Raw genomic sequence first — 243,793 nt, 5'->3', positions numbered from 1 at the left:
ATTATTTAAATGTCTAAATTCAAGTGGCATTTTAGCATTTTTTTTAGCATATTTAAAAATACTTTGGCATAATTTTAGCATAATCTAGACATTAGTCTAGCATTTTTTCAAAATCCCAGTTGGCAACACTGATAGTAATTGAGCACTCCTAACAAATCAGAAAGAAACAGGCCTTATTGCGAAGAGTGGCCATTAGCTATAACAGTGACCTTATATTATGTGAGTGACAGCAGAGTCCATTCTCATTGCCAACTAGGTACCTACTGCTATCCATACCAAAGCATACTGCTATGAATTTTCAATCGCTTATTTCAGGTATGATCTGAAATTCTGTAAATTACCACTGATTCCGTTTCCGGAAACAATCGAATCGAAACTCTAGCTTTATCGTATTATGATCCAATTTACCGTGAAAATTGGTAGTTTGTACAGATTTAAGCTAGCATAGCTTCGATTTGAAATTGGTTCTGGATTATTGGAAGCATGTTTCGAAAGAACAATGTATTCGATATTATTGCAATATATACGAGACATAATAATAATGGAAAATGCCGGTGTTAACATTGTTATGGCAGGTGTCCGGACCTCTTTTACAATAGCCCAGTCTCATTGTCCACCCAAACATCAATCCATAGCCCGGAATACTGTTCACTTTTTCTACAATAGTCCCAATGCCTGCTGCGACCGGTTCATGGGTGTCTATTGTTGCGCCTGTGAACGGGTTCCAGCAGGCGTTCTACATGACATTAAAGCTCTCCAAGGGGCCTCTACGTGTTGGATCTATATCCCCACGCAAGCCTATCAAAAGACCGGGATTTATAGGCCCGTGAAATCCAAAAAAAAAAAAAAAATGGAAAATTGGAAATAGAGAAGGTTTTTGTGATTCAGTTTTTTAACGGCTTCCTAGCCTAGTCAGTAGTGACACTTAGTCAAGTAAATATCTTTGATATTACAAGTCACTAGTCTAGTGACTTGTAATATCAAAGATATTTTGTTCCAAAGTTATGGATTTTAATCTATTTATGTATGATTTTTTTTTCATTCGTTCTTTCATACTTACGTATTTTATAATTCTTATACCTTTCTTCATCATCATCATCATCTCACGCAAACGATCTCGCGTGCAGAAGCTAGTAATCTACCGGGTGTGGCCTGTAACACGAGCAAATAATTAAAACGTAGATTCTACTCCTCAAACTGTGACACTTTTGTTCAACAACTTTTAAAAATTATGAAGTATTTAGACTTGCTATTTTTCATACAAAATAAATATTATCTTCAATGGACGCCATCGCCACGCCATATCATTGTGATTGACGTTGCTTGTCTCGCATTAAACATAACAAAATTCGCAATACATTGCGTCTTAGAATAAACTTTAAAGTGTATTAAAAATCAAACCACAAGTTATTTTTAAAAGTCGCTGAACAAATGTTGGTCAGTATGAGGAGTACAGCCTACCGTTTAATTTTTTGCTCATATTACAGGCCACACCCGATATATTATTAATTTAACTAAAGAGTATTAAAAAGGGCAAAAGTAAAAAAAAGATTTTTAAAAAAATGTTTAATAATTACTCCTACGTCTCTTTTTATCTAAACACAATATTTACAAACTTAAATTATCACTTATTTTACAGTAATTTATTTATTGTCACATCGTAACAATTTCGTTGGACAGTAACAATTTACTGGCAGTATAAAAGGCAGTGTATGTAGCTGATTTGAGTATTCCATAAAATAAAATAGGTTTACGCTACTTAATTATAAAATAATTATACAATCCCAAAGAAACACAATATTTAATTTCTCTTTAAATGTAAAAGTATTATTTAATGGCTTGATTTTTTTAAAGATCGCTTTTACGTTGCGTCTTAAGTAAACGAACAACTCGCGAACGCGACGCGGCGCGACGGGCCCAAAGCGTTCGCATTCGCAACGAGATCGCCCACGTATTAGGACACTTCTATAGATATCAAAGGATCGATTCACCCCGCTCCGCATCACTTCGCTTCGCGTTCGAGTGTTGTTCGCCTACGTAATACGCTGCGTTATTTTAAGTTATCAATACCACACATGAATAAAAGTTACAAACATATTTTGACAATTTCCACAAGATTATAGGTACGTATGATACAAATACGTATGATGCATTAGGTTATTAGAAAAACCACCTTCATAATTATTTGTTAAAATCTTAATAATTGTGTACCTTTGGGAGAGTAAGATATTATTATTCTTAAAAATATAATTTATTAATATATAGGGTACTTTACGTACAATATTACCAATAATGTTAATTTACAATATATCACACGAATCTCCATTCGATTTTTAATGACAACCGATAAGTAATCTTTTTTAATTGGTGGACGATAGTTCAAGATTATAACAATGTAGAAAAGTAAAAAAATACAATAAGTATAGTTTGGCCAACCAAGCAGATAATAGAAAGAATCAAATTTTTTAAGTATCGGCTCAGCTGATTCGAATTTTAAGATACGTAAAAATTTGCTAAAGATACGACATGGATCGGATATGTCAGTGAAAGTGACGTTTCTTCAAACAAAAACGTTGCGAACCGATCCATGTCGTATCTTTACCAAATTTTTGTCTGGCCGAATTGTTTCAAAATTATCATTGTGCACGGCTGGCCAGGCTATTCATAAGTAATCACCACAATAGGATTAAAATCTTTTTTTTTGTTCACTGCAGAGGGCGCCTCTGAATTCAAGAAGGTTGCTTAATAATAGGAGTTTGTGTCAATTTGCGCTTTTGTTTTTTGGCACTCGCAATTGTCTTTCGGTGATGTATACTTGATGAAAGGGCCCTCTGACGTTTCTAGGTATTAACCCCATCAGAACCATAATGATCTGCAAGCATTTATAAATACTAACGGTCTGTAAAATTAACTAAATTTTAGCCAACATGACAGATTTTTTTTCTATCGTTTAGCAGTTTAGCCAACATAACAGTTTTTTTCTATCGTTTAGCAGCCGGCGCTTGGGTGTGGTGTTGGCATCCCTCTACATTCTCTGGCCAATCGCAGACGTTCTGTTCAGGGTTGAACACTAGGTTAGACGGGCACGGCATGTGGTGCTTTCTCTCTCCCTCACACATGTAGTAGTGCGTGCAGTCAGCCTTGTCTTTGTGGTAGGAAATATGGCCGTCTTCTTCTTCGCAGATGACTTCGTTGGCTGTAAAAGTAATTTATTTGTAAATAACTTTTTTAAAGAAAAAATAGTGTAGGTAATATACCCGATTTTGGTTTCACAATTTGTTCAGGTTTTAATCTGGTTATGATACGACCTTGACAATCGCTGGCACTGATTGATGCGTGCTAAATGCTCTGGAAGTCGTGTGATTATCATGCTCGCACTTACATAACGAAATGAAAACTTTAACAAATTGTTAAAATATAATCAGACTCCTGGCCAGCCATTTGTGTTTAAAAGAAGAAAAAAACCGGCCAAGTGCGAGTCGAACTCGCGGACGGAGGGTTCCGTACCATTACGCAAAAATGCCATTATAATCACGTTTTTGTATGTCTGTTATTTATTATAATCTGTTTTTAGTACTTAGTAAGTATTTGTTGTTATAGCGGCAACAGAAATACATCATTTGTGAAAATTTCTACTGCCTATTAGCTATTACGGTTCATGAGATACAGCCTGGTGACAGACAGACGGATAACAGTCTTAGTAATAGGGTCCAGTTTTTACCCTTTGGGTACGGAACCCTAAAAACGTAACGGAAAATAAATAAAACCTAGTTTACCTAACTCTATGAAAACCCCATTTTACCTATCGCAGATATAAATCATTTGACAACATGCCAAATAAATAATTGCATGTCAGTACCGGCTGTTTAGCTTAACTGGGTTTAGTAGTTTCGGAAAATATGGCACGTATTAAATTTAAATTTGGCGTAAATTAAGCTCAGAATGTGAAATTTGGCAAATATTATAATGTAAGTAAACTTGAAATAAACGTATTTTGGTTAAAAGCTGTTTCACTGAAAATCACCATAGTGGAATTCTAATAAATTTTTGTCAGTTTAGTACATTTTACTTGGAGATCACATATTAGGTACGATTTATCAGAAATTTTATAAGTACGGTACGAGTAACAAAATATATCAAAGGTAACGAAAGAAATAATTATTTTTATCAGTCGGTCATTAAAAGTACTACCTATAGTACCTATAATAATAGTAAGAGGTCACGGTTCATGAGATACAGCCTGGTAACAGACAGACGGACAGAGAGACAGACAGGGGAGGCTCACTAATAGGGACCCGGTTTTGGGTACGGAACCCTAAAACAGGTACAGATACTTACGATCCTTAGTAGTGTACTGTCCGTTCGGGTTCGATGACTCATAAGGCCCGTCGTATTCCAGCTTGACCTTGTACCCTGACAGCTCCTGCTTCATGGCGGTGATGAGGGGGTACTTCCCGGTGCCACAGGAGCCTCGGAAGTCATCCATGTCGATGGACCAGACCATGATGCCGCCGAAACCTTCTTCCTTGAGCCAGGCCATCTGGAATTGAAAAGATGGTGTAATTTCAAATAATGAAGTATTTTAAGGATAACATGTGGGGTCCTCTGACTTTTAATGTTTACTGGGAAGCTTGCTCTTACGTTTGATAAAATTTGAACCATAACATATTTGACAAAATAAAAATACAGAACGGAAAGGTAAACATTAGAGAGCAAGACGAACATAGAAAGTCGGAGAGAAGAAGAGGGGAGATATACAGGGAGTAAGAGAAAGAGATCTGTGTTGACACTTCATATCATTGCGAAGGGCACCTTCTGCTCCTTGTCGCACACAAGTGTAGTGTTGTCCTCCCTCAATGGTGTCTTACCTTGGTCTTCAGCGTTCTTTTATCATCAAAGCCCACCCACTGGGCGTCGCGGTACGCGAAGGAAACCATCTGCTCGTTGTCCCACACAAGGGTCGTGTTGTCCACTTCATTTAAGCCATTAGTATCTTACCTCGGTCTTCAGCGATCGTTCGTCATCGAAGGCAACCTATACTGGTAACTGCTCGTTGTTCCACACGAGGGACGTTTTGTCCTTGCCTCATTGGTGTCTTACCTTGGTTGTCAGCGATCTTTCATCGTCGAAGTCAACCCATTTGGTCGTCACGGTATGCGAACGGCACCATCTGCTCGTTGTCCCACACGAGGGACGTGTTGTCCTCGCCTCAATGGTGTCTTAGGTACCTTGGTCTTCAGCGATCATTCATCATCGAAGAAAACCCACTGGTCGTCACGGTACGCGAACGGCACCATCTGCTCGTTGTCCCACACGAGGGTCGTGTTGTCCTCGTCTCATTAGTGTCTTACCTTGGTCTTCAGCGATCGTTCATCATCGAAGCCAACCCACTGGTCGTCACGGTACGCGAAGGGCACCATCTGCTCGTTGTCCCACACGAGGGTCGTGTTGTCCTCGCCTCATTAGTGTCTTACCTTGGTCTTCAGCGATCGTTCATCATCGAAGCCAACCCACTGGTCGTCACGGTACGCGAAGGGCACCATCTGCTCGTTGTCCCACACGAGGGTCGTGTTGTCCTCGCGGAGGAACTCGCATATCTCGTAGTACGACATGAATCCAGCCTCGTTGGTGAAACGGCCGGCGGAGCCTGGTTGACAACATATTTTTGTTAATTTGTTACGATAGATATTTTTATACAATAGGAAAGGATTTGAATGACTTTAATTGCTGACAAAGTGAAAAAATCTTATTATATTCTTGACCAGATTGAGAGACTCAAAAGTATATACGAGTATATGGACATGGTCTGAATTAAATAAATTGATTGATTGATTGATTGAAAAGGAGCGTTGCGCAAATAATTTTAGTATCATTTGGCACAAACACCCGACTTTCTACCGCAGCAGCAACACATTTCTATAACAGGAATACATTTCTAACGGTTATTTCCAGAAAATGAAATGCAATTGGCACATACGGGCTTTAAAACAAAATTAGTATAAAATGATCAAAATACCATTTGAAACTATGGTGTAATGTGGGAACGCAGACCATCTGTATGTTGTATATAATGTTCAAAACAAATTTAATTTGAAACTATGGTGTATTGTCGGAATGCAGACCATCAGTATAGTTCATAAAGCTGTCAAAACTCTCAATCAATACCTAGTAGACCTATCGCACACATGGCCTTTAAATTATTATTCCTAAATGTGGCACAATTTGCGTAACAACCCACAAAATCGTTTGACCAATCACCCATATAAAATGGGACCGTACATGTTCCCAACATATTCGGGAACGTAACCGCTGGCCTCAAAACTTAAACAATATTGCTGTTAAACAAACCAATATACGAAAATGATTTGCACGAAGGCAGGTAACGATGTAAAGTTATGCACAGTTTAATTTAGACCTTATTGTGTACATATAAGGTGTTTATTTGCAGGATACGTTATTTTCAAGCTTAGAGCATGTTAGATACGTGCAGAGATTTTTGTTTATCATAATACCTACCTGTATTCTTGATATTTCTTAAGAACTTGATTTTTCGAGACTACAGAATGGCGCAACAGAACGAGTTGTGTATTTTTCAAGCGATGTATCTTATGTGTGGCGCATTTGTGTTTGCCAAGGATTTCTTGAGTATGGGATTCTTAAAAAAAAAAATATTGTACAGGTATTTGAAGGGTCGGGAACGCGCAGTAATATCTCTGGAGTTGCAGGCGTCTATTGACTACAATGATCGTTTACCATCAGGACGGTCGGTTTATTTACCACCGGCTGAGGACGTTGTCCGAACACTCCGAACGTCTGGACTGCCGCCTCACAAAATATTGGGTAGAGGTGGTGATAGGCAGGGCTAAGTATAAAAGTTATAAGTGTTTTTATGTAAGTACTAACATAGGATGTAAGTTTTTCTGGTTAGCTAACAAAATATGGATCTCATGGTCTGAAATAAACAAATTTTATTTATAAAATACTTACCGCCACCAGAAGCAGGCGCGCCGATATCGAACTGTGTCTCGTTGATCAGAGTGAAGGAACGCCCGTAGGTTGGCATGCCGATCATCAGCTTCTCTTTGGGGGCTCCCTGTCGCACCCACTCGCGGGCTGAGTAGTCCTGGAAACGAAGGGTTATAGGTAAGGTTCCAAGTGAAGACTTGTTTTATTTCTAAACGTTATGAGGATATAAATACGCAAATGTATCATAATTTTATGAAATGATGATATGATGATGACGTTCTTAACCAACTTTTGTGTTTCCTAGCAGATTAATGCAGGTTTCCTCACGATGTTTTAATTCACCGAAACTAACTGGTAATTTATGAAATGATATTTTGTATTTATTTATTTAAACTTATTACACAAAACATCAACTTAATATAGTTACAATAGACGATCTAAATGCTCTATCAGTCAACCTTAAGGCAAAGGAGAAAATATTTATTTATTTTGTACATAAATAACTAGGTAGTCATATTTTATTAATATAATTATCATATTGGAATCCCACTTAAAATTTGTATCTTGAAAACACTTATAGGTATCCCATTATAATAAATCGGTTCAAAGCGATCGTATATCAGACAAGCCTTGATTGAAAACCATCGGGGTATAGAATATTTCTAAATTGTTATGAAAAGGCAGCGTAAAAGCCAACTGGAGTGAACAAGGGTCGGGTCTTAACATTATGTTATTATTACCCTTTCTTTGATTTTTCGATCATATTTTTCGGAATGCCTAATGAAGCAGTGTCATGGAAAAACGTGGCTCCTTTTACAATCTTAATTTTCCGTGATTAATGATTATCTGCTATGTTAGTTCAGTTTAATGGATATTTCAGGGTGTTATCTGGGAAATAATGAATAATAAAAATACAGCCGGCCTAGCCAAGGTTACAATCGCTATCGCTTCGACAACGAAAACCATTATGTCTCTCTATCACTCTTCCATATTAGTGCGACAGTGACAGTTGCGTTTCGATCGCTACGGAGCGTAAGCGATCGGCATCTTGGCTACGCGGCCAGAGCCGGCATAGCCACCTAAGGCCCAGCCATACAGATGAAAAATGCAAATTTTGCCACAGAAATTTGAACCTTTAACGTAGAAAATAAGAGTTGATTTAGCATTGTTTAAAAACTGAACGAAACACAGCAAAAGCAACTCTGTTTCAATCGAATATGATTTAAATTTCATTGTACTGAATAAGTACTATACTTCATCATCATAGTAGCCATTAAGATGACGATACCTTTAAATCCGACAAAATCGTAGATTTTCTTACAAGTAGGTATTGTATCAAATAAATCAGTATAACATACTAAGGTATTATATCCAAAACAATTCTTATTCGCATTTAAGGGCCCCGATGAACATCAAACGACCCTAACTAATTATTGTAACATTGTAATATCGGTCCAATTCGAACTTTAAGATACGTCAATTAATAGATCTAGAAACGATATGGATTAGATATGTCAGTGTCATAGATTGTTTCTTCAAACAAAAACGTCACTTTTGACACTGACACATCTAATCCATATAGTTTCTAGATCTATTAATTGACGTATCTTAAAGTTCGAAACGGGCAGCAAATATTTACTTGAATACAAAGTATTGTACCTATAATGTAACATTGTTGACATTTCTGTAATATGCTCGTTTGAAGTTAGGGACAGAAATTCACGGTTTACCGGTTTGAAGGACTTCAATGGTATGAAGAAGGTTAGAATCCCTTGAAGAATATTAAATATCAATACTAAAGCCATTTCTTCGATTTATTAGTCCTTGCTACGCAGGTTTTCAGGTCACATTTCAGGTCACGGGTCATATTTATTAGGCTGATATTCCGATTTAAGCTCTAGGTTTAGGATTTATAGGTCCTGGGTACGGTTGACACAGCGATTCTTCCCTTTACCCTTTTTTATGTGGAGGGGATAAGTACATAATTTGTTTACAGGGGTTAAGCTAATAGTTTTGTTGACTGTACAGTCGCCATCACATATATCAGAGCGGCCGAGGTGTTCACAATATCTAAACACCGTCCTTGAGAATAAAGGCGTGTTCAGATATTTGTGAGCGCCTTGACTGCTGCGATAAATCTGATGGCGATGGCGCTAGATAAGTTTTAAATATGAAACAAAGAGGTGATCTATCACATATACTTACCTACTTTTTAAAACTACAATATTTGGCGGGAAAACATTAACTTACGAATATTTTATACAACATTTTTCATTTCATACAAAGTTTAAATCTTGTTGTATTTAGTAGATTTAAAAAGAAAGTAAATATTTTCCCGTCAAACATAGTCTATGGAAATATAGTTTAAAGAGTATATCGGATAGACAACATTTGTTTCATATTTGTCTACTGCGAAACTTATCTAGTGACCTTTACACGTGGTCAAAAGTTTAACCTAAATCTAATCTGGGGAGTTGCAGTCGCTGCGAGCATTCGAGCCTGAGGAAAGACCCCCGAAGGGCTCGAAACATGTCGCCAATAGCGACAAAAAATTCAAGTGAGTGAAACCGTTGTCGTCTAAACAGGGGCCAAATTCGACATGTACAACTGTCAGATTTCGCATCCACGTCAAATAAACAGTTGATTTTATTCCATACCTACTGAGTGTTGATTCCATCAACGGTGGATAATATCATTTGGTACAACCAAAACTCAACTCTAAACTAAGGGTGGTTTGGTTTGGTTTGCTTGTCACCCTAACTGTGGATAGTTAATGTCAAATTTTGACATTGTACGTATTCGAGAACTTATGATTTTTCCCACATCAACTAGATCAACACGATACGTCAAACGTCGCTTGTCGAATAGGGGTCAAGTTTATAATATGGGGAGGTAGGAGGTTAGGTTGGTTTTCGATGGTACGTACCACAGTGAGTTTCTTCTGGTAGCTAGTGGCGCTTTCTAGCGGGAACAGAGGGCTGTTGTGGCCGACCTGCCTCTCCCATTGGCCGTGGAAGTCGTAGGTCATCACGTTGATGAAGTCCTGGAGGAAGTACAATTTATGAATAATGAAACTTTCAATGAATACGTATAAGAGACCATAGCGGAATCCAAATACGAAATACTCAAATCGGAGTTCAAATCAAATATAATTTCTAATTGATTGGGAATTGTTTCTAGGAAACGATGTAGCAATTTTAGGTAGCTAGAACTACTTATAATAACCATAAAAATTGGAAAATCGATCAGGATCAAAAATCAATCATCTGAAAAGAACAGGGCGTAGACTGTCTTTTGTCATACTCCTCGGTCATAATACAGACATTTGAATTTCAAGGAAAGAACGTACCCTATCAGGATTTGCTTATGAGATACAGCTTTAGGAGACACCATGTTCCAGATAAAAAGGCTTTCCATTACATTGTTTTAAAGTTATAATTGTAGTTATATTAGCCTGTTTGGCTTTGTGGATGACTAAAGAATATGGCGGCTTAAACATATGATGCAGAAAATCTCAATAGCTTACCAAGTATTTCGAGATCTCCGGCACATCATACCCAGCGGCGATGGCTTCGAACGAGGCGGGTACAGCAGCGGTGAGCAGCAGGCGCGGCTGGCCAGAGGTCTTGGCCTCTCCTTCGAAGGCCAGGCGGAGTTCTTTGAGGAGGGAGACGAAAGCTGCGCGGTCATCGGCTCCTCTGTGAAATACAGGACCTCGGTATTTTATGAAGAAATTTTATATCAAACCTTGAAGAATATCACTCTTGCTAATTTAACCTAAAATATTACTTTACTAGTGGCCCTGTGAGCTGTAGACCTTAGCTTAACACGGTCGGACAGACATACGAAAGCATGTTTACACAAGCTGAAATGGAGATTGCACTCGCTCAGACAAGTAATTCCAATTGTTTGCCTACTAGCGAAACCGGAAAGAAAATTCTAGTGAAAATGTGGACCAAAAAATGTTAGGCCCACAATACAGAGCAAAGTGAGAACTATAGGTATAGTGCGGCCACTTAACTTCAAGGAATCAAATAATTCAGAGCTAATACTGAGTGTATTTCGCTGGAAGGAACTAAGTACCTAAGTTGCTTAATAAAAGCCAGTTTTGAGCTCATAGCTGTTGCGTATAGCGATTTCAGAAGTATATTGACTTAGAGACACAGCTTGAAGCCTGTCTTTGGAGACCCAAAGTTTGCTATTTAATTTCTACACAGCTTACCTGGGGTACTCCCAATCCACGTCAAGACCATTGAACTGGTAATCCCTGAGGAATTCGATGGCTTCGTACACGAACTGATTCATACGGAAGACGTTGGAGGTCAACTCTTTGAAGGGAGTGGAGCCGAAAGCCCAGCCGCCGATGGCGAGCAAAATCTGAAAAGAAATACATTTATAATTAACACATTGAAGATAACATTCAAACAAAAGGGAGAATGTTGACATTTCTGGAATTACCTCTTCCATCATCAATATATTTTTCTTTAAGTCTAAGTCAAAGTCGTGCATTAAATTTGAAATTAAGATGACGCAATACCGCTCCGTCATTTTTATGCTGTAACTAGTGCTCTGAATATAATACTTAAGGTGGTTCGAAAGCTTATACCTCGCTAGATGGCGCCACTTTCGCAAATAATCAGGTTTTATTTTTTTGTGGAATGGTCTTGGCATTTGTATACTTAAAAGTATGAATGTTTGTTTAAGTGTTTGTTATATTCTTTTCCATAGTAAAGAACTGACCTTCAAGTTAGGATTCTTCTCCCTCAACCCGACGACCTTCTCATACATATCCGCATCCTTCTCATCGCCTTCCGCTAACTTGTGGTCCTTTAGAGTGGCGAACGCGAAGATGACGTGCGTACAGAGGTTGGGGTCCACGTTTTCGGCGGTGAAGCGGCCGGCGCTGGGGCGCTTGGAGGACCAGGAGGTCAGGTAGCAGAGGACTTGAGGCTCACGCTCTGAAAAATTATCGTACTTAATACAAGGTGTCCAGAAAGGGTATCGGGTATTTGTTTTAGCGCCATATTCGAAACGGGGCCACGAAAGGGAGCGGGGAGGGGTTCGTGGCGTGCGCCATTTAGTGGAGTTTTAGCCACGATGGAACAGTACTCGGGGACGCATCGCGCATTTTGCGTACGAGCGTATTATCGTAACGGTGATTCAATAGTGACTGCTCAACGTCTGTATCGTGCGGAATATCGTACACGCCACGCGCCACTAAATGGCGCACGCCACGAACCCCTCGCCGCTCCCTTTCGTGGCCCCGTTTCGAATATGGCGCTAAAACAAATACCCGATACCCTTTCTGGACACCTTGTACTAACACTTCAGTCTAAGGGTCGGTTGCACCATGCTTCAAACGTTTTAACCCTTAAACAGGCCTGACGAATTTTTTACTTTTGATTACAGATTCGGGTAGGTAATAGCTTTATAAGAAAATTAATTTCTTGATTTTTTTTATTATCACTAATTCATTAAAAAAACCCGGTGGTTTTTATATGCCCACTGCCCGTTACCAATGGTGTTAAAATTTAAGGGTAAGGGTCACGAGCACATCACATTTACACTTGCGTTACAAAATGCACTAACTCCCAGCACTTCCATGGCTCGCGTGGATGTCGTGGCTCATAAAATTGACCGTAGAATAAATATTTATTTTAAAAACCAAATGAAAATATATTACTTTTGTACTATGCGGGCTCATTCATACTAATAAATCTTACCCTTAAATTTCATGTAAACTCCCTCCAGGGCAGTGGTCACATAGAAACCACTTGAACGTGCCCCAGACGGGCAGAGGGTTCATACGAACCACATAGTTTTAAAGAGCATATTTTATCAGAAAACAATAACTTAGGTAAATTATGACTTACTACACATGCATTATCTAATAATCTACCAAAAAAAATACAACACAAAATACGTACAGTATTTCTTTTCGGTGTAATAAACGTTTATAGCAGGGGAACTGCCATTTGTGGTCGATTTGAACTTGACAACTAAAATGTCAAAGAAATTTGTATTGACACCTCCCATTTTTTTACGTTCGGATATCACCCACTTTATAGACTTTACGACAATGACATTTTGCGATCGTTGTATTTACTCAGCTCGCCAAAAAAAAATCATTTGCTATGTGGTACTTATAGATACACAACCTGTTTAAGGGTTAAAGTTAGACCAAGAAAAGTCTGAAGCAATTTTGATAGCCCGCGCGGACTGCGTTAGTGCTATTTTAAACATAAAACTTCTATGAAATTATAACGTATAAATAACACTTGCACTGCGCGGGCTATCAAAATCGCTGCAGACGTTTCTTGGTCTAACTCTAGTTGATCTTATGTGACTGGTGATTATATTTCTATGGAGTAAAATACCTAACTTTGTTGAACAGAACTAATAGAAGTTGAGAAAACAATGATTCAATCGAGATTTGTTTATTGATTCATCACGAGATAAAGGAAGTCAAATTTAATTGAATTGTAAATAATGATACATTTTGCGATAAACATTGATTTGCAAAATGCACAAACTCATATCGAAACATGAGATTAAACACTAAAACAATTACAAAGAATTTCAAAAGCGGTAATTAATAATGAACGAACAAACAATAATCGCAACAATGAAGACTTGATTAACGTGCATATTTATTTCATAAACACAATGAAAATTAAAACAATTAACGAGCGAACATTTATTGCAATAACTAACCAAATTGTAAAAACGATTGGTACAAAATACTTCACCTAGGGATGTCACGAAAAAGTGCTAGGACTTTTAAATTTAGGACCTATCATTTTGTAAATTTTAAGAAAAAGTTACTTTTCAATGTAATTATATTCCATTTCGATAAAGCGTCCTTTGATTTCCCTGAATATAATTTCGTCATTTATCAATATGAAAGCTTGAAAGGAATCTAATTGTGAGACTTTCCTTATTTAAACTCAAACGGCATTTTTATTAAGCGTCAATCATCCGACGGTAATATCAAAAAAATATTTCCAAGCATTTTTAACATGAAATTAAAAACGAGCGATTCTTGGAATGCAATTTCTGGATTTTAATAAGTTAGTACAGTTAGTAAGAAAACTCAACAAATAAAGTTAATAAGACACCACTACCATTGTAGATACGTAGGTGTTGTTTTAGAAATACATAATACATCCTATATCACACATATTTTTTTTTTATTTACACAATAACATCTCGATTCGTTTGGGCGGTACGATACTTCAAGCAGATACACAATACATGTACACACATACATACACCACACGTAGGTATATCTGCTATAGTGTTATCAATTTTTACATTTACCTATTAATGAATAATTGTTAATTCGTTTTTTTATCAATTTATAGTAATTAAACCAGCCAATACCTACTATTGAATAATCTGAATATTTTCAAAAAACACGCACATTTTATTTGCAAAAAAACATGTTTTTGTCATTTGTGTTTGTTTATCACAAATAAATGTTTTTCTATTCTATTTTATTCAAGTATGGACGCATTTTGCCTTATCACAATTATGCACCCTTGGAGGGTCTCTAATGTGCTCATCATCCCTTTTATGGTATTTATAACTTCAACACATCCCATTCCATACAAAACAACTTTTTCATAACTCACGTCAAGACTTTGTCGCGCCGCAAAAACTCCCAAAGAATACTTTAACTTCCGCAGTACTCCTCAACGTTCAAAATATGTTATTTATAACGTACTTGGAGGAAACTTGGGGGTACTTGAAAAGATTGTCGCGTCAACTGAGGGCTCTTAAATCACAGCCTTCCTTAAGAGGAAAGAGGCCGCTTCTCCATACAAACGTAGTTCCTATTTTCCTCTCTGGATATTTACTTCATGGCAAATATTTTTATTTAATTTAATGTATATTATTAACCATAGCTATGCCCATACTTTTGACGTGTTTATTGTAAAAATTAGGAGCGGATAACAGATTTCATACAAATTTTATAATGACAAAAAATTCGAAAAAAATCAAACGGAGTCAAAAAATCGAATAGCAGTGGTGGTCGATATAAAACAAATTGTGTCAACATATTTTCAATAATGTTAAAATCCAGAGAGCAAATTGAGGACTACGATTGTATGAAAAGGCGAATTCGCGCGTGTCCTCCACTTTCGTCTTAAATGTACGTATTTTTGGTAAGCCAAAAGAATTTAGTTCGTGTGAAATATTAAACAAGTTGCCGTGATTTATGATTGCGTCGGAATGTTTTGGCAGTTACTGTGCATTCGTCTGCGGTTTGTAAATCGGGTTTTAAGGTAACGAACGGTCTTGGCATAGGAACGGAATGGCCAAACTATTTCTCTACTCAAATTATAGAGAATTTTGGCGTAGAAAAACAACATAAAAACACCAATGGTAACTTTACTAGTAAATTGCATGTAGGTACAGTCACCTGCAATAATATGTTACACAACGAAGGCCGCAAAAATATCTGACACGATCTCATTTGTAGAGCCATAAGAGCGTGTCACATATTTTTACGGCCTTCGAAGAGCATATTATTGCAGGTGACTGTACATCACACTGATCATTTTTAATTTACCCCATCAGCATTTAATTTGTGTAGGTATAAGTTTCGTAATACATAAGTCATTAAATACCTATTTATTCATCAATTATTCACGTTTGCTATTTTATGCGTGCACACCTATCAAGCATAATCAAGAAAAATCAAGTTTATCTCAAGAAATTGTCTTTTATGTCCCGAATTACTATCAAGTAAATGTTAGGAAATAGCAAGTAGTAACAGTATTTAAAACTGTCAAAACTGAGATGGACATTAACTTGTGAAACAATGGAAACACATTTCGACCCTCAAGCGTACCTAACCTACATCAACATTTACGAGGCTGTCACAGCCAACGACATGGCAACTACATTTCACCGTTAAAAGCCGTCGATGCTTCAAAGTTTCAACCACGCGACCCATTCGCGTCTTGGCAGGAGAAACAAAGGGGCCAGGAGTGACCCTTGAGGCACTCCCGTGAGAGATTTGTTGCTTTCCGTGCCAAACGCATTGTTATAATGGCTTGTCTGTTGTGATAGGTTTGAAGTATTGTTTTGAAGAATTGTAATTGTGTTGAACTTTGAAAGATGTTTGCTTAGATGATTATCGTGACTGTAAGTTATTTAAATGGTTCTTCAAGTTTTAAGTAATTACACAAGACGACGTGAAGGAATTTGAGAAGAAATTGACCTAGAAAGTATATTCTTAGGTTTGCGCAATAAAATATTTATTGAATCGTTTTTTAAAACACCGTGAATAGAAATTATGCAGATAGATCGAGATAATTTTTAAGTGTTTTATAAAGTCATCAAACTATTTTCATATTACATCATTATAAAAAATCTTACCGCTGCGTAGGCGCATTAATATGGAAGTGTAATTTACCGTACTAATTTAACTGGAACTGATGGTGAAATATGAAACAAGCATCACCTCAAACTCACTGAACATTCATTGTTAAGCAGCAGCACTACCGTTCGAAGTTACAAACTTATATTTGCGGTCACCAGTAACTGGTGACCGCAAATATAAGTTTGTAACAAACTTATATTTATAATTTATGAGGCTCTCGTTATGTTATGACCGCAAATATAAGTTTGTAACTTCGAACGTGTCATTTACCATAACATAACGAGAGCCTCATCAAAAATATTAAAAACTCTTTAGAAAGTCAAACAGGTAAAAAAATCGAAAGTGAACTCGAGGGAATTACTAATATTAACCATTTAAATGCAACTGGCGAGTTAAAGAGAGAAAGTGATCGTAATAAATTACGACAAGTTATGGAGTTCATTTAGATATAAAAAATAAACTGCCTGATTGGCGCCATGGCGACAATGATTGTTGCGTAAGAAATCTTGCCATCGATTCGAAATAGTGTGAAAATTTGACTTATTAGTAGATTTAAAACCGTATTGATTCATTCGCAGCCAAATGATTGTGCCAATTAATGGGGTTGGCCAGTCGAAGTAGTTTACAGATGGCGCTAGTAGGTATAGGTTTACATGTAAATCCCTAGAATAAATTCTTTTTTTTTATGCCCTCGGTGATAATCATGCCCTTTGAGCTAAATTTCATAGATCAAAATTAGGAGATAGTGCCATTTACTCGTATTATGTACATTATACATTTAAACCGTTGACAGTTGCCCTGAATACGATTCATATCTAACATTTCAAAAATTGCGTCAGTTTAGTTACATTTCAAAAACTTACTGTTCTTATCGAGCTCAGCGTTTTTGTTCTTGACAATGATGGTCTTAGTGGGTTTCTTGACCCTGCTGAGGACATCAGTCAGGCTGATCTTGATCGGCTGAGGTTTCTCCGTGACTTCTAGAACCACTGTGGCTGCTACTGAAGCCCAGTCGACATCTTTAGCGTCCTTGCCACGAGAGATACCGCGAAGTTCCTCTCTGAAAGAATTCGTAAGTTTAAATACTGTCATATCTTTGCTAAAAATTACTATAGAAATAAAAAACCGGGCAAGTGCGAGTCGGACTCGCGCACGAAGGGTTCCGTACCATAAAGCAAAAAAAAAACGGAAAAAAATGCAAAAAGAAAACGGTCACCCATCCAAGTACTGACCACTCCCGACGTTGCTTAACTTTGGTCAAAAATCACGTTTGTTGTATGAGAGCCCCATCTAAATCTTTATTTTATTCTGTTTTTAGTATTTGTTGTTATAGCGGCAACAGAAATACATCATCTGTGAAAATTTCAACTGTCTAGCTATCACGGTTCGTGAGATACAGCCTGGTGACAGACGGACGGACGGACGGACGGACGGACGGACGGACGGACGGACGGACGGACGGACAGACGGACGGACGGACGGACGGACAGACGGACGGACGGACGGACGGACAGCGAAGTCTTAGTAATAGGGTCCCGTTTTACCCTTTGGGTACGGAACCCTAAAAAGGAAATGTCTATACTGAAATGAGATCAAAACTAATTTGCAAAAATATTTGTATTGTGATCAGAGATTTGTAGAATTTAAAGGTGGTAATATAGGCTCAAGACACTCCATAAAACGTAATATATATAATATAACTGACGAGAAAGTTATTTTAATTATAACTACGAGTAATTGTAAACATCAATACTTAACTAATACCTAGAGCAATCATAGTTTATAAACAAAAAACGCAATCGGCCTAAACTAACAATGTAATTTATGAGTGAAAGTGTCAGTGCCTGCAGGCACAAACTAATAATCAGTGTCCGGTATGTGTAGCCCATTTTGCAAACTTAGCCAAGTAGTGACTTTGAGCCATATAATACCTAGGTATATGTATAAAAAGACAAGACTGGAAACCATTGCAGAACAATATTCACAGTCCTTCTGATAGTATCCACAAAATATTACACCCTCTCTTTTAATACTGAAAAAGAAGTCATGTTTTCTTCACTTTTTAGTTTTTACTTTAAGGCGAAGCAGAAAGAGATAGTTATGATTTTGACCGGTATTCAGGTATTTGACAGGTCAGATTAATTAAAGTAACTTTCTTTGCTTTAGAAATCTTAGTTTTGAGTCCTTACCTCATAGCTCCAATGAGGGGGTATTTGACGTCTCCACCGCACACGTCGCCACTGAAGTCGTCCATGTCTACGGTCCAGACCATAGCGCCTCCAAATCCGTTGTCCTTCACCCATCTGAGCATCAAAATGATAGTCAAATTTGGTGCATAAATAAGTAGATAAATGCAGCATAAGTGATGATGATAAAAGGAGGTTACAGCTCGATATCTATAATTAGGTTACAGCTCGTGAGCTCTTAAAAAGACATTCGGCAACGACAGGCAAATGTGATACTGCTACTTTATGATGCTCAAAACTTTTTAACTTACTTTAAAAGTTTAGTAAACAATTTAAAATAAACACTAACGTGGTGCTATTATGTTTAAAACAAACGGTACAGGAGGCCGAGTTTTGAATTTAGAGTGCTCGATTTCGTCACTCGAAGATCTGTGGAAAACGGCGAAATGATATTTTTGAAATACGAGCAATAGAAATCTAGTGATACTGACCACTCGTTTTCAGTTCTATTCGTAGAATATAAATGACTAGTAGTGAAGATATGAGATATTTTATATTGAGTAAATATATTAATAATTATTTATTGAGGTAGCAAAAATAAAAGAATTAACAAAATAATTAAACTAAAAATTAAAATTAAAACTAAAACTAAACTCTAACAACTATATACACATATTTACAGATAAAAAATGGGAGCTAGCTCGGCGCCGGATGGTAGGGTGCCCAGAAGGCTGGTGGCATTGCCGCGCTGAATGGCAATGCCAATTCGTTGGGCAAGGAAGTACCCAGCCCTCTGGTCACCCGTAGCATCATTAAGACGCTTCGCCAGCTCCCTAAATATTTGGTGTGCCCCGGGTCCCCAAGGCCCGAGGGTTTCCACCCCAAACGGCTCAAACATGCAACCAGAATCAATATATTAATTGTAACTGGTACAAACCTCATCTTGTGCCTGATGGATTTCTCATCGTCGAAGCCAACCCACTGATCGCCCAGAATGCAGTAAGGCACCTTCATCTCATCGTCCCAAACGTAGGTGGCGCCATTTCGGAGCATTTCACAAACCTAATGGGAAAACATCAATTAATGTTGATGGATTTATTGATTGTTAAGTGATATTTCACAATCGTTTATTTTAGGCCAATTAAATTAGATTTTTCAAAGATTTCATTCCTATCAAGCTTAAAATTAATATGGAAGTTACTACCTATGTAGGTCTCCCAATCTCCGGGACATAGAAAAGCTTCATTGTGTTGGTCCCAAAATAAATGACTGCAATCGTTCACTCAGATCTTTCATTCATTCTGGCAATTACGTCGCTAATATTAGGTATCTTAGATCAGGTCAGGTCAGGTGATAAAGTCATAAGACTATTTATATACCTACCAAACGGCTTCAAAAGACAAAAACATCCCTTATCTTTGCCTTTGGATTTATCCGTAAAAAGCAAGTAAATAATTTTCCTTGATAAATTGATTGTTTGTTTTCACATTACTGTAACGATTAAAGGGTCATCCTACCTTTCTTCTACAAGGTGTCGAAGGAGGCGATGAAGCCCGCTCTCCTTATAAAAAATAGGCATTAAAAGATACACGTTTAGAGCTCATCATATTGTTATAGTTCTACTTCATATTCTCAAACATAACACGCATGTAAAAGGGTTATTCGCGGACGGTCTAGAACGCAAAATGACTAGTGTAACATTTTGCCTATATCGCTCTTAGTCTACATCGCGAACGGTCCAGAACGCAAAATGCCTACATCATTTTCCGTCATTTTATCTTTACGTTAGCGATGTCGATGTAGCCCCGCTGCCGCCGGGCTCCTATTCTGTGTGGTTTGGCCTTCGGCCATTTGAAGATAACTAACGAACCTAACCTACCTGTGTGATATAAATTATGGTGGAATAAAGAAACTCACATAAATAAATAAATATATACATACAAACATGAACGCTGAAAACAATACACTCTTTTTTTTGGGCAGTCGTGTAAAAAGTGGTCATTTTGCGTTCTAAGACCGTTCGCGATGTAGACTAAAAGCGATATAGGCAAAATATTACACTATAGTTCCTTTTTTTTAGCATTAGAAAGAACTCCACAGAAGCAAGCGTGCAGTTTTTATCAGGCTCTTTAGTTGTTAATAATTATTGAATTATCTAATGTAGCATGGTCAATACATATAATTTACTTCAAATTATTACCGCTAAAAGTGCCGGATTTGGAACCACAAGCTTACTTCTGCGAAGTTCTTTCTAATGCTAAAAAAACGGACTATAGTCATTTTGCGTTCTAGACCGTCCGCGACTATACCATGTAAAACACATAAACATGATACATCTCGTTTTTCATTAAACTTACCTCGTAATAGGCGAGGAAGCCGCTTTCCTTTGTATACTCGCCCGCCTTGCCGCCGCCGCTGGCAGGGGAATTCACTTTGAAGTTATTCGGATTGGACAGAGTGAACGTCCGGCCGTATGTCGGCATACCTGGAGAGAGAGAGAGGTAGGTATTAGTAATATTAAAAACTAATATTGTGAGGGACTAGTTTTTCGGGGAAGAAAAACCGATGTTGACCTGCATAAGGTCACCTACTGGTGCTTGAAGTGGTGTTAGTACATGTCATCTTGAAACTTAAGTCATTGTCAATAGAGGTAACAGCGACAGCAAGGTATCATCTATTGGGCATTAGCATGTCGAGCACTAGTACGTTTACCTTACATCTGAAATTTAAATAACATTGTGTATGTGAAGTCTCCAAACTGCAATGGGCCAGCGTAGGGGACTATAACCCTTTCGCACATAAGAGGAGGCCTGTGCCCAACAGTGGGGCGTATAGAGACTATTAAATAAGAACGATTAGTAGGTATGAGCGTTTGGCCGCCCGAAGTTGTAAGTATTGAAGGAAAAACAGGAATCGTATAATTTACTTGTAGAACTTTTCTAGATTTATCAACTAGAAAGATCAACTTTCAATTAACGCTCGGCTCAAGACAATTTAGAAAATAGGCGCAATCCTCAAAGTAGAAAAGTAAAAAAAAAAAACAGTAGGCATTTAGATCGGATAGACGAATCCTTTTTTCACAAGGGTACTAAAGAAAACGTGACAAAGAAAGTTATCTACTTACATAAAATAGTCATGCAAATAGTATCTGGAATTATAATTTCTAGACTTGTTTGGGTTTTATCATGTCTAAATTACCACACTAATTGACCAGCTGGCGTTTTCACTCATCTGGCAATAAGACACTTTAACCAAACAAGCATGAGTTAATATTCTAAACGAGCCATGTTCACATTAAATAATCCTTAGTATTGCATTTGCCTTAATCCTTAATTAATATTATGAGGACACCTTATATGTAAATGTGTTGAATTTGTAATTCTGCTTCAAAATGTTAAAGCAATCTCATAATGTCACGATTTAACCTTCCAAAGGCGTCAACATTCGCTGTTAATTTACCCTTCTTGTTCACGAAAACACATAAATTGTCAACATTATAATTCAATTCAGTATTTGAGTCAAAGTTGACGAATTAAATAACTTTCTTGATTTACAGCCCATTCTTATGATTCACAGCCGAAGATTTATTGATAGTAATAACAGGGAGACTGAGCTTTGCGCGGAAAACATATAAAACTCAAAAATGCGCGTTTTCCCAGAGAGAAGACCTAACTAGATCGAATTATCGCCCACGAAAATCCCCATGTACCAAATTTCATCGAAATCATTAGGGTCGAAATTTATATAAACAAGAATTGCTCAATTAAAGATAGATTAGATAGATAAGATGGCTAAAGACTACAATTTTTTTTTTTCGAATTAGAGTGGTTGATTAAACGTTAACGGCTCCGTAGGTACCTTATGCAGTAAATCTGATTGTGAAAAATCAACGTTTGAGAATTCCTTTATCTCAGAACTACAGCGCCATCTAGTTCAACAGTGAGACTAGGTAGCACGAATTTTTTCACATTTTACATGTCTTTTACAATAAATAACTCTTTATTTTTAGTCCAAGAAAGGTTTGCACTGTTTATCAAACTTTTACAACTCACTCAATCAACCTTATTGAAACCGCCTAGTTTTATTATTTACAACCTTCGAATGTCATTTTTAATTTACGCCCAGGGATGACCTTGTGTCGTAAACTAGCCCCGGATCCTCGTTTTATTTATTTACTCCCGCGTCAGGGGTCACAATTTATGATCCATGACAAATTGGAAATTTGCAGTACTGTTCGAATTTTCATTAGGTATCGCGACTTGGGAATAGCGTGTAGACTTTGTTTTTCTTATTTGATGCTGTGATTCAGTGTGATTGAATTTTTCATACTTTGTACGATATGAAATAAAGTTGAGACGCGAAGTGGTGTACCGTACTACAAGGAACTATTTTAGGATCATAATGACAATTGTAAAGAAACGAAGCTTAATATTTTGTCAGTTCTTTCCTCAGAGTCGTATAAAGGTATATATAGCATAGTCTAATAGCCAGAGATCCAGCCAATCCCGCTTAACCGTATTTTAAGGACAATGTACATCCTCACAGAGCAACAGCTTGTGAATGGCATACCAATGCTGCTGTTAACTTACCGATGATAAGCAGCGACTTATTTAGGCAAAGCAGACTTTTACAGTTGAGGAGTATCTTTTCAAAACGACCTATTTTTGTATGGTGTAGTAGAAATAAGACCCTTTGAAAAGACGCTCCTTAGTTATTCTGGTTTGTTGGGCGCTCCAAGTTTGGACCTCGGTAGTTTTTTAGCATGGACCGCAGACAACTGATGAGTTATGGCAATCTTCATCCCAAGTCAGACTGGTCTTTAATGAAAAACGAATATCACAGTGACTGACAACTTACCAATAATAAGCTTCTCCTTAGGCGCTCCCAGCTTGACCCACAGATGGGCAGCATGGTCTACAGACAGCTGTTTCCTCCACTCCGAGTCAGATGATGGCGCGTACAGAGGTGCATTGTGTCCAGTCTCCCGCTCCCATTTGCCGTGGAAATCGTAGGCCATGAGGTTGATGAAGTCGAGGTAGCTGTTATAGGAAATAAGTTGAAATTAGTGGATTTTAAACGCAATCAGATAATAATCAAATAATTTGAAAATTGAGTCTCCGTTTGAAATAGAATTGATACAGAAAAACACAAAAGCCAATTTGTTGCTGTGTAACGTATACATAACTTGTGCAAAAAAGAGCTGTCAAGTGAGGTATGAAATGTAATAAATACGACGTGATAAGCAGACATCGTAAATTTTATAGCATTTTTGGTGCAGCGGTGTAGTGTTAACGGAATGGGTATAGATAATTCCACCTGAAATGGTAAATTAAGGTTAATACAATACAATACAATACTCTTTATTGCACACCTCACATACACGTAGTTTACTTTTAATTTGTATTTAATACTTTTTTTCTAATTAATATTAACGTAATTAACGCTTATTAATCATTAGGGTTGGAATCGTTGAAATTGGTATACCAATTCCGTTAACACCACTCCGTTGCACCAAAAATGTTATAAAAACGATGTCTGGTGATAAGTATAAGCATAGTGTTAGAGAATTGGTACAAAGCAAGGTTTCACCTGACAGCAATTTAAATGTATTCAATATTAATAACGAAAAGGCAAGCGCCATTAAAATTCGAAGCACATGCCAAGACCTCCACATTTAAGTGTCTCACCCTAAAGTTTCGCAACCCCATTAACAAATGCCAATCAGAATAATAGCCCCGTCGAAACGATAACGTGTTCATGTTTGCATCGAGATCGCCTACCCTTTGATAAAAGTTCGACGCGTCCTGAAAAGCCGCCAGGCACCAGCATGTCTAACATGACAGTCGACAGATGTGTCAAGTATTTGAATGAAGCTAAACACCAACTTTCGTAATACCCAGCAAAAATCTAGCACGATCGTATGCTACATAGTATAAGGATGATATTCGCACAAAAAGTGGTTATGCGTGTGAATTCGCATGTTAGCTTTTCCGCACATTGTTTTAGAGTATGGGAAATGCGTAAACAATGTATATGGAATATGAATGAGAGAAATTTCGCAACAAGTCCATGTGACAATGTATTTTTTAGTGTAGTTAGGTTTATTTAGGTCGCCTTGCATTAACACTGGATTTACTATAATTTAAGACCGAGAATTTGAAGTAATTGTTGAAATATGGTGCACATTAATATTGTATTGTTTTATCAAGGCTGCGGCCTATAAAAGTGAAGGTATGGGATTTGGGTAGTGGTTTCAGACAGACTGCATTATTATTTTGAATGTATACGTATACTGGAACTGTTTTTGTTTTGAAGTACCTGTTTAAAAAGCTCAAAGATTAGCTCGGGTTTTACATTATAGGCCTCTGGCCTCGCACAGTTTCGACAGTTTTGGTGTTAGAGACTTACCTAGCTACAGCAGGCACATCGTATCCACCCTTGATGTTGTCAGGACCTACTGGGACAGCAGCAGTAAGGAGCAGACGGGGTTTCTTGACTTCTTGGGCCTCGGCCTCGAAGGCCTCACGTAGTTCTGAAATAAAGGACATCAATTAGATTTTGGAGCAATTTTTTCACATATGTAATTTTATTATAGTTTGACATGATTATTTCCGCCGCATAGAATATAATTAGAAATAAATTCTATACTGATAATTATATACCTACTTTAAATTACAGACGATGCACATTTCCAGATTCTAGAAAAAAATACGGTCACGACAAAATCGACATTTTTAAATTTTTTTTATGCCAATCGATTTCATTTCTATATGCTACTGTATGTACCACAGATTCAGTACCTATCGAATTGTACTTTCAATTTCAAAATTTCAAATTTGTAATAATATTATTGTAGTAATTAAATCACACAACTAAACCCTTTATTACATTCCAAAAGGGTTCACTTTGAAACAATCGCTCATAAGACCAAACAGAACAACAGACCATAAGTTTAAATACATCTTTAAGCTAAACCTTCATTAACACATTAGCGAACCTCAACCCCCGTGTTTGGGACCTTAGTTTCATTAACTGTATGTAAGAGAAAGCTGTAAGTACGGGTCGTAATGCGCCAAGTTGATGTCTTCAGTAACGACCATTTGTAGGTACAGTCAACTGTAAAAATAAGGGTGTAGACAACTTACTCAAAAATATGTCCCATAGTTCTTAATTCACTGACATATGAGTTATGGGACATATTTTTGAGATGATTTGTACACCCATATTTTTTCAGTTGACTGTACTGTGTAGTTGATAACTTGATATAATCAATTAGTGAAAATATAATTTGTGGTTTCATGGCTTTTATAAAACGAGGGTTTTCTTGTCGAGAGGATTTGTTTTGATTATAATATCATCATACTGAACTATTGACTACCATTTTCTTTCAATCGTTAGTTCAGACACAGAATAAATAATAATACTAGGTACAGAAGACTCACTCTCTAACAAAACGCGTCGGTCACGATCAGCACAAATTATGGCCGCTAGGTGGCGACAGGTGGCTTATGGCATACCCCAAATTGGGGTCGAACGGATGTACTTTTAGCTACCTGTAGCAAAGCGACGAAATCGCGGAGTGAGCCACGCCTGGTTCAGATCCTTTTAGTCTTTCACGCTTGACTCATCTTATAAAACGTAACACCAATGACTAAGACTCACAGTTAAAGATAAACTTTCTCTTGGTTAAATGTTCTTAATACGTAATTGACAAAATTGTAGCCTGTAATAACAAAAAAATAGGATAAGCCAGATGCAGCACAAAAAGTAACACCTATATCACGTGATGAAAAGTTGATTATAAACAAAAAAACGATTTTGTTGTGATATTGATAATCTTCCATCTAAAAATGAATCTAAAGCATACTTGTAAATAATAAAATGTAAACCAATATTTTTTGTTGCAATCTAAAGAACCACTCATCAATATTTCTAGCCAGGGATTGAACCCACGACCTCCACTTTGAAAATCACACACGCTATTAGGCTTCCAAAAAACCAACTAGTTAAGTTAATAATTACTATGATGAGTGTTAAATTCTCACGCAAGACTAAAATATATCATAACAATTGATATGTTTTGATGTATTCCATTAATAACAATAGTTATTATTCGCATTAATGCGAATATAATAGCACACAGCCGGTGTTTGCAGGTCTTGAATAGGAATTCGAAAGGAACCTTCTTACTATAGCAAGGACGAATGTTAACAAATCGTTAGCAAATCTAGGATGACAATTCTGTTTTTAAAAAATTAATCCGTTTGTCATATAGTTTTGATACGAGCTTGAGTCGAGGTCGCTGTACCATAGCCCACATTGTTAACTGTACATCGGTGGACCTTAATGCCTTTAGTAATAAGGTCCACCGATGTTCAGTTAGGAGTGTTGCTGTTTTTACTAATCAGTGTGATCCACTAAATCATGTCAGCCAGCTGAGATGATGCCGCTGTCAATTTCCGATATAAAATGAGTTGGATTGAACATCATAATCATGACAGTAATGCGGCGGAGAACGTCACTCATTTTATCAGGGAAATTGACAAATATGACGGCGACATCGATGCTTCAGAAGTAATGTCGCAACAGTAATGCAGCTGTAGTTGACATCTATTTGGAGAGGCGTATGCCCAATAGGGGGCGCATATTCGCTGAAGAAGAAGAAGACAGTTGACATCCGAATGACACCTTAACGCTGATCGGTCCTCACGAAATGCGAGGAGTCGTGTCATAATGCATCTTAGTCGCACTCATTGGTGCACTTGAAATGCCAGATGACACGACATACGATCAAAACCTTAAAAAATTCTTAAAACAGAATTGGGCTCTAGCAAGTGTTATGAGGAACTGGCAAATTGACTGATTATACAAATTGTTTGTTTGTGAGACGTAGCTTTAAGGAAGGGTTAGGTCATTTGGCAGTTGATTGTATGGAAAGTAGCGTTCGAGAGAGGATTTGGCTTATAATGTCGCGATTTATCTGTACAGTCAGCGTCAAAAAGATATTGGCGAAAGTGCCAAAAAAGCGAAACACTACCTTATTTTTATAGTAACAAAGGTGTGCTACAAAGTTACGATGCTAACAGTTTAAGTACCTAGTTCTCAAATTATTTGATTGGTCTAGCTATGGGTTATACTTGTAGATAAGGTGTCTCAAGATTTTTAGATGTGACTATTCTCAAACTTAATGGCTCTAGGTAAGCTGAGAAAACATAACAACTATTATTGCAACAGCTCTAAAATCGACTTTATAAATATATATTTGTAACGCAGGCTTGTAAAGATGTTTGTGAACTCAAATGAATATTGGTTAAACTGTATCATAATGTAGATAGAAATAATAATCTAGGTAAGTATTTACCTACTATGTATTTTTAACCATCCCGTTTTCCTCTTTATCATAAAATGGCTCACATAAAAATTCCCTGATTTCCTTTAGTCTAGCGCCTAGAATAAAGTGGGCATAAAAGGGCATTTTTCTCCCGGATACGTAATATTTATGGCAATATGAAACATACTCGTAAATGTGACTCTGGTAGATCCAGAGACAAGTAAATTTAAGATTGTCAATCTCTGTATACATAGTCACCTTTCACATCTTTATTGTACAAGGCATCATAGATCATAGTAGTAAAGTTTCTTTTCGTATATTTGCTTAGAGCTCTGCTTAGCAGCATTTAGTTCACTCTTAATAAGCGTAATAAAATTTATCAGGATATCGGATTGGGACAAGAATTCAATAGTATAACTACGCGGTAATTGCCGGGAATAACACACCCAAATCCGATTAGGAGGCTAATTTGAACTTCGCTCGCGATCATGTCAAAATAAATAACTTAGAATAGAATTTTTGCCACTTTCTCCGCGACAATATTTAACACCTTGACTTATGACTGTACATGTCCCATTATGAAAAGGGCTTATACGAGTAAAAGTATATTTGTTTATTTTAAAAACCATAACACAAAGGGTTTTAAGAGTGACTCAGGCGACCGTGACAAATGGCGGCAAGTGGCAAGAAAAAGTTGATTCACCCGTTAACAACTGTCAGCCGTATTCGAACAATGAGATACGTCTAGATATTGAAAAGATATGGAATAGATATGTCAGTGTCAAACAAGTGTCAAAAGTGACGTTTTTGTTTGAAGAAATGTCAATTTTGACACTTGTTTGACACTGACATATCTAATCCATATCGTTTCAATATCTAGTATTTGACTTATCTCATTGTTCGAATACGGCTGTGTATGTCTCAATTATGAACCTATCTCTGGAATACAATTCCGCTTAGGTCCCGCTGGGTCGTCAGTTAAATATCATATTTAAACGTTCTAATAGTTTCTAGGATCGTAGTTTGCGTGTTATTGCGGTTCTTGGAAACTATTTCCTGTTCCCATAATGTTACTGTAATAAAATATTTAAAGTTATCTCTTGATACCTAGTGTGGAAGAGGATGAGGGATTTTCTCATTTTTCTCGTAAATATTTATAGGTGATAACACAAATTTAAATCTAAATGTATAGTTACATGGTTCCATAAATTAATTTCGATAAAAAATAATATATAATATTTAAATACCTAAATCCGTCTTGGCATATTTTACCTTAAAACATATTAATGTCATAATTTATGATAATTATCAATTGCAAAGTAGGTAGCTATGTAGGTACCTAACTTTCGATAAAACAGAAACATTTCAATCAAATTTCAACCTTGATTAATCGATAATTTAAAACAAGCATACATCAACGACAAGTACATCTCATAAATATGTTGGTACATTTCATATATAAATTTTATACTAAGAGCTATCTTGAGTTCATAGCTTATAAGCGTCATAAAATTTTACTACCTACCTGACACACGTGACATTTTCAGATCAAGTGCATTTTTAACATAGTACGATATTGGATCATATTGAATTGAAACGATAGAATATAGTGAAGGCAACATCTGTGTGAGCAAGTTCATACAATTTTATTGCACTACGCTGAGAGATAATAAATATTTTAGTATGACGACCTGACCTGACCTGAATTTATTTGTGAATTGAAATTAATAATGATTCCCTGACATTTTAGTACAGTAGTTTTCTATTAATATCAATTTATGTTGCTCTAAATACATAAACATGAGTTGTTTTTAAATTAATATCTAGTAATTCTCTCAATTTTAATAAGTTGCAGTACCCCACAGTAGCATGCTGTATGACATATAAGAATGAAAGTAGCCACAATTAATAAAATGACCTCTAGAAGACCATAATTATAGCCTATTTTATAACTGCAATTTGAATGTATAAAATCTTATACCTTTATACCAGCAATTCTTGTATATATTATAAATTTATATATTTCGGGGATCTCGGACACGGCTCTAACGATTTCGCTTAATTTTGCTATATGGGGGTTATAGGGAAAAAAAACGCGCATTTTGGAGTTTTTATGTTTTCCGAGCAAAGCTCGGTCTCCCAGATATTAATTATATAAAGTTATATAACTATGCTTAGAAACACTATTCACAAGCACATTCAAGGTATTTTCTATGATATTTTAATATAGATGTGTTATACACGTTCCAAAATTGAAGCACTCACCTCGTGTCATGTGTACGAGTTTGTCTCAGTCTGCCTGACGCAAGCGCGAAGTGTACACCGGTTAATACTTTTCCACAAAAAACGTGTCTTAAGCAACAAAATGCCGACCTGCGTTATGTTGAAATGCTCAAATTATCCGCGGAAGCGCAAAAAAATTGACGGCGTCACATATCATTCGTAAGTAAAAGCTGAAATAATCCGTTTTTCTTCGGTTTAATCTTGAAAGAAATAAAGCTGGCCGCCATTTTCGCCGGCTGACAGAAAGAGATAAGTTTATGTTCTTATCAGCGAGAATGACAAGGACGCACCAACTGCGTACATAGATTATCATAGCAGAGGCGTCATGGTAAGTTGCATTCATTGTTTGGTGCTTGTCGTACAAATAAGAGAAATAAATTTCAACTTTAATAAAAGGTTTTTTTGTTATTGAATTTGCTTTTTTTAACTCGGTTTCGTGGAAAGGAATATAGTTTATTTACATAGTTATATATTTTTACCGCTTTATTTACATTTGCGTATGAACTGTGCTAATACCAGTATATATCACTTGATCAAAGGGAAGGTGAATGTTATTAATATATAGTATTCACGAAATAGGTAGAATCCAGTACATATAAAATATAAAAATACGGGGTGAAATTTTAATCACCATACATACATAATCTGCGTAGTGAACCAGCCAAATTGTTTTTGTTACAAAAAAAGTAACAATGATAAGTATAATATAATATCTTTTATTTAAAGTTGGTCAAGCAGATCTTTTCAGTAGAAAAAGGCGGCAAATTTTAAAAATGTAGGCGCGAAGGGATATCGTCTCATAGAAAATTTGAATTTCGCGCCTTTTTCTACTGACAAGATTTGCTTGACCATCTATACATAACTAAATGTGAAAACTTTCTACTACGGTAGCGAGTACATTACTACATAGAACTGCACTAAAATAATTTGCCCCTTCTGTCAAACATCTTATTCTTTGATATTTTTTTTTCTTAATAAGTTTTACGGTTCGCGCCATTTCCACTATTTGCCGTCGTGTTATGGTGGTATCACTGATTTACCAAATTCACGCGCAAGTGACAAACACTAGCCGTCTCTTTTTTACTTAGGTATTATTTTAATTGTGCCGTCTCTTTTACGCATTTGCGTATGAAGTTGTAAACAAATTGTAACTGATGCTGCCGTGACGTTGGCAGCATTGGTTGGCATCATTTTTTTCGCTTGATATGTTAGTGTATGGCAAATCTATATTAAAATATCATAGGGTATTTTCCCATTTCAAGTTTTACCCTAATGGAATCTTGCCAATTTGCCGTTTTGATATTCAAAGGAGATTAAGTAGGTATAAATAGGATACTGTTAGCTTGGAAAGTTAATCTAAAATATCCAGAACCAGAATGACGTATGAAATAAGAGTCTTATACAGAAATACGACCTTTAGCATTTAAGTAGTTAGGGCAGCAGTGCAACTGTAGTTTCTTAGAAAGTCGAGCGATTCAGAATAAATGCAAGTGCGGGGTTTTCCTGTGATTAGACTATGCTTTACATGCTTGTGGGTATTAGATAAGAGAATTAGATGTAAAGTCATAGCATGTTATAGGACATTTTAATTTCAATCCGGACTAAGAGACTTAGTGGAAATTACGCATGTGATTGTCGAGTCAATACGGACCTTCTTTTTAGAGCCTTTTTTGTGTCCCACTGTTGCTGGGCAAAGGCCTCCCCTATCTTCCGCCACGGAACTTGTATCTGGATTTTTTTTGTGCTTTTGTAAGTAAATATTTACCAATGAAGTTAACGTATGCACGTCTGGCTTATTTGGATATGAGTTACGACAACTCAGTGTGAAAAGGTTAAGCTCAGAGTTAATACATTTACATACATATAATACATTTTTAGTGTACCGCACAAAACTTTGTTCGCGGTACACTTATGGGCTCACTTCGGTCTTGTTTTAAGTTGGGATGAAGTATAATTTAATACCTAGATAAAACTAAGCTACGTCACAATAAAATGTTATACTTGGGTATAACCCTTTAACTCCCAGGGTTAGAAAGGTCCCGTAAAACGTCCTTGAAGATATAGAATTAAATTTTGATTATTTTTACTGACCCTGGTATCGCATTGCTGAGAACAAAGGGGTTAATAATTAATTTGTCCAACAATATTATTCTAAATGAAATAGTGTATCTGTTCCAGTAATTGCTACGTCATTCGATGACTAGCTATACAAGTAGCGACTGCAAAAAACGGTGAGATACTTTTGCTGACCCTACGTTTATGTTGGTCATGGCCGGGCTAGTATATAAGTATTATAGTAAAAAACGTTCCGCAAAGGATTGTTGTTCTAAAACCTTACAGAGCACGAGCAAATAAAAGGAGCGATTAAACTAATTTAATGGATTATTCGAAAAATCCGTTTTTAATACCGCGACAGTGGAAAACAACTGAGTCCATACTTGAAGTCGCGCAGATGTATGGAGTCGCGCGTGAGAACGCAACTCATGGTAGCCAGTCAGGAATAGCTACTAATACAACACTACAAATCTACACACTTACTATGCCGAGATAGCATTATATTATATTGTATTAAAAATACGTGCAAAATACTAAATTTTATTAATAAATTATATATCTAAATCTGAAAGCAACAGTGTTACTATCTCAGAGATAATCTTTTTCGTCTACTGTAAAGTGGAAGTTCTTTAATTAAGGGTCAAAAATAGGCTAAGAAAATAGGTGTTACTCTCAATGACTCGGTACACTGGTTAGCCACAAATATTAATTTCCCCATACTCGCGCAACCAATGTCAACACAGAGGCAGATTAGCAAAAATGAACCTTATACTAAAGAAAACAAAGTTTGACATGTGAAAGCTTTATATTGTGTGAAAAGATATTTATTGCAACACGACTGTGGTCTGAATAGTTGGTCATTTAGCTGTATGTCACGGTGACATACTATTGATTAGCTTTTTTAACTTTTAACAATAAATACAGGCTATCAGTCAAAATCATGTTCAAGTCAGCAACAACATTTTTTTGGTGTTCGTGTAGTTGGTACTTGTGTGTGACGTCACAATTTTTACTAAATGGTTTCATAAAAGCATTTAACTCGCACTTTCGATTTTTAAGTATATTATATCGCTGATTATTATTACTTTTGTCAACTTTTTTCTTATAATTTGTCGAAGGTATAGTGTTGTAAGTGAAGTTCGATAGAAGTAGCAAATATTAATAAAATCAAAACAAAAGTTACATAGGCACACAAACTAATTATTAGTTAAAATATCTATTTATTAAATACCTATTTATATTTCAGTAAGAAACCATTCTTCGATTAATTATAACATTGATTAAATAAAAAACTCAATATTTTGTCAATGTATTATAACATTCATTCTTCGATAACATTTTTTGTTATTTATTGAAACCTATTTTAGTTAATGCACTGCAATACTTAACATAGTTTCTCAAATAAACTGGTTATTTTGCATATAGCCGGCAAAGTTGGAGCCAAAATCTTAATTTACCTCGTATTAATTGCCTGCGAAATAAATTAAGCTTTCGGCTCCATCTGACGGCAATCCATTCGTTAGCTCTAAAATGGGAACCTAACGAATATCTCAGATATTTGGCAGTAGAATTAATTCAGTTTGCAATCAGTGGGAGAGCCTTGTTTTGTGGGTCCTCAGTGACAGCGGAAATCGATTAGACTAATGAAGATAAGATACCTATAGACATTTTATTTGTGACAATCACAAATATGTACGAACATTTACAGACAACAAAAGCAGAGAAAGTTTAACTCATAATACAGCGCTGTTCTTCCTTATATAGGTAGGTTCGTTAAAATAGAACATACATAAATTTCTAAGCAATAATAAGGTTATAAAAAATCACACAAGGGCATTTTCACTTAAAAGTGTACCATTTTTTTTTATTCCATTAACTTTTTGGTTAGTTCTACTCAAAATCACGAGTACTATCGATTCAAAAAGAAAAATAATGTGTCAAAAAATGACAGTTTTGTGACACATTTTCACATACATTTTGTATGGACCGTCACAAAACTGACGTATATTTTTTACATAATAATTATATTAATGTTTACATATGTGAGGACCGTCAAAACATATCTACACTAAAATGTACATTATTGACCTTTACAAAAATTCCAAAAGCCTTTAAAATAAAAGGGACATAAAAGTTTAATCCCTGGACGTTACAAAATAAGGTTTTAAAAGGAAGTTGCACCCTTTATAATGTAATCATACCCTCGCACCCACGGCCGGGTCCGGGCACAGACTACCTGCCACAAGATCTTGCATTATAAACATAATTTGGGATTTCGGGCGCGGAAATGTATTATTACACTAGCTAAAATATTGGTTAAATCTGTACAAACTAGGTATTTTAACATTTCTAAGCATATTTGGAGATTACTACATATTTTTAATTGAAGGTTTTACAATAAAAAAGTAATAATACACGCCATCGTTCCTGCACCCAAAACCCCGGGGTATGATTATAAATTTATAAAGCTAAGAATGTTTTAGATAAAGCTGAACTGTTTTAGATTTAGTGGACCGAAAACCTTAAAATAGGTAATCCACTGTAGTAATTCTAAATAGTGCCGTTGCAGTCTACGAGGAGGCCTGGATTATTTCGTAGTGTACACTATGCTATGTTATGGTTTCACATACGCCAAGTCAAGTCAAAAACCGCACAATAAACCGCATCGATTTACATACTAGGTACAGGTAGTTAATCAACGTTTGGACCTGTTCTTGCTTAACCAGAAAAATAAAAATTGATTTCTTAGATAATGTTCGTTGTTCAAGGACGTTCCAGCAATCAAAGGGCCTACCGCGAACCACGTTCGACGTGCTGCCTCCCTGTCACACTTACGTACGAATTTACACGCGCGACAGAGAGGCAACTCGTCGAACGTGGTTCACGGTAGGCCCTCAAGAGCGCATCACTCAGCCAAGTACGCCGATGAGTTTTGAGCCCATGTTATTTCAAATGCTCTATCTTGTTAAAGGTCATCAATAAGGGTTCGGGTCAGCACGATCCTTAAATAAAATTAGGCTACTCAATGCCTACAAGTGTCGTTTATAGACGCGATGTATTTTATAATACGTTAATACGAACCCCACAACATTACAGAGAGATAGAATTAATCAATTTCAACCCTTTAATGGCTATTCTCGCTATCAGAACTTTTTTAGTTTAACAAAAAAAGTTTGGACTGAGGAACATTATATTTAAATATCGGGGCTTCGTTTTCTATGGAAAGCACCACGTGATCGCCAATCAGCTGTCATAGAAAATGACATGTCGGATGCCACGGCCCGGTCTAACGTAAGTCATCCATTAACCTTTTGGACACCAATGACCGATATATCGGCACTGCAGGTCCAACGCCAAAGACCGATTAATCCGTCATAGACCACAGAGCAACATAGACCTACGTGCATTATGCATAAAGTTCAATTTCAGTTTTGACACTTCGGTGACGTGGCGTCCCAGTGAGAGCTTTTGTGTTTGACATGGCGTCGAAAAGGTTAAGCGTCATTCTAGATATGTGGGCAATAGCCTAGACACACATCGCTGCCACTAGCGCCCCACGGGCGCCTGTCTATTTGAATACAATACCGAAGTGCTCTCCCGATTACATTCGCATACGATCGCTACAACTATGCGCTAACTGACACGAAGCTCAACATTGTTGTAAACGTAGTTTCGGAAGTTCAATTCAATTTAGAACTAGATACCTTGTGGGTTAGAACAAAATAATCTCGTGAGTGAATGCGTTTACATATTTAATTACACAAACGGGTCTAACGCGATATAATTTCATTGTTTCAGCTGAGTTGCATCAGCTGTGTGTGACTGACGTCCCAACAAATGAATGTCAACGGAGATATAAATAAAACAACACTAAACTACCCGAAATTAGTTTATAAAAACCCGGTAGACCCGTTTGTGTAATTAAATATGCTTACATAAATTTTACGTTATCCTTCTCCTCAAACATTTCTAAGGAAACTTTAGGATTTTGACCAATGTTACCAAATAGGTATAGGTATAGGTATAGGTATAGGTACAGTATACAGTATACTGTACCTATACCTATTTATAAGTACTTGTTCGAAAATCAAAAACAAATAAAATCCTCTGTAGAGATAGTTATTTTGTTAATAAAGTCACTTTAGATACAAGCTTACATCACCTTTACTTGTCTTTTCTTTCAAGAGACATGATGTTCAAAAATATCTGACCATGCATTAATGTTGGGCTTATCTTCTAGCCGCCCAGGAACCTACTTATAAAAAGGTTTCCCATGGCATAATGAATTGGCATCTTTATTTTGACAAATCAAATTCAACTGTCACTGTTTCACTAATATGAAAGAGTGATAGAGAGACACAATGCGATGCGATTCGATGGCCAAGCGCAACTGATCGTCACCTTGGCTAGGCCACCTCAATCGCTCCGATATATCTGATATCGACTATAGGTACTACGGCTAATGGCGATTGTTCGGCTAAAAAACACTTCGCTCGCACTTTATTCATGCTATATTTTGTTGATTTGTAAATTCTTAAAGTCTGAGGTTAAAGAGTTCACGACGTAGTCGACGTACCAATAAAGTCAACTTTTTGACCTTAAGCGAAATGCCAAGGACAAAATGCATTTCGGATGACACAATACTTCCTCTACTGCAACTTGAGTCTGAGTCATAACGACTTTTTTAAGAACGGAACGGAAAATAAAAAGAATGTTGTTGCGGTGTTTTGCTCTAAAAGTTGGTTTGGATAGAAAAACAGCTGGCTTATTATGTTAGAAATACAATAAAACGATAGGTAATGTCAAGAGGACAAATTAAAATTGTTTCATTAAGTTTGACATTTGATTACTGATATTTTTATCTTTGATAGAACATAAAAACGATAATTAAGGTGCATCCACACCGCAGTTAAGTCTTAATCTAAATCTATTGTTAAATGTATACTTACAGCCATAACATATCCTACACATAACTACATAGGTATGTTACTTTAAAGTGTACCATCTACTTATTTCACAAAACCATATTTTTTTAGGTTATTTATGCTCAGAATTACGAGGACTATCGATTTTAAAAGTAAAAATATTGTCCTAAAAATGACAGTTTTGTCCTTTTTTAGGGTTCCGTACCCAAAGGGTAAAACGGGACCCTATTACTAAGACTTCGCTGTCCGTCCGCCGTCCGTCTGTCCGTCCGTCTGTCCGTCTGTCACCAGGCTGTATCTCACGAACCGTGATAGCTAGACAGTTGACATTTTCACTGATGATGTATTTATGTTGCCGCTATAATAACAAATACTAAAAACAGAATAAAATAAAGATTTAAGTGGGGCTCCCATACAACAAACGTGATTTTTGACCTAAGTTAAGCAACGTCGGGCGGGGTCAGTACTTGGATGGGTAACCGTTTTTTTTTTGGCTTTTTTTTGCATTATGATACCCCTTCGTGCGCGAGTCCGACTCGCACTTGCCCGGTTTTTTACCTAGATTTCGCATAGACCGTCACAAAACTGACACCCAAAATCCGTATGAAAAACTGGGGAAACTTTTTTCTTTATTTCATTCAATAGAGTGATTCTGAGTCGAAATAACCCAAAAATTATTAGTTTTTCGAAAATAATTACACGGTACATTTTTTTTCTGAAATCCCCGCCTATAACTATAATTATAGTTAAATTATAACTATAATTACTTATATAGTAAATTAAACTTCAACTATAATTATAGTACATCTCTCAAAGCTCTGTAGCAACTCAATAACCACCATTTAAATATAATATCAGAATATGATCGACCTAACTTTAATTTTCAATTAGGTAGGTACCTATGCCACCACGCATTCATTATCACGATATTAACCGCATGGTGGAAGCCGGATCACTAAATAAGTGAAATTAAAAAAATAATTCATGTTCCCATGTTAGCGGCGCAATAAAGGATTTGCGGGGGCGAGGTGGTCTGTTAATAGCTCTCATCCTCTGCGCTAGGGAAGTATGGAGTCGGACTTTTTTTACAAAGTTTTTAGGATAATTTCAGACTACACCACTAAAGTCAGAAGAGGAAGGCCCGTTTTACTGTTCAGCATTATAAAAAAAAATGGGATCGTCATTAAATAAACTTGTCAAAATAGCTAATTCTGATGTATTAATACTATTAATCGCTAAGACTGGTTTTGTTGAAGTTATAATAAATAACTATCTGCCAACAACAGCCGAAAACGAAGAACGCATTGTTCCATGTTTATACCTATTAAAAGAAAATAATGGAATCCAGACACTTTAAATTTAATAAAACACTAAAAAGGTTACCTAAATGAAACCTCAAATCATGTAACAGCTTTGTTTCTCCATCCGGCGTCGCAATAAAGAATGCAAGTGGCAATAAACCGCAATAGCTCTTAGACTAGACTCTCGGACTACGCGATATTGCCAATTAAACTGGGAAATATTGCGGCGTTGAAGACTTCGTTTTATTGACTGTGAGAAATTTTGCTGTTTGCTAAGGGGGGAATTTTCTTTGTTTGCAAGTCGGGACGAATCTTTTTAAAAACAAGGGTTATGTATATAACTAGGTGTTGTGAGCACGGTGCTCGTTTTATATGTATAAATAATCTTAATTTTTAGTTGTTATTTTGTATCTTCTTGCTGTGTAACTTTTTCCTCATTTAACTATTTGTATACTGTATGTTATTTTTATGTCTTTTTCTTCTTGTCTGTTACCTTCCGTGATTCTTCTCACTTGATGGTCTCATCGAAAGATCAGCGCTGGAAGTCACCAGCGACATGCTGGGATGGGGCCATTGTGTGGCACTTCTATCTTGTGTTTTCTTTTACGTTTGCTTGTGCTTACGAATAAATTATATTCTATCCTATTTGTATAATATCGTTCTCCGTATTGTGTAGCGTCGAGGACTAGATCTCATTAAGGCGTCAGCGGCAGTTGTTTGCGCCACGCACACGACGTTTAATTACGAGGAAGAGAACACCCTGTACATTTGGTACCTGCGGGAAACAGTACAAATGTTGTGCGTTTTGCGGTACCTACTTATACGGACAATGTCTGACTGAGAGATATCAGAAATTACAAAAAACGGTGATACTGATGGTATACTAGAACAAATTTAATATTAGAATAGCCAGGCCCCCTCGATGACAAATAAAAAATAACGAAAAAAATTCACGAACGACGAAAACACGAAAAAAGTTCTCGTGAATAAAATTCACGAGTAGGTATTTAAAAAGTCACGTGAACATTCCCATACACATGCATTAAGTATTGTTGATGTCCCTTGTTCAACTTTAGGTAGCGATTTTTGAATAGCGATCGCTCGATTTCATCACTCGAAAATCGGTGGAAAACAGCGAATTGCAAATATGAGCGATAGAAATTGGGATTTGGGAATGTAGTGGTATTGACCACTCGTTTTCAATCCTATTAGTAGAATTTAAAAGTGCCTAGTAGTGGAGATTTTCATCTTCTTCCTCGTTCCGTCATTGCTGAGGAACGCGACCACATGTGATGTTATCTTCATTTTATGCGATCATAAGCCATGTGGACTGCACGGTGCAAATTGACTGGATTGACTGGCGACAGGAGATATTCTTGAACGAAATACACGAAATCGAGCGGTCGAAATTCAAATATCGTCCCGAACATTCGAACGAGGTGACATTTCGCTGTGCACTCGTTTAAAATTTCGTAAAAAACTGTTATAGTGTTGCCACGAAACTATCGATGTTGGGTCACGATAAAGCGCGAATCGTCCTCGCCTAAGCAAATAATGGAAACAAATTACGTTTTCATGTCTAATATAGCTCACGAAGCTCATCCAGGATTATCTATCCATCACGGTTTATTACGAAATGGCTGTCAAGCTTTATTAAGGTATAAATTTTTTATTAAGGTAATAATGATAAAAATACTTTGTTTTTTTTATTCAGTAAGAATAAGCAGTCAACCTAATTCCCTGCGATTTTGCATTCGCTTGCTGACAGGTGATTTAACTTATAATTTTACTAATCATTACAATATTTTTAATTCATACTTTATAAAAAAAAACAATAGTTTTTAAAGTGAAAGGTTTTTCATGAAAAAAATACAACCACGCGGACTTCATTAGTTTATTTTTTTAATAGTCAAAATCGAAAATATTACAACCTTTTATGAAAGAGAGTTAATCTTCTAATCTGACTAAAAAAGAGGAGCGTCTAAAAACATCGTAGAAATAATTATCAACAAATATTAATGTACCTACCTATGCCTATTGGAATGTAGAAAAAAGTGAAGTATATATTTTTTTTTATTCGGACTCATGATTTATAAACTTTTCTAAATAAATTCTGAAGATATAAGCTCAAGGTTTTTTATAATTTTGCGACACTATGTCACAAGCACCACGACACCACGACAAAGCGTGCCATTCTAGCATGCGCCGACGTGCACTGAGCGAGTGATGCGCAACATGATTTATCGATATCGATTAAATAACCAATTACTTTAATGGCCGCCGTAACTTTCAGGGGAAACGGTAACGAGTTTTAGTTTGTCACGATCCCGCTTTGTTTGGTTTATGTTGAGTAATTTGGAAATTTAAGTAAAATAATTAACGATTATTTTATTGCGAAAAAAAAGCTTATAAATAACTTGAACGTTGACGTAAAGGACAAGTGATAGTTTGATAGGATAATTATTAGCCTAATTTATTTGAAAAATATCTCTGTACAAGTTGTAGTTTATTTACTTGTAGTTTAATAAAATACTTAATGAGATCACCTCGATGATAACATGAGAAGAATCGACGCAAGAATCCCGGTTTTTTCTTGTATCAAATGTCAAACGTGCAATGTTTAGCGCCATAAAACAAGGCAAAATTAACATAATATCTAAGCATGCTGCGATATTACATGCTAGACTTGAATTTAAATTAGGTGTTGATCGCTTTTGTGAAAAATCTGTTCCTAATGACCGCAGATTCATCGATATTAAAACAATATCCTATACATGGTTGTTAAAGAAATATGTATGTTTCGATATATTCTGGTGAAATATCACCAAACGACAAACGTATTTAATTAATTATCGTTCTTAAATAAACTTGAACTTAAAATTAGTTTAAAAAGAACAAGCCTAGTCACAATAATTATATAGTTTAAGTATGCTTAAAAAAGCGGTATTTTTACTGCATTTTATATGTGAGCATAAACTAATTTTAAGCTATCAAATAAACTTGATTCCAACAAACGGGACAGTAATAAAATTAAAAGCAATAAAACGTCCTTCATCAACAAATGAATTCTAAAATACTTCCAAAACCACCGCAATAAAACCTTAACTACAGCACACATTGCGAAATCCTATTACCATAATAAAACATTTCAAGTATTGCAATCGAATAACAGTTTATATCAGTTAATCGTTGGCAATTAAAATTACCGATCGGTTACAACACTAAAATGGTAGCGACAGGTGCACTGAAGCACAGGAATATCGATAAAGCTATAGATTGCGGTCACTTCCCTAGTGGGTAACAGTAACCTTATGGTACCAAATGTTGTTGGTAAGTTCGAGAGTGCCCCGTACAAAACTTTCTTCATGGGATCATTTCGGTCTTGCTAATGTAAATGTGTTTTGGTTAGGTACTGGTCCGCCTCAAGGTATAAATAGGAACGAGTAAGATTTACCAAAGTAAGTTTAAATCAGCGGCACAAAAAAGTTGTTCTTTGTAACCGCACCGTAAATATTACTTATATACCTACGAGATCTCCTTTGCCTCTGACTGCAGCTCTCTGAAAAACTATTGAACAAACAACGATTTCAGATACAGCGTCCTATCGGAGGCGTCTCCAAAAACAAATACTGAGTATCTATTCCACCCACAAGCTGCAACTTCCTTTGAAAAGCAAAGACCTAAAGACCATTGCTATTACCATGTATTTTAAACAATCGTCTTAGAAAAACCAGTATAAAGAAACTTAGGAAACCGTTCTACTGAAGGTTCTTCTTATAATGGTCAGCTAGACGAAGCTGTAATAACAAACATGTGTTATTCCAATCAAGCACAAAATGCCAGCGAGTCTAAAGCTCAAGCTAGTCCAATATAAACGCGCTGTACGATCGCCTAATAGCTATAGCTCATACATACATTGGTCGGGCAGAGCGTTTGCCTCTGTAAGCGATTGGAAGAAACCGTTTGATGTTCTTAAAAACTTAAGCCGTTTTGGAGCTAAGCCGGCGTTGCACCTGGGATGTCCGATGTCGCCGATATTTAGCCCAGTCGGGACCAGATATTGCGCTCCCCGATACGGTTTAGAGTGAAGTTTAGTGGGCAGAGAGCATCTGAGAGAGGGTTAAATTAAAATAAAATAATCTTTATTGCAACTTTTGAGTTATTGCATAACATCGGTTCCTGGCTCTCAAAGTAGGTTTCCCTGTGTCTCAAGAGCCAGTTCCTTCCCGATTACAAGCTTAAGGTTACAATGTTAGACATTTTATGTCTAAAGGTTTAGCTGAAGTTAATAAAAGAGTTTTGGATTTTTCAACATATTCATTGTAAGCGTGAACGATACACTACGAACGTAGCCGATAACATATTTTTCCGCTTTGTAGCGAAAAGACCCTACGAACAAAGAACCCGCCTAGCAGGTCGCTGGCAGTGAAAGTGTTAATGAGTATGCATCTAGGGGTTTTGATGCAAGATAAAGCGTCCTACTCTTCCTATCGAACTACTTAAGGAAGTAGCATGTTATATTATGTTTTATAGAGATACACATAACTATCTATACATATAGTAGGTACTAAGCTCTCAGAACGGTGACCAACAAACGTACTGTTATCTGAAGGTACTCTGCTGAATGAGGTTACATTAGAATAGAATGGAAAATAGATTATTCAAATTCAGATAAAGCACAAAAAGTTGACGCTTAATAAACCATGTATCAAAAAAGATTGGGTAGTAAAATAAAAATATACACTAAATGTTTTGTCTCTGGTCTCCTACTATGTAGTGAGCACTCTCGTCGATTTTCTCTAATAAAATCGTTACAAGACGAATGTAAGATACGAGAAACGATTTTTAAGTGCCATTGTGTGTTTTGGCTCAGTATTTGAAAAAATATATTTGTTCCAGTGTATTTTATGCCAAATTTTGTTTTTATTATCCAAGTATATTTTTCTGCAAATCCACCAATTTTTACTCCGAGTTTGGAAATAAGTAATGTACCTACTTATTAAGCGTTTTTATATTTAAGTGTTACTATTGTTTTTTTTTTGCCTGCTTTTGTTTTAGACTTTTTTGCTGTTGTAGGTGTGTAAACGGCTTTGTTTTGATCAAACATAGCAGAATTCATTTTCATATTTAACTCAGAAACCGATTTGTAAGTACCAATCAACTTTTATTACAGAATGGTTGTTTTTGTCTAGCTATTTCATAACGAAATCACATCTGACGAATTCGCATCTTATTTATTTATTCTGGTTCTTTTGATATATTATTCGGCGATCGTAACATTACCAGACTGTTTTTCTAGCTAAGAAAAACCTTTTCGTTAATTAATCTAGGCTTGTAAAAGCCAGTCGGCCGAAACATCTAAGAAAAATTGGTATTGTTTTTGTTTTGCGCATTTATATTTTCTTCAGTTATTATTGCTAGCTTTCATTAATTTCTAGTTAAGATAAATAATTATGGGGTCATTTTATTAATTTAATTAGCTATGAATCATTTATGTTAATCGGCCATTTTGTCAGACTGCGCATACTATTTTTTTCTTTACCAAAATTGATAAAATCAGTCCGTCTATCCCAGGCATTTTCTAACCTACCTTTCAACAGAAGCACAAAATTTTTCTAATCATATAAAGGAAGGAGCTTGACTTCAGTTCACGTCCAAACCGTGCAAATTCGGTCCCTCAGGTACGGTATGGCGGAGTAGAAGGTCTAACGGGCGAGCAGTAGGCAATTAAAAATCTCCTTAAGCTTCTGACACAAAAGAACCAGCAATCTGGTGTCTGTCACAGGCGTTTTGTAAACAGTAGTACGAAATTCTTCTTATAATATCAAGGAAGGAGCTCGGGACCCCCAGTCCACGTCCAGGCCGTAGTTGCCATACTTCAGGTAAGGTATGGCGGAGTAGAAGGTCTAACGGGCGAGAAGTAGGCAATAATCTCCTTAAACTTCGGAACACCAAAGAACCAGCTACCTGGTGTCTGTCTCTCCGTCTATCTCGCATTTTTTAACCTACCTTTCAACAGCAGCACGAAATCCTACTGATCATATCAAGGAAGGAGCTTGGGGTACCTCCAGTCCACATTCAAACCGAAGTTGCGATGCCTCAGGCAGACTAGATGAAGATCTGACGAGCGTAGCGAGACGCACATATCTCCTTGAAGCTTTGAATTTCCAAAGAACTAGCCATCTGGTGTTTATTTTTCCGTCTATTACAGGCGTCTAACCTACCTTTCAACAACAGCACGAAGTTCTTCTTATCATCTCCACCCTTGGGATACTCCCAGTCCACGTCCAGACCGTCGAAGTTGCGGTCCCTCAGGTAGGGGATGGCGGAGTAGATGAAGGTCTGGCGAGCGTAGCGGGAGGCAGACATTTCCTTGAACTTCTGGGTTCCGAAGGACCAGCCACCTGGAAAAAATAATTGATTTTAATTGGATCTGGATCATCATTCTTGTTCTTATCATTTTCTCTTTATATTATTTATTTCATTATTTCATTTTTTGTCCTGTGTATATGCATGTGCTTTATGGAATAAATGTCTTTCTTCTTCTTCTGAATGCTGAATACATCTTTTAAACAACTTTACAACTTCAATAAAAGATTATATTGTCTCATGACATTTAAATTTTTTGAAAAGATGAATTCAGCATTCAGACCACAAGGTCGCTGTGTGACAAGATATTTTTTTTTTTTAGTTTTAAGATAATTATATTTTGTAATAATATGTATGCTAGTTTTAAGGTATTTATCTATGGGCCAGTTGCCTGAAAATAAATGTTTTCATTCATTCATTCATTATGATAATAAAAAGGGCATGATGAAATTGGTAATGATTATGGTGATAAATAATCGCACTGCTTGATTTTTGCGCCCTATGAAGATATGGGACATGAAATAATTATTAACCTAAAAGATAACTGAAATCAAAAATTTCCCTTTCCAGGTTTCCAGCAGGAAAACGATCATGGAATCGCTAACTACATTTACAATTTTTTTAATATTTAGCCATCAGTATTATTCATCTCATTGTTATTATTAGATAGTGTACCGGAAGAACCGCATCATCAGCTAAGAACACATTGAACTGCCATGCAACGAAATTTTTTTAACGTTCAATCAATATCATGTCAAGAAATCGTAGGGAATTTATGCCCTTTTCCGATACAAATGTCACTAAAAGGTCAATTTAATTTACTATGTAACACATTGCGTTAACAATCACGTACAAATTATATGTACACTGGCGTTCAAAAGTGCATGGAGATGTTTCAACCATAATATTAAAGCATTACGGTCGACATCTATCCATGCACTTTTGAATGCCACTGTACATACCTACATTTATATTGATCATAGATACCTACATAATTATATAATCTTACACAAATCAACCTAATCCAACGGTAAGGTCAATAACGTTTGTGTTGTGGATAGATACTAATACATAAATACCTGTATATAATAGAAAACATTAATAACTCAGGAACAAATATTGGTAACAAAACACATTGGTACATACATGGTGTGTCTGACCATGGGGCTTTAAATCCAGGGCTTGATTTTACTACCTAAACTGAGCTACTTTTACTATGGGACCAACCCTAAAATCGGGGAAAAATTTTTGGCTTTTCCATAGAAAACGTCGACATCTGATCAGCCAAAATGTATGAAAAATTAAAAAAAAATCGGGATTTCGGGGTTGGTGCCATAATAAAAGTAGCTCAGTTTAGCGAGTAGAATCGAGCCCTGATTAGAGGCATTTAAAGCCCCATGACACACCCTGTATAGTACATATTTATTTGTTACGGGGGATTCGAACCCGGGACCTCCAATCCTCCCTAGTTAAATTACCAATAATAAAAACAAAATGTGCATGACTTTATTGGCACTTTTCCTTGTCGATATTTAACCTCATAAGAACCACCATATCAAGTTTTCCAATTTTCAAATTGAACCTTGTTCTATAAGTAAATTGGAATGAATTTAGTTTGTTTCAAAACGCTTTGAAATAAAAGAAATAGTTCTTTATTTGTTTCATGAAAGGCTCAAATCAGATTGCTACGAATATCTATATTATAATGTACATTTAGACTGACGAAACTAAAGGTGCTAAGATTAATAAACCACTTAAAAGATAATCCTTTTATCGACTCGTATTTGAAACCAATACCTTTCAACACGTCCAATATAATCTTTCTTAACGCCCAAGGTAACCAAACATACCAATCGTTTTCTCCACAAAGCAAACAATTATAAAGTGATGTGAAATAAAAAATATCGATGTCGACACTCGCAACAGATTTCGCAAAGCGAATAATACGCAGTTACGCCACGGCTCTAGTTAGGGAAACGGGTGTGGTTTTTATCCACATTCCCGTGAATATAGGTGAAAATGTCGACGATTGTGCCTTGCGTGGGAAAGGCTTGGCGGCTTGCTCGCATATGAGATAGTGGTGTTATTATGATTTATCGATATCGATTGTTTCACGAACAACATACGAATAACAGTTTGCTTTATTATTGATATTATATTAGTATCAATACTAAGTACAAGCAGTGGTGGCCGAGTGGATATGACTTCTGACTTTCAATCCGGAGGTCGCGGGTTCAAATCCTGGCTCGTACCAATGAGTTTTTCGGAACTTATGTACGAAATATCATTTGATATTTACCACTAGCTTTTCGGTGAAGGAAAAACATCGTGAGGAAACCTGCATTCATCTGCGAAGAAATTCAAAGGTGTATGTAAAGTCCCCAATCCGCATTGGGCTAGCGTGGGGACTATAGCCCAAGCCCTCTCGCGCATGAGAGGAGGCCTGTACTCAGCAGTGGGACGTATATAGGCTGAAATGATGATGAATGATGACTAAGTACAAATAAACACGGTTACATTACGAGAAGCGCAATATAATCAATATGTTGCATCAGACTGCAGTTCGTTTGAGGCAATTTTGTTTAAAATTGTACAAGAAGCTGCAAAATTGCATGGCCGCATTATGAATGGAACCCATTCATAAGCAGCCATGTATTTTTACAGCTGGGTGTACACATTTTTTTTTCAATAAGGCATATTAGGCGTAGCCAAGATGCCGATCGTTTACGCTCCGTAGCGATCGAAACGCAACTGTCACTGTCGCACTAATATGGAAGAGTGATAGAGAGCCATAATGCTTTTCGTTGTCGAAGCGATAGCAATTGTAACCTTGGCTAGGCCGGCAGAATCACGAACTCTTTCGATCCTAATTAGAAAGAAAAGTTTTGCCTTTGTAAGCTTACAGCTGAGTATTAACTAATTAGGTTATATCGCATATATATTAACTAATTAGGTTAGGTTATACCTACATTAGGTTATATCGCAGAAGTATTCATTTATTTACCTGAAGTAAACTAAACAGTGATACTTAAGCATTGTATAGCGTATAACTTTGTTTATGATGTAAAAACAATTACATAGCAGAAAATACACAATAAAAAGTAACAATTAAAGGTAATTACGTTATGTCACAGTTTTAACTACTAATAGTTAACGATTTAAAACCATCGGTATTTTAATTAGTTATTTTTACAATTAATTGGTCAAATCGCGCGCAAACGGAGCAAAGACGAAAGAAAGGAAATTTAATCGAATGGACGTTAGTTCTAGTTGTTATGTAAACAATTCGATTAAATTTTTAAATACAATGTATGATTATGTTATCAATGTTTTCAATTGATTAACGATTATCATTGATTTAATCAATTACATGACTACATGCGTGTTTCTATAGCTCGACTTTGCGGGCTTTTTTAAGACAGTTACGTACTTCTTTGTAACTTAAACTAACAATCTCTTTGTTGCAACTCATAATCCGATCACTACAATGCATAATAGTTTTTTATTGTTATTTTGTATCTCTATATAACCGCGTGCTAACGGTTTAAGTAACATATCTAACTGTTTTACACATTACCCAATCAACAATATGGAATATAAGGTTCTTTGGGGTACTTGCTACGTAAGCGGGGTAACTTTGATACTAAACGAGTGAATTGCAAAATTTTTTTACATATTCCATTGTGTTTAGTTAGATCCATGAAAGTATGTTAGCGTATACTATAAACTTATATGTGTACGAATTAAGTATAATACAATACAATTTACATAGTTAATTTTCGTAACACAAATGAATCAATTAAGTTAAGACTACGTAAAATTTTTTTGCACATCACTCAAACCAGAATCACTGCATTTTTTGGCAACAAACGGTACTGCATCGTTTACCAAGGTATCTCGCTTCCACGAAGAAATTTGTTTTGAATCCTTTGAATTCCTTTTCTCATATTCAAATGTAAGAATATGATATGCTAAAAAAGCAACTCGAAAACAACGTCGGATTCACCGGATTTGCATATAAAGCGGATCTTTGTATGGAACCCTTAGCACGATCTCAACACACTTGACCAACTGGCGTAACGAGAAACCGCCCCAGGCTAGCATGGTACACAGATATATAAAATATACCTTTCTAAAGGTGACAGTCCATTTCCAACGACAGCTGCATTACTGTTCATTTTAGTATGGAAATTGACAATGACAGCGACGCGTTCAGTACGGGGAGTGCAGCTGCGGTTAGAAATTGAATGTTACCATAATGGTAACATTCTATTTCTAACCGCAGCTGCACTACGCGTCGCTGTCATTGTCAATTTCCATAGTAAAATTGACAGTAGTGCAGCTGCGGTTGGAAATGGAATGTTACCCTAATGATGCCTAAAAGCCCGTAAATTCCACTTTGGGAACTATTGTATAACCACCAACTTTTGACAACCAGTCTTTCCTAGTGGGTAGTGACCCTGCCTGTGAAGCCGATGGTCCTGGGTTCGAATCCCAGTAAGGGCATTTATTTGTGTGATGACACAGATATTTGTTCCTGAGTCATGGTTGTTTTCTATGTATTTAAGTACATATTTATATATTATATATATCGTTGTCTGAGTACCCACAACACAAGCCTTCTTGAGCTTACTGTGGGACTTAGTCAATCTGTGTAAGAACGTCCTATAATATTTTTTTTGATTTATATTTTTTTACAGTACATATATTGTGCTACTTTACCGCACTAGTGTAATAATGAACACATTGCGTATCTACGTCGAACATTTAAAGTGCCATATGTACTATAAAACGTTGTACGATCGATACATGTGCGAAATGTAATTCGCAACTCGTGTCGATATAAAACACTCCCAAACCACTTGTTATGAATTTCCTACCTTCCGCACTTGTATCGTAATGTACCTACTATAAAGGAACCCGTGGATAATGATCTTGACTCATAATCAAAATAAATAAATTAAATTAAATAAATTAAATTTCTATTGGGACCCGGGTATGTCCTTAAACTACGTCCAGGACCCGGGTATGTCCTTAAACCACGTCCAAGACCACCGGTGGGCGGGCAGCAGCGTCCCTCAAATTCGGTGTACTCGACTGCGATCGCCAACCCGCCTGCAAAGCGTGGCGATTATGGCATTCACCCCCCCCAAAAAAGGGGGAGGCCTATGTTCAGCAGTGGACGTCTTATAACTGAAATGATGATGATGATGAAATTTCTATTTCTAATGTAACACGCATCTTCTGTAACAATTACTGTAATTTATATTGTTTGGTTGTTTGTTATCCGTAAAATAAAGCTTTCTCCAAGATTTATTAAAAATATTCTGTTGAATAGAATCTAGAAATAATAAGATAAATAGTAGGTTCACATAAAAAAAAAAATCTTTTACAAGAAACCTGCTCCCTGCTATTATGTTTCCATACTAATTGTTTTAAATTCCCATGAATATTCAGTATAGTCTTAAGAAATTATACAAGTATATTATACATATATAATTATACAAGTATTATTAAACCTAACATAAGTAGGATAATCATATTTATAAAAGGAAAGTGCTCTGCACAGCTTTCTCGTTGATACGAATGAAACGAGTAAATGGAGTTTGCATTTGCGTAGTCTAACTAGAGATATGTCCATAACAATGCCGAATACCTCCTGAAAACTTGCTGGAAATTTTCAGGAGCGGTGGATGCGGCATGCGAAATTCGTGGCTTTCCGAGAATTCAACATGCAAGCATTTAAGCTGTTAAGCTATGGTTTTATAAATGGAATATTTAACAAATAATTATACACAAATGTGTGTGTATTTACTACCCGACTTCGCCTTATGAAGTGTTTAGATATACCAGGATTTTGCATACAAAACTTCACGAGATTATACGTACTCGCTCTATTTCCCTTGTATAATTTTTTAGGGTTCCGTACCCAAAGGGTAAAACGGGACCCTATTACTAAGACTTCGCTGTCCGTTCGTCCGTCCGTCCGTCCGTCCGTCCGTCCGTCCGTCCGTCCGTCCGTCCGTCTGTCTGTCACCAGGCTGTATCTCACGAACCGTGATAGCTAGTTGAAATTTTCACAGATGATGTATTCCTGTTGCCGCTATAACAACAAATACTAAAAACAGAATAAAATAAAGATTTAAGTGGGGCTCCCATACAGCAAACGTGATTTATGACCAAAGTTAAGCAACGTCGGGCGTGGTCAGTGCTTGGATGGGTGACCGTTTTCTTTTTGCATTTTTTTCCGTTTTTTTTTGCTTTATGGTACGGAACCCTACGTGCGCGAGTCCGACTCGCACTTGCCCGGTTTTTTTTAGCAACGTTATCTATTTTTTTCTTGAGAGTTAAACTAATATAGGAGATACATACCTCCTTTTTATATCGCTGGGGCGGGGGGAATCTCTAGTATCAGACATAGTGGTATATATGTTAGGTAAATTTTCGTGCCAAGTTTCAAATTATTTTTTTAAGCATGTCATTTCAAAATGAGAGCGTAATTTCGATTGTACGGGAGCGTCTTTTTAGCGGCGGATTCGTGTGAATCAGAATTCATATATTCTACTGAGGTTACGCGTGTGACTGATTTGTTTTTAATTATGGTTAAGTATTGTAGTTAAATAAAATCATAGTATTAAGAGTTAATGAACGGAAGACGGTAGGTATTTAATTAGCATTTATTTTACGACTAACAGACATGCAAACTGTTGGGATCGCAATCTCCAATTTTTTATCTGTATAAAACTAAAGTGCAGTACGCGGCCGCTGGGCTCGGCTAGTATGCATGCGCATGGGTTGTATCTAAAGTAACAACGGCAGCACAAGACATTATGGCTCCTCTTCACGATGGGCCAACGCCCGCCTCTCCAAGGGACGCAGTCATGTGGTAGAATGAGATAGCAATATCACTTGCTCCCTCTAACGCATAAATGCGTCCCTTGGAGTGGCCGACGCTGGGCCATCGTGTAGAGGAGCCATTTCGTTTCATCGCGGCCAATTAGAAATACCTAATTTAAAAACCGTTAGCATAAAGAGTTTGTTCGGAAAGAGAAGAGTCGTGGATGTATTGGGCCCCATACATTCCTCGACTCTTCTCATTCTTCACAGACTATATACTATATACTTGTTTTTTTTTCTTACAAATCGTTCATTTTTCAACCATTCATACCATCAACCACATTCACTTTCGTTTTGGCATGTTTTGGCAATTACCCCTGTAAATCAGTTCCTCTTGGAAGTTAAAATTACCAATCGCAGTTTTTTTGTGTCATCAAGATTCTGACATGTAAATACAGCGCCGTACTTCAAAGACAATGTACATGGTAAAATGTAAGACTTATTTATTTTAAGCTTAATATTATAAATACATTTATTATTAACGGCCTCTTAACCTAGTCGGTAGTGACCCTGCCTACGAAGCAAGAGGTCAAGGGTTCGAATCTTGGTAAAGAGCAATTATTAAATTTGTGTGTTAATACTAAAATCACAGATTTTTGTGTGTTGATAATTAAATCACAGATTTTATGTTCCTGGGTTAAAGATGTTTTCTATGTACCTATTTAACTATTTACTATATCTATATAAGGTAAACGTACTAGTGCTCGACATGCTAATGCCCAATAGATGACACCTTGCTGTCACCTCTATTGACAATGACTTAAGTTTCAAGATGACATTCTGAACTGGGACCATGTCGCGTCGCGCACCAGTATTTACCGTACATATGTAGATAACACTATATGTAATCATCGTCTAGTATCTACATCACAAGCCTTATTGAGCTTACCGTGACTTGATAGATTTTGTGGTGTCTGATGGGATCCCTTTGCTCAGAAGTGGGACACAAGACACAATAAAACCGTTTAAAAAATTTATAAAAACTTACCAATAGCCAAAAGAGTTTTCAACTTCGGATTAGCCTTCTTCAGCGCATTGATTCTGTCGTACAATCCGGTCTTCCCGTCCTTAGTCTCATCGTTGGACTCGAAGGAGCTCAGCTTGCCCTTCTTCAGCCAGCCGAAGGCGAATATGATGTGGGTGCAGAGGTCCGGCTGGATGTCTTCAGGGGTGAACTTGCCAAGTTTGGTGCGGTATTGGGACCAGTTGGTGTAGTAGCAGACGATCTGGGGAAAGACGTAAACATGTTTTAACAAACTTTTATTTAGTTTCAGTGCGTATAAGTATTTGTATGTTTGATTCAAATCTTGAAACTTAAATCTAAACTCCATACTGTAGACCCTCGGGAAAACCTCGGAAGGGAGCTCATTCCACAGCCGGAGCGTCCGTGGGAGGAAATTCCTCTTAAATCGCACAGTACGCGACCATTTAGGTTCTAGGGTGTGAGGATGAACACTCTGCCGACGGCGAGCGGTGCGGTAATAGAAAGCGGCCGTTGGCATCATGTCAAACAATTCTCCAGAGCACAGCCCATTGTACAAGCGGTAGAACACACACAAGGAGGCAAAGTCTCTCCTTAGACTTAAAGGTAAGGATTTGTAAGAGGTAATAACGTTTTCGCCTCTATTACGTATGATTGCTGAATTACGGACCGACCGTAGCTCAAAATAACAGCCATTAACGTTGTTGGCCTATTACTTATTGATATAAATAAGTGTAGGTACCTAATAAGCACCGGTCGATAATATTATTAAACAAGGTTTTTTATCGAAAGTAGTTTAGCAATAAAACTTATATATAACAAGTTCATGATAGTCGCTAAGCCAGACCGGTTCTGACTCATTTACCGATTATGTACGTTCCGCATATATTAGTTTGATTATAATATCGATTTTAATGACATATGCTAATGCATGGTTGATATATAAGATATTTCTATTAAAACCCATAAGGTATTAATTAGACATGTACTTGTCATAGGATCATTAGTCAAATGGCCAGCGGAAATAAATTTTAAATTACTTATACCAATATATGTTTGCATTTGCTATGAATTTATGAAGAGGATTCGACACATTAGAGCTACAGTTCTAAAGTCATCTTCTTCAATTTTAGAGGTATCCTCATGTCGGTGGAGTATTTTCCATTTCTCCCTCTCATATGCTATATCCTTGACCTCTTGATACGATACGACACCAGCTTTTTCTTTTAATTAGGTACGTCTTGGTCTACCCCTGCCTGTCTTTCCTTTTATATTGCCTCTAGTTCTAAAATAGCTGACATACAGGGTGTTACTGACCATGGGGCTTTAAATCCAGGGCTGGATTCTACTCGCTACACTGAGCTACTTTTATTATGGCACCAACCCCGAAATCCAGAAAAATGTTTTTACTTTTTCATACATTTTGGCTGATCAGATGTCGACGTTTTCTACGGAAAAGCCAAATTTTTTTCCCCTATTTTAGGGTTGGTCCCATAGTAAAAGTAACTCAGTTTAGCGAGTAAAATCAAGCCCTGGAATTAAAGCCCCATGTTCAGACACATACTGTATAATAAAGTGGATATAAAGTGGTCGTTACAATCTCTCAATTACTGATTCACATAATAGTATGTGCTGATCAATCCAATAGTGTATAAAAACAAGTTACATTATTTAAACCACAATTTAAATACTATGCAAGTCTCCAAACAATTAGCACCAATCTATCAATGTCCACCATTATTCAACACAAGTGAAATTCGGAATGACATTTCCCTCTTAAAGCATTGTTGTTTTACCAATCTAAAAAAACAACTACTCACCCCAAAGTATACTTAAAAGCTTTAAACATAGAGCTCTTGAAAACTGCAAACGCTTAAGCAAAATACACGTTGAAGGCTAACAACTCTACGCTCAAAAAGCTCCATAACACATCCGCGTTGCATTTTGCTAAAACACCAACTTACCATATCAACTCTCTAAATCATGTGCCACTCTTATTGCTTCAGCTTTAGGTTCATTATCTAGCGGTAAGAAGTTAGTAGATGGCAAAGGTAAGTTGGCATCATGGTCCTCGTAAGGCAATGGTCTTTTCCTGGCAAGTTCACAGCAAGACCACTTTCCTAAATGCGTTTACCGGAACAGCGCGATTCCGCGTATCCTGTCGTTTTCTAGCTAATAGCCCTTTAATAGATGTTGGAAAACTATTATGGTCCGCGATTTTGTTTAAGAAGATTTGAGCAAAACTACAGCACTTTGAATCTTTGAGATTTCGAGACACGTCTTGTTTTAGAGACAAGTTTGAAGTTTATAAGTTTACTCACAGGCGAAACGGGTTTCGCTGTTCTGGTAACGAACACGATTTTTTTAATGATAATTGATTGTTTACGCCAAGTGCAAGCACCTTTCACATGTGCCGTGTGCAATAACCGTAGGCCAATTTCCTAGAGGCTCAAGCGTAACTTAAATGGTATGTCACTACATTCATTATGGTAAAACTTCATATCGATGGATTCTATTTCCGGAACCAGGACGATTCGGAGCGTTGTAGCGAACGCACGTAGGTTGCATTCCTGCCGGGTTTGAAGCTAGACTTGGCCGCAGCCATTGACCACGCCGCGTGTGTTTTCAGTATAGTTATTTTCTAAGAATAGTAGTTGTCGTGTCACGATTGTCACGCATCAGGCGTCAGTGTACGAACGAATAAGTGTAGATTAACGTAAAATATACGTGCATATGAAACATTGAGTTTCTTTTCATCGCCACACCTACCCGAACCACCCAGGCCGGAACGGCCAGGGTCCTCAGCGGCATCACAGCAGGCTTTGGAAGGCCTAGCTCCTACCGGACCACGCGAGGCGTCACACCGGAGCGGTGGAGGCGCTCCTCACCAGCAACGAGCACCAAAGGAAAGAGAAGTATCGGAACGCGACCACGGGAGTCCGGGCTAACCGCCTTGTGACGTAGACATTTTTGGTGTTCCCATCAGAGGGGAGGAATTACAGCACGATATTATTGAAAGCCATCGTCATCAACGCGAGCACCGCAGCGGTACATCGCATTGGTAGCGTAATCATCGCTTCAAGTACTCATCGTGTCAGCATTATTCATTTTTGCCGTTAAATTCAGTGGAAACGGAGCCCGGTGCGGTTGGGCATAGTGCGAAAAAATCAAATCAAATCGTAATAAAAGGGAAGGCGTCGGCCGCCATTTTCTTGCGTAGGCAACGGACGGGGACCGTACAGTGCGGAGTGCGGCCATCTTTAGCATAAGGACATTTCCGGTTCGCGGCAAACGTCAGTTTGGGACATTTAGGTTAGAATTATCTGTCAACGTCAAGTGTCGCCAATAGATTAATTAGGTTATCGTCAATATAAAATCCAACTTTAAGGTAAAGCCAAAGCCACCTAACTTGTAAACTGTTAGTCGAATAGTGTCACAAATTAGTGTCTTTCATTAATCGTAAAGTAAATTCACGTCATGTCGTTAAAGTCAATCAAGGTGCAGCTGCGCACCAAGTACCAAATGTTGACCGACTATGCTGGCACGGTCACATCACGACCTGACAGCATGGCCGCGTCGGTGGCGAAGCGGCACTTTGATCTTATTTATACTGAGTACGTCAAGGCCCACGAGTCACTGCTGGCCTACGAAGGTGAGCTCGAGGAGGAGGAACGACTTCAATACCAGGAGTGCTTCAGCGAGGTTAACCGGCTGCTGATCCAGCTAGACGAGGCGTCGGCTGGAGAGGCTGGCCAGTCACACACACCCCGTGGACAGGCAGGTAAAGTCAAATTGCCCTCTGTGCAGCTGCCCACCTTCAGTGGCAACCTGCCAGAGTGGCTCTCCTTCTATGATCTCTTTATGTCGTTAGTCAATAGTAGGGACATCTCCGACGCGGAGAAACATTACTATCTTCGGTCGTCGTTGCAAGGGGAGGCGCTGTCCATTATACAGCACCTTCCGATGGACGGACCCAACTACGCGGTAGCTTTACAGTTATTGCGGGCTCGGTATCAGAATAACAGGCTGCTGTTGGATACATTCATTAGCCGAATCATGAACCTGCCTTCAGTGGCGCACTGGAGTGCAGGGTCACGCTCAGCTTTCTATGACCCGCTCCGGGAGTCAGTCCAGGCGCTTGAGAAGCTCAAGCAGCCAATCACGGAGTGGTCATACTTATTGGTTTTTATAATTTTGCAGAAACTACCGAACAGAATCAAGACCTTATACGAGGAGAGGTACGGTGGCAATCCGGAGGTGTTGCCCACTCTCACGCAGCTACTGGCGCTGTTGGAGGAGCAGTGCCGGGTTCAGCAAGCGGTCTCGCCAGCAGCGGTGGAGCAACCAACTGCGCAGCGTGGTTCCGCACCTGCACGAGGAAGAGCGGGGCCGTCGGGTCAAGCTACCAGGAAACCGGGACCGCCAGCGAGGGTCTTCGCCATCGAACAAGAGACCAATCAGGTGAATTCACCCCCTGTTCTTTGCTCATACTGCTCGAGTGACCAGCACAGCTTGTACAAATGCCCGAAGTTCCTTAACCTGGCGATTTCGGAGCGGAAGACCTGGGCTAGGAAGTCAGGCGCATGCTTCAGATGCCTGCGCAGTCACTATGCACGCGAGTGCATGCAGCGCAACTGGTGCGCACAGTGTGAGTCGTCCGCACACAACTCACTGCTGTGCGATGGTGGTGCAGCGGGGAGAGCCCCACCCATGGCAGTTGAAGCAGCTGTCCATCGGGTAAGGGTCATGCCGCTTGCCACGCCAAGCACGTCGAGAGCAGTCACGCTGCCGGAGCGGTGGCCGTCTCCCCAGCGACGGACTACATCTCCGCCGAGGGCTGCGAAGCCGCAGTCTCCCAAGCCGTCAGTACCAGACCAACCCCAAAGGAGGGAGACAGGGTCACCTCATAGTGCGCTTCAGCCGGCTCAACTGATTCCCACCGGTCATATACCGAGGGCTAAGGTAGGCGCGCGTGTTCAAGCGGCGCAGCAGTCATTCCACTCATTGCGCTTCGGGACTCGGAGCAGTCCTGAGCCTGAACAATGAGATCAGGCCACTGTTGGTGCACCGGAGGAAAGACTACGAATGGCGCCAATTCGTGTCTCTCCTACAGCTGTGATCATGGTCAGATCAGGCAATGGGTCTTATGTTAAAGCTAGGGCTTTGCTTGACTCGGGAGCGGGGTGCTCCGTAGTGAAGAAATCATTTGTAGAAAGATTCAAAGTACACCAACAGTTTACTGGGAATAATATTTTTGGAGTAGGTGACATAAAGGTAAATGTGCCAGGCACGATTGCTAAGCTTGTATTCAAACCACGCGGGAAAACAGTGCCTATCATCAGTGTAGTAGCTACAGTCATGTACAGGGTTACGGGAAACATACCTTATTATGATACTGAGATCAGGACTCATTTGGATTCATCAAAACTTGAATTAGCTGACCCTGCCTTGGATAAATCGCAGGATGTGGACATCATTCTAGGAACGGATGTGCTCAATTATATATACACTGGTTCAAAGATACTCACTAACATTCCAGGTGTTGAGGCGTACGGCACCTGCTTCGGTCACGTGCTGATGGGGGCAACTTGGAATTACCCATCATCATTAACAACACCGACCGCCGGGACATCAGTAGAGGACTACGGCATCCATGCTACTCGGCTCGAGGACGTCCTAGAAAGGTTTTGGAGAGTGGAGCAGCCCCCCGAGGAGCGGCCGCAACACCCAGAACACCTCGAATGTGAAAGGTTGTATACCTCCACTACTCAACGTTTAGATAATGGCCAATTCATGGTGCGGTTGCCGCTGCGGGCAGACCGACCCAAGCTGGGCGAGTCTAGGGCTCTAGCCATGCGTAGACTGATTTCGTTGGAGGCCAGGCTGGCCAAAAATCCAGTATTTGCTGAAAAATATAAGGAATTCATGAGGGACTATGAGGCACTTGGTCATATGTCCAAATCAGACTTTAATTTCGAGAGCGAACACTATGTAATACCCCACCACGGAATTTTCAAAAAGGGATCCGAAAAGATCCGCGTCGTATATAACGCTGCAGCTAACTCAAGCACCGGAGTATCGCTCAATCAATGCCTTCACTCAGGCAAACCGCTTCAAAATGATATCACTCAAATATTGTTAAATTTCAGACGTCATCAAGTTGTCTTCACGACCGACATCAGAATGATGTTCCGGCAAACGTGGATACACCCCAGCGATAGGCGCTATCAGCTGATTCTGTGGCGCGAGGATCCGTCGCAGGATGTACAGGTATATGAGTTAAATACTAATACATACGGACTACGCTCCAGTCCTTTCATCGCGATAAGGACCTTACTTCGATTAGCTGATGACTGGGAAGCCCAGCATCCAGACTCACCGGCTGCTCATATCATGCGCAGAGATGTATATGTTGACGACATCCTCACTGGGGCTGATTCACTCACCGAGGCCCAAGAACTCAAATCAGAACTCATAGAACTCATGCAGAGCGCTGGATATGAGTTACGCAAATGGTCGTCTAACCGCAGAGAATTATTACAGGATCTTCCGCAGGAGCATTGTGAGATGCCTCGTCAGTTTGACTCTGACGACAAGAGTTTCATAAAGGTATTAGGGATACAGTGGAACCCCATGTCAGATTCCATGTCGTATCAACTCAACATACCGTTGGGCCAACCAACGACGAAACGTAGCATATTGAGTACCATAGCTAGACTGTATGACCCGTGTGGCTATTGCGCGCCAATCATATTTAGATTCAAACTGTTTTTACAATCACTGTTCACAGATGGATTACAGTGGGATGAGCCACTGTCCCATACTCAAGACCTTCAATGGAATGAACTCATTCAAGATCTACATCACTTGAGTCAGCTACAGATTCCGCGGTGCGTCACTCTGCCCGGTGCGGTGTCACACTCCCTCCACGGCTTTGGAGATGCGTCGGAGCTCGGCTACGGAGCCTGCGTGTACCTCCGGACTGAGGACGCGTCAGGGAATGTACTAGTACGGTTAGTGATAGCTAAGACTCGCGTAGCGTCAAAGAGAGTCAAACAAACCATTCCGAAGAGCGAGTTAAATGCAGCTCACCTGGTTTATAAGTTATTAAACCACGTCGCAGCGGCATACGAGGAATCAGTTCAGATTGACAGCATAAATGCTTGGTCAGATTCCAGAATTGTGCTATGTTGGTTGAACACAAAGCCTCATGTGCTACAGACTTTTGAAGGTAACCGTGTTCAAGACATTCAACAGTCAACCCGACCTATGACATGGAGGTATGTCAGATCGGAGTCGAACCCTGCCGATGTCGCATCGCGGGGGGCTACGGCGAAGGACCTCATCGGGTTTCATCTTTGGTGGAACCCAGAATGGTTAATGACGAATGAGTCACAGTGGCCGACGATGCCGGTCACCATGTCACCAGATTTACCCGGATTCAAACAGTTACATCACATTACGCCGGCCGAGAAGTCATGGGAGGAGTTTCTGTTATCACGAGTCAGTTCGTTCAACAAGCTTATCAATGTGACGTCATACGTATTGCGATTTTGTAAGAACGTTCGTTTGCCGAAAGCGCAACGGAACGTTCGCCCTACGCTAACGATCGACGAAAATCGTGAGGCAATGAACCACTGGATTAAGTACGTTCAACTGGATGCTTACAGAGATGAAATCGTGTTATTGAAAGGAGGTAAGATTGTTTGCAAGTCACTTCAAAAACTCAGCGTTTTCGTAGATGAGAATCACTTCATTCGCGTCGGAGGGCGACTGCGGCATTCATGCTTACGTTACGATGCTAAGCACCCATACCTTCTACCTAAAGACCATAAATGGACTCAAATGTTGATGCAGCATTATCACCGTACCTATTGTCACGCTTCAACGAGCGCACTCATCAATATACTCCGGCAACGTTACTGGATCCCGTCGGCGCGACGTGTGGTATCCCGCGTAATCAATAGCTGTATGTCGTGTTTCAGATTCAACGCTTCAACGCAGGCCCCGTTTATGGCAGATTTGCCAGCGGACCGAGTCACGGCGGCTCGTGCCTTTTCAGGAGTAGCAACCGATTTTGCCGGTCCCTACTGGGTCAAAAGTAGTCACCTCAGAAATGCTAAATCACTCAAAGCTTATCTGTGTGTTTTCGTATGTTTAGGAACGAAAGCCGTACATCTTGAACTCGTCTCGTCGCTGAGCACCGAGGCCTTCATTGCGGCGTTCACACGGTTTGTCAGTCGACGAGGGCTGCCCGCCTTAGTCAGGAGCGATCAAGGTACAAATTTCAAAGGTGCTAGCTCATACCTCAAGGAGGTTAGTCAGTTCTTACTTGACAACGAAATTGTCCTCCAGGAGGAATTTCGTCGCCAAGGTGTCCGCTGGGAGTTCAATCCTCCTGGTGCCCCTCACATGTCAGGCTTGGTAGAAGCCGCAGTCAAGAGTAGTAAGAACCTACTCAAGCGTGAGTTAGGGGACCGCATACTGACCTTCGAGGGTCTTTCAACCGTATTTACCAAAGTAGAATCGGTGCTTAACTCACGGCCTCTGGTTCCTTTATCCGAGGACCCATGTGACTTGGAAGTACTCACTCCGGGCCACTTTCTTATAGGGCAACCATTGCTATCGGTACCTGAGTACCCGTGGAAAGACACTAATGTAGCATGTTTATCACATTTCCAGTCTTTGCAAAAGATTTCACAAAACTTTTGGGCTAAATGGCATATTACTTACCTTAATAATTTGCAAACCAGACTCAAATGGTACAATCATGTTCCTAACATGGCTTTAAATGATTTAGTATTAATCAAGGATGAAACTGCACCCCCTCTCCACTGGCGTAGAGGTAGAGTGATTCAATTATTTAAAGGTGCAGATGATATTGTACGATCAGTTAAATTAAAAACTCAGGGCGGCGACTTAATCCGGCCCGTTGTCAAATTGTGTAAATTACCAGTAGAGTGTACTTAACTGTATTAATTTATAAGTTATGTTTTGGTATTGTCACATGTTAACAACTTATGGTACCTACTGTTTAAATTGAATTTATTTATATCAAGATGACTCACTGATTTCTAATTGCAACTGTACTAGGTACTGTTTCTTTATAAGTATTTAGTTGGTTACTTGTTCTTTCATGTCACCACTTTGCTGTGGTCAATGTTTGATAGTGCTGTAAGTTAGACTAGCTAATCCATTGTGCTTCAAGGTATCAGCTCAACTCTGGCCTCCCCCCGCAGGAATGTTTACGCCAAGTGCAAGCACCTTTCACATGTGCCGTGTGCAATAACCGTAGGCCAATTTCCTAGAGGCTCAAGCGTAACTTAAATGGTATGTCACTACATTCATTATGGTAAAACTTCATATCGATGGATTCTATTTCCGGAACCAGGACGATTCGGAGCGTTGTAGCGAACGCACGTAGGTTGCATTCCTGCCGGGTTTGAAGCTAGACTTGGCCGCAGCCATTGACCACGCCGCGTGTGTTTTCAGTATAGTTATTTTCTAAGAATAGTAGTTGTCGTGTCACGATTGTCACGCATCAGGCGTCAGTGTACGAACGAATAAGTGTAGATTAACGTAAAATATACGTGCATATGAAACATTGAGTTTCTTTTCATCGCCACACCTACCCGAACCACCCAGGCCGGAACGGCCAGGGTCCTCAGCGGCATCACAGCAGGCTTTGGAAGGCCTAGCTCCTACCGGACCACGCGAGGCGTCACACCGGAGCGGTGGAGGCGCTCCTCACCAGCAACGAGCACCAAAGGAAAGAGAAGTATCGGAACGCGACCACGGGAGTCCGGGCTAACCGCCTTGTGACGTAGACATTGATAAAATATGAAATCAAAGGAAACGGGATGAGGATCAGTGTTGCCAACTTGGCATAGATGATGCGAGATCTGGCATATTTTCACTGGCTTTGGCACCAAAATTTCCCATTTAGCATCAGGCATATTTTTTAGCATAATTTAGTCTAAGCCAAGTTTGCAGCAACAAGATGCGCCATCGCCTTATGTGGTTCATATTTTCATATGAATTTTGACTTTTGTGGACGGATGGACGTCGACAGACTATATAAAGTTGGTCGAGCAGAACTTGCCAGTAGAAAAAGCCGGCAAATTTGAAAAAAATTATGTGTTTTAAGTGTCTAATTTCAAGTGATATTTTAGCATTTTTTTAGCATATGTATTTCAAAAAACTTTGACATAATTCTGGCATAACCTAGACATTAGTCTAGCATTTTTTCAAAATTCGAGTTGGCAACACTGATGAGGATACTTAAAGAGAGGCTTATGCTAAGCAGATAGTGGTGGTCTGATGGTGTTCACAAGCCGAAGATGTTATTTAATGAAGAAGTTTTAATTGGCTTTCGCATTCGAGTTCTTCTGGTCGGAGGACCTATTCTCATTTAAATAAATAAAATAAAATTTCATTTGACCACTTTCTTTTGACACAATTATTAAAGCTTACTTAAGTGTATTCATCCTTGTCCTTTTTATACACGCCGTTAGCGACAGAAGTATCTACAGCAGCGGAAGACATTCGGCTCGATACGCTTGGTTGCCCTCGGATTTTAAGCCGGTTTAAACTTGCAGAATATCACTTGGTCAGACAACCTACTTATTACTATAATCTGGCCGACTGGCTCATTTGATCTATAAATAAATTACCTTATGAATCACTCTGTTTCTCTGTATGTGTCTGTGTGTGTTTCCCTGGCTGTGTATCTGTCTTATCGTCGGTAGTGACAAAATTCTCTACGGCAGCACCAATTCCGGATAGCCAAGCTCCGGTGACCTAGATCTCAGGACCAATTACACAAGCGGAGATCTCTTGTCCACCAAATGCCTCACTCCTATAAATAAGTTACCTTGTAGCCATCCTTGTCCTTATGGTCGTCGGTGGCGACAGAATTGTCGATAGCAGCCGACGACTTTCGACTGGCAATACTGGGGCGACCTCGGATCTTAGGCCGGTTCACACTAGCGGATATCACTTGGTCGGTGGACCGGGACACGCTGCTCGATACTGAGGTGCTGGTGCTGACTTTGGTCGGTTTTCGGAGTCTTCGGCGGACGGCTGTAAAAAAAAGGAATTGTGAGAAATTGGAGGTGTTTATTTACGTACTTACTGAAAGGAGGAGTTTTTTTAGCTAAATATGTAGGCATAAGTTATGCATTTATTCCTAAGTGTCCAAAAACTCTATGCCACACATAGGAAAAGTGACTATAAACTTATTTTTTGTTAGTAATTGTAAAATTTGTTTGTTGCCTTCTCATATAATTAATTATATAGGTATCTACTACACCAAAACATAACCAATAAAATTTTAATGTATTTTTTAAAAATAAAATAATTGTTTACCTGTGCCAATTAGTACTCGTACAGAATTATAGTTTATGAATAAACTAGTTACGTTACATTTATTGGCAATACGTCTTAATAAGGAAATCCGTGACAATTTTTAAAACTTGCATAAATGAGTCAACCATCGTTACTATAAAAGATAGTAGGTGTTACAAGCGGATATCATTATCCTGTAACTGTCTACAAATTAAAACTTTGTAAAATAATGTCAAGTGTGATTTGTAAAAATAAATATTCAAAATTAAGTGGAAAGGAAAGCCTTTTCAGAGGCCACGGGGTAGGTAGATGATAATTATGAGTAAAAACTTTTAAAATCCTCTTTCCTATTTGGGTAGGTAATTCTTTAAATATAGGTATGTAATGGGTCACTTCAGCCATTTGGTTTATATAACTAAAATAACTCAATCATTCAGCCGTTTAGATAATACCCTAGAATGAAAACAATATCAGATTTAAAGGGTTTTACCTGAAAACCTGGCTTTCAGTAACAGGATTACTAAATCTCTACCGTTCGTCCAATTTGCATCTTTTACGTCCAATCGCGCCAATTTCAATTTGGACAAAGGAATAAATCCGTTCATAATGGCCGGTGCTCAAATAACGATCTATTTACATTTTCAACGGTGGTGTAAAAGTTACTAACCGAATGTGTAAATATTTAATTATTCGAAAATGAGAAAATAATTGGAGGGTAAAAGGAAGTCCGTAGGGAGAGTTAAGCAAATCAATTCACAATTGTTTTAATGAAAAATTTTCATAATATACTAATAAAGAACTAAGCCTAATAAAACTTAGTGTTTTTGATAAGTTCACTAACTACATGGTATTCTAATATTTTCAGCTTTCTAACTTTCTAGCATTGTCCAAGCCGAAACTACGAGGGTTCGAAAATACGAGACGTGCCGAGAAAAGTTTACGATTACGATGACCAAATCGATGGATCTATTTTTAATTCATTAACTATTTTATACTTTTATACTGCGCGACTAAAACAATGATTTAGTGGTGCTTCTCAGTATTCTCAGGCGATTTTTATTTCACCTCAGTAACCATTTCATTATTTCAACCATTGGCATTGCATACTTTTGCATATCGCTGTACAGTCGAAAGTTTTAATTTATGACACATTTTGTACCTTGTCACAGTGACAATAGTATGAGATCTCTAGCGACTTTCATATTGATTGCCACTATGACATGGTACGAAATGGGTCGTAAAGGTGACAGTCCATTTCCAACGACAGCTGCACTACTGTTCATTTTACTATGGAAATTGACAATAACACCGACGCGTTCAGTACCAGTAGCGCAGCTGCGGTCAGAAATGGAATGTTACCATAAATTAATAGTTTCAATCGAACATTTCTCAATTGTCACATCATAGATAAAGCCAACCAAAATTCGGCTGCTGGTAGACATAAGGAAATTCGAACCTAAGTACATTATGTAAGAAAACTAGTGAAACCAGTAGGGCTAATATGGTCGCCTCTTTATCATTTGTCACCATGCCTGTCACGTTCTAACAAATATGTAAGTGCGAAAGTGACGCATGGCATGACAGGTGATAAAAATTCGACCATGATACCGCTAGTAGTTCCAATGAAACCTCCATTTTGTTGTGCTTCAGGGTTGGACTGTCCAAGGATTGACTAGCCAAATCTAAACGTTGCCTAAACCACAGAATAAATAATAGTAGGTACTAGGTACTGAAGACTCACTCTCTAACAAAACGCGTCTGTTACGATCAGGACTGATATGGCCGCTAGGTGGCGACAACACCACGCGCGGCTTATGGCTAGCTATAAGCCGCGCCACCAAAATTGGTGTGGAACGGATGTACTTGTAACTACCTGTTGCAAAACAACGAAATCGCGGAGTGAGCCACGCCTGCCTAAACCTTACTACTTAAAACTTTGTCTGCACAAAATAACTAGATATGTTACAAAGTAACCTGATATACCTAAAATAAAAAATAAAATAAGACCTGCAAAAGCTTCGACATCGACTTTAAGTGCCAGCAAGTGAGCAAGGACATGTACATACATACACAAGTACACATGGAATCGATACTCGGCATGTCCGATGTGATTACATTTACTTACATTTCATTACTACGTGCCTTCAGACAAAGACTATTGGAAATACGCTAAACTATAGTGCGACATAAAATAGAAGAAATTAAATAAAATGGAATTTAAAAAAAAACATACTAAATTGTTACCATCGAAGCATTTTACGTGAAAAACGTGACAGTTACGTAGGAAGTGGCGCCCTTAATAATTTCTACAATTTCTCATCGGAATTTTAAGCTGCAATGAGATACTCATACTCATACTCATACTCATTTATTCATAATATTCTTAAAATATTACATGTCAACATCAGAAAATAAAATACACATTATTATCACATTATTGAGAATAATAAAAAATGTATGTCTAGAATTAAAATTACAATAATCATTATGTTCATTAGATTAAAAATACAATTGAAATAGTATGACAAGATTATACATATATTTTAATAGCCTACATACAGTCAGCAGCAGAAGTCGCTATACACTCCAGGTGCTCAAAGAGAGGTAAACGTTTAAACTGTCAAAAAGTTGTTGACTGTCATGGTAGTATTTACTTGTGAGCGCTCAACGTATCACAAATATGTTAACAGTCGCTATTCATTAATTTCTACACTTACAACAAGTCATTGATACCTTAGCTGTCAAAAAACCAATGGTATCTAAGCGGTCAACGTGTCAAATATATCTGAACAATATGGAAAAATAGACTTTAAAGCATACAAGTATGGTCGAATATTGAATAAAAGATAGCCATGCTAATTTCAGGTAAAGCGTTTTGACAATCATCGAAAGCAGTACAGTCTTGTCATCACATACATCTATCTCACGTTTTGCCCTTAAACCATTTGACAGGAGCCTCTCGGTCAACTTACTGCAAACTATTTCTTTGAACAGAATCGTCAAGACGAATGACACAGCAATAGCTAACTGAAGCCGAATTTAGAGCCAATTGTCAAGGCACGTCGTGGTCTCAGTAACAGGCGTTTGCTTTTCAAAGCAGAGACCGCGGGTTCAAATCTCAGTCGTACGCACCTAGAGATTACAGCTTTTTGTTTTTTTTTTTTTTGGATTTCATTTCTATTATTAATTTGTGTCTTCTGGTTTTATGTTAATTTCGCATTAGTTTATATAATTTTTGAAGATAATGGCACATGTAGCGTATGTACGACTTTCTATCAGGACGTTGTAGGTTTGAACCCGCAGTGGGCGTTACTTAGATTACTCCTGTGCGGAATGCCATTTGATATTTACTACTCAAAAATCACGTTTGTTGTATGGGAGCCCCACTTAAATCTTTATTTTATTCTGTTTTTAGTATTTCTTGTTACTTATAATAGCGTCAACAGAAATACATCATTTGTGAAAATTTGAACTGTCTAGCTATCACGGTTCCTGAGATACAGCCTGGTGACAGACGGACGGACGGACGGATGTCGATGGACAGACGGACGGACAGCAGAGTCTTAGTAATAGGGTCCCGTTTTACCCTTTGGGTACGGAACCCTAAAAATGCTGGTCTCTTCGAAAACTGACTAAATTAAATTAAAGGGTATGAAAACAATGCATTTTATTAATTTCAGACATCATGTTTCATAGTAACATTTATTGCTTAAGACCTACACAATCGATATCTTAATAGAAATAGTCTTAGTTTTATTTTTCAAAACGTTCGGGGTTCGATTCCCGAGCTGAGTACACATTTTTTTTAATGTATGAATTTAGTTTTTCGTGTTACTAAAATCGATGACATGATTCCTAAGAAGAGATCGGTGTATATCGTATAGTATCAGATTTTCCCATACTGGCCGATCTAAATGGGCCACCCTGTATAGGTAGTATATTTTACTACAATAAGTGGGCTAAATAAATATATTAACATAGGTATATAATATGATCAACGGTTCGGAAGAACAGCTGCATATGACAGTTAAAATAAAAAAAACCGATCATTCTAGTAGAACCTACTTATTTATTGTATAAGTTTGACACTTAACGATAAAATACTTCTTTAAGAAAGGAGGTGTCAATTCGTAGTGCTACAGTATTTATTTTAAAGTTAAACAGATAAAATGTTGATGCCTAGATACCATTGAAATAACAACTGCTTAGCAACTGGTGGCACCCTGGCTGCTGACGTACGTGATTGGCAGTGCGTGTAGGTATTAATGACAGCAGCTTGAATTTGATTGCTTAGTTACCACTGACTTTTTAACCGTTATTGTCATTGTGATTAAATAAGGGTGTATGTGTTAAAGAAAAACTCAGAAGTTAAGGTATTTGTGACGAACTGAAAGCCTACGTGAAAATGACATCTTAGATGTCCTTATTTTTGTGACGATTGAAGTGTATATGTTTTCTTGGACACCTTGCCCGCTCAGGTATATCTGCTGCTGACTGTACAATGTACATTGTCATTCTGGATTTCCAAAAAGTGTAAGTCGTACAATAACACCGAGGCGCTGTGAAACTACAAAATAAGAATACAAGGAAAATATTACTAATAAAAACCAAAGACAAATTGAACATTAGATTTGGGCGACGACATAACAGCGTGGCTCCACTGCTAGCGGAAGCAGTTATAAAGTTGACCCAAAAAATTTTTATTAAGCTATGAGCTTCATCACATATGTTCCTTGAGTAATTCTAAGCATTTCAAGCCTGGGAGGCAATAAGAAATGTGTGTCTACTCGGATTTGTAATGGATTCAAACTTTCAACCCCTTTTTAACCCTGTTAGGGGATGAATTTTACAAAACGCTGAAATTACTTTTCCTGTCTTTTAATAATATCCCCAAATACAAAGATTCAAGTCCCGCGTTCGAAAATTTTTTTGATATCCATACAAACTTTCAACTCCTTTTTCACCACCTTAGGGGATGAATTTTCAAAAACGCTGAAATTAGTTTTCTTGTATTTTAATAATATATCGTTTTACGAAGTTTCAAATTCCTAGCTTAAAATAAAACTTGAACCCCATACAAACTTTCATCCCCTTTTTAAACCCCTTAGGGGTTGAATTTCTCAAAATCGCTTCTTATCTCTTGTACACTTTATAAATGTAATCTAGTGTGCAAATTTCAACTTTCTATCTTTTGTAGTTTCGGCTCCGCGTAGCAAAAATCTCCAACCAAATTTTTCACCTTTTTACGTTTTTCTTGTAAAATTACTATGAAATTGAAAAAACAAATATCAGCAATGAATTCTACGTCTTTGGTTTATACGAAAATGATACCAAACTTGCCCTAGTACCCACCAGGATCAGAGTAGATTTTTTTTAAAGATGACGGATGGCGGCCGTCTTTGTACCCCACCCTCCCCCCACTTCAGGCTAGAAATGCTTAGAATTACTCAAATATCAGATGTGATGAAGCTCATAGCTTAATAAAAAATTTTTGGGTCATGTATGGCAGCGTTTCATAACTGACTCCAGTATGCGTTGTCTGACTTGATGAGCTATGTTGAGTACTAACAACCCAACTTACGACAGTACCAAATGTTTATTAAATATTCAAAATCACGCACAACATTTACGCGAACTAGCAATTCCCAGGCACTATTTTCCAATCTGTTCCGAGTAATAAAATTCCCTGCACATTTAGAATTCAAGTGCTCATGAGGGGCGCTCAGTAAATGATAGGTTCTATCTCCTAAACGAAAATCAACCCAAATTTCATTGGTATAAAACACAAATTCACTGTCTAATAGTTTGTAGATGTTTTTGAAAATGCGAATGGGAAAAATTGTTTTAACTTTCAGTTATGTTATAAGATTCGTTGGAGACCTTGTATTTGATATGTCTCCGTTGAGAATAGGCAGTTATGTGTTCCGCAAAACGCTTAAGGGATTCTTTATTCTTACAGTTTCATCGAAACGGGCTTAGTGTAAGACCAAGGGGACAACTTCGGGGTTTTTGTCTTTTACTTGGTATACGGTTATTTTGCGTTACTTATATCCGTCCGTTTATACTTCTTGAAAAGTTTTACTATGCTTAACGGTTTTTGAACGAAAATTGTACATACATTCCATTGACTTCAAAAAAATAAAATGGCTAAATTTATTTAGAAAGCTAAAATTACCGCATTCATCAACGCTTAAATGTATGAGCTTTCTTACTTCAAATTTAATATTGAATCGATGCTCGTCCGGTCACATCGTCGGCTGAACAAAACCGGAAAGAATGAGATTTTTCCCCAAGATAAGAATAAAGATTATTTTCTCTCCGGATTTTATTCGATTCGTTGAAGACAAAAGTGGTGACACACTAAGGAAATTTTATTATTTGCTGTTATGCTGCTAGCTAGCCCTACCTACGAAAATTTGCGACCAGAATTTTACCTGACGACTGAGTATCAAACTTTGCTAGGTTAAGTTTAATTCAGCCAAGTTGAAAAAAGTCAAATTAAAAAGGAGGATATTGCGGTAAGCAAGTAAATATTCTTCATTGTGCACCATAAAGTAAAAATGCACAGAAAGCGAAATACAAGCTTAAGACTAGGTAACAAACAGGCGGTCTTATGACCTATTAAAAAGCCAACAGACTACCTTTGGGTACTACGTTTAGGACGCCGGTCGTCAGAAGTCAGGATAAGACATGTAGTCAAAATATTTCACAAAAGTCATTATAATTTTATACGCAATAAAAGTGCATCACAGTGACGTGCGCTCGCGTCGTTAATCGCGCGTCATCGGCAATAAATCCGCGCGCGCGTCAATACGTCACAGAGTCGTCGAGCCGCGGCCCGCGGCAATTTTACGTTCTGTATTTTATGAGTCTTTCTGTGCTGCTTTTTGCTTTGCGATTTCACCCAGATAACCTTTTGGCAGTTTTGCCGCACTGCTCAAGTGCAGTCGTTTTTTGGTGCTTGTTTTTCAACTGCCCAATTTATGTCATGATTCAGGAATGATATACAGACTGAGCCTTGCAGTTAAACGCAATATCTTACAGATAACACAGAAATAATTTACATAATATTTTTACCGGTCTGCAAATTCGAAAATTTTCTTAAAACTGAATGAACAATAAAAAATCCTCATAAATTTGCGCACCAGCTCACGAAAATTCACAAGAATCGGCTATAAATCTGACCATAGAGCCAGAAAGACAATACCTACCAGTAAAACATCAGGCCAAAAATCTCAAGTACCTAATTAACAAAAACCAAAAGTTAAAAAAATCTTTGATCAAAACAATTGAACAGCGTAAATCGAATGTGAAGCAGCAAATTGCCAGATTACCCGCCGTATATATGTCACACGTCCAGGGGACAGTCGGACCCGCTTTTAAATGGAGATTAATGTTTTGTCCGATGTTCTCGACTGTACCCTCATCAACATCATTGTATTGGTATCGCTTGATAAAGGGGTGTAAACACGACAGTTGCAAGTACCGGAGTTGTGGGTGGGTTTACACCATAACAGATACTTTTTTAGCCATAAATTTAAACCAGGTGTTCCAAATAAACATTGACAAAAAAAATAAGGATTACTTTTTTTACTTGCACGTTTTTCTGCAAAATCATTAAAGATTTGAACTACAATCATGTACCTAACGAAAAAAAACGTAGCTAATATCTTCAAAATACCCATTCTCCTACAAAAACGTTTAAAAATTCGATATTAAACTTTCGTGAGACATAATTTAAATAGTTTATACGACAACGGTTTCACTCACTTGAATTTTTAGTCGCTATTGGCGACATGTTTCGGGCCCTGCGGGGGTCCTTCCTCAGGTTCGAGTGCTCGCGAAATTCAAGTGAGTGAAACCGTTGTCATATAAACAATTTAACGTTTAAAAATTATCAACAATATGTAATGTGAAAATCTTTGTTAACGTATTTTATGGCCACCCTGGTAACTTGACCGATTTATAATTTTATATCACTTTATTCTGAGGTACAATATTTTGTTTAATTTACACTTTAATGCTTATTACGTTAATTTTATAATGACATTATTAATGTATAATATGACCAACCGTTTCAAGAACAAGATATCAAACTAACACGGTTCATGAAAGCCCACTGACGGACAGACAAACCGCCAGACAGCGATAGGTATGTAATTATGGTAGGTACTTACTTGTGGAGTCTGAGGTGGGTGCAATAACGGCGACTATCAGCAGAATGGTGAGCGTCCACCGAAGTAATCTTGGTGGCCACTGTAACAAATAAACAAAAACAATGTTTAGTACTAACTAACATACATTCGTACCTATTTAATTTCTTGCTAAAAAAGTCAAAAATCTCGGCATTCTTCACAACGTGTATGAATACTTATGACAATGGGGTTAATAATTATTTTATTTTTAATGAGACAAGAGACAATCTAACAATACGAAGTCATTACCTAAATATAAATACGTGAGTCAGTTCTACGGAAAGAGCATAAAATAATTAATGATGTTATTCTATTTTGAGATTAAAAAAAAATCAGTTCCGAGCCCTGTCACAAAGTTATTGTAATTTTCTACAAGACGACAACGTCGACAAGCAAGCAAATCTATGTTTGTACTCGTACCTATAGGTTTTGGCAATGTAAAAACATGATCATGTTCAAATGCTCATAAACCCAAAGAACATAAACCCAAACGGCATTCTATAGAAAAATCACGAATGAACCAACCAATGCATAATTTTATCGCATTTTCTTGTCCCAATTTTCCGCCAACCGTTTTTATAATGCCCCGTTCGTGATCTGGAATTTTCCAGATTTTTCCGGATTGAGCGAGCTCAAATGTAAGGAGACCAAACGTAAGATTTTTTTAGGACATGTCTTTTCTCAAGCATGTGTCCCACAAATTATGTAAGTAATGCAACACAAATTCACAATAATGGGAAACTTTTCAAGACCGGGATACGAGGTAAGGAGAAAGGCAAAATGTGTAACAGTCTGACACTGTAAGGTTGACACTGAATGAAGGTAAGTATTTTTAATATTATGGTAGATAAGAGCTCTTATGTCTGTACTCTTTGCAGTTTAGGTACAGTTGCAAGTTGCGGAATGTTTCCAAAAAGTTTGAAAAGTTGTCGAAAATTTCAGGAACATTTCACTGGGAAAGAAAACTTTCATTTTGAAAATAGAAATATTTGATTAATATACAAAAATATAAGAAATTTTCTTAATTTTACTAAGTGGATGTTTTGAAATTTTGAAAAGTTTCCGACAGCAAATCAATAGGTTTAAGTACTTTTATACTGCAAATGACACGAGTCAAGGAAATCAGAAATTTTTTCGGGATTTTCCGTTTTTCTAAAATTCTGGTAACCCTACTAGAATCAGATAGAGGGTGATCAATGGCTGGATTTGTTTACGAGGTTTATTAAATTTTATGGCTCCTGGGGTTGATTTTGATCGACGATTGAAGGCTCTAGGGGTTAGTGGTGGTAAGTAGGTGAGTGATCGGTTCCTGAGTGAGTGTTAAGTGAGATTTTTGAAAGGGGATGTTTTAAGAATTAGACCAAGGTAAGTCTGCAATGATTTTGACAGATTTTGAAGTGTTATTTATACGTCATAATTTCATAGAAGTTTGACGTTTAAAATAGCACTTGCACTGCGTGTGCTATCAAAATCGTTGCAGTTTTATCATGGTCTTACTTTATAAGCTGTTCTAAATCCTAGAGACCAATTCAGATACAACAACTTGCTACGGGTTTGAACTGGTTTTGATACGAACTTGAACCGTATTGGTGATTGGTGTTAATCATCTCACACACGACTTTCACTTCCCATATAACCATTCCAGTCGCAGAATCATCAAAGTGGTAACTAAATGTCAGATGTGTCGTAACAGAGTCCACACAATGTGTCTAGAATTGTTTCGAAACAAAGTGTCGTCGCCGTGTGTACACTTTTCCGTAACAAGGTGTCGACACATTTGTGTGCACTTTGCGTGCGGTTTGCGACTAAATCTGACAGCAAATTTGTGACAGCAAATGTCAATATAAAATACCCTTTGAAAACCAAGGTTTGTCAAACTACTATTAGTGTCTCGTGTGCTCGTAAGTAATTCTAGTAAGTCATCATGGGCGATGCAAATGATAATAATCGACCAAAACCATATAAACACCCAACACCCGTCAACCTTTTACAGAAAAGTTTTTAAAGAAATGCAATAAGCTACTTAGGTCAGCCAACGAATGCTCAAAAAAGTTGTAGAGGGAAATGCTCGGAACACAATTTTTGACTCTGTAACTTGGTTTGGACAAGTTAGGAGGTGAACATATCAAAAGTCCCCGGCCGTAGCCCTTGAGCGGGGGGAAGAGAGGGGGCTTTGAAGGTCCGATTTTCCGGTTTTTCGATTATATCTCGGAAACTATGCATCTTAGCGACATGGCCACTTATACAAAATGAAAGTTAATTTAATTTGTTATAAGTTTATTCAGTCAATTTTTTCGATATGTTGAATAGTTTTTGAGATATCCGCTCTTGAAAGTTTATTTAGGGCTCTCAATTTTATCTTGATATATCTACATCAGTGAAGGTGCTAGGCCGTGTATGGTATCGTTTTCGTATAAATCTGGGTTGCTGAATCCATTTAAGGTATCACATTGACACCATTCCACAAAATTAAAAAAAATCTTTTTAGGGTTCCGTACCTCAAAAGCAAAAAACGGAATTCTTATAGGATCACTCGTGCGTCTGTATGTCTGTCTGTCTGAATACACAAAATAGTTCTTTACCTATAGATGACAGGAAAACCTATTAGAAATGTGCAGTCAAGCGCGAGTCGGACTTAATGTACGGAACCCTTAATACGCGAGTCCGACTCGCACTTGGTCGGTTTTTTTAAACTCCTCTTGACGCTTAACCGCTGAACCGATTTCGTTGAAATTTGGTATAGAAATAGTTTACGTCCCGGAACAGGACATAGGATAGATCTTATAACCAAAATCATCTTTTGAAGGTGTGAAAAGTGGCGTGGAAATTTGTACGGGAAATCAATAACCGCTGAACCGATTTATATTAAATTTGGGATGGTCTACATCTTTGATTTAGTTAAAAATGATAAAAAAAACATGACTTCAAACCTAAACTTAAACAGTATTAACTTCAAGAAGTCAATTCTGAATTCCCCCCTACACCTCATTTCACACTTTTGAAGGATGATTTTTGAGATAACTTATTATGTCCTATTAACTCACATTATAGACGGGTCTAACGCGAATTATATTCAATTACCTTGATTTACCGACGTTTCGACACAGGTTTCACTGGTCGTGGTCGCGGCTGACTGATGTCCCAGCAAAATGTCAAAACAGAGATTAACCCCCCCAGAGATTATTAGACCCGTCTATAATGTGAGTTAATATGTATTCAAAACGCGAAAGTTTAAATTATTATGTCCTGTCTCGGGACTCAAAATATATGTGTACTAAATTTAAATTAAAACTGTTCAGCAGTTTAAGCGTGAAGAGGAGTTTAAAAGAAAGTAAGTTTATATGTTTTTACTTTGGAATGGTGTCAATGTGATACCATAACTAAATTTGGTACTGCGAATTTATACGAAAACGATACCAAACATGGCCTCGTAGCTTTACTGTTGTAGAAATCAAAATAAAATTGAGAGCCCTAAATTCTTATTACTTGACCAAACTTGTGTAGAAGGAAAAGGAAAAATAAAAGTCTTCGGCAGGAATATAAGACACAAATATATATTTTTTTTTGCGTTACTATTTCAATCATCAAATATAAACATACCTTGATTATATTATTCTAGTGAGATCCTCACAGATAAACAAAAACATTTACTTAAAAAAATACAAGGTCGAAATGTCACGGAACTTGTGAGAGTAATACGTGAAATATAAAAACTTTTATGACAAAAAAATCTGGACACAATTTAAGAAGCATCCCATTGCGTCGAGGAATCATCTGTATTTTTACTTGTTTCATTACCTCCTCGCTTCTTTTTTTGTCCTTTGTATTCTGTAGCAATTTGTTAGATCTGAAAATAAAGATAACTTCGGACTAACGGATGTCGATTTATAGGTTTTAGGGAGTGCAGAATTTGAAAACGATGATCATTTTATAATCCAAGATGGCGGCTACGTATTTTGTCATAAAAGTCGTCATGAATATCGTTTTATAGGTTTTAGGAAGTGCCGATTTCGAAAATGATGACCAGTTTGGAATCCAAGATGTGTGCCGTGCACTTTGTCATAAAAGTCGTCATGGATATCGTTTTATAGGTTTTAGGGAGTGCAGAATTCGGAAATGATGACCATTTTGGATTCCAAGATGTCTGCCGTGCACTTTGTCATATAAGCCGTCATAGATGTTGATTTATAGGTGTTAGGAAGAGCAGATTTCGAAAATGATGACCATGACCAACAATACGACATCCATGTTGACTTTTAACATAGTACATGGCCGCCATCTTGGATTCCAAAATAGTTATTATTTTCGAAATCTGCGCTCCCTAAAACCTATAAAACGACAGCCATGACGACTTTAATGACATACTGCATGGCCGCCATTTCGGATTCCATCATTTTCGAAATCTGCTCTTCCTAACACCTATAAATCAACATCTATGACGACTTTTATAACATAGTGCATGGCCGCCATCTTGGAATCCAAAATGGTCATCGTTTTCGAAATCTGCGCCCCCTAAAACCTATAAAACGACACCCATGACGACTTTTATGACATAGTGCATGGCCACCATTTTGGAATCCAAAATGGTCATCATTTTCTAAATCTGCGCCCCCCAAAACCTATAAAACGACATCCATGACGACTTTTATGACATAGTGCATGGCCGCCATTTTGGAATCGAAAATGGTTATCGTTTTCGAAATCTGCGCCCCCCAAAACCTATAAAACGACACCCATGACGACTTTTATGACATAGTGCATGGCCGCCATTTTGGATTTCAAAATGGTCATCATTTTCTAAATCGGGGCCCCCTAAAACCCATAAAACGACATCCATCACGACTTTTATGACATAGTGCATGGCCGCCATTTTGGAATCGAAAATGGTTATCATTTTCGAAATCTGCGCCCCCAAAACCTATAAAACGACACCCATGACGACTTTTATGACATAGTGCATGGCCGCCATTCTGGATTCCAAAATGGTCATCATTTTCGAAAGTGGGGCCCCCTAAAACCTATAAAACGACATCCATGACGACTTTTATGACATAGTGCATGGCCGCCATCTTGGAATCGAAAATGGTCATCGTTTTCGAAATCTGCGCCCCTTAAAACCTATAAAACGACACCCATGACGACTTTTATGACATAGTGCATGGCCACCATTTTGGAATCCAAAATGGTCATCATTTTCTAAATCTGCGCCCCCCAAAACCTATAAAACGACACCCATGACGACTTTTATGACATAGTGCATGGCCGCCATTTTGGATTTCAAAATGGTCATCATTTTCTAAATCGGGGCCCCCTAAAACCTATAAAACGACATCCATGACGACTTTTATGACATAGTGCATGGCCGCCATCTTGGAATCCAAAATGGTCATCATTTTAGAAATGTGCGCCTCCTAAAACCTATAAAACGACACCCCTGACGACTTTTATGGCATAGTGCATGGCCGCCATATTGGATTCCAAAATGGTCATCATTTTCAAAATTGGGGCCCCCTAAAACGTATAAAACGACATCCATGACGACTTTTATGACACAGTGCATGGCCGCCAGTTTGGATTCCAAAATGGTCATCATTTTCGAAATCGGCACTCCCTAAAACCTATAAATCGACACCCATCTCGACTTTTATGACAAAGTGTTTGGCTACCATCTGCATGCAAGACATTTCTATTATTTTTACGTACAAAAATGGCCCCCTGTCAACTTCCAACCGAGATTTAATCGATAATTTATTCGATTAATGTTCAGATTAATTCAATTTCAATCTATGTTAGGTCGACTAAACTAATCGTGATTAAAATTTGAGGATTAACTTTTTTTATTCCATTAATTAGTCGAATAAACAGTTAATCTATTAAGTCCCATCTCTGGCCACGTCATTTTTACACTTTGAGAATATCTGAAAACAAATGAACACAAGGAGCCATTTTGCAAATCCAGTAACTTTGTTATTACTTTTGACAGCGCGTGTCATGTGTCTACACAGAGTCGACACAAAGTCGAAACATTTGCGACTACTTTGTGACTGCAATATTTCTCAGCCTTAAACCATATTTATACATCATAATTAACAAGTTTCGTAGTATGTAAAGCGTTATTTCTGTTATTTAAGTATAGTATACGCATCGAAGTACTAAAAATGCATCAAATAATATATTTATGAACACAAGCACTGAGAAGTAAACAATTTCATTTCCGGCTAAACTAAAACAATGTGGTGGCGCGTTGATTATATTACACTTAGTTTATCAAACCACTCGAGCAGTTTAATTCCCCATAATAATTTAAGTCCTATTGTAATATAAATGCAAACAATATATAATTACGTCTTGTAATCCGTTTTAGAGATGGCGTATTAATGTCACTTATTTTTATTTAACTATTTTTCCATCTGACAGTTTGCATTTGACAGGAACAAAATGAACGAATGAACGAATGATTTTGGCATAAAGTAGTCGCAAACTAGTAACAATGTGTGCACACGGCGACCACACTTTATGTCACTTTGTGTCATGTGTCGACCCTTCCCCATTTCTGGTAACTGTGTCGACACGGCGACGACTCTGCGACTGGAATTGTGACCGAAACAGACGGTGTCGACACAAGATGTGTCTACACCGCGTCGTAACGGCGACTGGAAATGGTTGTATGGGTTCTTTCTATTAAAAAGAAAACTTCCGTAAAATGTAAACATAACCGAAAAAAGAAAATTCACTCAAATAAAACGGCTCATTCAGTGCAATGTATTTAACTGTCAGTTTGATTTTCCCTTGTCAATACGAGCGGCAAACATTCTTAACTAAGGCATAAAAACGAACTAGGAACTCAGGCATGCGGGCTTCGATTGCACTCCATTGTGTTTTTTGTGTTACAGAGTAGAAAAGTTAGCGCACTTGTAATTAAAAACGCGGTAACAGTTACGCAGATAGAGATATAGGTACTACTGTGCCTAATATTTAAAAGGAAAAGATGATTACCAAAACTAATATGAATCAGATGTTTGGAAACAGTAATGTTATTTTGGCTTTTTTTACTCGCTCTATAAAAGTTATTAATTTGGGTTTAGTTATTCAATTGTAAGGAAGATGACACAAGATGTTGTATTATCAAATATTTGAACTTCAAATACATATATACCTATCTAAGTCTACTTCAGTAAATCAATTTACCTATTATTGCTATTATTTTGAGTGATATGATGAGTGGAAGTCATCGTTTCTTCGCTTTTCGTTTTCGTTTAGGCCCGTTGATAAGGAAATGCGGTTTTTGCAGTAATGCTCTCGCTGTAAATTGTGTAAGATGTGTTGTTAATTAGCCGACGCAGGATTCGGCCCGTTTATTCGACAAAGTTTTAGTTCGCGTGTTTTTATTTTACTTTTATTTCGACTAATGAAACGCCAATTTATAGTTCCTTAAATATTTGCTGGAAAAATTGGAGCGCACTGAGTTTTGGACTTCCAACTTTTGTAATTAGGGACGGAAAGCTGTTCAGTTCGAGTATGAAGTAAAATATGGATTTATTTTTTTCTTCACTAAGCTTAGAAGTTTTTTTTAATTATTTTAATCTAGCTAGCTGTGTCCATGGCTCCGTCCGCGTGGGATTTGGTCTCTGATTTTTACACTCCCTTCTCAAAAGAGGGTGAAAGTCTAGAATTAAAGTAGCCTGTGTACAGTCAGATGTAAAGATCAACGAGCAAACAAACTTCTATACAGAGGGTCAACTACATATCGTTGGTGCGAATAAAAAAATCGCCATGTATTTTTAAGCTACTTTTCAGGAGACAAAAATAACTGTTTATTTTCCTGTTTGTAATATATTTGTTGCGCCTGTATTTTTTTTCTCATAGATCAATGATTTTTACATAATACTCATGAAGAAAATAAATAGATTTATATGTAATTTTTTACAATATTATTATTTTAACCAAATTTTGCTACACAGCGACTTAAATTTGGTTCATTAAAATCGTGTGTCGTGTCGTGTGTGAAGTTTGTACACATAGCGATTTGTTGCCAAAGTAACATAGTACGAGAGATGATACATAGCGGATTTTAGAGTCTATGTCGGGTAATCCATTCTACAATAGATGATACATAGCGGATTTTAGGGTCTATGTCGGGTAATCCATTCTACAATAAATCGCCTTGTGCAACATTATCGCCATCACCCTCGACGGAAAACAAGGCATTTAATATCGTTATGTGCTAAAAAATCACATAACTATTTTTTTGTTTCTGTTCTGTTATTTTTTGGACAAATGTTGTTCTGTGTTCACATAGCGGAATTTTTATTTTCAAAACTAATAAAGATATAACAAAAATATTTATGTGGGTCGACGGGAAATTTAAAAAGGAATTCAAATATGCCAAAATAAAAAAAAATCGTAAAAAAACATAGCGATTTTTATATTCGCACCGACGATATGCAGCTGAATGTACATTCATAAGCTCAAGATTTCTAAATACTATGTGTTACTCGTATCAATATCAGTAACACACAAACGCAGTCAGAAGTTATCTCGGCATTTGCCCAATTTTTTCTAGGTATAGAGGAGAAGAGGAGAGGTTGATAAAACCAGCTGTAAAAACAACAAAAAAATGTCTCAGAAATTAAAATCCTAAAGAACAGCTCAAACAATCCAAATTCCAAGTTACTAACAAAGCTGAATAAGGACACTCCTTGGGGCTGTTTTAATTTTAAAACTATAGTCCTCACAATGGTACCAGCGGCAAAAAAGGTTTTAATAAGCGCGGGTTAATGCTGAGAAAAATACTTTATTTCGCGCTCAATATTAAAATAGAAGTCGTTATAGCTTGCACTGCGATTGTGCAATGTTTTTATTCATTCAATATACTTGAACTGGACATTTTAAAAGTGAAATCGAAAGTTGAGTTTTTCACTTCGAGCAACACCGGCTTCCGACACGTCGGAACGGTTCTCCCTTCGCATTTATATGAGAAGTGCGACTGTGTGCACGTTGCACACAGTCGCACTTCTCACTCACTACATACATATAAAATGACACACTTCAAAACAAATCTTGCACACCTCGATCTCTTTTTGTGTACGAATAAGTCACAACACGCACCGCACTAGTTTTCACGATAAATATGAGGTGTACCTACTTGCATCCGATTACCCTTTTAGTTACCTATTTACTGCATTGTCATTAATAAATATCCAAATTTTAACTGGGTTTCCAATAGCTGTTACAAATTTTGGAACGGTCCACTCCAATGCACTCTACAAATTTAGTGCCCTGTTTTTAGGGCTCCGTAGTCAACTAGGAACTCTTATAGTTTCGCCATATCCGTCTGTCTGCTAGCGCTAGAAAGCTGCAATTAAGCATTAATAAATCATGCACCCTTGGTGGGCAAATCAGACTCGCCCGGTTTTTTTTTTGAAAATCCAATCTCGTTTAAATTGCCCAACAATACAAATTGACCAATTCGCATCTCATTGGATGAGGGTGAATAATGTCCGCTATAAATTGTTTAACAATTTCATTAGAGTGTTTTTCGCCAAACGAGACAAAGACGAATACCGACGAGAGACGATTTTTTTTAATCATGTTCGAGTCGAAAGTGTTTGTTTGTGTGACGTCCGTGTCTTTGAACGGACCAATCACGGCACGGGACTTCGCTCACCTCGTCCCGCGCACCCCCACATTTTTGGCATCATCGGTTGCATGAAATAATTGCTCTAAACTCGGTCTAGAGGATTCCTAGATTTCCTAGCCTATGGTTTACCCTCTGTGTTGGATGGCCAGATGTTGGATAGGCACAAAGGCAGCCGTGTAATACGGTATTAAGTTTGCTTTAGAAAACATTATATGTATAGAAGACCAGCGACGTTTTATGAAGCATACTACTGATGTCAAAAATAATGATCACGAAATTAAAATACCTACGGCGCGATTCGGGAAATGAATTAGATATTCACTAGATATGAAATAGTAACGATATGTGACGTTCCACGGCAAAAGGTACCCTATGGCGGTTGGCGCTTACGCTAAATAATTAACGCCGCTCCAATATTATTGCGGCCATAAGGTACCTTTTGCCGTGGAACATCACATATCTAGTGAATGTCTAATTCACTTCATTTCCCGAATCGCGCCGCTATAATATTCAAAAACGTTGAGGTTACGTCCATAAGTAAGTCTACACATATAGTAAGATGATACAAATAACTTTACCGCTTAGGTATCTCATTACGACATAATATTGAGATTTGGCCACGGTGTATTTGAAGGTTAGGCTTGTGACTTTTTCTATTGTACCCAGCACGTGAAAACTAATACCTTAACCAGCAGGTATTATGGATGGCTTTATCAATGTGATAAAATAACCGTCACATTTTTACACTGCTGCATTTGAAAGTGACGGACACCGTGATACGCTGTCATGTAGACAAGAACGACCATCATATCTATATATAGGAAGGTTTTTTTGCATTAGAAATAAGGTAAGTAAACAATCTTGATGTGTCTTTTAAATAAAAAACACATTTTAAAAATAAGTTACGGCAAATATGTAACAATTATGAATCTAATACGATCATTTATATTCTTCTGCTTTCATGAATGACAGTTACTGATTTTTATAAGCGTTTTTCAATTAAAAGACATGCCAAAATCTCTTACCTTCTTCCAAGTTCTTTCTAATGCTAAAAAAAACGAACTGTAGGTTGTTATTTAAGTACCTTTTACCAAAAAACTACCACAAAACTTACTTATTTTTACCAGTGGTCTGAGTTAACTGGTAAGGCTGTACAATAAGTAGTAAATCGGTCATAACATAGCATACGGCGCGTGCGCCGGCCCAGTGTCCGAGCAAGGCCAAATGAAAGGAAAAGGAGCGAGCGGTACTTGCGCAGAGAAGCTTAGTACACAGAGGCAACGTCTAACCCCACCTACACACTAAACTTGGCTTTATTTGTCCAAATGTATCACTTCGTCCGTCTGTCTGTCCTGTCTGTCCTGTCTGTCCTGTCTGTCCTGTCTGTCCTGTCTGTCCTGTCTGTCCTGTCTGTCCTGTCTGTCCTGTCTGTCCTGTCTGTCCTGTCTGTCCTGTCTGTCCTGTCTGTCCTGTCTGTCCTGTCTGTCATGTCTGTCCTGTCTGTCCTGTCTGTCCTGTCTGTCCTGTCTGTCCTGTCTGTCCTGTCTGTCCTGTCTGTCCTGTCTGTCCTGTCTGTCCTGTCTGTCCTGTCTGTCCTGTCTGTCCTGTCTGTCCTGTCTGTCCTGTCTGTCCTGTCTGTCCTGTCTGTCCTGTCTGTCCTGTTTGTCTGTCTGTCCTGTTTGTCTGTCTGTCCTGTCTGTCCTGTCTGTCTTGTCTGTCCTGTCTGTCCTGTTTGTCTGTCTGTCCTGTCTGTCCTGTCTGTCCTGTCTGTCCTGTCTGTCCTGTCTGTCCTGTCTGTCCTGTCTGTCCTGTCTGTCCTGTCTGTCCTGTCTGTCCTGTCTGTCCTGCCTGTCCTGTCTGTCCTGTCTGTCCTGTCTGTCCTGTCTGTCCTGTCTGTCCTGTCTGTCCTGTCTGTCCTGTCTGTCCTGTCTGTCCTGTCTGTCCTGTCTGTCCTGTCTGTCCTGTCTGTCCTGTCTGTCCTGTCTGTCCTGTCTGTCCTGTCTGTCCTGTCTGTCCTGTCTGTCCTGTCTGTCCTGTCTGTCCTGTCGGTCCTGTCTGTCCTGTCTGTCCTGTCTGTCCTGTCTGTCCTGTCTGTCCTGTCTGTCCTCTCTGTCCTGTCTGTCCTGTCTGTCCTGTCTGTCCTGTCTGTCCTGTCTGTCCTGTCTGTCCTGTCTGTCCTGTCTGTCCTGTCTGTCCTGTCTGTCCTGTCTGTCCTGTCTGTCCTGTCTGTCCTGTCTGTCCTGTCTGTCCTGTCTGTCCTGTCTGTCCTGTCTGTCCTGTCTGTCCTGTCTGTCCTGTCTGTCCTGTCTGTCCTGTCTGTCCTGTCTGTCCTGTCTGTCCTGTCTGTCCTGTCTGTCCTGTCTGTCCTGTCTGTCCTGTCTGTCCTGTCTGTCCTGTCTGTCCTGTCTGTCCTGTCTGTCCTGTCTGTCCTGTCTGTCCTGTCTGTCCTGTCTGTCCTGTCTGTCCTGTCTGTCCTGTCTGTCCTGTCTGTCCTGTCTGTCCTGTCTGTCCTGTCTGTCCTCTCTGTCCTCTCTGTCCTCTCTGTCCTCTCTGTCCTGTCTGTCCTGTCTGTCCTGTCTGTCCTGTCTGTCCTGTCTGTCCTGCCTGTCCTGTCTGTCCTGTCTGTCCTGTCTGTCCTGTCTGTCCTGTCTGTCCTGTCTGTCCTGTCTGTCCTGTCTGTCCTGTCTGTCTGTCCGTCTGTCTGTCCGTCCGTCTGTCCGTCATCAGGCTGTATCTCATGAACCATGTTAGCTATGCAGTTGAAATTCTCTCAGATGATTGAGATTAAGTGGGGCTTCCATACAACAAACGTGATTTTTTGCCGTTTTGCGTAATGGTACGGAGCCCTTCTTGCGCGAGTCCGACTCGTACATGACCGGTTTTTTAATTGCCAAAGAAAGTGAGGCATCTATATTTGCTCAAACAAAAGTGTGTAACAAAACCTCACAAACTACACACTAAACTTGGCCTTATTTGTCCAAATGGTCGTATCGCTTCGCTTTTTTTTTAACACTAAAGAAAGCGAAGCATCATATTGATAAAACACATTGGAATAGTGTGCAACAAATTCTTTTAATATTTGATTTTTGTTTAATAATGCTATCGTTAACTGCTAAGTTGTGGAATTCAGCTCCCGTCTGGTTTTAAAATAAAATAAATTACAGTCAATCAGGACAAGTATCCCCATGGGGCAACGAAATTTAGTCTAGATTAAAAGTATGGTAAAAGGGATATTTACGGCTTAGTAAGGGGGGTGCTTTCAGTTCATACAGTCAACAGCAATAGTTGCTAAGCAGGCGAGGTGTTCAAAATGATCTTGACGCGACTTTATTGTTAAGAGAATAAGAGCGCGTCAAAGTAATTTTGAACACCTTGCCCGCTTACTTCTACTGCTGACTGTACAATAAAAACAGAAATAGAAATAGAAAATATTTATTTGGCGTAAAAAAACATACATTAGGTAAGTACAACATAAAGTTAACAATACAGTAAACATACACCAAATAGGATGCCGCTCAGCATAAGCAGTGTCTGTAAGACACTGCGCTGGTTTTCAGGGCACCCAAAATTAAAAAATTAAAAAAGGTAAATTAAAAAAACAGAAGGTATTTCCTTATAACTTGTAGATTATATTTAATAAACTAATAGTATAGTCGATTTAATAAAAAAGAAACATCTACACTAATACGTATTATACGTCCGATGTCAAAGCTAGGTAAAAAAGCCCAAATAGGCAAAGAGCACTAAACCGGCCCAGCACAGTGGGCGTAATAACAAATTGGCCAACAAAGCGTTGCGTCAGCGTTATATAACGCGTCTCGTAATTGACATTAGCCAATGTGTTCCAACGGTTGATTGACATTAGGATTATTGATAGCCAATTTATGATTAAGATCGTTTGTTTATGACTAAATATGTGACATTTATTTTTAGGACAATGGGGCAGATTAACAAGAAGAAATATAATTAAATTATCTCGTATCTTAATTAAGGAAAAAGTGTTCTATATTAATTAAGTAGGTACTCTGACATTCCATTGTTGTACTACAAAGTTTTACTACGTACTATACAAGTTTTATAAGGGTTTTTTTTTTTTACCCGGAACGTCAAAGGAAAATAATTGGATATGATTAGTTTACATAAGTACCTATGCATGTATGAATGTTACTTTTTGTAGCGTGTTTATATTCTTATTAGATGTGTTGCACTGTATATAAATTATTTCGCTGTCTTTAGGGCTTGGGGGCCTAGCCAAGACAATCTTCGACAAACACCGAACGAAAACAAAGTTTAAGTTGATTGGCGTTTCCTTTCAACAATTTCCATCTTGACTTAGTCCCCTGAGGTTCAATTAGAGCATTTTACCGAGGATGTTCGAAATTAAAGTCCATAGTCGTATTTTTATCCTTTTTGTTTGTAAGTTATTATTGTTGTATAAACACCAACGCTCTTAACTGTCTATCGGTGGACCTTATGCCTTTTGTCATAAGGTTTACGAACTGTCAGTTTACAGTGTTGGCGATGGTACAGCGACGGCCTCTGTCCTGCCCTACTCTGTAATATAATTGTATAATAAGGTCAGCCTGTCTGAGATTAGCCTCAAAGGAACCCTCTTTACGCAGATGAAATTTGTTTTCCAAACAAATACCCAAAGCTTCGCCTTTTTGCTGGGCAATATCAAAAACCAACATTGTTTTATAATAAGGCTTACGCTACCGGCAATTGTCACGTAAATTAAGTGGGTTTTTGCGGTAAGTTAAAAGAAAACGTTTTATTTTATTTTTATTTATTACAGCTATGTTATAAGAATGGTTTCCTATATACATCTCAGTAACTCACTCTTTAACCCTTAAACAGGCCTGACGCATTTTTTACTTTTGATTACAGATTCGGGTAGGTAATACATTGACATATATATTACTTCGTAAGGACGCGGTTAACGAGCACTGAAAAGGGGGCCGCTACATGGGTGTGATAATCGCATTTATCACACCACGGCGCTCAGTCGTGTGGCGAGTTGCGCAGTAGAAAGTTGTCACGCAGCATAACATAAAAATGCCTCATTGCGTTGTAAAAGGGTGCAAAAATCATGATCGGAAGTGTAAGAAAAAAGATGGGATCTCATATCATCGGTAAGTAATTTCCAATTACGTTTATTTATTGCTTAAACCCAATTTTAAAAGATAATTTTATTTCATTCTCACGCGCTACTGATGTTCGCTCGTACGTCATAGCGCTAACACATTAACCTTGTAAGGACGTAATTTCTCTTTGGAAGTTATTATGAAGTAGAAATGCATAATGCGTAATTTGTATAGGTAAATTTACTTAAATATGATTAGTTCATTACCTACCGAATATAATTACTGAAATTAAAGTAAGTACCTATTGTCTGTTTTACAGAGTTTGATCCCGTTTTGTTTTACATAATTATTAAAAACATTCAAAATAACCAGATCAAATATTTGTTATTGTTTTATTCGTTGACATAGGGACTTATACGCACTTTAATTTAGGTATATATATTAATTCATGTCAGGTATAAGTGTTTAATTAAATGTTGGTAAAACTCAAAAAAATTTAATAGGTAAGCGCTAGCAACAAAGCGCGCATTTTTAAACACCGATTAATTCACATCGCTGTATTTATTACTTTTAATTACCTACTTATATTTTTGCATCATGTTTGTATCGCTGTACAGATTCCTTCTTTTTTACTCTACCTGTTTTGCAAGCAAGAAACTGATAGAAACAGTTGTTCGCCGCATTTTACGCGCGAAAGCGCGGGAGGTACTTATCGGACTGTAGCTAGTAGCTCGGCCAACTTTTTGACCTTGACAGAGCCGGCTTACACAGGGCGGCACACCGCACGGCGCGAATGTTTAAAATATTGCATTGCCGCCTGAGACGATAATGACATCACAAAATAACGTAGAATAACGGAAACTTAGAGGGATAAGTTCGCCTTTGTACTGCCTATCCTGTGCCATAAATTTGTGTTTTGTACAATAAAGAGTTTATACATACATACAATCTAAGATACATTTTTATGATTTTTAATATAATTATTCTGATTGACATTTGTATTTGAACTGATTATATACTTTACATTTAGTTAAATTTCATCCAATATTATGTAACAAATCTTGACATGTAATTAATTACCTTTAACAATAAAAATATGAATTTGTTTGAAATATTGCAGATTTCCTTTTGATCCAACACGAAATGAAATTTGGAGCGGTATTATTCGTCAACGTAATGACCCTTATTTTAAAGAAAATATTAAAGATTAAAACTCATTTGTTAAAAATAATGTATAAAGAAGAAAACATGTTTGAAACTGCTGTTTCCATAATTTTATAACTTGGCCTTTTAAAACTATATATAGTCCTTTTTTGATTTTCATTTTCTTCCTTTACTGAGTTGTTTATTTGATGCAAACTGTAAAGAAATTTGATTCCCGTAAGGTATACGTACTGGAGCTAGACGCGGTCCCAGTACATGTCATCTTGGAACTTAAGGCATTGTCAATAGAGGTGACAACAAAATCACAATGTATCATCTATTGGGCATTAGCATGTCGAGCACTAGTACGTTTACCTTACTACATCGCATCCCGGCTTTAAAATTGAATATTACTACTCAGACAAGGCATGAACGTTACATAGAGTCAGACCAAGAATAGTTTGCAGCGGATTTGATAGCCCACGCAGTGCAAGTGTTATTTTATTTTTATGTGTTTTTATTTGTTATTTAAACTTCTATGAAATTATGACGTATAAATGACATTTGCACTGCGTGGGCGATCAAATTCACTGTAGACTTTTTTTGGTCCGACTCTAATTCAAGTTCCTTGACTTTACATGATGTCTGATGACTTCTCAATAATTCGTTTTTATTAGCATTAGAAAAAAAGTAAGCAATATTAACGTGCCATTATATTGAAAATCACTTTTGAAAATAAGTCACGGAAAATGTGTAACAGTTATAAATATAAATCAATATCATATACGATTATTTACATTCTTCTGCTTTCATAAAGAATAGTCAGTAATTTTTAAGTAGCGCTTTTCTATAAAAGACACGTCAAGATTGTTTACCTCTTTTCTAATGTACCTACGAACGTAACAAATTATAGCTAGAAACGTCCATAAATCCATCTTATGCGTTTTAACCAGTGAAGAGTCACTAGCCACGGACCACGGACTCATGCTATTCCATATTTTTCTACATTATTAGCGATCCGCCCCGGCTTCACACAGGTTAACAAATTATACACCAGAACCTTCCTCAAGAATTATTGATAGGTGAAACAGTATGAAAATCCGTTCAGTAGCTTTTAAGTTGATCGCGAACATAAATACAAACATTCAAACAGACAGACGCGGCGGGGTGCTTTGTTTTATAAGGTGTAGTATTGTCACATTACACCTACATTTTAATACAATACTTATACACGTACATCTTAATACAATAAATATAGTTTTAATTAACCATAAACTTATTCGACGCTCCTGTGATATAAACCGCGAATAAACTTAACAAGCCTTGTACGCCCATACAAAGTTATCGCGTCGAGCGTCGAGCGTCGAGCTTACGTAGTTGTACGCAGTGTGTAACAGATGGCGCTTTTTTTCTGACATGAAGATCGCAACAGGCAATTCGTATGCATGCGCTCATCCATAGTTTATATCTATGAGGTAATAGCTTTATAAGAAAAATAATTTCTTGATTTTTTTTTATTATCACTAATTCATTAAAAAAACCCGGTGGTTTTTACATGCCCACTGCCCGTTACCAATGGTGTTAAAATTTAAGGGTAAGTCACGAGCACATCACATTTACACTTGCGTTACAAAATGCACTAACTCCCAGCACTTCCATGGCTCGCGTGTATGTCGTGGCTCATAAGATTGACCGTTGAATAAATATTTAATTTAAAATTCAAAAGAAAATATATTACTTTTGCACTATGAGGGCTCATTCATACTAATAAATCTTACCCTTAAATTTCATGTAAACCCCCTTCAGGGCAGTGGTCACATAGAAACCACTTGAACGTGCCCCAGACGGGCAGAGGGTTCATACGAACCACAAACTTTTAAAGCGCATATTTTATCGGAAAACAATAACTAAGGTAAATTATGACTTACTACACATACATTATCTAATAATCAACCAAAAAAATACAACACAAAATACGTACAGTATTTCTTTTCGGTGTAATAAACGTTTATAGCAGGGGAACTGCCATTTGTGGTCGATTTGAACTTGAGAATTAAAATGTCAAAGAAATTTGTATTGACACCTGCCACTTTTTTACGTTCGGAAATCACCCACTTTATAGACTTTACAATAATGACATTTTGCGGTCGTTGTATTTACTCAGCTCGCCAAAAAAAATCATTTTCTATGTGGTACTTATAGATACACAACCTGTTTAAGGGTTGAAGTTATTAAAAATCTACTAACCATAAATATTAAAAGCTTGAAAGCATACAAACGTTTAGATTGTGCAACAGTAATGACACCGTAAAATTGACGTATCATAAATACGTACGTACGTACGTACATAAATTAATAATGCACATAATACATGACATGACAATTTAATGCTTTAACAGACACGGACTCCTTGTTAAGTCAAGCGATGTGGCACGCGACATAGTTGGGTAGGCAATTTCGTCAGATCAACCAAACTGATATTAATTAGAGTTTTGTAGGTAGTTACCATAGACAATTTAGGCATCGCGTCGCACAGAGACGCCACTCATACAATTTTATAAACAACAACAACAACAACAACAACAACAATACTCTTTATTGCACACCTCACATACACGTAGTACATATAAACTAAAGTTTTCAAATCTTATCTCTGTAAAATTTTTACCTGACTAAGCGCCACCTGCACCATTAACCTTACCCGGAGTTAACCGGTTAACCTGGAGTTACCATGGTTATCAGTACTATTTGACAGTGGGTTAACATTTTATCCGGTTAACCCTGGGTTAATGGGATGGTGCAAGTGGCCCTAAGTGTAATTTCATTAATTAATTGACTAAGGTCCACTGACCAATAAAACTAATGTTTGGCTGTCATTTAGACCAAGAAAAGCCTGCAGAGATTTTAATAGCCCACGTAGTGCAAGTGTTATTTTAAACTTCTATGAAATTATGGCGTATCAATAACACTTGCACTGCGTTGGCTATCAAAGTTGCTGCAGACCTTTCTTGGTCTAACTTTAACTAGGTACTACGAGTATGGTCAATTTCGTTACTGCATTAATATGAGATTGTAAAACCGCTCTGAAACCCACTCACAAATTTACCTACATATATTGTAGCAGAAAATCTTAGCCACGCATATCCGTTTCTAAGATTCATATCGTTTTGGTATTTAAAACAGGAAGGTTAATTAAGACTCGTTAGTCTTATTATCAAGACTAATAAAACGAAGGAATTTGTGCGAAAATAAGAAATCAACTCATACCGGAACGTAGGAAATATACTTATCAGAGTGGAACGTGGAACTATGATAGTTCTAAAATGGTCATCTACATATGAAATACACGTGGACTTACGACGTTTCAAAAATATACAGAACATTATGAGAAAAAAATAGTCGTATCATTGTAAGAGTTCTGTACAGAGATACGACTTTTTGAAAGATAGCTCAGAGAGCGCGTGTCGATAGTTTGTGTGAAAATTGCAAGTGTTCGCGATTTGACAGTTGGAAAGTTGACGACTTTATGTTGTTACCGTTCTGTACCTTATGCGTAACAAAATAAGGTTTAAAGTCTCTTGCAACAAATAAGTAACCAAATAATTAGGCTAGACTGGTGTTATTTGGTTGGTTTTGTTAGAGCACTTAACTTACATTAGCTATATTTTGTAATTGAGAAATTCATATGTACACTACAATGTGTAGTTATGTAAGTAAGTATAAGTACCTACTAAGCGACACGGTTGAAAGTTGAAAGTGAATGTAATTCAATTGATTTTGTATTTTTGAGCCAGCCTGAATAACTTGAATATGAAGCCGAATTACTTGTAAATATATTCACCAAAACAACATTGGATTTAATACTAAACAACTAACAAGGCAATTAACATAAATTTAATCCTACTGCAATCAAAATTGTATTTTTAACAAGGCTACTTACACCATAAAATTTAAATCAGCAGATATTACTTAACTAGCAAAATAGTTGCATTGCAAACAACTGAACAAGGCTATTTAACTTTGTTTAGGTTACGAGTAAAACTTGTACAGACAGTCATTTGTTAATTAAACAAGTAATATTTGTTTGTAATACCGTAAAGAAAAAAATACATAGAGTACTCACTCCATACATCAGTTTTGGTATCAGAACGACTATTATTTTCGTTGTCGACATCTACCATCGAGTAGCGGAATTATTAATACTGTTTCTCTTTGTATGGTGATACATAACCGACAAGTATACAAATTAACTATAGCTAAACAAGCTCTTAGCTGTGTAGACTGTGTATGATAAGGATCATGAGGGATTTTTTTGTATTTTTTCTTCTGCTCTATACAGCACAAACGACGTTAAAACACCAAAATTTTTGACAAGACCCATAAATTTTACATCGGATTTGTACCTAATTTGAGCAATATACATACTTACTTCATTATAATCTGTGCCTCCAGTGTAAAAGGGTTAAACTCAAAAAATTAAATTTTTCAGTATGGCCGAAAAACGTTTCAAATCGTGTTTTCTCTGCATTGTTTCTAAAAAAATTAGATTTTTGTTTTTGGTTTAGACAGTTTAAGTCATGAATTATAATTTGTCATTTAAATTAACCTGACTTATGTGAAAGTAACGGAAATATTGGCTTTCAAAAACAACTTATATCCCTTTTCACAAAAATAATGAATGTGTGAAAAGGTTAAACTGCACTTTCTCTATTGTTGCTAAAATCTTTTTGAACTTTTGTATTGTGTAAAGGAACCATTTTGCGAACTAAATATTGTTTTTATTTAGATTGATGGTAAAAAAAAAACAAATCAAAAAGAATAATATTAATGTAATTAAAGAGTGACTTAATATATTTAATTTATTTGTTGAAATTGTGAATGGTTACTGAACCATTCACAATTTCAACAGAGTAATGTTGTACTGTTGTAATGTTGTACTGTACTTAGTAGTGTTGTACTGACAACAGGGCAGTTGTACTTGTTTTTCTTAGTTCCCCATCTATGTTTTTTTTGTTTTTGTTGCACAATTATTTCATATCAGCCTTTTAGATGTCTTTTATTCTACAGGACTTTCTTTTTGATATTTGACTTCCACCGTTTTGCACAACATTGACCAACTAAAAAAAAAATATATGGAAAGGAATCTAAGTGCACATTAACCATAATCGTTAACTCAATTTAGCGAAACTAGATGGTGAAAAACGGTCAAAGTTAATTATTTATACCCCTTTACACATCATGACGTCCTATAAATTGTTTGTGAAAAATAAAAAAAACTTAAGTTTTACCGTCATTCACGTACTAGGCTAGGTAGTTGAAATAGATGTAAGTGAATTTTGATTTCTTTACACCGAATGTTTCTTGAAATGTAGTTTATTCACTAAGATTAAACTTTACTTTAACCATTGTTCGTAACACGATTCTTAAGTACCAATTTTTTCACCCAGATTATACAAAAATAAATCGTTTTGAACATAATGGTTAAGATTTTTGGCAAACTTTAACCCTTTTGCACAATCGATATCTCAGCAATTAGAAGTCGTAGGGCCGTGGGTGTCAGCCCAAAAGGTGTAATATCATGAAATAAACCTTGTACTGGCAAAATTTGTAATTTGGACAAACTCGAGTTTAACCCTTTTACACTGGAGGCACATTATCTAGGATTAGATAGAAAGAAGAATGATTCATTATAGTAAAATTTTAGGTTGTCATTCAATAAGTAACATTTCTTAATTAGATATACGATCCAAACCTACTTCTAAATAAAATAACGAAAAAGGATATATTTCCGCCTAATTTATCAATAATTAGAATAAAAATTTATCTAAAAAACACAAAAACCATGTACCGTATGTTAGAAAAAAGCCAGGTTGCCCAAATTCAAACGAAAAGTTTTTATTTTTTTATCCAACATTCGGACAAAGTTGATTCGTAATTGCTTTCATATCTGCAGAGGCAACAAAATGCATTTCCCCTGCGACAAAATATGAAAGGCCGTATTCAGACGGTGTAATGACAGCTGGTGATACTGCTGATTTTATCACATGTCGACTATCTATATCGCAAATCCACCGTTATTGTTTATGAATGTATATAGAGGTTTTTTTATGTTGTATCATTTGTGTGAGTCCATGTTTCTTCGCAGTGTGTGTGTATATAGAAGTAGGTAAAAATATGTTCGAGTAGGTACGTATTCTTAGTAATTATTTAAAACAATTTAATTTTTTTGATGCTGGATTGTGTCCGGGGGCCAGGGCGTTAGCTACGTTCGTTGAAGACAATATATCGGTTCAAATCCAATATCCGCTACCGGGGGCCTTGACTATTTTTATCTTTAGAATATGACAGCTATTTTAGTACAATTATAACATTTCTTTTTTTTTCGAAAACTTATGACGACGGCCAATCGTAACAACTTGAAACGACTAACAAAAAGCAAACACTATAACTTTTCATATATAACCACCCACCCAGACATTTTATGTGAATTATATTACAAGCTGTGATAGATATTAAAGATAATTCATAACTAATCAATATCATCAAAACTTCCCGAATAGTGCCCTACTGCCCCCAGTACTCCATATTGCATTAGCAGTCTTAATGCACTGCAAAAACAACATTAGGTGGAATGCCAGGGGATATAAATTTCCAATGAGGACCGCCTTTTTTGTCCGACGTTGCAGCCCGAAATTGTCAAGGGGAGGGATGTGATGGGTCACCGCTTTTTTTCCGATATATCGATAATTCGATAATTTATGGAAAAATAATTTCTGCGATGATTATCTTAAATATTTTAGTATCTAATGCTATTTGGGGTAACTGTATATGTTTGTCGGATCAGAGCTTTGGTACATAGTTATGATAATACAAAATAAATCCGCCGTATCGCCGAAATAACTTTTTAGCTTGTAAGATTTTACTATAATTGTAGGTATGTATGTTAGTTTGTAAGGTATGTATCTATGGGCCTTAGTTGCCTGATAATAAATGATATTTGTTTTTTTTTTCAATACTTTGTAGTAGTCACGGTGTAAAATCGCGGGAAAGACTAATTATACTAAGAATCAAACGATCTTAGCTAAATTAGTCAACCGAACCAACCATGGAGCTGAATGGTCTTATAAAATAGGCCCTTGAAGCGTGAATACAAAATAAAAGCAAAATTTCCGACCGGCCGAAGTAGATGTAAGAACATCTGTTACGCATTGAACATTTCCTAATTCAGTTTCCGCTTGCAGACCAAAAAAAGAAGTAATAACAATAAAATAAAGTTTTATAATTATAACAGTAACACTAGAATGTCCAGTAAATAAAAGTATACTTTGTGTTTGACCAAAGTTGGCAACTCATATTCGTACATTAGAGTCAAGGTTTATGACATAAGAATGACAGCTATTTCTCACGATTTTTTCGTAATAGTGCGTAATTTAAGTTATTCAATGTCCAAAAATTCGGCGTTTTTGTGAATTTATTTAGTAGCGTACCTAATGACTTCTCATTGTCATAATAATATAGCAATTAATAAAACGTGTTCATGTCATGAAGGTCGTTTTGGAACCGGTCTCTATTAGGAATTGATATCAATCATGTAAAAAACGTTGTCGTGTGGTTTGCCACAAAATTGCTTTATTGTATTTAAAATAGTCTAGTAATCTAGTTAGTAATTGTGGTTTTTAATAAAGATATTATAATGTATATAATCTATCTTGTTATTTTAAATGGATGAAGAAAGATGAAGAAGAATATAAACATCTATTTTAATAATGTCATTTTTATTATCTCTTTGTTGGTTGGACTCTTCTGTGTCAGTGAAAGTTTTTCCTTTCTGTCTGTGTCTGAGAAACGTACGTTTAACTAATACGAGAGTTCTTATATGACGGTCTTCCCAGTACTTAACACATTTTATGTGCCAGTCTTCGCCACATTGACATTAATAATTTCAATTTCTTTATTCATAACGTAAGTTACATGTCGAAATAGTATACATATTTACATCTTATGTTTCACTTATTTTATATTAACAACAATAAGTATTAATTTTAATAATAGTTTGTATAAGTTTTAATAAAGAATAAACTCTTACTATTCTAATAATAAGTATCTCATTTCAATAATCACATAACATTCTTTGGATTATAATATTTAAAAACCACCACCACGACCAGTGAAACCTGTGCCAAAACCTGGTTCATTATAAAATAAATTAAATAGACCCGTCTATAAATGTGAGTTAAAATTGTTTGGATTCATAAATTCATCCAATGAGTTAATATCGTAGTATTGACAGTATCCCCTCCCTACCGGCGACATGCCTGGCCACAGGGCACTGCAGATCTACTGCGGCACCGCCGGTAGATAATTTTGAAATTAGCCTCGACATAAATTATTTATCGGTCGACTAATGGACCTATTTCCTAGGATTAAAGATTTAAAAGATAGAATTCCAATTAGTTGGTTAGCTTTTATTTTGACGTGGTTTTAGTGATGCTGAGCAGACAGCTAGTTGATTTTATGATGATTGCATTGTTAAATGTCAGCTTGAGCTTATTAGAGAAGTATTTAAATTTAAATAAAAATAAAAAATAAGTACTCTTTTACAGTGAGACATAAAATAGAGTTCGACCAAGACTTCTGGCAGTGATTTTGATAGCCCACGTAGTGCACGTGTTATTTATACGTCATAATTTCCTAGAAGTTTGATGTTTAAAATAACACTTGCACTGCGTGGGCTATCAAAATCACTGCAGACTTTCCTTGGTCTAACTCTATAGTTCGTTTTTTTTAGCATTAGAAAGAACTTGCAAGAAGGTAAGCGATTTTGACATGTCTCTTAATTGAAAAACGCTTTATAAAAATCAGTAACTATTAATTTTGAAAGCAGATAAGAATATAAATGATCGTACTACATTCAAAATTGTTACGTATTTGCCGAAACTTATTTTTAAAATGTGTTTTTCAATTAAAAGACACATCAAGATTGTTTACCTTATTTCTAATGCTAAAAAAAATGAAATATAGTAGAAATTTAATAAAATGGCACTAAAAATGTCAATACTAAATTGTTGCCACGTTTAAGCATTTTAAGTCAAAAATGTGACAGTTACGTAGAAAATTTACGTCCGTTAATTTACATTTTAATTTTTACTATTTTATGTCGCACTGTGGATTTATGTTTGTGCTTATATTGCTATAAGTCTTTTTAATGATCTGACTGACGAAAATCGGCCTAGTTTGTGAATAACAGTGCAGGGTTGCTGTTATTTACCAGCAAACTCCCGTTAAACTTAGCACACCTTTGTTAAAATTTGTCCCTTCCTAACAAACACAAATATCAAAATGACACATAAAGACAAACGTCAAGGGCTTTTTAGACTTGACAAGCATTTAAGAATAGTTTTTAAAACACTTTGATATTTCAGCCGGCGTATTATGGATGGTTTTATCCATCTTTATCCACGTGATAAAACAACTGTCACTTTTTAACACCGTGGGTTAGAAAGTGACGGACACCGTTTTATCACTCTGTCACGTAGACGAGAATGACCATCATATCCGTACAGCACTTTTAAAAAGCGTATTATCAATCGTTACGTCAAAGTCATACACATATCTAGTTACAAAGTAAAGTAACGAAGTGGGTCAGCTCCGAAAGGCATGATTTGGGCCAAAAAATTCAATACGATTTCTGCATGGTTAATCTTTAACCGTTTGAGTTTTTGTCACGACTGACCAACTGACACTATCGGTTTATAAAAGGCCTTTCTTTTCTAAACTAGTTCTGAAAAACTGAAGCGCTTTATGATTTTAACAATGGTTTGCAGTGAGTAACATTTTACGTTTTTTACAGACTTTGTAATTACCTACTTTTGCAGTATCTGTGTTAGTCTTATACTTTTTTACAATAGGTTCGTTCATAAACTATTATATTTTAGTTAGTAGAAATGTAAACAGCTGTTGGTTTTCCATATGTAATAAAACATTTCCGGAATATCGTTTGAGCTAAACTTTAGCAAAGATATGGTTGAAAATTATAAGTTATTACTGGAATTACTAAGTGTGAGTAACCGCAAGTAATATTAATACGGCGCCAGCAGCGTTCATCCTGTCAAATTTAACAAACTACGATTATCGTTGATTAGCTTTATAATTATCTATGTATACCTAAGTCTATATAATATAATATATAACTAAAACTGCAAACGGATTATATCGCGTACCTATAATGAATTTATAATACATCCCGACGTGGTCAACGGGTGAAAGTTTTATTTCATGAGTAATTAATAAGTATAAAATGTTGATGTCTTTTTTCTTCTAGTAGAATAAATAGTTCTCGTGATCTTGAAAAGGAATAACCGAATATTTTTGATAATGTCTTCAATTTTTGTCAATGTTTTATGTGTGGTTATGTCTACTAAATACTACAAAGATTCAGTCAAAACATTCACAACCTAATTATATTTAGGATAGAATAGAATAGATTTATTCGTAAGCACAAACAATCGGAACAGTACATAGTATAAAAGAAAACACAAAATAAGAAGTTTGGTAGTAAACCAACATTACAAGATATGGTAATTATATACTAACCAACAAAATGAGATAACTCTACCAAGCCAGACACCACAAGGCCTGCTGTTTTGTCTGTCGCAACGCAAATTACTCAGTTATCATTCCAGCAACTTTCGTAATGGACGTAATGACACACAATTTTGACAGTTCGATAGTTTAGCTTAATGTGTATTAAATTATATTAAATGATATTTACTGTATAACGATCTATACTAACTACTTATATGAAGAAGTAACTCTGTCTGTGACCAAAATAGAAAAACTAAAATATTATAGAAAGGTTGCCCTGGGGGAGCGCATTAGGTTACCTAATTTTTTTTAGAGAATTTTTTCCTCTAAGGGCACGTGGACAGTGGACACAGATAGTCTAGACACATTGAGTCTATGCTATAAAGTATTGTCTTCGATTACAGAAATATAATACGTTGTTGCATAATTTTTTCCCCCTTCAAAATTTTCTTGGTATTTTAGTAGTCTCGGGAATATTCTAGAATAAATCTAGTGTATAGTAGAATGTTCTCGAATCTTTCACGTAGGGTATATAAGCGCGGGCTTGTTACAGGGATTTAGTTATAATAATCCATTTAGTACCTAACACTATTTTTCCAAGGTCACTTGTACCCGGTAGCGTAATGGAAAATCAAAAATAGTTATATTAGTTAGTTCTCACAGTGAAATAAATAGGACTCGTGATTTTGATTAGGAAACCTAATTTTTTTGGAATTCCCAAGAACACTAGAACTCAACAATATAAAACGCACTATTTTGAAGTTGAACAAACGATTGAATTGTTGTTTAGAAATTGAGAAGTGGCGGAACTGGGCCGTGACAGATTCCGTCACGCACGGTGGGGAGGGGGGGTGGCGCGGTGGGGTAGAGCGTAAGACACCTGGCGGACCAATTCGAACTAATTTTGATATCAAGATAATGTACATAAGTCTTACACGTATTTAAAAAAAAATTAACCTAAAATCTAACTGAAACAAAAGATATTATCTAGGTATCTACAATATACTCTTTGGCTTTGATACACAAACGTAAAGCTTTTTTAAACTATTAACAATATTTGCATAGTAAAAAAGCAGACATCGGGACAAGTTGCACTTAATTCAAAACAAATGACGGTACAATTCATTTTTCAAGGAAGTAAACTACGCAAATGTGCAATCGCAATATATACGTAATATTCTACTAATGTCTTAGCCCGTTCGCTTATACATTTTCTTTCCTAAGATTTGTTACTGTCTCTTAAGTCAATTCTTAAATAAAAATTGGTCGTAGGTGTAATACCTACGACAAATTGCAATCGAAATGTAGGTACGAGAACGTTTCTGTTTGAATAACGTCACTTTTATATTGACATACCGATCCATGTCGTATCTGTTTAGCAAATTATGACGTATTTTTAAGTTCGAATCAGGCCGTGAGTCGCGGACGCGGATACATACATACAATCATACATAAATATACACGAGTATAATCACGATTATTTCCCGGATTTTGCTTATTTCACTTTCACAATATTCCTCATATTCATATCATTTTATATGCAGACGCGCACCGTTTGAATGTAAAGTGTAGAAAATTAATGTATGCTGTAAAAATAAACTGAGAAATAAGACCCCCCCTGCTTTATGTTCGTAGATGTTTGTGATTGTCACGACTAAATGTCGGTGAGATCAAACCGTCTGTCACCGTTAAAGCATTCGCTACAATTTATTGTATGGGAAGTTTCATATATTTCTGCTACGTGGCGTTGATCAGTCTGTTAACTGTGGTTTATCCTGACCTTTTTGATAATGAATTGAGGGATTCCTTTGTCTCAGTACTGATGGAGGCACGAAAAATGGAGTACCTAAAGATTAGATTTGAATTAGATTAAAGCGAACGGAATGTTGCCTGTATTTTACGAAGATTAATTGAATCTCGCATTTCGGATGCCGGTAATTGTTTTTCCTTCTATGCTGCACTCTAAAGATTAATTATTCCGCCTTTTTGTGTCTTATTTTGTACGGGAAACGTTTATTTTGTCATAGCAATTTTGTAAAGGGGCCCACTGATTAACAGTCCGCCGGACGGTATCGCCCTGTCAGTTGTTCGGAACTGTCAAAATTTTGTTCTAACTGACAGGCCGATACCGTCCGGCGGACTGTTAATCAGTGGGCCCCTTAAGACGAAACGGGAGCTGAGCTAAAAGTCAATTTTGAGATTTCAAGCTGAATATACCCGTCGCTCTGACGGGGCGTAACCGCGCCGTGAGAGACTGTATTTGTACGTGTAATAGGGTGGGCCGATTTTGTATGGAAGAAAATAAATATTCAAAACTCATATCGTAATAGGTATCAAAAGTTGCGTAATAATGCGTAGATTACAGTTCTAGCAAAAATAATCAAAATAGGTATTATTTTCAGCCCTCTACCAGCCGACGAAGAAAAAAAAATGGGGCAAAATTAAAAAAAAAAAAAATATTGGATGGCTCTTATTTATTAAAATTATTATAATATAACATAAATAGACCATTAACTAACCTAATTCAGTAGTATTTAGCTCTTAATTTTCACTAAAATCATATAATATAACACCCCAACAGTTCATATAAAATACAATTATCACTTTATCGCATGAAATACGAGAAGGGTCGTTAATATATACAATAAATTTTTAGTTTATATTGAATATGAAAGTAGAACTGCTTAAATATGATAAAAACAGTTTTTGGCATTTTTATTATGCATTTTTACAATTATTCCCATTTTTGTAAACTTAGGCAAAAGTTGCGTTTTATGCCAATTTAGGCATATTACGATGTGCTTTTTCTCATTGGTTTGCTATAAACAGTATATATTTTTATGATCTTTTTTATTTTATTGTTCCCTAATGGGCCTAGAATAGGATTCAAATACAAATTTGGGTGTCTGCCATATATTAAAAAGTTTTTTTCCGAAAAACGCAATTTACGAGTACTTTTTCGACTTCAGAAAAAAATGTTTAGGAGTGTAATTGACGAACGTTAAAATCATGTCGGATGCTTAAGGCATTGCTTTCTTCAAACAAAAAATAAAAATGAAAAAAAATATAATGACATTTTATTAAAAAAATATATTTAATTTTTACACTTAATCGTTGGTAGAGGGCTCAAAGTAAATAGCTAGATATTTTTAATTATTTTTCTCGTTATCTACATAAAATTACGCATCTTTTAGGTGGTATTACATTGCTTATTTCCAATATTTACTCAAACGGCCCACCCTAACGTGTAATGCACGCACACAGACGCGTGCGGTGCGCTCGTACTCGCGCTGGCGCGCACCTCACTGATTGCAATTTGCATTGTCACTTTTTGTTACTGCTACTACTAAGTAGGGTAATTCGCCAATAACTGGCCACTTTTAATAACTGACCGCTCTAAACTAAAAATGAATCCTATTCACCTATAAACAGAATTCATTTTAGTATAAGGTTTCAATAACTTCAATAACTGGCCACCTTATACTAAAATTAATTCTATTTATAGGTGAATATAATTCATTTTTGGTTTGGGGTGGCCACTGACGAATTACCCTATTGCGATTGAACTTTTTTACTTACCCGGCTTACGTTTACGGAACTCGATATCGAATAGGGTAATTCGCCAGTAATTGGCCGCCCTAAACTAAAAATGAATTCTATTCACCTCTATACAGAATTCATTTTAGTAGGTATAAGGTTTCAACAACTGGCCACCTTATATTAAAATGAATTCTATTTATAGGTGAATAGAATTCATTTTTGGGTTGGCGTGGCCAGTTACTAATAGTGGCATGTTACTGGCGAATTACCCTATTTATGTACTTAGTGGTTAATACTAGTATCAAGTAAGTATTTTTTTTTTCAATAATGCTCAGAAACGAAGTATAGAATATATAAATATTAACGTCTTTGTAAGGCAGTATTGGACATTCTATAGGTAAGAGTAAGTGTATGAAACAACCAATTCAGCTAGGACTAGGGAATGCAATCTAGATCTCGCAATTTCGAGATCTCGCTAGATCTCGGACGTATTTTCGAAATTTAACCTAGTTGACAGGAAATCTCGATATATGCAATCTCGGTCGAGATCTCGAACAAGACTGAAAGTGAAATACTTGAAAATACAAATTGACTGAGCCCCACGGTAAGCTCAAGAAAACTTGTGTTGTGGGTACTCAGACAACTATATATATATAATATATAAATACTTAAATACATAGAAAACAGCCATGAGTCAGGAACAAATATCTGTATAATCATACAAATAAATGCCCTTACCAGGATTCGAACCCAGGACCACGGTACTTTGTCAAATTCGATCTCGTCGAGATATTAATCTCGATCCCGAAAATCTGACTGTCGAGATCTCGAAACACCCAATCTCGATTCGGATTTTTCGTGCGAGATCTCGAATCGCCAATCTTGGTGCGAGATTGCATTCCCTAGCTAGGACCTTAAATTGCTCGACAATTACGGAGCGTGACTGTACCTAAAAATTTTGTAAACCCATAACCATGCAATAAAATATTTTTGATTTTGATTTCTAATTTGAAATATTAGAATCAAAAAGTTCAAAATAGATTGTACCTATGTAACTACAAAAATGTGTTCCCTCTCAACGCAAAACCCCTTGTGTCTTAGGAGGATCTAGATATTTTCACACATTCAAGACGGTTTATCGATAACTTCTTACTTCACTAGATTATCGACATTAAATGTCGACTATTGCCCATCACTTTTCTGGCTGTGTACGTATTTAGAAACTTGACTCCACCCCTAAAATTAGTGCGATAGGGACAACTGCAGCTGAGGCGAAAAATCCTGCGTAAAAATGTCAAAAATCGAGGTTTCGTACTCCCCTTTTTCCTCCTCCAAAACTTAACCAATCGTAACCAAATTTGGAAATCTAAATGATTATGAAATTATCTGTGTCGGACCGTTTTGCTTTTTTGGTTAATTGATATCAGTTTTGAATACCACGCCTCTCATTGCGGCATAGTCAATTAGGCCATTTTGGCCATTTTTGAAGGGCTCTAGCGCCTTAAAAAACAAAAATATCACAAAAAGCAAAACGGTCCGACACAGATATTGACAATATTAATCTGTGTTGAAAAAATCATTGCTCTAGCTTCAAAAACCACGGAGGAAAACGAGGAGTACGTTTGTATGGAGGAATGACCACTCCTGTTGGCTCTTAAGATTAAGTGGTTACTCTGAATGGCATTTTTATGGAAAACGTTCAATTTGTTTTAAACCTTTATAAGGCAAAGCCAAAAGTAAGTATTCGATTTGTTCATGTTGTGTGTTTTATCGTAACCGTGGTATACAGGGTGGCCAAAAAATAAGTGTATTCCCGTTGCCAAGGAGGTTTTGGGTTCCCCGTTTACCCCGAAATCTCGAAAATAAATTTGGATGTTTAATACATTTTGACTGGTCCATTTTCTACGGGAGCATACTTTTTTTCGAGACTTCGGGGTTGGTCCCATAGTATAAGTTGCTCAGTATAATCTCAATACCTCCCTGGAAACGGAAATGCACTTATTTTTTGGCCCCTGTGTATATAACTCAGAATCGAGCATGTCTATACGTATAACGTATGTATATGTATAAACATATGTTTGTATAAACATGAATTCCCGATTTCTTTCCCAAATTCCCATCGTATCTACCTATCGGAGCTCACAATTCCTTTCCTAATATATTTACCAATCGAATTGAGAATTCGTATGAATTGTAATATCAAGTCGCTAGCCAAGATGCCAACCATTCAGGGAAACGAAACGCTATCTGTCTCTATTCCACTAATACGGAGGAGTGATAGAAAGACATTAGGTACCTTTTCGTTTGTCATTTTGGCTAGACCCCACAGATTTGAGTGACGGGTCGGGTTTCATTTGTTATTTATTTACAAAGTAAAGTCCTAATGGAATTTTGTCGCCTTTAGATGTTGAAGTTTCGAGATTTTAATGGGCAAAATATAAGTATAGATATACAGGCCACAACAGACTTTGAATTATAAAAAGTTAACGAGAAAGACGAGGTATAATTTATGTGCAAAATAGACGTAATTTAGTGAAGAGGATCTAATCTACAAAAACGTCTGTGTCAAAAACTACTTCAAATTATTTCAAATTTTTGACACTAGATTATTTTCGCAAAATAGGAAAAAAAGTGTCCCAAATTTATCTACCATCCATTATTATAAAAAACAACGTATAATTAACGATAATGGAACGAAAAATAAATGGAGCTTTTAGCTTTGATTTTTATTCTTCTTTTAGATTAGAAAGATATCAAAAGATTTATTCTCATTAGAAGTGACATAAATATTTTCAAACTAAAAAAAGTTGTGAATAACTTGAAACAAAATGCCTCAGAAATTGACCAATATAATTCCTGAGACATTTTGTTAACAATGAAGTTAAAACCTCTTTTTTGTATTTTAGAGAGCAATTTAGGGAGTTAAAAAGGCTATTTACATTTCAAGCTGTTTTTGAAAAAAATATTAATTCGGTACACTCGGCAGTAAAAATATCAAATAGGTAACAGAAGGTCGACATTGTAATTTCATCACCTCAATGCCTACAACCGTGTTGACTCTAGATGTACCTGACATGACACCGAGCGACAAAGGTCGGTTAACGACAAAGATTCACTCACTTACACTCCACATTAAGGGCCACTTGCACCATTAAACCGGTTCAACCGGGAGTCACCATGGTTACCAGTACAATTTGACATTGGGTTAACCGGTTAAACCTGGAGTTACTATGGTTACCAGTACAATTTAACACTGGGTTAACGGTTTTACTGGTTAACCCCCGGTTATTGGAATGGTGCAAGTGGCGCTAATAAGAGTGGCAGCGATTTAAATTATTTATTTGTAATTTTTTTTTATCAATACACAGAGGTTTATATTTCACGATTTTCACACATTACTACGGAGTCTTTCTCCGAGACCACGGGTCTATACTATACCGTCATCGAAACGACGGAGGTAGTTAATTCAAAGTGAGAGGCAATATTTACGAGAATAATTGTTAGTTCTTTTGTAACTTTTTTGATAAAATATTACGCCGATATTAATAAATGTCTTTATAAAAAAATATTTGTCCTTAACTTTCCCTGTAGTATTTGTTAGAATATAAAATGTTGAATTACTTACCTAAACTAAACGCGCATGATAGGTACAAGTTGTACTGGAATTACACTTAATTTAATGCTTAGTCAAGGCGAAGTTATGTAAAAAAAGGCGAATTTAGGGCACGTATTCTTGCCTACCCTTTTATTCTAATTTATAACGGGTTTACTTATAATTTACCGTCTATTTGGTAAGTGATCTCTCATTCTGCAACCTCGGTTGCAACTACCATCTTACAAAAAGCCCTAAGTCTCGTGCATTTCACATATAGATGGCGCTTTTTGTTTCAACTCTGAGTATGTGTAAACACGCTCCATGTGATATTTACTCCATACTGTGCCTTTTGGTGAATCCTGATACGAAATTTGTAGACAGTCAAGAAATCGCTGGCCCAATATTACAGGGTTCTATGTTTCACTTTTATCTAATTGAAATTTGAACATTATCATTTATCAGATTAACAGACCTTGCAAACTAGTCTGAAACTTGACATTTTCCAGAATTTTCCAAAACAAAACAACTTATAAATGCCTGAACGTCACTGCCACTGCCTTAAAGCCAAACCCCCGGTCCCTCAAGCAATATAAAACCACATCAGCATCCTAGAAGAAAAATGACACAAGTCTCTATGGAACCCATGCAGTTTTAGTTTGTTTTACATTTAAAATATCCACAACAGCACCCTAGAAGGAAAATGGCGTAAGTCTCTATGGAAAATAGGAATTGTTAGTGCGTTTTACTTTTAAAATGCACAATTCTCGCTGGCAACAGCTCTTGGAAGATTTATGTACCGGACGTGGTTGAAAAACAAAGAGTCACGGAAAGGTATACGAGAGTAAGCGAGTTGCATGGATCCTTAGAGCATTATTGTTCCTTACCTTAAATGAATGGTTGTTTAGTTAAATTATTTAAAACAAATATGAATGGCTGTTCAATTGTTGTCCTTGTCATCGCAGTTGACCGTTCTTAAGGTACCATCACGCTGTTAACTGTACATCGGTGGACCCTATGCCTTTTTGTAATAAGGTCCACAGTTGTTGTTGTTTGTACCGTTCGTCTGACTACACCAGTATTACTGCAATAGTATTGTGATGCTGCCGACTACAATAATCCAGGAATCTCGAAACTTCAACATCTAAAGGCGAGAAAATTCCACGAGCGAGAACTTTGTAAATAAATGTGACGTCCCACGGGTAAAGGTACCTTATGGCGGTTGGCGCTTACGCTATTATTAACGCCGCTCCAATATTATTGCGGGGCTAAGCGACGTAAGCGCCAGCCGCCATAAGGTACCTTTTTCCGTGGAACGTCACAAATAACAATTTTTTATTTATTTAACATAATACAAAATCAATCCTTTTGTATTTGCTGTTGCAAATATAACAATCCAGACGGTCTACCGCGAACCACGTTCGACGTGTTGCCTCTCTGTCGCACTTGTAAATTCGTACGTAAATGTGACAGGAAGGCAACAAGTCGAACGTGGTACGCGGTAGGCTCTCAGGCAGCATCAAAGATTTCGATATTTGTAGCAGCAATGCAGTCAGCAGTACTATCGCACTGCAATACAGCTGCAGTAATATTAGCTAGTAATATGTGACGTCCCACGGGTAAAGGTACCTTATTACGCTATTATTAACGCCGCTCCAATATTATTGCGGCGCTATTCATAAATTACGTTATTTCAAATTGGGGGGGGGGGGGGGGGGGAGTCTGGACATCGGATGATGGTAGCATAACGTAGGAGGAAACGGGGTCATTCGAGGCATGATTTTTAGATGATTTTAGGAGGGAAGGCGGGGTCAAAAATCGTCAAAAATAGATGACGTAATGGACAGCCCCTAAGCGCCAGCCGCCATAAGGTACCTTTTGCCGTGGAACGTCACATATAGCTGCGTATAACATTACTCTCTTACTTTTAAACTGCATAACTTTTCCACAAACTGTGCGTATTATTTCCCTCGCATGCACAAACCGTTGCATAATCCCGAACAACCTGTCTGCAACTCCGCGAACTTTTACTTTCGATACAGGAAACCGATGTAACCGGTTTGATTGGGCTAATTGTTATGGCTGCGGTAAAAATAATGATATGAGACTATCTTTACACTAAAGGAGACTTACGCTGAGCCGGGGCCGGGCCGGAGCTTCCGGCGCGTCGTTGGAAAGTACCACGTGATCCCGATCAGCCGTCATAGAAAATGGCATGGTCACATGGCCACAGAATAAATAATAGTACTAAGTAAGACTCACTCTCTAACAAAATGCGTCTGTTATGATCAGCGCAGATATGGCCGCTAGGTGGCGACAGCGCCACGCGCGGCTTATGGCAAACCCCAAAATTGGGGCCGAACGGATGTACTTTTAGCTACCTGTAGCAAAGCGACGAAATCGCGGAGTGAGACACGCCTGACATGGCGGACGTCTCGGCCTGGTCTAGCGTGAGTCATCCTTTATGGGGTTTAATGAATACACTATTTTTTATTTATTTTGGATTAAGTATGTTATTTCTCAGAATCACGTGTTTTTTCAATCATAATGAGAGAAAAAAGTGTCTCAACATTTTTATTTCCAGTTCGTTAGGTACCAGTTTTCATAGATTTCGTATGACGGTAACTGAATGGAAGGAACGAAAAATTCGGAAAATGCATGGAAATTTTGTAACTTTTTTTTCTACTTTTAGGATCGAAGTAACATAAAAATGGTACTCAATGTCAAAAAAGTGTACCTACTTAATTTAAATAAATCGGTCCAACGGATTTCAACCTTTTTCAGGACACCCATGGCGTGAGAAAATTTTCTCATTTGGGGTCATAAATGTACACGACCCTAGAGTTGAGCCTAAGTTAAAAAAAGCTTCTTTACAATTTACTTATACAGAATGATTACTTGATTTGATTTATGATCTACAACAAAATAAAAATCGGTCCAAGCAAAAATTCAGTCAATCGTGAAATCCGACCTATTTCTCATTTCCATACCAAACTTAGGCATACCATTTTATACCTATTGAGTACTAAAAGGGGTATAAAACTAGACAATCCCCGGGGCCCCGTAAATTTAACTATAAACTGGTAGGAGATGCTGCCAAATGGGCCGAGTCTACTGAAACTTTAATATGTTATATTATTTATATATGAGATGTGACAACTAAAGTTTGTATAAATTTACCTTAATGTAAAATATGACTATACCTACTCTGTATCTTTAGGTATTTACTTTTTAGGGTTCCGTACCCAAAGGGTAAGAACGGGACCCTATTACTAAGACTTCGCTGTCCGTCCGTCTGTCCGTCTGTCTGTCACCAGGCTGTATCTCACGAACCGTGACAGCTAGATAGTTGAAATTTTCACAGATGATGTATTTCTGTTGCCGCTATAACAACAAATACTAAAAACAGAATAAAATAAAAATTTAAGTGGGGCTCCCATACAGCAAACGTGATTTTTGACCAAAGTTAAGCAACGTCGGGCGTGGTCAGTACTTGGATGGGTGACCGTTTTCTTTTTGCATTTTTTTCCGTTTTTCTTCGTGCGCGAGTACGACTCGCACTTGCCCGGTTTTATTTTGTAATTGGTCGGTTAACCAATAAATGTTCTAAGTTATAACTACCCGAAAGTGTACAAATTGTTTGTTTACTTTTATTTAAATACCTAAAGATACAGACTACTTATAGATATGAAAAATAATTGACTTTATTTTTATACATTTAACCTATTTAACTTAGCGCCACTTGCACCATCGCAATAACTCGGGGTTAACCGGTTAAACCGTGAACCCTGTGTCAAATTTTAGTGGTAACCATGGCAACTCCGTTTAACCGGTTAACCCCGGAGTAGTGCCGTTAGTGGGATGGTGCCCTTAGGCTTTTGAAATAAGAGGAAAAATCATCAGTTGACGATCCTGCGACTGTTCAAAATACTGTACCGGGTGACATTGGGGTCAGAGACGTATTAAATGATGTTTATTCTTCATTTTAGAACTATCCTGCTTTCGATTTAATGGAACCAAAATTCCTTTTTTACCTGATTACATCAGAAAGGGCTATCTATAAGTATGTGGACATTTAAACCCAACAATAAATTATTCGCAAGATAAGTAAGTACGTAAAGGTTGTCTGGAAGAGATCGCTCTTTAGCGATAAAACCGCATTTTGTTGCCTCTGTCTTCATGTATTATGTATGTCTCTCTGTTAATGTTTTATTGAGGTTATGCAATAAAGAGGATTTGTATTGTACCTAATTGTATGGGTTCTAATTGTATTTTTTTTTAACAAATGAGGTAAAAAAGCACAATATTAAACCAAAAACTTACGTAAAAAGATTTTTGAAAGGGACGCAACACCAAGGAACAGAGTGGCGGAATAAGCACCATTGACGCAACAGTTGAGCTTGCAACACCGAACTGTCAACTCGAGTGTTTGACCGATAACTTGGTCAAGTAGTAATGCAATGATTTAATGTTATCATACACTGCAATCAGTTCTACTAGCTTTTAAAGGTGTTTAAAATAAGGTGATTTTAATTTTTTTTCTTGTGTGGCCTGTAATACGAGCAAAAAATTCAACAACAAGCAACATCAATCACAGTGATATGGCGCGGCGATGGCGTCCATTGAAGGTAATATTTATTTTGTATGAAAAATAGGGACCCTAAATACTTCATAATTTTTAAAAGTTGTTGAACAAAAGTGTCACCGTTTGAGGAGTACAATCTATGTTTTAATTATTTGCTCGTGTTACAGGCCACACCCGGTATAATAAACGTTACACTTTGGCACCTTACTCATTTGAATCACCTATCTAATATGTGAGGAAAACAATATAAACATATTTTTGACGTCGACTGTATTTACAAGCCGTTTTTATTTTACCTTCATTCATACGTTAATAATTTTACTTCTATAAATAAAAATGCTCCATTCATATTTAAAACAATTGAAGTACGACTCTAAAGCACCGGTCATAGCCGCCGTTCGAATTTTAAAACTTTCAAACGCAAACGAACAATTTATTAAAAGCGCTAGCCTTTCAAGTCTCGACTTTGTTGCATTCGTAATAACAGTGATTATGATGGAATCAGTAAGTTGGTGAATATGGTTTCCGCTAGAACACGAAGGTTGATGAATTGACCAGTATCATTATCTTCACGCTTAAGGGCGGTGAGCAAGGACATTTGGCATTCCTTAGGTTGTTACCATTGCATTGTAATAAACCAATATAAGAGAGACCTAGAGTCGCATACAAATTATAAGTAAGAAAGGATCATTCGTATACCGGGTGGTTTGAGCCTATGTGAATAATACAGCCCATAGTTTCTCATGGTAAGTTATTTGGGTTAAGTTGTATTGACATATCACATGGGTTTTATTGGAGCGCGAATGCCGTCTTGTTTAATTTAATAAGACCAAATTGGGTTGTTGTAAGATATTTTGTTTTAATTTGGATTAAATTGTTAATTCTGACATGTGTTCGCTGCTGACATTGGATTGCTGTAATCGACTCAGTCGATCGATCGAAGGTGAAGCATTGAAGTTTTATGGTCTCGAAAATTAAAGAAATAAAACCGGCCAAGTGCGAGTTGGACATGCATACGGATTGTTCCGTACCATTACGCAGAAAACGGCAAAAATTACGTTTGATGTATGGGAGCCCCACTTAAATATTTATTTTATTCTGTTTTGAATATTTTTGTTGTTATAGCGGCAACAGAAGTACATCTGTGAAAATTTCAACTGTCTGACTATCACGGTTCACGAGATAGTCTGGTGACAGACAGACAGACGGACAGTGGAGTCCCGTTTTTACCCTTTGGGCCAAGTGTCAGACCATCGCGCATAATGAATGGTTCCATAAGTTCATATATAAAACAAAAAATCAGGCAAGAAACGAGTTGTCCGATAATTTATGTCATTTTATATTTCTAGATTTATTTTTAATTTTTGCACGTCGGATTCATAAGTTAGAGAGGAAGGAAGGGGAGACAATATTTTTAACCTTCGGAGCGATTATTTACAAAAGTATATATTCACTGAATAATCGAAGGCTCTTAGTAATTAATCATGTTATTTTTAAAGACCTACCTAATGATAACGTCTATGTCAACGAACGAACGAATGAATGTCAACGTGTTGACAGTTTGACAGACCTGCTTTGATCTAATATTTAACTGAGCTTCATTAAGTTTTAAAACATGGACCTTGAGGTCAACACGGCAACAGCGTCAAAAATGTCGGCCGCGATGAACAAGATTTTAATGTAAACATAAATGCAACCTTAAGACAAATAATTTAATCAGTGAGCGAATGAATGAATAGGTAATGACGTACTGTGAGTGAATGTTAATTTGGCCATTCGTGTTCATTACCATTTTATAATTAATTCTTACTGAATTCGTATTGTAGAATGGTAGTTTATTATTGTATTGCATATTGCTGTGCTTTTAGTTACTAATCTATTACTCGTATAAAATTTTATCGATCGATCGAAATATCAGCTCATTTCAGTCATAGGCTGCCTTTAGTAAGCTTTTTGAAACTATATTTACCCTAACATTGCTTATTATTTTCACAAAGCTTAATTAATGGCTTAAGCAAAGTGCTTTACCTAAATGACGATAACGACATGTATAGCTGTTCTAAAATAACAAAATTAAAATATTGGTCTAAACTAATTCAGTATGAGAAGTAAAATCGAACTTTGCATTCAAAGCCCCTTAGGCAGAAATACCCTGTATATCGAAAGGAAGTGACCTCAACGGAGACGCCACGTCCACTTAGCCGTTCATCTGTTGTAGACGTCAAAAACTTGGAACAAAAAATAGTTAGTAAAATCGACCCTGTCATTCAAAGCCCCTTAGGCAGAAACACCCTGTATATCGAAAGGAAATGACCTCAACGGAGACGCCACGTCGACTTAACCGTTCATCTGCAGACGTCAAAAAAATCATCTCCATAAATTGAAAAGGAGTTGACCGTTCCCTGGGGTTGGTTACAGATAAAAACTGTGAAGCCACTTTGAACAAAACTGAAATTAACGCTACGTCTTACGTAGGCGAACAACGCGCGAACGCGGCGCGGCGCGGCGCGGCGAAATCAATCCTTTGATGCCCATAGAAGTGTCCTACGTAAGCGATCTCGTTGCGAACGCGGTGCGGCGCGATTTGCACGCGAATGTCAGGCGGCGCGGCGCGGCGCGGCGCGGCGGCGGCCGCTTTCGCCGCGCCGCGCCGCGCCGCGTTCGCGCGTTGTTCGCCTACGTAAGACGTAGCGTAAGAAACTATTGTAGATATTTTGACAGCACACGCATTGCAGGTGTTATTTTAAACGGCTAACTTCTATGAAATTATGATGTTTAAAAAAATAACACTGCGTTTGCTGTCAAGATCTCTGCGGACTTTTCTTGGTCTAACTCTAAGCATCATTTTAATTTATAAAGCGAGTATTAGAATAATTTTGTTTATGTAAATATTTAGTACAGTCGACATCAAAGATATGTTTACACTTTTGCACCTTACTCCTTTGCAATAAGGCGAAAAATGTAAAGATATCTTTAACGTCAACTGTACGTATATTTAGACCACAATCTTCAATGTATTGTAACTAAAACGGGTGAATTGGGGGTGGTTTTACTTTGTACTACCATATTCTAAGAAATAAACATTTGCATTTGTATTTGTATTTGAATAAAAATCGATTTTGAATCAAAGCAGTCGGCAGCGATTTCGTGCTGCAATACTGCAGCAGTAACGTCGCTGAGTCTAAATCTGAACGTTACCTTAAAAGCTTTAATTTAAAAGTGCTCAAGCTGTTTTTGCTATAACAGGGTCAATGACCAGGTTGAATTCCCATTGCTTACAAGTAAACATGTACGCCAACTTGGGCAAGTAATGTTGTCAAACTCTAGTCTTGTTAAGTCCTTGTTGAAGAACTCAACTTGTGTTTACGAGACTCTGATGGCTCCTCTACACGATGGGCCAACGCCGGCCACTCCAAGGGACGCATTTATGCGTTAGAAGGAGCAAGTGATATTGCTATCTCATTCTACTGCATGGCTGCGTCCCTTGGAGTGGCCGGCGTTGGCCCATCGTGTAGAGGAGCCATCACAGTTGGTACCTATATGTATATGTAAACCAGAAAGCTCACTTATACTGGTCCGCCTGAGCAAGCAACTAGCTGTCCTTGTCTAGCATTCGGAATGCCACTTATGCCGTGCACGTAAAAACTTATTTTTAAGGATAGCTCCTTTGTGCCGGTCTTTGACAGCTAGGGTTCGTACGCTTGAAATTATAGTTCTTGTACGTTTTAGTAAACTGAACCTTGATAACGAGCCGCATGGTCGAATTTCCAATGAGCGATGTATGTTTTTGAAAATGGAACGATCATGAACATCTTAACTGATGGAATGTAAACCCTTTTTTGACACAAATGAGTGGGTAAGTAATAGATATGCGTGTTGAGTATTTTACTCGTTATTATGCTATAGTTCGTTTTTTTTAGCATTATTAGAAAGAACTCCACAGAAGCAAGCATACAGTTTTTATCAGGCTCTTTAATTGTTAATAATTATTGAATTATCTAATGTAGCATGGTCAATACATATAATTTACTTCAGATTATTACAGCTAAAAGTGCTGGATTTGGAACCACAAGCTTACTTCTGCGAAGTTCTTTCTAATGCTAAAAAAACGAACTATAGTGTCAAACAGTAGTTTATGTGACCATTACATAATGAAAAGCATTAAAATACGGGTGTGGCTTTATGAAACGATATGAAAGCGAGTTGCATAAATAAATTTAACTTTATTTTTAAGAGAATACGAGTTTGTGCAGGTAATTTTAAACCCCTCACACGCTTAGCTAATAGCTATTAACTGTACATTGTCATGAAAATGTCAATTTTAAAATTCCTGTGTTAATTATTGGTTGATATCACCGAGAAATGTAACAAAGAAAAAGTCCATTCTTATAATAAAATTTAAAGAACACAAACTAAATTAAACACTAAATTTAACACCCCAAAACATCAGTACCCTTCTTAATTTTTTTGAACAGACTAATTATCAAGTTTTGAATTACCTTACAAAATTACCAATCTGAAGTTGGAGTAACGCTGCCGAAGTAAGGGCCCGATTCGGATTTTGAAATAGATATCTATTACATACCTTTTAGACATCGCCAAGATACGATAACGATATGTTTAAGATCTAACCTGTCAAATTTGACATTTACGCGATTCTGGAGATACTCTTATGATATGACTTAGAGATCCAATTCACATCTAATAGATATCTTACTCTATCTAACGTAAAAGTGACATTGGTTGCCCAATTGCGCTGCAAAAGAGAACTAGTTGATATCTAAACTATAACGTATCTAGAATGGATCTAGTACGTGTCGTCTCTTGTGAATATCTTGAAGTTCGAATACGGCAGTAAGTTTAACGTACTGTCTACATTTTGCTAACAAGGGAGGTAGGTGGTCAGGGTTATGGTTACTGAGTGCCTGGCGAGACAAAAGTGAAAAAAAAACCAGGATTACTGGAACCTTCCAAATCTAAAATCATTCTGCCAATAAATATTATTTTTTTAAACACGCTTTTGTTGTTGACTGTACAGCAACAACAACAATGATTTCATTTAGGGAATGCAAATCGGTTATAACCGTAACCGAAATATTAGGCTATAACCGATTATTTTGACAAAATTTCATAACCGAATATTGGAAACTCGAATAACCGGTTACAGTTATTTTCGGTTATTTATTTATGAGTTTTATGACTTAAATATATTGCATGTTTTTATCATCTAATTCTAATGACTACAAAATCCTGCCTTTTTTGCCTGTGACTCTAATTTTTGTCATTCGTGCGTGGATTTTAATAATGAAAGTAGGTATACCAAATTTTTTGTATGGGATTTTTAGTTTACAAAACGTCCCGCTTGGCGCGCTGTTCATGGCTCCTCTACACGAGCCAACGCCGGCCACTCCAAGGGACGCATTTATGCGTTAGAGGGAGCAAGTGATATTGCTATCTCATTCTACCGCATGGCTGCGTCCCTTGGAGTGGCCGGCGTTGGCCCATCGTGTAGAGGAGCCATCAAATTCGAATAAACACATACGTCGTCGTCTAGTCACGAAAATGAAATTTTCACTAAAGGGTGAGTACTATTAAATTGTCGCTAACATATTCCGTTTTTTTTTCTAGACTCTCAACCTTTTTGGTAAAACTTATTATATATATCAAAATTAGAATGTATTGGCATCTTTTATTCTTAAAAAAAAAACATTCACTTGTATTTGTCTTTCAAGATGTCGTCAAAAGAAAAAAGCGTGCGCGATTTAATTTTGCAAAAATTTACTATGAATCCCTATATATCTACTTTGGAACTTGCAAAATCGTGCAATACAACTCGGAGAACAGTGCAAAGGACCATAAAAAAGCTAAAACGAGGTAAAACTACTGAAAGAAAGCAGCGAGAGGGTCATCCGACAAGAAAACGGAACAAAAAGTTGGAATCAAAGGTGTGTAAGCTGTTTGATCAAAATCCGGCTATTTCGTCCCGAGATGTGTCCAAAAAAGTTGGAACAAGCCAAAGCAATGTACAAAAAATAAAAAAAAACTGCGGTATTGTTACATACAAAAAACAAAAAGCTCCGAAAAGAACGGTTGATCAGTATAATCGAGCAGTTCGACGTTCTAGATTATTGTACGCCTTGTTTGTTCAAAATACAGCAGGTTGCTTAATCATTGATGACGAAACGTATGTAAAGGCTGATTTCAATTCAATACCAGGCAATCAATACTTTTCTTCCCGCAACGTCTCGGGTCTGCCTGAATCAGAAAAAGTGATTCCAGTCGAGAAATTTGCCAAAAAGTTCCTCGTGTGGCAAGCGATATGCCAGTGCGGTATGAGAAGTTCGCCTTTTGTAACCACTGGCACAATTAACACAGATATTTATATATCCGAATGCCTAAAGAAAAGGTTGTTGCCACTTATTAAAAAGCACAATTGTTCGACATTATTTTGGCCGGATTTGGCAAGTTGCCATTATTCATCTAGAGCTATGGATTGGTATAATTTGAATTCTGTCGATGTTGTACCAAAGGGATTAAATCCGCCAAATTGCCCAGAATTACGGCCGATAGAAAAATACTGGGCAAATATAAAAACAAAATTGCGGAAAACATGCCAACCGGCCACATCATTGCCCGATTTCAAAAGGAAGTGGATTAAATGTACTAAACTTATCACAAATGATTCCGTGCAAAATTCTATGAGTCGGGTCAAGAGTAAAGTCCGAGAATTCTCACGTCGTGCTTTAGACAAACAATAAAACGGTTTTAGCTCGCCTATTTTATCATAAACTTACCAATAATAAACATTTTTGAATTTTATTGTATATTATTTTATTGTATAAAATTTTATTCAAATTGCGACAATTTAATAGTACTCACCCTTTAGGAGCAGGCGTGGCTCACTCCGCGATTTCGCCGCTTTGCTATATGTTGCTAAAAGTACATCCGTTCGACCCCAATTTTGGGGTTTGCCATAAGCCGCGCGTGGCGCTGTCGCCACCTAGCGGCCATATCTGTGCTGATCGTGACCGACGCGTTTTGTTAGAGAGTGAGTCTTCTGTACCTAGTACTATTATTTATTCTGTGCTAGGGGTCCCGAGTCGACTCTCCCGGGCTTGATAAGCGATTGCAATAGCAGTAGGATGGAAGAAAAAGCTTAATTAAGTAATTAAGTGGAATTGGAGATTTTTGAGATTAAAGGGAGCTTACAGTAAAGCCCGTGTTAATTTGAGGGCATGCAAATATCAGGTTTCCACTACGCTCAGACAGGTGAAAAACCAGGTAATCTGATATGAGAAATCACTGCTTTTGTACCTCTCGCGCTCACGTCAAATAATGACAATTCATTTTTATGTAGGTACAGTCGCCATGAGATATATCGGAGCGGCCAAGGTGCTCACAAATATCTGAACACGCCTCTTTTGTCAAGGCGTTAGAGTGCGTGTTCAGATATTTTTGAGCACCTCGGCAGTTCCGATATATCTGATGGCGACTGTACTTACTGTGATTTTTGAAGTGAAAAATTCTTTAGCGGCGCTGTGCACTTTTCGTGATGGGGAAAAAATGTTAAACTCGCGACAGCGTAAGACGTAAGTCGGACACGTGACCTGATCGAAAAATTGTTACAATGTCATTGAGTTTTCACTTCTGCCGGCACTCCCGGAGTGCAACCGTTGTTTTTTTTTCTTTTTTTGTGAAATGGTGGTTCCTTACCATACGTGCGCGAGTCCGACTCGCACTTGGCCGGTTTTTAATGAATAAATTAACATACACCGGCTTTTCACTCGTTTGTGTTCGTATCTGACATCCGATATCGGGTCGGACAATGTTAAAATGATCTTACAGTATGTTGATATTACCTATTTTTTTTTACATAATTTAATTTATAAAATTAAAAATTAAAATTTTACATAATCGAACTTTGTACTTCAAAGTATTTTAAGTCACTCACGAATATCTAAAACAAACTAAACTTACATATTCTCATCACGTATCTGTGAACATAATAATAACATACATATGTCCAAACTGACATACTGACATACAAATTGGAAGAAAGTGCCCATACACAGTCATTTCACTGCCAAGGACATAAGAAACAGCACGGATATCACGGTCGCATTTTTATCACTTGTCATGTGTCACTTTCGCACTTTCATATTTGTTAGAACGTGACAGGCATGGTGACATATGATAAAAAGGCTACCATGTTAGCCTACGACATGGATCGGATATGTCAGTGTCAAAACTGACATTTCTTCAAACAAAAAAGTCACTTTTGACATTGACATATCCGCATCCATAATCCATCATCCGTATCTTGTCTTTAGCAAATTTTTGACGTGACGTATCTTAAGCTGTATCCAGACGAGACAATTTTTCGCCAATCTGATGAAATTCTCCGATCGAACAGGGCCGTGCGGACGCAAATACCAATTTGATTCCCCGAACACATCAATAGGTGCGGACACAAAAATGCCAATTTGCATAGTAGAATGCAAATTGGTGATTTAATTTGTGTACGTGTGGACGCTAGATGAGAGTGACCAATTATTTTCCTGAACAAATCGACTGATTTCATCAGTCCCGTCTGGATACCCCTTTAAAGTTCGAATCAGGCCGACAGTCTAATGAATAACATTATTTTTGTTTGAAGTATAAAATTTATCACACATTTTTCAAAAACCTGATAAATATTCTACAAACATGTAATTTTGATGTTTGTTTACAATTGGTAGAGGTCTGAGTGTTCGTCACTGTTCCAGTAGATAAACTGAGCCGCAAAATTGCATGGCCACTTTTTATTCAACAAAAAAAAGATTACGAGATATAGCATTTAGTTTTAACTAAGCAGAATAATAAAGAAGCAGATACTGTAATATCATGCGTAATAATGTACATAATTAGGTAATTTCAAAAATTCCGTGTGTAATTATATTATTATAATTATATCGATACAAATATTTGCACAACCCTCATTAGATCGACTATTGTGGTGTGATGCCATACGATCCAATCACACAAAAGTCATCTTTATTTTTAGGTAATTAAAGGTGTTAACACATGCATTTTTAATTTTGCACAAGCCATCCAAATAGTTCAAGCAGTTAGAATACCTTTATGGTTCGAATTCAAACTCTGTTTTTTTTAGAGTTAAGGATCAATATCATGTAGGTACAATAATATGTCTGTTAGAGGTAAGTAAATAATGGTTGATGTGTCAATCACAGACATATACCGGGTGTGGCCTGTAATACAAGCAAGGCTGTACTCCTCATACTGACCAACATTTGTTCAGCAATTTTTAAAAATAACTTTTAGTTTGATTTTTAATACACTTTGAAGTTTATTTTATTCTAAGACGCAATGTATTGCGAATTTTGTTATGTTTAAGGTGTGACAAGCAACGTCAATCACAGTGATATGGCGTGGCGATGGCGTCCATTGAAGATAATACCTATTTATTTTGTATGAAAAATAGGGACTCTCAATACTTCATAATGTTTTAAAGTTGTTGAACAAAAGTGTCGCCGTTTGAGGAGTCCAATCTATGTTATTTGCTCGTGTTACAGGTCACACCCGGTATCTGGCACATAGTAAATAGGTCCCAGTTATGATTTAACCTCCAATTATTGACCCTTGTCAATTTGACAAAGCCCAAATTCTACTTACTGATGTTCCATCGGAAACTTTCTAAAATTTTTACGAAAATGTGGACTCGTCATATTTTTTTATGTGAAACGATTTTTTTTTCCACAATTAAAGTGTCATTTGTTTCCTGTCAAATTTTCCCGAATTTTGTCAGATTTTTTTTTCAACTTGCATAGGTATCTATATTATACCTATGCATAGTGATCCAAAAGACTTGAGCCTTTGGAGCTCTTTTTTTAGGGCTCGCCTCGTCTCTTGACGCCTAAAAGGCTAAAAGCCTATTTAGCTCTTTAGCCCCCGAGCCTAGTTCTATTTAAGAGCGTAGACTCTTGGGGCTAATAACCTTATTAAGCCCCTAAAGAAAAGCCTATTTAGCTCTTTAGCCCCCGAGCCTAGTTCTATTTAAGAGCCTAAGAGACGCGTGGGGCTAATATTAGCTCCAAGAGTCTTAAATATAACTAGGCTCGGGGGCTAAAGAGCTAAATAGGCTTTTAGCCTTTTACACGTCAAGGGATGAGGCGAGCCCTAAAAAAGAGCTAATAGGCTCGAGTCCCTTGGATCACTACCTATGCAAGTTGTGGAAGGATGACGCAGCGTTGACGCCTTAACCTTTGATCGCTCGGCGATGTGACATCTACTCACGTATATGTCTATGGACATTGGGCAACCAGTGGCTATGGTAGCAACGTCCGCCTGTCGCAACATGTCTTTATAAATTGTATGGAGCGCCTGGCGTAAGCGGTTATGGGTGTTTATGTGTTTAAGTATGGCACGCCGCACGAATGATGACTGGTTCGGTTTGATGGTATGGTGAAAATTGTATGGCAGCTAGGGTTGTCCAAAACTTTATATTATAGTTATGTTATTTTTTGTTACGCAGGATTTATTTATATTAAATAATATAATTAATAAATCTGATAATAAAACTTACAAGTAATTATTTAACACCATGCACGACATAAAACAGTGGACGTATTTAGACAAAATCTGTTCTATCTTTATTGAATTACTTAAAAAAGTCATTGATGTTGAAGGCTTATTACAGAGTCGAGGACTACTTGACAGACAAACATGCATGGTCCAAACCAGAAACTGTAATAACGACAAGTAGCAATTAAAAACATTGTATTATGTGTAGAGTTAAAGGTGACTCAGCTCAGGTAAGAAAGCACATCAAATTGTATGAAAGCATCTCATAACAATCAGTCAGATTCATATAATATGTATTCTCATTTCTTTTATTAATTTTATTTTCTTTTCCTTTTGTAAGATTTGATATGTTTTCTGAAAGAGCTACGTATTTGTGATTTCATGTATATATATGTTTATTTTTTATATCAAATTCTATAAAGTTATGTACTCACTGAGTATAATTGCATGAATTCTATAGTAATTTAAATTGTATTTTTCTTAATTACTCGTAATGCATGTTAATTATAAGATGTAATAATGTTTTGAAAAGATGTGTCCCGCCGAGTTTGTTGCCGGTCCCATATTGGGATACCGTCCTCCAATTGAGGGGGGATTTAAATCTTCTCGGGGCAGAGGTGTACGGTTGGAGCCGGTAAAGTTTTATTTGACGTTCATAAGCGCATTGTAATATGCCTACTTGAATAAACTATTTTTTATCTTTTTTATCTTTTTATCTTTTATCATTGGTTTTGGTTATTGTCGTAATCTCTAGCATATCCGACCGAACGAGGTTCAAATCATTATTCAATTGAACACAGTTCCTTTTATAGTGTTTCAATCCATTTTAAATCGAAACAAATTCAATTCTATTTAAGGTAGAAGTACTAGTATTCGACACGGGCGCTTTATGTCAAAGTGACAAGGAGTAAATTTGAATAAGTACAGAAATGTCTTCGTCGTTCAAATTTAACCTAAGTATATTACTTTGACATAAAGTGCCCATGTCGAATACTAGTGCAGCGTCGAGCACTAATACTTCTACCTTGCTATAAAACTACAAACATACTATTAATTCAAATTTTCTTGTAGGTATGCGGGCCCGCTATAATTTTCATAACTTGCTATCGTTTTGACAGCTGATATGACATTTCAGTCAATATTCATATTGGTTCAAAGGGAAATCCGAGACTCTATGAATTCTAAGTATAATCTTAAATTATGTAAATATGTAAGTAAACATAATTGATTTGTTTTTTTGTAGGTAAGTATATTTTATAGTTTGTATTTCAAGTTTCAACTTTAGTTTTAACATAATAATGTTAAAACTAATAACTTGGTTAACAAGTAATAACTTGGTTATATAATACCATACAACTTATTGTAATTAAAATTAACTTGAAACGATTAAGTAATCAATCGTTTAAAGTTTTACAAGAACCGTGCGCCTATTTATGTGTTAAACATGTTAAATTGAAATTAATAACCTCAACTGTAATCTGCATAAGTAATAAAAAATTACATTATAATATTTACTACTTTTACTTGCCGATCACGTAACATTTCAATTCGTATGTCGTAATCAACATACACTATGAATATTAATGATTTTCTTTATATATACCGGGTGTGGCCTGTAATATGAGCAAAAAATTAAACTGTAGGCTGTACTCCTCATACTGACCAACATTTGTTCAGCGACTTTTAAAAATAACTTTTGGTTTGATTTTTAATACACTTTAAAGTTTATTCTAAGACGCAATGTATTGCAAATTTTGTTATGTTTAAGGCGTGACAAGCAACGTCAATCACAATGATATGGCGCGGCGATGGCGTCCATTGAAGATAATATTTATTTTGTATGAAAAATAGGAAGTCTAAGTAATTCATAATTTTTAAAAGTTGTTGAACAACAGTTTTACCGTTTTAGGGTTACAATCTATGTATTAATTATTTGCTCGTGTTACAGGCCACACCCGGTATTCGTAAAATATAATTAACTGGTCTACTAGCTGTTACTATTTTTGTCAATTTAACATAATATTGCGATATATGTATGTTTATTCGATATTTATTAGTATATAATAAATAACAGCATTGATTTATAGATTCAAGGCTATATTGAAGTGACACGTTTTTTAATTAGTTAATTAATATACAAATCAGGTAAAACTAGCAATGCACCAAGTAGAAGTTTCCAAAGTTGCGAAATTTTCCATACGGAATGTTCTCAGAACTTAAATTTTACGAACCATAACAATTATTCAGGAAGTCGCTGGACACCGCCGTAATCAATTATTTTAACTGACTGTCTTATTTACGAGTTTAATGAAATAATACTAATAGTAATTTTTTGATAATTCTCATAGGGAATGTTCTCATTGGGAATGTAATTCAAATTCTCGTGTAAGTTTCCGGAAATTCCCGAGAATGTTACTGAATTTTTGAGAACGTTCTGCAACTTGTACATTGCCAGGTAAAACACGTTTTTGAGATCTAGAACCGTGGTGAAGACTGTGGGGCAATATAATGTTAATTGTCACAATAATCATTACATTATTTAGCTATTGAAATTGATGAATTGATTTATGATGTGGATTGCCAATAATTAATTAGGTAATAACTCACCGCCGTAATGGGTAATGACATTTATTGAACGTACCTGCAAAAAAAAGATGGTAATTAGTTGCATATTTTTGTTAAATATCAATTAATATTAGTACAAATAATGTATGAAACAAAAGTGGACAACGAATTCTAAACATGTTAACAACTATCATTAATTTCCTAGTTTTCTGTAGTTCAGAATTGATTTAATTATGTGCCATTATAGAAGTAAACTACAAAGATAAATGTTATTCACCCAAAAATAATTATATTTAATAGTAGTTTTTAACGTGCACCTGAATATAAATCCGCACACTTACGAGTTTTTTTTAGGTCTTTCTTTAATACTTAGTTACTTTATTAATTATTTTACATTATTCAGTAGATACAAAATATAAAATAAACAATAACAAATCTACGTAGGTATAACCATCTTTCACTCAAACAAAACCCTACAAATAGTACAAATTATAATCCCTGACTCTCATTGTTACCTACTAGCTTCACTATTAATTTCTTAAGATAGGTACAAGTAGGCACTTATCTCAATAACGAGGCTACATGCGTGACTATAATACTATGATGCTACAGTGACAATTTCTTAAACTTTTCTTAAAAGGTTTACTTTAATCTTCTCACTGACACACACGAAGTCTTTTCAAAGATTATGAAAAGTGAAAGCAAAGTATAGACAGAAAAGCATTCATTCTTTTTTGGTACACGAAAACACCTGTGGTTACACTTGGAAAGTAAAAGATAATGGAAATACTCTTCATAATGAAGGTTTAAGAAACTGAAAGTTTTTGGAGATAAGCATCATTCACTTTAAAAGTTATTGTTCTGTTTAGAAATTAATGACACTAATACTTTCGACTCCATATTTAGATACATAAAAAAGTAGGGGTCGTGTCGTATCAAAGAGCTGGCGCAAGATAGGGAAAACTGGAAGATATACTCCACCGACAAGAGTATAGTAACTCTATAGTGATGATGATGATTTAGATACATATTAGATTAATAATAATCGTTTACAGGAAACGCCAAAAGAAACATAAATAATTTATGGAAATGCTGACGTAACTTGTCTTCTCATGTGTCATACATTTTACTTTTCGATTGGCGTTTTTCGATAAACGATTTTAATCTGGACTAGGCCCCCAGGTAGCGTATTTAGAATTTTTTGCCGCATCTACGCGACAGCAAAAACCGCAAAAAATGCTCTCAACCAAGGGGTAGAATTTATTTAATGAAAATTGAATGAAGAGAAATCTTCATTCATTGTATAGACTATAGAGAATTGGAAATTACGTGATTGCAAGACAAGACAAGTAGGTACACCCTCAATTAATAGTACGTTTCGATTTATAATATACCTTGTCAGCGCTCATCATTTAAGATTATTGCCTAATATTCGTATTAACTAATAGCAGAGATATATATAACTCCGTATAAGATAAATAAAGTCTAAGAAAAAAACATGCGTGACTCGGAAATCAAGAAAAAGTCATTCTCGAATAGATGGCGCACACACCTTTGGCCTATCCTCGGCTAGATGGTGTTGACGACTCCGTTTGATTTTTAATAATTTTAACACATATCAGTGAAAGAACATGGGTCAGTATGGAACAATAAAAATTAAAATACATTTATTCGTAAACATATTTTGATTAATTTATACATTTTCAATTTTATTTTAAGTTTTTTTTTCTTTTTTTTTTTGTACACAACACAGGTTTACAGTTTTTAAGTTTTTATCGTGGTAGATGGCAATAAATGTACCGTGACTACAAAATTTACTTTGGCAATAGCCCTCTATACTATCTGTTCTCTTTGCTAATAGTAAATATCAATAATTAATATATTTAAATCAGCGACTGAAACAAAACAATTAGCAATTGTAACACAACAATTAATTCGAAATGAAGTCTGCATTTCATTGAACAGTTATGAAATCTGGCATTATTGCCGCGCGGTTACTCTGTTTTAGCTTGGGCCACCAGTGTAATGTGACCCCGCTAACATCTCTTTCTATGTCGCATTTCTTAGTGTTTAGAGTCGGACCGTGAAAAGTCTGCAGCGATTTTGATAGCCCACGCAGTTCAAGTGTAATTTTAAACGTCAAACTTCTACGAAATTCTTCTCGGCATATTTGCGTCCACTGCTGAACATATGCCTCTTTCATGGATTTCCATGTTGTTCTGTATGCGGCGGTTCTATGCCAGGTCGGCCCTGCCGTCTTTCTAATGTCGTATTTCTATGAAATTATGACGTATAACACTTACACTGCGTGGGCTATCAAATCCGCTGCAGAGTTTTCTTGGTGCGACTATATCCCTTTTTAATTCCTCTAGGTACGGCTTTGAAGTCATTTAATTATTTTTTCATACGAAAAAAAAATGACCTTGGCCTCAGTGCCCAGAGCTGAAATCGAACCAGCGACCCGCATTCACGGCAGATGCACGGTGGCATGGGTCGAATTTTCTCAAAAGTTTTAGGTTTTGTGTAAGCATTGTTTTAACATTGTTGTATAGAGGCTTGATGATATGAAAATAAAAAATATATAATTTTACAAAAAAAGTATTCATGTTGATGCAATCTCTATAATAATGTAAGATGAACAAATAATCGTCTTGAAATCTGTTACAAATAGTAATCTTCCAAATTTTTCTACATAACTCAAACCTTTATACAAAATAAAGTTTCGACATAAATAAAGTCTGAAATAGTACATTTCGATGCTAGTGCGGAAGGTATGTCATTACTTCACGAGTACCGAGATATCAGGCAAGACTCGGGACGAGTGAAGAATGACATTTCCGCACGTGTATCGAACGACGTTTTTTAATACAGTTGCGAAAAAATAAGAAAAACATTGTTAATCGTACACTAAACAAAAGTGGTAACAGTGACAGCTCGGTTAGACGTCGTCTTTAAGTATATTATATCTATGGGCGTTTGGCAGCTATTCCGTTCCATTCAGTCAACTTATTAAGAACGGAATTTTCAATATTGAATATTAAAAAATAAACGTGTTATAATGATGAAGAGGTAAGTAATTAAATGTGAAATATGTAATATTTTTCGTATTCTTACATTAACGGTAGGTTTTTATGCTGATTACGACGTTTAAAGGAAACTAATATTAACACTCATCAATAAGTAGTCGTGAATTGGACCAAGTATAAATTTAAAAAAATTGGAAAAGTAAAAAGCACTAGTTCGAGATAACCAACTTTCCGCACGCTAAACAGCTACGTAAAGTAGCACTTTATGAGCAACTGTATTAAAAAAAATTGTACTGTGCTCAAAACACTCGAATATGTACGAGTAATAAGTCTGAGAGCTGCTGCTCTTATTCTGGTTGAGCCTTGCGACTAACATGCTCAATCATAAATAATTGCACTACATTGCCAAAGCCTAATTGTATGCAAACTTCTGTAAAAGACCTTCACTACTTACTCGTAGACAGTCCATTTCGAAGTGCTGTCAAGTTAACAAAAGATAATGACTAGTAAATTAATGAAGGTTTGTGCAACTGCAACTAGAATACTAAAGCTTGTTCAACGAAAGAAAGGTCACTTAGCACAAAGAATTTCGAACATTGGCCCATCTGTTCCAATCTCTATCGCATGCGCATAATTATATTGCCGTCCTCCGTCCGTCGTTAGTGTGGCGTCGGCACTCGGCATTAACAAAATGGGGCAACGACAGCAAAGCGATTAACCAGTAAATTGAAAGGTACCTTCGTCAAAATTAGGTAGGTACCTACAAATAAAAATTCTGCTAATTAAATTTCAATTTTAATAATAGTTTGTATAAGTTTTGTTATTGAATAAATTACCCTTTAAAATTTCAGTTCATTATAAATCGAAATAAATCCGGCACCTAGACAATTGCATATTATTACCTAACAGATCACAATCGAACATTCGTGAGCGATATATCACAACAATTATACTCAAACCACTATGATTTCATGAACAAAAACTGTAACACCGAAAAAGGTCCTAAGCGCCCACAGCACCTGCGTTAAGCGTTAAGACATTTTAATACTGTGACTAAAGCGCTATGATTTAATGAAAGAAAACTAGCAAGCAAAAAGGTCGTAAATGCCTTCAGTTCCTTGTTGTGTTAAGACGTTTTTGTTCTGCCTTTGCGCCGGTTTCGCGTCCTTACTGACCGGCCGGCCTTGTGCGCGCGCGCGGCTTTCGACACACGCTTGCGACACAGTCTACCTCTACCGGACTGCCAGCAAAACTTGGACTATCGCGCCTTCCCTTAAATATAAATAAATATAAATACCTATTTATGGGACAGTGCTACTCAAGACCTATTCCCACGTTACAATAAGGTTTGGGTTTGGGGTGCCTTTACTTTCTACATAGAGTTATTAATAAACCTATTAGTAGTTTTATGCCCGCGAATTCGCCCGAGACAAACCCCATTAAAGCTTTAAGCCCCACTATCAATCGTTAAAGCTGATATCCGCAAGGTTACAATGTATATTAATCCTTAGTACTTTTTAGGGTTCCGTACCCAAAGGGTAAAACGGGACCCTATTACTAAGACTTCGCTGTCCGACCGTCCGTCTGTCTGTCACCAGGCTGTATCTCACGAACCGTGATAGCTAGACAGTTGAAATTTTCACAGATGATGTATTTCTGTTGCCGCTATAACAACAAATACTAAAAACAGAATAAAATAAAGATTTAAATGGGGATCCCATACAACAAACGTGATTTTTGACCAAAGTTAAGCAACGTCGGGAGTGGTCAGTACTTGGATGGGTGACCGTTTTTTTTTTGCTTTTTTTTTTTTTTTTTGCATTATGGTACGGAACCTTTCGTGCGCGAGTCCGACTCGCACCCGGTTTTTTTTTAAATAAGTAGGTACCTACATTATAAATAAAGTAGGTAAATTTATTTTCTAGGATAGTTAAGACTCCCAGTTTGCTTTCAGGTAACCGGGAAAGTGCTTAGAAGAGGGAAGCTATTAAAGTATCTTTACGTGTTGTAGCAGTGTAAAATAAAACACAATGTTGCAAGAATAAACCATTAGGTATGATATGCGATGTAGCGGTCATAAAAATAATCTAAATTTGTTACTTATACGGAGTGTAAACTCACCGCATAGTAACAATAAAAGCATGGCTACGGTTAAAGCCAAATTTTGACCAATGACGAAATCGCGAAAAAATGTTGGTACCTACTCTGATATAAAATATTGACATGTGATCAGCCAAAATTAGTGATCCAAAAAACTCGAGCCTTTGGAGCTCTTTTTTTAGGGCTCGCCTCATCTCTTGACGTCTAAAAGGCTAAAAGCCTATTTAGCTCTTTAGCCCCCGAGCCTAGTTCTATTTAAGAGCCTAGACTCTTGGGGCTAATAACTTTATTAAGCCCCTAAAAAAGCCTATGTAACTCCAGGGCTTAATAAGGTTATTAACCCCAAGAGTCTAGGATCTTAAATAGAACTAGGCTCGGGGGATAAAGAGGTAAATAGGCTTTTAGCCTTTTAGGCGTCAAGAGATGAGGCGAGCCCTAAAAAAGGAGCTAAAAGGCTCGAGTCCTTTGGATCATTAGCCAAAATGTATGAAACACCCAATTATATTTCACGATATCGTTATTGGACCCATAGTAAAAGTTGCTGAGTACAAACACCAACATTCTTAACTGTCCATCGGTCGACCTTATGCCTTTTGTAATAAGGTCCACCTATGGGCAATTAACCTGTCCTCTCCCACAGGCTCAAATCTGGGACAAAAAGGATAGGGCCATATGTACATTATTAAAGCAACTTTTATTTAAGTCAATGCTCGTGGGAAAGGACATATTAACAGTTTGGGCGTTGGTATGACTGTTTTATGTTACCTATATAATAATATGAATTATTACATTCACGGACCCGGGTATGTCCTTAAACTACGTCCAAGACCACCGGTGGACGGGCAGCAGAGTCCCTCAAATTCGGTGTACTCGACTGCGATCGCCAACCCGCCTGCCAAGCGTAGCGATTATGGCATTCACCCCCCATAAGGGGAAGGCCTATGTTCAGCAGTGGACGTCTTATGGCTGAGATGATGAGACCTCGCAAAATAATGACTAGAGGTTGAATAAACACCCTGTATTAACATGGCACTCACAGATTATTAGGTATACCTAATCTATAATGAAGATGAGGGCATCTTACATTGGCAAGTGGTGTCAAAATAAGATCGAATTGCAAATAATTTGCAAATACCGAATGCCGCTGCGGGCTACAAACGTTTAGTTGCGAAAGGCAGTTTCAGTGTAAAATAGAAGCTATAAAATAGGTATTCTAAATAATCTGGGCACGTAACATTGCATGCCTTTGGACTCTTTGGAGCATTGCTCCTACGAAATTAACAAGTACAAAATGCGCGTTGCTTTAAGAATCTATTTTAAAAGTGAGTAATTTTGTTTTAAAAGTGAACAATCATTGTTGTCAGTAAGCATAGCATTTGCGAAAATCAGATAAAAGCACGATGAGAGTATAAATAAAATCAATGGAACAAGTGTTTAAAAAAAATGTTATATACCGGGTGTGGCCTGTAATATGAGCAAAAAATTAAACTGTAGGCTGTACTTCTCATACTGACCAACATTTGGTCAGTGACTTTTAAAAATAACATGTGGTTTGATTTATAATATTACACTTCAAAGTTTATTCTAAGACGCAATGTATTGCGAATTCTGTTATGTTTAAGGCGTGACAAGCAATTTCAATCACAATGTTATGGCGTGGCGATGGCGTCCATTGAAGATAATATTTATTTTGTATGAAAAATAGGGAGTCTAAATACTTCATAACTTAAAAGTTGTTGAACAAAAGTGTCACCGTTTGAGGAGTACAATCTATGTTTTAATTATTTGCTCGTGTTACAGGCCACACCCGGTATGTAAATTTATGACACGACAACATTTTAGGAGTATTTTAATATAATAAAGTCAAGATCTGTGAGAGTTGTCGAGATTTATTTTTAAATATTTATGTACCTACTCACTTATTAGTAGCTATTTTAATCAATCAAATAGAATTTATTGACAATATTCAAATCTCATTAAATAGATTACCTTTATGTTTACCAAATTCTAAATAAATGTGTAAATTTATATGTGACGTTATCTATGAAAAGGGACCTTATTGTCGATGGCGCTTACGCCATTATTAACGATGCTCCGATATAAATAGAATGCCGCGTGACGCTGTGCGGCGTAAGCGCCATCGACAATAAGGTCCCTTTTCATAGATAATGCCCCATATTATATTTATAAACGTAATGGCAAATAAAATTTTATTCGGCAATGAAATGATCATTAAGATTCAAAGGAAACTACTTAGGTTTCTCGTATGTCTATACATATATTATAGATAAGCATTTAAACCTTGGAATGAATAGTAACAAACTTTTAAATGAGGCACAATCACCAAGTTAGAATTAAAAAAAAACCTTTTTTTGTAGTTGGTACTCAGACAACGATGCCTATAATATACAGGGTGGTCTTTGGACCAAAAAAACGTCGTCAAAGAATAGACGTCAGAAACTTTTTTTAGATTCCTCACGTCGTGGACTATCCCACTACCCCATGTATGTAAGCCGATTTTTCTTAGTTTTCGAGTTACGATTTTATTAAGTTTTAACTAGTTTATGTAGTAGTTTTAAGTTAACGGTCCGGTTAAAAAAAATAAGTCTTAGGTATCGCCTCTTTGAAGTCCTAAACATTCTGCATAAAAAAAATCAAAAATGATAGGGTGTTCATTTTATCCGCATAATATCTAGGTAAACACTATTTGAGGAATGCAGAACTTGAGGTATATCATACATTCTTTACATAAATCGTCTGTCTTACAGACTGTTATGTTAAGTATGATCGACTGCAATTTAAAAAAGTTTAATTATAATTACAAACCAATATAAAATTTTCATAATCTGAATGCGCCCCATGTTAAACTTACTACACTCGCAACTTTCGCCGGCCACTTTCTCGTCGGGTTAAGTCGGGTTTAATGCAGCTCACATTCTGACCTTTGACGGGTTAAGTTATTATGATAGCATAAAACACTCACTCTGCATGCACGAATCTACATCCTAGCTATTCATGAAAAGCTATATTTTTAATATATTTAAATATTATAAAGGAAACATTCCATTATGGACGATAATATCCGTAATTAATCAATTATTATGTTATGCAATTTATTTACATAATTTCTACAAGACCGAAGAAATGTGTGGCCGTAAAAAAAGCAAAGTGACAATTGGCTAAATATGTAGGTACCTACTATGAAAAAGGTATTGAGATTTTTAAAATCCAAAAAATTATTTACGCCCCAAGCATGTATCTAGAGTTGTAAAATATGATTTATGAATTGACGTGTGTTTGACGAGGCCGATTCGGACTAACAAACTGATGTGAATGATAATAAATAAGTATCTATAACCTACCAATTTTATATCACTCGCCCGTGTATCTCGCTCGTACTTAGGTACAATAAAATATTTTGAAAGTCTGAATAGGTATTTCTCGCACATGTGCACATACAGGTTGATTCATATGATCTGCGAGAATTGTAGTGAACTCTCGAAATTCTCATATAAAATCCGCACTAGCTTTCGTAATTAATTTTAGATTCTAACAATCAGTAAATTACTATGGAAACAAATAAGTACCCGCGCGAGCTAGATTAACCTCACGTTACTAAACCAAATAGGCGTTTCAGGAAGGGTTGCGTCACGTGTTACGCAGCTCAACCCGTCACCTTTTGTCGTATGCTGTAAACGAGAGATAGATAGATATAACAACTGTCGCAGATTATTTTAATTGCTGTTGTAACAGAAGAACGTTTGCTCAGTGTTGTATTTTTAAAATGAAACTGTTTAGGCGGCGACTTATTAACTTATATTACTGACAAATTTTATATTTTATAGACCATAACGAGTAAATTTCGTCCGTCATCGCATCCTGGAAGACACTCGTAAAGTGGTTAAAGGCGATGTGTAATGAAACCTCATAGACGTCAGCTGCCGCTCTGTTGGTTGTTTGAGGAACGCCATCCATCGAAATCACCATTAGAGCTACCGATTTGGCCTCTATGTAAGTTCAAAGATTTTTTTCTCCGTGCATTATACTATTGGCCACCACATTATACGTTTATATTATTGGCCTTCGCTTGATCCAAACTGACCGCAAATTTCGAACGCCTCGGAAGTAGGAAGTACTTCAAGAAACAATGGCACATAAGTATCAATAAGTAACTCAATTCTTGCGTGTGTGCGGCTCTAGAGATGCTTAGAGCTGTTAAATTTCTGTATAGTTTATCATACAAGAAGTTTCTGCCAAAGTGATATTTTTACAACCAGCCTTTTTGCTTTTTGCATTTTTCCCTGCAATAATGTTGTCGCTAATTCATAATATAGGTAATATTAATAGCGAAATAATATCAGCTCGTCAACTACGTATTGAAAAATTGCATATAGATAGATAGGTCAAAAATAATTCTTAATTATGTCGTTATTAAGTTGCAAACTATCACGTTTCAAACACGTTTACTACTAAGCACGCACGTTTCAAATAAATAAACATGACAAATAAAATACCATCCGCGCTAAGTGGGAGCTGGTTATTGTGGTCGGGTGTACGAGTAAGTGAAATTTGTCTGAACCCGTACCATGAGTCGGCCCCATTCACTAGCGACTGCTTATTACTTAAGCCTACATTCATCTCGATCCAATAAACACAGAATAGGTACGTTAAAGTATTTCATACAGAACGGACGCGCTCCACCCTGTATTACCTCACCCGGCGACAGCAAAAGATTGACAGAATCTCAGTTATGGTAACATTCCATTTCTGACCGCAGCTGCACTACTGGTACTGAACGCGTCGCTGTTATTGTCAATTTCCATAGTTAAATGAACAGTAAGTGCAGCTGTCGTTGGAAATGGACTGTCACCTTTAGATTACATAGTTACTTTCTATACATCTCGCTTGCACTAATATGCGAGTATACGAGCGAGATGCATAGAAAGTAAGTTACTTAGACGCGAGCGTATCTGTCAATGTCAAAACTGGTGGTAGTACCTAGTTTAGATGACATAAGTTCAAAATGCCGTATGTTATGTCATGTATGTGCACTTGTCAATTTTAGTTTGTAACGTTCGTCTTCTAACTTGGTTTTGTCAAAAAATTTACAATGACTGCCTTACAAAACTAACACACATTGATGCGTATACGGACATGTCCCGTGTCGTGCGCACATAGACATTAAAACGATTTCCGTACTTTCTTAATATACGCCCACTGCTGTACAAGCGAGATGCGAATGAGTTGGTATGAAACGTATGAAAACAGCCGCGCGATAAATTTCGTAGTAAGGGTCTGTGGTCGCATTACGCAGTCGACAATCGCAGTCGTGATGCTAATAAATTAAACACTTGAGAAAATAAATTAATTTACATAACAATAAATATTACAATTTGTGTAGTATGAAATATGATTTTAAGATCAGGTTGAACAAAATGTAACATAATTTATCTAGCAAAAATTTTTAAACTGAACTTATGTTAACAAACTGGCGAAATATGGATATGTAGGTATGAATTAATAGAAAGCCAATGTCCGAAAGAAGCTTTGAAGTTTGCTATAGATTTTTAAATCCGAATTAAAAATGTATTTTTAAATACTATGCGTATCAAAAGAACATTGCTACATTAAGATTATCACCAAAATATAAAACCGGTTAAACCACCAAAAAGCTGACGCCCTGCGCAATGCTTTGCCATCTCAATACAAAACCCAATCTTATAAAACATCATTTTAATACATACGGTATAACAATATGCATAAGATTGAAATTACAAAAATATATTTTTGAGTATGTATCTTCGTTATAAGCCTTTTCTTGCCCAAGAAATTTCACGTAAAATGATAAGTGAATATTTAAAATTGTAATCACATAGATAGACAACCACTTAATATACGAAACGGTGCGTACGTACAAATTTATAGGGGATAAATGGAATTCACTTGGCGTATAGCGTAATATTCGCGTTTGCCTAACTCCTAACAGTTAAAATAAATTATAAGGTAGGCAAGCGAAATTTACATGAGTGTGCAATTATCGCTCAGATATTTAAGTAGAACAATGGCAAAGTTAACGTCGCTGTTTAGCAAAATGGAATACAGTAAAACCCGTTTTAATAAGGTTCTGATGGGGCCACGATGACAACACTTTCAATCAGTCACTTTTTTCAGTTAAAGCGCCGCAGCAGTAACATCGCAACAAAGGTGTAGCTGAAGTTGCTATCGGAATGTAACCTTTAAGCGAGAAAAAAACATGTTACGTGGACTAGCATTTTATACGGGATATACATATTATCAAACGCGATCGTTAAAGTTGCTTCCAACTCTGAGAATTATCAGTGACCCGTTTTGATCCATGTCTCCTCACTCCTTGCTTTTAGCCCGAAAACATTCAGATACAGTGAGGCTGTATCGTATAAATTTTGATGAACAAGAATTCGCTGGTCATACTATAATAACAAACAATATTAAAGGCCTTTCCACACTGCATGTCGCATCGTCACGCCGCAAAGCACACTCTAAGCGCCACAATACAAATCAAGTTATGTAATGCAATTTTGACATATGCGACAATTAACGTCATACAAGGAAGCACTAAAACCGTGTTAGTGAGTAACAGTGGTCTAGATATGCTTTAAAATCAAAAAGGCATATGTAGCTTAACAGTTTTTGTCGGTTATGTCTTTTTGTATGTAATACAATGGTTTGATTTCATTTTAAGATTGGATGTGACTTTTATAATGAGAGACCGGTTTAGCCACTTTTAAAAATAATTATGGTTTAGCCATTTAAAGGGTGGAGGTATGAAGTTTATTCTCTTCTAGTATAATAAATTAATGACTTTATGTGATTTCGCTTGCGGTTTCTGAGTGAAAAGTGTTACTCTCAGATACTTGATATCTGGGTAATTTGATATTCTTTAGGTACTTGGGCCAGCAAAAAAATAATTACCAATTATTGATTTTGTAACGCATCTATTAGGTTTCACCAAGGTTATCAGGTTATCACATTATCTAATACCTTTTAACGAGCAATTCTTGTTTATTTATTTATAGCGTAATATAAATTATTATATCTCACGTGTATACGTATCACCACACAGGGTAAGTAAAATGGCGGCGGCAGCTTTCATTCCAATTGAACTGTCAAAATGGTCATATAGTCGAATAAATCATATAGTCGGATAATGGTCGGATAAATCCATTCGACCCTCTCAGCTAATATCTACCTACCTTTACTTAATACCAAAATTGGAAAATCTGTGACGGACAGCTTTACCAGAGTTTGAAGTTAAGCGACTCATATATGAAAATTAATGAAGTACGATTAATTTGGCTAAAAGTTTGGTGAAACCAGCGCTTAATATCGTGTTGTAACCCTCTTAGTTAACCAAGCTCCATTCATCATAATTCAGTTCATAAAATATTTTACAGCCAAAATTGATTACTGAACCACAAACATGCCCGTAAACAATGTTTAAAAAGGCAAATTTACATTTTAAAATGAGCTTTCATGTTGACTCTTGTTTTAATAAATGTCATACATTGGTTTTCGTTATTAATGAATTGGTGTTTGCTTACACTGATAATATAAATTTTTTAAGCTCAAAAAGCTCATTTAAATATATTATGTAGGTAGGTATAAAGGTACCTACTATTTATATTCATGGAATAAGTGGTTTTGCGTTATTGATGCGCGTTAGGCAAAATAACACACTAGTCATTTTGCGTTTTAGACCATCTGCGGATAACCCGTTATCCGCAGATGGTCTAAAACGCAATTAAATCGCACAATGACAATTCATACATTTGATTATTTGATTTGATGGCATAAATCGCAATTAGTCTACATCGCAAACGTTCTATAGAACGCAAAATGTCCAATTTTTATATCACCACATTTTACACAGGTAGGTTAGATTCGTTAGGTATCTTCAAATGGCCGAAGGCCAAACAGCAAAGAATAGGAGCCCGCGGGGCTCCGTCGACATCGCTGTAAAGTTAAGATAAAACGGAAAAAATAATTCGGACATTTTGCGTTCTAGACCGTTTGCAATTTAGGCAAAACAACACACTAGTCATTTTGCGTTTTAGACCATCTGCGGATAACCCATAAATAATATAGTGGCACTAGATGGAAAGCTAGCCCAGGAAAAGGTATACAAATAATAAAGTAACAAAACTCCTAGTAGTAGAGTTAGACCAAGAAAAGTCTGCAGCGCTTTTGATAGCCCTCGCAGTGCATGTTATTTTAAACGTCAAACTTCCATGAATAATATTTGCACTGCGTGGGCCTTTAAAGGCGCTGCAGACTTTTCTTAGTCTAACTATAACAGCTGGTCATCGGTAGGGGTCATAGAAGCAAGCAAGCAAAGAGGTTGGAAAATCAAATCATGTTCGATAAAAAAAAAACTCTCAAGTGCACTACCTATTATCATAGTGCCGATTTTGCCCTATAATTTAATTTCAAGATTGAATAGTTTAAAGGAAAAAACTAAACTATAATTTAGAGGCTGCATTTTGCTAGCAAAAAACTGACTTGTCTGTAATTAAACGAATTCATGTTTAAAAAACTAAAGGATAAAATCATTACGTTGCATTCTACATCCGAGTATTTATTCAAATGACCTTAAAGCTCATAATTCTGTGGCATTTCATTAAAGTCTCATCTACTATTCAGCTGACCACATTCGAAATGTCATGGGTAACCAGTCAGATAAACATTTTTGGTGTCTGTCGGAAAATTTGTTTACATTCGTTAGATAAGATTATAGTTTGTAGCCAAAAATATATAATCGTGATGTCACGATCATGTCTACTGTACCCATATTAGGCTGACAATCCATTTAAGGAGCATTCTACAAGCTAAGTGTAGTAAGTGTACTGTCTCTTACATAACGCTATTATTTTTGAATTTCTAAAGACATGAATACACAAATAGTCTACCTACTTCAGACCAATAAAATGGGCGAATTTTACTACAGATGTAGTGCATAATTGTTTTCCATTGTAATTTCTCGGAAACGTTCGTATCTGTCAATGTCAGTACTTTTTATACCGAGACTGACTGACATAGCAAGACACGTTCGTACGTTTCCGTGAAAATACGATGGAAAGTTTACAACTGTAAAACATTTAATCGTAAAACCTTTATTATAGGATCTGTAGGTAAAGTTAATGTGGATAAGACGCGGACGGAGACTAGGGTCACTCACGATTTTTAGCACATTCAGTGTCGTAAACCCAACTATCGGGTATTTTATGATTTCGTTCCCAGGTCAGACGAACCGATAGTCGGGATCGTGGTGCTGTAGCTTTATATGACAAAATTGTTGTGGCCAGAGGGGCTACCGCGAAAACCGAAATTCGCAAATTGCGGGGATCTTTCTCTTGTACTCCATTGAATGCGTAATTAGAGTGACAGAGAAAAATTCCCGCAATTTGCGAACTTCGATTTTCGCAGTTATAGCCCTGGCGCGGACGTCTTGTTTAGTTGGGTGGCAATGAATGTGTTAAGCCAATAATCTGAGTTACCCGTCCCAATATAATTTATGTCTGAATGTCACGGAAGCTTTGTTAAGTTACAATATTCATTGTGCCTATTGTTTGTCAGAATAATATAGCCTCTGGTGATAGCTAATCCGATCATACGCCCGTTGCTCGCAATCAATTGATTTGATCATACATTATGTTTCCCTGCGTACGAAATTTGACAAAGTGTGTCGGTAAAAAAGAGCCTTTTGCGATAATAAGGTAAGTAAATTAAGGATGACTCACGCTAGACTGAGCCGGAGATTCCGGCGCTTCGTTTTCTATGGAAAGTACTTACTCGTACCACGTAATCACGATCAGCCATAGAAAATGACATGTCCGACGTCTCGGCCCGGGCACGGCCCGGTCTAGCGTGAGTCATCCTTAGGTTTGTGTATTGTTCCTGTTACCCATTTTTGAAGGTGTATTTAGATTATAAAATAGGATGGTTTGATAATTTTACGCTGCAGATTCTTGTCTCCGTATTTCCAAGAGTTATCTGTATCAAGAGATTCAACTATTTTATAGATAGACAATTAGATAATGCACCCTTTTACCTACTTGACATAGCAGTTGCCGTTGACGGTGACTATAAGTACTACTATTACTTATTCTGTGACTATACGTAATTTACTATTTTTTTAAATATATTTTAATTATTTTTTATTTGGGAAAAAGACAGTAGAAAAACAAATATAAACTTATGAACTAAATACATCTATACGTAATAAATACTTACCTAAGTATGCAGAAAAGCAAGCACCACGACGTATACATGCTAGCCGACAAAATTTGAGATGTTTTGTCTGCATAACCGTAGTAATTATGTAACTACGTCTAAGCAGACTAACAAATGAGCTTATAATCTCAAATTTCTCAAATTTTGTCGGCTTGTTTCTTTTAATACTTAGGTATTTATTATGTATAGTCACCGTCTACACTAACTACTACGTCAACTACCTACTTACGATGCATAGTTCAGAATGTTCAGATATAGACGTAGCTATCGGCACTAATAATACATGGCGCAACCGCCGGCGGAGCGGAACGGTGAAAACGAGCCTGCCGTTGCGCAGTGCACTTTCCACCTAATAGTGGGTGCGGGATCACCCGCTTAGAACTGTTGACAAGGGCCACAAAGGGCCGTCAGGTTTGCCTTTACATATGTGGCTTAAGATTATACCACGTGTCTCAAAATTCAACGATAAGCTGGCACCAGAAGATGGACCTGCTCATGACTACTCGGAAAAAAAAGAAAAAAATATATCTCAATTTAGGATTTTTTTTTCTTAGCCTATTTGTGTGTCCCACTGCTGGGCAAAGGCCTCTCCCCTGATTTTCCATGACTCTCGATTTAGCGTTTCCTCCGGCCAGTTGTTAAGGAAGGCGTCAAAGTCGTCCCGCCATCTCCGCCTGGGCCTGCCCCGCCCACGCTTCTTCGTCGGCATCCACTTGGTGGCTATATTAGCCCACCTATCCGGATGCATACGATAGACGTGGCCAGCCCAGTCCCATTTGAGCCTGGCGGTATTTTTGCCGACGTCAGTAATGCGAGTTTTGGAGCGCAGCGTGGTGTTCCGGATGCGATCGATCCTTTTAAGACGAAACGGGAGCTGAGCTAAAAGTCAATTTTGAGATTTCAAGCTGAATATACCCGTCGCTCTGACGGGGCGTAACCGCGGCGTGAGAGACTGTATTTGTATGTGTAACGCACGCACACAGACGCGTGCGGTGCGCCCGTACTCGCGCTGGCGCGCACCTCACTGATTGCAATTTGCATTGTCACTTTTTGTTACTGCTACTACTAAGGAGGGTAATTCGCCAGTAACTGGCCACTTTTAATAACTGGCCGCCCTAAACTAAAAATGAATCCTATTCATCTATTAACAGAATTAATTTTAGTATAAGGTTTCAATAACTTCAATAACTGGCCACCTTATACTAAAATTAATTCTATTTATAGGTGAATATAATTCATTTTTGGTTTGGGGTGGCCACTGACGAATTACCCTATTGCGATTGAACTTTTTTACTTACCCGGCTTACGTTTACGGAACTCGATATCGAATAGGGTAATTCGCCAGTAACTGGCCGCCCTAAACTAAAAATGAATCACCTCTATACAGAATTCATTTTAGTAGGTATAAGGTTTCAATAACTGGCCACTTTATAATAAAATGAATTCTATTTATAGGTGAATAGAATTCATTTTTGGTTTGGCGTGGCCAGTTACTAATAGTGGCCTGTTACTGGCGAATTACCCTATTTATGTACTTAGTGGTTAATACTAGTATCAAGTAAGTTTTTTTATTTCAATAATGCTCAGAAACGAAGTATAGACATGACAAATATAAATATTAACGTCTTTGTAAGGCAGGATTGGACATTCTATAAAGTAAGAGTAAGTGGTATGAAACAACCAATTCAGCTAGGACTAGGGAATGCAATCTAGATTTCGCAATTTCGAGATCTCGCTAGATCTCGCACGTGTTTTCGAAATTTAACCTAGTTGACAGGAACTCTCGATATATGCAATCTCGGTCGAGATCTCGATTAATATTTTCGAGATCTTGAACAAGACTGAAAGTGAAATACTTTGTTTTAAGTAATATATGACCTTAGATTCATGTTGTTCAGGCAGTGCTATTATGTGTCCGGCTTTAGCTCTATTATTGTTACGCAGTTTCTAAGTAAAGGTAAATAGTGGTTTAACATCGATAGCATTTCATAGAAGTAAAGTAAAAATTAAAATTGATTTTATGTTAAATGTCAATTTAATTTGTTGTTGTTATTTTCAAAATATAACATGAGGTACCTTAAATAAGTAGCATGTCGGCGGCATATCGTAAAATCGTAATCCTAGGCGTATCATGAAACGCCACCATTTCCTGATCTAATATTAACCCAGGCATATCACGATCTTCCTTATGAAAGAGACGGCAGATCCATCAGAGCAATGCATTCTTTGATATTCCTAGCTTCATAGCGGGCGCATTGTTAAATAATTGATCAAGAAATCATATATTTTCAATGATTTTGTAAATGACTACAGTTATGACTACGGTTATTAGAAACCAATTATAGTATGTTTAATATTCTTTCTAATGGTATGCATCACCAATTGATCAGTTAAATAGAACCCGAGAAATAATGATCGGTTGAGGTCGGTCGCCCGCCATTTACGTGACGGAACAAAATTCATGATTACTTTGTTATACAGCAATAAAACTTCTGTTTTTGGAAAGCTAATGAAATTTTTCGTATATTTTATAATAACATTAATTGCGGTAAAGTTATAATTTATTGAGTTAGACGCATGTTTTGTCAGTACTTATGCCATCCATGCACGGTAAAAAATCATATATTTTAAATATTTTGTAAATGACTACAGTTATGACTACGGTTATTATAAAAAAATAATTGCACGTTTAATACTCTTTCAAACGACATCTCACACGAACCGATCGGTCCCATAGGACTAAAGACGTGAACAAATATCAATGCTGGTCGGCCGCCCACATTTTCCTTTTTTTCGACACGTCCCCCCCCCTCCATAAAATAAAAACCGGTCTATTCATATTCTGGAGACCACGAGGAACACGTCCATACCAGTTTTAGGTATTTAGAAGAGATGTTGACGAAAATCGTGAAGGAGACGACTTTTGTTTAATTTGCCTATAGACTATAGGAATATCAGAATATCACACCTTGAGGTTTGCACAAAATGGCTGGTGTTCGCTAGGCAGATCATGAAATGTCGGCGTTTCATTATATTCCTAGGAATATCTCGATACGCCCGATTTTACGATGTCTATATGTATGGAATTCTTAGAGATTTTTGATTAAAATAACACATTTTTAGTTACTTTGTCAAATTCGATCTCGTCGAGATATTAATCTCGATCCCGAAAACCTGACTGTCGAGATCTCGAAACACCCAATCTCGATTCGGATTTTTCGTACGAGATCTCGAATCGCCAATCTTGGTGCGAGATTGCATTCCCTAGCTAGGACCTTAAATTGCTCGACAATTACGGAGCGTGACTGTACCTAAAAATTTTGTAAACCCATAACCATGCAATAAAATATTTTTGATTTTGATTTCTAATTTGAAATATTAGAATCAAAAAGTTCAAAATAGATTGTACCTATGTAACTACAAAAAGGTGTTCCCTCTCAACGCAAAACCCCTTGTGTCTTAGGAGGAGGAGGAGGATTTTCACACAAGACGGTTTATCGATAACTTCTTACATCACTAGATTATCGACATTAAATGTCGACTATTGCCCATCACTTTTCTGGCTGTGTACGTATTTAGAAACTTGACTCCGCCCCTAAAATTAGTGCGATAGGGACAACTGCAGCTGAGGCGAAAAATCCTGCGTAAAAATGACAAAAATCGAGGTTTCGTAGTCCTCTTTTTCCTCCTCCAAAACTTAAGCAATCGTAACCAAATTTGGAAATCTAAATGATTATGAAATTATCTGTGTCGGACCGTTTTGCTTTTTTGGCTAATTGATATCAGTTTTGAATACCACGCCTCTCATTGCGGCATAGTCAATTAGGCCATTTTGGCCATTTTTGAAGGGCTCTAGCGCCTTAAAAAACAAAAATATCACAAAAAGCAAAACGGTCCGACACAGATACTGACAATATTAATCTGTGTTGAAAAAATCATTGGTCTAGCTTCAAAAACCACGGAGGAAAACGAGGAGTACGTTTGTATGGAGGAATGACCACTCCTGTTGGCTCTTAACACCTAAAATGCTGCGCTCCATAGCGCGTTGGCAAACCTTCAGTTTGGACTTCTGGTTCTCTGTGAGTGACCATGTTTGGGCACCGTAGGTTAGGACAGGCAGTATACATTTAGGAATTACAAAAAAAAATTAAAATCGACACCCCTAGTGGTATTTTTAACGACCATGCCTACAATTTTTAAAATTTTCATGGAATGCAATAAATAAATGAAATGAAATGAAATGATTTTTTTTTCAATGTTTTTTTATTATTTTTCCTTGAGTAGTCAGTCCATCTTCTGGTGCTCGCTTATCGTTGAATTTTGGAAACGTTGTATAGGATTCCATGTCAGCCGGCCATTGCTATACGATGAAACGGCCGTGTCCCATTTCTCGGTACACTTTCCAAAATAACATCGACGGGGATGGGATATCAGTAGCATGTCAGAGGTTGTCATAATTGATAGACTTGGCAAGTACTGTTTAGTAGGAACCTCTACTAAATAAATAGATGCGCAAGTAGTGTGGTTTGGGACTAAAAACGAGCCTACCGTTGCGCAGTGCACTTTCCACCTAATAGTGGGTGCGGGATCACCCGCTTAGGACTTCGCTCACCTCGATCCGCGCACCCCCGCAGTTTTGGCATCATCGGTTGCATTAAATAATTGCTCTAAACTCGGTCTAGAGGATTCCTAGTTTATGCCTCAGGATGAATCCGGACTTGGCTCGTACATACTTTACGATCTCCTCGATTTAATGATGTCCTTAAGAGGGTCATTATTATTATGTTCTTCCTTACAAAAGGTTACAAAAATCTCCCATCTCTTTCACTCATCATTCTCTTGCCCTTGTCGCATTCACTTGGGGTCGGCGCAGCATGTCTTTCTCTTCCACACCTCTCTGTCGCCCGTCATCTCATCATTCACTTGCGTTCGTTTCATATTAGTTACCTATCTCTCACACAGTCCATCCACTTTTTCCTCGGTTTCCCTTTCCTCGTACTTCCCTCCACATTCATTCGTAATACCTTTCTCGTCACATGACTTTCATCCCTCCGCATCACGTGCCCGTACCACGCTAGGCGATTTGCCCTTACTTTTTCTGTTATGGGTGCAACTTTCAGGCTTCCTCTTATATACTCATTCCTTATCCTATCCATTCTCGTCACGCCACACATCCATCTCAACATTCTCATCTCCGCTACATGCAGTCTTGTTTCATCCGTCACCTTTAGGGCCCAACACTCTGATTTCACTAAGGACAAATATTGCAATACAGTTATCCTGCTTTTCTAGACCGTTATCGTGGTCGTGAGCCCGCTTGCTCAAGCGCAGCGTTCGTTACGTGGCCTTACGTAACCCTGTCGAAATATTTACAATACAATACGCGCAAATGGTCTACGGTGGTCGCGTTGGACGTGTCCGATATATATAGGTCAGGGGAGTTCTACCGGTGTGAAGTTAGCAGCCCAAAGTTAGCTTCCATGATAACCCGACCAAATTAAATCGTCTTATTAAAAATTAAAAATAAACAACGAAAACAATGTTGTTTAAGGAAAATAAGGACATAACAAGTGACACAAATGACAAATCTATCAAAACTGACCCATCAGAGACCAAAAACACTTGAAATTTAAAGAAATGTACAATTTAATTTTAGGCTGCTAACTTCACAAATGAATTATTAGTGTGAATTCATAAAGATCACACTTTTTAACTAATAACATTCAAAGCAGCATTACACGAGATATTACCATGCCAACACAGGTTGAAATTGAAAGAACCAGGCTAGGAAAAATTTTGGACTCAAAGAAATCAGCCTAAGCCCATACTAAGGTTTTGCTCAGATTTATACCAGAAGTTGTAGAGATCACACATTGTTACTCGTATTTTTAGAAGCGGCATAAGACGTGCTATCACGTTGCCAACTAACGTTGAATTTCAAAGAACCAGGCTACCTCAAATCTAGGTCTCAAAGTTATCAGCCTAAGCCCATACTAGGTTTAGCCCAATTTTCTTTCAGAAGTTGTAGAGATCACACATTCTTCCTAGTATTTTTAGAAGCGGCATAGGACATGCTACCATATTGCCAAGTAACGTTGAAATTCAAAGAACCAGGCTACCTCAAATCTAGGTCCCAAAAATATGAGCCTAAGCCCATACCAGGTTTTGCCCAATTTTCTTTCAGAAGTTGTAGAGATCACACATTCTTAATAGTATTTTTAGAAGCGGCACAAGACAAGCTACAATCTTGCCAACTAACGTTTAAATCGAAAGAACCAGGCTACCTCAAATCTGGGTCTCAAAGTTATCAGCCCAAACCCGTACAATGTTTTGCCCAATTTTCTTTCAGAAGTTGTTGAGATCACACATTCTTACTAGTATTTTTAGAAGCGGCTTAAGACGTGCTACCATATTGCCAAAGAACGTTGAAATTCAAAGACCCAGGCTACCTCAAATCTAGGTCTAAATGTTATCAGCCTAAGCCCATACTAGGTTTTGCCCAATTTCCTTTCAGAAGTTGTAGAGATCACACATTCTTACTAGTATTTTTAGAAGCGGCATAAGACAAGCTACAATCTTGTTAACTAACGTTTAAATCGAAAGAACGAGGCTACCTCAAATCTGATCTCAAAATTATCAGCCTGAGCCCATACTAGGTTTTGCCCAATTTTCTTTCAGAAGTTGTAGAGATCACACATTCTTACTAGTATTTTTAGAAGCGGCATAAGACATGCTACCATATTGCCAAGTAACGTTGAAATTCAAAGAACCAGGCTACCTCAAATCTGATCTCAAAGTTATCAGCCTAAGCCCATACTAGGTTAAGCCCAATTCCCTTTCAGAAGTTGTAGAGATCACACATTCTTACTAGTATTTTTAGAAGCGGCATAGGACATGCTACCATATTGCCAAGTAACGTTGAAATTCAAAGAACCAGGCTACCTCAAATCTAGGTCTCAATGTTATCAGCCTAAGCCCATACTAGGTTTTGCCCAATTTTCTTTAAGAAGTTGTAGACATCACACATACTTACTAGTATTTTTAGAAGCGGCATAGAACATGCTACCATATTGCCAAGTAACGTTGAAATTCAAAGAACCAGGCTACCTCAAATCTGATCTCAAAATTATCAGCCTAAGCCCATACTAGGTTTAGCCCAATTTTCTTTTAGAAGTTGTAGAGATCACACATTCTTACTAGTATTTTTAAAAGCGGCATAAGACAAGCTACAATCTTGCCAACTAACGTTGAAATTCAAAGAACAAGGCTACCTCAAATCTAGGTCTAAATGTTACCAGCCTAAGCACATACTAGGTTTAGCCCAATTTTCTTTTAGAAGTTGTAGAGATCACACATCCTTACTAGTATTTTTGGAAGCGTCATAGGACATGCTACCATATTGCCAACTAACGTTGAAATTCAAAGAACCAGGCTACCTCAAATCTAGGTCTCAAAAATATGAGCCTAAGCCCATACCAGGTTTTGCCCAATTTTCTTTTAGAAGTTGTAGAGATCACACATTCTTACTAGTATTTTTAAAAGCGGCATAAGACAAGCTACAATCTTGCCAACTAACGTTGAAATTCAAAGAACAAGGCTACCTCAAATCTAGGTCTAAATGTTACCAGCCTAAGCACATACTAGGTTTAGCCCAATTTTCTTTTAGAAGTTGTAGAGATCACACATCCTTACTAGTATTTTTGGAAGCGTCATAGGACATGCTACAATCTTGCCAACTAACGTTTAAATCGAAAGAACCAGGCTACCTCAAATCTGGGTCTCAAAGTTATCAGCCCAAACCCATACAAGGTTTTGCCCAATTTTCTTTCAGAAGTTGTTGAGATCACACATTCTTACTAGTATTTTTAGAAGCGGCTTAAGACGTGCTACCATATTGCCAAAGAACGTTGAAATTCAAAGAACCAGGCTACCTCAAATCTAGGTCTAAATGTTATCAGCCTAAGCCCATACTAGGTTTTGCCCAATTTCCTTTCAGAAGTTGTAGAAATCACACATTCTTACTAGTATTTTTAGAAGCGGCATAGGACATGCTACCATATTGCCATGTAAGGTTGAAATTCAAAGAAACAGGCTACCTCAAATCTGATCTCAAATTTATCAGCCTAAGCCCATACTAGGTTTAGCCCAATTTTCTTTTAGAAGTTGTAGAGATCACACATTCTTACTAGTATTTTTAAAAGCGGCATAAGACAAGCTACAATCTTGCTAACTAACGATTAAATCGAAAGAACCAGGCTACCTCAAATCTAGGTCTCAAAGTTATCAGCCTAAGGCCATTTAAGGTTTTGCCCAATTTTCTTTTAGAAGTTGTAGAGATCACACATCCTTACTAGTATTTTTAGAAGCGGCATAGGACATGCTACCATATTGCCAAGTAAGGTTGAAATTCAAAGAAACAGGCTACCTCAAATCTGATCTCAAATTTATCAGCCTAAGCCCATACTAGGTTTAGCCCAATTTTCTTTTAGAAGTTGTAGAGATCACACATCCTTACTAGTATTTTTGAAGCAGCATAGAACATGCTACCATATTGCCAAGTAACGTGGAAATTCAAAGAACCAGGCTACCTCAAATCTGATCTCAAAATTATCAGCCTAAGCCCATACTAGGTTTAGCCCAATTTTCTTTTAGAAGTTGTAGAGATCACACATCCTTACTAGTATTTTTAGAAACGGCATAGGACATGCTACCACATTGCCAAGTAAGGTTGAAATTCAAAGAACCAGGCTACCTCAAATCTGATCTCAAATTTATCAGCCTAAGCCCATACTAGGTTTAGCCCAATTTTCTTTTAGAAGTTGTAGAGATCACACATTCTTACTAGTATTTTTAGAAGCGGCATAAGACGTGCTATCACCTTGCCAACTAACGTTGAAATTCAAAGAACCAGGCTACCTCAAATCTAGGTCCCAAAAATATAAGCTGTAACACTTTAGGGTAGGCACCCAGTGTTATAAACGTCTGAATGTTATTATAGATAGGCACTTTATAGGTTAGAAAAGTAGATGTTTGTTTGGTAAGAATTTGGTGGTTAATATACGTTCTACACGGGTATTAGAGTAGATAGGTCAAGATCGGAGACCAGAAATGTTGTTTTTAATCTTCACATATACGCTTTTGGCTATATTTAGAGGATAAAACTTACCGGAATGGTAGGTCATCAATCATCTATAAATCGTCGCATTTAGCGCATCCATTGTTCGTTCCCGCAGTGTGCTGGGACATAAATACCTTGTTTTCTTTGGAGTTTACACATTTCACAATTGAAATATATTGTAACATGGAAATACTACGTGGAAATAGCTTTAACTTGGTAAAACGGGTTGAATCAGTGTTGTTTATTACTGTCGCAGTAAACATTGACGTCTGTCAATGTCGGTCGGTTTGTTGTCTGTGGTTTGGCACAGACAATCAGTCATACATAAAGAGTATTTATGAATAAACATTTAGTATGTGTTCTTTTATATTTTGCAATTCGTAGTTTTAAATAATGTCCTTATTTTTAGCTTTCGAAATTAGTAATTCTTTTTATTTTTGGTGACTTCGGTTTTCTGTAAATTGAATCCGGTCAGTTGCGATGTCATTGAATGGGAGGTTTTCCATTCACCACTTTGTCTGTGGCTTTTGCCATTTCCAATTTCGCTTCATCATTACTATCTTTCGAGACAAGATGTAAGACGTAATTTGTACATCATGTCGGCAATTGATTCATGGGGTATGTATTTTATTTAAAGATTGTATTTCCTAAAACTCGGTTAAATTCGGTGTTCAATGTTTTAATCGTTGATATATTTTGTTCCAGCTTGGCCCAAAATATGATTAACCTAGCTTCCTATGCGCCGGTAATGGCGGCATAACCTTTTCACCTCTTTCAAACCAACTTGGTGAGTTGTCCACACTTTCTAAATATACGGAAGGAAAGGCGAAGTTGTTTATTGTCAATTGCAATTAGCTAATGTCGTGTTTTGGTGTGATTTTCCAGTAATCCCTTGACAAAGATGAGACATCATTTTGTTTCACCGCGTGCGCATACGTCGCCACGTCTGGTGTCTAATATAAGGGACTCGGCTTAGAAACCGGTAAGGATTTTTTTTAATCTCTTATTTCCGCAAGCTAAAACGCGCGTTGTCCCAATTAAATATAAATATAACTTTTTATAACATAACCTCTCTAAAACCTAGAACATTCTCTTTGTTTCTAGGGTCTTCTTGGCTTGGCCTGTCCCTTGGCTTGCCTTCTTCACCTTCTTCCCTTCTGCCCCTTGGCGTGGCCTTTGTCCCTTGGTCCCTTCTAGGCCCTATGACTTTTGGAAGATCTAGGGTGGTGTCGCACCATGCTAGTTGGGAAGCCGTCCTCTCCACTTAATTTTTGGACTCGAGGTGAAGTGTTTATTCGATAAAACTGTGAGTTAAAAACTTATATTTACATTAGTGGCTGTGTTCCTTTGCTGGAAAGGATAAACAATATTTAAGTCTAAATTTCTTTTTCACGTGAACTTTCTACATGGTAAATTCTATTATTAATATGAAACCTGTAATTCCTATGTAGGATTTTGTGTGTATTACAGGCCCAAATATGCCTGAGATGTACTTAAGTTAAATTTAATTAGTAATAGTTACGGTACGTAATTTAAATGTTAAGTCTCGAGGCCGCAGCAGGTCTTATTGTGATGTAAAGTGAATAAAAGTATTTAGTAAATAAATTTGTATTTTCATTTGGATATGTCATACGTTTGATGAGTATAGTATCCTGGCGTCCTACTTTAAATATTTGGATATCTATTCTCACTCCATAGTGGCAGAAATCACGACCCTATCTATGCTCGTAGTTAGCCGTAAGCATTTTTGAATTTTTAAGTAGGTAGATCTTGGGGGTTCTGGACCACTTACCCAGAGCTCACCCTCCCCTATTACAGTGGCGCCCAACGTGGGGCCTATGGAGTATGACATTTCCAAGTGAAACATTTTAGAAATATTTTAGTATTAAGGTTGTTATATGTAAAGGGAATTGCAAATTGTTGTTTGAAAGTGTTGTTTGTGTTGGAGGTTAAACTTATAAATTTAACCAATTTATAAATAAAGCTATACTTTATACGCTAAATAATTAGCTATACTTAAAGAGATTTTCTCAATATTTTAAAATACTTTAAAAAGGGTTAAAATCTAATAAAATTTTAACTTATCTTTAAAATATTATAACTCTATACCTGAAACTGACTTACTTCTGATATTACATATCAATCTCGAAAAATGGATTTCATAAAAGCTGGTTGTAAAATCACCCATTTACATAAAGACGAAATGTCACATGAATTAGCGATTCGCAGACTTCCGGTTAATCCCATTTCACGTAGATCCAGTCTGTGTCAAGCTTTGAAACAGACTGCAGATTTAGCCAAAAAGGGTAGTTTAAAGTTCCCGGACTTGGTAATAAGTAATGAAGCTTCCGAATTAGAACTCTGTCAGCATAAGGTAGAGGAGATAGAGTTAGAAGCAAAAGGAGAATTATCAGCAGCGGCGATCGACAGGCTATCCTCGCGTTGCAAATATCTATTGTGTCGTATTTCACGGTTGACTCAGGAGACCGAAGCGGTACTTCTGTTGAAAACGTTAATTACTTCTTTATTGGATCGGTTGAATGAGCAAGGCTCTTCTGCGTCGTCTGGTTCGGATGATGACTTTCAATCTCCTAACGAATCTCGTATTGTTAGGGAGATTATTTACAAAACGGATAAGACTTTTAATATAAATTCTTTAAATTTGAAATTTAAAGGTGACACTTGTGTTCGTACTTTCCTGTCTCGCCTCGAAGAGTTGCGAGATGCTAGAAGAATTTCCGAAAGCCGAATATATAGAGGTTTTCCTGAGATTCTCGAAGGTCCTGCGTTGTCGTGGTTCCGGTCGCAACGTACGAAACTTACTACTTATAAAGAAGTCACCGCGGCTTTACAAGATGAATTTGATATACCTGATTTGGATCATCAGTTGTTACAGGAAATACGGGCTAGGACTCAAGCCAAGTCTGAAACTATTGTTTATTTCGTATCGACCATTCTAGGAATGTATGAGCGTCTTGCAAAAGAGGTTCCTGAACAAGAGAAGCTGGATACTATGATGAGAAACATTCGTCCGGAGTATTCCAAAGATTTAGCTTTACATGACATAGGATCGATTGAGCAGTTGAAGTCGTTGTGTAAGCGCATCGAACTAGCTCAGGTTAAGGCTAAACAATTTCGTGAACCGGTTTTATCAAACCAGTCAAATAATTCTTCATCAGAACATCCACCAAAGAACGTTGAACCTAGGAATAAGTCCTTCCAGTCTCGTTTTCCTAATTCTTCCAGAAACTTTGTTGCTGCGGCAGCACAAAGCTCTTCTCAACTAAAATGTTTTAGATGTGGTAGGTCCAACCATAACACTAAAGAGTGCAAGAGCTCTAGAGATATCGTTTGCTTTAAATGTGGAGAAAAAGGGGTGAAAACTCCCGAATGTGTTAAATGTAACTCCAAGACAAAAAACTAAATAAGGTCTTTTCTGCTAATAATAAATGTCGATCTGCTGCTCCCTATCGCGCAGAAAAGACGATTTTCTTTAATCCTCCAAAGGGAGACAATAGGGTATATGCGCTATTGAATATACTTAACTTGAATTTCAAGGCTTTGTTAGATTGTGGTGCCAGTGTTAGTTTCTTGGGCCACAACAGCCATTTAGTATTCGCCACAGGTGGAATTCCTATTCAAAAACATACGAAACCTGTTATGGTGAACGTAGCTGACGATCATCGAATCGTATCTACTGAATATATGGTTTTACCAGTAAATTATAAAGGTCAAGTTAAACTTATACACTTTAATATTCAACCGGAGATTGCCACTCCAATGGTACTTGGTTTAAACTTTTGGAGAGCCTATGGATTAGCTCCAGGCCTCATTACTGATATAGAAAAAACTGATTCTCATTATATTGCTAGTCTTGACGCTTTACCGTCAGAGACAGGACTTACTACTTATGACTCTTTATCTTCTGAACAAAAGTCTCGACTTGAGGCTACTAAATCTCTTTTTGATCAAATTGATACTGATAAGGTTGGTTTGGGAAAGACTCACTTAATGGAACATGTTATAAATACCGGAGATACTCCTCCGATAAAACAAAAATATTATCGACTTAGTCCTTTTAAACAAGCTGCACTAGCTAAAGAAGTAGATCGTATGCTGAAAGAAGGAATTGTCGAACCTTCTCATTCCCCATGGAATTCTCCTGTCGTTATGGTGGAAAAACCTAACGGAGACTTAAGACTTTGTTTAGATAGTAGAAAAGTAAACGCAGTTTCAAAATCTGATGCGTATCCCGTACCACATGTTCAATACATACTGGATAATTTACGCGATGCGAAATTCCTTACCTCTCTTGATTTGAGTGCGGCATATCATCAGATTCCTCTTAGTGAAGACTCCAAGGAGAAAACTAGTTTTACTGTACCAGGAAAAGGGTTATTCCACTATAATAGAATGTGTTTTGGTTTGGTAGGCGCTTCTGCGACTATGCAACGTCTCATGGATAACCTCTTTACTTCACATTTTGATCACAAAGTTTTCTGTTATATTGATGACATAATTATTTGTACTTCCGATTTCGATGAACACATAAGATTACTTAAAGCGGTTTTTGAAAAATTAAAATCAGCAAATTTAACTATTAATATGAAAAAGTCATCCTTCTGTAGGAGTGAACTGAAATATCTAGGATATTTAGTTGATAGATACGGTCTGCGAACCGATCCATCTAAAATTGATGTAATTTTAAATTTTCCTACGCCTAAAGATGCTAAGGATATTAAACGTTTTCTTGGAATGTGCGGTTGGTACCGTCGTTTCATTAATAATTTCGCAAAGATAGCTCGTCCCTTATCTCGCTTAACGAGTAAGAAAGTAAAATTTGAATGGACAAATGAAGTTAACGATTCTTTTAACATACTTAAATCTGCCTTAGTTTCTTCTCCTATTCTTAAATGCCCTAACTTTAATGAAAGCTTCTATATACATACGGATGCATCTTCTTACGCCGTAGGCGCGGTCTTGACTCAGTCTTATAATGGGATCGATCATCCGATCGCATACTGCAGCCGTACACTTAACCAACCAGAGACGAACTATTCGGCTACTGAGCGCGAACTCTTAGCTGTGATTTATGGTCTCGAGCAATTTCGTGCATATGTAGAAGGGAGAAAATGCTATATTATAACTGATCATGCATCTTTAAAATGGTTCCAAAACTTAAAAAACCCTACTGGACGATTAAATCGATGGGCGTGTAGATTAAGTCAATTTAACTTTGAAATTATTCATCGGAAGGGCAAAGAACATGTCATACCTGACTGTCTTTCTCGTATTCATGTCAGTTCTATAAATTCTGTTACTATTCAAGACCCTTGGTATCTTGATATATATAAAAAAGTATCTGAAAAACCTTCTCTCTTTCCAAACTTTAAAATTGAAAATGATAAACTTTTCCGTTACTCTAAGAATAAGTATCGTCTGACAGCTCAATTTGACTGGAAGCTGGTACTCCCTTATGAGCATCGAAATGAAATCTTAAATAAGTATCATGATGATCCTACTGCCGGTCATTTTGGCGTGGCTAAAACCCATTCCAAAATAGCGGACTTATATTATTGGCCTACGTTGTTTCAAGACGTGAAAGAATACGTCGATTCTTGTGAAATTTGTAAAACTTATAAACCTGTTAATTTAGCTCGTCCTGGCTTGATGGGTAATCCCCGACGTATATCGTCACCAGGCGAAGCCATATCTTGTGATATTCTTGGTCCCTTTCCTCCGTCTTATTTGAGAAATCAGTATCTCTTTGTATGTGCTGATTATTTCAGTAAGTATGTGACTTTGTTTCCACTACGCAACATAACTGCGAAAGCTATAGTTAAGTGTATGGAAAAAGGGATATTTCTTATACATGGGGTTCCTAAATATATATTCTGCGACAATGGTGTTCAATTTACTTCAAAAGACTTTCGAGACTTAATGTCCAAATATAATGTCCCTCATATTTTCTATAACCCTAGATATCATCCTCAGACGAATCAAACGGAACGAGTGAACCGTGAACTTGTAAGAACTATTGCTTCATACGTGCGTTCTGATCACCGTAACTGGGATAAGAACATATCGGAAATACAATGTGCATTAAATACAGCTCGTCACGAAGTAACTAAAGATACACCGTATTTTCTAACACATGGTCGTCAGATGATTCTAGATGGTTCTCTTTATAATAGTGAAGGTCCTATAGATCAAAACGCGCTCGAATTAGATACCAGCGGTGAGTTTTCTGAAAAACTTAAAGAGCTCAAAACTATATTTCAAAAAGTGCGTAACTCGTTGATCGCCTCCCATGAACGTAATGCTAGGTATTACAACATGAGGAAGCGTCACGTAGAACTAGAAGAAGGGCAAATCGTTTATAAAAGATGTTTCCCATTGTCAAATGCAGCAAAACATTTCTCCGCTAAATTAGCGCCCCGTTATGACAAGTGTGTCATTCATAAAAAATTAAGTCCTCTTGTATACTCTTTAAAATCCTTAGAAGGAAAACTTCTAGGTAACTTTCATATAAAAGATATTGTACGTCCTGGTGAAGCCGAGCCGTCTTCGTAGCGGTACTCGTCTTTTCACTTGTTGGCTCAATATTTAAATTTGAAATATCCTATATGATACAAAATACTGAACTTACCTACTGAACTGAATGCAGCCTGGCGCAAGCTTGTTTTCATCAGACCGGGTAAGTGTTCCATGTATTTGATTCTATATATATTGGTACCGGATGCATACGGACCAATCTTAATCTTGATATGTCCTTATAAAGACATAAAACAATAAATAATCTGAATAAACTACAGAAACTTACTTTACTTATAAACCCTTAAGTGGGACTACTCTATAAAACGTTATTAAATCGTGAAACGAGACTACGTTCTCAATAAACTGTGACTAAACTTTTGTTTGTCGATATAGGAATTGTGTATTGGCTAGATGATGCAGCTCTTTACTTAGTTCCACCTTTGTCGGTGATAGGCAATTTCTTTAATAAAGGGAAAGTTTTTTTTTCTCGGGTTGCCGTCTTTGACATCCTCTTCTAGATTTAGGTAAGTATTCACTAGGAATAAGTAGATCCGGATCAAAATTAGTTGTTAGTTTTCCTTGGTTGAATTGGCCATTCACCAAGTCATAGGTATAAGTTTTGTCATAAGGTTTGTTTTCTTTACAGATTATCTGTGTTCTCGTGGTTAAGTTTGGTAGGTTAAGGTGTAACTTCATATTAGACGCATAATTTAAAAAAAAAAAAAATTTTTTTTTTCAAAAAAAAATTTTTTTTTTAACCCAACTAAAGATGAACTGTAACACTTTAGGGTAGGCACCCAGTGTTATAAACGTCTGAATGTTATTATAGATAGGCACTTTATAGGTTAGAAAAGTAGATGTTTGTTTGGTAAGAATTTGGTGGTTAATATACGTTCTACACGGGTATTAGAGTAGATAGGTCAAGATCGGAGACCAGAAATGTTGTTTTTAATCTTCACATATACGCTTTTGGCTATATTTAGAGGATAAAACTTACCGGAATGGTAGGTCATCAATCATCTATAAATCGTCGCATTTAGCGCATCCATTGTTCGTTCCCGCAGTGTGCTGGGACATAAATACCTTGTTTTCTTTGGAGTTTACACATTTCACAATTGAAATATATTGTAACATGGAAATACTACGTGGAAATAGCTTTAACTTGGTAAAACGGGTTGAATCAGTGTTGTTTATTACTGTCGCAGTAAACATTGACGTCTGTCAATGTCGGTCGGTTTGTTGTCTGTGGTTTGGCACAGACAATCAGTCATACATAAAGAGTATTTATGAATAAACATTTAGTATGTGTTCTTTTATATTTTGCAATTCGTAGTTTTAAATAATGTCCTTATTTTTAGCTTTCGAAATTAGTAATTCTTTTTATTTTTGGTGACTTCGGTTTTCTGTAAATTGAATCCGGTCAGTTGCGATGTCATTGAATGGGAGGTTTTCCATTCACCACTTTGTCTGTGGCTTTTGCCATTTCCAATTTCGCTTCATCATTACTATCTTTCGAGACAAGATGTAAGACGTAATTTGTACATCATGTCGGCAATTGATTCATGGGGTATGTATTTTATTTAAAGATTGTATTTCCTAAAACTCGGTTAAATTCGGTGTTCAATGTTTTAATCGTTGATATATTTTGTTCCAGCTTGGCCCAAAATATGATTAACCTAGCTTCCTATGCGCCGGTAATGGCGGCATAACCTTTTCACCTCTTTCAAACCAACTTGGTGAGTTGTCCACACTTTCTAAATATACGGAAGGAAAGGCGAAGTTGTTTATTGTCAATTGCAATTAGCTAATGTCGTGTTTTGGTGTGATTTTCCAGTAATCCCTTGACAAAGATGAGACATCATTTTGTTTCACCGCGTGCGCATACGTCGCCACGTCTGGTGTCTAATATAAGGGACTCGGCTTAGAAACCGGTAAGGATTTTTTTTAATCTCTTATTTCCGCAAGCTAAAACGCGCGTTGTCCCAATTAAATATAAATATAACTTTTTATAACATAACCTCTCTAAAACCTAGAACATTCTCTTTGTTTCTAGGGTCTTCTTGGCTTGGCCTGTCCCTTGGCTTGCCTTCTTCACCTTCTTCCCTTCTGCCCCTTGGCGTGGCCTTTGTCCCTTGGTCCCTTCTAGGCCCTATGACTTTTGGAAGATCTAGGGTGGTGTCGCACCATGCTAGTTGGGAAGCCGTCCTCTCCACTTAATTTTTGGACTCGAGGTGAAGTGTTTATTCGATAAAACTGTGAGTTAAAAACTTATATTTACATTAGTGGCTGTGTTCCTTTGCTGGAAAGGATAAACAATATTTAAGTCTAAATTTCTTTTTCACGTGAACTTTCTACATGGTAAATTCTATTATTAATATGAAACCTGTAATTCCTATGTAGGATTTTGTGTGTATTACAGGCCCAAATATGCCTGAGATGTACTTAAGTTAAATTTAATTAGTAATAGTTACGGTACGTAATTTAAATGTTAAGTCTCGAGGCCGCAGCAGGTCTTATTGTGATGTAAAGTGAATAAAAGTATTTAGTAAATAAATTTGTATTTTCATTTGGATATGTCATACGTTTGATGAGTATAGTATCCTGGCGTCCTACTTTAAATATTTGGATATCTATTCTCACTCCATAGTGGCAGAAATCACGACCCTATCTATGCTCGTAGTTAGCCGTAAGCATTTTTGAATTTTTAAGTAGGTAGATCTTGGGGGTTCTGGACCACTTACCCAGAGCTCACCCTCCCCTATTACAAAGCCTAAGCTCATACCAGGTTTTGCCCAATTTTCTTTCAGATGTTGTGGAGATCACACATTCTTACTAGTATTTTTAGAAGATCTCTACAACTTCTGAAAGGAAATTGGGCTAAACCTAGTATGGGCTTAGGCTGATAACATTTAGACCTAGATTTGAGGTAGCCATGTTCATTGAATTTCAACGTTAGTTGGCAAGGTGATAGCACGTCTTATGCCGCTTCTAAAAATACTAGTAAAAATGTGTGATCTCTACAACTTCTAAAAGAAAATTGGGCAAAACCTAGTATCGGCTTAGGCTGATAACATTGAGACGTACATTTGAGGTAGCCTGGTTCTTTGAATTTCAACGTTACTTGGCAATATGGTAGCATGTCCTATGCCGCTTCTAAAAATACTAGTAAGAATGTGTGATCTCTACAACTTCTGAAAGAAAATTGGGCTAAACCTAGTATGGGCTTAGGCTGATAACTTTGAGACCTAGATTTGAGGTAGCCTGGTTCTTTGAATTTCAACGTTACTTGGCAATATGGTAGCATGTCTTATGCCGCTTCTAAAAATACTAGTAAGAACGTGTGATCTCTACAACTTCTGAAAGAAAATTGGGCAAAACCTAGTATGGGCTTAGGCTGATAACATTGAGACCTAGATTTGAGGTAGCCTGGTTCTTTGAATTTCAACGTTACTTGGCAATATGGTAGCATGTCCTATGCCGCTTCTAAAAATACTAGTAAGAATGTGTGATCTCTACAACTTCTGAAAGGAAATTGGGCTTAACCTAGTATGGGCTAAGGCTGATTAATTTGAGATCAGATTTGAGGTAGCCTCGTTCTTTCGATTTAAACGTTAGTTAACAAGATTGTAGCTTGTCTTATGCCGCTTTTAAAAATACTAGTAAGAATGTGTGATCTCTACAACTTCTGAAAGGAAATTAGGCAAAGCCTAGTATGGGCTTAGGCTGATAACATTTAGACCTAGATTTGAGGTAGCCTGGTTCTTTGAATTTCAACGTTAGTTGGCAAGATTGTAGCTTGTCTTATGCCGCTTTTAAAAATACTAGTAAGAATGTGTGATCTCTACAACTTCTAAAAGAAAATTGGGCTAAACCTAGTATGGGCTTAGGCTGATAACTTTGAGATCAGATTTGAGGTAGCCTGGTTCTTTGAATTTCAACGTTAGTTGGCAAGATTGTAGCTTGTCTTATGCCGCTTCTAAAAATACTAGTAAGAATGTGTGATCTCTACAACTTCTGAAAGAAAATTGGGCAAAACCTAGTATGGGCTTAGGCTGATAACATTGAGACCTAGATTTGAGGTAGCCTGGTTCTTTGAATTTCAACGTTACTTGGCAATATGGTAGCATGTCCTATGCCGCTTCTAAAAATACTAGTAAGAATGTGTGATCTCTACAACTTCTGAAAGGAAATTGGGCTTAACCTAGTATGGGCTAAGGCTGATAAATTTGAGATCAGATTTGAGGTAGCCTCGTTCTTTCGATTTAAACGTTAGTTAGCAAGATTGTAGCTTGTCTTATGCCGCTTTTAAAAATACTAGTAAGAATGTGTGATCTCTACAACTTCTGAAAGGAAATTAGGCAAAGCCTAGTATGGGCTTAGGCTGATAACATTTAGACCTAGATTTGAGGTAGCCTGGTTCTTTGAATTTCAACGTTAGTTGGCAAGATTGTAGCTTGTCTTATGCCGCTTTTAAAAATACTAGTAAGAATGTGTGATCTCTACAACTTCTAAAAAAAAATGGGCTAAACCTAGTATGGGCTTAGGCTGATAACTTTGAGATCAGATTTGAGGTAGCCTGGTTCTTTGAATTTCAACGTTACTTGGCAATATGGTAGCATGTCTTATGCCGCTTCTAAAAATACTAGTAAGAATGTGTGATCTCTACAACTTCTGAAAGAAAATTGGGCAAAACCTAGTATGGGCTCAGGCTGATAACTTTGAGATCAGATTTGAGGTAGCCTGGTTCTTTGAATTTCAACGTTACTTGGCAATCTGGTAGCATGTTCTATGCCGCTTCTAAAAATACTAGTAAGAATGTGTGATCTCTACAACTTCTGAAAGGAAATTGGGCAAAACCTAGTATGGGCTTAGGCTGATAACATTTAATTTCAACGTTCTTTGGCAATATGGTAGCACGTCTTAAGCCGCTTCTAAAAATACTAGTAAGAATGTGTGATCTCAACAACTTCTGAAAGAAAATTGGGCAAAACCTTGTATGGGTTTGGGCTGATAACTTTGAGACCCAGATTTGAGTTAGCCTGGTTCTTTCGATTTAAACGTTAGTTGGCAAGATTGTAGCTTGTCTTGTGCCGCTTCTAAAAATACTATTAAGAATGTGTGATCTCTACAACTTCTGAAAGAAAATTGGGCAAAACCTGGTATGGGCTTAGGCTCATATTTTTGGGACCTAGATTTGAGGTAGCCTGGTTCTTTGAATTTCAACGTTACTTGGCAATATGGTAGCATGTCCTATGCCGCTTCTAAAAATACTAGTAAGAATGTGTGATCTCTACAACTTCTGAAAGAAAATTGGGCTAAACCTAGTATGGGCTTAGGCTGATAACTTTGAGACCTAGATTTGAGGTAGCCTGGTTCTTTGAATTTCAACGTTATTTGGCAAGGTGATAGCACGTCTTATGCCGCTTCTAAAAATACTAGTAAGAATGTGTGATCTCTACAACTTCTGAAAGAAAATTAGGCTAAACCTAGTATGGGCTTAGGCTGATAACTTTGAGACCTAGATTTGAGGTAGCCTGGTTCTTTGAAATTCAACGTTAGTTGGCAACGTGATAGCACGTCTTATGCCGCTTCTAAAAATATGAGTAACAATGTGTGATCTCTACAACTTCTGGTATAAATCTGAGCAAAACCTTAGTATGGGCTTAGGCTGATTTCTTTGAGTCCAAAATTTTTCCTAGCCTGGTTCTTTCAATTTCAACCTGTGTTGGCATGGTAATATCTCGTGTAATGCTGCTTTGAATGTTATTAGTTAAAAAGTGTGATCTTTATGAATTCACACTAATAATTCATTTGTGAAGTTAGCAGCCTAAAATTAAATTGTACATTTCTTTAAATTTCAAGTGTTTTTGGTCTCTGATGGGTCAGTTTTGATAGATTTGTCATTTGTGTCACTTGTTATGTCCTTATTTTCCTTAAACAACATTGTTTTCGTTGTTTATTTTTAATTTTTAATAAGACGATTTAATTTGGTCGGGTTATCATGGTCAGCTAACTTTGGGCTGCTAACTTCACACCGGTGGGAGTTCTTTAGTTCTGACGTTTAACAGAGGCGGTCGGTGAAAAGTTATCATAGTTGTTGGTTGGTTCGACATCCACTCGACCAAAATGTATGAAACGTCCAAAAAATTTTTGTGATTTCGGAGTAGGTCCCATACAAAAAGTTGTTCAGGTTCAGTTGCTGACCTAAGTACCTAATCGCCTCGCACAATATGCCTAACGTTCCAAAAATGACGCTGTATAAAGTAGTTTAATCCCAAAAATTAGCTTAAGTGCTTTGATAATTTAATTTGATTGCCATTATTATTGTATTATTTGTTCTGAAGGCTGGCAGCTGTTGATCGCTGTTGAATTTAAATTATTTGACGGTACCCACATAAACTTTACGGGCCCAATTTAGTTACATTATGTTGTATCCCTCTCTTACAAATACGTAAGTCAAAATGACGATTCATAGCTATAGTCTGTATCTTTAGATATTTAAATAAAAGTAAACCAAATCTACCCTCAAATGATCAAATAATGTAAGGTTAAAGTTAGGTTGTTCAGTGACTGATGCAGACGCTTTTGTATTTAGTTGATTAACTAAAAAAAACTTAAAAATGTAAGATTAGTTCTAAGCTAATAGAATGTTAATTCTTTTTTAAAATAAACAGTTTTTTTTTTTAACTAATAATTAATAAATGTTATAACTACCCGAAAATGTACAAATTGTTTATTTACTTTTATTTAAATACCTAAAAATACTGAGTATAATTCAGGTACCCGTTTATAAATAACGTCATCAGTATTTATCTGTGAGCTTGTTACCTATTTCACGTTATACCAATATTTTGATCAAACAATTCTGTCATTTGAATAACGCGATTAATTTTAATCGGATTACTTACATCGTATTTATATTATTTGACACGCTAACAAAGAGAATATTTGGTATTGTTCAAACGGTGTATTCTACTTTCCGTTCTCATGTTCTCATATTTGTGACATGACAGCTGTCAAATACTTTTGTTTTTTTCTAAAAGTTAATTTTGCACAAATGAATCGTCAATCAATCAATGTATTCTACTTTGTTTCTGCTAAAGTACAATCCTATTACTTGTCATGGCACAAAAACATATTTATAAATAAAATTAAACCAAGATAAGTCTGCAACGATTTAGATCGCACACGCAGTACAAGTGTTATTTATACGTTTAAAATAACACTAGCACTGCGTGTGCTATCTAAATCGTTGCAGACTTGTTTTGGTCTGACTCTAACTAGTAGGTTTATGGTTCCGTACCTCAAAAGGAAAAAACGGAACCCTTATAGGATCACTCGTGCGTCTGTCTGTCTGTCCGACCATTCCCCCCCTCCTTTATCTGTGAAACTACTGGGTCTAAAATTTTGAAAAAAATACACAAAGTAGTACTTTACCTATAGATGACAGGACAACCTATTAGAAATGTGCAGTCAAGCGTGAGTCGGACTTATGTACGAAACCCTTGGAACGCGAGTCTGACTCACACTTGACCGGTTTTTTTTAACCATTACGATGCCCTGGATCCAATCCAGGCAAATAAAACTTATATAGTATCGAAAGTATCGAGACCTTGAATCTTCAATTATTTCTTAAATTACCCGTAACGGTAAAAAAGATTGCCCTATAAAACTCAACGGTCATTCAATTAAATTTGGAATGCGTTCGATTCAATGCACCAGCATTCGATCAAATCTCCCAACCTCAGCTGAGCAACCGTTACACTCACAACATTAACTGTAAGTGAACCTTATTACTTTACAATTAAGGTTCACATATAATCACTGGGTAAGCCCTAAGGCAATGCATGGATACTGCATTGACCAGAAGTGAACCTTATGACTTTACGATAAGGTTCACAAATAATCAGTTAACAGGGTAAGCCCTAAGGCAATGGATACTGGGTTGTGATAGACGGACCGGTTGCATCGCGGGTTGCATAGCTAGTTAGCTGAAAGGTTAAAGTATGGTTACGTAATAGTTTTGGTTCCCGTTAGTTACGGTTACAATTTACTGTTGCACATCTCAAACAATTTGCCATCAGATATATCGGAGCGCCCAGGCGCTCACTGATATCTGCACACGGCTCTGTCAAGACGTTAGAGTGCGTGTTTAGAAATTTTTGAGCACCTCGGAAGTTGCAATATATCTGTCAATAAATAATCAGCTACAAAAAGCTAAGGATGCAATTTGATGAAGGTGGCTTTTAGTGATGCAACATCTACCTCTGGTACATGTGACATTTATTAAGTTCTTTCATTTATTAAGTAAAGTTTGAGATAATTTTGATATGTATTAAATACAATTTTATTATCAAATAAACAAAATTTTTGAAAGAGTATAATTTAAAAATAGGTAAGCATACAAAACTGTAAATATAAAGAATGTTTAAATCTAAATATTGTCTATGACAGACAATTAATGCACTATCGCTGAATCACTTTGAAATTTAAAAAAATCAATTTGATTCTTGAAGCGCCGCCTAAGAAGGACTTTTTTGAAATCCAAGCCGAAGGGGTATTGGGTTGTTAAAGATTTTTTTGCCCAGAAAAGAGGTGAAAAGAAGTTTCAGAATAAAATAAATAAGCCATAAACCGTAACAAGTATAAAATAAACTATAATAAGCTTACTCCCGAAAGCTTTTCCAAATAAGCTTCCTAGGAACATCTATAAAGCATAACTCGAAGGTTCTAATTCATTTCCAGAACTCCTGATTACCATAGTTGGAAAGTCTATCTGACAGATGTCCGAACTCGCGAACTGACCTCGGAACTTGGGACGACTTGGCCTTTCCCACACAGAACGACGTATCTCGCAAAATATATCAAAAACAAGTATACATTTTTAGACTTTAAGTCAATGGTGTAAAGTACAAACTTGTCTATAAGTTTTGACCGAAGCAATGGCGGATAAGTCGTTCTAAATAGTTGATAAGTCGCTTTATATTCATGGAAATCTTGAAGTTGTCGGAGATTGGAAGAGTTTATGAGGTTGCTTTTGTTATGGCTGCGGTGACGGAGGGTAGGTTAGTTTATTAAAATATTTAGGCGGAAGTTATATAAAATATCGACAAATTGCAACGAGAGACCTGTTCTGTTTATCAAAAGCTTGTAACTAAGTGGAAATCCCTTTCTAACAAAAGCTGTCAAAAAGGGACTTCCACTACAAGGGTACTAGGGTATTACAAGTTACAAGCTTTTGATAAACAGGGCACAGGTCAAAATAAGATGTGTAACATAAACTGTCATTCTATGGAACTTGTTAACTATGTAAACAAAAGTCACTCATTCATCATTCAGAGACAATTTCATTTTGGCGGTTTGTTTACATAGTTAGCAAGTTTCATAGAATGACACTTCACATGTAATAATAGAGTCAGACCAAGAAAAGTCTGCAGCGGATTTTATGGCCCACGCAGTGCAAAAGTTATTTATACGTCATAATTTCATAGAAGTTTGGCGTTTAAAATAACACTTGCACTGCGTGGGCTATCAAATCCGCTGCAGACTTTTCTTGGTCCGACTCTAGATTCATTTGCAATAACGACGTTTCAATCAAAATTTATGTTGGAATTTCTGATGGAAACGTCCTTATTGCACTTGAAGCATAACTAGCATAAGCAACCTTCTGTGACGGAAAGCCACATATGTGTAAAGCCTACATGACTGCAAGAATTGCGGTTCTTTTCAACAAGGTCAATAAAGCCGGCTATGAAGATATTTCAACATGCTAAGCATTTGCGCAAAATGTTAATATCTTACAATACCTATACACCCGAATGCCTAAATGTGAGTTGCATCGACGAAACGATAGGAATCATTTAACACTGTTAAAAAATGCATGACGTATAAAAAATACTTCTGATCGTTTTTAAACTACATAAACGGATAAGTATTGCACTTAAGGATGACTCACGCTAGACCGGGCCGGGGCCGCGCCGGAGCTTTATTAGGCGCTTTGTTTTCTATGGAAAGCACCACGTGGTAACTGGGGAATGCAAATCGGTTATAACCGTAACCGAAATATTCGGTTATAACCGAATATTTTGACAAAACTTCATAACCGAATATTGCAAACTCGAATAACCGGATACGGTTATTTTCGGTTATTTATTTATGACTTAAATTGTATGTTTTTATCATCTAATGACTACAAAATCCTCCCTTTTTTTGCTGTGACGCCTGTGACTATAATCTGGACTCAATCATTCCTGGACTTTAATAACTAAAATATACCAAATTTACTTCCCTTATTTATGATATATTTTTATTGAATATTGTATCACGTCCAAGGTCATATTTTACTTTTACTGTATTTGGTGTGTTTTATTAAAAAACGAAGACTTTTACTCACATTCCCTAATACTATACTAAAATAAAAGATTTTTGTATTTTTTTTATTACTTCATTGTAAATTTATAACTTTTCGTCGAAAGTAACCGTAACCGGTTATGAAGTTTGGTCGGTTATTGCATTCCCTAGTGGTAACCGATCAGCCGTCATAGAAAATTACATGCCGGACCGGACGCCACTGCCCGGTCTAGCGTGAGTGATCCTTTATTGATAAAAATAGGGGTACCTAAACTTAAAAAAAAGTTTTTGTGATAAACAATATAATAATATTCAACCCATGTTAAAATATAAAGCATAATGCCTTACACATAGGTCATTTAGTACTGGTGCTCGACGCGGTCCCAGTACATGTCATCATGAAACTTAAGTCATTGTCAATTGAGGTAACAGCAAGGTGTCATCTATTGGGCATTAGCATGTCGAGTACGACCACCTTAAGTATAATGTGAAGTCGAATTAAAACGCGTTGATGTCTAAAGCAGGCCACTGACGAGCCTTCCAAATGGATGCCGTCACAAAGGATTCATCCAAATGGACGGCATCCTAATATTGAACATTGTACGTTTTTGACATTCACGGACCGATTTTGGATTGCAGCCACGCTATTTGGACTGTTGGAAGGCTCGTCAGTGGCCACCTTAATAGAAACTGCTTGATAGTCGCGCGCCGAGGAAACGTTTTTTCGCTGTTCCGTTACATACATTTGTATAGGTGCGTTCAATATGAAATTAAAGGTATTTAATACAACTTTATGTGACTATTTCTTGGGCTATAAATATGTTTTGTTTAATTTCAAAGTAGGTATATCGACGGGCTTATATTTTTACATTTATGAACCATTTTTCTTTACTGTAAATTAAAAAATCTACGAAACTTGCTATAACTTTACTGACTTCTAAAATACATATAATAACTTTAAGTAAACTTATAAATAAAATGTCACATTTTTGAACCTACTTCATTTTTAAATTAAAAAAAAATGAAAATTAATTTGCAAAAAATTATATAAATATAGATCTCGATCCATAATCGATTTGCAGACATATTTACGACGGAGCGAGCGCACGATTTCTACGCGATTGTTCGCCACTTTCTCCCAGTGAAACTGGGTGTTTTTACCCATTGTGCGCGCGCAACGCTGGTTTCCAATTTAGAATGGCGCGAAGTCAGCTACCAAACGCAAAAAAAAAAACTAAAAAAATTGACGTGCATTTGTTTGTAAAATTTTCTGTGTCAATTATTGGGATTAGGTTGCCGAGCGGACCCTAGGCTCCGTCAACAATAGAAATGAGCCGGTAGAATACTAAAAGAATGATGTAAACTTTTTTTTAACGTAGCTATATTAAATTTAAAAAAAAATGCAAAAATCTTTGCACTGCACAAAACTCTTACTCATGAATATTAAAAGCATGAATCATTCGAACTTTCCTTTAAATTTCTATTTACCCACACTGAGATTTGATTGCCGGCTGCATAAATAATTTTGCACTTAAGCTATTCAATTTAATATTGACACTTGTGTCCATAATTACGATTTCAAAACTCGCAGGTAATCGATTTTAGGCAACCACATGTTTACCTTGATTTTATATTTAAGTACACCAAAAAAATTTTTAAAGAAAAATCCAACTTACCATTTTCTCCTTTTTCAAATACACGCACAAAAAAAGAATCACTACACAAAAGTACCACACACTTCACGCACTTCACACATAAACTAGTGTCAATAATTTATATATAAAATGTCAATTTGTCCGTCCTTTCGTCCGCCCTGCTCGAGAGACAGTTGTGGACTAAATCCAGCCGAAAGTACGTAACGAGCGGCGGTGCGTGCGCGCAGGCCTAACTGTCTTGATACTTTGACATGAATTTTGATTGGTTTAAAAATGAAAGTGTACATCCGTGCACTTCAAGGTCGTTGGCACTTTAATTTTGCTTTCTTCCGTTGTTATCTTGATTGGTTGATAATAAGACATTGTTTTTTAGTGAAATAAGAACATTTCACATTCTTGACTTAAATGACCGTGAAACCGTACAGTTTTTGTAGGATAGATTATAACATTATAATTAGGTGATCAAACGAACTTACCTTAAGTGAAGTTCGATCACAATTATACGAAGCTCCTTGTCCAAGAGGAATTACAAGTAGTAGCGCCCATCGTGCCGCGCGAATCACTGTTTTCAAAGCTAAAAATTTAAAAAGAAAAAAAACACCTCTCATTTGACAGTTGTTTGACAAGTCATATAGTTTGAAGATATTATTAATTTATGAACAACCCTATATCATTGTAATTAAGGGAGGAATTCGTAAGAATTTCGGGTGGGTTTTTGGGACTGTCCTCTTGGACAAGGAGCTTCGTATAATTGTGATCGAACTTCACTTAAGGTAAGTTCGTTTGATCACCTAATTATACTCGTCTCCTTGTCCAAGAGGAATTACAAGTAGATGTTTAAAGGTAGGGTTGTGAGTAAATGTCAAGTACAGTTATAAAATTCAAATAACATTTATTTTACTCCTCAAAAAAAAAAGAAACAAAATTAAACTTCTAAAAAATAATAACATTACTCATTAAAATTTGGTTAGTACCATCATGTAACTAAAACAATCCAAGTAACAATTCAGTAAAATGAAGTAGGCAATTTCTAGAATCTTACATCTAAAATCACATTATACATGAGTATAAGTACCCTTAATTATCCATTAGCAGAGTCTAAGACTGCCTGACTAAAACTTAAGGTCTGAGTGACGGGTCTATTATAATGTCTAGCAAAGGTGGCTGAACTTTCAGACCAACCTGCCGTTCTTTGAATTTGGTCAATGTTCAATCCGGATCTCAGAGCAGCCGAAGTAGAAGAGTGTCGTGTGGAATGTGCTGTGAATGTATTTACATCAATGCCTGCTTCTTGTAGAGTCTTTTTAATCCAACGGCTTATAGTCTGTGTTGAAGCTGGGAGATGTGGTTCTTTAAAAGTCAAAATAAGTCTCTTCTGATTACTCCTTAAGGATTTTGTAACTTCAATGTATGACTTTAAGGTTCTAACAGGGCAGATTTCTATTTTTGTTTCATAAACTGGAAGTTGTAACAATGGTTGAAGACTACCTTTCTTGGATGTTTTTATTATGTCTGGGATGAAAATGGAAACCATCTCATTAGAAAATTTGACATTATTAAGAGAAATTAGTGATAGGGTCTGTACTCTGTGTCCAGTAGCCAGAGCTAGTAGCGTTACTAGTTTTCTTGTTAATATTTCTAAGGGAACACTTATTAGAGGTAATGTAGATAGGTAGTTTAACACTATTGATGGGTCCCAAGTAACATTGTATTTAGGTTTAGGAGGTTTTGATCTGTATATTCCTTTCATTAATCGTTTAACCCTGTCATCACTACCTATATTAGGACCTATTATTAGAGATAGTGCAGATCTAGTGGAATTTAGAGTGCCATATGACGCGCCCCCTTCAAATTGCTCACTTAAAAATTTAAGTATGGAAGGGATAGATGTCTGGTAAGGGTCTAACTTATGTGTGTTACAAAATTTCCACCACTGCTTAAGAGGGGAATCGTATTGTTTCATGGTGTTAAGTGACAGCGAGTTCAGCATAATATTTAATGCCGAAGCTGGAGTCCCTCTCCTTACGTATGCCTCGCTGACAGCAGCCCTGCAGCCAGGATAAGCTGGTGGTGGAGAGGGTGTGTCTCTCTGTAAGGAGATGATAACAGATTTTTGTTAGGTCCAAAAAATATAAGGTTTCCTATTATTAGATTATTTACTAAAGGAAACCATGGCTGAGAAGGCCAATATGGAAATACTAATATACCGGTGGCTCTGTCATTTTTGATTTTTTGAACACATTTTAAGACCAGAGAGAAGGGTGGAAAAGCATAAAAGAATATATTTTCCCAATTAACAGTAAAAGCATCTACTGCAAAAGCTTCAGGGTCACATTTCCAGGAAATCAATTTCTCACATTTAGAATTAATTCTTGATGCAAATAAATCTATTTCAGGTCTACCAAATTTATCTGTTATTTGTCGGAATGCTTTTCTGCAGAGTTCCCACTCTATATTTACTCGTCTTGACTCTATATCAGCTTCAACATTATCTTTAGTATTAATGTAGGAAGCAAAAATCCATATTTTTTTATCTTCACAATATTGCCAAATTTCTCTAGTAATGCTATTGAGATGTGGAAATTGTATTCCACCAGATTTGTTAATGTATGATACTGCTGTGGTATTATCAATTCTTAATAGAATTTCACACTTCTCCAGGTCTTTAGTGAAACATTTTAGGCCTAAGAAGGCTGCTTTTAATTCAAGGAAGTTAATATGATTTTCTTTCTCTTTATGTGACCAAGAACCTGATGCTTTTCTTCCCTCACTTACAGCACCCCAGCCGGTAAGTGATGAATCTGTATGGATTTCTAGATTGAAGTTATGCTGTTTTATTGGATTAGGTTTATGTATATTTTTACTCCACCAGTGTAGCTCTGAATAGATGTTTTTAGGAAGCGTCATTATGGCATCATAATTGTCATTATGTTTTAACAGGGCTAAATATTTTTCTCTTTCGAGTATTTTTGTATACACCCAGCCGTAAGGAACAGCTGGGGCAATAGATGTCAGTGATCCTAATAATTGGGAAAAATCTCTAATGCTGCAAGATGATTTATGTTGAAACAACTTTATTTTTTCTAAAAGTGTTAGTTGTTTTTGTTCTGGTACACCTAATGTCATATTGGCAGAGTTTAACAAGAAGCCCAAAAATTTACATATTTTGTTTGGTATAAGGGTACTCTTTTCAAAATTGATTACAAAACCTAAGTCTTGTAGAAGGTTGCAGGCTAATGTTAAGTTATCAGTACAAACTTTTTTAGAGTCTCCAAATAGTAAGATATCATCTAGATAACATGTCAGTATTACATTATTGCTTCTAAGATATGTACTTATTGGCTTAATTATTTTTGTGAATACAAATGGGGCTGTACATAGGCCATATGGTAATGCATTGAACTCATATAACTGACCGTTGAATTCAAATCTTAAATATTTTTTTGAACTATCCGAAATGGGTACTGAAAAGTAAGCTTCAGTAAGGTCAAGATTAGCCATATAACAATCTCTTGTCATTAGTTTGCATGCAGTTCTTATATCTTCTAATTTGAAGTGTTCAGTATTTACATAGTCATTAAGCTTTTTAAGATTTAAGATAAATCTGTAAGAGCCATTTGGTTTTGGAACCAGGAATATTGGAGATGTGAACTGATTTATATTATAGGTGCAGGCAGAAACTGCACCTAAAGCCATAAGTTTATTAATTTCCTGACTGATCAGCATACTCTCTTTTTTAGACCATTGTTGTGGCGGTGTTTTATGTGAAGGTGGTATGTTTATGAAAGGGATTTCATAGCCTTGGACCCAATTTAATATAGTGGCATCATCAGTAATCTCTGACCAATTGTTTAGAAAAAGTTTAATTTTTCCTGCATGTACCTGACTTATCGGCGGTAAGTGTAGCGGCTCCGGTGATGGTGATGGTGACGTTTCTGTTCGCGTTGAGGTGGGTGGTGGTACTTCTTTGGGGCTTGGCGATGCCCGCCACGCGCTCGCTGGTACTGTTGTGGCGGGCCCCTCCAGTTTCCCTGCCTTTTTTGTTGAGGTTGTTTAGATGCTGGTTTGGTATTGGTGGATGGTTCCGGGTTCTTGATTTGTGATCCTGTCTTTTTAATAGTTTGTGCTGCTTTTATCCTTTCAGCACAGTCTTTTCCAAAGAGGAATTCATCCGGCTTGGTGTCCTTCACTGCTTCCCTCACAGTAGGGTTTGCTCCCGCCAGAGCAAAAAATTTTCTGGATCCGGAGTCTTCATAGAATACTTCAGCCATAATTTTTGCGGCGTCATTAATTTCCTCTATAATTGCGTTTGAGTTAATGTTCCCTTTTAGCACATTCGTCAGTGTCTTGCCCAAAGCACCTAATGCTTTTAGTGTCAGGTTTTGTCTATGGACTATTCTTTTATCTCTTTTTTGTGAGACATCGGAGAGAGATGCCATAATCTCCAGATTAATTTGTGGAGCCTCCTTAAGAAAGTTTTCAGGTGCTGGGTATTTTTTCAAAATTTTCTCTTTTGTATCCTTACCCAGCCCCGTTGACATGATTCTTGACCACCTACTTGCGAGTTCTCCTCTTATTTCTGGGCCTCTTTCTTCACATTCTTCTCCCTCTGTGCCCAAGGCAAGGAGAAACTCTTCCGGTAACACATCATCTGTAATTTTCCCAAAATATACAATGTTGTGAGAAACAATTTATATGATAAGTTTGTGAGACTATCCGCTAAGTGATAGCGCATTACACAAAATAAAAGTAATTGTAATGAACTAATGATAATATTTTAAGCTTGTCTAACCGTAGAATGTTAGCGCTTGCTTGCAGTAACAAAAATAAACACCATGCGTCAAGTGACAGGACTGGAGGAAGGGAATTGTAAAAAATTTAATTCTTTCAGTAAAGAGAGAAGGCAAGTATGTCTACCCGCTGAGTGGTAGCGCTTTCTTGTCTATTTTAAACATGTGCATGACTTTTCCAGTAAAAGGGAAAGCAAGTATGTCTACCCGCTGTGTGGTAGCGCTTATTGTCTTATCATCTGTATGACCCAAACGTTCAAAGTAATATTTGATGTGATTAAATACTGAAGACAGTAATAGTTGGACATACCAGTATCCAGATTTTCAGTATTAGCCGTCTCTTCTTCATCATTATGTTTTTCTGTTGGAATTGGTGGGTTTGATGGTGCAGGTTGCGTCTCCCTCGGCGGTGTCGTTTCAGCTTCTGGATTTACAGGATCCGAAGGTAATTTCTTTAATTTCTTCTGAAGTTTCCTTAGTTTTCTTTTAATATATTCTTTTTCGCTTTCTTCGGCTTTTCTTTTACCCATTTTTTGTTAGAAAATCCGATGAATTAACAAGAAAAGTGACAGAGCGTTATTGCCGAATGAAGTTCAAATCGTAAGAAAAAACGGTCATTACATTTTGTTTTACGCGACCATTTAAAAAAAGTAAAATACCGGGTCTATACCAACCTAGCACAAAAAACCGGTAAAAAACGCATCACTATGAATCGCACCTAGATAAACTAGATTTGTCTATGCTTCTATCGAGTTCCGAAAAATAACCTAAAACTCATTATTGTAATATACGCAATGTAGGTCTGAACTTCTTCTAGTATTAATATTTCGTATGTTATTTATAAAAAATGATGCAAAAACATACCTCAAATGATGAATATTTGTTTACCAATAACCACAAACCATCCGGTCCTTCCATTGCTAGGAACCTTGTGATACAACATGTACACACGAAAAACCACATATACACCATACTTTAAGTGTAACACATTGAACATTTTTACTAAAAATGTTAATTAAACACAATACAATTAGAAATCACTTGATTTTTCATAAAATAACAAGAGGCGACAGCGGTTCGCGCTGAGCACTTAGAACGTTATGACTTGTCAAACAACTGTCAAATGAGAGGTGTTTTTTATCTTTTTAAATTTTTAGCTTTGAAAACAGTGATTCGCGCGGCACGATGGGCGCTACTACTTGTAATTCCTCTTGGACAAGGAGACGAGTATAATTACAATTGCGTTTTCTATGTAAAATTTAAAAGTATTGTTGCAACTATAGCTGTAAATAAGGTGTTCAAAAACATCTGAACTTCAAGGCGGTTAGAGAACGCGATCAGATAAAAAAAAAGTAAAAAAATTTTTGGCGGTTATTGTACCTACTTCCATAAAAAAATTTCAACGTTACCGATTGGAGATGGCAAAGTTTTAAACTCAATGGACATAAAATACTGAAAATTGTCTATCTATAGGTAATAGCGCCATTTCCGCTAGGTACAATCCAGACCATCGGAAATAGGTCTACTTTAAAAAAAGTTATGTATGTATTATGTATTATTTCATAATAGTACCAAAAATGGATAGACCGATATTGATAGGTGAGTTTGCTAGACCAATGAAGTCATATTTATCATAACTATCCTAAGCTACACTTTTACTGTCTTTCACGATGTTTTAATTTGTATTTATTTATTTTAGAGGGAATTCGTATGTTTTACATATTTTGTCTGTTATCGTTTGATTATATTTTATGTCAAATTATGCAATAAAACAAAATACAAATACTATATGCTGCACACTTATCTCTTCCAGTCAATATTAATAATATTAATATATCAATTCATAATCAATAAAGTATCAAGATTATTTTGCGGTTTCTGCAGTTAAAGTATAAAATGTACGCACGTTCCTTTCTCCTGCAAATGTCACCGATAGCAAGACAACGGTTGCCGCGCTTTATTTCCTTGTTACACGCTAGTTTTTGCCCTACTGGCTCAAAGAATATGTTCAATCACTACTACTACACTGCACTGTACTTTCCTACTACTATTTATTTGACACGAAATGTCATCGGTTTTTACATGTTATAAGTTTATCACTTATCAATCTTATCGCGAGTTATACAGCTCACAGAATCGCGGTGACCGCGATACAAGAGTTATTTTAATAAACTTTTCTACTATTGTAGCTTGGCTGACGAGACAGAATAACAACAAGAAATAGTTGATTCACAATTTGGAAGCTTCAACTAAACTGTTGATAAGTATTTATCTCTATTTAGAAAAGTTTTCACTAGTGGCAGATACTTTTGGCGCGTTCCCTATTGATACTGACTATACTTCTAATATACCGGGTGTGGCCTGTAATACGAGCAAATAATTAAAACATAGATTGTACTCCTCAAACTGTGACACTTTTGTTCAACAACATTTAAAAATTATGAAGTATTTAGACTCCCTGTTTTTCATACAAAATAAATATTATCTTCAATGGACGCCATCGCCATGCCATATCATTGTGATTGACGTTGCTTGTCTCGCCTTAAACATAACAAAATTTGCAATACATTGTGGTACAGCCTATAGTTTAATTTTTTGCTCATATTACAGGCCACACCCGGTATATTAGTTAATCAAGTGTCTAACGCTACGTCTTACGTAGGCGAACAACGCGCGAACGCGGCGCGGCGCGGCGCGGCGAAAGCGGCCGCCGCCGCGCCGCGCCGCGCCGCCTGACATTCGCGTGCAAATCGCGCCGCACCGCGTTCGCAACGAGATCGCTTACGTAGGACACTTCTATGGGCATCAAAGGATTGATTTCGCCGCGCCGCGCCGCGTTCGCGCGTTGTTCGCCTACGTAAGACGTAGCGTAAAGCTATCAAATAGAAACCAACGCACGCGCAGACTGTATGGAGGCTTTCACGGCAAACTGGTGCACTTCCTGTAGTACATATATCATTGCCTTCATAAAGGACTTATGGCAGTATGGAAGTCGTATGGAGATAGGTCCTTTTGGTAGGCGGGTTGTCGACCCATATCCGCCCACGGAACTGGTATTTTGTTAGTTAAATAGTAAGGTCTTGTCGAAGGCGAACTATTTATTTAATTATTGGATTCAGAGGCAGCAGTGTTTATGCCCAATAGGTTTGATATAATGAGTATACCCCATTTAATAGGGACAGAGACAGACATTCTATACTTACACCGTGTTTTTATTGAATTCCGTTAACTTCGGGGTATGGTTAAGAACGTTTAAGTGAACTAAATGGCATAGTTAATAAAAAAAAAATTTTTTTTTGCTTTTTTTTAAAGAAATATTAAGTTTAAAAAGTAATTAAATGTAGCATATAGCGTTGTTGTAACACGGACATTACATTTAACTCAACCAAACAATTAAAATCTGTGACATATCAAAAAAAACACGGTGTATAGTCAATTACGAAAAGAGAAGGTGCTCACGTACGAAGGTTTAACCGCTTAACCCCGTGTTAGTGGGATGGTGCAAGTGGGCCTTAGGCATAATTAAGGTGCAAAAAAACTTATATGTCGTGTAGTACATGTCATGTAATTTTTCAGAGAGCAGTACAGTCGCCATCAGATATATCGGAGCGGCCAAGGTGTTCACAATATCTGAACACGCATTCTAACGCCCTGACAATAGAGGCGTGTTCAGATATTTGTGAGCACCTTGGCCGCTCAGAAATAGCGTAGCGAAAGTGCTAAGGCACGAGTAACAAAAATAGCACGTATACGTTTTCATTAATTTCAGTCTTTTCACCTCGGCAGTGAAATCATAAAGTACATACTAGTTTTGACCTGTATAATACATGTGTAATAAAAATATCCTCATCAAAATATTTATGAAGGTAATTTTATGCCGCCATAAACATTACCCACCCTGACACGACATAATGCGATGAGATGAAAGAAATGAAGCTGAAAATGAGATTTGGACGGTTTACCAACTTTTTACAAATTCACTTGGACATGCTACATTAATCACAAAGTTTCATCCTGCGTATTTAATCATTTTGTTAAGTTTATTCAATTTTACATATTACAGGATTTACCCGAGTTTGAAGCTAAGCGACACAATTTACATGTCCGTATTTTACTAAGGTTATTTGTTTACAATTAATATGAACTGTCTTAATATTTATTTTATACATGCTTTGAAATTAAAACTTTTGGAATGGGGAGTTTTTATTAGTTATTCTTTTATTCGTTTTGTGCAATCCCAATATCGGATGTCGGAGGACGGTACCTTTGGAGAAAAAATAGCTGCTAGAAAAAACCCTGTGGCATCAATTCCGTTTATTTTGCTTTAACGCTTTCTTTTGAACAATAAACAATACCTAATAAGTTTTTGGCAAAAATTTAATTTTTGGTACAAGCTTTTATCGCTGACTGTACTTTTCTTACGACAGACAACTAACATCGAGACAATTCTAAAAACCCCTAACAGAATTAGGTTGCGTTGTTTCATCACAGAGTTCCTATGGCCACCTCCTGTCTCCATCATCAGATCAGCTCGATGGTACAATAATATTGCATTGGCATCCGATTTATACATGCATGCAAAATTTCAGCTCAATCGGAAACCGGGAAGTGGATCAAATTTAACTTGCAAGATTTGATTACACACAGACAAACAGACAATGGTCAGGTGAAACTAAATAAAAGCTCGTAAAAAGTACGAAAAGGCACTTTTTATACTTTTTGTTTCTTTGTTGTCAAGTCAATGTAGTCAATTTAATCAGAGACAACGCGGGTGTGAGACATATTAGTTTTCTGACAGTTGACAGCTGTCAAATAGTGTGAAGACCCATGAAAGTTCACAATTTTCCCACGAAGTGCGTTGTCGTCGCTCAAATTTCTCCCACCTTTGTATACAGGGTGGAAAGATAATTCGGGCCCTGGAGGCAAACTACCTTAAATCCTTAAGCTGGCTAATTTTACTTAAAGGAGACATTCCTTTACTTTTAAAAAGAAACAAAACTGCAATCAAAGATTTTCTAAAACTCACTTGCCTTGCCGACTAAAAATTCTAAAAAATAAAAACTCGCAATTTTATTCTACTAGTCGATACAGTTAATGTTAATAATAACATTTCTCCAAGAAACATTAGGTCTTACACTCGTCTGTTGTACAATATATCCATAAAATCTAATATTTAGTAAGTACTCAAGATTTTTTTAGACAAGCCGAATTGAAGAAAAAAATAAAAATTCTTTGAATGCAGATTTGTTTCTCTTTAAAAATAAAGGAATATCTCCTTTATGTAAAATAAGTCAGCTTAAGGATTTGAGGTAATTTCCCTCCAGGGCCCGACTTATCTTTTCACACTGTAAAGTCAATGTCTTCATGTCTAATTAATGTATCTTGGCTTAATAATAATCTATTTAAACATCATAAAAAGGTGAATTCGCAAGAGCTGGCGCGATTTTTGTGCGAAACATTCAAACATATAAAATCGTCGCCAGCGTTTCTGAACCATTCTATATTTTTCGGTAAGATAAACCTCTACTGCATAAATTGCATAAAATGCTGGAAAAAACATAGATACTCAAACTACATATTCATAGCACTAATTAAGTCGCTTAACTTCAGACTCTGGTAAATACAATTGTCAGATTATGCGACTTTGGTATTAAGAAAAGGTAATAGGGTAGATATTTGCTGAGAGAGTCAAATGGATTTACCCGAGTTTGAAGTTAAGCGACACAATTTACATGTCCGTACATTAATTATTAGTTCACTTCTGCACGTTTAACACTATACAGCTTGGCAAAAAAAGTAGAAATTCAAAACTGGCAACACTGTAGTGTCGTCTCGTTTTCTTATATGAATTGGTTTGAAAGGGACGACACTACAGTGTTGCCACCTTTTAATTTCTACTATTTTTTTGCCAAGCTGTACACTATGCAATTGCACTACACGCGTCCATATTAACACGTTCGCGGACGCTCAGTCACACCAGTTGGACACCTAAATTTTGTATGGAAATATTGGGACTGTTATAGCATTCCTGTCACTACAAATATATCTTTTAGGTTTGTATATGACGCGTAATGCTATGCAAGGCGAATGCTATGCAATCCGCGTCAATATGAAGTATATTTTTTATACGCTATGTGACAACAAATGCTATACAATTCGGATGCATAAGCATTTCTGTCACATGACGTAGTCAAGATGGGATTTTATATGACATCGCATGTTATAGCATTCATACATCGTGCTCGATGGACTTGATGGCTGAGACTTCTGACTTCCTAAGGGCGCGATTTTTGCTCTAAAGACTCATTTGCTGAACTCTTCAAACAATTTTCTTCTTCTGTTTTGTTCCCTCTTTGCTTATCATTGTAATATTGAGTCCATCTCATACATGCCCCATGCCAAGCACGTTCGCTGTTCATTCGACCTCAAATTATGTGATACTACCTACAAATTATGCGTTGGAGACCGGCTCTAGTCTAAAGGCCCAGTCATGGGTCTCATAGCATGTTGTAGAGAGCCGAGTTGCAATGTTGAGCTCTCTTAAAATGAGAGGTTTGTTCTTCTAGCTGTCCAAGGTATACGCAGCATTTTACGCCAACACTACTTCTTAAAAGTGTCAATATGTACCGCATTACACTTTTCCAGTTCCCTGTAACGCACCGCCGCGTTAAGTTCTGGACGTAAAGCGTCCACCACTTTTCCTGCCAAGCGATGATTCACCCAACTTTATATTCTTTTTCGGATGCATCTGCACCAAATACAAGGCATGAAATATACACAGAATGATACCACAAATGCGTGTCATAAGGTGCTTACCTTGTGGGAGGTGATCATCGAGCGCCAACAGGCTATAATTCACAATTATATGACCAAAACTATGACTAGTAACGTAAATTTTTCAATAATAGGTATACACATTCATGCCTCACTTTTTCACATTAATCGTTATCAAAATTTTACTGTAGTATAATTAACAGCAAGTAAACACGTTTGTTTATTAAAACACAATGAAAAACTTAAAGAAATTGTAAGAAAAACATTAATTACGATTTTATAAAAATACGTCAAAATCGCTATCGCGCACGAAATTGACCCAAATTACATGTGTCCACTCCCAGACGCACCTGCCGGGCTACTAAGGGAGCTGCCATACAAAGACGAATGCTATAGCATCCGCGCCACAGAAAGGGGGGCCAATTTGGAGACGTCACAGGATAATTTTTAACTTCGATAAAACTATGTAATATGGCAGTACGCATTATTTGACTCTGGTGACTGGTAGAGGAAAAGTTGATGAATAATATTATACTGTGGTTAAGCGGATTGATAAGCATTTCAACGAAGAAATTTAAAAAGAATAACGGATGCAATAGCAGGCGCGTCACCAGGAGGAGTACAAAAACGGATGCTATGCAATCCGCGTCCGCGAACGTGTTAAGGCCACTTGCAAAACACGCGGTGAAAGTAGTCGCGGCGGTCTGAATAAAGATTGCCGGGCACATTATCAACAGAACGAGATTAATATGCTTTTAATTGTAATTTAAGGTTTACATTTATTACATAAACAAGTGGGGTAAACCAGAGCAAAAGGGCAAAGTACTACGGATACTCAGCTTTTTAAAGTTCGTCGCCATGTTTTCTTAAAATGTTTCATCGATCGTTTCATTTTATTCAATATGTATCCAATCCACATACATGTTTTTGTGTTGTTTTTTTTTAAAGATTTTCGTAGTATTCGACCCATCTGTCATTTATATCGCTGTCGTTAGTTAAAAGTTTGTTATCTTTTCCTTTTATATATTTCACGTTGCTGATGTCCTTGCTATTATTGTTTCGGGATTTTGCTATCCTAAATATATCAATGTCAGATTTGGCCGATTCCAAGTTATCGTAGAATTTTGAGTTGGATTTCGCCCGGGATTTAGCTACTTGACGCTTGGCTTCATGTTTAGCCTCTTTGTACTCGTTGCGGTCTGAGTCGTCTCCTGTAGATTGCCATTTTATAAACGCCTTCTTTTTGGCGTCAATGGCTTTTTTTACCTCTGTTTGCCACCATTCCGTTTCCTTAAAGGGGCCTTTCCTATTTCTGGTCCTGCCTAGATGTTTTTCGGCGGTACTTCTACAGGTCGTTTCGAAATCATTCCACTCCTCATCCGTTGTTCTATTATTATCCATGGGCTTAAGATGCTCTACCATGGCATGAATAAATCTTTGACCAGCTTCATCCTTTAGCGATCTCCATTTAATTTTCGGGGTTAATTTATTGTTGATTCTGATAGGTTTGGGTAGTTTATACTTGGTTACTAGGATTCTATGCTGCGTTGTTAATGCCTCGCCGGGTATGACCTTACTGTCTCTATAGCTTTCAAGCTGTCTTTTTCTTGCTAGTACATAATCCACCTGCGTTGAATGCCCTCCACTACTATAAGTAATGAGGTGAGCATCCTTCTTTTTAAAGTAGGTGTTTACAATTGCTAAGTTACAAATTGTTGCAAATTGGATAATCCTATCCCCATCAAGGTTTCGAACGCCATATCCATGGCCCCCGTGACAACCTTTTGCGTTTGTGCTTACCCTGCCAACGTGGCCGTTTAGGTCCGCGCCTAGGTCAATGTTTTCTTCCTTGGGGATGTTATTAATTAGAAGATACAGGTCGTCCCAGAAGGCGTCTTTATCGTCCGCTTTACTATTTGTTTGAGGTGTATAAGCGCAGATAATATTCATGACGGGTTGGTTTTCTAACGCTATCTTCACTGCCATGAGCCGGTCTGTAACCCTTTCCACTCCCACTAGTCTTTGGGTCAATTTTTCCGATAAGATTATCCCTACGCCGTTTTTGCCACTGGTGGTTCCATAATAGATCAATTTGTAGCCGTTACCGATGAGCCTAGATTTGGACCCCTTCCACTTGGTCTCCTGTATACAGCATGCGTCGATGCGTCGTCTTTTTAGGACTTCGCTGAGTTCAGAACTTCTTCCAGTCATAGAACCGAGGTTCCAAGTTGCCAATCGCAGTGAAACGCATGTGTTGCCTCGACCGTCGCTTAAGGGGGACGCCCTAGTATTAGTGCTCTCTCTCTTTCTTTGTACTTTCATATTTGGACAGGGAAATGAAAATTGGCTTTCTGTTTTACGGCCGGCTGCCGCCTGACGCCAAGACGGTAACCCTCTTGGAGGGTTTGGGTGCCGCCGTTGGAAAACTCTCATCCGCCGCCAACCCTACTACGCCACCCCGCCTGATGCCGTAGCTCTAGCACAACCTATTACCCCATCATTTTGAGGCAGCTTGCTGCTAGGATTTGCCCCTTCCGCCTGCTCCGCCGTTACGAATGGACTCCATCTCCGCCTTCGCAGCCGTTGAGGTCTTCACCTGTAACCCTAGGCAAGGGTTCCGTGCTATATCCCACGGGACTGGGTCCCTGACCGAACTCAGCCACCTGCACATTTCGACCTACTAGAATGAGAGGTGCCCACCCCCGCGGCAAGGACGCGCCGGTCAGGAGTTACCCCAGTGAATGATAGGGGAGGTTGCCCTAACATCCCTGGGGCCGGGTTAATGGTCTGGTTTTGCCCCAGACCACTGGCACCCTTTGGGTATTACGGAACCCTAAAATCACTCTAGTTTAATTTTTTTAAATAATCTAACACGCGCTTCTTCAGGCATGAAATAACGAAAAAATACCTACATCATGTCATATAAGTTTGTTTTACAATTCGTCGAGATTTACTATAATATGGAGATAGATTGACTAATAACTAGAACAACAATCTACTATCGATATTTTCTATGAATCATGGTCACTTGGCTATGCGCCCTGTACAGAGTGCCTATAGTCTATTTCACCTCAGACTAGCGTCCTACGGTCTTGCAGCGTCCATTGCGTCCATTTTACCTCGCCGTAGCCAAACTAATTGTAATATTGCCAGGCGCGATAAATCTGGCTAAGGCCATCGTGGAGAGCTGCCAAGTGTGGCCACTTATTCAGCTCCTGAACAATGTAACGAATGTGTCATAATATGACGTAGAATTTATGGGAGCAATCTCCTAGAATGTGTGGTCTGGCCATGATTAATGAAAGGAACGGAGATCACTTATTATATAATTGTGTCACATTGAGATCAAGATAAGTGAGTGAAAAAGCGTGTTGCGATAATGTTTTGATGGGTGCTTAGTCTTGTTTCAAGGAGTAAATGCAAGCCACCTGATTTAATACGCATATTTATGACATAATATGTAACCAGTGACGTTACAAATACATATTATGTCAAAGAGTGACCAGTTACTTTCTTTTTTTGTATTGAACATAAGTAACTTAGGTACCCGTTAGTACCTACTTATTCTATTTGGCTTCTATTTTTGTAAAATTTGTCCATCACCCATGGGTCATAAAGATTTTCAAAAACATGTCTTGTTACTATCATCTTTGACGATGTCTTCTACCGATTCAAGAGGGCACTCACGTGACTGTGTGATCATCATGCCTAGCCTAGCTTAATGTAAGAATAAAATCTATAAAAAATATAAACACATATATTACAACATCAAACGAGTCCCCCGAGTCCCTTTAAACTTGTAAGTATCTCACATTTTTTTTGCTTTGCTTATATAACTTATGAAATAATAATATTCTGAGTCATCTCCACTGCTTCACTTCCCCGTGGTATTGTACATTGATCCTGAATGAATCAGACTCAGTAACCTGCTAAGGACTTTCGTTTTTAGTGAGTTATGTTTCCTCTTCGAAATTACTTTTCCTTACCCTAGTTTTATTGAGTCAAAACTGTCATGATATTTTATGGGGAAGTACTTTAGTACCTATTATAAAAGGTACAAGTTAGGTGTGACGTAGTATGTGCGTAGGTATGTACCTATACTTCATGTAGGTAGGTACCTATACTTCATGATATATCATCATCATCATTTTAACCTTCAGACACCCCACTACTGAGCATCATATTAGGCCTTCGTGTACGCCACTTATCCCAGTCCTGTAGGCCAGAAATAGACTACCCGTCTTTTTCTAACTGTATTAATTAAAGAGGGACGGGTAGTCGCGCCAATCATGTGCTAACCCGGCTGGGCTAATCACATCCAAAAGTGCCCTGCGATTTTCCGAATGTCATCCACCCAAAAAGCCAACGGTCGCTAGGCGCTTCTTTCATCCGAAAGCGGCCACCGATCCGTCAACATTTTGGTCGACCTGCCATCACTCTGCCTAGCAACATGTCCCGCCCAGCTCCATTTAAGCTTGGTGATGACGACGTATATTGATGAATTACAAAAGTTGGCAAAGTTATTGGATTATGAAGTTATACTTTGTCATACGAGAGCAGTGGTGTAGCTAGGGGGGGGGGGGGCTGTCCGCCCCGGGTGTCACCCATTTAGGGGTAACACCCGACCGTGAACATCAGTAGGCAGCCACCTATAAAACTCGTAAAATGAAAGCGATGGAGTAAATCCTGAGCTATTTAACAAAAATTACAATTACTCTTTTTAAATATATTTTACAATTTGACTACGCTGTTTTCTTGAAAGTTTGAAGATCGCATCGGTCCAGAAATACTGCGAGAAACAGTACATTCTACAGTTAACTATTCCACAGTCTATGTCCGGCAATATACTTTCCTTTAAAGTAGGTAATACGACTAATGAAACAAACACCAAAAATATTTCTACAAGATTCTAGACTATTACCCATATATTGAAACTGATTAAAACTAAATCTGGTTAAAGGATGTGCGACAAGGTCCACTTGTCGTGTTAAAATGTCCAGTCGACATTTAGGTAGTTCACCTTGAGCGCGAGAATAGGCCCCGGTCATTCTAGAGCAATAGGTTGTGAATGCGATATTAAAACGATAGTGAAACATACTTCTGAAGGGGCCCACTGATTAACAGTCCGCCGGACGGTATCAGCCTGTAAGTTAGAATAAAATTTTAACAGTTCCGAACAACTGATAGGTCGACACCTTCCGGCGGACTGTTAATTAGTGGGCCCCTTAAGCTTAATCAGCGTAGCATGGTCACATTTTTATTATCTGTCACCATGCCTGTCTCCTTCTAATAACGTCGTGCCAATCTGGAAAAGTATTCCAGAGTGGCAGATATTTCATCGCTCTACTATTAAAATAATTATGACTGTGCCATTCGCCCACACTTCATAACTGTCCGTCTGTGGACCTTATCCCTTTTGTAATAAGGCCCACAGAGTTGTTTCTTTTTGTATGGTTAAATTGGTTATGCATTATGAGCTGGCATATGGCTGGCATTTTATAGCGCCATTATATTATGCGATAGTCGCCACTTGTCCGATTTTGGAGCGACATCGACATGTGGCTTTCACTTTCTACATTTATGCGATAATTCGCATTTAACCAGCTAATTATAACCCTAATCATACAAAATGGCGTATCTTCTAAAGGAATTAATACAACTTATGATCTTCCACTAAAAGCTACATAGGAGATGAGAATGATAAGAAAACTAAAGGTGATTTTAGCTATCCAAATCAAAGAGACTTAAGATCTTTCTTCAAAACTAAATACCTATATCTAAAGCTTAATGGAGTGATGGTGTAGACATGTTGTATAGTATGTAATTAATGTTAATATGTCAGACTGTCAAACGTTATGTGGGTGGTAAGATTTACAAGTAGGATGTGATATGAAATGCAAACTACTGTGTCTATTAAAGAAAGTGGGTGGTCGGTGGCTTTTAAGTTGACATAACTCTAAAATGACGATAATTACGTGATGGTTAATATTTTAATTACCGATTTAATTAATCAACATCATACGAGCCCCGATGCAAATTATTTCGTCTAGTTCCACGCAACAATTTTGTTTATAATAAATTTTACACATTTACACATGAACATAAAATGATCCAGTAATGGGAACCATAATAGAAATGTTTAATGTAGTTTATTTTGATCGTATAATAAAATTGCATGAGACTGTTATTGCTGAAAAAACGTACTTTTCAAAAACGTTGTCCAAATCATATTGTTCTCTCCTACAGCGCTGCTGCATGCATGGGCTCGAAACAAAATTGTCAGTACATTGGCAGAGCCCTGTTGCTTTCCCTAGTAATAAATAGCCCTTTTCACATATGTTGTAATCCTGCCCGTCAATAAAAAAATAAAAATTCGTTATTTTTTTTTCTTTCAGTACAAACGGTATTTCTTGTATTTGGATTTAGTTATTGCAGAGCATTACCATATAAAATTAAATGACATCAGTATAAGCATTAAATATTAGTAATGTTTAAACTAAGTCTTTATTTTTGAACAAACGCGAGAACCTCAAAAAATGGTCTCACTAGACGAAAACATGTGCATCGGGGCTCGTATAGGTACACATTATTACGATTACGCAGACAAAGTTGCGATCACAAGTTAGTATCTCATTGGATTTCTCTTGCCTATAAATCCTGGTCTACTTATAAGCTTACATGGGGATATATTAGATCCAAAAGCTAGAGGTATTGTAGAGGCCTCTTGGAGAGCTTTAATGTCATCATGTCCGTTCACAGGCGCAACAATAGACACATACAGACCTCTGAACCGATCGCGACAGGCATTGGGGCTATTGTAGTAAAAGTGAACAGTATAACGGTCTATGGATTGAAGTTTGGGTGGACAATGAGACTAGGTTATTGCAAAGACGTCCGGGCACGTGCCATAACAATATTTTCACTAGTTATTACCAAAGGGAATATATAGTATAGAGGGCTATTGCCAAAGTAAATTTTGTAGTCACGGTACATTTACTGACATCTAACGACACACGATTAAAACTTAAACATTACTTATTCTGTGACTTAAAATAAAATTGAAAATGTATAAATTAATCAAAATATGTTTACGGATAAATGATTTTTAATTTTTATTGTTCCATACTGACCCATGTTCTTTCTTGACTTTGACGACACCGTTTGATATTTAACAATTAACAACATATCAATGTGTTAAAATTGTTAAATATCAAACGGTGTCGTCAACGCCATCTAGCCGAGAATAGGCCAAAGGTGTGTCGAGAATGACTTTTTCTTGATTTCCGAGGCACGTTTTTTTCTTAGACTTTATTTATGTTATACGGAGTTATATAATTATATTTCTGTTATTACTAAGTTATGTCCGACCTTTATAGACTATAGGCAAAGCCACCTAAATGACTAGCAACTTAACAAACTACAATGGTTTTATGTCATTGTGAAATGACATGACTAATATATTCACTTTTTATTCAATAAGGCATTAAATGGCTAATATAGGTAATATTACAGCGAATACTTCAGTTAACGTCTTCATACGGTTATTTAAAGACAATTTAACTTGCGCTAATTTTAAAGTGTAATGCAATAACGGGTAACAATTCAAAATGCATGCAAAAAAGCCGGAAGCCGTGAAGAGTTCCGTACTCCCGGGTGTAGTGGTGGATCCTACAGAATGTCCTTTCAGGGAGTTCAGAGATAATGAGCTTTCTATTGACTATTGGGGAATGGTGAGTAAAAGTTGAAACGTCTTTCACTATCGGCCTCATCTCAAAATTCAAAGCCGCTCAACGAGCTAGGATAAGGCTATGCTCGGAGTTTCTCTGCGTGATCGAATCAGAAATGAGGAGATCCGTAAACGAACTAAATTCACCGACATAGCCCACCGGATTAGCAAGCTGAAGTGGCAATGGGCAGGCCACATTGCGCGCAGAGAAGATGGCCGATGGCGTCGAAAAGTGCTCGAGTGACCACGGACTAGCAAGCGCAGCGTAGGACGTCCAGTACAAGATGGACGGACGACCTTGTTAAGGCCGCCAGAAGACGCTGGATGTGGGTCGCTTCCAACCGGTACGAATGGACGTCCAAGGGGGTGGCCTATGTTCAGCAGTGGACGTCTTATGACTGAGATGATGATGATGATGATGAGTAAAGGGTTGGGGTATACATTCGCCACCAGATATATGGGAGCGGCCAAAGCGCTCACAAATATCTGAACACGCCTTTATTGTCAAGGCGTTAGAATGCGTGTTCATATATTTTTGAGCACCTCGGCCGCTGCGATATATCTGATGGCGACTGTACCAAAGGGGGCCGAGACAGAAAATTGTCGATGGATGTTGTGTCATTACCACACCTATTTTTAGGGTTCCATACCCAAAGGGTAAAAACGGAACCCTATTCTAAGACTCCACTGTCCGACATCCATCCGTCTGTCTGTCACCAGGCATAGACAGTTGAAATTTTCACAGATGATGTATTTCTGTTGCCGCTATAACAACAAATACTAAAAAGTACAGAACCCTCGGTGGGCGAGCCCGACTCGCACTTGTCCGATTTTTTAAGAACTGTGGGGAATACGCTAAAATAACCATGTTTTGTAGGACAGGCTAACGTAGTAAGTGAATATTTCGTATTACGCATTAAGAGTCAGACGAACCCGACGCTTAAAAGCCGCTTCCATACAATCCAAGTTACACTGTCATTTTAAAACGACAGAGATACTTAAATAACATGAAACTCGGTACGAAAGTGATAAATTTTATTTGAATGTAAGCTCAGGAGCGCAAAGTGCACTCGAGAAAGTGCAGTATTTACTTTCTCGAAATACTTTCACAGTTTCTCTAACTGGGAATATACACTTACTTACTTGGTTGGCGCGGTGACCCAAAATGAGTCTTGGCCTCCAACACAAGAGCTTCGATCGGTCCAGAGCGGTATCCCGCCAGCTTTCGCCAACGCCGAGCTCACGGAGATCTGCCTCCACTCTATCTGCCCACTCTGACTGGGAATATACCTTGCCATTATTACACAGAAATTGTTCAATTTCTTACCTAATTCATACTTTACAATTTTTACTATAATTATAGTAGTAGTAGTAGTAGTAGTAAACTCTTTATTGTACAAAAAGACATATTAAAAATAACATACAATTAGCAAGAAGTACAAAGGCGAACTTATCCCTTTGAGGGATCTCTTCAAATTAACAAAGTCAATTATCGAAGTTTAGCAGGATTTTAAGATTGACACTGAATGAAACTTACCAATAATGTTTATGAATAAATCTTTTTATATAGTATTGTTTAGCAGGATATAATAACATTTAGGTACACGTATTGTGGCTGGTGGTAACAATTCCCAGGATAATTTTCGTGCTTTTGAACTTTGAACTTTATTTTATCTCTCTTAGAATTTGTAACTTTACGCTCAAACTTCCTAAAATCATAAAAAAACCTTTTTTTACTTACTTACTGAAAATTTTGAGTACTCAACTTGCGGTTGTATTATGTAAAAATTTACTAATACCTACGTAGTATCTACACACGGCTCACACAGCTTGATATACCTAACTGTTTTGGTCATATACTCGTTAGTCACTTGATGCTTACAAAAAACCGGAAAGTGCGAGTCTGACTCGCCCACCGAGTGTTCCGTACTTTTTAGTATTTGTTGTTATAGCGGCAACAGAAATACATCATCTGTGAAAATTTCAACTGTCTTATTGCTATCACGGTTCGTGAGATACAGCCTGGCGACAGACCCTACTGGTATTTTACCCTTTGGGTACACTAAAAAAGTAGTCTGAAAAGCTATTCTGTAGGGCCATTCTGTAAATGTTACTTTTACATTTTTCCAGAGTCCGGCAACATTAAGAACGGTGATCGCCAACAAGATAGTGGTGAAGCAGCCGCCAGACCATGTGTGGGTGGACGAGCAGACGCAGCCGTTACCAAGATCCGTGAGGCAATACCTCCACGGGTGGATCAGAGCTGAACAGCTTGCTCTAAGCCGGTGGGAGGACACCGAAACTGTCGTTTATGAGGTACTTAGAGCATTTAATAACTGGAGTGAAGAATTGAAACTAAAAGTGAAGAATTAAGAGCTTACCCCTCTGCCGAAAAACTTGCACAATTGTGCAAACTTTGTATGGACTGACATGTCTATTTGTACGTTACGCACCCCCGAAAAATCGGCAGACTGTTTCGTAAAGAAAATGACAGCGATGATATATCTTTTCTAAATGCTCTAAGATGAGGTATGATCACAAAATAAATAATAATGCTACCGTACAGAAAGGAAGTATCCTTTCTGTTCGATTCCTACAAAACCGATGTTTGACAGCGATTCAGGGACGTATCATGCTGTGTTTAATGTATGGCACGATCCCTTTCAACTATTTAGGGCTGTCAAAATTCAAGTCATTAATTTATTTGTGATTATGCACGCAAAGGGTCGTCAGGTTGTGCCCACTCTAATAATGGCTCGCAGCAGTACTAAGCCAAACGGAGCCGAGAATGCCCGAAATGAGGAGTGTCTCCCCACTGGTAAGATGAAGTAATCAGAGACGTGTGGGCTATGATGAGAAAGCCTCTGTCTCGATCCGCGAGGCAGTACAAATAGCAACACTCCTAACTGTACATTGGTTGACTTTATTAAAAAAGGCATAAGGTCCATCGAAGTACAGTTAACAGTGTGGGCGACGGTACCTCCATGGGAGGTGCAGCTACTGGTTCTGAGTTAGGAGGTATTTGATATATGACTAAGCATTCAGCTATGCATGTATAACGACAAAGTTGCTGCCACAGTTCATCACAGGCAACCATGGATAATATCAAATGGCAGCTCTGAAGATATCTAAAGGAGCCCACAGATTATCAGTTTACCTACTGGACGATACGAGTATTAGCCTGTCAGTTGTTCGGAACTGTCACCTTTTGCTGTGGGCTCCTTAAAGCTGAGCTGAAGAGCCGGCTCTGAGCCGCTTTACCGCAATGAGAAAATGCGGAGAAATCCTCATCTCCTAAGCTTAAGAGTAATAACTTAGACAATAGTACACATAAGACAATAGTAAGTACCTAATATAAACAATTATTTTACAGGAAGACGGTTCCGACAAGATGTCTATAATAGACATGCAGCTCAGCCATACGCAAGTGCTGCAACGGTCTGCATTCTGCAGGCGGGTGCTTTCAACTTGCTTCATGTTAGAGCGAGCGGACTTAGGAGCCGTAAGTTTTATCTAAGAAAATTTGAAATAGAGGCGGATGTAGGTACAAAGTAGCCGTAGTGAATTTACTGCCATCTTTCGACAGATGATTAAAACTGTCAGAACGCCATTTGACTTTGATCCTTATTCTTTCACTAATATGTGTTAATTTGTTAAATTTTGAAATTAACGCCATCTACTCGACAGTAGGCCAAAGGTATCGTGCAATCTTTCGAGCGATGGCATATAAGTAGATACACATACTGTCATTATGACTTATGTATTTGAAAGAAAGGTATAAAATATAATTTAACTAAATCAGGCTCGTAAATTTTTATTTTATTAATAAGGGGCTTAAACTTTCTGAGATAAATCACAGTTAAAGTCAGGTCAACCATCAAGTCACGAGAAAGCGATGGGATAACAACTTGGTAGTTACATGAACATTCCATACTTTTGGATTCCTCAGGTGATGATAATGATGTCATGTCTGGCCTCCTCTTCAAATACACTTTGTTTAAAGCACATAAGGTTTAAACTTTTAAAGAGCTGGCAATACCCTCTTTGCGCGTAATGAACACATGTACCTACCTTAAATAACGTACCCAGCAGGCATATTTGGATGGCTTTATCCACGTGATAAAATTTAATAATCGTCACTATTTAACACCGCGGCATTAGTGACGGACACCGTTTTATCACGCTGTCACGACGGCAAGAAAGACCATCATATCCGTACTGGTCTATTATACAGGGTGTGGCCTGTAATAAGAGCAAAAAATCAAACTGGAGATTCCTTGGAGTACCCAAAGTTACCACCAAGTGGTCCCGATGGTTCAAAATTCTTAATTTAGGAGAAATTTCAATTTAAAGTCAAGTTTAGCAAGCAATGGATTTTAACATTGCGTTACGGTCGCTTAACTGTCGTAAGATGTCATGGTACCGGGACGTCTTGGTACGCGCCTTTTAGTACAAGTTATTTTAAAAATAAATACAGAGAAAAGTAGCTCTTATTATTAGGAAGTCAGAACTCATTCAATATGCAATGACACGTTATGTTTTGTTGACAAACTCGAAATACTTTTTTTGCTATGTAATGGAAATAGTTTTTAAAATAATTTATTTTCGTAATAAAAACCTCCATAAAACACTTAACTTCATTACCTACCTATTTGAAAAATGCTTTGAACTTTGTCAATATTGACAACTGTCAAGCGAATGCACAACAATTATTTATGTAATCTTATCTTGTTTATGATGGAATTACATGATTGAACGGTGGTGCCAGAAGAAGTTCAAAGCTGTTGCACCGCAAACGATTTCCCGATCGGAGGCAGACTGACAGTGTCATCGTCAACGTTGAACGTAGTGCCACGTTTGCGGGACAACGAGCCTGTCCGGGGCCCGGGACGGCGGTGCAGCCTCAGCTAGCGTGCAGGCGGTGATATGCGAGTCAGCGGCGTGGCGTTATACTAAAGAACCACCAGTACCAAAAACAGAACTATGTGTATTCTATGGATCTGTCACAGAAGTCGTATTAGAGGAGAAAAAGTACCTACCTGATTCATAACAGAGTCATTTGAAAAATAAGGATACCTAATGATACACCGTATTATCGAAAAAGCAAAAAAGCAATTTATCGGCCAAGATTATGAATGAAAACTGAAAAGTGTTTGTTATTAATTTGTTAGTTGTGAAATGTAAGTCCTTATGTATGTAGTTGTTCAAGATTAATAAACTCAGTAACTATACGTTTTTGTTTATTATTTTTTCCATGTGATGTAATTATTTACATGAAGCAATAGGCGTAGCTAAGGGTGGTATTCCATCTGTCCAATTTTTTGTCATTTTGTCTCACTCTGCCATTAAGCAAAATGTGAGACAAAATACACATTGGACAGGTCGAATACCACCCTTACATGTGGCCAAAATGATCTTAGAGCCAGTCGAAGAATAGTCTGCAGCGGATTTGATAGCCCACGCAGTACAAGTGTCATTTATACGTCATATTTAGGACTGACTCTACACGCTTGGCGAGAGCCTCTCGCCGAGAGTCTCGGGCGAAAAGCTGTCGACACCATGTACACACTCGTTGAATCATTCACACCGCGGAGGCCGCCACGATGGATATAGAAACTGTTGGCCTCTGTGCTGCTAGCTACTTAGGCCTATATCATAAAAATTATTTATGTTTCAATTTTTTGGGTTCCATACGACTGGCTCTATTTGGCAAAATTTTAAAAACTGCAATTCAGTCTCGTTGGACCATATTTTAACGGCTGATCACCAAAACGTCTTTACAGAAACACACCGGGTAATTATTGATAATAATATTTAATTAACATACGTAATTTGCATTTGTGATGTCTAGCCCCAATTTGTTCGTAGGTTTTGGTCGGGTAGTTACACAAATTTCTGTTTTAACAATGAGTGTGTTCATGCCCTCCCCCCTGCCCTCGCGAGAGCAGCGAGACTCTTTGACTCGGCCGGAAAAAGCCGACCACATGACAATCGGAGAACGGCGAGACGAGACAAGGAAAAGCGAGACAAGACGAGAGCAGTCTGTACACACTCGCTCTCGGCCTGTCTTGGGATGTCTCGCCGAGAGTGTACAGCCGGCTTAAGCGTCTAAAGTAAAGAGTTTGTTTAAAGTAAAGGGCAACGAGACGGTAAAGATAGAGTCGGACCAAAAAAAGTCTGCAGCGGATTTAATAGCCCACGCAGTGCAAGTGTCATTTATACGTCATAATTTCATAGAAGTTTGACGTGTAAAATAACACTTACACTGCGTGGGCTATCAAATCCGCTGCAGACTTTTCTTGGTCTGACTCTAGCGACAATAGGATCAGTGTGTCCCTTTCTATTATTGCCAGTTCATAGAAATAATAAAAACGGTACCTATCTATCTAGTTTAGTTTTTAATTTCAATTTGTATTTTCTATTTTAAGGCTTTAGTTTTGTAGGTTGTTTTAATTTTAGGATACATTTTATTGTTATTAGTGTTATTACCGTAGTTTGATATTAATTATGTTTTGGTTTAAATAAAAAGTATTCATAATAAAGACAGCATACGTAAAAACAGTTTGTTTAAAGTCAGACCAAGAATAGTCTGCAGCGGATTTAATAGCCCCCGCAGTGCAAGTGTTATTGTAAACGTCAAACTTCTATGAAATTATGACGTATAAATGACACTTGCACTGCGTGGGCTATCAAATCCGCTGCAGACTTTTTTTGGTCCAACTCTACAACTGTTTTCTGCCGGGGTACGTCGCTACGTCGCCTTTCAAAATATCATAAATATTTTAATAAACCTCCACAGGGACCTAAACCATGCATTAGATTGTTTAATCTATTCTCTCTTACAACATTTGACAATGTACGTCAAGTTGCTAATTTATCAAAATAAAGCAAACTTTACAAATAATAATATTAATTTAGTAAACTAATCAATTATGCACGTGAAATATGAAACATATGGTTTAACGAAACAACAGTAAATGAAAATCGAGCTTTATTGTCAAATCAGAGTTACGAATGTGGGTTGTGGGTGCACCAAATGTGATTCTGGTTATGATCGCAGTTGTACAGCCAGATGAATTAGCAGTGAAAAACTTCGTTATTTTTGAGAAGGCCCTCCACCCAGTATTGCACATGTTGATGTCGCGTCGGAGCGAAGTCAAACGGAGAACAGGTTGTACCATCGTTCGTAGTCGTTGTCGTGAAAAAGAATCATCCTTACAAAATTTTAAAAGTGCTAGTTATCTCGTGAAGTGGTTATCCATTTAGATTGGCATAATTATTATCATTTATCAGTGATTTTATTGCACATTTTTTGTTGGAACTGCTTAATAAACAGTTCAAGTTACTTTATAGCGTTTTACTCATTTCGTCCTTTTGTCCGTTAGGCCTATTTGATAAGAAAACTGTTAAATAATGTTGATTTCCACAGTAAGTACTGAACATTAATTGAAAATTGCATTCGTTTAAAAAGCAATATTAATACATTTTACAGGATTTTCAATATTATTGAAAACGATCGTAAATGTCAATGTCAAGTATTCCGACTGATGGACACATAACGTCTGCAGTACATTGCTGGCTCGATTAATTTTGTTAGAAAATAACAGAAAATATTTTTTCATTTTAATTAATTGAAACTATTTGGACTTAATTCCTCATTACTTAAAGGGCGTATATTTTAATTTTTTGCTCTTATTACAAGCCACACCCTGTATATGACAGAACAGTTGCTCAAGGAGCTTTCCATGAAATTGTCTACCGTTGTCCCGTACAAACGCAAAGTTTCTGAAGATTTAAAGCTATAAGAGTTTTCTTTTCTATGACAAATGGTCAAAAATGTTCACAGAAAAATATTCGCCTGCTTTAAATGCCGAGAAAAAAGTCGCAACACAGTGGAATGCTCCTCAAGTAATATTTTGCAGGTGGAACACCTGGGGGAAAACTTTGCCTTCGTGTTACCAGACGGCTGGCGACCACGGTATCACATATATTCGCCAGGCACAAGGCCGGGAGGCGGCATGCAACATCGCCCGCAGCTGTCTAAAAACGGTACGTACAACCACCACACGGGATTGTTATGCTATTTAGGGCTCTTGCTAAATTGGAAATTATAGCGTAAGTTGCTCAATAGCAACCAATGTAGCTAGGACCCTAAATGGCGCAACAATCGCGGAGCGTGAAGGTACAATAAGGAATCATATAGCAACCTAGAAAATCTATCATGAAATGATAGTGATGCCGATACATACTTATATTTTTTTTGTTGCAAGACGACATTGTTTGAACTTGGTCTCTGATTGACGCCATGCGATCCATAGGTTTGGATGGTCAATTAACGCAGTTAGTTTTGCTCTGCATTATCCGAAAATCGTCAACCATTGTGCCTATTTTGAAAACGACGTAGCGCTATTCTAACAGCCCCAGCTGCATCAACTGACGCAATACGCAGAGTTATTCTAATCCGAAAGTACTTATTAAGCAGGATCGGCAGCAATTATACCGAAAAGAGGTTAGATCAGATCTGTATTATGCAGGAGGAAGAGACAAGTGAACCATGCGATAAAGTATTGCTATAACATTGTTTCATTCAGGTTGCTATCTGGTCCGGCTATACTACCTCGGCGCGTGGCGCTGCGTGTGGGTCAGCGACCAGGTGCCTGTAGACGCAACAGGGGCTCCACTTCTCCCGTTCTCTCCACTGTTGAGCACTGCGCCCACTAAACCAGCACCAGGACGGCAGCAAGGACCGGTGGCTACGGTCACCGCTCCATTGGTGCACCTGTGGCCTCTACTTCTTTGTAAGGTGAGAGAGAGAGACTAAACCAAGACCGACACAAGTGAGTTAAAGACGGGTGCAGTAGACGCAACAGGGGCTCCACTTCTCCCGTTCTCTCCACTGTCGAGCGCTGCGCCCACTAAGCTAGCACCAGGGCGGCAGCAAGCAACGGTGGCTATGGTCACCGCTCCGGTGGTGCACCTGTGGCCTCTACTTCTTGGTAAGGTGAGCAGGGCTCGAACAAATCATGCGGATGACGTCAAGTCACTCATAGGATGATTTCAAATATTGCTACTTCGTGCGACATGTCACACGAAAGTTTAAATACAAACGTCATCCTGTGTGCAAAATTACGTCATTTTTACGTCACCCGCATAATTTGTTCGAGCCCTGAAGGTGAGTTTCTTCTTCTTCCTCGATTCCTCATGACTGATGGTCGCGACCACATGAGGTCGTTATTTTGTGCACCAAGGCTCTCCATTTTGCACGATTTTCCGCCTTTCTAATAATAGGCGCCTGTGTAGGTCCCTGGCAGGCCTTCTTTACAGCGTCCACCCAGCGGGTTGGTGGATGTCCCCGTCCTCCATCCACCATGCCAACCATAACGCGCTTTTTAAAGTTGTCTGGCCACGTGTCCAAAGTAGTTAAGGATCCGCTGGAGTCAAATGGCGGATACACGGCACTGTATTTTCAATTCCGTAACGCTACGTCTTACGTAGGCGAACAACGCGCGAACGCGGCGCGGCGCGGCGCGGCGAAAGCGGCCGCCGCCGCGCCGCGCCGCGCCGCGCCGCCTGACATTCGCGTGCAAATCGCGCCGCACCGCGTTCGCAACGAGATCGCTTACGTAGGACACTTCTATGGGCATCAAAGGATTGATTTCGCCGCGCCGCGCCGCGCCGCGTTCGCGCGTTGTTCGCCTACGTAAGACGTAGCGTAAGGATCGACGCATTAGTTGGCGCGACGCACTATAAGGTGAATAAGAGAGAGACTAAATCAAGATCGACACGACAAAGTACAGACGAGTTCACAAACATTTTAAAAGCCAACGTTCCTAAAATACATTTACATGCCTCGTTCGTATTAGCTATTCTAAATTTTAAATCGATAGTTTAATTAGGTAGTTCCCGAAATATTTAACGACATGACAAAACAGACGGACGGACAGAGTCACATCATATAGATTCTTTTTTAACTCAAAGGAACGTTTTATTCATTCATTACACTCTTCATTCATTCACACAACACAACCTATTTTGGACGCAAAGTATAGATAATAGCCGTAAAGATTATGCCGCTAACTGGCGGTTGGTGGCAATTTGCGTTTCCCAAGCGTCGCTGCAATTCGAGCCAATGATGCACCATTCGCGTTGCACTTACTTACAGAAATATAAATCAATAACCTCTCTGTTTAATACTTACTTACTTACTTACTCCTCTGGCGCAGCGACCCAAAGTGTGTCTTGGCCTCCAACACGACTTGTCGCCACTGATCCCGGTCCTGTGCCGTTTCTCTCGTTTCTGTTTAATAGTTGTGTAAAAATGGATAAAACCAAAGATGGAGGTGGTTTTGGTTACTAGTTGTTCACTGAAATTCTGAGGAATGAAACACGGTATTTCAAAAACCCCAACGCAATGAAACGTATGAACCGATTTTTATAAAATATGTCATAAGTACCAGCGCTAGGAAATCTGCTATCAAATAAATAAAATCCATCCAAATCGTGTTTATTCGTTTAAAAACTACGGTATCACAGACAGACACGGTGGTCAAATTTATAAGACACCTCTTCGCGTCGGGTTTTGATCTTGTAATTTGAGCGCCACCGAGGTATAATTTTTTTGGACCTCAGATATTTTGATTATACGATTATGATAACATAAAACATAACACAAGATTATGAGACAAACAATATATTAGATTTTGTCCATTTTGAGCCTGCACTAATATACAAATCGGCTCTATTTTCCAATTTCCCTAATCAATACTAATGCGTGGATCCAAATTTAATTGCTAGAGTCTGTTCGGAAAGAGGAGAGTCGTGGAATGTATTGGGCCCCATTCATTCTTCTTCTCTTTCCGCGCAGACTCTACGTTTTTGCTCGAAATTACATTGTGTCAATAGACGGAATGTTTAAAATGCAGAAAGTTTTCAAAAAGCTATGAAAGTTCTCGTTAATTTCAGGAAAAGTTCAAAGGAAACTTTCATTTTGGAAATGGAAATGTTCAATCCCCATACATAAATATTAAATATTTTCAATAATTTTCCATCAATTTTGGAACCTTTCCGATGCCAATAAAAATTAAAAGATGGCACATCACTAGATACACTATCCCATTGTAAATTCCGATGGGCCACTCTCTATTACAACAGATCCCGGCGTTATTACTAAATAACGACGCTCTGACAACTCAGTAATAAACAGTATTAATATTCTGCTGCAATAACGGAGTTAACTACTTTAAGATTGGGTCTTAGCTTCACATTTATAAGGACTTAGCTCCTAATTGAGATTGGTCGCTGTTCGCATTAGAAACTTTCTTGTTCGTTATATATTTTTTTTTACTGAAATATTAAAACAAAATTTTTTTTTGCTGTTTTAGTACTACGTGTCAGATATCTAGAAAATTTTAAAGAAATTTTATTTTATTTTACTTGTTCGTTTAAAAAACAAACGCCTGGCAGAATGTTATAGCAAAAAAGTAATGTCACAAATTACTAATTGCTATTTAAAAATGTGTAGGCGCTATTGAAACTTGCGGCCCCAGACATGAGCTTTGATGAAGATTCTGACACTATTGAAGATGAAGAAATGTCGGAATTTAAAATTATACATAGCTTAACTGGATGTATGGAACTAAATAAATGCCCTACTGGTAAGTGTTCTTGTGATTCATTATTTTTTAAGCTTTATCACATTCACTACCAAGGACACGCATGTGTGTTCAATTTGTACTGGAGATAGGGTTGCCAACCGTACTATATTGTATAGTATTGTACTATATTTTGACTCCCTGTACTATATATTTTTGGAAAAATATATAGTACGCTGAAATAATATATTTCCGATTAAACGTATATTAGACTCATGTTTAGTATTTTATCTAAAAGTACTATATTTTTTTGAAATGTACTATATTTTTGATGCCCTATTCTGGAAAATACTATATTCCACCAATAAAAAGTTGGCAACCCTAACTGGAGACGCCGCCCGGCACCGAAACTGTTAATGGCTATTTTCATCAAACAACTAAGTCAAATAAAACAATTAAAAAGTGGAACTGATGAAGACTTGAAGTCGATTTTACTTATTTTTTAAAGATTAATTATTTTGGATTTAATTTTCGTTTGGCATTTGTTGTGTACGATTGCCATCTTGGCTAGGCAGCCAACCCTTCGGCGCTCTCGCCTCCTTATCGCGGGCCAGACAACGTGTTTCTTACAAGCTTTTTATTAACCTAATTCTGTATGTATGTTTGTAAGGGTCAATCTTGCAAGTTAAATTTGACCCACTTCCCGACTTCCAATGAAGCTGATAATTTGTGTACATACCTATGTAAAAGTCGAGTGACAATGCCATGGTACCATCGAGCTGATCTGATGATGGAGACAGGAGGTGGACATAAGAACTCTGTGATAAAACAACGAAACCTGTTTGGCGTTTTTAGAATTGTCTCTATGAGTGTTAGTTGCCTTTGGAAAGAAAAGTTCAATCAGTTCAATAAAAGCTTTTACCAAAAAATATTTTTTTGTCAAAAACTTATTTTCTCTCCCGCTTCCTTCCGCGGGTCTAAAGTAAGAATTGGTATCATCTTTGGTCGTCCCATTCGTTTTTCGTCAAGTTCTGAAATTAGTCCTATTCTGCTTTCGTCACTCATTCTATATTCGTCACAATCGTCGGTGGCTTTCAATGTAGAATGAGTGACGAAAGCAGAATAGGACTAATTTAAGAACTTGACGAAAAACGAATGGGACGACCCAAGACGATACCTAAGAATTAAAGTATTTTCAGGGAATGAGGATTTGTGGAATAAACTAAAAGCTGACGTCCCGTCATTCACCTGGGATAGTGATGAAGAAGACATACAAAAGGCCAAAACGGTCAAGAAAGATAAAAGCGTGAAGGAGACAACCGCTCGGCCCGTTAAGGTTTATATTACGAGTAATAGAGATAGATGGATATAATACGTGACGTTCCACGGGTAAAGGTACCTTATGGAGGTTGGCGCTTACGCTATTATTGACGCCGCTCCAATATTATTGCGGCGCTAAGCGACGTAAGCGCCAGCCGCCATAAGGTACCTTTTACCGTGGAACGTCACATACTCTTCATTAACACACCTAAGTAATAAGATAGAAAAGAAAAGAAACAATTGATGAAATGTAGAGGCAGAAAAGAGGCGTTCTTATCACTAAAGAGCGATCTCTTCCAGACAACCTTTGGGTAGCAGGAACATAGAAATTAATTTTCAGGCAGAATTGCAGCTAGTTTATGATTTCTTGAAATTTATGTAACGCTAAAAGCTAGTACCAGAAATGAAATTTTTGCCAAAAACTTATTTGCAGCGAAGATCAATGGTCACAATAACTATCAAGGACACTAAAGAGTTCCCACCTTACACCCTGCCGGGGATCTCTCCAGCCCACGAGATGGACCTCTACGTTACGTTGATCCGAGATGTGCCGCTGAAGAAACCTCTTCCAGAACCAGGTATTTATGACAACATGGAGTAAAATTACCGTATGCGTGGCAGAGGGCGTAGCGCGACTATGCTCAGTCTGGAGGATGTTTTGTCTGTGCCGCCTTATTCATAAACGCACTATGTTCGAGCCGATATAGTTTGATGTCCTAATTTCACCAAAGATGGCGCTGTTACAAACGCAAACTAGGTAACGGTAGTTCATCGTAGAATATACATATACCGGGTGTAACATGAGTAAACCGGCAGGGCCGCGGCCCTTCAGGCCGCAGCACTTCAGGCCGCAGCACTGACCACACTCACACCATAAGAGTGACATTCCATTTCCAACTGCAGCTGCAATACTGTTCATTTTACTATGGAAACGCGTCGCTGTCACTGTCAATTGCCATAGAAAATGAACAGTATTGCAGCTGCAGTTGAAAATGGAATGTCACTTTTAGCTGTAACCAGCCCCTGGCGAGGGAGGCCAAACAGTATAAGCCAAGTAACAAAAAAAAGACCGGGCATGTGCGAGTCGGGCTCGCGCACGAAGGGTCCGTACCATTAAGCAAAAAAAAACGGAAAAAAATGCAAAAAGAACACGGTCACCCATCCAAGTACTGACCACGCCCGACGTTGCTTAACTTTGGTCAAAAATCACGTTTGCTGTATGGGAGCCCCACTTAAATCTTTATTTTATTCTGTTTTTAGTACTGGAGTCAGTTATGTAACGCTGCCATACATGACCCAAAAAAATTTTATTAAGCTATGAGCTTCATCACATCTGATATTTGAGTAATTCTAAGCATTTCTAGCGTGAAGTGGGGGGGAGGGTGGGGTACAAAGACGGCCGCCATCCGTCATCTTTAAAAAAAATCTACTCTGATCCTGGTGGGTACTAGGGCAAGTTTGGTATCATTTTCGTATAAACCAAAGACGTAGAATTCATTGCTGATATTTGTTTTTTCAATTTCATAGTAATTTTACAAGAAAAACGTAAAAAGGTGAAAAATTTGGTTGGAGATTTTTGCTACGCGGAGCCGAAACTACAAAAGATAGAAAGTTCAAATTTGCACACTAGATTACATTTATAAAGTGTACAAGAGATAAGAAGCGATTTTGAGAAATTCAACCCCTAAGGGGGTTAAAAAGGGGATGAAAGTTTGTATGGGGTTCAAGTTTTATTTTAAGCTAGGAATTTGAAACTTCGTAAAACGATATATTATTAAAATACAAGAAAACTAATTTCAGCGTTTTTGAAAATTCATCCCCTAAGGTGGTGAAAAAGGAGTTGAAAGTTTGTATGGATATCAAAAAAATTTTCGAACGCGGGACTTGAATCTTTGTATTTGGGGATATTATTAAAAGACAGGAAAAGTAATTTCAGCGTTTTGTAAAATTCATCCCCTAACAGGGTTAAAAAGGGGTTGAAAGTTTGAATCCATTACAAATCCGAGTAGACACACATTTCTTATTGGCTCCCAGGCTTGAAATGCTTAGAATTACTCAAGGAACATATGTGATGAAGCTCATAGCTTAATAAAATTTTTTTGGGTCAACTTTATAACTGCTTCCGCTATAGTATTTGTTGTTATAGCGGCAACAGAAATACATCATCTGTGAAAATTTCAACTGTCTAGCTATCACGGTTCGTGAGATACAGCCTGGTGACAGACAGACGAACGTACGGACGGACGGACGGACGGACAGCGAAGTCTTAGTAATAGGGTCCCGTTTTACCCTTTGGGTACGGAACCCTAAAAATCACGTTTGCTGTATGGGAGCCCCACTTAAATCTTTATTTTTGTTATATCTATTTGGTGTTGTCTACGAAACGTTTACCGTCATAGAAAAAATAGTGAATTGTTATTCATGTCATTGTCAATCAATAAAATAACTTAAACATGTGTTCGTATTAATATAAATAATAAATACACAAAATTGGCGACGATGACGGAGGAATTAGAACGCTTTACGCGCCTGCGGGCATCGGTACGTGGTCAGCTTACAAAATTAGACCAACAACTACAACAATTACACATTACATTACATCGGACTTCGAAATATGTCAACGGCTTACAAGCCTTGAAAATTACGAGAAAAAGTTTGACAACATACAGAATGAAATAGAATCACGAACAGAAAATATAGAAACAGAAATCGAACAGCGCCACGCAACAGAGGAAAGTATTTTGCAATTAAAATTGAAGTTACACGGCTTACGCCCTACCCCCGCTGTCGATGCATCCTCAACTTACGTGTCGGTATCGCAGCACGCTCGGAGTCTTGAAGGTACGCGAAGGCAAGAGCCCATATGAACTTATGTTTAGCAGAAAAATAAGAAATATGTTGCACGTGCAGTTCAAGACTAGGGGGGAAGATGTGGGGGCACGGCCCGAAAGGTCCGAGGAGAACCGCGCCGTTCGGTCATTTACCGTCGGCCAGAGAGTTCAAGCAAGAGATTATACTAGCGGACGTAACAAATGGCAATTTGGAACAGTAACTAAAACCCTTGGCCGGCTCCATTACCAGATTAGGATGGATTCTGGAGATATCTGGACGAGGCACACGGACCAGATCTTGGGCACGGTAATACCGAAAGACGCAGAAGACAGACCATAGAGATTTGCGACGGAGGTGTTATATCTACTTGGTGTTGTCTATGAAACGTTTACCGTCATAGAAAAAATAGTGAATTGTCATTCATGTCATTGTCAATCAATAAAATAACTTAAACATGTAAATATGTTCGTATTAATATAAATAATAAATACACAAAAATTTTATTATGTTTTTAGTATTTGTTGTTATAGCGGCAACAGAAATACATCATCTGTGAAAATTTCAACTGTCTAGCTATCAGGGTTCGTGAGATACAGCCTGGTGACAGACAGACGGACGGACGGACGGACGGACAGCGAAGTCTTAGTAATAGGGTCCCGTTTTACCCTTTGGGTACGGAACCCTAAAAACATGAGCAAATAATTAAAACATAGATCGTACTCCTCAAACGATGACACTTTTGTTCAACAACTTTAAAAAATTATGAAGTATTTAAAGTCCCTATTTTTCATACAAAATAAATATTTTCTTCAATGGACGCCGTCGCCACGCCATATCATTGTGATTGACGTTGCTTGTCACGCCTTAAACATAACAAAATTCTCAATACATTGCGTCTTAGAATAAACTTTAAAGTGTATTAAAAACCAAACCAAAGTTATTTTTAAAAGTTACTGAACAAATGTTGGTCAGTATGAGGAGTACAGCCTACAGTAAATTTTTTTGCTCGTATTACAGGCCACAGACTGTATACTGTTAAATATGAGAATAAACGATTAGTATTGGTAACTTAGCGACTTATTCAAACACACTACAAATCTCAATTAGCTAATAATCGTTTGTCCTTATCTGTCATTTTGAATTTTGTATGTGTAATTAAGGGATAAAACATAATTTAACTGAATCAGACCCGAAAAATTTATGAATAAGGGAGTCAGTCTATTGTTTTTCACTCGGAGTAATTAACAATGGATCCGCCCCCCCCCCCCCCCTTACTGCATACGAAGCCAAATATGGCGGTATGATATTTAACTCTATTGACAGCTATTAAAGTTCAAATTTCAACAAATATTTCTTATTATATGCAGTAAGGGGTTAACAGGCGTTCCTCTCTGTCGAAAATAGGCGGCCAATGGTCAACCACATGTCAACCATATGTATGGACTGACGTTTATCTGACATAACGTACCTATACATTTGATGTGCCCCTCCCCCGCAAAAAACGGCAGACTATTTTGTACCGAAAATTTTAGACATGGCGTCTCCATTGTTAATTACTCCGAGGTTTTTCAAGACTAAATTCAGTAACTGTACCTTTACCTACACGTCAAAAATATTTTATAATTACATAGGTATTATATTATCTCGGACAAACTACAAGCTTCCTCACATACACAGTGTAACATGAGGAAACCTAATAATTTTAACCACGCATCTGAGGCCAAAAGAAGGAAAAAAATTAATACCTATGAGTTTAGGTCAATTTCGCCAAAAAAAATTAACTTTTGTTTTTTTTTTTTCAATTTGTTGAATCTATTTGTACATAAAAATAAATTTTATTGGTAAACTTGTCACTTAAAATTGATTTTTAATTTTTTTTTTCGTAAAACCTACTTTTTGCAAAGTGTTACTTGTCACTTTTTGACATCTATCAATAAGGATATTTAGACTATTACGTCCCATAGCAGCAACATCACCATCAAATAGGGCTTTTACACTATGTAACAATAAAAACTTGTTATTTTTTAAATTAATATTATCTCTGAAAATAGGGGAATTTCAAAAAAGTTTATAGGATATTTTTGTCTCTAAATATGATCACGAATACGCTGTTAAAATTATTCGGTTTCCTCATGTTACACCGTGTATAATTATGTATACATATACATATTTCATATTTGATGGCTCAACACGATGGGCCAGCGCCGGCCACTCCAAGGGACGCATTTACGCGTTAGAGGCAGCAAGTGATATTGCTATCTCATTCTACCGCATGGCTGCGTCCCTTGGAGTGGCCGGCGTTGGCCCGTCGTGTAGAGGAGCCATAAGTTGTAATTATTCGATTAGATCACAACACAATTTTTCAGACAAAGAAGCTAACAGCTATATTGCCATTTGCCAACTGTATTTTTTTTTTTTTGGGCCGTGGACAAAATAATCAGAAGGTCGCGGGTTCAATCAAATCAGATCCTGGCTGGAAATATCATTTTATACAGGGCGAAATCTGGGTCGTGATTCAAACCTATTGTACTTAACTCGGTAAATTAACGCGATGTTAGGTATAAAGTTAATTTTTAAATAATTGCAGCTATTCATTAATTAATCAACAATTTAAGTATCCCAGTTAAAAACACAAATTATGGTTACCTTACAATTACTGTTAAAACCTATTTAATAAACAACTGATTAGATGAGTAAGAAATGTCAACCGTCACTGTTATGACAAAGTCAAAACTTTAAAATAAATAAAATCATTCAAAGATTGTACATTGAGTTCATTAATTCTGGTAATTTCAAAGATAATTAAGCAGAAAGATGCCCGCGGCATATCCGTTTTCAAATGTTGAGCGGTCTGACATGGTAATGTTTTATTACCAAGCACGTCGTGCTACCACTGCTCGGGATTTATTTCACCAACGTAATCGATTGATATGTTGAGAAAAGTGGTGCCTGAATTACTGCCAGAAGTGCCGGAACATTACTTGCATAACCTACACCATCAACACGATGGTGCTCCGGCTCATTTTGAACACCGAGTACGCAATTACCTCGATGAACAGTTCCCCGGGACGTTGGATTGGCCGAGGCAGCGGCGGACCCGTGGCAAGGCCTCCTCGTAGTCCCGACCTGACGCCCTTGGATTTTTTCTCTGGGGCGAAATCAAAAGATTGGTGTACCATCGAAGAGCTTTGTCAGCGAGATATTGGAGCATTTGAAAGTGTGAAAATGAATCACTTTGCTCTCGGCAGATTAAAAGATAATCTAAGAGGACGAGCCGAATTGTGTCGACAGCAAAACGGATCACACTTTGAGCAGCTCCTGAAGTATGTTTAAGTTGTGATCGTATTTGTTAAAGCTTGTGGAGTCTCCGTCCCAGTGCTTGTAAATAATTTTAATAAAGTCTTAGTGCTTTTACACGGAATGTAAAACCGAAGATAAGTGTTATCAGTTAATTTTCGTAAGTTACCACTACTTTCTTTTCGAGATTCTAGATGTTTGTCTTGTCAAGTTGTAGGGTGACCATGACCCTAAATAAGAAATTATTTTGTATTTTATTTTTGTATGTGCAAAAAAAATACAAATTAATGCACTCTAATCTACAGTGTTGTGTTCCTAATTAAGTGGCAAGTCTTATTTTTCTTTCTTGCTACACGACCCAGATTTCACCCTGTATTTATCTACCACTAGCTTTTCGGTGAAGGAAAACGTGAGAGAACCTGCATATGTATGCGAAAGATATTTAAAGGTGTATGCGAAGTCCCCAATCCGCATTGGGCTAGCGTGGGGACTATAGCCCACGCCTTCTCGTGCATGAGTGGAGGCATGTGCTCAGCAGTGGGGCGTGTACCTACAGGCTAAATTATTTATTTAATAGGAAGACTATAGTCGTTATTTCGCAACAAAACATGCATGACTTGAATCCTGAGGTATTTCCTTTGCGCTACGACATGGGATTCTTCAAGAAGCGGGTATTTAGGGTTCTCAAGGGTCGGCAACGCTTAAGTGGCTCCTGTGATGTTGCTTATGTCCATGGGCGACGATGACCGCTTCCCATAGGTGGCTCGTCTGCTCGTTTGCTGACTATTACATTAAACAAAACTGCCTGCATTGATTTCAGATGTTGCTCTATGGAAATACTACCGCTGGATAGACTGGGCCCGGAGTCACGGGTTGTATGAAGCATACGCCTTCCCCAGGACACGTTTCCTTAAGCCGATTGGATTCTTGAAACTGTCTTACGCGCCACATCTGCTGGACGTGCAAAGTACTGAAACGGTAGATAATTCTTTACTCCTTGGGTTTTGTACACATAATTAATGTTTTTAACGTGTCTAACGCGATTAAATTTCATTATTTACCACATCACCCCTATTAGGGAACGCAAATCGGTTATTTTTTGTATGGAAATAATCGGTTTTTAACCGAAACCGCGGTTATTTCCATACAAAAAATAACCGATTTGCATTCCTTAACCCCTATACGACAGGTCTGAAACGTCGAAAAAAGGTAAAACAATGAAATTTAATCGCGTTACACCCGTCCTATGTGGAGACTGTTAGCCAATTTCCATTTTTTTCTAAAAGCACAATAATGTCAAATCTACACTATAAGGAAAATTAAAATTTCTTGAATGCCAATTTGTAGCCAATTAAGTAAGTCTATCGATTAATGTTCGCAAGAATTTGTTTTTAATAGAAGCGATATATGACTGCACGAAAAAAGGGTGGTTAACTGATGAACAACTCACCCTAATGAGTAGTAGTAGAGAGAGTATCATTACTTCATTAGTAATGACACAGTTGTAACGTAACACAGTTGTAACGTAACACAGTTGTAATGTAACACAGTTGTATCACAATGTACTATTTCTTACAGATAACAGCGGAATTTAGAAAAGTACACGATCGCAGTCCGCTACTAGTAAGTTAGTCAAAATAAAACTACTAAGACATGTAGTGGAGGTACATGTGCTCGGTTAATCTAAATGTACCTACGTATACGTCTGATTCACTGTTACCTGCATATGTGCCGTCCCACGGTAAAAGGTACCTTATGTCGGCTGGCGCTTACGGTTATTCACGACTCTCCTATACGAATACGCTGCTACGCGTCGTAAGCGCCAACCGCCATACTTACTGCTGTGGCGCAACGACCCAAAGTGGATCTTGGCGTCCAACACCAAAGACCGCCATGCTACTCTCTCCAAAGCTGTCCGATGGCTCGGGCACTTAATCCGGATGGGGGATCGCGCAGTCTGGAGGGCGTACTCTGGAGTACCAAGTGGCCGAAGGCTGTCTGGACGCCCTAGGTACCGACACGAAGACGAAGTGCAGAAAGACCTTAGCGAACTCGGCGCCGTCGACTGGACAGAAATGGACAACCGCCATAAGGTATCTTTACCCGTTAAAAATTGTGGATATGACATCTGTAGTATTTTGAATGTCGTAATACATAGTTCCATTAACAGTGTGATTGCCATCATGACTACGTTAACCAAAATCAAACTTTATTGATTCCAAAAATCATATATTATAGGACAAAAAGGGCGCTAAGATCATTCCTACCACCTCGGTGACTCAAAAGGAAGAAATTCATGACTGGATCTTATTCGACAATGTAAGTCACAACTTGCCTTTTTAGGGTTCCGTACCCAAAGGGTAAAACGGGACCCTATTACTAAGACTTCTCTGTCCGTCCGTCCGTCCGTCCGTCTGTCACCAGGCTGTATCTCATGAACCGTGATAGCTAGACAGTTGAAATTTTCACAGATGATGTATTTCTGTTGCCGCTATAACAACAAATACTAAAAACAGAATAAAATAAAGATTTAAATGGGGCTCCCATACAACAAACGTGATTTTTGACCAAAGTTAAGCAACGTCGGGAGTGGTCAGTACTTGGATGGGTGACCGTTTTTTTTTTGCTTTTTTTGTTTTTTTTTTGCATTATGGTACGGAACCCTTCGTGCGCGAGTCCGACTCGCACTTGCCCGGTTTTTCTGTCTTATTCCCTATCCTATAGTCTGTATCTTTTAGTATTTAAATAAAAGCAAACATAATATACCGTCAAATAGCTCCTAACACCAGTTGAGGGTAGATGAAAACATAACATGGCCAAATAATGTAGCTTAAACTTTAAAGTCAGGTCGTTCAGTGACAGATCCAGGTGGTTCTGTATTTGGTTGGTTAACCAATAAATGTTGTAACTACCCAAAAATTTACATATTATTTGTTTACCTACTTTTATTTAAATACCTAAAGATACAGAGTATACATTTGATACTGGGAAAAGGAATGTCAAAATACTAGAAATGTTTAGGATGGTCTGTATATAGGACGAACCACAGGCAATGGCTTTGCATAATGGCTCCTTTACACCATGGCATGGGCCAGCGCCGGCCACTCCAAGGGACGCATTTATGCGTTAGAAGTGATATTGCTATTGTAGAACGGCGAGCTCCAGTAAAACACACAAGACACTTAACAACGTTTATTCGCTTGACATCAATCTTTCATTACTATTAGCGATACACAGATATCAACATTAACTTCTCGCAACACTATGTCGGTAACGGTACGTCTGTTCACGTCAACGCATGCTGCCTCATTGTGAGAACCCCGGCCGACGTTGACGGACGGTGCATTAAACTATGGCGCCACTGTGACAGGATGCGTTGGCGGTGATTTGAATCTATACAACAATTTAACTACTAATTTAATTATCATTAAGATTATTATATTACTATATTTATGATAAACTCTAATTTAAGCAAAACTGTAATAACGCAAGTAGTTCCATGTTTGGGTAACGATTAATTTAGTAATACATTATGTATAATTCTAACAATTCGGCCATCCGCAACATGTACACGTCCCGTGTACAGATAAAGTAAATTGATCCATTGACTTAAACACCCAAATTATTACTCATAGACTGCCACACTGTATAAAATCGTTACATTCACATGGCTAAATCACTTCTATATGCACATATTAAAATACAAACCCAAAAAAAACATACATAATTACAAACTTTTACCTGCGGTACAAGTCGCTTCCATCTTGGAACCGCAACATACTTATCTAACCATGAAATTAGTGGTACAAGTCGCTACTACCTTGAAACCACCTCAATCATAGCGCAGTTCAAGTCGCTTCTACCTTGAGCCTGCCCCTACTGATTCTATACAAAACTTATAAATGCGGTACAAGTCGCTTCTACCTTGAAACCGCAACAAACTTAATTAACCAAGGAATTTGTGGTACAAGTCGCTACTACCTTGAAACCACCTCAACCATGGCGCAGATCAAGTCGCTTCTACCTTGAGCCTGCCACACATCTTACAATTAATGACAGTTCAAGTCGCTTCTACCATGAGCCTGCCACATACTTAATAAATAGTGACGGTTCAAGTCGCTTCTACCTTGAGTCCATCACTTATACCACAACTAATGACAGATCAAGTCGCTTCTACCTTGAGCCTGTAAGTGTCTTTAATTGACAATATTGAAATAATCATCTCATAATAGTCTCTTTAATTAACAACATTTAGACTTTTCAACACAAAACAAGTTATTGGACAATCACTCACGACACAGCCTCTCCTTCGTCACTACTACTAGGGGAAGAATCGACATTTGCTCTGTCAAAACTAAGCCATGCCTTCATTTTATCTACTGAAACTACAGCGCAATATTTTCGGTTCGACTTCTTTGTTAAAGGCGTATCTTCTACCTGATACCGATCATTGTCTAAGACCGCGGTGACACGATATGGTCCTTGATACTTAGGTATAAGTTTTCTGCTTTGACCAGTAGACGGGATTTCCCTTTTAATGCTCACTAGATCGTCAACTTTGAATTTTAACGGTGTACTAGCTTTTTTGTCATATGCTTGCTTTTGTTTCTCTTGATACACTGTAATATGTTTATTAATAGTTTCTCTTATTTCGTCAACGGTACTGCTACCCTCTATGTGTTCATTATCTAAGTAGGCCTTGATCCTACCTTCTGAGCTACCTGTTAAAGATGTACCAAACAAAGCTTGTGCTGGAGTTGTACCTATCCCTTTGTTTAAGGTATTATTTAGGCCCCACTGTACGTCAGGTACACTTAAATCCCATTTACGCTCGTCCTGACCTAGACATTTGGCTGTGAGTGCATCAAGTAACGTTCGGTTGTATCTCTCGACCTGTCCGTTCGCTCTTGGTGTAGCCACAGCATTGAGGATATGTTTGGTCCCCAACTCATCGATGTATGCCTGAAACTTGGTACTAGTGAAGCACGATCCACGATCTGAAATTATGCGTTTTGGCACACCAAAGATACTAAAATATTCGCGTAAGCGATCTATGACAATTGACGTTTTTGTGCTCTTAACAGGTCTTAAAACAATAAATTTTGTGTACGCGTCAATTATGACCAAAATATGTGTGTTCCCCTTTGAGCTTTTCACAAAGGGACCGACATGGTCAAGATGGATGGTTCCAAACGGAGTGTCTATCTTCGGGATAGGGTGCAATAATGGCCTTTTTCTCCCAGAATTCTTGGAATAAGCACACTCTAGGCAAGAGTCAACATATTTTTTGATAAACCTTTTCATTTTACTGAACCAATAAGTTTCTTTTACTTTAGCATAAGTTTTATCAAACGCAAAATGGCCAATGTCATCGTGACACTGTTTAAGTATTTGCCATCTCACTCCCCTTGGTACCACCCATCTCTCACCCTCATCTGTTTTCCTGTATAACTTTTTGTTGCGAACTATAAAGTTTTTCATCACTTCTACTACTTCTGCTGATTTCGGGTCTGTTAGCATGCTAATCTTACTTTGGATTTCCGAATCAGAGCTTTGTACCGTGCTTAACCAGTCAGACTCTCCAATAGTATTTATTAGCATTACGGGAACGCCGCTAGGCGGTGGATTTCTACTAAGAGCGTCGACATACGTCATCGACTTTCCCGGTCGATACTCAATAGTGTAATCAAACTCCTGCATGGAAATCCACCACCTAGCGACCCTCGGAATTAAATCTCGTTTGAGAAAGGTCGCCCTAAGAGAGTTGCAATCCGTAAATATTCTAAATGTGATCCCAATGAGATATACCCGAAACCTTTGTAACGACGCTACAACCGCTAACGTTTCGAGCTCATAAGATGTCATGTGTTGTTCTTCGGGAGTAGTTTGTCGGCTAAAATAAGCTACCGGTTTGAGAATCCCATCGTTATTCCTCTGCATTAATATGCCTGCGACTCCGATTTTACATGCGTCAGTATGAACTTCAGTAACCGCCTTTGGATCATATAATGATAGAGTGGGTTTTCTAACTAGTTCATTTTTCAGGGTCGTAAATGCGTGCATCTGTGATTCGCCCCAAACCCACGGCGCATCTTTCTTAAGTAAAACAGTAAGTGGCTTTGCAATAACCGCAAAGTTTCTCACAAAACGTCGAAAAAAACTACATAAGCCTACAAACTGTCTAACCCCGTGTTGGTCCCGAGGTTCAGGAAAATCTTGAACCGCTTGTACTTTACGAGCACCTGGTTTAATGCCCTCCGAACTTAATTCAAACCCTAGATAGTCTACGGTTCTACTGAAAAAGCAACATTTAGAGAGTTTAAGCGTCAGTCCCGCGTTTTCTAACAATTGTAGGACCGATTCTAATTTAGCAATGCCCTCGTCGATAGTTTTGGACGGTATTATAATATCATCCATATACGCTGATGCTATTTTGTCGGTCTTATCCGACGAGTCATTGTCCCTGTCCACACGATTGTTAGCTGTACCTAATACCGAATGAACCATACGCATGAACGTCGACGGCGCATTGACGAGACCGAAAGGCATTCTTTTAAGGTGCAGTGAGTTCAGAAAACGGAGTTTTTTAAAAGCCGTAGCTCTTTTTTGGATCACAATACGGCTGCCATACATTCAATTAGCAAACTTGAGGGCTTTTTCTAGTGAGTGGAGTGATTAGAATCCTAAGTTTTTGACTTTTGCTCGATAGAAAACGATCACGAACATAGGTCTAAAACGGACTTTAAAGATTCGTAACAATTTGTGCACAAAAGATAGAAATATGAAAACTGCTTCTATGTACGCGCAATTGTATGCTTGAACGACTACCAGGATTACTTTTTTTTTAATTTCACATTCACTAAATAAGTTCGAAAATATGATATCAGCGGTTCCGTGCACGCAACTTCTTTGATCAGATGCCCGCTGGGCTCGGATCAAAGCACACGTATCGCGAATTTAATTAAAATGACGGTTTTCGCATTTATTTCGACATTAAGTCATATACATATACGAAAAAGTATACCAGTAGACAAATAGTATTTAAAAAAACAGGGTAAATAATTATCATCACATGGAGCTCGAGTCTCATCTTAGATTTGATTTGTTGGGGCATAATGGTTGAAAAACGCAGTAAACTATCTTAAAACAATACGATTCCAATATAATTTAAGTAATTTGCTCCTTGAAACCCGGCTTAGAATGAAAAAAGTTTGAAGACTCATACTTATTGATTGGAATTAATTTTCATTATGCTGGTATTAATATTGCATACCTATTTGACGTACTTTTGTACGTCAACGTCAATGAACTGTGATGACAATGTTGTGATCTTGTATTTATGTTAGAGAACTTTTGATCTTCAAATATTACCTATTAATACGGAACATTATGTAAATATTTCGTGTACTACTTGAAAATCGTGCAGTGGTACACCTATTTTGTTGCTGTGAGGTCCGTCTAAGATAGATGTATAATGCGGTTACGTGCTGTTCTGCAAACCTTCATGAAATCAAGAATAAATAAACGGCTATGGTCTAGCCTCAGCGAGTTTTTGCGGCTTGTGAGGCCGAGATATACATTATACATACTGGCCTACGAGGCTTACAGCCCAAAACCACTGCGGTGCCTGGTTTGTGATTGCCTATGTATCGAGTGTTATACTAATTTACTATAAAATAAAACAAAGTTTTTCGTTCAATGATATTCTGTGCATATTTAATTTTATACCTCGTCGATGACAAACAAGCATACGGCCCGTCTGATGATAAGCAATCTTCGTAGCCTTTGGATGCCTGCAACTCCATGCGCGTTGCCGAGTCTAACACTCCGCACCCCTCGTTGATAACTGGCAACCATACTCACCGGCAGGAAGGACACTATGAGTAGGGTCTAGTGCTAGTGTTATTTGGCTGCAGATTTCTGTAAGGTTGAGCTCTGCTCTAGATCTGGAATGACATCCGCTGTGCTGTGCCCTACCACACAAAGCGAGATGTCATTCTCAGTTCCCATTCCCATACCTCTCTTTGGACGTAGTTCAAGGACCATATATGTTAAATATGCCGATACCGATATGTCCATATATCTTAAATATTAACTATAGAGATTCAGAGTCTGAACATATAACCGTAAGTTTACCAAAAAAATGCCGTAATAGCTGTAGGTACAGTCAGATGCAGAGAGAAAGAATCCGCCAAAATGAAATTTCCACCCTGCCAGGACTTTATTTATTGATAAAGATAACGATATATTTATTTGCAAAAAATATAGTGATGAACATAGGTGGACAGTAATTTTGGATGCGTAGGGTAGAGCGGGGAGAAACGTAACACTATGTACTTTGACCTTAGTTTCTGGTTAACCATTATTATTTTGATGAGTTTAATGTAGTCATACTCGTATATAACGTCAGTGCATGTTCTGTACATTAACGTCTTGACTAACATTATAATTGTGTATTTTGTTTTAAAAAAATCGTCTTTTGTTACTAATGACCCCGTTGGCGTGCAGAAAGTAACACGTTGTGGGTCAAAAGTAACAAGACACAGTGGGCTGTAATTTAATATAATATGACATATCAAATCCAAATAAAAACCGGTCAAGTGTGAGTCGAACTCGCGTCCCAAGGGTTCAGTACTGCACACATTTTTGAACGAGCGAGCAAAGCGAAGTTCTTAAGTACATTCAACTATTTATTCAATTCGTCCACACACGGCTGGCTATCTTAGGATAGTTAGTTACCCATTTTTTTTTTGTTCAAGTATTATGTTAAGCATAGTGCCTACATTTTTTTTCATTGTTAGGCGTATCTCTGTTAATTCAAGATAACAGGGCTATAACCGCGGCAATCGAAGTTCGCAAATTGCTGGCATTTCTCTCTGTCACTCTAATTACCTACGGTTTCATTGGTGTAAAAGAAAAATCCCCGCAATTTGCGAAATTCGATGGTCGCGATATACGGCAGTTCAGCCTTCTCACTTAGCTACTCGTACTTAAACCAATTATTTGTTCTGTTTGAGCACTAACCTCCTAAAGCTCATGCTTCGACCTTGCGTGGAGGTGCACCTCCCATATAACCATTCCAGTCGCAGAATCATCAAAGTGGTAACTAAATGTCAGATGTGTCGTAACAGAGTCCACACAATGTGTCTAGAATTGTTTCGAAACAAAGTGTCGTCGCCGTGTGTACACTTTTCCGTAACAAGGTGTCGACACATTTGTGTGCACTTTGCGTGCGGTTTGCGACTAAATCTGACAGCAAATTTGTGACAGCAAATGTCAATATAAAATACCTCTTGAAAACCAAGGTTTGTCAAACTACTATTAGTGTCTCGTGTGCTCGTAAGTAATTCTAGTAAGTCATCATAGGCGATGCAAATGATAATAATTGACCAAAACCATATAAACACCCAACACCCGTCGACCTTTTACAGAAAAGTTTTTAAAGAAATGCAATAAGCTACTTAGGTCAGCCAACGAATGCTCCAAAAAGTTGTAGAGGGAAATGCTCGGAACACAATTTTTGACTCTGTAACTTGGTTTGGGCAAGTTAGGAGGTGAACATATCAAAAGTCCCCGGCCGTAGCCCTTGAGCGGGAGGAAGAGAGGGGGCTTTGTTTGAAGGTCCCATTTTCCGGTTTTTCGATTAAATCTCGGAAACTATGCATCTTAGCGACATGGCCATTTATACAAAATGAAAGTTAATTTCCACAAGTTTAAGTTTTGTTACAAGTTTATTCAGTCAATTTTTTCGATATGTTGAATAGTTTTTGAGATATCCGCTCTTGAAAGTTTATTTAGGGCTCTCAATTTTATCTTCATATATCTACATCAGTGAAGGTGCTAGGCCGTGTATGGTATCGTTTTTGTATAAATCTGGGTTGCTGAATCCATTTAAGGTATCACATTGACACCATTCCACAAAATTAAAAAAAATCTTTTTAGGGTTCCGTACCTCAAAAGCAAAAAACTTATAGGATCACTCGTGCGTCTGTATGTCTGTCCGTCTGAATACACAAAATAGTTCTTTACCTATAGATGACAGGAAAACCTATTAGAAATGTGCAGTCAAGCGCGAGTCGGACTTAATGTACGGAACCCTTAACACGCGGGCCCGACTCGCACTTGGCTGGTTTTTTTAAAACTCCTTTTGACGCTTAACCGCTGAACCGATTTCGTTGAAATTTGGTATAGAAATAGTTTGCGTCCCGGAACAGGACATAGGATAGATCTTATAACCAAAATCATCTTTTGAAGGTGTGAAAAGTGGCGTGGAAATTTGTACGGGAAATCAATAACCGCTGAACCGATTTATATGAAATTTGGGATGGTCTACATCTTTGATTTAGTTAAAAATGATAAAAAAAACATGACTTCAAACCTAAACTTAAACAGTATTAACTTCAAGAAGTCAATTCTGAATTCCCCCCTACACCTCATTTCACACCTTTAAAGGATGATTTTTGAGATAACTTATTATGTCCTGTCTCGGGACTCAAAATATATGTGTACTTAATTTAAATTAAAACTGTTCAGCAGTTTAAGCGTGAAGAGGAGTTTAAAAGAAAGTATTTTAATAAGTTTATATGTTTTTACTTTGGAATGGTGTCAATGTGATACCATAACTAAATTTGGTACTGCGAATTTATACGAAAACGATACCAAACATGGCCTCGTAGCTTTACTGTTGTAGAAGTCAAAATAAAATTGAGAGCCCTAAATTCTTATTACTTGGCCAAACTTGTGTATAAGGAAAAGGAAAAATAAAAGTCTTCGGCAGGAATATAAGACACAAATATATATTTTTTTTTCGCGTTACTATTTCAATCATCAAATATAAACATACCTTGATTATATTATTCTAGTGAGATTCTCATAGATAAACAAAAACATTTACTTAAAAAATTACAAGGTCGAAATATCACGGAACTTGTGAGAGTAATATGTGAAAAATAAAAACTTTTATGACAAAAAAATCTGGACACAATTTAAGAAGCATCCAATTGCGTCGAGGAATCATCTGTATTTTTGCTTGTTTCATTACCTCCTCGCTTCTTTTTTTGTCCTTTGTATTCTGTAGCAATTTGTTAGATCTGAAAATAAAGATAACTTGCGTCGTCACGGATGTCGATTTATAGGTTTTAGGGAGTGCAGAATTCGAAAACGATGATCATTTTATAATCCAAGATGGCGGCTACGTATGTTGTCATAAAAGTCGTCATGAATATAATCTTATAGGTTTTAGGAAGTGCCGATTTCGAAAATGATGACCAGTTTGGAATCCAAGATGTGTGCCGTGCACTTTGTCATAAAAGTCGTCATGGATATCGTTTTATAGGTTTTAGGGAGTGCAGAATTCGAAAATGATGACCATTTTGGATTCCAAGATGTCTGCCGTGCACTTTTTCATATAAGCCGTCATAGATGTTGATTTATAGGTGTTAGGAAGAGCAGATTTCGAAAATGATGACCATGACCAATACAACGACATCCATGTCGACTTTTAACATAGTGCATGGCCGCCATATTGGATTCCAAAATAGTTATTATTTTCGAAATCTGCGCTCCCTAAAACCTATAAAACGACAGCCATGACGACTTTTATGACATATTGCATGGCCGCCATTTTGGATTCCAAAATGGTCATCATTTTCGAAATCAGGGCCCCCTAAAACCTATAAAACGACACGCATGACAACTTTTATGACATAGTGCATGGCCGCCATTTTGGATTTCAAAATGGTCATCATTTTCTAAATCTGCGCCCCCCAAAACCTATAAAACGACATCCATGACGACTCTTATGACATAGTGCATGGCCGCCATTTTGGATTCCAAAATGGTGATCATTTTCAAAATTGGGGCCCCCTAAAACGTATAAAACGACACCCATCTCGACTTTTATGACAAAGTGTTTGGCTACCATCTGCATGCAAGACATTTCTATTATTCTATTATTTTTACGTACAAAAATGGCCCCCTGTCAACTTCCAACCGAGATTTATTCGATTAATATTCAGATTAATTCAATTTCTATCTATAGGTCGACTAAACTAATTGCGATTAAAATTTGAGGATGAACTTTTTTTATTCCATTAATTAGTCGAATAAACAGTTAATCTATTAAGTCCCATCTCTGACCACGGCATTTTTACACTTTGAGAATATCTGAAAACAAATGAACACAAGGAGCCATTTTGCAAATCCAGTAACTTTGTTATTACTTTTGACAGCGCGTGTCATGTGTCTACACAGAGTCGACACAAAGTCGAAACATTTGCGACTACTTTGTGACTGCAATATTTCTCAGCCTTAAACCATATTTATACATCATAATTAACAAGTTTCGTAGTATGTAAAGCGTTATTTCTGTTATTTAAGTATAGTATACGCATCGAAGTACTAAAAATGCATCAAATAATATGGTTATGAACACAGGCACTGAGAAGTAAACAATTTCATTTCCGGCTAAACTAAAACAATGTGGTGGCGCGTTGATTATATTACACTTAGTTTATCAAATCACTCGAGCAGTTTAATTCCCCATTATAATTTTAGTCCTATTGTAATATAAATGCAAACAATATATAATTACGTCTTGTAATCCGTTTTAGAGATGGCGTATTAATGTCACTTATTTTTATTTAACAATTTTTCCATCTGACAGTTTCCATTTGACAGGAACAAAATGAACGAATGAACGAATGATATTGGCATAAAGTAGTTGCAAACTCGAAACAATGTGTGCACACGGCGACCACACTTTATGTCACTTTGTGTCATGTGTCGACCCTTCCCCATTTCTGGTAACTGTGTCGACACGGCGACGACTCTGCGACTGGAATTGTGACCGAAACAGACGGTGTCGACACAAGATGTGTCTACACCGCGTCGTAACGGCGACTGGAAATGGTTGTATGGGCTCTCTCGGATGCTTCAGGCCTTCGGCCCAACGCAGAGCTTGGCCATCGACCTTCGCACTAGCTGTCCGCACCACGTTTCAGTTTCACGTAAACAATTGCGGCTGTGTCCCTAAAACAGCCCAACCGCGTTTTTTTTCTTAAGTCCGACTCACGCTGGACTCTAGATTTCTAATAGGTTTTCCTGTCATCTAGAGGTAGAAGGTTGTGTATTTTTTTTCAAAATTTTAGACCCAATTTTATCGGAGATAAGAGGGAGGGGGGGACGGTCATTTTTTGCCTATTTTCTTAAATAACTTTTAAACTGTTTCATATAAAATTATAAAAAAAATATATAGATCCTCAAAATAAGCCCTTTTATTATGTAACACGATATGGTTTGCAAAACTTGGTTTTCTAATTTACTCATATTCCCCTTAAAATAGCCGCCTATACTTAAAATTCATTTGTTTATATTACATGTCCGTCTTTGGGTAGCAGACTTCCATATGTATACCAAATTTCAACTTAATTGGTCCAGTAGTTTTGGAGCAAATTGGCTGTGACAAACGGATAGACAGACGCACGAGTGATCCTATAAGGGTTCCGTTTTTTCTTTTTGAGTTACGGAACCCGACTCTCGAGCCGCGAACATTTAGAAACCAGAAATTTATTTGCTAAAAACATTGTCCTTACAAAGGTATACAAATGGAATACGCAGTGATAAAAAGCGAAATAAACTGTGTGAATCGTGTTAAATGTAATGTTTTGTCCTAAAGGCTGCTTTTTCTACAATCAATTGTTTTATTTCCTAATTATACGTATTTTTATACATGAAAGAAAAAAAAATTGGTATTATGAGATTTGATCAAGTCCAGCATAATTCACATAAATATAATGAAATTCATTGGTATACAATCAAATAAGCCATTTTATGCTGAATTCAATGATACATAATTAATATCATTCATACATATTTTTAAAGATATGGTCATATTTCTAACACACGCCAAATTCGCGATGACCACCCATGGAGGCCACGCCACTAGACGTATATTTTTCTAAATTGGCCGCGCCACTCAACCTCAAGCCACCGTTAAATCTGAGGCGCCGCCATTCAACGGCTTGTTATGACTGTCCGTCTCCCGGCTCCCCGCCACCATAGAGACTGGGAGCCAGACAATGCCACTCTAGGGGATATGCAAATATTCAGAAAATGTATGAATTTTAATACAACATAAACATCAAATAACTAAAAGTCAAAAAACGTACTTTAGATTCGAAAAATCACGTTGCGTCCTCTCACACAACCTAATAGCACGTGGCGACCGTTTCGACTGAATGCGCTGACTGAGTGAAGGGGGCACCACTGTCTATCACTTAATAGCAGCGGAGTGGTATTTTGTCTATTAGATAAACCTACAGAGCAATAGTTACTTTCCACCCGCAGTTACTTTTGTCCCCGCTCTCCCCTACATTTCACTTGAAGAAGCATGCAATTTTTTCTTAGTAGCTAGGTAGTGTAAGATTCATTAAAATTACTAATTATTAGAAACAGATTTAATAAAATAAAGAGTTGAGTAATCGTTGGCAATCTATAATTTAATAAATTTAACCCTTAATCAAATATTGGGAAATTATTTCCCACTTCATTCTAATTTAGGAAATATTTTTTATCTTTTTAAAGGCAGCACTCAGCGATACCAACCATACAGATTTAAAATCTTAGTAACATTTTGAATTTGAAAAATGGCAACACTTTTCTAATGGCCGCCATTTGTGACCATACGTCAAAGTCAATGTCAGTTGTTGTGATTTTTATTGCAATAACGACAATTTTTTTATTGTGTTGAGGTAAAGTGCGAAAAAAAATCTTGTGAGTGCATACACTGAATACTTTCATAAACTAGACTTATTTTCCCTGTGTTTTGCTTGAAAAGAATTGTGATAACGATATGATTTAGCCAAGATTTTAAGGGTTTAGTAAATGGGTAATTATTTCCCATTGTTTGTTCCTGAACGTACGATTTACAAAAAAAATGGTAGGTTTTATCAAGTGGGAAATTATTTCCCAGTGTTTGTTCTCTACCTAAATTTTAATTGGTTTCCATAAATAAAAATATATGCCCGTTTGCCTGTTATACAAAAAAACCTGTGCCTGTTTTTGTTTTCTTTTTTCTTTTATTTATTTCTTTGATTTTTGAAGATAACGTTATAGGATCATACTTGAATTCCAAGCAAAGCCGGGGGAGCTACTAAATAGTAAAAAGTTTGTAACCGTATCGGACAATGGGAAACTATTTCCCACTTCATTCAAAATTTTGCTATTCCGTAACGGATAACGGGAAATTATTTCCCACTGCAAAACCCCCCTTTCCCACCACTAAAATTCTTTTTATATACTTTTTCGTAATCTACGCACCCAAATTACCTAAAAACCAATCTTAGTTTTCAAAAATCTCATAAAAAGTGTTCCGTTTGATTAAGGGTTAATAGTAACGTTATTGATAGTTGACCTTTGTAAATAGAAGGTAGTTGGAAGAAAGAATAAAAGACGACTGGCATAGCGGTTAACGGGCATTCGGTTACGGGCAGAGGTGAAGGGAGGACGATTGTGAAGTAAGGTGATTGGAGATTGAACTGTAACGGAATATTGTGATCAAGAAATATATTGTTGTTATGAAAGAAGGAATTTTTATTATACATCAGAAGTGGTAAGTACCTACAAGTCACTATGGTATTCCTGAATGTATTATATTATGTAGGTATTAATATTAGAACTGATCGAGTTAAATCTTAATTACCCAATTAATTTGTTACAATAGTAACAGTGGTGTAAAATTATTATAATTATATAGTTACCTATACATATATTAGTAACACTTATATTGGTTGTTGTTTTGTTGAAATTAATTATCATTTCATATTTCCTATGTTAGGAAGTTTATGTTTAACGGGCGCTTAGAAACAAAGACACCGTTAATTTTATCAAGAACAGAATAATTGGGTAAACCCATTTCGGCCTATTCGTTCACTCGAGAGCAATTATACTGCAAGTTTTCTCTTCAAGACCAACAGTTAGGTTTTTTTTTTGTGTTTGCTGTAATGCCTATCCATAATATAATTAAAGCATTCATTACATCGCGGGTAGCGTGAAACCTTTGGAACACCGTTTTATTTTGAATAGTTCGGTTCCATATTAGCGCGACAGTGACAGTTGCATTCCTATCGCTACGGAGCGTAAGCGATTGGCATCTTGGCTACGCGGCCCGTTTCGTATTCCGGATCCCGTTTCTGGATTTGGGTCCGTGCCGGATACTGGAACCGTGCCGGGTGCATACCTGATTTGTGCCGGATGAGTTCCGGATCCATGCTGGATTCGTACCGGATCCGTCCCAGACTGGTGCCGGATCCGTGCCGGATTGGTACCGGATCTGTGCCGGATTGGTACCGGATCTGTGCCGGATTAATACCGCATGTATATCATTTGCCGGATTCGTGCCGGATCTGAACCGGATGCGTGCCGGATTGGTATCGGATCAGTGCCGGATCCCGAATTTGTTCTAGATTCCGTTTCTGTACCAGTTCTAGAATTTTCCCGTTTCGAAAAGCCTGTGTTCCGGATCCGTACCGGGATACGGATCTGTTTTGGATTTAAGATCTGTTTTAAACGTCCCGCATTCTACCCCGGAAGCAGTAACGTAAATTAAATAAATAAATAAAACAGTTGAATTTAGCTTAATAAGAACAATTTATATTTGTCTATTATTAACAATCCAAAGATTTAGAACTCTTCCATTGCTGGTGTTGTTTTCGAGTTCCAGACTATGGACCATGAGGAAAAAACATCCAGGCGGCGCTTGAACACTCCTGAGCGTGGCCGAAAATCGAAATCTGATGATGGACAAGAACGTCGAAGCCGAAGTCGCAACCGCCGCCAGTCCCCGGGGAACAACAGGCGGAGTCGCAACCGTCGAAGCCGCAGCAGCGGCAGACACGGCCGAGGCAATGAGAGATGGCTTCGAAGATCAACACGGAAGGACAACGGCCAGGATCGCTTTCACGTGGAAGCCGCACAGGACAGGAACGGATGGCTTGTATATCTTTGTCATCTTCAGTTGTAGATTTTAATAGATGTCGTTTATTGCTTAAACTGCGAATATTTTGGTACAGTACCTTAAAGTTATTTGTATTGACGAAAGTTGTTTCGAGGTACGGGTTCACAGATTATGGGGGTGGAATCGTTGTCCAGGCAATGCTGTGGTGTCCTGTAGTTCGCTCAAGTTAGTTGTATGGGGCTCGTTAGCCTAATTCATAAGTTTTGATCTTGGTTGTTTCCTCTTTTGGCAAAATGTGCCGTTAACGCTGGTAAAGGAAAGACTAAGTTACGTTTCTTCAGTATTTGTTCATAATTTAGTAGGTATATAAAAAGAAAAAAAAAAAACAACAATAACGATCGATGCGCTATACGCTATACACCGATATTAGTACCTACCTACGTAATAATGGGTTGAGCTAGGGCAATATAGGTTGATTTGCGCTGTGGTATATCCATGACATTTCGAAGATATTTAAATGAGTGTTAGGTTATTTCCTGACACTATTTAGCTGTGGTTTGAATGTACGCTGTAAAGTTGAGTTTCTCATCTTCCTCTGTCGGTTGTCAGTCTGCTCATCCAGAATAACACCTAAGTACTTTATAGACGAAGTTTTTCTATTGTTTTACAATTACATGACGTGTGGTAGGTACCAGTGGTACCTAACCTAATATTAAATATGAATAAACTTTTGACACATTTAAGAGACCACGAGGCGGAAGCAGCTGTTTTATACACGCACACATATATCTCGTTTAGTCTGCTTTTAGAGTTACAAATTGTATTGAAGCCAGTTCGTCACCAAAGCTAGACCGCTTTCTGTGAAGGCGATTACTGCATCCCAGGAAGCACCGTGAAATAGTATTGCCGTGTCATCAGCGTAGCACAACGTCTCTAACACATGTGTGCGGCCCGACAGGACAGTTCCGCGTATCCGGGAAATCTACAATTTTCTAATTATTATTAGAATAATAAGAGAAACAAACTGACGGGAATTTTTTTCAATCTTATAAATCTTATAATGTTGGCGGGATCATTTTGGCTGGTGTTGATTGAATAACCAAGGTTGGGCCTACACTAGTAAAGTATTCGTTATAACCGTGTATTGATTCGCTTTCAGTATCCTTGGTTTTAAGAAGTTCGTTGCATTTTAAATATTTTAGCTTGGTTATTCTAGCAAGCAAAGCTCTGCTGATTGCTGTTGATCAATTCGTCAATTGTGGTTGGTGCAACTGACGCTTAAGTGGCAAGTAATATAACGATATGATGAAAATACCTACATATGCTGATAAGTATAAAAGGCCTGCTACACGGTCGCCGACAAGCCCCCCAACCGCGTGGCCTTGACCGGTCCCGGACCGTGTAGACAGTTGTTACCAACAAAATTTGACCAAAACTGTCCAAGGACAGACCAAGGTCAGACGGTTAGAAGGCTTGTCGGCGACCGTGTAGCAAGCCTTTAATATTATCGAATTATAAAATTTCTGGATTATTTTAATTAATGAGTTATGGATTAATGAGTTACGGATTAATGAGTTACGGATTAATGAGTTACGGACTAATGAGTTACGGACTAATGAATTACGGACTAATGAATTACGGACTAATGAGTTACGGATTAATGAGTTACGGATTAATGAGTTACGGATGAATGAGTTACGGGATTAATGAGTTACGGGATTAATGAGTTACGGGATAAATGAGTTATGGGATTAATGAGTTACGGGATTAATGAGTTACGGGATTAATGAGTTACGGGATTAATGAGTTACGGGATTAATGAGTTACGGGATTAATGAGTTACGGGATTAATGAGTTACGGGATTAATGAGTTACGGGATTAATGAGTTACGGCATTAATGAGTTACTGGATTAGTGAGTTATTGGATTAATGAGTTACTGGATTGATCAGTTACTGGATTGATCAGGTACTGGATTACTGGATTAAGCAGTTATTGGATTAATGAGTTATTGGATTATCGAGTTATTGGATTATCGAGTTATTGGATTATCGAGTTATTGGATTATCGAGTTATTGGATTGTCGAGATATTGCATTATCGAGTTATTGGATTATTAAGTTGAGTTTATTGGATTATTGAGTTGAGTTTATTGGATTATTGAGTTGAGTTTATTGGATTATTGAGTTGAGTTTATTGGATTATTGAGTTGAGTTTATTGGATTATTGAGTTGAGTTTATTGGATTATTGAGTTGAGTTTGTTGGATTATTGAGTTGTGTTTATTGGATTATTGAGTTGAGTTTATTGGATTATTGAGTTGAGTTTATTGGATTATTGAGTTGAGTTTATTGGATTATTGAGTTGAGTTTATTGGATTATTGAGTTGAGTTTATTGGATTATTGAGTTGAGTTTATTGGATTATTGAGTTGAGTTATTGGGTTATTGAGTTGAGTTATTGGATTGTTGAGTTATTGGATTATTGAGTTGAGTTATTGGATTATTGAGTTGAGTTATTGGATTATTGAAATGAGTTATTGGATTATTGAGTTGAGTTATTGGATTATTGAGTTGAGTTATTGGATTATTGAGTTGAGTTATTGGATTATTGAGTTGAGTTATTGGATTATTGAGTTGAGTTATTGGATTATTGAGTTGAGTTATTGGATTATTGAGTTGAATTATTCGATTATTGAGCTGAGTTATTGGATTATTTAGCTGAGTTATTGGATTATTGAGCTGAGTTATTGGATTATTGAGTTGAGTTATTGGATTATTGAGTTATTGGATTATTGAGTTATTGGATTATTGAGTTATTGGATTATTGAGTTATTGGATTATTGAGTTGAGTTATTAGATTATTGAGTTGAGTTATTGGATTATGAGTTATTGGATTATTGAGTTGAGTTATTGGATTATTGAGTTGAGTTATTGGATTATTGAGTTGAGTTATTAGATTATTGAGTTGAGTTATTGGATTATTGGGTTGAGTTATTGGATTATTGAGTTGAGTTATTGGATTATTCAGTTGAGTTATTGGGTTATTGAGTTGAGTTATTGGATTATTAAGTTGAGTTATTGGATTATTGAGTTGAGTTATTGGATTATTTAGTTGAGTTATTGGATTATTTAGTTGAGTTATTGGATTATTGAGTTGAGTTATTGGATTATTGAGTTGAGTTATTGGATTATTGAGCCGAGTTATTGGATTATTGAGCTGAGTTATTGGATTATTGAGTTGAGTTATTGGATTATTGAGTTATTGGATTATTGAGTTGAGTTATTGGATTATTGAGTTGAGTTATTGGATTATTGAGTTGAGTTATTGGATTATTGAGTTGAGTTATTGGATTATTGAGTTGAGTTATTGAATTATGAGTTGAGTTATTGGGTTATTGAGTTGAGTTATTGGGTTATTGAGTTGAGTTATTGGGTTATTGAGTTGAGTTATTGGGTTATTGAGTTGAGTTATTGGGTTATTGAGTTGAGTTATTGGATTGAGTTGAGTTATTGGATTATTGAGTTGAGTTATTGGATTATTGCGTTGAGTTATTGGATTATTGAGTTGAGTTATTGGATTATTCAGTTGAGTTATTGGGTTATTGAGTTGAGTTATTGGATTATTAAGTTGAGTTATTGGATTATTGAGTTGAGTTATTGGATTATTTAGTTGAGTTATTGGATTATTTAGTTGAGTTATTGGATTATTGAGTTGAGTTATTGGATTATTGAGTTGAGTTATTGGATTATTGAGCTGAGTTATTGGATTATTGAGCTGAGTTATTGGATTATTGAGTTGAGTTATTGGATTATTGAGTTATTGGATTATTGAGTTATTGGATTATTGAGTTATTGGATTATTGAGTTATTGGATTATTGAGTTATTGGATTATTGAGTTATTGGATTATTGAGTTATTGGATTATTGAGTTATTGGATTATTGAGTTATTGGATTATTGAGTTATGGGATTATTGAGTTATTGGATTATTGGATTATTGAGTTATTGGATTATTGAGTTATTGGATTATTGAGTTATTATTTTTGAGTTGAGTTATTGGATTATTGAGTTATTGGATTGAGTTATTGGCTTATTGAGTTATTGGCTTATTGAGTTATTGGCTTATTGAGTTATTGGATTATTGAGTTATTGGATTATTGAGTTGTTGGATTATTGAGTTGTTGGATAATTGAGTTATTGGATCATTGAATTATTGGATTATTGAGTTATTGGATTATTGGATTATTGGATTATTGGATTATTGGATTATTGGATTATTGGATTATTGGATTATTGGATTATTGGATTATTGGATTATTGAATTATTGAATTATTGGATTATTGGATTATTGGATTATTGGATTATTGGATTATTGGATTATTGGATTATTGGATTATTGGATTATTGGATTATTGGATTATTGGATTATTGGATATTGGATTTTTGGATTATTGGATTATTGGATTATTGGATTATTGGATTATTGGATTATTGGATTATTGGATTATTGGATTATTGGATTATTCGATTATTGAATTGGTAATTTGCTATGGATGGACGAACGGATATATGGTAACGATGGAAAAAAAAAGACGGAAATAGAGGATGTTATGTTGTGAGACACGTTTGTGTCATGAGAGTGATTCAGTAAGTAGCACAAAAAAAATGGAATGAAAAATGGAATGGAATGGAGAAAATATGGAATCAAAAAACAAGAGGAATAATGTGCTACATATAAAATTTGATTAAAAAAATGGTATGTTGTGAGACACGTTGTGTCATGAGAGTGATAAAAAAAAAACAGAAAAAAACAAAAGAAATAATGAAAAAAAAGCAACCTAATATGTTAAGTAATGTACTTTATATGTAGTGATGATTTGTTTAAAAAAAAAAGTAAGTACTTTATATTATGTAGTAGTATGAGTAACATTAATAAAAACTTATATATCTAGATGGATATATTTATTGGATTTGAAATAATAATGTGAAGATATACCTAGATGAATTCAATAAATAATAAAAAAAAATGTATATAGACAGACAAAGAAATTGTATTAAATGGGTATTAATAATTTTCTTACTGAATGCCCGATGATTTGACATGCCGAGTGTAAGATTAGATGACAGACGCGATTAGTATGACTGTGCATGAGGACATGCACAATGTCAGGATGGGCGAGTGTAAGATTCATTAAAATTACTAATTATTAGAAACAGATTTAATAAAATAAAGAGTTGAGTAATCGTTGGCAATCTATAATTTAATAAATTTAATAGTAACGTTATTGATAGTTGACCTTTGTAAATAGAAGGTAGTTGGAAGAAAGAATAAAAGACGACTGGCATAGCGGTTAACGGGCATTCAGTTACGGGCAGAGGTGAAGGGAGGACGATTGTGAAGTAAGGTGATTGGAGATTGAACTGTAACGGAATATTGTGATCAAGAAATATATTGTTGTTATGAAAGAAGGAATTTTTATTATAGTAGTATAACTAAATATATACAAACTGAAGCTAAGCTAAGGTAAGTTATATAATAATAACATCATCGGAATACACATATGATTTTAATGAAATTGTCATTGAATTGATTTGTGCCTTATCGAAAGCCCTATTGATTAGAGTAGTACCTAAATAACGTTTTTCATTAATTGACGACTTCTGTATTTATTCGGTTTATTTAGTTCGAGTATCTAATGAATTCGATTATTTAGTTAATTTACATTTAAGTACGTCACATGTGACATGAACAGACAAGGAGAACAAGATAAAATATATTGTTTTGTCTTCCTTCTTTCAATGGAACTTTTTTAGAGTTTCTCTTCCTCAAAGGAGGCTAGTGGTTAAGACGAAACTCAAAATACTCTCATTTGCATCTTAAAAAAAACAGGATGGGTCACTGACCTGTCCCGGTAAAGTGAGGTAGTGTGCGTGACGCGTGCTTGTGTGTGAAATGGGGTAATTTGACAGAGTCTGAAAATTTTCCCCGGGCATACCTCACCTTAAATTCAAATTGCCCATCAGGCGTTACGAAACTTGTTTTAGGCCTGTCACTTTCTTTCACCCCTATCTGGTAATACCCAGATGCTAGGTCCAGAGTTGTATAAAAGTTGTACCCTGATAACTCATCGAGCTGATCATCGATCCTAGGTAGTGGGAAATTTTCTTTTATAGTTTTCCTGTTGAGGGCCCTATAGTCCACGCAAAGCCTAATATCACCGGTCTTTTTCTTGACGAGGACTATAGGACTCGCATAGGGAGACGTGGAAGGCTGAACTATGTCACAATCGATGAGCTCTTGCACCATGTCTCTTACTTTTTCTCTTTCAATAAATGGTAACCTATACGGACGATACACTACTGGCTCATCATCTTTTAACTGAATTGACATTTCGATTAAATCTGTTTTCCCTAGTTCCTGCAGATTAAATGCCAAAGTCTTACGATATTTATTAAGTAAGCCTAATAGCTTCATGGTAGTTTCGTTGTCCAAAGTATGAGGCCCTAAATCCTCTGCTACAATAGCCCGCGTTGGTTGAACTACATTTACGCGCATAACTTTATTAAATACACTACCGGGCTGAGCTTCTTCCGCACGCTTACATCTGGCTAACAAAGATCCTTTATTGAGGGTAAATGGTCGAGTTGATATCCCTTTCACTAACGCTACCCCACTACCCTCAGTCACTGTGAACAGTCCTTGAACTACATAATGCTCACGCCCCGATTGGTAACGCGTACTACCATCGATGTAAACTTCTCCTGTATACTTGGGCTCTGTTATAAAATCAATAGCCGTCAACCCATCGATCCTCGTATCATATGAGCAAATCAACTTAACCCTACAATCTAAACAGTCTTCTGAACTACTTATTTCTAAACATGTGCTATCCTTATACACCACGATATGTGGTAGCTCGGTAAAGGTTTGCCCAACAAGTAAAGATTTCTCTAAAAAATTATCCGGTACTATCAAACATTCTACGAATGCCCTTGCTGCGTCTACTTCTAGTTCTACTTGGCATTTACCTAACGGCCTAACGATACCATCGCCGAATCCTCTCAATGGGTCCAGTGTGACATCTTTTTCCCATATCAAGGATAATTCTCGCGCAAACGTTGCCGTGATCATTGATTCCGCGCTACCAAAATCGACAAAACACTCGCAAACCACTTTATTAACTAACGCTCGCTTAAAGTACTTCGCCGATTTTGTGTCAGGAACTTCTAGTACACGCATGACTGGTTTTGTGGTTTTGGTAGTGCCTTCAATGTCCTTATTGTTATTGGATCGACAATTTTCGGTGGAGTGACCGAATCGCATGCATTTACCGCATTTCACGACGGGTTTAGGACACTGAGATTTATAATGACCATCTTGTAAACAGTTAAAGCACTTTATAGGCCTATCATTACTAGTCGTATTCTTATTACCTAATTCGGATTTAGTTTCAACCTTAGCTTTAGCTTTCCGATCAACGAATGAACTATTTTTGGCGCTCTTCAAGAAAGGCAAGAGCTGATCTGGGCTATCGAAACGAGCTGCTTCGGCTCCTAAGCGGACGCTACGATCATCTATTCCGAATACTAAACAATCAACGGCCTTCTTGTCAGTAATCCCGCAACGGTTTAACAACATTATTTTATCATAGAAATATTCTTCTAGCGAATCATTAAACCTAGCACGTTTGGCAAGCATTGTCGTAAGTAATTGTCCATAATTGTCATCGCTAGGGAATGCTAGTTTTAACTTTTCCTGCCACTCTTGCCAGGAAAACATAACAGTCGAGAGGCCAGCGTACCATTTTTGAGCCAGACCCTTAAGTTTTGGTGACGCAAAGTGAACGGTCTGACGATCGTTCCAGTTATATATAATTGCGCACTCGTTCACTTTGTGTATCCACATCGCAATTGTTTGTTCCTTAGAAGCTGGGTCAAATTCAGGTACTGTATTTTGATTTGACAATTTTTCGTTAGAACCTTTATCACTAATAGTACGCAGAGCCTCTACCAGTTCCGAAATGGTAATATTATTATTGGTAACAGACTGAGTATTCGGAGACTCACGTGGAAGTCCGCGCTCGTTTTGTCCTCCTTGTGGCGAGGTCGATACGGCTGCAGACCTGCTATGAGCCCGTAGTCTCTCGCTACGCAACCGCTGACCGCGCGAGCGAGACCTACTTGGACGTCCGTGTCCCCGGTGACTGCTACGACTGCGCGTCCGGCGCCTGCCGCAGCCATCGCTGCGAGACCGGCGTCTGCTAGCGCGCTCCCGTGCCCGCTGACTGCTCCGGCTGCGCGGTCGCCGCGTGCCGCCACGTGGACTGCGCGACCAGAAGTCGCTGGCTCGGTCGCGTCCCCGACGATTGCTCCTACTACGCGTACGATGACCTCCTCGTCCGTCTGAGCGCCTGGTCCTGCTACGTGACCGATGTTGACCCGAAGGTGGCGTCGTCAGTACACGCGACCTTCTCTGATCGTCCCCCATATCCTAGAATGTAAATTTCTAGCACAAATCTCTGTCTTCGAATTAACATAAGTAAAAGAGGGTAGATTGGAACAGCGAGCATTAAAATTATACACTATAGAGCGAATGTAAATGGCATGAAGCGTTTTATTTTATACTTGACTCATTATGCTTGAAAATTTTACACCCCGAGACGTAATTCCGTAGCTCAAAACAATAATATTAATTAATTTATAGTCGGGTAGTATAACCAATAAATCAGTGAGGTACTAGCAATATGGTTACTATATAATGGATTTAATTGAGTAAGTAGCTTAACACACTCAAATATGTATACGGTAAACACCAACAGTGCTAATCGAAAACAAACTGTCCTCATTTAATACCCTCGCGTTTTGTTTCGTAATCAAACACAAAACTTCAACTGATTGTAAATTACCGTTACACAAAGCAAAACAATCACGCAGAACGTGAAAAATAACAAGAAAATATAACGGTCCTTTTTTTAAAAAAAAAAATAATAATAAAGAATCATACCCATGTATTACGGTAAATAATGCTACTATCCCATAACGTATATAATTCATCTTTTGCATCACCACAAGCTTAGATATATTGTACTTGTAAGCTGGTAATAAATAAGCATTAAGTAAGCTCGTAGATACTAATATTCTAGTCAATTTATATATGCATTAACATTACTGAGCACAATTAATTTAATCGAGCGACAATCATAAAATCACTTCAATACTCACGTTTTATTATTTATGTAAATCACTGGTTCGACTCAAGGAGTTATACTTACAACTCCTTTACATCCCTTACTTCTGAATTTGTAGAACGGCGAGCTCCAGTAAAACACACAAGACACTTAACAACGTTTATTCGCTTGACATCAATCTTTCATTACTATTAGCGATACACAGATATCAACATTAACTTCTCGCAACACTATGTCGGTAACGGTACGTCTGTTCACGTCAACGCATGCTGCCTCATTGTGAGAACCCCGGCCGACGTTGACGGACGGTGCATTAAACTATGGCGCCACTGTGACAGGATGCGTTGGCGGTGATTTGAATCTATACAACAATTTAACTACTAATTTAATTATCATTAAGATTATTATATTACTATATTTATGATAAACTCTAATTTAAGCAAAACTGTAATAACGCAAGTAGTTCCATGTTTGGGTAACGATTAATTTAGTAATACATTATGTATAATTCTAACACTATCACATTCTACCGCATGGCTGCGTCCCTTGGCGTGGCCGGCGCTGGCCCATTGTGTAGAGGAGCCATGACGTCATTACCTGGTACTTGTTTCCTCCAAGCGGAACGACTGGTAATTTGAATTAAATAATTATATTATTTTTTCTCTTTCTATTTTAAATTTTAACCGAATAAAAATGGAGCAAGCATTAAACACGAGAATGATTCAAAAGGGAAATTAGCCTACAGCCTATTAAAACACCTGGAGGCTTAAAATTTTAATAGTGCTCAAGGCAATGCCGGGTGGATTAGATATTCTCGAAAGTAAACCAACCAATCATCGTCAGTTACAGTTTCATACCATAAATATAAAATTTTTGAATTTTTTCTGTTAAATGCCAAAGGTTCTCAAAGGTTAGCTGAAAGAGATCCCTTTTAAGGATAAGTTCGCCTTTGTACATAACATTTTTAGGGTTCCGTACCCAAAGGGTAAAACGGGACCCTATTACTAAGACTTCGCTGTCCGTCCGTCTGTCTGTCACCAGGCTGTATCTCACGAACCGTGATAGCTAGACGGTTGAAATTTTCACAGATGATGTAGGTATTTCTGTTGCCGCTATAACAACAAATACTAAAAACAGAATAAAATAAAGATTTAAGTGGGGCTCCCATACAGCAAACGTGATTTTTGACCAAAGTTAAGCAACGTCGGGCGTGGTCAGTACTTGGATGGGTGACCGTTTTCTTTTTGCATTTTTTTCCGTTTTTTTTTGCTTTATGGTACGGAACCCTTCGTGCGCGAGTCCGACTCGCACTTGCCCGGTTTTTATTTTTGTTTTGTTTCTGTCCGTTTTATGTAAACCTGGTTTATGTGCAATAAAGTGACATACATACATAGATAAATGCCTACAATCCGAGAAAAAGATTCACTTGCATTTCCTAAAACCACACAATTATTTTGTTCTTAATGAATCTATTCATTTGCAGATCTCAGAAATAGTGAAGATGATGTCAGTCATATATTTCCCCTCCATGTTTAACTTCACGTCAGCCGGGAGCTCACCACCGGGGAAAATTACGAGTGCCAAAACTCAAATCAACCGAGCGGTAGACATCGTGGCCCCGAAGTCTAGTCCGTTGTATCTTCAGATAGATGGCCCCGAGCAGAATATTCTCAAGATATCCTTGAACGTGATTCATCCTAGAGTGATGTTTAATTGTGGGGCACCAGTTTTGGATTATGTTGACCCAGCATATCTCATTTTGGAGTGCTTCGATTGGTTTGTGGATCCCAAACTGCCGAAGCCAAAAGCGTATATTAGGACGAGGGGATATGATTGTGTGGAAGTGGTTTTTTTGCCGGGAAGACATTATTGCAGGTTTGCAATCATAATACACCATAGAATCTGTAAGAGCATGACCCATTTAACCATAGTTTTATACTAATATTTATAAGTAAAAAATGTTTTGGTATGGTAAGGTTCATACTTTCTGATAAATAGAACCATGGCCATACCCTTGAAATCTGATTGGGCTTCAGCCGCTCTATTATGAAACAAACTTTTATTCTAGCAACGTCATTAATTAAATATATTTGTTTAAATCAAAGTCAATAATCATATCATATATGACTTCGTATGCGGTAAGGGGTTAAGCTCGATGAAATCTAAATCATGGTGAATTGAAAATTTCAAACAAAACAAAGTCAATTGATGTTTATTGTTTTGTCCACTTCCTACAGATTAGGTTAAAATTTCACTGGAAAATTTTGGATTTTTTTCTTATAATGAAGGAGATATTGTATTTAGATTACTATCAGTTTCACAAATTTCCAGACTCTGGGTCCACTCCCAAACAAACTGGCATGTGGCGCTCATCAGCCAGTCCTCGCTTCTGCTCGGCACCCAAGACCTGATCCAGGGCGCCTCGGTCCGAGAGTGCCCTTGGGCCGTTTACTTCCTCACGAACTTGGGAACAGCCTTCACCAACTTACTGAAGACTCCGAGAACTACTACGTACATGCCCATTGATGCTGAGTTTCTTAAGTGCGTCATTTTATATTTTAAACTAGCATTGGTTACACAAAACCTTATTATATACACCTAAACCTTCCTCAAGAATCACTCTTCTTCTTCCTCGCGTTATCCCGGCATACTGCCACGGCTCATGAGAGCCTGGGGTCCGCTTGACAACTAATCCCATGATATAACGTAGGCACTAGTTTTACGAAAGCGACTGCCATCTGACCTTCCAACCAAGAGGGTAAACTAGGCTTTATTGGGATTAGTCCGGTTTTCTCACGATATTTTCCTTCACCGAAGTTCCGAACTTGGTACGAGCCGGGGTTTGAACCCGCGACCTCCAGATTGCAACTCGCACGCTCTTACCGCTAGGCCACCAGCGCTTCATTCAAGAATCACTCTATTGATAGGTGAAAATCGAATGAAAATCCGTTCAGTATATACAAACAGACAGACCCGACGGGTGACTTTGTTTTATAAGGTGTAGTGATAATAATACTTAGTGCCTTTAAACCTAAACGAAACAGCAGGCTCAGGCATACATTTTCGCCGCGCGGTAGAAAGAGAGGGTTACGCCTTACGCCTTACGCTGTCTTGAGTTTAACATTTTTTCCCCACCTCAAAAAGTGCATAGCATAGCACCGCTAAAGAAGTAACTTTACTTCGAAAATAATTTTATATCTATAGGTCATATCAGCCAGACCTTACATGGAATGAAGAAGTCGTAGGTTACAAGAAGAATCTACGCCATTGGATGTTCCGAAACGCACTTCAGGCATATCTCATAAAGCGTCTAAGTCCTATTGAGTATCGGAACGTTTGTTTCGTACTGAGGTCAGTACTGTTCTTTGTGAAGGCAGTAAACTGCAGATTCTATAGACCGACCGTTTAACTGAGTCCTCGCCTGCGCGGTACGGGAGCGACGGGGCCGCACCTTCCCCGCCACCCTTAGGATCGGTTGCATCAAACTGTTCGTATCGTTAAAGAGTTCGCTAAATCTTTATGTATGGAAAGTTTCATAGTAAAGCGCCGGGGCGCGCCGGCTGACGTTGATCAGTCTGTCAAATGTGGTTGGTGCAACTGGCCCTTAGTCGTCCCGCCCCGTCGCCCCTGCACCGCGCAGGCGAGGACTGAGTTAAGCGGTCGGTCTATAGTAAATAATGATACACAGACACAACCACACATTCAAGATCATACCTATAGTTCGTTTTTTTTAGCATTAGGAATAAGGTAAACAATCTTGATGTGTCTTTTAATTGAAAAACACATTTTAAAAATAAGTTACGGCAAATATGTAACAATTATGAATCTAATACGATCATTTATATTCTTCTGCTTTCATAAATAATAGTTTTTGATTTTTTAAAAGCATTTTTCAATTAAAAGACATGTCAAGATCGCTTACCTTCTTGCAAGTTCTTTCTAATGCTAATAAAAAAAACGAACTATACTTATTGTTAGCGCTTTATTGGTTGTACCCACACCTCACAAGTTAGGTACTTACTTACTAAAGTATGTTTATCCAAAAAAGGTATTAATGAAAACTTTTTGGCATGCATTATTCAATTATTAGGTAAACAATAATAGTTGTCATTTGGATATTTTGAAGTGTTGTTGTCCCTACATAATAACAGGCCTTTATCTTTGTCAGACACACATGTACGTTTATCAGGTCACAAAGATGTTTGCTTGCTGAATATTAACCTTTTAAACGCTTTAATTCATAAACAAAAACGTCACTTATAAGCCAGTAACGGACGCAAGCGAGCTAATGTAAACCTTACTTTGACAGTGTACGCTATAACACCTATATTTATCCTGATGCGGGCACAACTATTAACGACGATATTAGGATCTTTAGGTGTTCTTGGCATTCAAAAACTTAAAAAACCGGGCAAGTGCGAGTCGGACTCGCGCACGAAAGGTTCCGTACCATAAAGCAAAAAAAAACGGAAAAAAATGCAAAAAGAAAACGGTCACCCATCCAAGTTACTGACCACGCCCGACGTTGCTTAACTTTGTTCAAAAATCACGTTCGCTGTATGGGATGGGAGCCCCACTTAAATCTTTATTTTATTCTGTTTTTAGGATTTGTTGTTATAGCGGCAACAGAAATACATCATCTGTGAAAATTTCAACTGTCTAGCTATCACGGTTCGTGAGATACAGCCTGGTGACAGACAGACGGACGGACGGACGGACGGACGGACAGCGGAGTCTTAGTAATAGGGTCCCGTTTTACCCTTTGGGTACGGAACCCTAAAAATTAACTTTTCTAACACAGACGGTATCTTCTTGCTCCTGAATTTGGTCTGCCGGTGTATGAGCCGAACATTACGAACTACAGATACATAATAGATGTAGACCCCTGTGATTGCACCATACCGGAACCGGAGCAAATAGAAGAGAGTGAACGATCAGAAGAAATACAGGTACCTGTAGCACAGTGTAAAAACCGGGCAAGTGCAAGTTGTACTCGCGCACGAAGGGTTCCGTACCATAATGCAAAAAAAAACAAAAAAAAGCAAAAAAAAACGGTCACCCATCCAAGTACTGACCACTTCCGACGTTGCTTAACTTTTGTAAAAAATCACGTTTTTTGTATGGGAGCCCCATTTAAATCTTTATTTTATTCTGTTTTTAGTATTTGTTGTTATAGCGGCAACAGAAATACATCATCTGTGAAAATTTCAACTGTCTCAGCTATCACGGTTCGTGAGATACAGCCTGGTGACAGACAGACGGACGGACGGACAGACAGCGAAGTCTTAGTAATAGGGTCCCGTTTTACCCTTTGGGTACGGAACCCTAAAAAGTAACAGTGGATCGACACCGCACAAGAACACAGTAGGGTTGTCACAGACTTTTACACAACTGCCCAAAACTACAAACATTTCAAATAAGACACGTAAGTGTAAGTAGTATCAAAGCTACTAACAATGGCGATGTAAATGCCCATTTTATCCTTGACCTATATCACAGAATAAATAATAGTACTAAGTACAGAAGACTCACTCTTTAACAAAACGCGTCTGTTACGATCAGCACAGATATGGCCGCTAGGTGGCGACAGCGCCACGCGCGGCTTATGGCAAATCCCAAAATTGGGGCCGAACGGATGCACTTTTAGCTACCTGTAGCTAAGCGACGAAATCGCGGAGTGAGACACGCCTGCCTATATCAACCCTCTCTTAAGCTTGTACCGATTTTTCCTCAGAAAAAGTACGTTTATTTTATGCCCTTGTTATTGTACAATGTTGTTTTGTTCAAAAGTTTCATTACGAATTTTTATTCTTGGTCAGACTGGCGAAAATTCCCCCGATTTTCAAGTCTCTCAATCAATACTGGATCGACTCCTGACATGTCCGTCTCCTCCAGCCGTTTCACAAGTATGCGAACTGGCTACTTCAGACCAAACTTGTGGCATTCTGAAGGAAAATAGAGAGAAACTGGTCCGTAGACATGAGGCGGCGACCTTGTTGCAAGCGTATTGGAGAGGCACGATGGCGAGGAAATGTTTGAGGGATAAAGTTTTTGTACCTGCAGAAATATTTAAAACGGTATGTAAACATACACACATACGAGTACATGTACATACCACGTGTCTCAAAATTCAACGATAAGCTGGCACCAGAAGATGGACCATGGCATGGATGGATGGATGGATGGATGGAGATGCTCATGACTACTCGAGGAAAAAAAAACCGGGCAAGTGCGAGTCGGACTCGCGCACGAAGGGTTCCGTACCATAAAGCATAAAAAAAAAAACGGAAAAAATGAAAAAAGAAAACGGTCACCTATCCAAGTACTGACCACGCCCGACGTTGCTTAACTTTGGTCAAAAATCACGTTTGCTGTATGGGAGCCCCACTTAAATCTTTATTTTATTCTGTTTTTAGTATTTGTTGTTATAGCGGCAACAGAAATACATCATCTGTGAAAATTTCAACTGTCTAGCTATCACGGTTCGTGAGATACAGCCTGGTGACAGACGGACGGACGGACGGACGGAAGAACAGCGAAATCTTAGTAATAGGGTCCCGTTTTACCCTTTGGGTACGGAACCCTAAAAATATATCTCAATTTATTATGAAATTACAAAAAAAAGAAAATCGACACCCCTAGTGGTATTTTTACCGACTTCTAAAAAAAATCTACAATTTTTAATTTTTTTTTCTTTTTTTTTTTTTTTTCCCTCGAGTAGTCATGAGCAGGTCCATCTTCTGGTGCTAGCTTATCGTTGAATTTTGGGACACGTTGTATACTCACGCCTTTTTCCCGGAGGGGTAGGCAGAGACCACGGATTTCCACTTGCTACGATCCTGATGGCTCCTCTACACTGACGGGCCAACGCCGGCCACTCCAAGGGACGCATTTATGCGTTAGAGGGAGCAAGTGATATTGCTATCTCATTCTACCGCATGGCTGCGTCTCTTGAAGTGGCCGGCACTGGCCCATCGTGTAGAGGAGCCATAACATACCGACGGTACGGTGACGGTATGTAAAAAACTTATAAATGGTGGATCAGATTGGGTAAATCCTGAAGAAAGGCCAGGTCAAGAGCACCCTAAACCGGCGAGCGTGTATGAGGAATGTTATGAAAGTGAAGGAAGCAAAAGAGGTATGTCAGGATCATAGCAAGTGGAAATTCGTGATCTCTGCTTAACCCTCCGGGAAATAGGCGTGACTATATGTATGTATATATGTATGTTATAAATTGGTTAAATACCCATTCACACCACTCTATGCACCACTATAGCGGTGCATTCTATGGACCGCTGCAGGGGACCATAAAGTGCGCCGACTTCTGGCCGAAAGGTGTCGTGTTTCGGAGGTTCCGGGGCAAACTGCCGAATCCGACACAAGAGCAGCCGATGCAACGGGGCCACGCCGTTTTGTCGACTAAATAGTGTTTAGTTTTAAGTTTTTAAAATAGGTACACGCACAAGAAATAGGCACAAGAAAAATAAAACAAAGAAAAGTTTTTGTAACTTTTATATTAAACCTTTAATGGGTAACGGCAAGATATTTGCCATCAGACAACTCTGACATTAAATATTTTTTCTCACTAAGCGCGTTGTTAGTAAATATACATTTTACAGTTGCCTCCAGAAACTCGCGAACTAAATTGACAGGTCAATGTGCACAAATGATACCACAGTTTGGCCAGTGTTGTTCATATCGATATTTTCAAAAAAGTTTGAATTAGAGAATGTCGGTATTTCCAAAATTGTGCAATTTTATAGTACCTAATAGAGACAGACAAGGATATTGAATAAATATATTGCAATTAAATAAATATTTTATTATATTTATTTGTTAGGAAAACTTACAGCTAGAGTAACAATTAAGTTGTAGGTGATAACATAGAAAAAGTGATTTTGGCTCAAAATACAAAAAAGGCCGGCCCAGACGGGGAAATATTTCGTATAATGTGATTAATTTCGAGTGGTGTGGACGCAAAAATTAAATCGCCTCGATAGTCGATATCCCTATTGCTTCGATTGTAAAGACCAGTCCCTAAACTGGACGTTTAAGTTGACAATTAGGTCAAGATTTATAGATGGTCAAGCAAATCTTGTCAGTAGAAAAAGGCGTGAAATTCAAATTTACTTTGAGACGATATCCCTTCGCGCCTTAATTTTTCAAATGTGCCGCCTTTTTCTACTGACAAGATCTGCTTGACCAAGTATAAATAATTATGGACCAATCTCATCTACCGGCCACATATAAAATTAAATCACCAATTTTAGATTTATGGCGACAACCGAGCTCTTGAAATAAACAACGGCAAGTTGTTGCACACTAACATGACACTGAAATTTGTCAGTTTCTCATCCGCACCTCCTGATTTGATCGGTAACGACACAATCTTACAATCGAATTAACTACTTTTCTCGTCGCATTCATATTAATCGAAATCGTTTGTGACCCCTTTATAATTATGACATGGGTAGTAAGTGCAATATTTTACTTATCGATATCATTTTATCGACATATACCCGTGACTATTTTTTCTTTGCTATTCCTGGTATCATTTTATTTGTCAAACTCATGTCAATTTAGTTCGCGAGTTTATGGAGGCGACCTTAGTTCGCATTGGAGTATATACCAGTACCAATCTATGAAAAAAAGGAGAGTTGATAAAAGTTATATCATCTCTTGTAAAATGTTAATTACTTGGTAAGATCTTAGATATTTTGAAATTTGATCAAAAATATCTATGAATAAAATTTGTTTTGCTTGATTTTCTTGATAATCATTGTTCTCACATACAACTTACTCAAAAAAATGTCCCTTAGTTCTTAATTCGCTGAGATAAGAGCTATGGAACATATTTTTAACCTCTTGGGGTTCAATGTCCTAATACTAGTACAAATTACCTACAATGAAATTTAAATCTTAATTAAATGGAATAGAGTTTATTTTATTTCGTTTCGTTAGATTTTAAAACAAAACAAATTCAACTCTATTTTCTAATACCGTTGATTCAAATTGGTTTGCCAATTTTCTTTGTATGGTGGGCCGCTAGAGGCTAAGTATGATGAGTGTACCCATATTTTTACACTTGACTGTATGACCGTTTCTAGCTTACGGAAGTTGCCTTCGGAAACTCCGAAGCTTTGGCTGGACTGATGAACGAGTTTTTCAGTATGTATCCTGGAGCCAAAAGCGCCTATTCAGTAGCCTCCGCTTTAAGCGGAACTACAGATTTACAGACCTTCACTGGCCAGGCTCGGATTACACCCCAATGCAAATGGATCCCCTATTTCCAAGGAACTTTTTACTGCCACGATAACGTCAAAGTCCACTTTGCTCTGCATGGAACGTTGCAGTTTAATACAATGCAAGTGTATGACACTGATACCGGATTGCAATTGCCACAAGTGTTCCGGGCGGCTAAAAGTTTTGAGATTAAACCGAATCTTTTTGGGTATGTATAAGAGGATTTTCAGAAAAAATGGTACCATTTACTTTTTCGAAAAACCATCAACTTATTTTGGGTTGTTTAGACTCAGAATCATGAGTACTATTGAATCAGACTAAGAAAAAAAGTGTCCCCAGTTTTTCATATAATTTTTGGGTGTCAGTTTTGTATCGGTCCACACAAAATTTATGTGAAAATGTGTTACTAAACTGTAATTTTTTTTTGGGTTACATTTTTTTTCTTTTTAAATCGATAGTCTGATTCTGAGTAGAAAATGCCCATATTAAGTATAATTAAGAGAAAATAAGTTCGCAATCCACACTAAAATACGATAAAATCAATTTGGGGAAGGCCGTCTAATAGGGAAGACTATCTACAAGCTCATTCGCACTTCTAACTCTTGCGTTTGTACCAAAGATAATTTGAAATAGACAGTTACTGTCATGGTAAATTATGTATCCATCTTTCGACAGAAGGTTAAAACTCTTAGAACGCCATTTGACTAAGATCATTATTCTTCCACTTGTTAAATATTAATAGAGTAGGCTGAAGTTTATGGCGCCATCGCTCGAAAAGATTGCACCATACCTTTGGCCTATAGTCGAGTAGATGGCGTTATATTAAAATTTAACAATTGTTTTGCGCTTGATGAAATGCCACACCTTATAATGCATGATTTTAACTACATTTTTAGTTACACGGTAATGGGCCACGGCAGTCTCACCAAGCCTCTGGGCGTAAATTCTGAAGCTAACTGGCATCTCACAGTGCTCAGTTCCCTCAAAGATGCCTTCCACGTCTGCAGCAGCCCACACGTCGATTACTGCCGCGAGATGCCTCTGCCGCCAGCGACGAAGACGCACATTGATTGTATTTTCATCCCGAATAGAAGAAACATCTTGGGAGGAATCAGGTTGATCGTGATGCAGAGTGGGGCGGTTAGCTTTAGAGCAGCTGCTAGTTCCCCTGAAGTAAGTATGAGAAACTGCTCGATTCAAACTTTTAATATACGTCAATTAATACATCTAGATTCTAGATATTGATTAGATGTGTCGGTATCGAAAGTGATGTTTTTGTTTGAAACGTCACATTTGACATTGACATATATTCTCCATAGTGCCATGTCATTCTATGATTTTATTGAAACAACTATGTACCATTATGGTTCGCAATAAACGATTTTTTATTTCTAACGCCTTAAAAACAAAATGTTTCTAAATAATGTGAAAAAATTATAAGAATGGTAAATATTTAAGAAAAATTTCAAAGGAGTTCTTGAACGCGTTTCCAGCTGAACTTGGTAGCAATCCTTCGAGTTCAACATGAAGATGGTAGCGTGGAAGTGGTAGGCAGATGTGAAGGGACTGGCGAACTGTTCTGGCCGTACATCAAGGTAGAGTCTGCTACAGTTTCGCTATCGAAACATAAGAGTTTGGCCTCTCGCTCAACACTCAGCGCGGTGAGTTATCAAAGATTTACCGTATACAGATGTAATGGCTCTACACGATGGGCAAGCGCTGGCCACTCCAAGGAACGTTAGAGGGAGCAAATGATATTGCTATCTCATTCTACCGCATGGCTGCGTCCCTTGGAGTGGCCGGCGCTGGCCCATCGTGTAGAGGAGCCATAACCTCTAGCCGCCCAGAGACCTATAAAAAGGTCTCATGTTCCATTCTAATTTGAACTTAGTGTAGACAAAATAAAATTTCATTTTGCTTGGCAAGGTTTGGTTTATGGGCGGCTAAAGGATACTCTTTATTGCACACCTCACCGTCATACTCATAGTGAGTCGTGTAGGTAGTGCATGGAGTATTTACAATTTTTTTAATGAATGGTATCAATCGATCAGGCTTGTTTTGGGGATCAAATGTCTGTATGGGACCCATTTGATTGTCTTCAAGCAGTACAAAAGTCACAAATTATGGTCAAAATCTGGCACCCGCACTTTACTGACGAAACGCTTCTAACATAAAAAAACATACAACCGAATTGATAACCTCCTCTCCTCCTTTTGAGATTTGGAAGTCGGTTAAAAATCGTCGGGTGATAAGCAAAAGTCACTAACTAACACCATTGAAATTATTGGACAATAAACCGTGTTACAAGTGTAATAAAGTGCATTGTTACTTTAATTTTTTGATAGTACTTAGTGACTTTTGCTTGTCATCCGACGAAATGGCAATAGGTACATCGTGACGTCAACGTTAAAGGCCGTTTCGAGGTATGGAAAACAAGGAATCGAATAGTACCATTATTTTTTTCCTATTTAGAATTTAAAAGTTTTTGTAACTTTGAGGTCTTGTATTTTTTTTTATTATTCACGTACTTCTACACATTTTAGCTGTCAATTACCTACATCTATATGATAAATTGACTGGCAAAGAATGCCCTAAGGTATTAAGTCCGCCATTTGCACCTTCATGTATTGTGTAATAAAATAAATAATTAAATTACCCAGTTTTTTTTAATATTTTTTTTACTTTTCCAGAGTCATTGGAAGAAAGGAAAAATGTCACTATCTCCAACTCTGAAACAAAGATCTGCCCTTAAGCTACAAGTATACTTTATTTATTTATTCATTTGTAATTAGGGTAATTCGCCAGCAACTGGGCCACCTGTTAGTAATTGGCCACCATAAACTAAAAACGAATTTTATTCACCTATAAACAGAATTCATTTTTAGTATAATGTGGCTAGTTATTGAAGGCTGACCAGTTCTGGCCTGGCCTATAACCGCGAACATCGAAGTTCGCAAATTGCGGGCATTTTTCTCTGTCACTCTAATTACCCCTTCATTGGAGTAAAAGAGAAAGATCCCCGCAATTTGCGAATTTCGGTTTTCGCGGTAGCCCCTCTGCATTCCGTTTCTGATTTAACAATTTATTACAGTTTTTTTATCCATTATTTATATCGTTAGAACACCAGCAAGCCTATTATGGATCGCTTTATCCACGTGATAAAACAACTGTCACTTTTTAACTCTGCGGGATAGAAAGAGACGGACACCGTTTTATCACGCTGTCACGTAGACAAATACGACCATCGTATCCGTACAGAACGAATAAAAATACTTTTAAAAACATTCCCATAATATAACTTATTATTAAAAAAATATTAAAAATGTTGTAAAGTTTTGAGCGGTTGAAACGCTCATAATTTTAAGCGCGAATTCGACAGACCCGATGACGTCACTTGGTGTGGACGCAACTGACGTTTGTTGCCCCGGCTACACACGTAACGATAAATCGTAGCGATAAAACTGTGCAGTCCGAACTGCGCAGT

At 37.4% G+C, this 243,793-nt stretch overlaps 4 protein-coding genes across 4 annotated transcripts; 2 read left to right on the top strand and 2 right to left on the bottom strand.

Moving 5' to 3' along the window:
* Window positions 1-1,551: 1,551 nt before the first annotated feature.
* On the bottom strand, window positions 1,552-166,789 carry LOC134667213 (probable chitinase 10). Its single transcript, XM_063524541.1, has 19 exons — window positions 166,618-166,789; window positions 72,210-72,288; window positions 63,560-63,768; window positions 52,693-52,930; window positions 44,663-44,842; window positions 24,952-25,075; window positions 23,401-23,582; window positions 20,901-21,028; window positions 19,481-19,605; window positions 18,547-18,660; window positions 17,221-17,417; window positions 11,707-11,924; window positions 11,189-11,343; window positions 10,493-10,664; window positions 9,893-10,009; window positions 6,988-7,123; window positions 5,475-5,647; window positions 4,339-4,540; window positions 1,552-3,196 (listed from the first exon to the last, which is right to left on the bottom strand). Exons 1-19 carry the CDS (start codon window positions 166,618-166,620, stop codon window positions 2,982-2,984), a joined length of 2,967 nt encoding a protein of 988 aa, XP_063380611.1. The 5' UTR covers window positions 166,621-166,789; the 3' UTR covers window positions 1,552-2,981.
* On the top strand, window positions 57,623-59,579 carry LOC134667137 (uncharacterized). Its single transcript, XM_063524426.1, has 2 exons — window positions 57,623-58,956; window positions 59,477-59,579. Exons 1-2 carry the CDS (start codon window positions 57,772-57,774, stop codon window positions 59,555-59,557), a joined length of 1,266 nt encoding a protein of 421 aa, XP_063380496.1. The 5' UTR covers window positions 57,623-57,771; the 3' UTR covers window positions 59,558-59,579.
* Window positions 166,790-179,102: 12,313 nt separating the features above from the next.
* LOC134667745 (craniofacial development protein 2-like) lies at window positions 179,103-180,371 on the bottom strand. Its single transcript, XM_063525165.1, has one exon. The coding sequence runs from the start codon at window positions 180,369-180,371 to the stop codon at window positions 179,103-179,105; it is 1,269 nt and encodes a 422-aa protein (XP_063381235.1).
* A 50,927-nt stretch (window positions 180,372-231,298) lies between these two features.
* Window positions 231,299-243,061, top strand: LOC134667740 (uncharacterized). The gene is made up of 9 exons (XM_063525159.1): window positions 231,299-231,310; window positions 232,550-232,941; window positions 233,398-233,607; window positions 235,868-236,015; window positions 236,886-237,143; window positions 240,174-240,517; window positions 241,206-241,482; window positions 241,803-241,970; window positions 243,002-243,061. The coding sequence occupies exons 1-9, from the start codon at window positions 231,299-231,301 to the stop codon at window positions 243,059-243,061; spliced, it is 1,869 nt and encodes a 622-aa protein (XP_063381229.1).
* The last annotated feature ends 732 nt before the right edge of the window (window positions 243,062-243,793 follow it).

This window comes from Cydia fagiglandana, chromosome 9, assembly GCF_963556715.1.
Source record: "Cydia fagiglandana chromosome 9, ilCydFagi1.1, whole genome shotgun sequence".
Classification (NCBI taxonomy): Eukaryota; Metazoa; Arthropoda; class Insecta; order Lepidoptera; family Tortricidae; genus Cydia; species Cydia fagiglandana.
The sequence above is the reverse complement of the archived record's forward strand: the minus strand, read 5'-3'. Positions and strand labels throughout refer to the sequence as shown.

What these genes read in the sequence shown, in the direction of transcription:
- LOC134667740 (XM_063525159.1), top strand. An exon ending in CCGGGAAGACATTATTGCAG is followed by an intron (nt 232,942 to 233,397) that starts GTTTGCAATCAT and finishes ACAAATTTCCAG; the next exon opens with ACTCTGGGTCCACTCCCAAA. An exon ending in ATTGATGCTGAGTTTCTTAA is followed by an intron (nt 233,608 to 235,867) that starts GTGCGTCATTTT and finishes TTTCTAACACAG; the next exon opens with ACGGTATCTTCTTGCTCCTG.
- LOC134667745 (XM_063525165.1), bottom strand. Translation starts at nt 180,371, where the DNA reads ATGACTGGAAGAAGTTCTGAACTCAGCGAAGTCCTAAAAAGACGACGC.
- LOC134667137 (XM_063524426.1), top strand. Translation starts at nt 57,772, where the DNA reads ATGGCGCCAATTCGTGTCTCTCCTACAGCTGTGATCATGGTCAGATCA. An exon ending in ATCCGTCGCAGGATGTACAG is followed by an intron (nt 58,957 to 59,476) that starts GTATATGAGTTA and finishes CACTGTTCACAG; the next exon opens with ATGGATTACAGTGGGATGAG.
- LOC134667213 (XM_063524541.1), bottom strand. An exon ending in AGGACAAGGATGGCTACAAG is followed by an intron (nt 52,931 to 63,559) that starts GTAACTTATTTA and finishes GTCTTTCCCCAG; the next exon opens with ATCGTCTGCTACTACACCAA. An exon ending in CGGAGATCTCGAAATACTTG is followed by an intron (nt 10,010 to 10,492) that starts GTAAGCTATTGA and finishes TACTTCCTCCAG; the next exon opens with GACTTCATCAACGTGATGAC.